Source organism: Synchiropus splendidus, chromosome 7, assembly GCF_027744825.2.
Source record: "Synchiropus splendidus isolate RoL2022-P1 chromosome 7, RoL_Sspl_1.0, whole genome shotgun sequence".
In the NCBI taxonomy this organism is placed as follows: Eukaryota; Metazoa; Chordata; class Actinopteri; order Syngnathiformes; family Callionymidae; genus Synchiropus; species Synchiropus splendidus.
In genome coordinates, this window is record NC_071340.1 from 9,893,424 (window position 1) to 10,175,000 (window position 281,577).

The following is a 281,577-nucleotide window of genomic DNA, read 5'->3' on the forward strand; positions in this document are numbered from 1 at the left end:
CCAAACAGGCCAGCTGTATTGTAACTACCACCAATTTCCTTGCAGTCTATAAAGCTGTCAATCAAAATCATATACAACAGTTAGTGGAGCTGGGGGGAGTGGGGGTGGAGCTGGGTGGGCTGCAGGGCTCCAGACCAGATGTCAGAGTCAGGGTGCAAGAGAGAGGGAGCGAGGGAGGAGAGTTTACCTGTGGCTGATGGTGAATACCAGAATTGTTTTGACTTGTGTGGAGCACTGCATAAACCACTCTCAAAACTAGGAGGGAAGAGACGGGCATCTCTTCACCAGTTCTTCGTTGTAGATGGTGTTGGGGGAAGTAAAACTGCTCATAGTTGAACTGCATGACTTCATTACAATTTACAATAACTCTCTGATGGTTGAGCAATATGCACATGCTGTGCTGCATCAATGCTACTCAATCACATGAAATAATTTTATGTATTTAAGAAAAAGAGAAAAAAAAAACTTCATATGTGGACAACTCATGTGAATATGTTCAATAAATCAAAGTCAAGAACTCTCCTCAGCACACCTCCAGTTTCAGATCTTCCAACGACGGTGGCCTCAGCAGAAAGTGGTGGGCAACATGGCAAAAGCATATCGTGATGATTTATTTTAAATAAAAGTTTCGATTTTATCACAATCTCACATGTATTTTTTAGATTAACTTGTAAGTTTCTGACAATTTAGGCCAAAGTACTTCATTCTAGTTGGGGTAATGTCTAGACTGAGCTTTAAAGTTCTTTGCCTCAGCTTGATCCACAACCACAATTATTCTTTCTCCCTTCACATTTCAGAGGCCATTTGTTTGGTTCCGCATTTAGTTTTTTGCCAACTTTTAAACAGCATAGCAAACTTTTATGGTCTACGAGCGTCAATAAAGTTTTGAAGTGAGATGTCACGTCAGCTCTGTTAGCTTTGAATACTTCATCATTATGTCCTGACAGTGTGTGGTCCTGTTAGAGGCTTAAAAACCACTCGAGGTTGTTTTTAAACCTGATGTGCAAAGAAGCCGGTTGAGCTTCTTGTCTGTGTCAGGAGAGGGGCGCACCATGCAGCAAGCTTCAGCAGAGATCAATAATATATAGAAAGAATGTGACCAACCCATGCACTCTCCTCACATTTGGTTCATGATTTAATGTCATCATATCACCCACCTTTATCTCTGGATAAATGTGGTGAGGTCACTGAAATAACCCAACTCCAAACTTTAAGGCTTTTTTGCCTTTGACTTAGTGGTCAGGGGATATTCCTGTGTACTGTGAGCCAGATCAAAGTTATCAAACTAAATAAGGTTTTTAACCAACCCCTCAACAAACCAAAATGAATGTCCTAATAAAATGTATCAAAACACTGGATGATGGGGATCGCTCATATACTGTTTTTTTTTAATGCTGTTTACATGTCTGATGCTGCTGCTGGGAAGAGTGCGGCCGTTTGGCATATTAAAACAAGAAAGTCTGCATACACAGTATATGCATATGTATATACATCTATATTTTTTGTCTCAAGATGAGACACCACAATGAAAAACACAGAAATGTACACACACAAAAGACAAAGCCGTGGCTTTTTTTTTAAGAATCCATTTATTAAAGTTATGAACAGAGAGACAAATAAGTTATAATATTTTTATTTGTTAGAATTCTATCAGTGTTTGAACATTAATATTTTGAGAGCTAGTACAATTCTCTACTTTCATGGCTAGCCTTTGACAAACCCAGAGAACAGTAGTCTGACTCTCCACGGATCGGAACATAATACTGAAGGGGAGGTGTCGGTGTTATCTCACGAGAGAATTAGCAATGAAATTGTGCACCTTTCGTTCTGTTATGGTATACCATTACATATAAACTCTTTAAAAATATACTTCTGTCAAATACCTTGACAACTACTATGTACACTACAAAAATAAATTTTCATATAAATAAATTATATGGCATACATTTATCTTTGTAACTGAAAGACAGCATACATCCATGCCAACCAAGTCTGCAAGAACCACTGATTTGATTTTTTTTCCTTTTAAAATCCTCTAAGAGCTATGATGAGACCTGTAGTGAGAAAATGTTATATACTCTTTTTTTCCTATTTAACATTAGTAAGCACTTTATACAGATCAAAAACATTAAACTGTAATAGTGTTTTTCTCAATAGACATAAAAATCCCTGCATTTGTTATCAACTGGCATCTCAACAATAATGACACGACACACACTTTTATATTACAAAAATATAAATATCCAATGTTGAAAACAAACATTTAAAAAGGAATAAAATAGTTGCCAGCTATGATTCTCTCCGTTTACGGCCAATATGACACAGGGAGATAAACACAAACATACACACAACCCTATTCCATGCAAGCAGCTGACAAAGCAAAGGAAGGGAGACAGTAAGAGCTATGTGTGGTCGATGCGAGCGTGAAAGAGAAGGCTGTTGAAATAGACCGTTTTTTTTCTAGCATTGCAAGGTTTGCACATGGGCAGATCTAAACATGGGAGGAAATAGGGGTTAGGAGGGTTTGACCCCTGAGGCTGTGGCCATGTGGTCGTGGAGAGAGCGGTCTGTCTACTTTGTGTCACGGCGTTACGTTGAGGATTTTTACGAGCTGAGGTTAGCAGGGACAGCTGAGGCCAAGTAGGGGCCAGTTGTCCTGACTGAAGTTGTCTCACACACACACACACACACACACAAAGAGAATACACACTTATCCACATGGAAACTGTAAGGCAATGTCGGGTTAGCCGTTAGCAGGCTGCTAGCTTATCGGAGGACACATAAAGAGCAAATTGAGGAGAGCGATTCCTGTGGTTGGAGGCGTTAAAACATCAAGTGCCACGTTGAGTCGTGATGTACAGTATATGATCTGAGTTTTAGCTTATCCACCAGGCACCGCCACTTAGGGTGAGCGGGTGCCTTTGAGCCGTGTTTGACCCTGCTTCAGAATCATCAATGCGACCGTCACTGTCCTTGCAGTGAGTTGTTGAGGTGGGTTTTTTTTTTTTTCAATGACAGAACTGGTACTGAGCCTGCTAAGGTTAACAATACATAACCTTTCACAGCGTAACAACCAGCGAGCAGCCACGCAGACAGTGACAAAAATGAGAGTAGAAACGGGCTCGGACGCACTAAAATATAAACAACACAAACAAAAGCAACAACAGCTTTTTAAAATTTCTTCATATCTGCTCGTCTTAAATAGCACGCATAGCGTGTCGAGTTAACAGTAATTGTTACATAACTACCACAGGTTTGTGATAAACGTAATAGTTTAACATGCGTACCTTTGTACAACATCACACACACGCGCACACACACAGCCCTCATAAGTTTTAAACATCTTCCTCTCATGAGTTAAGCGAGAGAAAATGTCAGTCTGGATGTTTTTAATGGATAAAGTTGGGCTGGTTTACATCACAAAACCAACCATACACACACCCTAACCATGCACACGCACACAGATAGAGCTTTTCTTTTGTCTAGGAAACACTTGCATAGAGGAATGAATCTATTGTATTGAACACATTTTGAGCAGCAACAGTGAATGCTGACAGGTATTGTCAAAATGAAGCTTTCTAATGGCACAGATCCACAGATGAGTGAACAGTAATCATAGATCTATCTCACACACACACTCACACACACACACACGTACAAGCCATGATGAATGGCAACGCTGAGTCTGTTAACATGAGGAGTTGCACAGCTCCTAAAATTATAGCTACTTTTTTGTTCATATTTACATGTGTACACCTTTTAAATATAGATAGAGACATCTAACACAATAGACCACTGGGTTACAGTAAGAATGAGCACCATGACAGAAACACTGGAGGTGGGGGGGAGGGGAGCGGAGCGAAGGCTGAGCTGAGTCGGGCCGGGCCAGGTGGTTTCGGGTCAGCTGCTTCGTAATACAGAGGAGTCCATCTTTGGCCATAACACTTCCATTTTACCCAACTGGAAATGAAAAGGTTTTTTTTAGCTTATTATGAAAACCAGTCAGGAAAGGATGGAGGATAGACTCTCACCTCAGCTCGCCCATCTGCCACCGTCGCCTTCAGCTGCCTCAAACTCCAGATCCTGGAGCTCCATGGACTCCACTGTGCTGCCCCTGCTGCTTGAGTGGAAGTCCGCTGGCACGTGAGGGTCCTGGAAGGTAGACTCCGGCTCCTCCTGCTCAGGTGGGCAATAACTGTCTGTTGCAGTGTATCCAGGGAAGTTTGAGCCATGGGGGTTCTGGCCAGTCAAGGGGGCGGAGTGGACGGCAACAGTGACCGAGGCAGACGCCGTCACCGTGGTGATGGGCTGGCAGAAAGGGGCCGAGTTAGGGTGGTGATGATGAGGCTGTGAGTTGTGAGAGGCGCGGGTTCTTTGACCCGCTGTGTGTTCTCTGTGGCTGTGTGTGCCGTAGCGGCCCCCAGCCTCAGTAGCAGTTTCAAAAGCGTCTGTGCGCGGGCGGGCTGGGGGCGGGGCTTGTCTGCGCAGCTGGCTCTTCGGGTCCCTGCTGCTGTTGCGCTGAGTAGATCCAGGCTGAGACCCGGAATTAGAACCCTGAGAGGAGACAGACTGCGAAAGAGAATAAGAGACTTCATGAAAATCCAGCACAATGATCAGCTAAAATAAGTTGTGAAACAAACATATTGCATGTATAACAAATGTATAAGAAAAGAAAAAAAGCTATTCAAACACTGGCACACACGAAGGGATAAATATCTTGCTCTCACCAAAGGCACAGTATATGCTGGAGGATCAGTCTGCCTGGCTGACCGCCGCTGTCCTGATCCTGCTCTTCTATCCTCTTCTGTCCTGGCTGTTCTGCCCCTGCTGGTCTGGATGTGAAACTGTTGATCATCCACTCGACCTCTGTGTGAAGGAAGACTGTAGTTCTGTAGCTCGTGGCTGGCGCCGGACGCTGTGGTGTTGGAACTGTACTCCGAGTCCGAAGAGTCCGAGGCGGCGCCAGAGGTGGTTGCATTTGCTGTAGTGTGGTGCGGCCGAACTGAGAAGTGGACCACGTGCGGCGGCGTCTCTGGGGTTGGTAAGCGGCTGCGACCGTCAGCTGGGGAGACCTGATGAAGAGGAATGGTTTTGCTCAGAGAAAATCGGATAATCTTTGAGAGGAGAATGAATGTGGGTGCTTAAGATCAATATGAGATACAAATTGATCTATATTCTAAATGCATGTATATTTTAAATCCAGATTTTCAGGTTTGCTAGTTGAAACTCGTGCTCAAAAATGCTCGTTTTGTCACAATCGGCTTTTATAATTATATTTTGCATATTTTTAGACAAAAATTGCATTTCTGTTCTCAAAGGTTTCTATTTTTTACATTGTTAAAATGTATTTTAAAGCCACTTCATCATTACATTATCTTACTTTCTGATTTATACTGTATTTTACTTTATTTTTTGGCATTTTATTCTTGAAATGACGTTTGTGTTTCAATTTTTCTTTGATGTTTAATTTACAATCTTAGTTGTCATTAAAAAATTTGAAATGTAAGGGAGGGAGCTCAAGATAAGCGTAGAAGACTGACTTGCTGCAGAAACCACTGAAGCACAAATTCATTTTTTATGTAACATTAACTTTATACATATTTTAACATATACATAGCAAATCATTGCTTTTTCTCGCTCCCACCTTCCACCTGATAACATGGTTGGCTAAAATTGTCTCAACAAAATACAATCAAACATCTTCATTTGATTCTTAAGAAAATTTACTTGTGCATGTTTCTTATATTTCTTATTGATTTATCTCATAATATTCAACATGAAAACTCATCTTGCTCTTCTAAGGGAATAGTGGGCGTTCAAGAGCAAATGAGAGATATTCAATCTCCAATGTTTTCTGGGTCTGCCCTGGGACCTCCTCCCACGTGTGCCTAGCTTCCATGCGATCTACTTTGAGCACCTCCCAGATGACCGAAAGGTCCCTCCCATCTTGAAGCCTATAGTCCAGCCAATAACTTACCTCAGGATAAGGCCCGAAGTAAGATAGTAACACTGGGAGAAGCACCAGTCCATTCAGAACTCCAAGAAGTGTGAGGATGGCCAGCACTGCAAAGAAATACCTGCAGAACACAAAAAGGCTTGGATGAAAATATGAGCTCAAATGAATGAAAGTCATGGAAGCGACAGAATCTTCCACCCAGGTACTTCACAAGCTCAAAGAAGAGAGGGAGAAAAAAGAATCACACACAACAAAAACACAACACAAATACCTGCACAAACCGCAGAGATTTTGGTATGTGCAAGGCCAGCATGCCCAAAACAATACAGAGCCACTCCTCTCCTACAAAAACATGCTTGTAAAAAGAATAACTACGACTGGTACAAGTAGAAATACATGTATAGATGCGTGTAAATACTACATATAAGCCCCCCACAGACAGACAGGCGTGCACATCTAAATGTACCTGATGTGTTCTAAGTCCCGAAAAAGAGGGTTAGTCTTAACAAAGGCACAGAGAGAAAAGAAAGAGGAAGCATAATTAGCCAGTGCTGGTTAATTCAAAGGCATGGAAGGAAAAAAGAAAGGGGGGCGGGGGGGTATTGAGGACGGGGGTACTCTCTCTTGGGTGTGTGGTGTATAAGCAAACATGGGGAAAACAAAGCGGGAAGGAATGTGAAGGGAGGGAGGGGGGTGAAGAGGTGGGTGAGTTGGACCTTGGGTACAAGAGGGGCCTCTCTCCGATCCAGTGCGAAAAAGAGGGGCAAACAGATGAAGTGAAGGGTATAGAATTTAGAATTTAGAACAATTTAGCCTCAGCAGAAGAGAAGGGGGTCCCAGCCTTCTCTCTCCCTCCCTCCTCTCAACTTTTCGCTCTGTTCCTCCGAGCTAAGCTCCTGTGAAATGCACTTCACAATCCCCTCTGCCTAATTAAACGTCCAGGGCATCAGGTAAGACTGCTTTCTCCGCCCCTGTCCCGCACAATCTCCATTTTAAATCCTGTGTCTCTTTGTTAGAGAGCCTCCTTTCCGCTCCAGTGGAAGCGCTTGTGTTATCAGGAGCTTCCTATTGACAGGAGCTGCATGTCGTGAAGCAGAAACGATGAAGACTTTCAAAGGTTAAAATCAAATACAGTGACGTGACCTTGTGATCTGAAGGACACAAAAGGTTTCCAGGGATACTTCATCTGAATAGAAGCGATCAAATCTATCGAAGATTTTGAAGACCTGTAGAGGTGACATGGCCTGATTGGGGAGACAGGATCAGAGAAATTGCTGCTTGCTGAGAGTCACCAGACAAATATAAAACTTGATCAAGAGACAGAGAGTCATCTTTTCTCTTCTTGTTGGCGTGCACGCGTGCGGCCCAGGTCGCAGTCCGAGAGCCTACCAGGCTGTTTACAGTGAAAACATTCACAGGGCTGACAGGAAAAGTCAGGGAAACACTTCTCTCAGTTCTCGCAGAAAAATACGAGCCGGGCCTGTTGTTATTGCGCCGTCTTGGGCCGCTGCTTTGTTTGCTCAGACAACAGCAGAACCTTTAAATGGAGGCCTGGGACAGGGCCAGAAAGCAGAGCAACCCTGCTGTAGGTGAAGAGAGAAGGTCTATAGGCCTCCCTGTGTTTTCATGTGTGTCCATACGTCTCTCTCTCTCCCAGTGTGTGTGATCCGGCTGTCAGGCACGCCATCGTTGACCTCCATGATTACAAGGTCAGGCTGGTGTGAGTGCATATTAGAGAGTTGAGGATCACGTGGACGGCCCCTTTTGTCGTGGTGCACGGCAACCAAATCATACAGCTACTTCACTTCACCCCAAGGATGTGGCTGCACGTGGCTTCAGCAGAAGTCGAGAAACTTGAAACTGTCGAAACTATGCGGAGCTTTATACAAGATAATTGATAATTCATGCATACACTTTAAAACATTAATGTGGGTGTATCTCTCAATATATTACAAGATTTGATTTTAATATTATTTTATAATGCTTTGATAACACCACAAAAATTGCATTGTCTTCAGAAATGTGACTTTCTATGCAACTACTTTTCCATAAACATCCAAATCTCTGGAATAAATTCAGGTGTAGTAATTTGCTCTTTAAAATCATGCTCAAAGTTATGAGGAAGCTTTTTGTTTTTCTTCAATATTGTGTTATGCATTCTAAGACACTTCTCCCCATGTAACTCAGTGGTTAGCAACCTCATAATTTCTGAGTTATTTAAGAGTGTCAGTTCAAGTTTCTGTTGCCAAATCATCAGTAAGTTATGCATATACTATATGTTCAAGTCCGTCTCTTGTTCTCATGACTTGTCATGCAGCAAGGACATGCAAAGCGATCGAGGGAAGTTTCAAATATTTAAGTAAAAAAATATGGGATTAGGTTTACAGGGGTAAGTGAGATGCGGGTGGAGGACGACAAAAAAAGTATTTGAGGGCAGAAGAGGAGAGAGTGTCCTTCATGCATGACTGGGGTCTCGGGTGGATACAGGTCCAGACATGGTCGTCTGGCGCCACAGAGACACATTAGAAACCTTTGAAACGACAGCTTTTCTTTCCGCTCACCTGACGATGAAGTTGAATTCAGAGCCTGCGAGCATCAGGACTCCCAACAAAGTAGAGAAGGCTCCGTCCAGGACCGGAGCAAACATGTGTTCCAGTGCCAGCACCGCTCGCTTGTGGCGGTCTCCGATAGCAGTTAGGAACGCCTGAAACGTGTAGAAAACATAGTCGGTCCTAATTCCTGACAAAGTGACATTGGAATTTAATGTACTACTACTACTTTGAAGAATAGTTTCTCTCAACACAGATTTCTAACGCTCAATTCATTGTGCTTGAATGACATAAAAAAAAGCTGGTAAATAACTTCAGGTAGGAAAAGGAGCCCACATACCAAGGCTACATGGACAGTGAACTCCACACCGATGCCCACCGAGGCGATGAGAATGACCACAGGAACCGCACTCAGCTTGATTCCCATCAGCCCCATGAAGCCAAAGAGCTCCACCGTCATGAGAGACAACACCAGCACCTGAGAGTAGGAATGTGAGTTACACATTAGAAGAGAGCAAAAAGTCAGATAACACACCTACAGTCTCAAAGAGATAGTAATTACTTCGATGAAATAATTGTGATTTCCATCTCACTAAGCAAAGATGGCAACATTATAGATGCGCGCCGAGTGGGACAATAGCTGCGAGTAAATGCCATTGTCAGCTGGTAAGTGTCCGGTTACATGGGGCCCAAATCCTTTGAAGATGACTGAGGTGGGCAGGGATGGTGGGGAAGCATATGTGAGAGGGCACATGTAAGTACAGCAGAATAAGCCAAGACCATAAGGCCTTACTAGTGTGTGTTTTGATGTTTAAGAATGTAATAACTTTTAGTCACAACTAAGTAACTTGTTCAGGAGATTTGTCACTTTTCTTAAGAGGGATTCCAAGTGAAGCTGAGTAGCTTTTGGTTGTTGATTTGACATTGTTCAGCTGGCCCGGACCGAGCACAGGGTTAAACCCAATACCTCTCAGTAACCCGTCTTTTGATGTTGCTGGTAAAGCTCGAAGGATGAACATGAGGTCCCGTCTAGAACAGTTAAAGAGCTCGGGTGGCCTGGCCTCTGTCCGTCATAAAACCAAAGCCACCGGAGACAAAAACCAGAGCGCGCTCTATTTAAATGATCTACCTGCATGTTTACACGTTGATGGCGTATGTGTGTGTGTGCGCGAGTGTAAACATGTCAGTGTGTGTGGATGAATACGTGTTTACTACGTAACCCTGGAAACTCTCCACAAAGCACAGACGGAGAAGGGGCTGTACCGACGGAAATAAAATGGTTTTATGTGTTTAGACCTGGAGTCGGTCTCCTGAGCAACTTTATTTTTTTTTTTCTAAACTTTGGTGTCCAGGGGTGTCGACGTAGACTAAACAGTGACTCTAACAAAGCAGTGCAGGATAAGCAACAACTGGAGGCCTGAAAAACATTCACCAGTCATGTCAATCTCAGGCGTCTAAAATCACATGTGTGCAAAGCTCTCCGCATGTAGGTATTATTCCACCTGGCTGTTCTGAAACAGTAAATTGTTTTTTTTGTTTTTTTTTTTACAATTTTAGATGATGAGAAGAAATATATATTTAATAATTTAGGTTTGTTTTATTCCGGATACAACTTTGATCTTTTTACTTTGATCCACGAATTTATCTATATTCATCCAATATGTCTTGAAAAAAATATTCATACTTACAAGCGGAACGCTTTTTTAAAGGCTATCTTCCCATAACTAACTTCAGCCACAACATTATTATGATAGAGCAAATTCCAATACCAAAGATCTACACCAGAGTTAAGTTAGGCAGAGGTTACGAGGGGGTGATTTTCCTCTTGACTATGTTCTAGTATAAGGTTCCACTTTTAAATCTCCGTTCAGACACGCATTTTAGTTCAATCAGTTGGATCTCAACTGTTAACACAAAGGGTATCACATGACTCCACCGGTATGGTGACTCTCCTTGCAAAAGGAAAATCCACAACAGTTTAAAGAATCGACAGAAATGTCACCAAAAATGAATGTGATGTGTGAAGTCTGACTCTTCCTTCTGGATGCAACGAACCACATTATAGTACAGCATAGTCTACTCTGAATATTATCACTTATATGAGTTTTCACTTGACCTTTCAGATGAAACAGAGGGGCAACCGTACTCTGAGCAGGAGGTGACTAATACAGTAAATCATTTCTAATTATCTTTATGTGCTTTTAATGTTGAATACTCACAATAATGCCGGCAGTCCAAGGGTTAAGCAGAAAGAGGGCGCAGACGAGGAAGGTGCAGGCCAGCACCACGCTGATGGACAGAAGAAGCCAGTGGCGCAGACTAACATACTGTTCCCAGAAGAGGAAGGGGTAGCCGTTTGGGTACGAGGGCAGGCCTTGTCGACTGTAGTTGCTGCAGATCGCCCGCACACTCTCGATGGCCTCCACAAACTGTGGCGTCTCCCGGAGCCCGTTGAGGTAGAAGGGGAACTGTGCGTATTCGATGGGCTCAGCAGCCGGGACTGAGGGGAAGATAAGATTGTTCTGTCATCTGGGGCTATTAAGACTGAGGTGCCACAAGATCATGAAACATGATAAGACCATATATTCATGAAGCAGAATCTCATCCATTTTCTATATCCACTATCTCGCCTCCTTTCATTGGCTGAAATGTTAGAGATAGACTTTGCAGAGTACTTTAGGTTTATATGTTTCTACTGCAGTAATCTCACAAAGTGGAATTAAAAGTTGTACAGAAGACCAGAAAGAAAAAGAAAGCATGTGAATGTACCTGACCACCTATCCACATCTAGACACCAACTTCTCAAACATAAGAAAAAACACAATTCATATCTGGAGAAATCATTCTAGGCGGCCACATTAGGGTTTTCCCGTCCTAATCCGTCCTCATTTCAGCTACATATGTGCGTGTGTTTTTTTTTGTTTGGGGGGGGTAGTGCGAAACAGAGCTCCATTGAGTCCAACCCAGTCTGTGGCCCAGCCAGGCTAATGAGGGCCTATCAGTTCCAGACACAGCAGAGTGTCAGCGCTAACGTTGATTCGTGGTAATTACAGTGTCAGAGTCACCACCATTACCACACCCTGGACCGAAATCATAACACAGATAGAACACACACCTGTCCGTCATGCGGGGATGACATCACAGAACACAAATGTCTGAGGGCTGCTGTGTTATCCACAGTGCAGGTCCATTATAATCATAGCATATTCACAATAGGGCAAGTTGGCAGTGGGCCAGTGGAGAACTTCTCAGGGGGGGTCCCCACAAAGTCAGGCACTTCACACTGCTTATTCAGTCATAGTCCTGCCTTTTAAGAGTGCTTCCTGCTTGTTATCCAATTCTGCCTTCAACCCTAACTCAGACTCAAACTCTTGTCTTTCCATCATTTTATTTTCTCACCTGAGCCCCAACAATCTCATTAAAAACGCTTTGCGTGAGTCCGTTTGGGGTAATGTCAGTTATTTGACCAGCGTAGTAAAAATATATGAGTATACACAGATGATACATGTGTGTGTGTGAAGCTGTGCCCCATGGTAGCTGGGATTATAGCTCTCACCACAGGCACCATTAGAAGTACCACTGTGAGCCATGGCTCGACGTTCAGTCCTGCAACATGAGCTCCCTCATACACACACACACACGATACTGCACAGCAAATTCTCCCGCTCCACTCAAAGCTCAGAGAGAGACGCGGTGACCGCAAGAGGATTCAAAAACGAGATCAACAAAACTGTGTGGAACATGGCCTTCAGATGTAAAACAGTGATGGCCAACAGTGGACTTACTGCTGAGTCGTGTCTCGGGCATCGAGTCGGTTCGGTCATGGATCCACTCGGGAGGATGAGGACGAATGTTAGCTTGTGACGCGGCATAAGCCACAGGATCATTGCTGACCCAGGCAGTCAAGTAGATGTAAAACGCTCCAGGATTGATGATTCCGTCTGCGTCCACCAACCGATGTCGGGTTAGCTGCAAAAACAAAAGGATGTCTTATTAATAAATCCATCTACATTCTGCCAACAGGCAGGGTTTGCTGTTTTAGCTGGTTGAAGTTGGAATTTAAATTCAAAACAATTGAAGAACTGCAATTGAGGTCAAGAGGCGCAGCGGCGCTCACTGCGGAAGTATACATTGGACGCAAGAAGGCATTGTGGCAATCAGACGTGCCGAAGCAAAACACTCCACAGGTGAGCCGACCACAGAACTGCTTATTTATACATATGCATGAGCGCAAGAGAACGGAGCAGCTTTCAAAATAAGAGTCAAATATTAGCCCCGCTCTCTTTCCAACCAAAGAAAAATCAACAAGTCAAACACTGCTCTCCTTTCTGAACGTTCCCGGACTTCTCATCACAGATTCCCAGAATTATCATGCCACATTAAAACGTGGAAAATGTTGAATCAGCTTCTCCCTTTACATATAGTAGATATTGGCCCGGCTAACCTCAGAGGGTGGACCGCTTGGAATTATTTTCACACCGAAACCAACTTTCCTGTCAGAGGCAGTTGAATTAGTTTTGAGCCTTTTAAGTCCTCAGCAAAATGTACCAGACTATTAATACAGCTCGAGATACAAGGAATAGAAAGAAAAAGAAAATGTTTTTACTGTTCCAGTTGTTGGATAGTAACTTTTCAGATGCCATTGCAAACCCAATTTTCACTTTATCGCTTCAACAAAAAGTGAGACAGTTGAAGGCTGAATAGCACACACCAATGACAGCTCATGGTACTGTCCCTTAGGAGTGAAAACAGCAGCATGATACAAGCACATATATTAGGGCTGGAGACCCCGACTACCTTCACGATTAATGGACAAGTCAGCTCATGACGTGATCTAATAGTTAATTCAAGTCGACTATGGCCAGTCCTAGAATATATAGAATTCTCTTTAAAGTTTGGTCTCCAGCCTTTAACCCTCAGACACTAAGCAATGTGATCGTAGCCATATGATTTCCATTGAGTTGCAGCAGCTAGCTGAATAAAAGCACAAACCTACCACAAAAATACCTAATGTCAGTGTCGATGTGTTTCATTAGTGACGCGCATGCAATGGGGATCAGCTTCCACTTTTTTCATGAGTTAATTTGTTTCTGGAAAAAAGAGTGCAGTAGACAACGGAACGTAAAACTTCAGAAGGAGCAGGGGAGGAGGTGGGCGGTGAAGAACAGACCACAGAGTTGGGTCTAGTTGACTGTCCATCTTCATAGAAAATGCACTTGGCCAAGCACTTCATATATGTTTTGCTTGGAGTTTATTGAATGTACAGTACACTTAAAAGTTGAGTACTTCAATCAAGCAGTGACCTAAGAACGGTCCTGTTGCATCGTGTTCCCAACGTGTCAATAAAAGGTAAGTAGTCTATAAGTGAACATCGCTCTCCTTTCCCAGAGACGTAAATCTCTACTTCATGGAGGACTGAGAAGGTTCATGGGTTAAAGCTGGACTAATGGGCCGAGCCGGATGATTTTTTTTTTTTTAAATAAGAAGGTGTAGAAAGAAATATTGCTTGATTTAGAGTAACAACAAAAAAAAATTGGCTCGAGTCCCTGTGCGCGTCTGTGCGCAGTTAACCTGGTTGTTAACACTGGAGGAAATGCCACCCGCCAAATGGAGTAAAGCTATAAAAATAACACGACATCTGTACAAATGTTACTCACACTTGCTTTTCCTGACCCCTATGGGGACTGAGAATGTCTCACTGCAAAGACCAAAGCGTAGCGAAAAGCCTTTCTCTTCAATAAAACTCTTACTTTACATGTCAACAATACAGAAGTGCTAACAGAATGGACGGCAGGGAGAAACGCCACTGGATCAAAAGCAGATCGCTGGTGCATATGTCTGGTGTGCCGTATCAAAATAAAACATCAGCTTGGTAATTTGCAGGCGTTGGAAAAGATCTGGTCTTCATTTGGAGCACAAAAAAGCAGCTACCGCTCTAAGAGAGCACACCACAGGCAAATACAGAACACACACTCAAAACATACAGACGCACACAGAGCCGACTCAAAGAAACCACGTGCTCCCGCTCCTCTTGCTGAAAGAGAACGCAGCAGTGGATGGAAGGGAGAGAAAAGGAGGGGTGGGGAGTAATAGAGACCCAGTGCAACGGTGTGAGCAGGACTTGTGGTGCAGGAGAGCGAGTGTGCCGGATTTCAGAGGATCTGGAATGAATTGAACAGCGGGGAAGGCAACAACTGTATGTCTTCGAGCTGTCATTGGGAGCCCGGGCTGCTCCGCTGGCGGCCACTCTGCCTCACAGAAAACGCTCTCCCCTCACAAGAACAGGAAGTGACGTAAGAGAGGGCGAAGCGGCAGCCCCCTCCACTTTTCTAGTGAATGGTAAACAGTAAAACGCTCATAGTAATTACTGGCATAAAAACTCAGAACATAGTGAGCGCGTGGGCGGGAACCGCGAGACAACTTTTTATGGACTTATAAGAAGAAAAATGATGTAGATAAAGAGCAAAGAATGGGAACAGTGCAATCTGATTACTAATGGTTTGAAATATGCGTCCAACGATTGAACAATGAAGTCTGAATTCACGAAGAAAAAGAGGGTGTTTTGGAACAAAGGCAATGATGGACGGGGCTGAACATACCAGGTTGAAGTTGATGGGCTTCTCCCTGCGCCCCGTCTGCACCAGAAGCTTATAGGCCAGGACGCCATCATCGGAGCCGTTTCTGTAACTGTTGAGCGTGATGCGGCCGGCCTCCCAGTCTCTGTCGAAAGCCTGCTGCAGACCTGAAAGAAACCACAACACTGGTCAGACAAGAACACTGGGCACATCACAACTCAGCACTGCACAAGCAAACTAGCACAACACAGAAACCCGATCCTAACCTTGTAATGACCCTGATTGATTTAATATGATAACTGGGTTTCTTTCTAAACCACCAAAAAGGACTTCAAACGTCTGACATCTTTTGCTTTTTATTTAAAGAAATCATTAGGGAAAATATCACGAACATGTGTCTCCATTTCTATACTGCTCTCTAATCCTCCTGTCTCACTCCCCTCCTCTCGGCGCTCCCCCAAGGCCCACGCTGTGGTCCATCTGAGGGAGATGTTGTTTTGGGTCTCGTTCCCCGGGCCTGTCTGGCTCCAATTTGTCCCACCAATGCAGAGAGCAATATCAGACACAGTTTCTGCTCTCACCCCCACTCTCTCTGTGTGGTTCCCAGCCGGCTCACACACAGTCTCCGTGCGTTCTGCTGCTCGATACGAGCCACATTCATTACTATATCATAAGGCTCAGACATTTAATCGGACAGTTTCATAGTGTCTGCACTGTCTTCTGCCAAGAGAACCTTTATTTTTGAATGAACTGGAACAGCCATTGCAGTTGGATATATATAGTTCCTTCACAAAACATATCGTTATTTAGCATGTAGCCTGAGTCACGGTTCCAAATCAATGTAGTCCTCTCAGTGTTCCTCACTTTTCCTCACCATCACAAGAAACAAGCGACATCAGCTGCTGTCTGCCTCTAATTCCAGCACCAAAAGTGACTGTTACCGCAAATAAATCAGAAATCAAAGCTAAATTAAAGCTCTATTTGGGAGATATGGTTTTACCTTGGAGCCAGTCCCTGAAAAAGTGGAGCCACATGCGGGGCAACTGCCCGTTCTCCTCCTTGAGAACATAGCGGACAGTGTGGAACCTCTGGTGCAGCTGGTACAGCAGCGGCTGATTCTTGGCGTAATCGGCCCGCTGCGTCACCACATACATGTTGTAGAAGGAGAAGAACTTGAACTGCGCACCGATGAAGTCGTACTCGCTGGTTTCACGAGGTACAATGTCCGTAAGCTCCAAACCGTCTCTGACTTGGGTGGTTCCATACAAACTGACCACCAGCAAGCAGAGGAATAGAACGACGACAACCACCTGAAGAGCAAGAGAGGATATTATTATGGATGTCTTATTATATTAAAATAATTTGCAGACGCAAAATACTTGTAATGATTGATTTAATATGAAAAACTCTGTGCTCCCATGTACAGTCTGACTAGATCCATCAGCTTTTAGAGATATATAGTGAATTGAAACTGAATTGTCATTTTGAAATTTAAAAGATAATATGTTAACTGATCTGACATTTGTCATTTTCCTTTTATCTTCTTGAATGAATGTTTAAGGCAATTAGATTTCCAAATTTATTCCCAGCTACATACGTTGAGATGCAGGAGAGCATAAAAAATCACACCCACTTACACCAAAGACAATTTAGATTCATGAACCCAACTTTCTTTTGGGGACTGTGGGATGAAAACATAACAGAATCGGAATTTCATTGTGGTTGTATCAAACTCAAGCCATAATGCACTGCAACAATTGTAGAACACTCACTATAAAAAAGATCCAATCCAATTAAATTGTTCTTTTTCTGAATGATAATGATCATTTTCACATTTAATAATGTATTTACTCATAATTCAGAATATTTGTAACTATATCCAAATTTGTACTGGTGGGAAAGTGCAGCCTGAGTTGAAAAACTCTGGTGTTGTAATTGTAGTAACACCAGTGTTAGCCAGTGTTAACAGGAAGTGCTCACGTAGAACACCAATTCCACGCTCAAGGCTGTGGCAGCAGAATTATTACTATAGCTGGAAAAGATGGCGAAAATACATCAAGACCAAAAAATTGTAATAAAATTGAATTTTCCTTTCAGTCATTCAGCAGCCCGTCGTGGATTCGATTCAGATGTTCAGTATCAAGAAACCACATGAAGCAATTTGGAAATATAAAGAAGTATTTCACAGTGAAAGAATTCAACACAGACCACCAGATTATTTCAGTTCTGTGTGATTTTCAGACGACAGGCCACCCACTCGACTGAGGTCAGACCGTGTGGATGTCTGTTTGGATGTGACTCACGCACGACCACAGCCTCCAAGCATGGTTTCCTACAAGTTATTCATGAGCTCTGGTGATTAACCATCCGATTCAAATTATCAGCCGAGTGAGTCAGACGCACACACACACACAGAAGCTTTTCCTTTGGTCTCATAAACTCACCTTGGTAGTTGGCTGCAGGAGGAACGGTGCATAATGCTTCTCAGCAAATGAAGCCAGGGTCCAGCGCGTACACGGAGGATCCAGGCACCGAAGGGCCATCGAACCATCGCCGACTTGGGACAGCAGGTCCCGTGTGGAACTGTTGTTTTCTGGCCCTGTCGTTGACGCCGTGTCGCTCTGAAGAACAGCACTGCCGCTGGTCGCTGCAGGGGGAGTATGGGAGGTGTGCAGATTGGAGAAAGTGGTGGGATCTCGAGATGGGCCATTACTTCGGCTCCCGCTGCTATTGTTGTTGTTGTTGAGATTGCCGCTGCTGACTCTGCTGCTGCTGCTATAATAGTCATTATTAGCGTTGCTCCGGGGCGGAACTGGGTTTATGGGCTGAACGGAAATCTGGGAGCGAGGTTCGGCTGTGGTGTAGAAGGCCTGAGTCCTGGGGTCGTACTCGGTCCTGAGCTGCACGGTGGACTGCATGGTGATCTGAGTCTGTTGCGCAAAACTGTGGCTGCTGTAGGACGGAGGGGGGCTGCTGTAGCCCGGGGGAGGTGTTTGATATGATGGAGGGGGTGTGCGGTAGGATGGTGGAGGACTGTAGCGACTCCCGTCTGCCCCATCCAGGTATGCCTGAGGCTCAATCTGGATCACGCGGTTGGCACACGGGCTGCGATAAAAAAAAGGCAAAGTGAGAACATAAAAATAGAGTCAACTTAGGCAGTGTTACTTCCTTTAAGTGTGAGACTTAACATCATTGTAGGAATTATCAACACATGGTTGGCAAGTATCTATAAACAGCAACAAAAATCTGAAAACATACACTTATTCTTTGTCACAGTCCTATTGCCTCAACACTTAGTCTTGTTAACTGATGAAGTAGTCCAGTTTGTCTGGACAAGCTTCTCTTTTGGAATGAGCAGTTCCCAACAGGAGCGCAATAACAGACCCAAAGCTGTAAATCTCTGCTGAGAACATTCATGTGCGAGTCCAAAATAACAATGCTACACTTCCTCGACTTACTGCGGGAGCTAAAGAGAACAGTTCTTTTCAGATACCACAATTTAAGTGAGTCTGGGAAAACTACGTGTTCAACAGAACAAAAATTGATGCTGCTCATTCGACACTTCATCGAGTAAAATGAGACTCTACTGGGTTTTGTTTTAAAACTAAAACATTAGATCACTTAGCTCAGAATAACAGAGCGAGCGTTATCAATAAAATACCTTTTAAATCATGATCCTTAAAGTTAAACCACAATCGTGACCACCTTCCAACCAAAAGCTTTACAACGTCCAATGAAACTGGAGTTCAAGTCTGGTAATAGTAGACTTCGACCCAGCAGAATGCTGTACTTGTTACTGTGACATCACAGTGTCGACCATTGATATGTGTGCGACCGTGTGAGTGGAAGCTTAGGTTTTGAAATGAAGCAGACACTACTGTCTATGGATGTATGTGCAATATAGTAGATACAGGCAGATACAACTAACATAGAAAGAGGGCAAACAGAGCCGTAAATATAAGACAACATTTTAGGATGGAAGGATGTTGGATACAAACACATAAAATTAATATAACAATGAGTTCGAAATAGATCGACTTCTATCTATCTACCTATCTACCTATCTACCTACCTACCTATCTATCTATCTACCTACCTATCTATCTATCTACCTACCTACCTATCTACCTACCTATCTACCTACCTACCTACCTACCTATCTACCTACCTACCTACCTATCTACCTACCTACCTATCTATCTATCTACCTACCTATCTACCTACCTACCTACCTATCTATCTACCTACCTACCTATCTATCTACCTACCTATCTACCTACCTACCTATCTACGTACCTACCTACGTACCTACCTACCTACCTATCTATCTAAAGGTGTGAGTCACCAACTGACTTAAATCGTGTGTACTCGCACCTGTGCCAACAATCGTGCCCAAACCAGTGAGTGTCATGTCAGATTTTATGGCATGTACGACAGCCGAAGTGAAGCCAGCGATTTGGCAGGCAATTAGGCTTTGACTGAAGGGGATTACACAGAAGTGATGAAGTTATTCTCTGTCATATCAGAGACACACTTGTTAGAAAGAATTAATGACCAGATAGTCTGGATGATTGAGACGTAATCCCAAATGAAAGAAAGTCTTTGTTAGGGTCTGTGCTGGGGCGTGTGTGTCCTCACCTGTAGAAGCAGCAGAAGATGTCAAAACGTCTGTCTTCTCGACGGTAGAGGTCCATGCTGAGGATGGCGGGGAAGATGAGCAGCACCATGGCAAAGTTGAAGACCACCACCACAGCCGCCTGAAGGAAACACCACTCATTATGAGCACTCGGTTCATGTAGTAACAGAAATGTTTGCAAAAGCTCTGCACATCAAAACCAGATCCATGATGAGAATAGGCCAAGTTTACACTGCTACAAATATAATCTAAAATACTGATAACTATAAACAGCATCCTGGGGTTACTGTTCCAACATCATGCTGTGTTCTATTATCACTCTGATATTTTGGAGGCTATACTGGCATATTTGCACAACACAATCTAAATAACATAGCGTCACTGGAACATAACTTTTAAACACAACTCAGCGAGCAGAGAGAGACAGAATGTTGAGTGTTCACTTCATGTGCTGCAGCATGGAGAAGTCAGTCCAGTGTTGTGGTTAAGCACTTGAAGGTGGTGTGGTGGGGGAGGAGATGGGGCTGGAATAAAGGTTGAGGCCCTGCCCAGAGCACAATCTGGATCGTGTGTACTTGCCAGACCACTACACACAGACACACACCCATACACACAATCCTGTGAGAGCGCCAGACCACCCAGGGAGTTGGAGGCCCACGGGGCCCGAGGTGATGAGCAGGCGCTGCGGCTGCACAGACAACACACGCAAATATGCATGTACACACACACACACACACAAGCACACATGTAGTGTCAAATTCATAAACCCTTAAATCACACGACTTGTACATTCCTCAGCTCATTCCTTAGTCCACAAGAAATGGAATTAACCAGAGGGACAAAGTCAAAGAACAATTAATTCTCAATTGGCCCACTAACATCCAGACAGATTCCGTAAGACTCCAAACACAGACTCGTACAAACACACACATTCCCTGACCGCGGGCTAACCCCGGAGTGGGAAGATTTATCGTCACATCTGTCTTCCACTCATGAATGTGTGTGTTCCTGTGTGTGTTTTCGTGCCGCTATCTGCAGACAATTCCTGTTTTTTTGTCCATGGTGATACAAGGAAGCTAAAGAGAGGATGATAAGACAGGGAAGGAAATGCAGAGAATCCACAATGAAGCCAACGACAGGAAGAGCCCTATACTTAAGAAACAAAACAAGGCCAAAACCCTGAACAGCTACAGAGAAGGAAATTTCAAACTATCCACCACAGCATTTAGAACTTTTGAATGCCTTTAAGAGACTCATGTGAAACAAGCTTTTGTTTACCTAAACAAGTTGCGTGGATAAAAAAACACGAGGAAACTGTCATGCATTGTGATCACCAAATTTTCCTCTGTTTACTTTTGTTATTTCCACGAGCACATTTAATTCTGATGAGGTTTCTATTCTCCTTTTCGCAGAGCTAGTTGCTATCTTCTGGTTTGTTTTTGTCCTCGTCTGTGTTTCTCCCCCGGTTCAGTGACACGGAAGAAACACACTATGACTTGTTTGTCTTTGTTTTGTTAGTGCTATTGTTAATAAATATTGATAACTGTAATCTTGCTTGTTCAAGTCTCCCTGTCTTTTGTCTCCTGGGTTTCGTGACAAGACTGGGGTCATGTTTGGCTCACACATCTGTGTACATTAGCTCTATTGCATGAACGGAATTGTGGCATAATTACTGGGTATTTGTGTAGATTTTGCTTTTTTGTGTACTGCAGGATGTGCTAACAAATTCTCTTTGTAATAAAGATCAATATGAAGACCAGTTGTTCTCAGAAAAAAATATATCTTGTCTCTTACTAACCAATAAAACTGGCTAAATAGAATCATCAAGCTCACAAAACATTGTTTCGTCCGTTCTTAAGCAACTATTTTTTTCTCTAATATCTTGGTTTTCATGAATTTCATTTACTTGCATAATATTTACACAAAAATGTTGTCAGTGGTTATTCAAAAGTAATAATCTCGTAATAATGCATCACTGTTATACAAAGACTTCCTCAAGGGCATCTTGTTCTTGAGGTAATATTGGGATCACACTTTAGATTATGGAACATTTATTACAACCAACTACTTGTTCATGTGTATTACTGATAAGTGTCTTGTTAAGAGTGGCTAGATTTTACCCTGGGATAGTCACTCACAACAACACCATGATAATTCAGTATTAACGGTACTTAATAATAGTTAAAATGTGTTCCCCAATCTATAGTTACCAATATAGTTTTTGAATTCCTACTCTCAATTCTACTTCTGTTTATTCCAGGGACTGAACTTGTTCCCAGTTTCTCAAAAGTCAACCAACTTTCTAGGAACTTTTTTATTCCTGTACTGCACCAACAAATGATGTTTTCATTTCATCTGCTGAGCAAGAACAAGGAGGAAGAAAATAAATCCAGACTGTTGATGGAAGCAGTTCTGACAGCAAAGTGCTCACTGTGAAAACCATTCAGAAACAAGCTCTCCAAAGCCTCGAATGCCACGATTCGACGACAGTGGACAAATTGTCCACTTTTGGAACGCAGGGCTTATTTGTTGCACCACTTTTTTCCATTCCACTTTTTGTTCCGACTGTTTGAAAGAGCGATTTGTATGAATTAACCACTGAGTGATTATTGAAGGCAGTTGGCCGTAGTGACAGACGGCTCTTTCTGTCCCAGTTTTCACTGTGATGACGTCTATAATTACTGACAGATGCAAAAGAAGTCAATGCCCCCCCCCCTTTCCTCATTCAACCCCCCCAGACACACTCTCTCAGAAACAGTGAGACCATTGCTTTGGAAACCTCCCACACAGATACACACATGTGCACATGTAGAGAGACTCAATTACATGGACCTGAGCTTAGATCCGCACAGACACCAGGGCCGCCACTTCATAGAGGAGGGGTTCGATGTTCTAATAAACAGTACAACTCTCAATAAGCGCTTGTCATGGTGGATAGCTGAAGCACAATTACGTCACAAAAACTAAAATGATTTTTACGTGAAAATAGTTACATATTCAGGTTTAAAAACAAAACAAAACATCAATTTACATTGATCTTTATAGTTTCCTATTAATCTGGGTTTGTATTAGTGACATAAAATGATGGTTACAGAGATCTAAAGTTTTTAGAGAGTGTATTACACGACACTGAAAGCAGTTTTATGTCAAACTTCCTGACTTCCTGACAACATTCCTGGCATCAGTCGCAGCTACGCTCCTCTTCCCACTTACACTCACAGCAAAGGAGTCGATCAAATGAGCAACCTCTATCTTCACCACACACCTTCACAACAGAACGATGGAGTGTTCCTTGTCGGACCCACAACGCCAAAGACTGTCTGCACCGCAGAGCTACAGTAACAGAGCTAACGGCTAACATTGTGACGTCTCACTTCTAAACTTTATTGACTCTTGTACACTATCCAAGTTTGCTCCGTTTTGTGAATAAAACTAAACGCAGAACCAAATAAATGCACTCCACGATGCAAAGAGGTAAAGAATCATTGTTGTTATGGAGCTGAGGCAAAGAATGTTCAAGTTTTGTCTTGAAATTCCTCAAACTAGAATAAAATCAATCAATAGATAGTGACGAATCCGAAACAGTTATTTAAAATAAATACATAAATATGGATATATTTTCCCATATTGCCCACCCCTTTCTGTAGGCATTTTTAAACAATTAGTTTCTACAAATATCTTGCCAAGAGAATAACTGTAGCTACATTTTTTCACAAACTAAAATGGATTTTCTGCAGGACGTTCAACTAAGCACAATTGCGCTTTGGCTGTGGTTCCATTGGTGGTGTGCCTCGGGATTTTGTGAATGGACGAAGTGTGCCGCGTCTTAAAAAAGGTTGCTCTAACCACTGGCAGTTTTTGGCAGAATTTGTTCAGCGGGTGGGTTATCAACTAGTTACATAAACAATATGGCTCACAGAAACTTCTAATATGCATGTCATATCGTTTAAAGCAGAGCACCAGGTTAGAAGAACCCCAAAACTCTCCAAAGGAAGTGTACCTGTAGTGAAAAGGCCCGCAGTGCGGGGATAGGAATGAGGGCAGCCATGAAGAATGCTGTGACGTTACTGACGGAAGTGAGCACAACGCTGGCCCCCGTCCTCTTTAGGCATTCCCCAGTACGATCCTGAAAGACAGATAAAAGGAAACGCAAAGCAAGTGAACCCTTTTGATCAGACTGTAGCCGTGGGCAGATGTGTAATGCTTGAGATTATGTACAACTATAATAACACGGATATGACTGACAGTGATTGCAACAGTTCCTGAAGCCCTGAAGTGTTCTTAGATAATCCGACCCAGTCTGCCGACTTCTGTCTGTAGTTTAAAATACAGAGAATCGGTAAATAACAAAAGGATCCGCCTCATACGCCATGATGAATTGATGGTTAAAAACGCTCATAAATCAGAGAATTACAGTCAGATGTGACAACAACTGCGTGAATGTGTGAAGACCTGAAGACGTGCAGGACCACACAAGCTGCGCCACAGGCGTGTGCATGTTTGTGTGTGTGTGTGTGTGTTCGAACCAGACAGGAGAGATCAGGTTCAGCTCTGTTTAGTTTTCATCTCAGCCACACAAAGAAATTGGGGGGGCTGAGGAAGGCATGGAGGAGAGAAAGGAAACAAGGGGACAACAAAAACAAGCAAATGCATGCCTGTGTTTTCCCCCTGTGGAGATGAAAAGTCATCCTACACCGCAAACACACACACACGTACAAACACGCACGCTTATGCTCCCTTCACAAATACACACTGCAAAATAACACCAACAACATTCTCTTATTAGGTTTTTTGATGTGTTTGGTTCAGAGCATGTCTCACTCTGCTTGTCAGGAATCTGGGGTGCCGGTGGGGCGCCGACATACCACTTTAACTATGAACCACAAATGATCTAAAATGAAGTCAACATGACAGCGTAAAATACAATCAGGGAAATTAGGTGGTTGCCTTTGTGAAAATGTTGGCTCACCTCAAATGGAATCCTCTTGTTCTGCCCCGTTTCACTGAAGGTGTGAGCGAGAAGAAACACATCATCGACTCCAACACCCAAAGCCAAGAAGGGCAAAACCTAGAAAAGCATAAATCAATAAAAAGTCAAAAAAATCAATGAAAAAAAGATTCCTTTTTTTAAAAATGAATTTCATGCAGCATTTTGTTGTCTTCTCAAATGAGGCATTAACTTCGTGTATTAATGACTGACATTTAACTCTCAAAGATGGAATGAAAATCAGTAATAAACTATTTAAAACTGATTATATAATATAAAGGGTTTGAAGTTTAGAATTAAAAGCAATGAGTGGGTTTGTTGCAAAAAAGATGAAAACACTAGTGACGTACAATGCCTTTTGTTTCTACTATTGCAATAAAAAAACATATGAAAAAAACTTTCAAACGAGCGTCTCAACGTTAAAGTCAGAACCTGTGTGGTGGCAGCATTGAAGGAGATCCCCAGGAGTGAGCAGAGTCCGAGCCCGGCTGCCACAGACAGCGTCACCAACAGGACTCCTGCCAATCCTACAGCCCCCTGAGATTTGGCGCAGTCCCAGCGCAGCATGGTGAGACACGCATAGGCCAACTGGGGAAAAACAAAAATGAATGAATAGGTTACAAACTGCCAGATAGACAGTGTACACAAGATTCTTTCCATTCGCTCTACATACCATCAACAAGTAGCCACTGGCCACACGGATGACACTGATGTCGGAGAAGGACTTGAGAATGTCTTCCAGAGTGGTGCTTGTGAAAGATAAGACCTTCTGAGACGAGTTTGCCCCTACACTCTGCAGCACCGCCTGGAAAAGAGACCAAGAAAATTGAGAGAAAGTGAAACAAATCTGTTCAAGCAGGAGCTTGAAGTATGAACTAATACAGGTATAGTGCATTATACGTGAACTATAGAAAGAAGAACAATACACATACACAACATACACATGTTCATGAAACAAAACATCACAGCTGCAGGAACAATAACAGATGGAACAAACGAATGGAGATGTAGTCAACGAGGCAACCTGCCCCAGACCAGAGCATAGAGTGACCCAGTCCAAGATCAAGACTTTGAGGGGGGCGAGACCAAGACCAAACTGAATACAGACTACAAAAGCAATATACGCACATTTACTACTTTCTGCAAAAAAAAAACGAAAAAAAAAAAACTGGTTTTCAAAACAAATCAAATACTAAACTTCTATCATTGGAACAAATGAGTAGTTTGTTCTGTACTGAGTTTGGTCTCGGTCATGGTCTCTCCCTCGCCCTTTATTGGTCTTGGTCTCAACTCGGGCCCTCAAAGTCTAGGTTGTGGTCTTGTGGTCTTGGTGGTCTGAACTACACACTAACCAACGGTTTCTATCTTCAGAATAGTCTGCTCAGCGAGTCTCATCTGATGGGCTCGGCTAACATCCTTCTGTCTATCGTCACCTCTACTGGGTGAGTAACAGCCAAGGTCAGATCCAGAACCAGCTGCTCAAAGCAACCTACCAAGAGCCACCACAGGACTTCGTGAGTCTGCACTTCAAAGGACACAAATCTCTCAAGTGAATAGAGTCTTTTTCTTGCAGAGAATCAAAAATGTCCCATGCACTCCATTTCTATTGCATAAACCACATTAAACTCCACAATAGGGACAGGTTCAGGAAGGATGACGACTTTTATTCGGAATTAGACAAAGATTTAGTTGTTAAAAATGGAAAGGCGCTTTGTCATTTGATCGAGACTTGGAATAGAGGCGGGGTGTTTCTGATATGAAACCCAGATGTCCACCTACATTTTTTCAATGCACACCTGGCCTGCAAGAAAACAGGATGGATCATGTCTCCACTCAGCATCTATAGCTCCATCCAACTGGAGAACATTCTAGCACCACAAGGCATCTTCTCACTATCAGTGCAGACAGCTGGCTTCAACATCCAACAGCAGTCACTGCTCAGCAGGGAAGGGATGGTGTCTGACACACATTAGGGAAACACACTTCATCACACACAAGCACCGACAGCTTGACCCAGCATGCCAAACTGCGTACTGTATAACCAACACATTTAAGGACAAATAAGGCCACGGAATGAATTTATGAAGTGCGTTTTATGATGAGAAACATGCCGTGCGCGATGAGTAAACGATCACACCTCTCTATCGCTCGATCGCTGAACTCTGGGCCCCAGAGATGAATGGAGCACACACACGCACACATACGGGGTCGCGTGGAGTCAAACAGAGGTTGAGGGCCTCAAAACAAAGACGAGATGATGTCACACGTGAGCCACCAACGGGGCCACAGCTGGGAAAGCGATTGCGCGTGAACTTTTGAGTGAATTTGTGTTTGAGCGAGCGCTCTGGCCAGAAAGAGAGTTTCAGCGCTCCCCTTAATGTATTCCAGACATACTCACGCTGTTCTCCATTGATCGTCTGCACTGAGCACAGAGTGGAGCTGCTCTTTTACCACACACCAACAGAGGTTTTCGTATCTATCAGGCCTTTGAATATTCACCTGTATCCGGCCGGTGATTTACAACGTGGTTACTGTGGATTTAAGATACATTTCTTTCCCTCGTTTTTCTTCCTTTGCTCTCTTACCTCAGAGTATCTCCTTTGCCAGGCTTCCAAGATCGCTGCAGCCTTCTCTTCATTCCAGTTGATGTTGGAAACCTCGTCGTACCCCCGAAAGTGCTCAAACATCTGCTTTGGAGTCATCAGCTGGAACATGGTTTGCAAGGCCTGGGCACTAGACGGCGGGAAGAAGCACTTTAAGTGAAGGTGAGACGAATGACTTGCTTGTGCCAGAGCTGGACTAAGTGGGGCCAGGGACCAAGTTTAGATGATTTTTCTGAAAAGATTTCTGAAAATGTAGGTTTCCCATGCTAGAGAAAAACTATAATTCCTGTCTGAATTATATTTTTAATGACCATTTTGGCTTATACTCAAAGGTTGCATGTTATTTTCATGCAACCTTTGAATATAAGCCTGACTGTTGAGACTGACTAGATATTACCTTGTAACCCAAAAGTTCACTCTAAACGACACTATAATTACAGAGGATTACCCATAAATAAGTGGGTAATGATTTTGTTAATAGTTAATATGTGTTCCCCAATCCCCAAGTATTTTTTTTATTTCAAAGACAGTTTAAAACATTGTATCTAATGACCTCCATCAGTACCATTTATCTATTGACATACGCCATAGACCTCACATATAATGTGAATTCTCTTTATAAATACAACCTTTGTGTTGCAGAAATAATCCCAGTAATGCTGGCTTTTAGTAAACAAGATGTAAAAAGCCTGTGCCAGCAGCAACAGCCCAATGGATGCACACACACACGCACACACACAGGTAGGCATGCAGACACCCTAATGACTCAATCCTGCCAGGAAAAAAACAACCGCGAGACAAACAACACCTCACACTGTACTTTCAGAGCAGTTCAGAACCTTACATCTAGTTCTGCATGCACACTTAAAGTTGTAATCTCACAATTGGTCAATTTGCATGATGCTGGATAAACTGCAGCTGTTGTTGGCTTCATGAAATATGGACTCTTTGGAGTCATATGTATTTTTATGAGGTTTCAGCCTGTGCGGTAAGTAGCAAGACACTAATTGAGGGTTTTAATGTTGGCGAACGAGTGTGCGTCTAATGTAAGTTGGTCTGAAGAGCACATAATCCAAGTGCTTTGCCAGGATGCTTGTGCTGGAGTTAGGGCCGTGTACTTTAAATCGCTGTATATTTGGACAAACTAGCCAGGCAATAGATCACCCTGCGCATGTGTGTGTGGAGTGTTCAAGCAGAGTAGCGAGAGCTGAGCAGGAACAGCTGGAGCTCTAAGATTTCACTGGAATCTGCTAATGACTGCAAGATTTACAACGCAAAGCGAGCAGCGACACATATAGAGGGCGAGACGGTGATGACGGTGGCGTTTCTCCGCGAGTCTAGGCGGATGTGTTACCTGAGTAGCGGTCCGCTGCCGTTCTTGGTGGTCCCTCCTACAATGAGTTCTTCCTGCCAATGCATGTACTTCCTGGAGAGGCCATGGCAGCCACCACTCAGGGTCCACGCCACGTCTAATGGCTGCAGCAATAAAACCAGCAGAGGGGAAAATAACTGTCACAAACGCTGTTCGACTTGGATTTTGATGTTTAACCAAAACATATGGACTGGGACCTACCTTAGTCGAGTTCTTGTTAGGTGCTGTTAGGGGGCAGTCGGGGTCAGCAGGGTTCAGACAGGGTCTATCCATGTAGCCGTGTCCCACGTCCGCCTTCTTTAACATCTCCTCAAAACTTTCTACGGGGATTTTAATCTTTCGTAGGTCCTCAAGAAAGTTCTTGGGGTCAAAGTTGGTCCAGTGCAAAGGGTCTCCACCTCTGCGAGAACAGATGGAAAAGGTGGTGAATGTGCAGCCTGTTGATACATTTGGATGCAAGTGAAGGATGGTGAACTAGTCAGCGCAAACATCGCCGTCTCCATGAGCACAACAGCAGAGTGCAGCACATATCTCGGAGGCGGAAGAGAACAAGAACAACCTTGCTAATTGGCAGAAAACAACTGACTAATTCCCACAATGCCGTGTGTCACAGAATTCCTGCTCTGACCAGTCTCTCCCTGTTCTCCATGCCACACAAATTCCGATCTCTCTTTTTCCCAAATCTCTTTCTCCGTCATTCAGACTGCATTGTATGTGCTTAACCAGGCTTGGGTTATTATTCCCGGTCTTCCAACCAGAACATAGTAAAACCCTTATTTAACACCGACGATCGAAGTCCGGCACCTGCTTTGGTGGACAAGACCTTGAGAACTTTTTGACGAATACATAAGCTGCCATGGCACATACATGTGCCTGCACACACACATGCAGAGGTAAAGGTCTGCTGAATGTTACTGTAGCAGCAGGCCATTAGCAACAGAAAGGACAGACAATGGTGTGAGGCCCAGGCTGGAGAGAAACTATCGCCAGCGACACGCATGCCAGCAATGACTACAATAGAGCCTTCAGTGGGGACGAATTTGGGACGCACACACATGCAAACACCCTCTTGTTTTGCTGATGTCTCGTGGTAGGGTTCAGTGTTTTGAGGGAAGCTTCCACAGAAACATTGGTTGTGGTTTGTTTAATGAAACGGCATACTTCCAGCATTATTAATAAAAATATAAAAAAAACCACTTGTACTTACGAAAGATAGACCATCCCAGAATGAAGCTTGGCTCCTTCCCAGAAACAGTCCAAAGGGGTGATGACGAGACAGGGATGAAGGTTTTCAATAATCTAATTAAAGGAGAGAAGACACTCAGGCGTGTTGAAAAGTCCACAGGAAATTAGAGTGAAAATGAAAGAGAACAGTCACGTCACAATACAGTCCCTGTTGCCTTCTCATTTTAAACTGTAGCTCCTCGAATCACAGCGTGTCATAAAAAAGTTGCAATTGCAGTAGAGAATCAAATTTCACACCTGCAAACTTCCACTTAAGACAAAGACAACTTATGCACACGCGCTATTCTTCATTGTCAGTTAACAGCAGAACTTCTGTCACAACGTTTTTCATTAGAAGTTAGATTTTGCAGCACAATTCTAAGCTTGTGACTCTGCAACTCCTGAACTGGAGTGCTATTTTTTTAATCACCAAAAAAACACTATTACTCACAACAACAAGTACTCACCTGATTAATATAACCGTATTCTGTGACCAATTCTCCAGATTTGTAGCATACATGTTCTAATTTCCATTGTCTGTGAAGACACAGTGCAGGTTCATCAATACAGGGAGCTAAAGAGGGGCGTGCTTGTGCTCATAAATAAGCCTTTATGGTGCATATTCATCTCACCTATTATAAAGGTAAACATGGACTTGGCTGGCTCTGATGGCTGACTCCAGATGCTGCAACAGCGCCTCCACAGTTAGAATATTGGCTCCCTCCTCCCGCGGTGTCTGGATCATCAGCTGAGGGCTGAACATGGCCTCCTCTCCCATCTTCTGACGGGTGTATTTCAGCTCCTGGTTCACACGGCCTCCAACTGCAGAGAAGAACACGACACATGATCATCCTTTCTCCACAACGGTCTGGTTTCGCTTGGCCCAAAAACTGCAACATTTCTCAGAATTATTTACAATAATTTATTAAGTCTCGTCCACAAGAAACCGATGTTTTCTCCAAATGAAACCTAAACTTTTTGAAGCCAGGTACCAGAGTGGATTTCCAACTGACTGCCTGTAACGGTTGTGCATACTGTTATTATTATTTAGATGTTCAATGCAGCTCAGTCTTGTCGATATTAAATGCTGTTAAAGCCTTTGTCTTTGATATGCAATAAAAGAGCTGCAATATTGCACAATTTCAGTCTCTTGGCCGCCATTTCCTCCATTGGGGAAGTAAAATATTTGTTACATGGGAAGTTGGATGTGATATTTATTTAATGCCGTCAAGTAGAAATAATTATTTACTAAAGAAAAAGGCATCACCAGATTGGTATCAGTACCCAATTGGTATTGGTGTCCAGTTTTTGGTATCCAGCACAAATGATTTTACACACCTTCTTCTCTGATTTTTGTGATAGCATCACACACATGTGTGCTCAGAAATTACGAGATGATGCTTTCCCTGAAACAAATCTTTGGTGCTGACTGTACGTTTTCAAAAAGGCAGGGAAGCCTTTTCGATTGGACAAGGCCCATTTTGCACAACCATGAACTTCACTTAATGTTGCCCTATTTGCTCTTAGTAACTTCATGTTTTTTTATGGGGCAAAGAAAGGTAATGAAACAGGGTCAAATTTCTACTTGGCAATAAAGACAATTCTCATTCTGATGAAGTCACTTCTGTGTGAAGCAGGAGACAGCAATTCAAGCTTTTGGCGTTGACATGATAACCAGACCATAGACCATGTTATGAGAAAACTGAAAACAAACCGCAAAAACTTGATAGCCATGTGGTAAAAATGTTATTGAACGCAACCAGAGCTCCCGATAACCGTAATCCAAATAAAGACCATGGGAATCTAGTGTTCGGATGGGTGGTACTCGGTAAGCTTTGGCATCCAACCCTGACAAATTCCATTATAGAAATTAATGAACGCTCATATTAAGACATACTAAAGTACTTTCTGGCTCTGACAGAATTCGAAACGCAGCCAATCTGACAGCCCGCTCCACTTACACACTAAACAGCATCATGTGCTGCAACATCTGTGACTCAAGAAATAATCTGGTGTTCTTTCTGCAAAGCAAACCCAAACATCTCGGCCTGGCTGCAACCTTATCAGACTTGTATCTTAAACAAAAGCACTTTTCTCACATTGATCTTGCACCACTTGAATGCCAAACAGTCAGTTTCCTTGAATTCAGAGGAATAATATCCGTTCAGAACATGCACATATTACTTAATATTAAATTCAATCTTACTGGAGAGCAAGGAGTGGGGCGGAGGGGAGGGGGGCTCGGTGTGGCAAGATCACGTGGAGGACATATGAGTGTGTAAAAGTGAGAGAGGCTCTTTTCCAGAGTGTGCTCCCAGTGTCGTGGTGGGACTAAGCCCTGTGCGTGCGCTCTGAGCTTCGCAGCTAGCTGGAGCTACAAAAGCAGCCTTTCAGGTCCCGGAGCTGCCCCTGCTCCACCCCAGTACAGCCAAGGCAGCGCTGGCAGTGTCTCAAACACACCATCAGATGCATGCAACAGCAGTCATGCAACCATCTCACATGTTCTACGACTTATGGAAGCATTTAACAATCTATTGTGATTCGGCACACTCGGCTAATCCACAGATTTGCGAGTACGATTGCACATTCATCCTTCTGAATCGGAATCTGTGTCTGATTTACCGGATGATGATTTGAGCCTTTCTATCATCGCTGACTGAATGTTCAGTGAAAGCTCAGGCAATTTACAACCCTCCTCTTTCGCAGCGTTCGCACACATCCAGCCGTGTGCCAAGAAACGCAGGGAGCGAAAGCCGACTGTGAAAAATTGGTAACATTTTATTACGTCTTAATCCAATTCAATAAGTCGGACCGATGTGTGAAAGCAGGCATAGAGTGCATATTTTGCGGCCTATTGTAATAGCATTGAAGTTGCACATACGCATGTCTTTTTTGTTGGCCTGGACCACCCAGTCAGACCAATGGACCAGGCAGGGAGGGGGCATGTCTTGGGGCATTAGGAGAACACAGTTGATTTCTTTTTTTCCTGCCCCAAACAGCATTCCCACCTAATCCAGTCTGAAAGCATGTTTATAATACTCATCATTAATAACAGGCCTTGGCTAAACTGAGCGACATGCTTTACACTGCTAGGCCAACTACACCGCTACGCTACACCAAACCTCCCTTCAAAAGGGGAAGCATGGAACTGATTTGGACCCGACTCACACTGACATACACTAACAAGTTGACTTGTCTGCTACGCTCAGCGCTCCGAGCTTTCGCTGAGACTTTGAATCGCAGCGCTGCCAAAAATCCAAATAAAAACATAGGTGGACAGAAAGAAAATTGGGCCACACGTTTAGAGTCGGAGAAAGCTGTGATTGAAGGAAAGACGGTCGGTATGTCCTGACAAAGCGCTCGCTGTCTGTTTTGAACGCGTTCCAAGATGTGGATTGCCACCCAAAGACCTTGAGTTTACAGCTAGCACTGAGGAATGGAACAAGTCAAAGGAATGTGCTCTCTCTCTCTCTCTCTCTACAGGAAACAGCACATTACGGCCTCAGGCTTAGAGAATTCCACACTTCACGAGGTTACAGCGTTTTGGGGTCAGCACTCACACAGCCTCGGGGTGAAATTAACACCCCAGCTGGACCAAGAAAATGTGTGGAAGCATGTGTGTGAGTGTGTGCATGTAAAAGTGTGCGTACACACAGCTGTGTTTCTTCTGTGACACATATTCACATATCCCTTCCCCTAAGAAAACTTTGTGACCTCGGTAGATGTTGATATGTTAAAGGTGTCTCGCTTCAGGCTTGACTGGCATGACCTGAACTCACAGCGCTGCTCCAAAGACGACATTCACGTCTTACTTCCTTTTCTGTTTCTCGTGGTGGGTGAGGGCTTCTATAAATCCACTCGTGGGCAACGACTTACCAAGGTTACATTTCATCAGATGGTAAACTTAGTTGTTAGGAACAGGGCCCTTTCATCTCAGGGATGTTTGAGGACTAGGTACTTTACGCTGTTCTTCAGGATGGCAACTCAACAAATTGCAATAATAAAAAAGCCCATTGTGATTAAACCCTGGGTTGCAAACTAGACTGTCAGGAAGTGACCAAGTCTGAGCCAAAGTCTGTCAAAGAAAAACAAAAAGTAAGACCTATTTCCAACAACAACTCTTCAATCTTGTAGCGTATGTTAATATTTTGATAAACGGTACAGTGAACGCAGCTGGACTCGGGCAGCTTTGATTTCTTTCACTATGTAGCACACAAGCACAAGCTCTCCAACAGACATTCCGTCCAAAGGCCTTCGAATTATGCAAAGACAGCATTTTCAAACTCGAGGGTCAGGTCTGCATCATGTATTCCCCCAAAAGGGGTTTCAAGAAATCCTGATACATACACCTGCAAGGCACACGGTCTGCTTGAACACACTGTAGAGCTGGAGGCATGTGGAGGGCGTTTTGTTCCTCATGTCGACTTTCATTGCTCATCGCAAACTTGCCACCAGAACTCGTGTATTTTCTTGGGACATGACTTTGAGACCCATGCTTGACAAGGTCGACTACCTTTTGTGCTAGTTCAGATCATGGAAATCCAAATAAAAGGACTTAAATGGACATACATTAAGATCCACAATACTACCAACCCATAGAAACACCTGTGTTTGATGTTCCACCTCATTTTTATGGCACTTCCTGGAATGGAAGTGTCATGGCTACTTGTATCTTTCATCAATCACCCACACAGACACAATAATAAAATATACAGCTAAACAGATAAGCAATTTGCAGACCATCACCATATCGAAATGGTTGACGTGTTTTCAGTTTTCAAAACCTCATTTCACAAGTCCAGGCTAAGGACATTTCCAGTGTGAGCCAAGATGAAAGTGGATAATAATGTTAGAGAAAAGGAAAGAAGCTTGTGTGTCACTGTATTGCAGCCCTCCATGTGGGTATTCAGCGTGTTGCATAACATTAACCCTTGGTCCCCTCTATTCTCAGCGCGGGGTGGTGGGGACGAAGGGGGTGAAAGAAGGTTTCTAAGGAACTGACATCACCACCTCCCTTCCTTTCAGTTTTGGGACCCCCCCTCCTCTTTATACTCTCATTTCTCTCTCTCTTTACTCTATTCAGGGCAAGTCCTCGATTGGCCGGATCACGATGGCAATCAGCCCGGCCCCCTCTGTCAAAGCCAGCCCATCCCTCCACCTTCTTGCTTTTCAACTTTCTCTCTCTTCTGCGCAACACACAACAGCACGGTCCCACACCCAACACAACGTGCCTGCATGCCTGAAATCGGAAGCATCCAACACAGTCAAGGAAAATCCACCTACGGAACTTCATCCTGCGGATCATGTAGCGACCGCATCTGTGGGGCCATCTGCATCATACATTCATTATTTCTGAATATATACATTTAGACGCAGCACTCATATAGCGCGGGGTCATCTGTAAACAAGTCGGTTATTTATAAACAATGGGGTGATACGCACATTTTCGTGCATAGTGTGTGCGAGAGAAAGGATTAGCTGGATTAGCCTTCCTCCCAGTGGGGACCCCCTGTGGTTATGAGGAAGCCCCCAAAATCAGGTCATCTTTTTGCCACCACGTCTACAGCGACCTCCCACACCTTGAGTTGCCATATTCCATGACTCAACCATGGTTGCTACTTCAGACGTCTCATTAAATAACATGCTATGCTCTGCTACTTTCAAGATTCTACTTGCACTTGAGCGTCATCTTGAACCACAGCAGTCATTGATCATCTTGAATCTTTATTACAAAGCTACATCTCGGCAACTCTTTGCTCTTCTGTGAACAGCCTTTAACGTTCTCAGCTGCTTCCTCCGATCACCTTAGATGCTTGCCCCAGAACATCAGACCCCACCTGTTGTTCTTCAGCTAAATGTATGCCATCTGTTGTTCCACTGACTTTCCTCCATTCAACCTTAGTTCATTACGGTATAAATCGCCATACAAAGAATTGACTTAAAGCTTCTACAGATCAATTAACATTATGAATAATTCTTTATTGCTAAATCTGAATGAAATCCCCAGCACTCCAGCATGGCCTTAACTTAAATCAGTTCTTGTTTATCCCTATACCTGACAAAGCACATCTCCAAAACGACAAATACTGCAAACCACAACGCGTAATAGAAATAAAAATAAATAACAAGAGGCAAACGAAACGGGCAGTACTCAGAGAAAGTATTTTACATAGCAATAAGGCAGGAGGCTACAGTCGATCCAGACCAGATTTTATTTTATTTTATTTTATTTTATTTTATTTTATTTTATTTTATTTTATTTTATTTTATTTTATTTTATTTTATTTTATTTTTTCCAAAACACTTTCCTAGTTTGTGGGGTCCCCACTCACCATGGCAATAAATTAAATTCTGATTCTGATTCTGAATAAGGTTCCGAAAAGGTCCCTAAAAGCTTGTGATGGCATCACCTTCTTACAATGATTAAGACTAATAGAAAAAAAGACAAGTTTAAAATCAAATGAGAGTAGATGGAGATGACTCACGACAGGAAAAGGAGCAAGAGAAAGACAACCATTGTAGCTCAAGGACATGGTGAATGGTGACTTGAGGAGAGGCGTGACTTGTTCTAGGTGAAAGGTGGAGGAGACTTGCTGTGGCTGATGGGAAATGCAGACAAAAAAAGACTGAAGTTTTTCGCATAACTCCTCATTTTTAGGACAGAAAGCCAACCAGCCACGTGAGCAACTTTTGGAACTAACTGCCAGCCAGGCAAAAGACAAGTTTTTTTTTTAAAGATTAATGTGCAAAATACAGCTTTTTACTTATATTTGATAAAGCCATTACTAAGCAGAGACCTGATGTGACCCAGACTAACCCATAGGTCCCCCAATCTCTGGTGCTAGGAAAGGGCTGCAACACCAAGTCAGAGTGGGAGAAACCAGGGGAAGTGCTGTGTCGGACAGCTGTGGAATATCTCCCTTACGTGGCCGCACACCCGTGAGCACCATGACCCCTGACACAAATGTGACACCCCAGCTGCCAAACCCTGCCCCCACCCTCGTCTCCTAACACCCACCCATAGCACCCAACTCGCCCCTCCTTGGCTCATCATTAGCATATGTATGGATACCCTCGCCCCTGATTATGCTAATCACCTGTCTGTCCCCTGCAGCCTCTGAAATGGGTGTATTTAGCAGTCGGCTGGCTCCCAATGCAGCTTCCCCTGAGCCCGAGGTGTACATTCACACACTCCTCAATGGGCAGATTCTTCCACGTTGCTGCCTTCATTCAGGTCTAACCCTTCCCTCCCAACCATGCACCTCAGCCACCCGTGGAAAAAAAAGCTATTCAGCACCATTGGTTTCATGGAGCAGTGGAAGTGCGATAATGTGATGAAGGAAATATTAAAAAGATCAGTCTCCTTGACTGTATGAACTTTGTCAATTTATTTGATTTATCAGATGGACAAAAGTATGATGGACTTCGAACACATGGCATAAAGTTGGGGTGTAAAGGACACATGAAAGTCTAGTTAAAATCCTTCGGTCACATATATCAGACTCAAGTCCCAGAGGCCAAATGCATCCCACCAAGTCATTTTATGTGGTCTACAACAGCTTTAAAAACATCAACAATCAAGTTGTTTTCCGCCAAAAAAATGTTTCCTCAGGGAAGTGCCTACTGACATAGGTGGTCAGTCTCAGAACTTAATACAGATTCACAAAGAAGTTTTAGCGCAATAGCAAAATACAAGAATGTGTGGAATGTTGTTGCGTTCCATCAGTTTTATTGGAGTGAGTGAGTAATAGACAGCCTGCCAATGTTGTTATCAACATCGTTTCTCACTGTAACAAAAGAGACGCCACAGATGTGTTAATATTTAGATTTAACATAAACATATAAAGCTCTGCAGGAAATCCTGAAAACAGATACAAATATATTTGCTGAAAAGCAAAGTAAATACGGAACACAAAAAAAATGATCATCTATATTGTAATACCTACAAAGACTACAGGAATAAAAAGCATCTCAAGTGTACCAAACCGATTCAACTGATGAAGTTGCCTAGATTTTAGAAATGGTTGGCAGCCAGAGGACATCGACTTGTCATCTGCTCTCAAAGATGCACTTGTGAGCATTATTTCAATTTCAATAAAGCTTCTTTACGGTACCAGGACCCACGCAAAATAGGCTGCCATTATATTGTAGCTGACTTGTTCACCTTATAAGTAGCATAAACAGCCATACTACTACAGAGAGTTACCACACATTAACACCCCATGAAAGCTGAAGTGACAATTTATAAAGTGTCAAGAGGAGAAACACAAGAGTTTCACTGTTGGTCTGAAAGACTTGCAAGTCGAACTTTCAAAGCAGTAAGGCTGTTCAATAGTATATTGTTCTCCCATGCAGTTGTCCACTGAAATGTAATAATGGTTGCAAACAGGAGCTGTATGCTCTAGTGAAGAAACATTGAAAACAGTGGTGTTTTGGATTCAAACTGAACATACGGTTCTAAACAATCTGGCACTTAGGAGCTTGTTCTCAGTCTCCATGCTCGCAGAGCTTCACATCGGTGCCTGTCAAATCTAAGCCAGGTGAGGCCTCCCACCCCCCCGCTGCCTTTCACGGTCTGTGATTGGCCGGCAGCCCAGCCTTAACAGACCATGACATGAGCCTGAAGAGCCAATCTCAAGCAGCCATCTCACTGTCATTTCCTGGAAAGATTCCCCCGTGATTCCAGGTATCCCAAAATCATGCATTCCTTAGTGTGAATGCAAGGCAACCACATAGCGTAACAAGAGTTACATAAATGACAATCTAACCATATGTCAAGCTATATTTGAATACAATACCATGAACAGCACATGGAGAGCAACGATCCTTTCATGGAACAAGTGCATTACTACTCAATCCCATTGATAAACTCCATAAGGATGCTTTTGCACCACTGGGGTAGTGTCATTCCAACACACTAGAAAGGTTGTCATAAAAGCTTTTTGTCGTCATACTCGACTGTTTTCAGCACTAGGGCTATAAATGATTCCTCTATGCTATAAAGGTCCACTGGCATTGAGTCCATATATTGCAATCACTTCTCTAGCGCCGCAGTTGAAAATGCGTATATCAACTATGTTATCCTTCACTTGTAAAGCAACCTAGAGGGTAAAAGGGTTCGAAAGGGTGACCACATAGAGTGGGAAAAAATGCAATGCATTATGAGCTGTTAGGTAAACTTTGATGTGTGTTTATGACACATATGCATGTTGCAGTGTACGGTGCAAATATGCTCACTTCCACGGCCGCTTTGGCAACACATTGGTTTACAGTTGTTCTCTTTTCAAAAGTGGAGGAACAGCCATTTTTTTAATGGATGTAAAGAAGACGACTTCTGTTACTGAAAAGTTTGGCGGTCCTCCATGTATCCTTCTCAAAGTTGACAGGTCCGATGTAGCGACGATAACCATTAGCAGCTCTTGAGTTTAGATCCGATATCTCACCAGCCAACGTATTTCCAGATGGCTCGTGACTATGAAGCGTCTACCTCAGTGTATGCAAATGCAAGCTTTTAAGCCAATAGGAATGTTAGGAATTGATGCTGCCGTGGTTAATAATCATTAAAAAAAATATACATTTGTTTTATGAGAAAAAGAGATTTGGTAAATTTGAAAATGTTGGACCCTTAATCACTGAAAAATGTATGTGTTTGTGAGATGGGGTGCATTGGACTTTGGCTTTCTATTCCCTGCAGTGGCATCCACTTCATTAGATTATATAAGCATGTCACAGCAAGCAAGGGTTTCCTATGCAGTGTGAAGTTACTTTATTGTACAATGTAATATGTGTCTCTTGCAACTTTTCCTGATTCGACTTTAAAATAACATTCTAGTTCTGTAGAATGAGCCAAACTTCCACCCTCCTCTTCGGCATCTTTGTGTGGCACCGGTCTAATTGCAGTTCCTGCGAGAATAGATGACGTTCATCCGTAGGAATTGCAAAACTATATTGCTACGCAAGCCATGTGCGCCACAGGGGCTGAAAAATTCCAACCACATACAGAGTTTATAGTTTGCCGAAAAAACCCTCTGGCTCCGAAACGCATCAGTCCTCACCCTGATGTACCGTAGGCACAAACACACTGCCACCACTATACTCCAACTTCTTCCTTCACTCCGTCGTCCCCCAAACATACACACACACTTTTCCCTTTGCTGTTTTGTACTTTCTCCACCCCTCTGGCAGTCAGCGCTGTGAGGGAGGGAAGAGAGGAAAGGGGAAGAGGGAGAGAGCAAGAGGGGGAGTGAAGGAAAGGAGGGAGGCCAGACCACCCTGCTCTCATGGCAGGGCTGAGTGTTTACATTGCCGTGGCTCACTCTGTAATACATCTGGCATTCTGAGGCCACTCTCTCCAGCCAGGGACGGAGGAGAGGTGGGGGGAGGCCGGGTAAAGAGAGAGACCTTTCTGGCGGAGAGGAAAATAGAGGTATACAAGAGAGAGAGGTATACAAGAGAGAGCAAGAGGACGTAGAGGGGGAGGGTGGTTTTCTCCAGTCTCTAGTGGTCGGTCATTCACGGGGCTCTGGTTTTTGAATAAGAGCGCCTGAAAGAATGCAAATGTAAACAGAGAGCTTGGAGGCATCTCAGGATGTCATTTGTGAATGGGAGTGCGTTCACCTTGAGCGCTACGCACGCACACAGCACAGTTATGGAACATTCTGAAAGTTATTACACTCTGAGAGCTAATATGCACACTAGCATGCTTTCTGCAGGGGAAGAGCCAGGTTGAGAAAAGTCCACGTACAGTACCAGAGGCGCAATGTTTCCCCACGCTAAATCCCTCACCAGCTTGCCTGTACTTTTCATCAACTCATAAAGCTTAACACAACACGCTGGAATGTTATTTCTTCTGCTGTGGTTTAATCCTGTTTGTAGTGGACAGATAAACACACATTTAATTGAGTTCACTTTAGAGATAGAATTGCACGATGGCGTGTGCAACTGAAAAGGAAACTACGGGTGATGCATGAGACCATGCCTTCGCATACTTGTCCTTTATTTTTGGGGGGTGCATCATGTGCGACACATCAAACACCTGATAATCGAGTCAGGCCAACCGCAGCCCTCTCTGGGGACGCTCCTTCATTTCCACCCTCTACATCTTCAGGATGCCACTGCTTCTTTTGTTGCACATAACATCACTCCACTCCCTGCTCTAATGCCATTACCAGCAGAACAACAAAACAACCACTGACTTGACTTGTAATCATACCAGATACAAAACAGACATCGGGGAGAGGGGGGAGCGTTTAAACAGAGTTACAGTCTCACCAACTGCATTGTCTGATCTTCAACCTGCAAGATACATACATGGACTGGAACATTCTAAAGTGGTGTGGCATAACATTTTGACATTAGAATGCCAATAAACATTCAGCAAGAAAAATCAAAAACATATGAGAGCACTTTATGTGCCATGCATCTTCATGTAGGATAAATGCAGACCTCAATCTGTTTGCTTGCTTTGAAACTAAAGATGTAAGAGTAAATCAGACTTCTATTAGCATGTAAAACAAGAACAGCCTGGCTTTGTGTACATCAAAATCCTTGCAAGAACTATTCAATTTTTCTAATTTTTAACTCAAAATTTTCAGCTGGCTATACCTCCTGGAGAATTATGGTTGTCCTGAAAGTAGAGGAGGGGTTTTGAAGTAAGATCCCACTCATGGTGACCACCATCTCAGTGTAATATAGATTTATTTGGACAGGGGTGATACCACTTTTTAAAAATAGACTGGTAAAACTATCCTCCAACATTTGCCAGCACAAAATACAGGCCTTTCCTTCACTATAAGTCCAATTTAACATGCATTAGTATTCAAGGGCTAGTCACATTACTGCACAACCTCATGTAGAATTAAGATGCATGTCAGTCTCTGTGTGTACCACTTTAAAGGTGTATTACACAGAATTCAGGACCAATTGTCAAATCAAAACCACTGCCCTCTGCTGGAGGACACATGTCAAAAATGTAAGAAATGATGAATGTTAATGCCCTCCTCATTCTGGCCGGCAGATGAACGTTCTGGACATTAGCAATGGTGCATGACAGCTGCAACCATCTTGCACCACTGCCTTCCACCACCCTCTGCTGCGACTCCTCACTCTGCACCCCTGCCACAGGGTGAGTATCAGGTGAGCTTTTAAATAGCGGGGCCTCCGCAAGATGACCTCAGGGACCCAAGGGTCTCTCCCTTTGGCCCCTGGCCTTTACACTATGCCCCCCAAGAAAGCCCTAGAAGACTCCCTCCAGGCTACGTCCGAACCTCAGCTCTTTAGTTGTAACTCGGCCTTCGTTGCTCAAAACCATTACTCACGAAATCATCTGACTACAATCATCCACGATCTGTCCGCTAAAGCTACAGGCTAACCACAACTCAGCCCAGATTACCCAACAAATTCAGCTCATCTTCCTCTCCACTTCAACCATTCTCCAGAGCGCAGACTTCAAAAGGCCCCTCTTAAACTTCTCCTCGCTGGACCCTCTCACCCCCATCAACAGAGCCCCATAACCACAACCCAGCTCTCTCCAAACAGCACCGGAGCGAGAAAGTGAAGGCCCGTCCGACAGGAAGGCCAGTGTTTATGTGATACTGTTTTAATTAGAGGCAGGTGCTGCTGCTATTTTCTTTACAATTTAGCCTGTGTTTGCATGAACCCAGAATGCCAGAGGATGGCTCCACTTTCCATCCACAGTCGGGAGGAACTCTCTACCAGTCCTGCCCCTCTGTTCCACATCCAGGGCTGCTGGATTAGACTGACCCATAGTGCGATCATCTAAATGCAAAACCCAGAGCAGAAGAAACCGACAAATGGGGGCGAAGACAACGCACGCGTTGGCAATGGGCTTAGATTAGCAAACACCACTGTCAACGAACGGTGATGCTAATGGTTCCAATAAAGCTCACCATTCTATGACAATGGAGCTCTCATCTTACTTCAGTTGCTGGTGCGTCTCTGTTGCCCATTAAATGAAAGATGTTTCAAACCTTGATTGTGAGTTACTGGCTATTTTCACTCTGCATTGGTCTCTAAACAAACATGCAAAACCTTAACATTGATGACTTTTGGAAACGATTGCAAAGAAACCTGCTGCTCTTGCAATTCAGCGAGCAGATTACGGTGTTCTGCAACAAGACGGACTTCAGGATTAGGTATTATGGTGCGTTCACATTAAAAAGATTCAGTACAGGACTAAAACTAAGAGATGTCAACAGCCTGATAAGACGTTCTCACCACTATGATCAGTTTAGACAGAAATACAAGCAAAGAGCACACTGTTCGTGTACATATTTTTGAAGGACTATTCTACTGTCAACACCATCACAACATGGTTTATTCATCGAGTGTTCATCCTAGAGGAGACATTTTTGACAGTCAGTGTCATAAAACCAGCTCAGGAAGCCACAGATAGTCCTGTCATGTTTCTGATCAGTCACCTTGGCAGTTGATTGTCGATGAGTCAAAATTACAGGCTTGTACTTAATAGGCAGTTAAAGGCAACATTGTAAGCTTGTGTGGGTCTGGCGTGACTTGCTATTGCGTCCAGGAGAACAAGACCATGCTATTTAAAAAAGAGAGCACATTTCTTAATGAAACCTGAACAATCAGGATTACGGCTTGAAGGAAAAAGAATTCGTTTGCTGTCATCTCTCTTAACAGGGTTTTTTTTTTTTTTTTAAATAACAAGAGCCCATCAGTCAGCGAAGGTTTGACACAAACGCCTCTTTGTGCCGACGCAAGTCTCACTCCCAATTTGTCTCTGTCAGTTTGTCTAATAAACAGAACTTCCTGTGTCGGAGTGTTTATATACAGTGCTGTGTGAGAAGAGACTCTCCTGGCAAACGCTGCAGCACGTGAGTGAGCGTAGAATAAACACAGCAGTCAGTCCTCGACGGCCGATCACCTCAGCGCCATCGGGAAGAATGTGACAACAGACACATTAGATGGCCGGTGCACGCATATGACCCGGCCCGATGGTGGAATCGAGACAGCTGAGATGATGGGAGAGTGTGTGCGTCCGCGGGCCACACAGCTTTTCAGGCGGGGTCGTTCGCGGGTCGCCTGCGGAGGGCAGTTCCAAATGAAACATAAACAGCCGCTCTTGTCCTCTCCTCCTCTCTCTTCTTCTTCCTCTCCAACGATGGGCCGGTCCCCCAGCACGGCCCAGCACTGCGTTCCATAGTCCAGGCAGAACTAATCTATCCCTCAGCTGTGCAGTCTAATCTAAACAAACAGATCTCTCCCTACCAACATCTGGAACCCCTCATGTACAGGACCTAGGAAACCACCACAGCCTGCTCTCTCTGTCGGCGTCTGTGCGAGCATGAACTGGTCGCTGTGTCAGCCGCTGGGAGTTCAAGCTGTAGACATCTAACAGAGGTCAGTGGACCAGCTTTACTGGATCCCCATCTCATGCTCACCTACAAGTGAGCTTTTCAATAAACATGGGTGTCAAGCATTTCACGCTGATATGTTTCAATCAAAAATGTCATGTTGGGTTTCCATGAATATACTTCTCTTGGTGCCAAATATGCCTTCATTGCTAATAAATATGTCTTCTTTCGCACACAGTCTAGGCTGAAGAACATTATCGTTGCCCATAACACAGAAACGTACAGACATCCAACGCATTAAATAAATAAAAAAAGACCTATTATAATAGTTGATGCTTCAGTGTTGACGCCTGAGGCGCAGCAGAAACAGCTTCATCCAGGCTAAAGCAAGCCATCAGCTGGACTTAGAGAAGTCTCTCTCCCATAGTCATATGTATCTTAAAAGTCTGATCTTAGGACTGAGTCAACAACTCATCTTTCTCAGCTGTCAGGTCAGAGCACTGATGGTCATCCTAGTGCTGGTGCATCACATGCATGAGCAGATGACAGCAAAAGTGCAGTCGTTGTTTCACACATCATTTTTTTTAAAAGCAGACAGCTGCACTTTTTGTGTCATAATTGATCCACTTGGCTCTTATTTTGTCTAAAACAGTTGGAAAAGTGGAGACGTGACATTGGAACAGGCATGAAAACATCTGGAAAATGTCATTCTCAATAATCATTTTGAAACTTTGAGCCTCTGTCAGTCCATCTTGTCGTGAGTTTTATACGAGACAAACTATCCTGCCTGTAAAAACAGTGGGCTCTTCCTACAGGGGACTCCCAGCTGCTTAAAAGCCAGCCAACTGCGTCTGCGTAACAAAATACAAGACCGTGTTGTCTGTCGGACCCCTGCTGCAGCACGCAAGGACACACAAGCTGACCCGGGAGGTGGAGAGCGCTCGTCTGTCCACAACTGATTAAGAAAACAGAGGGGTCACCGGTGATGAATTCTATTTGTAAATGTATAGTCACATGGCCAAAAAATGCTTATCCAATTTCTGAGAAAAAAGTCTGCTCCTCCATTCATGACTCCACCAGCCGACTCTAGCTCTGAGTGCTGGAATGTGGATCAAAGGGAAGGGGAAAAAAAGCACAGCCCCGAACCCGCCACGGCACCACCCATAGACAGATCTCCCCTTTTCCTTACTCTACACTTTCTTACGTTTGTTTGGGGGTTTTTTTTCAAGAAGAGAAGGCAACGACGACAGAGTGATCCGTCTGTTCCACAAACACCCATTCCTGTCTTCACGCCACTTTTTTTCAAGCAGCCAGAGACAAATCTTGCTGGAAAGTTGAGAGCTCTCCAAAACCAGACCACACACAGCCTTGGAGAATTCAACTGCTGGGGGCAGGCAGACACACACTCACACACACTCAAACACTCTCACAAAATGGCGGCTTCGCAAAAAAAAAAAAAAACCTCCTCTATCCCCCAAATCAGCTAATTATAACTTTATTCCTAAAGACATTTAAGCTGCATTACAAGCTATGAATGCTACAAGAGCACAAGCAATAAACATTTTTGAAACTCAGTTCAATGGCATCAACTTTTCGGAAAGTGTGACGACCATATCAAGCATCAAATAACGATATGAGTAGCTTACCTTCCACCCAGAGTTTCTCCACATCCGTCTCCAAATTAGCTGCCCGTAAGCCCAGAGCGAAGGCTCCAAAAATCATGAGGCCCACCACCAAAAACTTTCCGCAGTTCTTTTGAATGTAGCAACCAAGCCTGAACAAAAGTCTCTGGAACTTTGCTCTCAGCCATAGAGGTGCTTTTCTCCCAGTTGCCTTCCCCTAAAAACACCAGAGAGAAACATTGGTTTTCATTGTTTTAGAGCAGAAAAGGTGAGTGGCAGGAAATTGAATATGACATGGGACAAACATTTATGCCTGTAATGCTCATTTAGTTCAAATTATCTTCATGTAATAACAGACTTGTAAGGCAAAGAATGATACTTCAACATTTAAATCTGTACACTGAGTATAAAGTGATGTACTTGTTTAAAACACTTCACAAATGTAATGGGGCAAAAGACAGCGCTTGTGATGATAAAGCAGTTTAACTTGAATACACTTTTGTTTATCAAGCATGTCAATGTATAGCAGAATAACAAATCTTTCTACACTTAAATGATTGAATATAATTATATTATTACCGCCTATATTTTTAGAATGCTTGCTTCCAGTTTGGTTCTCTGAAGGTGTCTCCCTGAAAATAGGTGTTTCAATCCACTGCGAGTGGTCTGCTGTTTAAAAGCATGGTTCTTCATTTTTTTTTTTTTTTTAATTAACAGCGTTTCTAGTTACTGGTTTACTCGCTATTAAAGAATACTTTGGATGTCGGTCAGTAGGAAGCAGCTCTACAACATGCTGATGATTGAAAAGCGCTCTGAGAATTGAGCATGTTTGAAAGAACTTAATGCTTTAAAACATTACATCCTCTACAGCCCCATTTATTAAGAACAGCTCCAGATAACAATAAGTCATTGAATCAGCATTGAAATAACATCAGGAAAAAGCATTTTCAACATCGAAAGTGCCTTTCATCATTGAAGCAACGATAACATTTCAACCAATTCTGACCATTAATCAATGTAATTCAATGTTGACTCAATCCAGATTTTTGAACCTTGACCAAAAACAATCCATCTAACCAAAATCTAACGTTGAACCAATGTCCTCTGCAATCTGGAGCTCCACTTGATGTTGTGTCTATGGCTATAGGGAGCAGCTCTCCACCTTCACGGTTATACATACGCTTTAATAAGAAAGTGGAGGTGAAATACTGTCACATCACATTGTGCAGTGTTGACATGTTTCTACAGACAGTCATTCATTAATATTTTTAGTGGTCAATTACCTAATAGTTACTATATAATAACAGGATAATGACACTTGAGCATCAGTGTAAAGTTGTAGTGTGTCACAGGTTCAGTGTTTAGTCTGTCCCTAAAGAGCTGCGCTGTAACTGATTCTTCCATATATACCATGTACCACATTAAAGTGGCGTGTCACTGAACGATGACATCGTCCCAATCCACTCGACTTCTTCAAATCTTTTCGAACTGATATTTTTACACCACACACATAGCGCTGATTTTAAACATCCCCAGTGAGCACATGTGGTGCGAGAGCCCCAAACACACACACACACACACACACACGCCCCGTGTGTTCCAACCTGCGCGGGGAGCAATATTTATGAACGGAAGAGGGCAGACACATGGATTTGAAAAGTGAAGTCAAATTGGACGCGGTGGTTCCCACAATGTGTCTGCGGCTTTTATTTTGAAATCACCATGTGCCGTGTGAGTAGAAGCAGCGTGTTTTGACTTCTTAGTGACACGGGGAGACGGTATCGGCGTGTAGCGTGGTGTTCTCGGGGAGCCCAAATGACAACAGCTCCTCCGCACTTTCCCCACAATGAAAGTTGGACAAACAAGCAGACAGAAGGATGAGAAGTGGAAGCACCTCGTTGATCTGCTCCAAAGCGAAGCCCGCATCGCAGTAACTCGGCCGCTGCAAATACTCCAAATCCAGCGGTGCGTTGCGGGCAAAGTCCCCCCTGCTCCTCCGCGTTATCCTCGGCCGGTCGGGGTCTCTGTTTTCCTGCTCGGAGGGCGCATTAGCAGCCGAGGCCATGTTGCGGGGACTGCGAGGTTGCCCACTTTATAGTATTTCCCCAAAACAGCGTAGCGATATCCCAAGTTTCACTCTCGGAGAGCTCACATCCGTCAAGTAGGACTTCATACTCCGGTCGGAGACGGCGAGTCAAAGTCTGCGCCTTCCATCCCCACATTTCGTGATCCGGAGGTCTCCGCCGCTTCCACCTCACACACCGAGTCCCGCAGAGAAAAGTAGCCGAGAAGTGAGGAGTCTCTCTCAGAAGGCGAGGAGGCTATTCCCGAGTGGTGCGGTGAGAAAGCTCGATGGTGGGATCATTGTGCTGAGATCTCTGTGGTCTTCCCCCCCTGGGTCAGCTTCTGCGATTCAATAGCAGAGGAGAAAAAGACCTCTCTCCATTTGGAGGCAGAGGAGGAGGAGGCGGAGGCGGAGGGAAGCAGGGGAGGAGGAGGAGGGAAAAGGAGACTCGAGATCCCGCCTCTGGGGCTGTCAGATTTCAGGAGTTCCTCGCATCTGATTGGTTCCAGAAGGGCAAAAATTACTCAGCAAACACGACTATTATTAGCTGCTTAGCAACAGCTCACTAAAGTAGAGACCACCCAGGCGGGGAGACCTCGTGTGTGTGCGTGGATCTCCAGGCTCGATCCCGGGACCAACCCGCCTCGCGCGACGGGTGTTCGCTTCCTCCGCGGCTCGCACCGCCGACTGAGATCCGCGTGGGATAAACCCATCGACGATTGTCAGAGGCGCGTTTTACACTTCCCCGAGAGAAGGTTTGCAGAAAGCCTGATAGATTTCAATCAAGTTGAAGCTAAAACAGAAAGTTAAGTAAGTTTGGTTGGAGAAAACGATTGCGGTTTTTTCATTCAGGCTCTTTGCAAACATCAAAGTAGGAGACACCCAGGTGGATCTCCTCATCCCCCTCCTTCTTCTTGACGCCAAGGCAAATCCTCCTCCTCCACCTTCACCTATCCAGGTCATCCGCTCCTCTTCATGCCCTCTTTTACTGCATCACAAACCTCACTGGTTGTCTTTTTCTCCATATACTGTACCTGCTACCTCCAAGACCCTCATTCAATACGACAACTGCCATCCCAGTTGTCCCAGTTGACCAAGAGGAGCAGACTGGAGTCCGTGCTGTGATACATTTAAAAGACAAAGAAAAACTCAAATCTAAGTATTGCAACAGCAAAATAGGCATCGTACTCTGTGACCTTTACTAGTCTCAATTTCTGGAGGAGATCAGTTTGATGCAGTGGCAGCAGTGATGCGGTCGCTGTATTGGACCGTCGTGGTGAAGAGGGAGCTGAGTCACAAGACGAAACTCTCGATTTACCGATCGATCTACGTTCCCACCCTCACCTATGGTCACAAGCTTTAACCGAAAGGATGAGATCGCGGATACAAGCGGCTGAGATGAGTTTCCTCCGCAGGGTGGCTGGGCGCAACCTTAGAGACAGGGTGAGGAGTTCGGTCATCCGGGAGGAGCTCGGGGTGGAGCTGCTGTTCCTCAACATCGAGAGGAACCAGCTGAGGTGGCTCGGGCATCTGATCCGGATGCCCCTGGACGCCTCCCTGGGAGGTGTTCCGGGCATGTCCTACCGGGAGGAGACCCCGGGGAAGACCCAGGACTCGCTGGAGAGCTGATGTCTCCGGTCTGGCCTGGGAACGCCTCGGGATCACCCAGGATGAGCTGGAGGAGGTTTGTGCGGATCGGGAAGTTTGGGCTTCATTGCTCCGAATGCTGCCTCCACGACCCTCACCGGATAAGGTGAAGGTCAGTTTGATGGGTCAGTCATCAACATATACACATGAACTTCAGTGAGTCTCAGCAAGGATTGCAGGAGACAGTCTAAGTCTAAGCGCACCCCCAAAAAACAACACAGAATAACCTACCATCCTTCCATTTTCATCCTATTTTGTATTGGTATTTGGTATTGGTATTATTTCTCTTCAGAGATCAATAAAGTATCTATCTATCTATCTATCTATCTATCTTCTACTCAAAGGACTAGTGCAGATTTTCCTTTAGGGGGGCACTGCAGTGCCCTCTAAAGCTTCTCACGACAACCATGTTTTTCACTGACATGGACTCCCAGCGCAAGTGCGAGTCATAACTACTCCATCTTATTTGTCCCAGACATGTAGATGCTGCTATCATGACGGTAACGCTGCAGGACTCCATCAGCGCGCCTGCGGCGATTGTTGGGAAACGCCGCTGCAGTACTGCGGTGCACCGTCTGTAAAGAAATGCCAGTAAAATGCTCCACAAGATTATATTGCAAGCATCTGTGTTAACTAATGAAAGGCATGTGCACTCCGGCGATGCCAAGACACCCGCTACAAACACGAGCATTGAAAAAAGAAGTGACCATGTGCTCAAATAAATCAGATGGACTAATTGTAGAATTGAAGTCAAGGCTTTTTCTAAAAATCAGTTTTCAATTTTGTGAGCTGTGGGGAGTTTATAGTTCAGCAGGAGTGAAAAATTGAGGACGTTTGTTAGCGGAGGGAGTATATTTGGGAAAACAAACTAGAAGTGATTGCAGATTTGCCTGGAACAGTTGTGGTTTCATAAAGTCACTGGGCTGGCCAACAGATTTAGAACGTTGCAGCATCACCCGAACCTATCGTGATCATTCTCCACTGTCATGACTGGTATCTTCCTGTACCATATCCATAAAACTCAGGTTGCCTCCCTCATCTCCTTACATTTAGTACCTACACCTCCTTCATTTCTTGTCAAAAACATCCATACATATCTGGAGATAGGTTGTACATTGCATAAATCTTTGCTCTTTTTCATCCCACTAGCTGAATGAATATATATCAGAGATTTAATGGTCCCTGTTTACATGACGATAAAAAAAATCTGATCAACGATTGTCAAAAATCACCTCTTTCAATTTGAACAAACTTCCATTCAGAGCAAACTGAATTGGTCATTTTCATTCCAAAATGTTAACATGGAGCAATTTCATTAATTTATTCCGATAAGGTCCATGTAAACACAGCAACTGAGAGGCTGCGACTGCTATCTTTTTGGCAGAAGGCAGCCAGTCTTCCTGCGTGTTCCTGTCATTTTCCAAGTTAATTTCATCATTCCAAAAATGTGGAGTTCAATTCCAGTCGAAGGATATTGCTACACAGCTTCCCTAAAATCAGTGTTAAAGCATTTTAATTGCAGGCAACATACACACAAGGCACTTCCTCTTCAATAGTCGCCATGCATGGAAATTCAGTTAAAATATTGCAAGAAAAATTCATGATGAAGGGCAAATGGCGTGTTCATGTTAGCATGTACGAAAATGCTATTAGTACTCATATGACTGTATATTATCGAACAGGAGCAAATTGTGTGAGGCTCACTCATGTCAACTAAAGGTGTTTCCTGGTTTGCAGCCATGAACAAAGGAGGCAACACAGGACCAAAGACAGTACTGAAAGGGTTCATTATTTAATGGTGCTTGAGTCCTGAAAGTTAGAGACATTTAGTTGAAGCCTCACCTACTTCACTCCAGTATCTGCTCTAATGTACAATGATCCTGCGCCGCTGCCTTGTTTTCCAGGCACTAACGTCTGTGTGTCCCTGAATAAATCGATGGCCGTCATTCATCCATCCTCAACATTCCTTTAACAATCATCACTGGGACAAAACAGCCTTGCAACTTTCAAACACATGGACAAGGAGAGAGTTTGAATTTTTTCATTGCACACTCCAGAGACGAATAGTTGACCACTTAACTCTGCTGTCGTTCAGAGCTCAAATTTTGGAATTGTTTTTCCCCCAGTTTCATTGTGTGGGTGGGGCTCTGTTTGGGGCGTATCTCAATGACTGTGTGATGGACAACACTTTCCTCTGCTGCTTTGTTACTCGTCACTATGGCCAACAGACCTTTTTTTAAATTCCATATTTTTAGATTGCTAGATATTGATGAGCCCTTTTACTGCCTTTGACAATTTTAATCGAGCGATTCCTCAATGACATGGATTTCTTAATGAGAGGAGGAGATGAAGTATTCACTCACAGGAATTGGGCATCATTCCCTCGATGACTTCATTAAACAAGTGTCTTTTCGACCACGGCGGATGACTCATTGCCCTTAAGACATAAAAGAAGAATTTATTATTATCGTGATACTGACAAATTCAAAGTTCTTTCCACTGTGTCTTTGATATATAAAAGTTTTTTATTTCTATGTGTGGTTCCATTATGTGTTTCGACGAGCTAATGCTAGCTATCAGGGTGGAGTTGACATGAGTTAGTGTTTCATTGTTTTTTTTAAGTATTTTTGTTTTTTATTTTGTGATCAATTTGTGGATTATTAAGCATTTTAGCACCAAGTGCTATCTTAGTGTGTTTAATATAAAGACAGTACGATGTCAATTTTATTTTCAAGAAAATAAAAGCCCGCACATAGATTTTTTAATTCCATTTTTTTGAGTGACAAGGACAAACAAGGGTTTTTGGCAGAGGTGTGGACTTGATTTCCCAAGAACCCATTAAGAAGGCTCAGTGTTGTTTTGTTTTTCAAGATGACTGGCAGGTTGGAAAACATGTCTGTTAAATGTTTTCTCTAGGCAGCAAACATTAAACAGACAGATTCTCAGACATGCCATACAACTACTTCAACACCATTCAGAATGTATAAAACTGTGATTCATGTCAACTTCTTGTTGTCCACAAAAGAATGAGGGAGGGAGCGCCCATCTGGACAGAAACTCAACCCTCAAATCAGCATCTCTCAAGAGTTCGTGTGACTTGGTGTGGTTTCAATCACACATATTGAAGTGCAACAACAAGCGTTCGAGATGACACGTGACTCTGTTTTCAACAAACATGTCACTTTAATATGCTCCGAATGATTTAGTGATTGGTAGCTTTTATATTAAGTGCTAGTTAAAACATCACTTTTTTCTTTTTTAAGCGACATGGCTATTTTGTAAAGATTAACGAAGCGTAATACAAATATGAAAAATTGTATTCCAATTCAAAGCTACTGTGATGGTCGATGATGAGTGGATACATACAAAGGGTCACCTTTAAAATCATATTTTAAAATTAGATCTGGTTAGTTTGCAAGTGTTAATGACACTCTAGCAAGTTAATTAAGGTGTTTTGTGCAGCAGAAACATTTGACTTTAATTAAAATGATTTAATAATAAAATGCCAGGACTGAATTCAATTTTGCTTTTTTAATAAAGCTGTGCACTGTGCATGTTGAGCAAGACTGTGTCTGTCTACCTCTTTCTCCTTCCAACAGAAATAAGCCAATTTTATAACATATTTATTGTATATTTCAGTCCATATAATGTATTGCCACCATAAAAATGAGTAGGTGAAATACAAACATCAGTGTTGTTCAGAGCAAACTTGAAATGCTGTCCATGGTTCTGAAATGAGGTTGGCTTTGAAAAATGATTTCATACCAGTTGGAAGGGATACAAATGTGATGGACAAGAATCAGGAGAGGTGGCAGCCACTTGTAGGTCAGCAGTTGCCGCGGGACACTCATTCTCTTTCACAACATGTCACTGGACCCAGTAAACAACAGGTCCACGTTCTCAGGAGGCAGAATGTCTATGGGTGTGCTCGATAAGTGGCATCAGAGCTGCAGTGATCCCCAGACTAAACAAGCCATTAAGATATTCCAGGTCTGTTGGGGTGAAACAAGGCGTTCTTGAGGGAGTTCATGTGAAGGGCGAGGAGTGAAATGGCAGTTCCTAATTTATCTAAAGGTGTTTTTCTGTGACACAATATCTGGACCTCTTGCCTCTGGAAATGGATGAGGATGAGACAGAAAATGTGTGTCAATCCTCCTCTTAAATCTTTGTATTTAAACATCTTGACATGAAAAAAACCTTTTTCACATTAAGCTTCTTTTTTTTAGGGTCACTGAAAGTGGTGTACAAAGGATTTGTATGTTTATATTATTACAGGCCAAATCTGAACAAACAGATTACTGCAATAAAAAAAGCAACATCAGAAATCATAGTAATAGAAATCATAGAATAATAGTATAATATTGAATATAAAGAGAAGAAGAAGAGAGAATCAACGTTGCAATATGAGGAGCAAAAGGCACCTTAAGTGAAAGACAGAAACACAAGGGAAAACGATGTTTGGAAAACTTTGTTGAGGTCTGAGGTGTCCATCAGTCTTTAAAGCTTTGTGCTGATTTCTTCCCCAAAATACATTTGTCCTCAGATAACCAACAAATGCAATGTCCATCCCCACTTCCTCCATCTTGACCCAGTTGCTGGCTCCTTCTCCGGCATGGAAGCCTGCGAAGCAGTGAAATGCGAGTGCCTGCTGGGATGTTTATGTTCAGGTCGAGGTTGTATTCAATCAAACAGCAAGTTGTTTGACAGCTCGCAGCACTGCCTGGCCTTTGTTTACCTTTACTAATTTCCACTGGCTTTGTGCGCACACCCGGACCTGCTCGGAACGAATCCAAAATTCTCTCGAGCAGGGAAAACAGACACTGTAAATGAAATTATTTCAAACTCACAACCTACTGTACGTCGGAATACAAGAAATTAAATTTTCACTGCATGGTGTGGGTGCTACATTTTAAGAAGCTCTGACATCAGTGGGAGACTCATAGTAGAACTAACTGTTTCTCTGCCTGCTCGGTTAGCTTGGGCATCTAGTCAGTGTCTTCTGTGTTCTGAGCACGTTCAACTGGGAGGAGACAACAGGGCACTGAAGGGATGACATGTCTTGGTTGACCTGGAAATCCCTTGGTGTGCCTCAAGTCTGGGGGTCATTATCTCCCCTGGTGCCCCATGATCCAAACTTAAATAAGTGAAGAGAATGGATGGATTAAAATTATGTTTAGCAAGTTTGTCCTCAACTAAAAAACAAGACAATTAATTCAACACATTGTTTATTTTTCAACAATATGACACTGAAAATGTTTATATTCTCAGCCTTTTCTTTCAAAACAGCTGATAGTAAAAACTTGAGGAACCGCATTTTTTATTTAAAAAGGAAAATATTTGCTTCACAGTCACCTACTAAATTGACAAATGATTTTGGTTGAAAAGCAATAGTACTGCCTCCTGCTGGTTTTAGCAATCACGTTCGAGCTTCAGAATGAGAAAATTAAAGTAAAGGTTGATGTTTATTGGCAAGTCACGGGTGGTCTCTGCAAAAGAACAAAATGTGCAGAAACAGTCGTGGTCTTAAGGCGGGTTGTGATGAGCGTGACGCCAAAAATAAAATAAAGATTCATTGCCCTGTGATTTCAGGACATTTAGATACTCAAGGTCGCTCCTCAGGGTTTCATCAGCGGACTTTCCAGTTTCAAATCTGAGGAAGACAATGTTGGATCCGGCTGATATTTACACAAGGCAGTGGCCTGTTCAGCAGAACTGGCTGGAGAAACTATAATTTTTGGAAGTGAGCTCAGACTCCAACATTAACAGGAAACGTCCGCTGCTCAGAATGTATACACGGCGCCTCAACAAATAAGCTGTATAATACAATATCACCGCTGTGGCTCCAGACTCCAGAAGGAGGCGGTGAATAAAAGCCAGGGCACCGAAAATAGACAGCAGAGAAGATGGAGGTTTCAACGAATGATGCAAAGTGGTTCCTTGCACAAGTAAGCATTACATTGCACAGACATGACCATCCTCCCTAGTCTCACCTGTCCGCTTCATGTCCTCATGTCCAAGGCACGTCTCACTCATACTGTGACGCTTCCCTTCCTTGTTATTTGTCCCACAGTGGGGAAATTTAAATGGGGACCTGCCATGGGAGACACGATGAGAGACACTCCACCCGCTGCAACACAGCTGTGAGGATAACACCATCGTCCATTGGTAGCAATGTTAAGGAAGCCAGGTGTAAAAGATGAAGAAAAAGAAGAAATTGGAACAAAGTGCACATATTTGTGAAGCAAATGCCTGACAAATGGCAGCCATGTCAGACACAGACATGAGTGTCTGTGGTTTTTCTACACTGCTTAAAATGTGAAAGTGAATGGGCTGTTAAAGTGTTGTTCCATACACCGTACCGTGACCGTCGATATACAGTATTACGTTCTACATTCCGAATCAAGACAGGAGACAGCAATGCGTTTTGGACGCACGCAACGAAACTGCAATGCCTCAAAAAACACCAAGGTGCCAACAATTCAAGACAAATGATCCAAAGCGTGGATGAGGGAGCAAGACAATGATGCCTTTCACACAGGCATCACTCAGTGCCGGTTCCAGAATGTAACTTTGGACTGGCTGACATGTTCAAACACAGAAACCTGAAAAGTACTAACCCTAAAAGGTTGGTTCAGGGCTCATGAACCATGTCTGTGGACGTATTCAACAATCGTGTCACAAAAATAAAGCAATAAACTCACTCTTCTGACATTCCGGATTGCCTTCAACATTTTTTTTTTTTTTGTGTCTCTTCATCATCAAATGTCCTTGTATACTTGATAGTTGTATGAAAATGCCTTCAGAGCAACTTGTTATTTTGCCAGTGTGTTGTCTGGCCTTCCACTTCAGTAGCACTTAAACATGTATGAACATAGGCTGGTTCCGTAGAAAGGTTGGCACCAGAACCAGAGCTGCCTCGAAGAGATGTGTGTTTGAGAAGTGTAGGAGGAAGACACTGAAAGAGACGCCCCAAAACTCTTACGTATATACTTGACATTTGGAAGCAAAATACTTTGAGTTAGGGGTTAAGTACTTGATGAGTATTTTAGAAATACTGGGGATTTGGAGGTTGAGAACTTTATGTTATATTTTTTGGAAAATTAATTTCTGGCATCAGCGGACCTCATCCAACTGAGCCTCTCATGATCTTACAACATCTCCCTTAGCCGCTCTTGATTTTTACTGACCACTGAAGGCCAGGAATTACCCGCTAGAGCGATGGTTTTGATGCCAAAGAGAAGTAGTCATTATTTAATTATGATGTCCATGAAATTAATTTCCATAAATCCAGAGGTTCCGAAAGGGATCACGTAAAGGACTGAACTATAAATATTGGTCAAAGTCAAATGCCAGATGGGAAAAACAAGCTGAATTGAAACCGACAAATCAGAGGTTGGATTTGACTCTTATACTGCTTACCGTCGTAAAAGCTGCAGCAGCGCATTATCAGACAATGTGAGACACACACAGTGTGACATTCATAATAGATATTATTTACAATTAAGCCACAGCCCAGGAGTGATATATATCATGGATGAAGGGTGGTTTCATGCAGGCGAGGTAATAAGCCGTGTCTGAACCAACCTGCATAGCCTTGCGTTCAATATTCCTAAACATGACTCAATATGATGTCCGCTAATGCTATTCACTATGAATCTGATCAACGATACATTATATCCAACTCATGGCCAGCAGGCCACATCAGGCCTTCAAATAAGTCAGATGGCCCACAACATCTTCTCCATTAAAAGCACCACACAGTAAGTCCCATAATGCACTGCAATGGTTGACGCTCTTACAAAATTACAGCCCAAGGTTCAAGGGGACAGTTGGGATTTTTTTCCTTTTGCCCCAGCTGTGTCAAAGGAGTTCATAACTGCACACAACTGGCCATCTGGAAACCTTTTAAGAGCAAATTTTCCGTTAAGAACATCGGGAAGTTCCTCCTCCCTTGTTCGGTAGAAGCTGCCAGCCAAGTAAACATTCGTGCTGCGCATGTACATTCAAAAAATGAATTTTGATTCTCTTGTACATTATGTTTATTTTACGATCCCTCTGTTTTTTTCAACTTGGCAGGAAGAAGTGACACTATGAAACAGCCAAAAGTCTTCCAGTTGAACAACAGCAGGAACAACTACCTTTCCCAGTGGAATCTAAGCTCATAAACAAGCAGCATCAAGCATCATTAAGAGAAATTACTCCAGCTCTGCAGAGCCTGGACTTCTTTGTTCCTTAATGGCTCCTCTAAATACTTACCAGGTAATATTAGTGGTCCAAATTGTCAACAGTTTTGGAGGGGGGGGTGAACAATGCACCATTCTATTGTCTGTCACAACAAGCTTTTGTTAGCTCTGTTGGAATCAAATCCCACTAAGCTTTGGGTCTTAGAGCAGGTCCGCAAGCTCGATTCTAGCGCGGAGCAACTCTTGCAGAACCTCTGTCCAGTCTGTGTGGAGGTTGGATGTTTTTCAAGTGCTTCACCTGAGGTCACTCAGGGTTCCGAAATAACTTAGTGGGCGCCACCTTTCTCCCTTTGAATGAGACTAGAGACACACTCAGCCAAAAATGATGCTCCTGAAATGCTGATTTTGGACAGAAGGGTTGAGGAACAGCTGCATATTTCCAGTCTACGTGAGATGTCTGTCATCGCTTTTAATGGTCATTCAAACAGGAAGTCATGCATGACTTTAAAGGCTTATCACAAACGCAAAACACATCCTCGCTTCCAGTTCCTGCTGTTACCCACAGCAACATCCTCTTCACCTGTCCAAGATAACACTGACTCACACGAATGAGGACAGTTGAACATGCTTCACATTCCACAGACTCATGCACACAAATCACAAGTGACTCAAACTGTCCACTGCTGACAATTGATCAGAGACTTGGTGTGCGCACATTTCAAACACACGCGTTTTGACTCCCCCATGACTCGGCTGAACTCTGACCTTAGGTGAAGGGGTCCGTTGTGTGTTGCTGCGGGTTCATTCTCCGCGTGTGAGGTCATTTCCTGCTTGTGCGGCTGGAGGGACCACTTGGGGCCTCATTGGGTTGACCTTAACCTAGGGCCACAGTGGGGGGGCAAGTCCAGGATAAAACTCACAAGACAAGGCAAACGTACAACACGTACTTGTTTCTAATCTTATCCTTCCTTGTCACTCCCAATGAAAACTACTACTACTTTCCACCCATTTCAAACAAAAATGTTACCGTCACTGATCATATGCTTCCATGCATTGTTTGCGTTGGTTTTGCTGTCATTAATATATCCACTAGGGGGAGCAGCCTAGCGTCAAAAGTTTACTACAACAACAAACTCCAAGGCAAACACGGCAACTATGGACAAAGTATTGAACTGTGTCGGTGAGGCAGTTAAAAATATCACGACTGGAGGACGAGAGCAACGTATCAGGTAGAAACAGCAGCACTCCCGCCTCAGTTTCAGGTGGTCAGAATCAGAATCAAATTTATTGCCATGGTCAGTGGGGATCCCACCAACTAGGAAAGAGCTTCAGAATAAAGTGCTGTCAATAAAATAAAATAAAAAGCCAAAAAAAAAAAAAAAATGTAAGTCGCCTCAAAGGTGTTGTAAGCAGCTGAATGAAATACATTGTAATTATACTTTTTAAGGGGCGTGATCAGTTTACTTTTTCAAGATAACTGCGGCAACAATGTCCACCCTTTGAGGTGAACCCAAATATTGATGACTTGAATCACTGTATCCGAGACTGATGCTTTTTTTCCCCCTCAGCCTCTGAGACGTGTTTCCTCCCAGCACCAGAGGTATGAGCAAACAAATATGTCTGCTGCTGCAACCTCGACATAAACTGTGGCCCTGAGCGACATCTTCTATCAAACACAGCCTTCCTGCCACAAAAAGTAAAACGGTCTTTGTTTTCACAAACGTCGGTGTCAGAGTTTTTGTATATACACTTTTGGACGAGGAGTGGGGGCGCAAGGGGGGGGCAGACCCGAAATAAAGAAATCTGCTCTGAGTTGCATTTGTAAACAAGACAAACACAATCAGCATCGTGAGAGCCACATCTGGCTCTGGTCGGGTTAGTCCAGACTGATTGAGGGGCCCGTCAGTATCTTTCGTTTCCTTGGAGTTGTGGCTGTCACAGGAGAAAGAAAGTGGAGTGAAAGTGGAAAATGTTTCGTTTTCTCAATGCCGTGTTGAAACATGATTTCTGCGCAAGCTGTAAATATACAAAAGAGAAGGGTTAGGAGTTCATCTAGCCAACTTCAAAGAGCCGTGTTTATTAAAAGTCCTGGTTGTTAAGTTGAGAGGAAATTCAAAGGTCAGGAAGTCTTACAATTTAGTGTTTTTTTCCAGTTATATTCTCAGTGTTCTTTTGTAAATTTGATTCTCCCGAGCAATAAACAAAAGAACACAGAACTATAAACAAATGTATGACCAAACTTGATCTCACCCAAGAAACTTCTGCTGTCCAGAGTTAGAAGAACCAACCACTGGGCCACTTAACCTGATGCAGATTTCCCCATGGCACAGTGAAGCAAGTAAGTCTGAGGCAGGAGGTGGGAGGAGCAACAAGGTCTAGACAATTTGAGTTGGATAGGAGTCTTGGTGATGAGAGTCCAATCCACGAAAAAAGGCATCACGCTGGGTTGAATAGGGCGAATGAGAGTCTACAACTGGGATCTGCCGACCCATGGGCCGCAGCAGAGTAAATGATTCAGTAAATGAAACCAGACAAAAGGAGGCACACAAAATGTGCTCAAACAGTTGGAGTGTCTGTGATGCTCCCAAAGGTGTGAAAGCCATTTTTTAACAGCATAATGAAGGAATGAATGAAAGGATTATTGTGCCAACTTGCAGATACTGTGTCATCCCTATTGACTTTATATTCCTCAAGGGCCGCTTTGTCTGAAAATAGACATCTACACAAAATGTTTCATGTGTTTAGATAGAAACACATACGCTCTGCCCGTTTGTTTGCCAGAGTTTACTCTTTAATTGCTGCACAATTAGATGTGGAAGTGGCAGCTCTGCAGCTCAGTGACTAAAACTGTCAGTTATAAGAGGTGTTCTACGCAGTAAACCAGCAGAAACATCAAGAGACGTACCATTTCCTGCTATTTTCAGATGCTTCCTGGCCTTAATCAAACAGTTTTATACACCAAAAAAGAACACAAAAGGAGCATGGCGCTGTTTTTAACCCACAGAACTGTGGGAAAAAACTCTTGATGGAGTTAGCCTTAAACACGCCTCAGGGCAAATCCACTTTTTCTTTTTTTATACGAGAGGCTTTTATTCACACAGACAAACTAATCCATCATTATATTTTAACAGAGCACCATAAACATTCCTGCATGCTGTGAGGAAATTTTAAAAGTGTCTGGTAAGATGTGCACTAAGGCAAACGCATAACCACAGTGGAGGAAGTCCAACTATTTATTCATCCAGTCATGATGTGTCTGAAAAAGCACGCAGGGTTCTAAAACGAAGTTTTCTCTGCTAAAGGTTTGACCAAACACCTTCAAAGCGAAGCAGCAGTTTCATGTCATTTGATATTTCTAGATTTATTTATACTCACTGGTACCGGCTGCTTCTAAGATTAATGAACCGTCTATAATTTAACCACGACATGTTGAGTGCTGGCACATGCGCTTCCACCACATGAAAGACTCTCAGAAGAACAGAACAGGCTCTCTGCTCACCAACAAAAAGAAGATGCTCAAAAAAGTGATTAAAATATACATTAATCCATCCTTTAACATCCTCTCATCTCTGTTATGTGCTTTCAAAAATCAAACAGTTATGATCATTAGTTACCAGTTATGGTATGGTCATGCGATGATGACAAAACTAGGCAGACTCAGAAATCCTGAGTCTACCCAGACATGCCAGAGTGAAAATGCATTCAAGACCAAAATGAGATCGAGAACCTAAAAAGACGCTAACTATTGTTATTTAGGCTGGTGCATTTTACCTCATAATCGATTTGCTATTGGCATGATGGCTGTGACATACAGTAAGATGCGTTCAGTCTAGGAACCATTTGACAGTTGAAATGGATCCAGTACACATTCATACAGTAGGAACCAGACTCAAATCTGTGATTGAAACATATTTTTAATATATAAAACCCTCAAGATGACATTAGCAGTGACAGAGACTCTGAGTCATGTTGGATTTATTTGATGCCGATGAGCGCTGATCTGATCAGAAGTCAGAATCTGAATCAGAATCTGAATCAGAATCTGAATCAGAATCTGAATCTGAATCAGAATCAACTTTATTGCCATGGTCAGCGGGAATCCCACCAACTAGTGAAGTGCTTTGGAATAAAATCAAATCAAATCAAATAACAAGGCTGATCACAAATTCATCAGTCTGAAGGCCAAGGGGAAGAAGCTGTTCCTGTGACAGGAGGTTCTGGTCTGGATTGACCATAGCCTCCTGCCAGACGGAAGAGGAACACAAATGAATGGGTGACAAGCAAAATGGTCATTTAAAGGACCAATAACAGCTGAATTGGCCTGTTTGAGTGACTGGGGAGGATGATCACGACAAGTTCGGGTGGAGGAGGCTGAATTGCTGTGGCAACAACTGATGGGAAAAGCAGAAAGACAAAGACTTTGCGGTTACTTCATTTATCACACTGTTTCAGGCTGACATGAGACGTGTGTTTGAAGAAAGCATTATGGAAAAGCAATCATTCTCGCATCAACCTCATTCTATTTGCTGTCAATCCTGCGAGTGTGAGACACCAGTCTTCCTTCTCTGTGGAAGATGGAGTGATAAGCTCACTATTTGGTGGTCCTGTTGACGCGTCAGCAAACATCAGGCTAATCTCTCCATGGCAAGCCAAACAGGCACTTGTTTGCTTGCATATTCCACATTAAAAAACAGCTCACTCATTCCTTCACGTCGACAATTGAAGGTAAACATTGCCTTAATTGTGCCGTGTCCTCTCATTCTCCTCTTATTTTTCCCTTCCTCTCAGAGCTGAAGGCACGCATTCACCCTGGAACGAGCTCGGAGGTCTTCAGACCACACACAGAGGAACACTCTTCACCTCCTATCTTATTCTTTTATTTTTCTTCTGCTCTCTGTCTTGCTACATTTTCTCAGTCCAGTCTGTGCAGCGGCCACACGGTCACTGTTGCATGACTTTATCTCCATGCTGGCCGTGTTTGTTTATGCATGCTGATGTGAACTGTGGAGGGGATGGTCACTCACTATGATATTTGTGCCTGTGAGACCACCCAGTCGGCCGGGCCGTGGACACTGAGAGCTTTTGCTTTTCAACGCCTCCTCCGTTCCCAGAGTCTCTGAGCTGAATGAGATTAATCTCTGTCACCGTACGTGCGATCATGACTCAGACTGTGCGGACAACCAGGTGAAACAGAGAATGTGTGAACAAGATCTGTCAGTGTGTAACCTTCACAGGACGAGCTTCCAGCTCATCTGTATCTAACTGTTACACTTGTCCACATTCATCATGTTCAGTGCCGCTCTTAGACAAGTCTAATCTATGGATAAGTCCCCATGATATGTGACCCAGAACATGCACATAGAAAGGGAAGTCAGTTAAGCTAGAAGCACTGAATTCACCTGGTGAACTCCAGGCATCCACAGTCCAGATACACCAACTGAAGAAAGAGCACAATTAGGGCAAAACAACGCAAAGTTTGAACTTTAAATCCACAAATGACTGAGCTCAACCAAAAAGGGTTGACAATCCATGAGTCACCAGCTATGTAGACTGAGAGGCGGGTGACTTGTTTTCAGTCCATTTATTGTCACCCGTTAACCTGAATGTTGAACATGCTTGGTCAGTGGGAGGAAACCAGAGCTCCCAAAGAAAACACAAGGGCACGCTAACTCAAACCTACTTTCTGTGAGGTTTCATCACTGACCATGGAGAGCAGCCAGGCTAAGGCAAGAGCTCAATTTAGCACCAAAATCTGAGCGCAGTATTGCTTCCTTTTTAGTCTGTTTTTAGTTTAGTTTTGTTTTAAATAGCAAAATAACTGAATGCATATTAGCATTTCCTCACCGCGGACATTGCTCAGAACGACAAATTTAGTTTTCTGCCTTGGCTGTCATGTGTCATGTGTTTTACTAAATGTCCTTCCTTCTAGCTTTTGAGTAGGGGTGGTTATCAGAGTTGACATGGTATTGTTATCGGGTCCGATCCAGGCCAAAATGACACCAACCAGTATCAGATTTTTTTCAACATCCCATCCAATCCGATCCATAAACCCAAATATCCTCACTTTCACTTTACGTGATTCATGATGGTGCGTCAAACAAATTATTTAATTCTTTAATACCACTTTTATTAATTAATTAATTTATGTTTTGATAAAGCCAAAGCAGTTGTGCTCAGCGTCAGTGGTGAGGTTGTCAGGATTAAACAGTTGACATCCATAAACGTTTTTGAGTGACAAGTACAAGGTGTTGGATCGAATAGGTATCCACTGGCTGCAATATCGGCATCGGTATCGGATGTGAAAAAGTAGTATAGAGCTATTACAGCCATGCACCAAACTCAAGGCCAGAGTCACGATGGTCTCTGGGGGAATGATGCAGAGGGAAGGAATATCATGAAAGAAAATTAATGTTTGCGTTCATGGAGAAAAGTCTTCTGTATATTTCAAGGTGGTGTCGCCAACTCTACCAAGTTCAATCTCATGTCCTCACCAGATTCGGTCCGCTAGCCTTGAGTTGGACATGTGTCCAAGAGCATGTATGGGACACAACAATCTCGTGGGAGATCTGAGTGTCGTGTTGGGTGGCATCATGGGTGAGCTAGAGATTCACAGTGTCTGCAGACCACACACAGTCAGCAAGGGTGGGATGGACAGAGCACCGGAGGATGTGAAGTAGAGGAAGCAGCATGACTCAACTAATGACGCCTTTTATCACCACTCATGTCGTAAGCGAGGTATAATTTCGTAGCAGAGAACTGTTGTTTGTGACCAACAGTTGAACACAGACATAAACGTAGATGGATTTCTTACTTGTAGATAATGGCACACCGAGAGACAGTTCTGGAATCATCCTTAACTCTGTTGCTCATTTAAGGGGCAGACTAGATCTATCTAGGTCTGTCTATCTCCAGCTGGTTGAGGAAGCGAAGTAGAAAATATCTCTTTGTCACACTGGTCACTTATCATTTTATATTGCCAGAGAGTGAATGAAGCGATTACATGATTCCTATTCTGACTAAAGAACATTCTCCAGACAGTCGGATGCTGCCTGACATTCAGTGTCAGCACTATTACAGCCGTAAATACCCGTGACTTGCTGTCCTTCCTCCTCATCCTCCTCTTCTTTTCTGGTGATGGGATGCTTCAACTTTGATCTTGTCCTTTTCTATGGTAGGTAGTCATGTGAGTACTGTTTGCACAACCAGATATCCCCCCCCAAAAAATGTGTAATTTGTAATTCAGGTGTGGATTTGCCCAATGGTTTGCTAATGGTTCCTTGAGGGAGCAGTCTCCTGTGATTCAGTGCAATGTTTTCCAGCTTGGATTTGTGTGTGCTAAATGGTCCATAAGCATGACTTGGCTTGAAACCCTCTGGACCACATATGTATGGTGAGTTAGTATAACATGCATGGACGCCAGGCCTCTCCATCAGCAGAACTGTTCCCCACAGGACCAGCATCACGAAGACAGTCCAACAGATCCAAACCATAGAGATGTATCCCAGCACATATCCAAATGAAATTGTCAGGGCAAAGTAGCCTCAAAGCTTGTTAAACAACCGCCTTTTACAAATCCAGCTCAGCAATGTACCCATGTCTCCACATGCCCCATTACCACAGACATGAAGTGTACTCCCCACATCTTGATTGTGTAGAGGGGAATGGAGGGGAACATAATTGCATGCTTAAACGCCTGAGAAGCGGATGTCCAGTTCTGCTGAGTTGGCGTTTTTGTGTGGCCTCATTGTTGGGACGTGCAGTCATGCAGCTCTTTGAGTCTCAGTCGGTGTTCGTGTTGGATTTGGGGTGGTTTAGGAGAGTGGAAGTGGGGACATTGTTGTCAAGTGGCCAGGTTTTTCATTCCAAGGGCAGTCTGAAATGTCCAGTGTAGGAGACAGGGGGAGGCCCGCCATGACCAGAACTGGAATCGTCTCATCTTTACTGACATTATGTGGATTATTATCCAATGCATGACTTCTTTTGGAACAACGAAACGTGCCATGGGGGATTTCAAAACTGTCCACAAATTTTCTCAGCCTTACATTTTGCATCGTTCTACATTATAAATGTCTTACACAATAGTCAAAGCAATTGCAAGTGTTGTGGCGGCAACACATTCTGTCGGCGGTCAACTTTTAACTGCCTTTATTTCCAGATGATTGTTTTATTTACTATAAAGTGCTCAAAATGCTCTGTCTTCGCCCAGCCTATCTTCACAGGCTGTGGTGTCAGAGCTTCGGACTCATGGGTGCAAACAGCACATTTGGTGACGAGTTCATGATTCAAGTTCAGAACATTGCCGAGTTTGTTTCATGAGTCAGTCTCCATGCAGGACCCTGTTTTCAAAACTGGTTTGGAAGTCCATTCTAATGCACCACTGAGCCGTCTATGGTGCAGACAGCACCTTTGCACCCGTGGCTTAAGTTTTGTGGGCGTGGCTAATTTCCGGCTGGATTAACAGGATTTTTTTTTTAAATATTATTTTTAATGTGAAGATTGCTACTTTTCCTTCACTATTTCTTTAAAAAAACCTGTCAATAAGGTCACAGGTTCTTAACTGAAATCTCTTTGTTAGACATCAATACAACAACCTAACACTTATTTATCAGAAAGGTTTTGTACTAATTTATCACTTTCTGTTACATCATACACAATAACAAAGCACCCTTCACCAAAGTTTGTAGCTGTGCCATAGACTTTGCCTAAGGATCTAGACTGGTCACCACAATGGTAATTATGTTAAATAAGATAAGATTGTAACTCAGAATACTTACCATAGACCATTTCAGCAGTGAATTTCAAATAGTCCGGCCTGCTACCCACCATTGCACCATAGTGACAAGACAAAAAAATGTGACTTTATTATGTAATATATCAAAAGGAAAAGTGATGTCACACAATTTCAAGTTTCAAGTAGAAAGAAAAAAAGACAGAAGACATACTACAGCCAAATGCCCAACCACCAAGCTATAGCAGCAAGTACTGAGACCAATCTTTAATTGTGTGTGTCAGCAAAAGGGATCATGACTCCATAGAAAATGAATTCCATTCCAAATGAAAGCTTTTTTTCCCTTCTTTTTCTGCCTAATACACTACAACTCACTGATAACTTCACAACCTTCCAGTTGAGAGTCAATGTTCTATTCTTGTAAAGATGGACTGATGCTTTAAGTATTTTTTTTTATCACACCTATCATCTAAATCCTTAAAGAAAACAATGAGACATTTTGGAATAGAAGGAAGTAGTGGCTTGATATTGCTACAGTCATTTCCAACCTCAGCAAGGATGTAATATTCAATAGTAACACACCAACTCACTTATTATACGCTGCCCTTGCTGCACAGCCCTTTTGGGAAAGAAAGACTCGGCTCCAAACCACACAAACTGAGTGATGCACACGTCGCATGCTCCTGCACAAACAGTCCCAGACGCCACGGTCAGTTATACTTTCTGGTTGACGTGTTCAGTATGGCCCAAGTGCACAGACAAAAGACTCCTCTATGAGGTTGCAGTATAATGAGAGGCAGTTCGATCGTAAATATGTTGCTGTACAAAGTTTTCCATCTCACTGCAGGAGAAAAAAAGACAAGCCATCAAATTCGGGTCATCAGAGGCTTCTCACTTGACTCAATGAGGAGAAGAATTTGTAACATTTTTCTGAGGCCTCAAAAGTGGCGTTGTTTGGTAGATAGATAGGTGAACGAACTTGCTGTAATAGACCTTAATTTCAGAAATTCCAAACGCAATTTGCAAAAAAGAACTTTCAAAGAAATGAACTTGCTGGCTGACTTTGTAACGAAAATGCCTGCTTTGTACTGGTGTGTTTGTGTGAGTTGTTGACGTAATAGATGACAATTCTTATCTACATTCCGCCAAAGTCAACGTTCGCCCCAGTTGAGTGGCAGAGCAGGTCAGTGGTCCTGCTCTAAACGGGGGTTCACAGGATGTGTGCCAATTCCTGAGGAATGACATAACCCAGCTTCCTGGACAAAGTTTATCTCAAGTTCCTGAGGAAGAATCTGACCACTCACTGAACCTCCGAGTCACGAGTCAAGAGGAACAGTCCGCGTTTTGTCCTGCTCGAGCCACATCAGAGCAGCCCTTGAGGCATTTACTTTGGGATTTTAAGAGGCTCTCTGTCAAGGGCAGGTCATTCGCCATGATTTTAAATAAGAAGCTTCTTGGTAGTTTGACAAATGCAGTCCTGTTTTCTTTTGGTGCTTCCTACAATGTGACAACAAGAATTGACGCTTTAGATTATGTGTCACACTCAAAACCCGGGGGCCAAATTCAGCCCAGAAGGGGCCTCATGTGCAACATTATAGGTGGAATTCTGTTAGAAACCTGGTGTTTGCCCAAGTAGAGATGCTGTCTTACACATAAAAATATCCGTATGAATCTGTGTGCAACAAGGATTTCACAGAAAGTGAAGTGGTGACGTGCCAAAACTGCATTGATCGACCGAGTCCAGAAGTGGTTTGGAGGCAGTGCTGCGCAGAGGTTTTTCTAAAAGAATAAATTGTTTTGTTCATTTCCATTGGCTGTGGAGTGCTGGCGCTTCTGCGACAATTCTATTTTTGCGTAGCTCCAGCAACGCAGAGGAGAGAATCATTCAGATAGGAAATCAGCCAAAGCTCCACTGCGGTTCCATGTCAACTCCTGTTCCAAGGGGAAAAATGCTTCAATATTCACTCATGTAAATGGTAATACCTGGGCTTACTATTTGTTGATGACTGTTCACTGTTCTCGTGTTCTGTGCCGTGAAAAAGAGGGGATGCCCCTTTTTGCACGTAAGCAGCCTCGATAGATGAGGTCCATAATCAGTTTATGTGACCAACTGAGTTCAATTAAGATCATAACAATGTGAAAATAACTTAAATCATGTGATGATCTGCTCCATTGCTGTCTCATCTCACTTGCATGGCTTGATCTAATAAGGTGGTGTTCAGAGCTGCAGTGGAGACAGAGTCAAGCTCAGTTTGACAGCTATGCTCCTGTAACCCCGCGTTCTAGAGGGAGAAATTTACCAAGTAATAACCTCAAAATGGAGAGGGACTCACTGCATAATTTCCTGGACAGACTTAAATATTTGAAAGACGTCAAGAAAGTCGGCTCCCTCGGATAGGTCGCCTTAAAAAAAACTTGTGGGCCACATGTTGAAACCAGTCAAATTCTGCTCTGGTCTCAAGTCAGGTTCCCAGCAGTATGCTTACAAAATGTTCTAACTGGAGGGAGATCTTGAGGCAGACACAGGACAACCTTTCGAGATTATGCTTCCCTGTTGACCTGGGAATGGAAAGGATATTGCTGATGGAGGTTTCTGGTGGGAGGGAAGTTTGGGCCGTACGATTAGATGTCGGCCCCGATGACCTTGGTGAAGCCGAGGGGAATCAAAGCATGAGTTCCAACTCACAATTCTGTCACTAAAGTGCGGCTATGAGTCACATATGTAATTAAAAAAAAAAGGAAAGGTTATGTAAATATCCAATTCATCCTCACTCCCATGGCGTAAAATACTGATGTGAGGAAAGTGGTCTTTTGTGTCCTATGCTGACGACCAAGACAGCCTTCTGTGTTGCATGTGGACACATAGGCGTTTCAATGGAGTGTCTGAAACACATGACAATCTGAGGAGTTTTAAATAGCAATTGACGGATGGTTTCATATAGAACTAACAGCGCCAAGGCTTACCTCACCCCAACCTCGGCCTTACTTTTACGTGAGGGGAACATGTGCCTCAATTGGCCCTATGTGTAACATGCAATAATGAAGGTTGCCTTCCTCATCAGTATAGCAAAGCCCACTTTCCCAAAGTCCATATGTTATGACATGGGAGTGAGTCTGAGTTGAACAAAATAAATAAAAAAAATAAAAGCATCATTAATGAAATCTGCTGTACCAGCTAATTTCTTCACCGTTCATCACCCTTTACTTCACTGAATAAGTGAAATACATTAAAAAAAAAGAGCTACCTGAGTCAGTTTACATGAGTTGTCCGAGATTTAAGTTCAAACTTTGGCAGAAAAAGCAGAATGTCAAACAACCCAGGTGTGAAAAAAGGTTGTATTTTTCCTTGTTGTTTGCGTGACTTGTCTTGACATGTGCATCTGTGAGGGAACCACATCCTCACACCACGATTGTGTAAACTAGCGAGTAAACCAATTGCATTTTCATGAAAAGGCAGCGAGGGAAAAGCTGGAAAATCTAATCTGCATAGCTTCTCCATCATTGCAATCAATGTGCATGAAGCTGAAATAGTCCTCGTTGGAAAGGCAATTATTGTTTTTGGCAGAAGGCGACCTTGATGAGAGGTGGTGGAACACAGATGTGCTTCTGAGAGTCGCACAAGACTCCCATTCAATCCTTCATCTTCAATCACTTTTAATGAGCGATAGCGGAAGTGGACTTCATCTGGTCCAAAAACTATGATTTATGAAAATCAAACTTTAAATCCAGCCAAATGAATCTGATTGAGAGGGAAGTTGTGTGGAGAGGAAAAACGTGGTCTAGAGAATATGTTTACTTCAGTTAATCCTGCCATATGGGTAACAGGAATGCTGGAGGGGAAATATGTATGGTGATATAAGCAAGTCTTACAACCTCACGTAGAAACTATTTCACTGTTTGCAAAACTTTGCAAAGGCTTTCTTTTTTTTTTTTTTGTATTTATTGCGGTAGAATTTTGATGCGTCATCTCTTAAAAGAAAAATAGTACTGAGAATCTTTGGTCAGTTTTTGCTTCCAATATTTGCATTATCATCGCCAGCTAATGGGGTTTGGAAAACGTTTTATTCATTTCTGCTGCTTGGAAAGCAGAATGTTGCTGTCACTGGCTCATTCTAGATTGGACATGTAGATAAGTCAGTGCTTTGCTTAGACTGTGGCACTGTAACATTGGAGCTTGATGTCAGGTGATGTCATCACGATGGTGGATGGTTACTTGGATTGGCCAATTCATCATGTCTAAAATAGACTTCTCATGTGTTTTAGCCCCTTATTAGCCAGTATTTAATCGTGATAAAGTACGGATAAGTGTTGACTCTGTAAAACTTGTTAAACCTGGCTATATCTTATTCTGGAAAGGTCACAGATATTCACTGTAAACAGCACCATAATTACTGATTATTAACATTAAATAAGCAAGTTTTAGTTCATTAATGATGAATATGTGTTGCCCAGTCTGAAGTGTTACCATATATATATATATATATATATATATATATTTATTTATATATATATATATATATATATATATATATATATATATATATATATATATATATATATATATATATATATATATATATATATATATATATATGTGTGTGAGTTTAACAGGTTTCTTTTAAGAAAGGTGGGAAAAAAAATTTGGAGATGAAAACCTCATAAAAAATTGCTCTTCATTTTTTTATGGGGAACGTTAATTTTAAGGCCAAAAATAATTCAAAATGAAATTCCACCATATTGTGGAATACTGTTTGTGGTACTAAACCACATACAGTATATTTAGGAGTTGGAGGGAGATCTATGAACTGGTGAGAGATTGTTCTCCTGCTGCTGCTGCTTTGCAGTGATGTTTGCATGTTCCACTGCAACCAGCAAACCAGCTCAGAGAATGACACCAAGGTTCCTGTAACTCCACCTGTCATGAATTAAAATGATTCAGGAAGTGCACCCAATCATTCATGCATTCAAATGGTAATTTTGAATAAACTCCTCGCAGTTCAGTGTGTGTGTGTGTGTGCGATCTGGTATGTAAACAGTTTGACATCAGTGTTTGGGCTGTCTTTATGAGAACATCTGCAGCAGCTGCCCTATAAATTCCTGGTGCAGTCAAAACATGAACAACAAGTTTCATTTTTGTATGGCAGTGTACCATGGTGCGAAGCTGTTCCTCATCTGGTGAGCTGCAGACAAAGTTTAGGGAAAGTCAAACCAGGGATGAAGACCGTCCCACGGTGCGTTTACAAGAGACGCATTGTCTCCCACCTGCCCAATGCCAGATTTACTGCACATAATTACTATAAGTAGGAATTTAACCGTATGAAAGGAAACAGTAGTCTTAGGTAATAAACTGGAGGATTTTTGCTGCAAGCAGAAAACATGTCATATTAACAACAGAATAAATTGCTATTGTCATTCCTCCGCTGCTGGTGTTGTGTGTAGTCGTCCTGATCATGTGTAAGGTTTTGTTTTATGTTACCATTGTGAGCATTTTGCCTTTTAGGTAAATAGTGAGTGAGCTTTTCACATAGAAAGAAATGTGTGTGACATGGCTGTGAGCCTGCATTGATGACTGAACAACAATATTAATAATGCACCTTAAACACTGGACAATTTGTTCTTTGTTTCTCTTCGAATGCAGAATGCAATGTCATATGCGGTTCATAATTTCACAGAGTTAGCTGTAATAAAAGGCGTAGATGGAGAGTGTGACCTCAGCTTTTCGGAGCTAATAAAAAACCCAAGATGATGCACAGAGCTAATTTAAAGTTCCTGGTCCCGAGCACAATGTAATATTGAGTCATGGCTAGTAAAGACCTGGGACAGGATATGTGCGAGAAAGGAGAATTTATGAATAAGAAATACAAAACAAAGGCATGAAAGCAAGTTTTTCAGACAGCACTTTCGATTGCTTTAACTCGTTCCAAAGAGAAAGCGGCAATGTGCAACAAAATAAGTCAGTAGGTTTGCAAAAATATCGAATAAATCAATCTATATTTTTCTATCGCCGTAGGTAGTAACGTAACCGTTAGGGATAAGAAATATATAAGAAGGCGGGAAAAAATCGTATCGAAAGTGCGGCTCTGAATGCGCAAACATGTAAACACTGATGCGGACTACAGCCGGGATGTTGTCTGTTTCCGTGCTACGCTGAGTGTTATTTAAACCCACTAACTGTTGATTATTTCATGGGCAAAAACTATCCCCGTTTAATCTTATAGATGGGCTTTATTGGAATCCGACAGCCACGTATGACGCTACCCAATAGCAGACAAGCTAATGAGGAAAAGAGCAAGGTAAGCGAAACCTTCATAAATCTCATGATCGTTGATGCAAATGGGGATCGCGTTCGTCTTTTATCGACTGTTGCGAGCTTTTTTTATGTGGAAGTCTGTCATGGTTTTATGGTAGAACTTTTGTTAAACGATTCAAACCACGCTGTAGAAGCCAGATGAACTTTTACAACAGCGTATATATGAGAATTACGTATACACGCATGTTAAACTCCCATTAACTTTGAATGTATACTTAAGTTGAGTTATTTTGGTTTTGTTCTGTTCCAGAAAGCTTGACAGGAGTGTGACTCCCTCTAGACCCAAACCAACAGAATGACTTCGAGGAAAGAAAATGCTGGACTCGGTCATGGCAATAATGTTGCGGCTCTGGAGGAAGAAGAAGAGGACAAAGATGAGCTCGTGTCTAAACACAACACATCAGACTTGGATGGATTTACTCAAGAGAAACCCATTTTTCCCAACAGGGTCACCCTTCCATCACTGTGTGTCCCTTTAGAGTTGAGCATTACTAAAGGTCATAAGGTCCCATACACCGTCAATAGATACCTGAGAGATTACCAGAGGGAAGGCATTCAGTTCATTTATAACAACTACATGCAGTCAAGAGGCTGTATACTTGGAGATGACATGGGTCTTGGGAAGACTGTCCAGGTAGAAAGATTGTCTGAAATACCAAGGCCACTCTGATATTTATTTAATCATTTTTTTGTGTGTCATTTCTTGTGATTTACGTAGGTCATAGGATTTCTATCCGCAGTTCTGCGCAAAAAAGGAACTTGGGAAGATATCGAGAACAACAAGCCGCAGTTTCTGCAAAGTCAGATGCCATCCAGGAAGAATAAACCTAATAAAGTAAGTGCCAAAAGTCATCCCCATAACAAGCAGTACTCAATGTTCAAATCCCACCACTGCTGTGTTCTTGTTTCCCTCAAGGTCTTTCTGATTGTCGCTCCATTATCTGTACTTTACAACTGGAAAGATGAGCTGGACACATGGGGTCACTTTCAGTGCATGGTTGTACATGGTTTGAAGAAAGAGGAGGATCTGGCTCGGATCAAGAACGGCCGTGTTGAAATTGCTCTGACAACCTATGAAACCCTTCGCATTTGTTTGGATCAGTTCAATAAGTAAGAAGCCTTTTTTGGCAAACGCTTGGTCATGTTTTCCAAAGTCATATTTCTGATAAGTCAGTGCAAAGGTTTAGTTTAATACTATTCATGTTGAAATTTTTTATGTTTTCAGGTAAATTTAATGTGGTTTAATTACTTCATGTTTTTAGAACATGTCCTTCATATTGCTTTTGCATGATAAATGGAGCCACTGTCATCTATATCTGATTCCTCCTCAGCATCCCCTGGTCCGCTGTCTTTGTAGATGAGGCTCACAAGATTAAGAACCCAAATTCCCAAATCACTCAGGGGATGAAAGATCTTAAATGCCAGGTGAAAGAACAATTTTTGTGTTTTTTCATGTGAATGAAGTACAATTTCTTCATTTTTTTGTCTTTACTCTGAAGAACTAATATAAAGCTTTTAATCTTTATAATGATAATAGTGTATAATGTTACTGACTCTTTGAAAATGTTCATTTGAATCATTTAATTCAACTAGACACAATTCTCTTTAGATCCGAATTGGTCTCACCGGTACCATCTTGCAGAACAACCTGGAGGAGTTGTGGTGTGTCATGGATTGGTAGGTTGTGAAATATTTAATGCCTCCCTGCCTTGCTAAACATATTCAAGCTTTTACTCCATTATCTTCTTAGGGCCGTACCTGGTTGTCTTGGAAGTTTGGGGCATTTCAAAAACACATTTTCAGATCCCATTGAACAAGGACAGAGGCACAGTGCCACCAAACGCGTCCTCGCCACAGGTAGGAAGGCCGTCCGTTCCCTGGTGAAGAAGATTTCCCACTATTTCCTCAGAAGGACGAAGGCACTGATTAAGGAGCAACTGCCTAAAAAGGATGACAGGGTAGGTTTGGTTTGAGTCAAAGCAGACCTCATCCCTTTAATTGAATCCAGTTTTCTGGAAATTCATCATGATATTCAATGATGATAGTAATCAGGTGAAGGCTTTCATCGCCTGGTGTTTTCCAATAGGTGGTGTATTGCTCCCTGACTGATTTTCAACAGACTGTGTATCGCACTGTGCTGGACAGCGAAGATGTGACGTTATTGCTGCGGTCTTCAGAGAAATGCGGTTGCCAAAGTGGACACACGAGAAGAAGCTGCTGCTACAAGGTCGGTCCACCTCTGAGACTCAATTGCTTTTTAGCACTGTTCAATGTCATCGTGTCCAACAGCAAATGAATCACAACACGCAGGTTCAGTGTTTATTTAAGCTTACTGTACATTGCAGATGAGAGATTGAGTGAAACCAGAGGTGTGTCATCCCATTGTTATCACCCTTACACCGTGTTTGTCAGCCATTTTGTTCACAAGGGAGATGTGAGCTGGATGTCAGGCTGAAACAATTGTTCAGGCATCTCCACAGCAAGTCTGCCTCCTCCACCTAAACCTATCTTGATCATCTTCACTAGTCACACCTATCCTGCTTTACCACATTTGTCAACCTCAGTCCTTGTCTTCCACTTCAATTACGAGTGAAGACCGAGAGTTACTCATTCAAAAAGCTTCTGAAGTCGTCCAAAAATGGATAGAGAAGTGTAACGAAATGACCAAAAACACTAGTGATTAACCCATAGGTATTTTGAAGTGTTTAGTATTCATGCCCTAATGGTGTCTGGCATACTTCATGTATGTAAACTGGGCTGGAAATCTTCATAGATTCTTATCATATTTTTTATCCCTGAAATAACATTGAAATGGGAGAGTTGTTGTTTGTTTGCCATGAACTATGATTGCCCCATGCCTGAGATGATGAGGTATTATGGTTCAAGTGTGACAAGATCAGAAATGAGTAAATCACCACTTGGTGACTAACTTTGTGAGCCAGACCAAAAGATAGTGAGCATTTTTCCCAATTCCGTCTTAAAAAGCCTTGACCCATTCTCATTCATCTTGAAGTACCTTTGTCATCTTGTAAAGAATACCAGGACATTTTGTTCATTTTCTCTGCCGTCGTATTTCTTTTCTTTCAGACAAACTCTGAAGGTGTAAAAATATCTGAGCTTTATTTTAGTTACTTGGCAATATTGAGAAAAATATCCAACCATGTTGCCCTGCTGCAGTCGACTACAGGAACCAGTAAAAAACAGGTATGTATGATGCTCACTTTATGCAGCTAGTGTTTTTTAATGGCCAAGAATATAGCCTCTTAATGGCGTTGTATGCTATACATTTACATAGTAGTTAATTTATAGTATAATACAATTGTACTCTTGTGAAGGCTATTGTACTTAAATAGTTGGAATATCTGTCCTTTGGCATTTGCTCATTCTAACATGTTGCCATCTTGCCTTTAGGAGAAGTATGTCGGGGCAATTTGTCAAAAGGTGTTCAAGCAGTTTCCCGACTTTGTGCAGAGATGCAAAAACGAGGCATTCGAGGCTTTGTCTGACCCTATGTACAGTGGCAAGATGAAGGTCGGTCACAGATTTGTAACTTGATCTTGCTGCAGTATTTATTGTCGATGTATATTCAATTTCAGGTTTTGGAGAAGTTGATTCAATATCACCTGAAAAATAAAGACAAGGTGCTGCTGTTTTCCCTCTCGACTAAGGTCAGACCTTTTTTTCCCCTGAAGTTTCTTTTGCGAGAACAGATGCAATGACGGTTTGGCTCCATGAATAATTGTGATAATAGTTCTAAGTACTTGCTCTCAGCTCGGTGCTTGACTGAGGGTACATTTATTTGGCAAAACATTTTATGTTCTAGTAACATCAGCCTGTTTTTTCCAAAGATATTTTCATAGTGTTTAGGTTATTATTTCTAATGGCTAAAGCATACACAAAAATTACTTTATGGTGCACTGAGAGTCATAATACCTTATTGTTTTTCTACATTTCACTCATAGTCTGAAGGGAGTTCATCAATGTATTGGCTTTCTGTCTCTCTCTCTTTATCTCTCCCTCTCTCCAAAACAAATGGTTAACCTTAACCGGGACATAAACCAAACTCAAATTCAATTGTAATGACCCGCTTATATTGTTTTAATCTTCGATTTGAGGCTTAACCTCATGGGGACTTGCAAAAGGTCCCCAGAAATAGCCAAAGGTCCCCACAAGGAGGTGTGTTTACAAGAATTGGTCTCCGTAGGTAGTGCTATGCAAGTTCACACACACACACTGACACACACTGTTGTGCTTCCGCAGCTGCTATTTGATTTCTTGTTTACATAAAAATGTGACATTTTCACATGATTATTGAACAAAGAATTTGGGTGATTATCGGTTTGCAGAAAAGTTTTATTATCTGCTGTCACCTAAACCTCTGTAATAACATTTTCCCTGACTGAGGTCATATTCCCAGCCTGCTTGTTTCTCAGAGTCATGGAGTTCAAACGCTTCTGGTGACTTCTTTTGTGGTTTATTGTCACCACCCTCAGTGCCAATGAATGAATGAACGAATTGTGTCTGTTTCATCTTGTATCTGTTTAGTTTGATGTTAATTAGAGATCTTACATGTTAAATATTGAGAGGAGATCAACAATATTGCTGTCTTGTCCGCCTCAGCTGTTGGACGTGCTGGAGAGTTACTGCATGGCGGAGGGGCTGGAGTACAGCAGGCTGGATGGAAACACCAAGTCCAAAGAGAGGATCCAAATTGTGAAAGAGTTCAACTGTTCCCCTCATGTCAACCTTTGCCTCGTCTCTACCATGTAAATCAACACTGAATACACGACAGTCTAACGTAAAATCGCTTTACTGATTTATCTGGAGAGCACAATTGCTGCGTCAGCATTTTTCCTGTGCGCTCCACTTGTGCGTGGCAATGGCAAGGTTTTTCCTTCGTACAATATTATTCTTCTTATTCACAAGTGGGTGATCACACTCTTTATCATAGAATTGTGAGCTCAATATCAATTAGATCTTTAAACTACCACAGACAGGGCACTGTGGTGCGAGGTGCACACTCAAAGTGTAGCATCTGGGCGGCTGCAGGGTTTGTGGTTCACGCACATGTGAGCTCTCGCTATCTCTATTGCAAGATTGTGGGGCTTAATAGTGGATTCATTGCAATAGCAAAAGTTTTACCGAGCTGATGATGAATGAAAATCTCAATGTTTTGTGTGGGATAGCAGCTAGTGCTGCACCTTCGCAAAAAAAGGTTTGAACCCGTTTTATGTATCATAGGTTTGGAGTAAAACAGGGTCCTCTCTGTGCACTCAGTTTTCCTCCCAAAGTCCAATAACCTACTGTAGTTACTTGATGACCTGATGTTGTGTGTACCTGGTTTGTCCTTACTTGTGGGGACCGATTCTTTACGCTCCTTGTGAGGACCTTGTGCCTTTGTGGGGATCATTTGGCCGGACCTCACAAATCCAAGGCTCCATTTGAGGATGAAGTTGTCAAAATAACTGGGTGAATATAGTTAGGTTTAGGCTTGATTCAGAGTCCTGGTTAAGGCCATTTGTTTTGGATGGTTTGGTTTATGGTGAGAGGCTGTGGAAAGAATTATGGCAATGAGCGGTCCCCACAAATATAGATATACAAATGTGTGTGTGCGTGACAAATTCTAGGGACGATGGCTTGAAACATTACTCACTACTCACTACTATTTACGAATCGTTGTTGACGTTTATTCATGGTTTGTCTCTCATGTCCATGTCAGGGCGGGTGGTCTTGGCCTTAACTTCGTCGGAGCCAATGTGGTGGTCCTGTTTGACCCAACATGGAACCCTGCTAATGACCTGCAGGCAATTGACAGGTACTCTGATGTGTTTTCATGATGCATGCTGATGTTTGTATTGAGACCCATCTTTTCTTTAACGTGTTACCTCCACTGAGGAGGTCATGTTTTTGACGCTGGTGGCTTGTTTGTTCAAAAGCCTTAAAAAGTCATGGACAGATTTAGCTGTTTGGCAGAGGTTTGCCCTCTCTTTTTCTAGTTTTGGGACACTTAACGTGTCTCTTGAGTTTAATGGCATCTTTTGGGAACGGCCATTTTGTTGATGCACATTCGGTGGCACCCATCTCTGCCTTTGCTTTTTCAGGGCTTATCGCATCGGGCAGTGCAGGGATGTGACAGTTTTCAGGTTGATCTCCTTGGGAACGGTTGAGGAAGTTATTTACCTCCGACAAGTTTACAAACAGGTACTTGGATATTGGCTGAAATGTAAAGTGCAGGTGCTGTTTTGCATGAAGATATATTTTCATATATTTCCCTCCCATGGTGTTCTCCAGCAATTACAGAGCTCTGTGATGGGCAAAGAGAGCTCTCGTCGCTACTTCGAAGCTGTTCAGGGTGACGGCGTCCGTAAGGGAGAGCTCTTCGGCATCAAAAACCTCTTCCGGCTGCAGATACAGGGCACCTGCCTCACACGCAAGATTTTAGAGGTTTGATTCTCCTCTCAGTAACTTTGACAACCTTTGCCACACTGTAACAATTGTTCGCTTTCCTCTGTCAGCGGGAGGGACAAGTAGAGGCTGGTGTCATGACGACCCGTCTGCACGCAGGTGAAGAAAAAGAAAAGGAGGTGAGCAAAGTGAGTAGCTCCACTGTTTTCAGAGAACTTGGTGAAATCATCTCCCATTTCTCCCTGGCTATATTTCCATTTGTCAACTTGTCTTTTTTCCCATGTGGAGGATAATTACATTACTGTCAGTCAACCACTGCCAGACGTATGTTTATGCTTTCATTACAGAAGAGCTTTCTGCTCTTCAGCTAAAGTATCATTAATCTTCCATTATCAACAAAACTTTGAAGTGTTTTGAGCCTTAAATTTGTTATATCAGCAAGACTCCTCCAGACGCTGTCTTTTTAATACAGATTGGGATGATCTTTCGTACGTATAGAAGTTGTTGATTTGGGTTGCATCAGAACATTACTATGGTTCTGGAAAGGCTGTTTGGTGGATTGGAAAATACTGTAAGAGCAAAATTCCAGTGTAGCAAAGGTTGATGAAGTTTTACTCCTCAAACCTTTAAGAAAGCAAAAATACTGAGGGTAGATTGTGGTAAAAAGTAAGAAACCAAATCAGGTTTTATGAAAAAGTGACAAACGTCATGACGTTTTCTTAGTTGACACTTTTTGTTTTCGTGTTCCGTGGATTTCACAAACATTCTTTGTGGATTCCATTAAACATTCTTTTCCCATGAATGCTTAAAGGACAAGGGACAGATGATGATGATGATGATGATGCATTTTATTGGTGTTCAATTGCAATCTGGTTGTGAACACGGTTTCATCACACTATTAGGGTTGGCACAATACTAAAATTGCAGACCTGACATACTCCCCGCAGAGAGCATGTGCACCATAATATCGATATCATGGAAAATAAGTATCGTGCCCAGGCGTTTCGCCCCGTGCTACTTTTCGTAATATCGATACTTTACAACGTCAGCTGTAATAGAATTGTTTAGCTCAAATAAATGGAGGAAGACACTAAAAGTCATTACTGTATGGGTTGAAGTGAAAAACTTTGTGCGTGCTTTTCTCGTTGTTGAGTCTATAGCGACATTTGTGTATTATTCATAATTGATTCACGTTTCAATTGAAAGGAACTTACAGAGTCTTCCTCCACAACTGCCACCACCTCACATGGCCAACCTGTGAAAGGGAACCAAGAGGAAGTGGAGGTGCTGCTGGACTTCAGCAGTGGAAGTGACGAGGATGAAGACATCCTGCTTTTTAAGAAGACTTCACTCACCAAGAATGCTGACCCCAGTAGGAGTGATTCAAGTGGAGCTGGTCGGAGTAATCTGTTGCAATACGGGTTTTCCAAACTGCTCCAGAGGGTCAAAGCTCAACCCGACCTAGAGAATGGTGACAGCAGCTCAGGTGAAGACGGTGAGCTTGACAAGAAATCGAGTACGGGCTGCTCCAGGTCCGGTTCTTGTAATTTGACTGGGAGTGACGCCACAGAAAGGCGTGATGACAAGGTTCGGACATCTATGGAAGTCAGACCACATGTAGGAGGTGACATGGTCACCTCAGGTGAAGACCAAAACCAAAACAAGCTCCAAGATGTCGTTCACAAGCCTCAACAATTTCCCTACAATCAGTTAGTTATGAAGAACAGCCTTGGAGACTCTGTGAAGAAAAGAGTTGAAGGCATCAACAGAAAGAGACAAAGTTCCAATGACAGAGCCAGATCCAAGTTTACAGAGCTCATTGAAGAATTCTCATCTTCAGAAGATGAACATTTGGTTCTCAAGAAAGCGAAGTACAGAAGGGATGAAAAAAAAGTTACAATGCAGAAGAGCTCCGACAGACGCACCAGAACATCCAAAGGTGTTTCATTCACCAGTGAAGCACATGAGACATCGTCCAAAAACGGACACATCGACAGTGTGCTAGGTAAACTTTGAGTTTTCATTCTGACAACAGAACATGCTCTCACACCGGATTGAACTTGCGTGACCCTTGATTGAAGGAGGTGTACAAGAGGTGGCGTACACACACTCCAACCAGGGCGTGGTGGGCGGGAGCAAAGCTGAGGAGCTGATCAGCAGAGCTGCTGTGAGGGATGTCTTCGAGCGCCGCATGTTTTCTCAACTTCCAGCGAATCTCCTCCTTGGCACTCAGGAGGTAACATCTGTTGCAACATGAAAAAGAGGTGTGTGTGTGTGTTATGTTTACACATATCAATGTTTGTTGCAGAGTTTGCCATCTAGTCCAGAGAGCAATGAACCATGTCAGGACTGTCCTGTCAGGCCAACACAGCTGTGTATAGAACATCCGGTCTCCTTCAGCAACAAGCATGTGGTCCACAGCAGACACACCACCTTCATCATAGGAGAGACTCCACTGGGTGTGCGAAGGTAATGATCCGTCAGACTGTTAGAAGTAAAGGTTATTCGACTTTGTTATTAGAGCTACTCATCATATAAGCTCAGTCAAAATTCATACTGAAGTAAGATGTTATTAGAGATAAGTGCTGGGTCGGCTGACACCGGTACCTGACGGGCTAGAAACTGTTTCCCGACAGTAGCTGGAACGCAGCCAGACATCTCTGCAAATCTGGTATCCAGCGCCCCCACCTGGGTCTCAGGAATTCCATGAGAGAGCGGGAGAGAGAGAGACCACCTCTGAGTCCTTCCTTCCGTCTATTTCCCGCTATCATGCCAGAGATTGTGTTCAGGCGCAACAGCGCCCGAGTTTTCCCCTCCGTGACCGCAGCCCTCCTGAGAGAAACCAAGAATGATGGCCCGAGGACTTCCAAACCCACTCTGACTCCAACGCACGCAGTTTACCCATCAACACACACGCACTCTTATAATGAACACAAATACACCCATAAACAGACACACAGACACCTCTGTGGCTCCAGACTCGTCGGGTAAAGAGAAGACTGTATCTGTGCCCGGAGGCGCGCCAGGGAGGGAAATAACACACTCCTTAGATTGATTTCCCCTCAATTAACCTCGCCGTTTAATGATTTACACAGAATTTACTGCCATTACTTTTATTTATTGTTTTTCCAGTGGAAGCCACAAATGGTAGTGGGACTATGATGATGATGCTGCAGCGCCACCGGTGCGGGAGGGACTCTGGCTCTGCCGTTGTCACTGACTGCCAGCGAGCCTTTAAAAGTGGATGCTGAAATTGGTGGCGGGATGTTTGTCCCTGGCCAGCGCTCAGTTTCCTGTTAGGTCTGGTGTCAGTCATTGAATGGTGATCTGAATAAGCAAATGTTTGAAAGTGTCCGAAATAGACTGAGCGTGCAAGTGGGCGAATTAGAATTTGAAATTTGATGTCTGTATGGCAGCAAAAAAAACATCCTCATCTCCAACCGTCGAATGAATATGCTGGGATGTCATTAAATGAAGCCTTGTTTCATTGTTGTGTAATTTTCCAACTGCTCTTGTGGCTGCACTGAACGTCTCCTGAGATATGTCTCCAAAACACTCTCATATATACATTTGAATCCTATTAATCCAGATGCCAACATCACGTCCGGCGTCCAGAGTTTCCCCTGTACCAAGTTTTGTTCACACAGAGTGTCACTTCTTCTTTTTCCTCTCTCACCACATCATCTGGTCACTCTCAGGCTCACCTGCAGATCATTATCCACATATCCATCACTCCATCTAGCCCATCCCATCTGATGGATAGAAGGATGCATGGTGCTTCTCCAGTATCTTTGGCAAATCAGCCTTGTCCTGGCCTTGTGTCCGCTCAGACTGATCAGCTGAACACAGGCTGCCACTCACTCAAAGGCACCTATAGTGAAAATATTGTGCCATGATTCTTGTCGGACCAGATTTGTTTCCATCCTACTTCTGACGCCTTTCGTCTCAAGAGCCTCTCATGATTCCTCACAGGTCTTATTTCAAACCCCTGCCACTCGCTCACCTGGTGGATGGTTACTTCTCACTTTGTGCAAGCAGGACCACGTTTTCAGAAGTTGCAGGTTTGAATCCCAGTAAAAGATACTGGGTTGGGGTTGTAAGCAAGGTCCTTGAAGCTGCACGCTGATCAGTTTCAAGTTTTTGGCACCATAATGCGCTCTTCTTTAGTTAATAACACCTCAAACCAAAAACTGTACACACTTGCAGTCAAGGGTTTTACATGGCAAACGTCTCTATACATTTTATATGAATCTCTGTCTTACAGTCCTGTTATCGTTGTGTCCATATTTTAAGGCAGCAACTGGAGCAGATGGCGCTGAAGCTTAACTTCTCATCAGTGGACCAATTTGCCAAGGAAGTACTCAGAGGTACGTCGGCGCAGAGACTGGCGTGGCTCAGACAGTATTACAGTTCCCTGGACCAACCTCACCTGGCTGATGTACTTGCTCAGCACTTCTCTGACCCTGTTGATCCAGCCAAGGCTTCCTCTTCATCCACCATGGAAGCTTCACCTTCGACGTCTCTGGCAAATGTTGCCGCCGACAGTTCAAAACCGCAGAGGCGGAAATATCGTAAGAAATGTGGAGAAAACCCCCAAACTTCTCGGGGTTTGGACAAGAAAACCCTTGAGGAAACGTCTAGGGACATGCAAGATGTGGCTCCAGAGCTGAAGAAAGCGCCACTGCACCTGCAGAAGGAAGCTCGAGACACAGGACGTGTGTTTGGACTAGTACAGTTAGAAACTATTAGAGAGTCAGGTGGAGATTCTGGGGTCATGAATGATGACCCCAGTGTTTTAGATCCAGTGAAGGACACTAATCTTGCTGCTCCAACTGTCACTGCCACAGAAAAGGCTCATTCCAGTTCTCAGTCCAACCTGGAAGATCTTCTTGGAGACACCTCAATTCTCGATGACTTGTTCAAGCCCAAGTCGAGAGGAGCCCATCAGAACAGTTCTCCGAGAACGTCTTTCACTTCAATAACCAAGCGTGTCCCTGCAAAGTCTCCTCCTCGAACATCTGATCATGCAGACACTGGACCTTTGCGCTCAGCAGCTCGAAGAAACAATCGCAAAGACTTCTGGGACGTTCTGGATGACGAGGAGAGCATAAACAAGCTGACAGACTCGGCGGTGCAGCGGGCCTGCATGAAGAAGAACTTCTCAGTCAGACAGCGACCCAAAGAGGAAGAGAACACAAGTCTGTGGAAGACCAACGAGAAGTTTCTCTGGAAGAAACGTGATGGCGCCGAGCCTTTTTAAATGAGAGTGCATGGTGTTTTTTATCTTCCACCTTCACACCGATGTTCAGTCTTAACCGTCTTAAAACTTGGCTGCTAGGACTGTTGGTGGTCTGTTTAAAGTTCTTTAAATTATGGGAAGTGGATGTTTTTGACACGAGAATCCCGCCAGCTGCCGCCAGTGGCCATTACGGTTATTGGATACCGCAGATGGCGACCCACAACCCCGGGTGGGCTCTCTGCAATATCACTGAAGACCTCTTAATGGCTGTTTTGTCTCTCACACCCAACCCTTCAATGCCTCCCTCCTCACATAACATCGTGTGCTTTGTGTAGACGTGTGTTTTCCCTTGACGCGTTTCTGTGAAATAATCGCCCATTTCCAGCCTCCAAACACTGTGGAAACTGCTATTAGATGAGTAATAATGGCACTTGGTGGGTATAAGGAAGGAAGGAAGGAAGAAATGCTCACATAAAACACAGTTCGTCCTCCTGGTTTTGGTTTTACTAGTGTATATAGGTTTGTGTTTTCATCACCGAACCTGTGTAGGGGTGAGGAAAGGGCTAATGGGGAGGCTGTTACTTGGGGGGAAGTTTAGTGGCAAGTTACTGGCAACTGGAAGATCTGAAAAAAAAACACAGGCTTTTTGGTTGCGCCATTAAATATATCCCAGCTGATGTTTCCTTTTTTCTTGAAGTGGCAACCTATTCAACCATTCATTTGGACAAAGTCGGCTTGTATAACTTCACCTGTGCTGATGTTTTCCTGGGTCTGCAGTGGTCAGTTCCAGTCCAATTTTACAGTTGATCAGTGTATCATGTCGTAAAATTTAAGTCAATCCAGGAATGTTGTAACCCAGATGAGGAAATCCAGACCACATTCATATCGACCTGCTTTAGCAGGAAATATGAGTCGAAACAGAATGTGATGATTTTAGCATCAAGCATCTCTGTGGTTCACCACCGACTCCTCCTCACATCATGAGGGTTTGTTTCTCCTTCAAGCTCAAACATCTGCTTTCCCATATTTCGACACACTCCCTTCCATCTGCATCAAAGCTTTTTTTTGTTTTTGGATGTTTCCAGATTCATTACAGAAATGCAGTTCACATATTTGGTCCGCATCAGGTCAGTGTTGAATTGTATGGTCAGCCAGCTATTTATAGCCGATGTGGGTCACATAAAATGAGTGGGTGCTGTGAGCTCTTCACACATGTTCTGAATCAAGTCGGTCGAACTCAAGCCCTGATGATCTGCCACTTTATTTCATTCAATAATATCTAGAATCAATTGCCGGCTATAAAGCACGTTTTGTCCCATAATGTACTGCAACAGTTGGAGCTCAGACTTGTGGTACTGAATAATGAAGGCCAGGGTCAGGAACTTAAGTAAGGTGTGAAACTGCACTGGAAAGTAACATGTATTTCTTCTATTTTTACAATTTCCACTTCATAAATTCTGTTTACGATTTTTTTCTTTTTTCTTTAGGTTTGTGATTGTTGTACTTATCTGCTGCATCGATGTCTCAAAGTCGCCCATTGATTCAGTTTAACCCAGATTCTCCATTAAATGGATGTAATCTTCCTCAGTCTTGTTCAGCGCCTACAGCTGTCAGCCTTCAGCCGGGGGAGAAGCCAACTGTGATTCATTTGCCTTCAAATGTCAGTCGAACGTTTCTGCAGCAGAGCGTTAAAACATGTCACTATTGACAGCCGTGTGCCGCAGCTGTGGCCGACCTCTCTCAGCTGCTGCTCCATGTTTCGCTGAAGTGAACCGGGGCCTATGTTGTGTTCTGTTTAGCTGCAATGAAAAAGCGCTGATGGCTATCAATAAACAGCAAAATGTGCCTGGACTTGACTTGCATGTGCACTTTCTGGGTGGCGCTCAGGCCACACATCGGTCACACCTGTTTGAATCCCTTTCACTCTTGCTTTATGATTCACCCACGAGTCAGGAGTGGAGATCTCTATCTGCTTGTTTGCTGTCTGGGTGTAGCGTGGGGGGTGAGAATGACTCACTGAGGAACCAAACCATCTCAGTCTGTGATCCTGATAGTCATATTTCAGTGAGATTGAAAGTAAACCACCCACATGGATCCCATGTCTGCTACACCTCTGTCAGACCATCACCATGTACAGTTCAGATTCTTAGAATTTTCCTTCTTTCCAAAATAGTTTGACTTCATAACCTCGCCCTTATTCCCACAATCAATGGAGTCTTTTTCCACAGCCACCTTTAGAGTCATGTCTCCTCTCGACAAGGCTGGGATGGTGCGTCTGTTTACATTTCCCGCCTCGTTTCCAGGTGTCAGTGAGTCTGTTATAAACCGAGCAGGAAAGGTGTCCCAGCGCTGGATGGTTTATTTGTAGAAGTCAGCCTGTGACACCCAGTTTGATTTGGTCGAGGAGAAACTATGAAAGACTGCTGACCCCTGCTGACCGAGTGTCTCCACGGGCCTCCTGGTTGGTTCAGGTGGCCACATGGAGACCCTGCAGGAAGGTCCAGGTGGAGGATGTGAATAAGGCGAGCGGGTTTTGATCAAGACCCAGATGTGTCTGGCCTTTCTAGATCATCTAAATAAGCCCCTGTCCCGTCTGCCCCTCTTTTGAATAACTTTTGGGTGTGGGCTAGGTTCTAAAATCTCTTGTATATCTCCTATTGTTCTTACTCATACTTTTTTTTTTGGCTGTTTTTCATCTGTAACCAGAAACAAATACATTTTTTCCTCAACTTAGAACACTTTTTAATTTAATATTTGAATAAATCATGAATTAGAATGTCACTGTTTTTCAGTTGTGGTGCCTAAAATTACACCAATTCTAATTCTTGTGACAATTTTATCCCCAAATTATTCCTTCACAATGTATCATTTCTATCCGAAAACCCATTCTCAACTTCTTGGTGAGGATGGTGAGTTCATGTGGACATGCTTTTCTTCATATTTAGCTTAAAAGTTTCCTCCATCAGCCCGGGAGATCTAGATAACGGTCCCTTTTTCATCCTGAAAGGGCTCCTCATTCCAAACCTGCTACCAGGCAACTGTAACTTGGGTTAATTCAGAGGCATCATCATAGCAAAATGAGACAAAACAGACACACAGTGAAGACAATTCATTCATATAGGGTGGCTAAATGTTTTTGTCATTCATTCTCATGAAATTCATTTGGGGTTTTTTCATGTCTCAGAAGCCCTGGTGATTCCTGTCATCCTTCCAGGCTGGTTCCTAAGGTTTGGTGGCATCCGTGCTTGCAACCCTCCTTTGCCACGATGTAGACTTGGAGGAGCTGATGCTCATCCTGGTCACCTCACACTCGGCTGAAACTGCTGAAGGTCTCTGCCTGAGTGAGCAACAGCACCACATCACCCTTAAAGTGGGCCTCCTGAGGGCGTTAAGTGACTACCAGAAATGAGTTTTTCTTGATCTCAATTCTCATTCAAACGCTATTCTGACTTATTTCCACCCTCTAAAAAAACTATTTAAGTCTATAAAGATGGAGTGACGCACTGTCCTGGACAAAAGGAATGGAACATTTGTGTGTGTTTTCCATAGGATAAATATTTAGAGAGCAGAAACATAAACGTGGAGAGGAGAGAGTTGTTTCTGTGCTCTGTTGCGCTGCCAAGGGTCTGTGCGTCACTTGATCCATTGTTTACTGAGCGAGGTCTCGGTAAGCAAGCGGCTGCCTCCTCGCTCCAGCTGCAGAGCCTCTTCTGTTTACGCGTTCGGGGTCTTGAGTTCGAGCGGCGGGCCGGTCTGAAAGCTTGCAGGAATTTTTCCTCCATTAATAATGTGTGATTAAAAATGGGATAAAACACATCAGAACGTTTCTTTTAGTACTACTGGACTGGTTAAGGTTCTTGAAGTGGTATTATTATTTTCACTAGATGGCCCTTTGTGCTCTGTTCTGACCAACTAGTTTTACAAAAAAAAATGTTTTTTGTTTTTTTTTAAAGGAGCGATACTCACTGAGCTTCATTAAATACATCTTGTCCTCTTTTGTTTACAAATATGTCTTGAAAAAGTGACATACAATGGGATAAGCCAGTCCAATACAATGTCCTGGAATGTGCCATCTAGAGGGGAAACATGGGCAGTGCGGGCTACATAAGTTGAGATAGCAGGAACTATGCAAGGATCCTCGGGATTATGAGACATTGGTGAGAGCGAAGGATTACGGGGACCAGGCTAGTACACATACATTTTGCGGGGGCTGCTTGAGGGCCACACTGGGTCTCTCTGACTGGGGCTAAAAATATAAGCGGTGGACCAGATTTGAACACGTGACGGGCTACATCAGGCCCACAAGCCGCAGTTTATCCACGTCTTTATTATGATGACATTTCTGCATGGATGAGGCAGATGTGAGAAAGACCTGGGAAAAGTCTCCTAGTGCGAACGGATTTGAGTGAGCTCGGGGGCTTTTAAAGACAGAGTTGTATTTATGTCACATAAATATGTCTGCTGCATGAAATACGCCGATATTTATACTGCGTGTCAAGCAGTGCGTTCTAGAAATGGAGATGTTTGGGACGATGGGAGGGCTGGGAGGTGAGTGTCCTCTCCTGAGGGACATGGAAGGTGGAACAATTCTAGATTTTAGATAGTCCTCACACTGAATGACATCAGCTTTCAAACGTTCCCTACAAGTCAGCCATAACTGAATGAGAGGCCTGGCTCCTCTTGGAAAACAGTTCTAAGGTCAGTGGTCCTGGCCTGGGCTCCTGGGTGGGCTGCAGTGGCTGGGTGCTTGTCTTGGATCGTCTCTGGACACTTGTGTTTGCTGAGACAACAAGCAGGCCAGGGTGTCCAGGGTGGGAAGAGGAGACACGCAGGCAGCATCCTCAAAGAAAGCACCTCAATCAAATGAACACTGGTGTCCTCACAGGCCGACCACCCACCTCACTAACCGTCGCGGCCCCTTCCTCTCCTGCTCCACTCCAGCTTCTGAAGATCGGTGTGAGGACAGTGGCGTCGCTCAGTCAAGGTTGTTGGTCAAAAGGCTTGGATATTTCACTGAGGCTGGAAAACCTTTGACTGATGGCTTGCTTCAGAAGCAGCTGGAATTCCCCGGATGTGTAACACTTACCGACTCTTCTTTGTGATCTTTTTTTTCTCGTTTTATTTGGATACCCATGTAACTATTCTTTGGCTTTGACGCCCCCTAACGGTAAAACCTCTAAGTACCTCAAGAACAATGCGATAACAATTCAGTTTAAATTAGTTTAAATTAAAATAAATGCATTACAACTTCTGTCTATCCATCCATCTATCTCTCCATACATCCATCTATCTATCTATCTATCGATCTATCTATCTATCTATCTGTCTGTCTGTCTGTCTGTCTGTCTGTCTGTCTGTCTGTCTGTCTGTCTGTCTGTCTGTGCATCCATCTATCCATCCATCTATCTATCATCTATCCATCTACCTATCCATCTATCCATCTATCATCCATCTATCCATCCATCTATCCATCCATCTATGCATCCATTTATCCATCTATCATCCATCTATCTATCCATCTATGCATCCATCTATCATCTATCTATCTATCTATCTATCTATCTATCTATCTATCTATCTATCTATCTATCTATCATCTATCATCCATCTATCCATCCATCTATGCATCCATCTATGCATCCATCTATCATCTATCATCCATCTATCATCTATCATCCATCTATCTATGCATCCATCCATCCATCCATCCATCCATCGCTAAAGCTAACCTAAACATACCTAACATACAATGTCAGATAAGGCTCTGCTCAACCTCTCTACAGCACTTGAGTAGTAGTACTTTTTTCTTATACATATAACAACACATTCATATGACGCACCGATGTGTAATCAACATTAGCGCTCTTGACTAAAAAAAAAAGAACCCATTAAAAATCAAATAGGGTGAGGACTTCCTGGATTATTAATCATCTTCAAAACCTTTTTGAGAGTTGACAGCACTTGTTTCAGTCCACAGTTAAAAGTGACAGACACACACATCTGACTGGCAGTAACGCACAGTAGAACAACCAAGAACTAACCCAACTTATGCACAGTCACGCACAACTAATGCCCGGGAAAACAGGGAACAGGGAAATGTGGGAGTCAGGTACAGAAATGATAAGAACTGTTCTTCACTCTTCTCTCAGTTTAATGTGAGAGGAAATGTTCACTGAGGTGTATACAGAGCGACAATAATGAAGCCATGCCACACCATATTTAAATATTTATATTAAAGGAACGTTATGTGGAATTTGTCATGTGAGACCTTCACAGTGTATTATAGCAGGTTGAGATAAACAAACATGAACTGAAAAGTGAACAGAATAAATAATCTGGCTTTTATCTTTGCTCCTCTTCATCATGCCATTCATATTATTGGAATGACTGAATTACGACGGATAAAAAAAACAATAACATCTCTGTTTAAAGAAGTAGCTTTGTCATTTATAGCAGGTGTCAATTCCAACACAGGTTTTATCAGCTTAGCTTGCAGTATAACACCATGTAGTTCAATGTTGAAGTGAGGTGTCCATCATGTCTGCGACTCCTAAATCCTGTGAGGGGCGGATGAGCACGTCAGCCTCGCTCTGGGCTCAGTGAGAGCGGTCGGAGCGACAAGGCGAGAGCTGAATTTGAATCAGCGCGATAAGAGTCCTGACGGCAGATTACGGCGCTGTTTATGGAGTCACGACGATCCTCCTGAGGGAAGGAGGTCAGGCTGACCCCGAACGCCCACCATCGCGTCCCGGATGTTTGATAAGAGCAGGAATATGCGCGACTCCTGAGGGAATACGATTTCATCTGTTCCTCTGAAAATAATGAAACTGCTTGACCTGGAAAAGGTTTGTCAAACAGACAATGAACATTATGTTGAACCTTATTCTGACCTTGATTTAACCTTTGTTTTGTGTCTAGATGTTGCTGAACGCTTTGTCCCTGGATTCTATCCTTCAAGTGATTTTTTTTTTTTGAGTGGCTCTGGGCCCTTCTGTGGCCCTTTGCCTGCAATTATCCGGCCCTCATGAGGCTGGTATGGAACTGTACAGGCAGACGCTCTTTACACAGAAAGGACTGAAGTTGACCCAAGCTGGACGTGAAACTACAAACTGCTTCTTATTATTTGCATATTTATAGAATTATTTGACGCATTCATTCCCACATACACTTGCTTTAACTGTAGAACACAGTCTGTTTTAGAATTTTTACATTTAAATAACCAAAATTGTATTACTTTTCTAAATATTGTGACATTATCATGACCATTCGGTATTGTTTTCTCCCATTAGTTTAATTGATTTAATGCAAATATGTACATGTAAATAATGTAAATATATACAATAAACAACAAGGCTTATACATTTTCATATATTTTTTTCTATTTTATTTTTTTTATGCCTCTTGCAGTGGTCTGTATGTGTCCCGTTGTAACATGTTTTGTACTGGTATTCATATTGTACACTTTGAAAAATGGATTCTGACTCAAAAACACAATTGTATCAGATTTAAACTTGTTCAAAAGAATGTGGACAATAATAATCTGTGATGTTTATCAACTTTGCAAAGGAGTTGCAATGTATTGACTGCTTTTTCCGCAGTTGCTTTGGTACATTTCAAAAACCACCTGTTCCGTCTTCATAGTCGAGTCGCTTGTGCACATCAAGGAAGCCGAACCTTGTCTTTTTGAATTGCATTGGTGCTGTAATGATTTAAGATGGGTGACCCACATGCAGCAGGGAGGAGACTGAGGCAGAAGGTCGAGTCCAACGGTTTAATAACAAAATAAACCTAATACACTCAAATTCAGCACTGGAAGGAGGCTGGGAAAAAAGAACAAAAAATGCTAAACACGAACTGAAATGCGCTCTAGTGCGAACGCTAGAAGGAGTTGAACTAAAAATAAAAAACGTGAACAGAATTACTCTCCACTTATACTTTACTTCATGACTCTCTCCCTGGTCATGGCCTGTTTCTTCCTCTTCCCTCTGGCAGGAGGCTGCGGTTGTTGGATTCGTGATCAGCCTTTGTTGTTTTATTATTTATTATTATTATTTATTTTTTGTCAGCGCTTTATTCCAAAGCACTTTCCTAGTTGGTGGGATGCCCACTGACCATGGCAATAAATTTGATTTTCAACGAGACGATTACAAAATCTCAACACAAGAGGGAGACAGAGTCCAGAAAATAAAAACAAACAGTTCAGAACTCAGCGTCCGTCAGCGCTTCACGATCAGAGACCAGGAAACTGAGCTCGTCCGCAGGATTGGAGGGAGAGGAACCACGGAGAACGGGCACATACGCACTGAAAGATGGATTAGGAAAAAAAACTCACGAACTCAGAGCGTAAGACAAAATGTCCACGGTCAGGAGAGGGATCATCCACGGTGTAAATTCGGACACGGAGGGTCATACCAGGGGGAGCACAAGCAACGAACTGACGCCGGTTGTCTTGTGGCCGCCGTTCAAGTAGCGCGGTGGATGATGACATGTTTGGGCTCAGGTGTGTGTCTGTGACACCTGTACGGCAGGAAGAAGACTGCAGGGGGAAGGCGGGAGCAGGAAGCAGTCCAAAACAATATGACCACACAGAGCGGGTTCGTGACAGGTGGATCCATCTGAATGACTCTGGACCAATCGCAGCTGTTTCCTGTAATATAAATTGCTTTTGTCAAGTTGATCAAAGTGAATTACAATGTGGATCAGGCTCACGTCCAGCTGGACTGCACTTAGCCATAAGGTCATTGAACTCTGTAGGTGTAAAATGCGAAAAATCTTACGATTCAATCGATTTCTTTTTTTTCTTCTCAATTGGTCTGTGGTGCATCTGAACCAGAACAGTTGAGAACAGTTCAAATTGCGGCTCATGAACCATCAACTTGCTGACAGGCCTTGTACAGCGGAAGCACAGGATGTTTCTACGTCTCATGCTGGAACGATGAGTTCACCGCCAGAGAGAAGATGAGGGCTGAGGCTGTCTGGTGGAGGAGTTGGGAGGAAAAACAGAGGACCAGGCAGATGAGGCTGAGGCAGAGGACATCTCTCTATTTTTGGACTGGATGAGAGAAATTCCATAGCTTTCCACATGCAGGACAACTTAACAGACAGCAGCCCTTCAAGCTACGGGACAAATTATGCAGTGTGAATTTTGGAATCATTCTCCCACAAATGTCACTATAATTAATAATCACTGTCATCGGAAATTGAGTTACGTTGCAGCAATCGTCAGTAGTAGAATTGTATTGGGAACATGACTATTCACGACTATTCACAGCCACCATCCTTGACAGTTTTGGAAAGTAGGGTTGTATCATCTGATATCCCCATGCCACCGCAGACTGGGGTTTCAATTCTGGATGTGGCAAACTTGTCTTGAAGTTGAGAAAAAGCAACATATACCAAGGTCACACACTGTTTTACACAGTTTCTTCATTTATTTTCAACAAGTTATATCTAATATCCAATCATAGCTGTTCCGTTGCGGTGTCACAGGGTCACCAGCCTCAAAAGGTTGCAGTTCCAATTCATAAATGCACAGTGACTTGATACTGGAAAGAATTAAAAACTGCTATTTACCACAGCATTTCTATTCTATTGTTTGTGTTTGATTATTTGTATCGAGGTGTTTGAAAGTGAAGCTGGCACAGCCCTCCCAGAATGTCCTCTTCACCGTTGGAACATCAAAAGTAATTCAAAATGGTTCCCAAAAATACAGTTGTGAAAGAGGATTAACATGAATTGAATTTTGTGTAATAAATGTAATTTTGCCAGTAAAAACCAAGACTAGAATACAGGTGTGTAAATGAGACGGTGGTAGCAGTACTGTTGAGGTTGCAGGGAGAAGATGATTTCAGTTCTAGGTGCTACTGTAGTGGTAGATGGCTGTGTGAGAGTGAGATGCTGGGATACTGTGCTGCCGGGCTGCTACGTGCTGCGGTGCCAGACATTGAATAAAGAAAAATAAGCATCTGCTGGCCGTGGTCATAAGTACGGGTGGACATAAGTCAAGCAGGTCGTACGTCGGATGTTACTTGTGAACAATAACTACTCTGTTCCCAAATAATTAAATTCTGATGTGGACGTGAGCCTGTATCCCTTTCGTGTCGCTTTTTTCTTCAAAAAATCTTGGAGGCCATGTTGTATCAGCTCAGACTGGAGGATCGACAGAGGGATCAACTGGAGCAGCCCACCCTGCACACAACACACACATATTCGTTTGATAGACGTGCCATCGTGAGCTGAGCTGCATCTCACCAGGACGATGTGTGAGATGCTGCCGTACGTTTTGTCACCAGCTCTTATGTATTGCAGAGAACATTTTACAAAATCCTTCGGCGACAAGGCCACCATGCTCGGCTCCAGGTACGATGCCATCTGCGTGCACACTCCGAATGGAGCCACGGCCTGGGGAAAACACAATTTTAACAAACTCAATCTTTAGTTCTGTTGCACAAATTGGACAAAGTCCCGGGTGACTCAAAACCACAGACACTTCAACACCAGTCTAATCTAGTTCTCAACACGCAGCACGCTAGTGGGTGCGTGAGCTTGGTTTTACAGGAAAGTAAAGCAGAGTCTGAAACAGCCACACAGATGCTTTATGTTCGGGACCTTCCGGTCCAATTCTGAAAGCTAATGGATGCTGTGTGTTACAGCAGGCCAGATTCCTGTGGATAGTTAGAAGGGAAAAGCCTGGAGGTGGTTCTCCTCACTGAGACCTGAGGAGCAAATGTCTGAGAGACAGGAATCCAGTTACTGAGGAGGACAAGATCAGACAAACATGATCAGAATGTCGTTGCTGAAATATGAATTTTCCCAAAACAAAAAAAGAAAGAGAGTTGAATGACCTGAATAATTATGCCTTTATCTTTGTACTCAGCTTGAAGTCCTTGAGAAAACCTCTCCACAAACACCTGCATCACAGAAGAGGAGGAAACCATCCGGCGAGTGAATCAGCGCTGATGACGAAAGCTTGAGCAGACGACGCTCCACAGACCTTTGATGCAGCGTAGAGAGAGTAGAGTGGAGACGGGAAAGTGGCTACTCCAGATGAAACATTCACGATCACTCCTCTTCCCCTGGCGGATCGGACAGGACATGAAACTTAACTAAACTTGAGTTAACCAAGACAGATTTGAACTCAGCATGAGACAGTAGTGACGCATGTGAGGAGAGTTGCGAACAAGCAAAGTCCAATGTAATGCCTGACCTAAACACATGATGCCCAACTAGAGATCTGACCCAAGAGTGTAAGGGGCCTGAAAAGTAACTGTTAGCTACGCCATGTTAGTTATGCCATGAGAGGAGTGCATTTCCTCGCGGTAGAAACAGAATGGTATGGTGCAGTGGAGGCTGGTTTCACATTCAAACATCTCAGTACATCTCATATCACTCAATATCATAACTCAATAGCAGTGCTCTGTTCAACAGTACTTATCAAAGACAGGGCCAAAAATAATCATCCAAGGGAGCAGACACCAGGGTGTGGGTTGAATAATTCTTGAATAATTGAATAATGACTTCTAATAAAACAATGCTGAATCAAAAAGTGCTTTAACATAAAGTTAAATGTGTGTACTGGCACTATGAGGTGTGGGGCAGTGCTCCAGCACCCCCTATTGACCAGCCGCCACAGTGATGAGGAGGGACTGAGGTGTTAATCTAGAAGGATGGGAGTCAAGGACGAAAGGCAGAATGCACATCTGAATCAGAGGGAGGCGGGAGGACCAGTGAAGCTGACAGAAAAGCGGTTGAAGACACAGTGTTTGGAGTCAATCATCAGATTATCAAGATCAAAGGAGGTGAAGAAGAGAGTGCAGGCAGGGAAGGCAGACGCGTCCGTGGCATCTGAGCAGTATCAAGAAACTTCAAACTTTATTATTGGTTCAGAAACACAAGGCAAGAGGAAAGAAGCAGAGCGAAAAGTTTAGAATTAAAAATACTGAACTTGTCATTGTTACACAAACATTCTATCCTTCGCCAAACCGTATGGGCCTTACTTTCTTCTACCATGTGCCTTACACGATTTCCTCTCACCACCCGTCCTGGACCTCTTCATCCCTTCATCGCTCTTCTCTTCCCAATCTGCTTTGGTTTATTAAACTGGCTGAAATGTGAGTTTGTTTCTGTTTGTGTGTTGGGCTCAGCAGTGATGACAATGAGGTATAGTCACAAGACAAGATGAGAACCTGCTGTTCATCCCTGGGAGCACTATGCTGCACATCTGCAGGGGAAAATAGAGACTCTCAGACCCGTAAGAATGTCAGATGCATTTCCTGATGTGAGACGGAGCTTGCCTTCACCATGGTCTTCACGTTGCAGTTAATCACTCTTGTTATCGCCTGGAATCAAACAGACTGGTTATTAGCAGGGTTATAGTTAGCTGTTTTGTTCGGGTTAATTGTGAACTGGTTACGGCACCGCTGACCTGATCCAGGTCTGCAGACTGGAGAAATTTGCAGGGGATGAGGGAGGGCAGCGTGCCCACGTTATTGACTGGCATGGACGAATGCGGGTGAGAGTTTGACCGAGAACAATCTGCTGGAATGTAAATACAAACCCAAAACTCCGACGTTCAACTCTCTCAGCTGACCTTGGAATTCTTTGAAGATGCTGTCTTTGACGAAATCTGCAACAATCACTTGCACCCTCCGTCCAGTAGAGGCCTCTACGGAGCACAGCACATTTTCGAATCCACAAGTTAGAAACAAGCGGTGGGATTTCTCACCAATGTCTCCGGCCACCTGGTTGAGCTTCTCTTTGGTTCTGCTCATAATCACCACATTCATCCCTCGCTCGGCCAGCTGGGAAGCATTTTTAGCAACACCAAGTGTGATCACCCAGATTCAACATCTCCAGGCTGAACTACATTATAACAAGATGTAAAATCATAAAATCCACATCGGCGTTTTCATACTCACTGCAAACGCATATTCTCTGCCGATTCCATCTGACGCCCCGGTCACCACTGAAATGAGAAACATGTCACTGCAGTTCCCAGCCTGGCCACGAGGGGCGCTTCATTGTGTTTATATGTTCCATAATTTGAACAAACAGCTTGTTCCTGGACTCAGATTAAGGATTCAAAAGGAACAGTTGGGAACAGCTTGTTTCTCGCTTGTCTCCCGTTTCACTTTGACCCTGTACACAGCTTTCTCTCCTCAGTTCGGACTGTCAGCAGGAGATTTCGGATGGGCAGCACCAGATCCTTCACTGGATCCCCGCTGATCCATCAACATTTTGAAGATACACAAATCAATCTGTGAGAGTATCCATTAAAAATAGCTCATGTTTGTTCAAATGACTGATGTGCCATTATTGGCCAGGACGGTCAGTTGGTTTTCCAAATACAGTCGTTGTACTTGCTGTTTATTCGATAATCAAATGTTTGAATGAATCGGTGACTGATTGACTCATTAAATGAAATGTTCTCTTGGGATCAGTTGATGTTTAAACAGCAGCAGGATGATCCTCCACAACAACGACATGTTGACTTAGACCTTGAATGGATCTCAGGATTGCGTTCTCCCTGCTACAGTTGAGTTAGCTTCCCAGAGTGGAAAAACTCAAATGGCACTCCTCTCTGAAGAGAACAAACAATGAGTATTTGCTCAAGAAGCCACATTTGAATGAATTTGGTATATTACTGAATCAAATGATGGACGCATACATACATTTAAACAACAGAATATTATTTATTTTGCATCACTTTCACAATAAATCACAGTTGTGGCTATATTCAAGTTTTTATATCACCTTATTTAAACTAAAGCTCTTTTAATGTCTTGAAAATATTTGTATAAGAATTTCAGTTTTATAAGAATTTCAAGTACATTCAGAGTAGTGAAAACCCTGGCCATTGTGTAGAGAAAAACCTCCCTGAACAAAAGCAAACAGATGCTTTTGTTTGCTTTTGTTCAGGGATTGCTCCATGTTTGTTGTTGTTGTTATCATCCTAGCTGCCACGTGTCTTGTGCAGCAGTGTGATCAGTGGACCAGTGATTAGGGGATGGATGCAACAATGTCTCATGTACAACACACATTTATGTATCTGTGACTTGAAGATTTCTTTCCTTCAGAGATTTATTCTTTTCAGCTCAGATTTACCTGTGAGTCTTGCTCACCCTCATCACCTGCACCAGGTGCCAAACTCAGTTCATATATGGAGCCAAAACTCAAGTTAGCAGCCCAACACGACTCATATTTATTGAACAGAGCATGTGCCACTGCTTTAACACGAAATTAGAGTTTCAATGAAATGTGATGTCGGTCTCCTTTCTGATTATTGGGGGGTCATTTTGAATTGTTAATAAATTAAATCTACTCCTGTGTTAATGTTTATGGTGGAGAAAGTTGCAGGAGAAAAACCTGTGGAGACAAGGCCTCATCTGTCAAACTGAATCGAATCACAAAGGCCATTGCTTGAACATGCTCATAACCAGGGTGTGGTGCTAGGAACAAGCTGTTCTACCAGATGTTTTTCCACGTACTGGAATAGGATGATAGTGGCCTTTGGAAACCAATGGCTGACCAGGACCTAATTCTCTGTCATTCTTTCATGAATAGTGAGACAAATAAACGGGTCAATATGTAGTTATATGTCGAAGCGGTGACACATTTTTTTGTCTCAGGCAGGCAGCTGGTGCCATCACCTCATCAGTGACATTCTTTCTTTGTGGTGACATTGAGAAGATAATATGATAAGATACAAGACAACTATGCTCTCAAAGGCAACTATGCCCAATAAAGTTTAAAAAAAAAAGTTTTTCCTGCGAGCATCGCGCCAAACAACGAAGGGACGGCTACGACATCGCACCACAAATGTGGTAACAGCAGAATGAAAGTTGGCGCTCACCTGCCCATTCTCCCATGGATGTGAAGAAGGTCTGTGGCAATGGAAACCAAAATGTTGGACGCAGCATCTTGGTGAAGAGAAGAGCCTTAACTCCATAAAAGATGACAACAGCAGCACCGAGACATATGAAAAATAATTCCGTTGAATTCATCTTTGTCTTCGAAGGGAAGCCCCTGGGTCTGTGAGTTTTTAGTTCACTGATTCAGTACAAATGAAGAGAGAGACGTGGGAATAACTGGCCAAAGGACACTCCCATTTGAAGAACACACACACACACACACACACACACACACACACACGTGCTGTCATTTTCCCATCAACAATTCAACAATTCTATAACTATTTCATCACTCTACGAAACTTGTTTTCATGACATGATCCGAAAATACACTTCTGTTTACCATGAAATTGTAGCATCTTTTTCAATCCCGTTGGGGTGGAGGTTCACTACGACTACCACCAAGTAGATAGAGCATATAAGACAAACTTATAAAAACGTATTTGTTGAAGAAAAACTTTTGAAAAGGCTAGACTTTCACGACACAGGATTTTTGAGTCTCAACTCAGTGTTTTGATGAAAATGAATATCATAAAGGATAAAGTTTGTGCCTTCTTATCATTGTATGTTACGCCAGTTTAAAACCATTTGTCTAAAATGCAAACAATTTCAAATAATATACAAGTACATATTTTTTGTTTTTGTTCAGACAGACTCACATTTTTTAGTTTAATATGCTTCTAAAGCATTGCCTCATGCTGGATTTGAACCCAACCAATGTTCAATTCATGTTCAAATTACATTTGTAAATGGTGAAATTTAATCTTTTCCATCAGGGTTGCCACAAGTCTCCCTCTGCCGCCCAATACCAATCCTCATCACTCTCTCTCCACCCAGAACACTCTGCCGCCACTCTCCTGATTTGGGCCACTCTGAATGATCTAACCAGAAATCACAGCAAAATCCACCAATGGTAAAAAAATAAATAAAATTGAAATTTTAACGTAAACATTAAAGATTGATGATATTATGCCATTCCATGTGACAAAAAGAAGCAACATTCATCTTCAACTTGTCAAATAACGGAGTACAAACTAAAAACAAACAGCAAACAAATATACCAAAATATCCGGGGTTAAAGAATATCTGGAAAAAAACGAATTCAGAGAACGCAAGAATGATACAAACAAAATACACAAAGTGCATCAGATTCAAGTACATTTAACATTTCTACTGTCAATTCATTCGTCCATTCTAAAGTTTTCAAAGTACATATTTTCAGTACAAATATATTAACCAAACACTATACGTAGTCGTGTCTTTCTTGTAAATATATTGACGTATTGAAATATACCATATGATGCGCGTTTCTTCAAAACTCTCCGAAGTTATAAATGTTTGCCGCATCCTCAATGAAGAACTACAAACGTCACCGTATGAGACGCGCGTACGTCATCAACATGTGCCGGTTGTGATGTCCGCGCCATTCTTGCAAGCGGCGTGTTTCCATGTTCCATCACATTACTACTGACACTTAGAGTGCTTATTATCATTTAAATAGACCCCGCATTTCTCAAGACAAGTCAGCGGGTGAGTCTGATTCTATATATTTAGGTCGTAGCGTTTGTAGGTGTGTCAGTGTTGATACGTCGTTATATCATACTGTCATTGTAGGGCCATGTTTTCGTGTTGAAGTAAGTTTAGCTCGCTAGCTAGCTCAAAGTTAGCCTCGTTCTTTTGCGGTTTGTGGACTCACAACGTTTCATTCTTACTCTCGCGTCTGCTTTACAGCAGGGGATTAACTGAGGTGTCCTGTCGAGCATTTCTTCTGGTTAACATGTTAAAGTCTGACCTTTGTGTGAAGCCAAACAGCAGGAAGAAAATTCGCGTCGCTGCTTCCATTTGTTTTGGTTCCTTTTTAGGATGGTACAGGCAGGTGGGATAGTTCCATATTTCGAGAGATGGTGGATTTATCTTGACAGCAACGAATCTGCGTCACTCTGAATGAAGTCGATGGTGATGTTGAGCATGAAAGGCCAGGAAGAATAAATGCTCGTTTGTGGGAGCAAGCTAATAATCTGTCGTATAACTGGATCTTTTGTAATGTAAACCACTGAATCAAACTGCTGCTGGTAACGTGTTGGCTCTACTAGTTATCTCTGGATGGCTGGCTCATAACGAACAATGACAGAATAGCAGACAGTCGTCAGTGACTGAAAAGGTAACAATGTGATTGTGTTGTTTCCCCAGAGATGGTGAAGAGCAACTCTCAGATCAGGTTGAACTCAAATCAAACTGCAGTACTTATTTTTTAAATGTCCTCTGCCAGTGTTTAGATTGTGTGAGAGGATGCTCCCCCCTTTTATGCGACCCCACGTTGAACCCATTTGAATCGAGCACACACTATACCTTGTTCATTTATAGTAACAAGTATTTAAGGCGATACCTGTATGTTATTTATAAAACACACCTTTAAGATATTGGCATTTCACATGATTGACATTGTTTCACAGGCTCATCTCTCTGTTGTTTCCATCTTGTTGTCACAGAGAAGAATTTCTTACATATTGTGTTTTAAAAATCTTCCCGAGGCAGGTCTGGCAGTAGAACTATCCGCCCATGTTTCCAAATTCCTCCCCCGAGCAGATGAAAGGCCTTTCTGTCCTTCAGCCATGTCAATTATAAGAACTTCTCAGTTCTATAAATGCTCTGACTTCTAAAGAATAATTCCTTGTTCTTTCCACATCCTCGAAAAGTACAGGTGTCTTGATTTATTGTTAGTTTTACATAAGAACTATTAGTACATAACTTTACTTTGGTGACTCACCTGTGCTTTAGCAGTATAGAGGCCCCTAATTTGAGTACTAACCTGCGTACGGCGGTCTTTTCTGCTGCTTTTGTCAATTTCTCATTATATTAGTATTTTCTCTGTGACAACGCTCTTACCGACAAGTGTAGCGTGTCCACTACAATCTAAAGCTGCTCAGTAAGAACTCTTGTCATCCACCTTGACTCAGAGCAGCTGAAAGAGGGAGGGACAAGATGCCGCGTAAGTGATGATGTTTGAGAATTTGAGAATGAAGAGATCAGAGGACTAATGCTGTAAGTAGTAGATGAAGCGTCTAACTTGGTTCAGTATTAAAAATACATTCTGACCAGACTATACACATTAGAAATCGTTGATTTTGACATTTTATGAGATAATGTTTATCTGTATGCTGAGAATTGATGCTGCCCAAGATTGCATACACTGCTAACAGATACAAGCTAAATTCTTATTTATCCAACTGGTTTGTGAAACCACATTAGAAAAAAAAAACATCTAGTGAAGCAAAAAAAAATTTACCGTGAATATCAAATGTGGTTGATACATTTTTCACTGTTTTCTTAATATTGCATAAATAGTCTAGAATACATTTTAGACATTTTTTTCTAAGAAATGAAATGTTTATTGAATATAATGACATTTAAAAATATTCTAGCACCATTTGCTTTTTTTTCTATCCGTTTTTTTTTCAGTTTATCATTTTTCATTTTAGGCCGTGCATTCCAAAAAACTTAAGTGCAATATAGTAAATAAACCCGCATCAAATATATGTTGATCCTTTTTTGCACAAGTCTGCTTAGCCACAGCAGATAAGCTAATACTCTCAACAGAAGGCACTCGATAGTTTTGTTGAACACTCGTTACAAACAGCAATTCCATTCTCAGTCGCCAACACTTTAAAATATCTCCACACTGCTGACACGTTACTGAAGAAGTTAGGGGGCCTTGTGTATCAAAGGTGCGTACTCACTTTTCCCCTCCAAAATCAGTATTTGTTAAACTTGAACCGAGTGCTGAAACATGGAGTGCTTCGCGCCAATTTCTGAACTGGCATAGGCAAGTTTCTACTACGACACCTTGCGGCTGTCTCGGGAGATGCACACAGGAGAGAGATGAACGCAGATGAACTAATGAACCAGCTTTCTTCTGTATCGCTGTTGCTCGCTTCACAATGGCTGCGCTCGTGTTCCACATTGAGATACCTTTGTATTTTATCAAAATTAAGTGAGTGCAGATGCTCATACATGTCCTCCACTATTACATAGAGCAACATACATTCAACATAGAAGTGATGAGAGGAAACATTCATATTATCATATCATATCATATATCATATTATCATTATCATGGTATCAATATGCAGATCAAACACAATTAACTCAATAGCACATCAAGTCAAAAGATTGTAATGATACGATTGCGCCTCTGGGTGGTGACCAGCCTACTCTCTGATGACTGCTGTGTCACTGTGTATAGCACCTAGCATTTTATTCAAGGCTCATGCTCAAATAAGGTGCACTATTTACCAAGTGACATTGTCATGTTTCAGCGAGTTATTTTGCATTCCATCAAATTATTGTTCTCCTGTCTATTTTATGTGTTGGATTGTGAAAGAGAAGGGGAATCTCAGCGCTTGGCTACTTCACACCTGATCTGTGTATTTCAATGAGGGAGTGAAAAGGGAGGGGTTGGGAACCCAAAACATCTGTGCTCATTGCAGTGGATACATGTGCTCAGTTTCATTGACTGTAAGGCACTTGTGCTGGCTCATTTGGTCCCTGCTCACTGCATCAATGTGATTTATTTTGACAATGTTGTGATTTATCATGGAATTTTAATTGGGGAAATGTATTTTCTGCTTTATTCATTAAACACAAGCAATAAATCATTCAATAGTATGTGTCCAATAAGTAATCTGATGGATCGCTCTGGCAGGAAGTCAGTTGATGGAAAGCAATATTTTTAAAAACTTTCAGTCACATTCAACATGTGTCAACACAACGACTCATTGTATTGTCACACAATACACAAATCTCTGGCTTCTATTTTTCATATGTTCATGTTTCATATGCCGCTAGAGTAACGCCACCCACTGACCCGGCATGTGTTCTGCACTGTTTCATATCGATCATCATCACCATGAGCAACCAGCAAGACAGGTGGTTCAGAAGAGAACCCTGCCATCTTGCCTCACGACTCACAGGATGTGAGCTGTCTCTTGGATCCTTCAATAAACGGGTAGACTTCTGATATCTAGGCATCTTATCTTTTTCGTGACCTCAGTGTCATATCACGATGTGTTATTTTAAACAGCTATTGCCTCACAGCCAGCTGCAAGCATTGTATGCTGTGATGAGTGACAGCCCAGTGAGCTGCATCGTAGTGGGCCTGATGTTTTTGTTGAAGTCTGAAATGCAGCGCTGACTCACACCGCACTGAGACGCTGACAGAATACTGATACTCTAATGACACAAAGTTTGGATGCTAATTTATTTGGGGTGTTGACACAATGCCTGTTGCAGTCTGTTCTTGTTCTATGTTCTATGTCATCCATTTTATGCACACTCCTATTGGACACATATTTTCTTGTTTTGGTTGCCCAATAATCTGTATTGAATGTCATGGATACACTAAAGCCTCTTGCCATTTACTCACAGATCATATCTCATCTGACAGAAGTCTTGCACTCTGGATGCCATCGATTTGTTTTTACCTTTTCGAAATGTAGCGAGAATTTGATCCTTTCTTGCACATCAGCAGCTGTGTGTGTTTGACAAGCCAGAACTGTTTTGAGTGGATAGTTTGTTGTTGATAGCGTCTGACAGTAGCATTTTATTCATAAACATTGGTGTTTCACATCAAAGTAGCTGCTCAGTGTTAGATGCAAGTTTTTTTTCTAACCTAAATATTCACAAGAATAAGTTCACCATCCCAGGGATGTTAGTGCTGCAGCCTTATGGCAAGAAGATCCCACATTTGAATCCAGCTTGTCTTGGTAAACGTGTGTTTTTTCTGTCTGGAGTTTATTGATGACTCAATTGTTTGCAGGCATAGTGAACCTGTGCTCTCGTCCAATGTAGGGATGATGAGCAGTATAGTTCCTGGAATTTTTTGAGCGTGGATTTCATATTTTCTTGATGAAGAAAGAGTCTTTAAAATGTGCCTTTTGATGATATATTCCCGTCACTTGATGTGTACTGGGAAGAGTTCTCAAGAAAAAATAGTCACTTCACGACAGTGGTGACATGTTGGCGCTATTGGAGTTATTTACACATCTTCAGCGCACCTCTGTCTTCTTTTATCAGATTCATGACACAAAGCTAGAAACATCTTGGACTCACTCTCACTCCCTATCTCACATCCACAGTTGAATCCCAAAATAAAACTGACAGAACATTGTGACGGTGCAAGGACAGATGTGCAAACAGGGTTTCATGGTCCATTTTCAAATACAGTAAGTGGGTTGGAATTGAAGATAGTGAGGATGCTGGATTTTTTTCTAATCTTATGGATGTGTCTGTTACAGGAAGAAGTTTCTTGTCGGTCATCGTATGTAATCTACTGTATTTTTATACTAAATGATAGACCTGTTTATTTGGAAGACTGCTGAACAAAAATAACACTCTTGAACATTAAAAGATGACATTGTTGAAACAACGAAGAATAATGACTACTCACTATTGACTGGCCTCTAGGTGGCAGTATTGCTCAGCCCTTAAATGTGCGTTTTTTCTTCATTTTAGACGTGGCTTTTTAATTGTCCGGAGAAATTGTGAATCCTTGGGTGGGATAAAAAATAGTCAACCCTGTTTGTGAGAGCTGTCGCTCAAGGGGACAAACGTACTAGGTGTTCTTGCAGTTAGGTTATTATTGATGGAAGCCTCAGGGAATGTGGAGATGTAACCATTCGAACAAGGATTTGTAATTGTGGTCCAGGGCGTTTGAGGCAACAGTTTAGTATTCAGAAGTGTGGAAACACCTGGAGCCCTGTGAAGGCAGCAGGCTGTGCGAAATGATCTTTTCTGTCAAGTTTTCTTTTGTTGAGAAAATGTTAATTCAGGCTGACAAGATGCTATTGTTGCTGGGTCTGATATAAAGCAACGAAGAGGGAAATTTGTGCAAAGCTTTTTGGCAGATTTCGTCTGTCTGCAGCAGCCCTAAGATGATGTTATATTCAGCTCTCCCCCGTGGTGCCGCCAATTTAGAATGTTTTCCTCCTAAAAGATTCAACTCTTATCTGCTTCTTCCTGCTCACAGCCTTGTCTCTCCTTACAGATATATCCAGCCATGGATATGGACGGTGCCAGCTCTGTAGTGCTGCAGGCTTTAACCCAGGCCACCAGTCAAGACACAGCTGTGCTAAAGCCTGCGGAAGAGCAGCTCAAGCAGTGGGAGACACAGCCAGGCTTCTACTCAGTCCTTCTGGTGGGCACAATTTATTCCTGTCTGACTTAACGTTCACAGAGGGGGTGACTCCTGTCACAGTATCCCTTTTGTATTCATGTTTGTATTTGACCAGTGAAGTTGTGGATTGCTTTCTAGCAATCCAGCACATTTAGAAAGACAAATTCGTGTATATTATTTTGAGATGTTTATGTAATCTAACATCAAAAACTTTGTATTTTGCACTGCAAACGATCACAGAGAAATCTTTTATTTTGGCGAGCACTGTGACCTAGTAGTTCATGCATCATCTTCATGCTTCCTGTGTTTCCTCTGGGCACTCCAGTCCAGTACCGGGGGTCCCCAGCATCTCCAACCCTATTTGCAGAATTAAGTTAAAAATAGGACTGACCAACATCAATAGATGAAAGCTTTTAAAAAGCTATTAACCAACAAAACTATTGACATTTCTGATACATAGGACTATTAAGCGTCTATTGTCATGGCCATTCGGACATCAGGGTTTCCGCTACATGTCGTAGTGCGCTGCCATGGCTTAAATGAGATTTTTTAATCTTACAATCAAGTCCTTCTGCAGTTGTTGTGCGTTACAGGACTGGTGCTTTGAGTAGTAGGTGTTTTCCTTTCGCTATTAAATTTAGGCTTTTCTTTATTTGTTATGCTTTTTACAAGGCCATGATGTGTCCAAAGGGCCTTGAGTTTGTTATGGAATGTCTTAAGTTGATAACATCAATATGCCTAATTGCCTGAAACTATACATGAATTAGAAGTGAAAAACGCAAGATGACACAATGACGATGTATTAAAACTATGTTAAAAGCTCAGATATTATTCTCTTACATTTAATTTCCATGATGATGCATTAACCAATATCAAATATTTGCAATTTGATATTTAATGGAATGACTGAAAGGCTGTTCCATTCGATCATAATCTCAGTGTAGTTATTCTCATCATATTTGAGGTATAAATGATGAATAATAGACACTGACCTTTACAGTAACATTTTTTCTGAGACAATTTCCTATGTGACGACCAACTCGCAACTGATATTTAGCGACTGAATTGCTCACAGAGATCTTCACAATCATATTGAGAAGCTTCTTATCATAATTTTCAAGGTTTTTAAGTTAATGTAATAATAGCATTGCTGAAAACATTGTGTTTCAAAAGGTCAGGGTGGAATGGACTCCAAAAATGGCTGAGGCACTTTACCTCTGACTCCATCAAAAAAATAAATAAATAAATAAAATTGTGCACTTGAGGCTAACATAGCGCTACCTGCCTGTGTTGTTGATGCTACGTTTCTTTCTCAAACTACACAAGGTGTCTTCACTTGACCAGCCTGTCGTCTCTGGTACCGCCACAGTCTGCGAGAGTATTAACACAATGTGTAAATGGGAAATAAATGCATAGGTTTTTGATATAAGGACAAGTTAAAGAGTTATTTTACAGGAGGTGTAGTGTTAAACTGATATGGTGCCTTGCTGTTGGGCGACGGCACAGCACCACCTGTGGAGCACTGTGGGGGAACGCTGGTGTCACATGTCGCCTTGGTATGACGCTTGTTGTTGCATTTCTCTATATGAGTTCGAAACCACCAGACATCACATTAACTCCTAACAGAGACAGTTCATTCTTGTTGGGGGCAGGAACTTGTTTTCCTTTCATCAGGTAAATCAATAGTCAAGCAAATCAGATGAAACATAACCTATTGCTCAGACTTATTTTTTAAAACTATATTGCGCTGAAATGGATGAATATTGTTCTTTTATTTTCTGGTGTATCCTAATGGGAAGGTTTCATCTTCCTGTGCATTCGTCCAAGCTTAACAGGGCCCATTGAAAGACCAGAAGACGGCAGACTTCAACATCGAAATGGGTTTAGAAGAATTAGATTTAGTTCCTCTGCTACCTGCGTTGATCAACTCAGAAATATGCCGAGGATGCAATCATTTTGTGTTTCTGTCCCCCATGGTTTGTCATCATCCTACTTCAGCACGTTTTCATTACTTTTCAAGAACAAAGCGCATCTGTGTGGAAGAAGCTGCTGAGTCAGCAGTTAGACCAGCTCACTCCCTTCAGCGTTGTGTGCAGTAAAGTTTAGTTTCAGCGCAGCGCTTCACTGTTTGTGCTATCGATCCATTTACCTGCCCCCGCCCTTCTTCTCCTCCTCCCCTCCCTGCGTGGCCCCCTCTGTGGTGTTAATGCTGATAAACGATATCTTCTGAAGAATCTTGCTGACTAATCTTGCCAGGCGTAACAAGGCACAATACTTTTGGGCACATTTTTGTCAAAGTCGTATTGTAGGTCAAATGTCTACAGATGGTTCTGCTCCAGCGATTAGTCATTCTCTGAGTATTCTGAAAAGATCTGCAAAACAAAAATAGCACAGTCACATGACATCGTCATATTTGCTGCTAGTTCGGAAGACTAGCCTAGTTTTTCATTTTCTAGTTTTAGTCCTGTCATTCTGATCCTTTTACTGGAAATTCTGTTCAAGCAATCTTTGCAGATGTTGAGGACAATGAAACTCATCAAGACTCATCCTTTATCCATATTTCCACTTTACTATAACCACATATTTCAGGCTGTACTATAACACCTAAGCAACAGTATTACTCTGAGATCTGGCGATATTGTCTCTCAACCAGGTTGGATTATTAATGTTACAGTCAAGAGGACAGATTTTTCTCCTCGTCTGTGAATAAAATGATGCATGCAAGTTAATGACAAACTAACCAGTATTTCTGTGGCAAAAGACTCAGTTTCCTTCTCGTGTGATTTGTCGTTTCACAGAATATTTTCAACAACCACAATCTGGATGTGAATGTCCGGTGGTTGGCCGTTCTCTACTTCAAAAATGGCATCGACAGATACTGGAGGAGAGTCGCACCTCAGTAAGTGACTTTTTTGTTTTCAACATTTACCATTCGTTAGTTTGCAATTCCTCTACTTCTTCTATGGTCTATCTTTTAATCTTTGGGCAAAGAAAGCGGCGTGGGTTTTAAAATACTTCCCAAACTTGCTCTGTGGAAAAAATATTCATAACATTCTCAATCAGCCCATTCTGTTGACCAAATAAGTGCTTGAGATCTCTTTTACAAGTGAGCTCTCCCAATGTGGCTACAGCTTGACATTTAAGAAAAGTGGATTTTCTGTGCAAAACGTGCAGTTTTTTGTTTGTTTTTTTGTCTTTAAAGCTGGTGCAGGCAACAACATAGTCTGAATTTTAATATTGAACTATCCCAGGGTGTTGAGCGCTCATGTTTTTAAGACCTTTTGGTGTTTGTCCCATGAAGGAGCTGTGAATTTGAAAGGTCTTGTTCCCTGCTGCAGATCTTCAATAACTTTGATTTACAGTATGATCTCACAGAGATGTGGTAGCAGTAGACCAAGAATATATTTATCAACGTGTTTGACAATGTGTACCCCCCCCCGCCTATTGGGGATGTGTCATCTTAGTCTCCTCATGATTCAATTATGATATAGAGTGCTACGATTCGCTTCTTTAATGATCATCTCTTTTATAACAATTTTTAAGCACTTTTTTTCTCACTCAAGATTTTTTTCTGCCCTTGTCATTATGCATGAACGGGAGCACTTTAGATTAGGGATCACATCATAACTATTCATGACTGAATTACTTGCTTATTTATGGTCAATCATTGGTCATATAGATGTTGTTAGGTGTGAATCTTTGGTGCCCAATTTTGGGTAAAATGTAGTAGTAATAGTAGACATGACAAGAAACTAATAAGCACTTTATAATGATTAATTACAGGCTAATAAGTTGCTAATAAACATATAAACAAGTAGCTTATTGATGTGAAATGCGCCAACAGGATCCATGGAATCAACTACAGAAAATCCTGTAGAAATCCAAAAGTTCTACTACCACACCATGCCACAACCAACTAAACATACTTTTTTTTTTTTTTAAATAATTGTTCAAGAAAAGGAAAAGAAAAACACGTAACGGAACGCAGTCAATCAAGAAGCAATAGAAATACAACAAAGCAGAAGGTAAAGTTTTGTCATTTACTCAATTGGTGACAATAAAAACACGCACATCTCATTATATTATATCATATTTCGGGGGTTTTCCGCCAATAACAAAGCTTTCATAACTTGTTTTCCATTGTTGGCAGGTTAGCAGCAACTGTCGTCGGATTGCTACCCTGTTTATATTTGTCATGTCGCCACTGTATTTAATTCTTACCACGTTGTCATTGACTGGTCCTTTTTCAAACCCACAACACTTCCTTGCTTGCGCTTTTATTCTGGATGGGTGAATTGACCAGTTGCTGCCATCTTCACCTGGCCAATTACTTCACGGGACTTTGGTTTGAGCAGCGTTGTGGTTGTGTTCCTATCATTCACTTGATCATGAAATAATTGTGAACATTGATGAGTGGCCACCTGTCACCACACCTCTATTGTCTTTGTTTAAAGATTTGAGGTTGATATAGAGCACACTAGTGCACCGTCCACATGAGGTGATGAACAACAACAAACAGTGTCCTGTTTTTTGATATACTGATCACGTGAGTTCATCTGAAGTATATCACAGACGTCCATGTGTAACAGGAGGGTTGCACAAATCAAGTACTTGAGAACCTGGCAAGAGAAACTGGCGTTATTCCTTAAAACAACTTGGCAAGATTCAGTGTTAAGACAGGCTCTGGTCAATAATATCTGTAGCATTAGAGTTCTACAGTTCTATTTCAGTCTCATGTGCCGTTATCTTTAAATCTGTTTTTATTTTACTGCTTGCAAATGCTTGTCTGCATCTAATGACAACTGTACGAACTTTTCTCAGTGTTAACTTCAAGTGGCACTCAATTCTTTTAAAAAATATTATGATTGTTTAAATTTCTCATGACTCCTTAAAATGCACTATTTTAACTCATAGTGTCTTTTTTCCGGAATAATGCTTCCATTGCTTTTTCATTTTCAGTGTTTTCCTCTCTGTATCCTTCGGCTTTGCCGTCTTTCTTCCCGCAGTTGTATATTCATCCAAAGTGCTCATTCAGTGCTCTTGACAATAAACCCAACTTCATTTGTTAGAGTGCTCTGCAAGGCTTTTGGTTTTTGACTTATAGGATTACCCGTCCCGTAGGCTTGTGTCATTTCTATAAGCGCTGGATAATGTGTGGCTCAGCACTTGAGTTTTGAGAATAGTGCAACTTTTTATGACTCACTTTTTTATTGTCATTCAGCTTGTGAGGTTTAGCTCTCGCTCAGAAACAAAGGTGTGCACATTTGAATGGACACATCACAGTAAAAGTACTTGTATTGACTGGTAATCTCTTTTATCTCTATTTCCATTACTGTGCCAACAGGTTCATCATCACTTGACCATGCAAACAAAATGTTGACAAAAATTACTCAACATCATGTGTTTAAGCTATTTGAGCTGCCACTTCTGGTTGTTAAGCTTTATTGTAATGATCAAAATTTGTATTGTTTGAACTTGCTTCCTGTATTCATTGACTCCAAGCCTCAAGTTTTCTGACTCAGTGATCAGTGTCAGAAAAAAAAGCAAAGGTGTTTGTCAGAAACTGTCAGGATCGACGCTGATCTGATATTCTCCAATGTTTACAAAGCCTCAGGCCCTTGCTGCAAAGGTCTTCCCTCTCTCCCTGTAGATGTGAACTTGACTTTCTGAATATACTTTTTGCTCCTGACGAATGTTGTATGTTGTATTTGCACACATTCCCAATACTATTGAATTATTGCTTGCTTGTGCTGAGCCTTTAGAAGCCAGTGAATTATTGCGGGAGTCCAGCATTGCATTTAAGTGTTGGCGTTCTACCGACAGCGTAAAATCATCTTTGTCTTAAAACACATGAATCAAAGCAAAATGAAACCACACGAGTCTCAATACCCTCACTATTGTCCATCAGTACATCTGCATTGTGTGTTTATGTATTTATCTCCATAAGGTCACATTGCATAACGTGAGGGTAACTTCATGTTTGCCGTGTGTAGTGGTTCGCAACTTTGATTAACAGTTATTTTTCTTAACTACCTGTGTAGCCACTTTTCTCCTCATATCCATACTCAATTATTGCATCTACAGCCTCTCTGATTCGTTGATCTGACTCAAGTCCATAATCAGTGTCTATTTTTTCTTGTTCTTTTTAAATGGATACTATCAAAGTAATTGAAATGGTAGCTTGTGGTTGGGACTGCTTGCTGAGTTTTTTTCTGTCCTTACTTATGTGGACGTTATATAAAATGTTAGCTGGTGGAGAGAGCAGATTTTTTTTTTGCCTCACGTGGCTCAACTATCCTTAGAAGACCTAATCCTCTCCTTGTGTCCTGTCCTCTTTGGACAGTTTAGGAAAGAAATGACACTAGTCGACAGTGCCATCTAATGATTAAGTTGTTGGTTGCTACAATATGGCTCCGCCGCCACAGCCGGTCAGCTGAGCACTTCTGTGCACCAGAAACTGAAGAGAAGTGGGAAGAATTGGAGTTGGAATACATGGATGAAAATAGCACATTTTGCCTCTTTAATGTAGTTGCTACCTCATCCCTCTTGCCAAACATCTCGTCGTGAAAGGTGCATCATGGGAAGTCACCTGAACTAATCTTGATTTTGATGGGACCTTCCATGCCACTCAATTGCACGGAATATCAATCTTGGCCAAACTAGAAGGATCAACTAGACTCAAGTCATTGAAATTGCTATCCTGAGTCAGCACTGTGCTCAGAGCCAGATGCAGTTGTCAGAGGAGCGAGCCATGGGTTCCCACCCCTGTGTTAGATGATTGACTAATGTAACTCAGCTAAAAACAAGATGTCAATGCTCTGCTGGAACTGGATTTAATAACAAATTAAACGAACGGGGGGCGGCACCACCGACTTCCATCACCTGCACATTTGAAAGAAATCGAGGACAGTTCCTCCTGAGTTGTTTTTCCCTGTGTCTTTGGTAATCATCCACTGATTTCCACCCGCTAAAAGACAGTCGACATTCATTTGAAAATACTTTTCATCTCTTGCTACCTTGTTTGGCATCACCTTTATTGCCAAGACTTATTTGTGGATTGAAAATGAAAATAAACAATTTCAGATTTCGACCTTTTTGCACTTATGCTTACGGGTTGTTTCATGCTATTTTATTTTAATTTTTTGTATCGTAAAGCTTTTTAAGTCTGCTTTCTATTTTAAAAATATCCAAAGCTTCTCCACCCAAATATATAAGCAAGTATTTAAAACCAACAAAACTAAATATTTTTTGGTATGTAGCACACAAAATGAAGCTGTTGCGTTATCCCCCGAAGTTTGGGTATGATGCAAATTTGAGATACCAGTTATGGTTAGATTAGGCAAGATCATGAAGAGGTAATGGAAAAGGTTTTTTTTTTTTTCTTTCTCATAACATGATTGTATTAATCAGTACACCACTTACATTCCCTGTCTTGGCTTCAAAAAAAGTATTTCTATTGGTGTAACATAATAATGTCATGCTTGTGGTCCCACCTGCGTGCTGGTTCGACTGTCACTGTTCCCACCACTGGTTTTGTTACTTAGAGATTTAAAAAGAAAAACTTAGTTTTTTATGTGCTATATGATAAAGACGTGATTGATAGATCGATAGTTAGATAAATAGCTTATGATGCACTTATTGCTGCAAATTGCCCATATACACACACATTGCATCATAGGCACAACATCACACACTACTCCTTTTTCCATTATGTTCCTAAAGGTTTTGAATCATTACTGCTGCACTGCTTCTGGTCCAGGTTGTTCCTTGCTTTCACTGAGGCAGCCCTCATTTTGCTCGGTGAAGTCCACTGGTTTGTGAACAATGTAACTTCGATGGGCTTCATATGAAATTGAATTCATTTCCCATCATGCTCTCTGTGTCAATGTATGGTTCCAGTTGTAGTTATTTTATTAAGTAACTGCCTGATGCTAATTTGCATCAAATAGGAACATGTAAAAATGTTCCAAAAGCACACATTGAGTGCAACATCTGCCTTTGATACGCTTGTGTAGGCACATTTTCTTTGCATCCAGTCATTGGAATGATACAGATTTGCTGTAAAATTATGAAAGTGCTGAGGTCTAAGCACTGGACTTACTGTATATTCATTCTGTTTTGTTAAGATAATTATTGTTTTTGTCTTTATTAATAATTGAGTGATGGCATTTCATTTTTCATATCCTTTTCAAAAGTCAAACCAAATTGAATGGTTGTTTTTTAATGTAAACTCTGATAAGAGCATTCTGTGATTGCGTTGTGGTGTGATTTCTCTTTCTATACTCTTACCTTGTCTGCCTGTGCTGTGTTTTTCTGTTGTCTGTCCTCGCTCAAGTTCTGTGTCGCCTGAGTTCATCCGAGCACAGTTCTTCAAACATATTTCGTGCATCAGTTGGTAAAGACACTTTGATGCTTGGCCGAAGTTTGTTGTCACAGTGCTGAAGTTTCAAATTGAAGCTGCTAACCCCGCTCATTCTGGGTGCCCTTTTCTTCTCTGCTTGGTTTATTTACAGTGCCTTATCTGAGGAGGAGAAGACATCACTGCGGGCCGGTCTCATCACAAACTTCAATGAGCCAGTCAATCAGGTCAGTAGTCAGTCTCATCTGCTATAATTACATCTTCACTGATGCCAGACTGATTAAAATTACTGGAGAGAAACGATCATTGCCTCTTTGTTTATTGATGTTTGACTGAATGAAGCCACTTTTTGTGCTATTACACTCCCCAATTTTTATTGAGGATGACAACGAAGGTCCCTGCTGTACCAAGTTATTTTGACCAGCAACCAGAACAAATTCTATTTGTAAATACACTTGTGTAAAATGGCCTTACTGCATTTTATAAAAATGAATGCTAAAATAATAGCCAGAGTACTGAAATTGTTTTTAGTGTCTGCCTCATCGATTTCAGTTTTGGGATAATGAGTGTGAACACAAATTATTAACTATAGAGAAGCTATAAAACTGATCACATTAAAGTATTTGTCACAACGTTCAGTTTATGATCAGATATTTGTTTGTGTTGTCTGCTTGTATCATTTTTGGGACTTATTTAGTACATTCTTATTATTATTCATCCTTATCTAAATGTTAATATTTTACTGTCATAGTAACCTACAATGACAGTGATATGTTCATTTCCATACTCAATTCTTTCAACCCGTTATACTTGACCTGTATGTGAGTGTGTCTTGTCCACCAAAATAAATATAGAAGGAAAAAAAACCCTGCACATTTGTAAAAAGAAGTTGTGACGTATTGTATTTGTGTGTTTTGCCCGTGGTCATTTTCTCATATTATTCATGACTTGAGTGCAACATTTGATTGTGTGAGTTGATTCCTTCTGAAAGTTAAATGCTCTGTTGATTGCACCATCCTTGCACCCGTTGCCTTTATTTTGTGTATTTTTTATTGATTTCTGTTGAAAATCTTTAAGTAATTTCCATGTAGGATTTAAAATAAAATCTCTGTAAAAATGTCCTTTTTCTTTATTTTGCCCCTGTTAACTTTAGTAGTTTTCCCACGAAGGCTTTTTTCCCTCTGCTAACCCTCTGTCTTCTGGTTTGAGTGCCCCTCAGCGCAGTCCCAATATGTAATATGCCGCCTAACAAAATGAACTGAACTCCCATTTTTTCCAACAGTACGCTGCGCAAATGTCGAGTGAGGACTTTCCTCAGGTTTCTCGCTGAAGTTCAATCACAGATCAAAATGCTTTTACTTTGTAGGTCTGGACTTTTCATATTCCATTGTGCTCTTGCTGACAGCAATCCAATAAAGAAGTACTGATCCTTGTACAAGCTTACGTTTTATACGAGACGGATGTTTCCGGAGTTTAAAATGTGTCTATTTCATGGACAGGTTATATTAAACAGTTCTTTGCTCACAATTGACTTGAGATGCATGGTTTAAAGGAGCACATTTAAGTCGGCACATTTCCTTGAGCAACAAACCTTTTGTTTTCTCCCCATGGATATACAACACAAAAACTCCATCCTTTGAAGATAAATGAATCGCTGTTGTGTAGTATAGATTTGAAGGGGAGGATGGTAAGTCACTTGATGTATGGGTGCTTCATTGTGGCTCTATACCTTTTATAGCCACTTTATAGGTCTTGGAGGAATTCTTGAGCTTTGCCTTGGCAGGAAACGACTGGTGTGTGACAGACACACGTGTGGTTAGATGTGGAGGGTAGAAGGCCCGTCATTTAGCGCTTGGCAGGTGTTCTCAGAGGAATCCTTGAACATTACTGACTGTCATGCTGTCTAGGGACATCAGTGAATTCCATTTTAGATCACACGCCTGTTTTTGTCAGATCAGCGTCCCAAATGAGGCGCAGCAAGTGCGGTGTGCGCTAAATTGAAGTTATATTTATATTTGCCATTAATAAATAAAGGTTCAGTGGTTTGAATCCGACTTGTCCCAAGTTGTGTCTGTGTTGTGCGTGTGCCTGTACAATGGCGAGTCAGGATGAGCTGAAGACAATGATTGACTGAAAGCAAGAAGAGAGGCAATGTAGTGCATCTGTTCTGTATGTCCATCAAACCTGTAGGCTTCCTTCTCGACCTCAGAACCAAGGGAATACGCTTTAAATTGGGAAAATAAAACAATAAAATAAAACAAATACTGACAAATGTATATGGTATTATGTTGTCATTAATGTATTGATTGAGTCATTTTATAAATTACTTGACTATCTGAATTGAAATCATGACATTAATCCTGCAACTTTACTATTTTTCAAAATTGAACCATTTGATGCAGAGTTAGTGCTCGTGGTCTTTGTTGCGTGTGGAATTTTAATGGCATCTTTGCTGTTTTTTTTTTGTTCCTCTCCTGTCCCCATAAAATAATACCCGTGTTTTTGTTCCAACAGATAGCGACCCAGATTGCAGTTCTCATTGCCAAGGTTGCCCGCCTGGACTGCCCCAGGCAGTGGCCAGAGCTCATCCCCATTCTGCTAGAATCTGTCAAGGGTCAAGATGGCCTGCAGCAGCACAGAGCGCTGTTGACTTTCTACCACGTCACCAAAACCCTTTCATCCAAGAGACTGGCTCCAGACAGACGGCTTTTCCAAGATGTGAGTTGACTTTGTTCATCTTTTGCCTCTGCACCAGTTCAGTCAGCTGACTTCCACTCTGCCATATTTTGCTGAGTGCTTGCTCTGCTAAGCTGAAATGTCGCCTTTGATTTTAACGGCCGTAGGAATGTGAGATGATGATGATTTTTCATAAGCGTTTGCTAAAAGACAAATCGGTTGTCTTCTGCAGAACTTGCATCGTAGAGATGACACGTAGATGATAACCTATTTCTTTGGATTCAAAGATGGTACTCGCAAAATCCCTTTTTTCTGTTTTTCTATGCAAGCTGTCCTGTCCATTGAGAGGGTTTATTCTCTGCAGTACCTTTTGTTGACTGTAGCTGGGGCTGTTAAGCTGCCTTTCCACACAAACCTGATTTGTTCGTGTCAGTGAATGCATGGCTGTTTACAGGCATGATTCTGATTGACATGTTTGGGAATCTATTTTCTCGTCCATGGCTGTATGACGAAGGGATTGCTTGTGTAGAACAATGTTCTCACCGCACTTGATGCGCAGCAAACCTGAGCACATACCAAAGTCTGTCTGGGCCGTCAGTCTGTGCTATTTGCGAGCATTAGGACGGAAGAGGACAGGCTGACATGGTTAACAGGAGTGAGAGGATCCAAACAAAAGGCGAGTGTGGGCAGTGGTTGCCTGAATGTGCTGCCGAAAGCCCTCTCAGCCCCTTCATATATGGAAAAATCAAACAACAGTGTGATGTTTTCACCCACTTGCTTTGCTTGTGACTGGCCACCTGTGTGGCAGCAAAGCTCAGGGTTTCAGCTTTACAATTACAGAGATTTGATTGGAACAAACTCATATGTACATGACTTTTAAATCCTGCATTGTCCAGTATCCCCAGTCAAGTCCTCAACACTCAAGTGTCTGTCAATCTAGTTTCATTCCAAGAAGTCTTTGTTTCATTATCTTCCCCTAGTTGAATATTTTTCGGACTTTCAACGAGATTTGTATCTGAAATAAAAATCTAAAAAAGAACTTTTAGGATCTTTTGGCCTTGGCAAACACAAATTAGATGCCTAAAATGTGTCATCATTGCAAGCAACACGAACCCCCCCATGGTGCAGTTGAAGCAGTGCCGATTATATTCTTTCTATTGAGCTCATAATGACGGTAACCTTTATACTAGTGTGTTTATGTGCCATGATTTATGACACTGACATTTCTGATCAGTGCAGCCCGAGTTGTTTCCTACAGCTGACAATGCTTGAGGAGACATATAGACTGAATCAGCGTAGCTTTTAACACATGTGAAGCTATGACTTCATTATGCACAGTTGTTTTTCGTTGTCTCAATGAAGATGAATGCTTGCCCTAGCCTGTTTCTACTTTTCTGCTTATGCTGCAACAACTGTCTTTCTTATTTACTTGTCTATCCGTGTCCTACTGCTATTTTAAGTGGCACAGACATGTGTGTCGTGTCATTTAATCCCTGTAGTTTTGTTTCAGAACTTCTGTGAGTGCCTGCTGTTCCATCTAACAAGCTGATTGAGCTGGGTTTATTTGCATACTTGGAAGGAAACTGTATTATTCAACAGGCCTTGGAGGATTAGTCAAATGTGAAATGGATGTTAAAGATCAACAATTAACGTCAGCTTACAATCAATTTTGATATCTAGCTTCTGATCCAACTGGATGACATTGGCCCTGACGTTAAAGAGCAGATGGCAGATTCATGGATGGGCACTGGTCGAGAACTTCTCTATGCTCCTCATCAATGATGTGAAAAGCCAGTTTGGAGCTTTTACTTGTTATATGTTTAGTCAATATGTTATCTTACACATAGTCTAGTGCAGGGTTTCTTAACCTTTTTGACCTTGGGGCCCACCTTTCCCAGAAAAATGGAGCTGGGGCCCATTCAATAGAAGTGATTTTGGTGATCAACAACCGTATTTAATCAACTTACACAAAAACAAACCAAAACCTTGTGAAATAACACGATACCATGTGATCATCGCAAAGGTATTTGTCATCACCAGGTGCATGTCATATTGAACAAATTTACTAAAGAAAAAAGAGAGCAGAAATACACTTGATGCAAACTGTTTCAAAAACTGAATTAAATTCTGAATAAACTAAATATCATAAAACCATTTTTAAATATAAATTAAAAATGACTATAAGTAAATATAAGTAAAGTGTAAATGAAAGTATGACCATAATATGTTCTAAATGTTCTCATTTCAAAACTACTTTGACAGGTGCTTTCATAAACAGTATTTACTGTTGGGGGGTGACGACTTCACTTTTTTTTAATCATTGTTTCTTTTCAAGAACTTCTCCATAGTTGTTAACTGTCACAGATTTGCAGCTGTCAAGTCAATTCAGTGGCACACTACTGCCACCATATGTGGCTAATGTCTGAAAACTGAACATCTCGCGGCCCTCATGGTCCAATTGTGTAAAACAAGGGTGTCCAAACTGGTCCTCAAGGGCCGCAGTGGGTGCAGGTTTTTGAACCAACCCAGGTAATGATCTTGAGACTGTTGACTCTCAGTCTGGTGCTGGTTGTTGCGGCCGACACCTGATTGGTTTAACTTTGTGTGCTTGATGAGTAGGAACGAAAACCTGCGCCCACTGTGGCCCTTTCTGGAACAGTTTGAACACGCCTGGTGTAAAACAAAGAAACAAAGAAACAAAAAAAAAACTTTTAGCGTCCCAACAAAGGGCTCCTGCCCTATGGTTAAGAATCACTGGTCTAGTATACAGTATATTAGTGTTGGATATGCAACGCAACTATCAACTCAATTAAATTGGTTCTCAAGCTTTTCTAACTGTCTCCCTTTTCATTAGTTGAAAATATGGATCATGGTTCTCACGTGATTCCCAAAACAATCTTTATTACATAGTCTAGTCTAGCATAGTCTACCAGTTCCTGCACTCTGGGGACAATTTCCCAAACCTGAATGCCTCAAATGCTAAGTTGTGGTCACGGTAAGCTTCAGTTCGGTTCAACATGGGACACTCAGTACTATCAACATTTAGAATACCTGTATATTCCTCAAAAGTATAGCATCAAAGTGATTATTTTAATAGGCCATCCAAAATAAATTTGTAAAAACAAACAAAAGATCAATAAGAATAATGCTGCAACCTTCAGCCAACACTTTTTTTTTGTAAATCTGAAAATTTATTCTGATTTTAGCATGTTTCAGGTTGTGATGTCAGTCTTCCGTCCAAGTGAACAAATACTCTGGGGAGTGGTGGTTCTAAACTAACAAGATTCCTACGGTGTGAGAGCAGTTGAAACGGGGGCCTCTTTTTTTTCCCACTTTAATCTGGAAATGACCTGCGTGATCCAGTTCCTGAACCAGACACATGTTACGGCCGGTTGCGAGCCTTCAAATGTCAACAGCTACATCATCAGATCATGCCTCGATGAACGCTTCACAAAAATCACTCACTGGATTGCGAGCTAAATGCATCGGAGTCTGACTCAGGGGACACCACACGTGGGTTCTTCCAGCTCCAACTGTTGATTTGTTCTGGCTACCATGCTGCCTGTGGTCAAAGTTTGGTACTACCACACTTTAACACCAGCTGGGCTAAAGACTACGTTCCGAGTATGTGTCCTGTTAGACTCCTGGTTGTCATGGTTTGGTTTGCTGAATCTCTCCCTCTGTGGACCAAAGCTGTGTCAATAAAGTTTGGCTCTTTACTGATCCGTGTGCTTCTTATCGTGTACGTAGAATCACATTTTGTCTGACGGTAACCCTAATTTGGCAAACTAATCTGATAACCCAGTCTACATTGTGCTGTGCCACCACCTGTTATAAGGGAAAAACAGATTGTCTGAGGATGGTAACAGCTTTCAACAACACGCCAGATATTTTGTCTGAAGTAAAGAAATTCTCTAGTGCTCTCGTTTGTCTGTGCTCCAATGAAATGGTTTCAGTTCATCTTTTGTCTCGTTTTGTTTTGCGCGTTTGTGCGGCCGGGATGAATACAGATGTGATAAGCAGTGCTGTTGGCCGATGATGGCAAAGGCGACTCATTTGATAGGCTTTCACAAATGAACTGTGAAACAAAGTGAACCACACTTCTCTGCTTATGTGTTCACCCGTCGGAATATGGAATTAGCTTGCAGATGGAGGACGTTGTTCGCCTGTACTGAATTTCGTCACCCTTCTCTCTGCAATTGTGACAAATGGAGACATCATGCTTGTACTCAAATGTGCACAAAAATTCATTCATGAACTACTGACGCACGCACACACACACACACACACACACATTTGTATTGCTATCCCTCTATATCCCTACCAAATTTAAACCCAATTATAATCACCTTGTCACCTTAAAGTCTTCATCCTCAAATTGAGGTTTTGACGGGTGGGGACCAGGTAAAGGTCCCCACGAAGAAGAATAGCAGATTTCCTGTGCACATCTACTTGAGTGTGTGTGGATTTGAAAACATTGAATCAGACTAGGACCATACTTGAAGAACAGTATAAAAGCAATGTGAGGCCTTTCACACCGGCATGCTACTGGTTCAGAAACCAGCGCTGGAGTAGCATGTTGGTTTATTTGTGTTTGTGTGTGTTCTCATCACGTGACCTCCTTGGTGATGGACAAATGGGAGCTACTGCCGCCTGCTGTCCTTTTGAGCTCAGTGCTATCAATGATATTTCAAATCCTTAAAAATCATCAAATTATAGGGCGAAAAATAACTATTTGTCAATAATACTGAGTGCTCAGATCTTTCACGAGTCTAACTGAAGTGTTAGGGCACCATAAAATGTATCTCAAGTAAACTCTGTAATTACTGTAATTGACTGTAATTATAACGTCTCGGCCTCTGATGATGTCACAGGTCGCAAGCTCAAACTGACATCTATGAAGCCATCCCAGTTACACATCCGTAACTTCATTTTGAACTCAGTGGTGTGTCTAGAAAGAAAAAAATCAGTCTTGAAGCCCGAAAAATTCATGGATTCAACTCCAAAAAGGTGGTTTCAGTAATTCTGGAGATACGAATCATTTCAATCAGGGACAGCAGGTGACAGTAGCTTCCATTTATCCACTCTCATCTCATCAGTTGACCTCACTGCTGCCGATCACCAATACGGATCAGCCAGAGTGCTGATCACTGATACCGATCACATGGATTGACAATGAATTTGTAATCTTCTGGATACATGTGGGAAAATGAACCATATAATCATTTTAATTCAGATATGTTTTTATATGCCTCTTCAAGGAGACAAAAAGTAGAAAAACCTCGTTGAATACAGCAACTATTCTGTAAAAAGGACAGGATTAATTTGACGTGAGACGTGAATGGCTTGAGACTTTCCTATGTCCGTGAAATATTCACATACTGGCCGCTGGTAGCCTGACTCCCAAACGTCGACGGATTTGGTCGTTTCCGACTGACCTGGTCATCTAGCTCAGCAAAATTAATAATTATTTCATGGGCAATTTGCGTAGCGTTCCAAAAGTCACGCTTGGACCGATGGGTGTGGTTAAGCGTCAGCCGCACTAACAGCGCGCTTCCCTGCCCAACATTTTCCTCTGCATGTGTTGCAGGATACAAACTTTACATGACAGATCCAAAGAAGCTCCACACAGACATACTGCTGCGGAGTGAGCAGCAGGGATGGTGGAGTGGACGCATCACAACCAGCGGCTGCTTCATCAGTGCGCCGGTTGTCACACTTGATCGGTTGTTGGCAATGGCATGTAGTGATCGGCATTCACCGATCACGCTGAAGTCGGCGATCATGATCGGTGACCGATCAATCGGAGCATCCTTAGTGTAATTACCAGCCCCCCAACAGACCAACATGACCAAAAATACATACATCAATAACCAAAAAGATTTTAATGAAAAGGTGACCCAGTGTTTAGATTCAATGACCAGTAAAAATATTGATGCAGTGTGAAAAGTGAGTGGATCACACAGATTCATTGGAGAGTTAATGCTGCCTAGAGGTCAGTCTGTAAACTATCCTCATCTTCTTCAGAGTTTTCATTTATGTTCAACCGGTGCCTATTCTTTTTTGAATGCTAAAAAAGACCCCTGATTTGGAGAAGATAAAATCCATGTTCCTTGTTCTTCTCAAATTGTCTCGCTAGTTGTTTTAATGGATGATTAAGCATCTCAATATGTTCCCTCAACAGACGAGTGATTTTCCTGAGCTATTAGTCTGTAGGCCCCATCATCCAAACACTGTGAGCGGCTATGTTCACCCCACCTGTCTCGTGTGTGTGTGTGTGTGTGTGTGTGTGTGTGTGCGTGCGTGCGTGCGTGCGTGCGTGCGTGCGTGCGTGCGTGCGCGTGCGTGCGTGCGAGAGAGAGATCTCATGACATCAGTATATATGACATCACTATCTTACATTACTGTGCGATAGAGTATTGCATGCTTTTCTACCTGGTCGACCTTAAATGTGTCTTTGAAATTAAGCATCCAGCCAGAATAATTGCATCTACGTGTGATTGACTATAATGTTTCATGTGTGTGCGTGTGTTGGCAGCTGGCATCAGGCATTTACAGCTTTGCGTGTTCCCTGTGGAGCCACCACACGGAATGCTTCCTCCAGCAGATCTGCGTTAGAGATGAGTCTGCAGCCCTCAGCTCACTGGAGAGGACACTGCTCTCCCTGAAAGGTAACTAAATTAGCAGGTCTTGGCATTGCACATTTAACTCTCACACCATAGCTTTCTCAAGCAGTGCCAAAATTGATGCCACAGATGAATTGCTAATTGCATTCACTTGTACAACTTCTGAGGTTATGAACCTCATGTGCATATAACCTTTTTTTTTTTTGTTTGCAGTGCTTCGCAAGTTGACGGTCCATGGTTTCCTAGAGCCGCAGCAGAATATGGAGGTGATGGTAAGTCTGTGGAAAACAGCTTGTGATGGTCATGACTAAAAGAACTCGGGCTGAAGGAGTTGGGGAAAATGGGGGGGGCAATGTACAAGGACAATCGCCATTAACTTAAATCGGAGAAAGGAACAAAGCAATGCAGCACATGAGAAAAAGTATAAACCCACCCTGTGGTCGCAGTGTTGAGGGGCACCTCAAACCCCAAAACTTCAACTCACGGGGCTTTGGTTTCTTTCCCCCGTCTAGACTGGTTTTTGCCTTTACATATAGCACAAAGGATCCCTCCAACAGGGAGCATACATTGAATCACACTTTACACTGTAGCGTTAATTTTGTTGCCCATTTTTCAATTTAGTCTTTTGCCTAAATTTTTTGTCATTTTCACATTTAGTCATTCACATATTTTTTTTTTGGGTTTTAATTGACTAAAAGTCACAACAGTTCATCAACAAGTCATCAACAATTTAGTCTATTTTTTATCAAGTTTTTGTCAAAAAAGTTTTAGTCAAAAAAGTTTAGTAATTCTTTTCCTACCAGAAATACTTGTGTTAACTTGTGTTCCATCGCTAAAATATTAAACTACTAAAAATCAGCAATAATAAGCATTGTGAGTAAACTGAATAAATTAATCGTCAATGCAACTTTGCTGTTAGTGTTTCCATTGTTGTCTCAATATGAATTTATAAATGATAGACTTGATCAAGTAATACATTAGAAACAATCATAAAATGAAATGAAAAATTGTGTTGAATGATAGAAACACTCGAGATAGACTTGAGCATCAACCGGTTTTTTAAAAAATACAACCTTAAAATGCAGGATTTCCGCCAGGATTTTTTGAAACCTCCTCAAATGAATAAATAAAACCAAAATGGGAAGCGTCCAGTTAAGCAGTGAAGCCAAGTTTTGACATTTACACAGACTGAACTTGTTTTGACATTTCCCCTTGGTTTTAATATGTTTCATTGCGTGAGATTTCATCTTTAATAGAGGATCATTCTGATTTAAGGTGTGGCGTTGCACCCTGAAATGGCAGACCTACTAGAGCCCGAGATGCTCAGACTGCTGACTTGACCGACCGCACTTGATCACACTGAACTAGGTTGTCAAGCATGGGAAAACAAATTTCCTACTGAGAATGTTGCATGTTGACGGTCATATATATATTAACCCTTTGGGCACCAAAGTTGCGACAGGTATTATTGCAACAATTAAATAAGGCAAGCTGCAAATTTGATGTAGTTAGTTAGTACTTTACACAAGGAGATGGCGTACACATGCAACTTCAATCTGAAAACAGAAACCAAGAGTGAGGTACAGAAACAGTGCTATTTCAGTGGGTAGTAACAGTGAGCCTGTATACTGGAGGCACAGTCAAAACACTGATGGAGGGACTTCGTGAAAAAAAATGTGGAAATAGCGGTTGAAGAAGACAAGGTCCCGTTGTAAACGACAACATTGATGCTCACCTACCATCATTGTTGCTTGAGAAATGAGGACGTGTATCACTATTAGTGAGATAAACGTCAGTCAAAGTTATGCAGTTCAACAAGTTCGCGCCTGGTGATGTCATATATACCAATTAAATGAGTGAAGTTGCTTCCATCCTGAACTTTTGGGACACACTGAAGATCTTGTCTTCTTTTAACTGTTTTCAAGCTAATACCTTTTGAAATAGTAATATTAAAGTGGATTGTTTCATTGAAAAATGGGCATTCAAAGCCTGAAGGGTTAAATCCAAGACTGATGCAATGCAAATACAACTTCATCTGATCAGCAAAATTCAATACGCTCACTCTCGTAGCATCACAAAACAAATTCAAGTGGTACATATTTGAAATGTAGGTTGGTCAGTGTTACTTCAACTGATAGGTTAGGCAGCTGCTGTTCAGGAATACAAATGATGCTATAAAATAGAAAACAACAAGCCTGTAGTGAGTAAACTGCCACAACAAAACAACTCAACATTTGCACCGTTATGGAATACGTTGAAAGAGCCCATTGAATCATGCTGAAATTATAACTTTTTTGTGACATGTCATTTTCTTCCAGCACAAGGTCATAGACGGTCATTAATCGCTCTTGCCTGCAGCGCTTTGCTCTGGCTGTCTGACTTTGTCCCTCCTGTCTATTTTAATGTATTTATTTGTTCTCGCTCACTCACCCTCACCTGGTTCCGTCAACTTTGTGATTCCAAGGACGTTTCATGACGTACAGACAATTATATGTTCTGTTATGGTACTAATGACGCCACTTTTAGCTGGGACCCCAAAAGGTTGTGTAATGGTTGAAAAACGAACATTAAAAAGTCATTTGCCTTGAGCTGGTTATTCCAGTTCAGCAAGCAGGCATAATGGTTTTAGTGTTAATATTTCATGGTGAGATGTATGTATGGTGAGAGTTCCGACACTTAGAAGTTGCTTTTTTTTTTGCTCATCAGTAGCAGATAGCGGTTTCTGTTTTGGACTCACCTTTCTACTTAACAGCAGGACCAGACTTCAGACTCAGTTTGGATTTGAAAAGTAGCTTTAAAAGACAACATGGAACACATTATCTTTTATCTTGCTACCTTGCTGCCGAGTTGATATTATTTTGTATGTATTAGGGATGCAACAAATATAACATTTGTGGCTGAAACTGAAGAAAATTATAATGCTTGGACAAATACCGAATAATACAGACTATCCGATATCCATGTGATTTATTTTTTTTATATTGACAGAACATATTGACACACGTCTGTCAAAGAATGTTAATGTTTAGATGAAAGAATAAACTGTAATCCTCCACCACCGATAACTTGAACACTGTATGGAGACTTTGGCTCACACATTGCTCTGAAGCGTCGCCTTGTTGGAACCGTCCGTGCTAAAGCATGGTCAGACGGCATGGTCAACAAAGAAATGATCAGAGAAAAGAAATGATCAAATAAAGAGGAAACCATCGCAAGGTTGTGTTGAACCGCTCCTGTTCGGCTTGTTGTGGAGCCTGTGCTGTAACCGCTGAAAGTGGAGGATTGTATTGCCAGATTTTTCATGGCGCTTCTAGAATGGGGTGACTCTTCGCCGCCAAAGCTGAATGTTGCCTTTTTCTCACTGTCCAGCCCAATATATCTGGGCACCAAATGTTCGTTGCATCCCTATTATAAATAAAAATATTATTTTATTTTTTTTATAAATACACAAATCAGTTGTGTTGTGTACTATATTAAGGTGCAATAAAACATTCTTTCAGTAAAATCGTGGGTCTGAATTGTCATTAGGAAACTCTATTACAGTGCAACAGAGGAAAACAGAGCTGTTCCTGGATTAAATAACCTGTGTCAAGCTGTCTAGTGATAAATTACATGGTCTAGAGCATGGCAGGAACTTTTCCCAAGGAGTCACATTCTGTAGCACTATCTGTACTTTTGATATTTCAAATGAACACGTATAGAAATCTGTAGGTTTTGAAGATAAGCTTTGTTTTTCTGGAGCCATGATGAAGACTCTTTTGACTCTTTTTTTAATGTGAACGTACAGTTTAAAAAAATGAGATGAGGCCAGGGTCAAGATAAGACCAGACAACCATTAATTGTCGGAAGATTTAAAATTCAACATCATTGAGTTGTTTGAATTTATTGATCATTTGTTGTATCCACCGCCTTCTTGCCATCCTCTGCTTTCTTCAACTGGGTGCTGTTTATTTCTGCTAGCTGTGGTTTAAAAAAATAGTCAAACGCTTGATTGAACTCGGTTGTGTAATTGAGTAAAACCATTGTGATGCACCTCACTGCTCTCAACTCCCTTCTTCTCCCCGCTTGAAGGTGTTCATTGACAGACACTCGTCTTTCTTTCATAACAGCGTCTTGCACTGGAAACACATTTTGATTCCCATTATGCAATTTAACATTATTCTTCAGCTGAGGCATTTATCTTCTCTTGAATCTTTTTCCTTTTGTCATGAAAATCATTTCTGCTTGTTTATCTTCACATGATGTGCCTTGTCACTCACCCTGTCCCATTTCTTTTGTGCTCTGTGTGACCTTTATATCTAAACTCTTATCTTGCAGACATGGTTGCTGGCCAAGCTCAGGTGTGATTAATGGTATCGCTGTTGACCTCATGACTGAACACTAATGCAGATCTGCACAGATTGTGTCTCCATCTATCATTTAATTTGTCATGCCAAGTCTTTGTGTGCCAGGCTTCTCTTTCTTATGGTGTAGTAGGCACTTTGTTGTTGCTGAGATCAAAGGTTGTGTACACTCATTTTAAACCACAGCCCCTGATGGTGACGATTATGAATAATAGAGGACTTTTCTTCTTCTTTTCAGGGGTTTCTTAATGCAGTTTTCGAAAGACTAAAGCAGTTTCTGGAGTGCTGTAAGTATGAATAAAATATTTTGTTTTGCTTTCCTTCAGTTAAGATTGGCTTTTTTTTTGCCAAATTGGAAGCAAATTATGTCTAGTATTCGCTCACTCATATAATGAAAATCAGGTAGTCACTTCCATGGCCCCAGGTGTATAAAATCAAGCCCCTGGGCATGCAGGCTGGTTTTACTACTATTTGTGAAAGAATGGGCTCAGTGAATTCCGGTGTGGAACTGTGATAGGATGCCACCTGTGCAACCAATCCAGTCGTGAAATTTCCTGGCTCCTTAATATTCAACAGTCTGCTGGAAGCGTGGGAGTGTTTGGGAAGGACAGCAACTCAACAGCGAAGTGGTAGGCCACATAAACTGACAGATCGGGGTCAGTGGATGCTGAGGTGCACAGTTGTCCCCAACTTTCCCCAGAGTCAATGGCTACGGAGCTTCAAACTTCATGTGGCTTTCAGATTAGTTCGAGAACAGTGTGGCCGAGCACTGCATCCAAGCTACACACTCCACCACAGGACTCTAGAGCAGTGGAGACGTGTTGCGGAGTTCTCCAGCAATCTGGTGGACAAGTGTGGGCTTGGCAGTTGCCAGGAAAACAGTACTTGTCTGACTGCATTACGCCAAGTACAATCTTCACTGGAGGGGCGTTATGGTGTGGGGCTGTTTGCAACATGACTGGCTCTCTGTTGGTTCTTAACTTGTGGATCATGACCCAAAGTGAGTTGCAAAGATGCTTTGGATTTAGATATAAGCTTTGCAAACATGTCAGTCCCAGGAGTGTGTTTATGTATCTTGTTTCAACTTTCAAGCCTGGCCCAAGCTTAATGCAATATTGAAAGTCAATTTGTCAATTACAGACTGTGACTGAGCTCAATATCTTCGGCCAAATCTACCTGCATTCCAGTCTGCTTCTTCTTTACAAAGCGGTAGAGCTCATAAGCTCACAGTTGGGATCAAGTACAGATGCAGACTTTGATAAGATCAGCCATATTCCCCCCCGTGTTTAGGACACGCTCTCCTTTCACAAATGTCTGGCCGGACGTTTGTCCTCCAACTGAGCCCACCTGACTCGTCACATTGAGAGCATAAACAGCCGTTATCAGCGTTCAGGGAAGACGTGTCAGCCATTCACGTGTAAATGTTTTGTTTGTCAGATGCTCTTATGAGCCTGTTTGCCACTCTAAACAAGGTGGTAAAGAATCAACACCGAATCAATAAAATGTACACTACATCAACACAGTACAAATATGAAAGGTGGTGGTGAGAGCAACGGTGGAGCCATTTTCCTTTTTAATCAACGTCCTGTCATAGAAAATCAATTGGACCTGCACGAGTAGTGATTGTTCGTTCAACGAGAAAAGGAAACAGCCATGATAAATATTGGAGCAATGCTGTTTTGTTCAGCTCTTACCACTGTTATTTGATAAAGGTACTGTGAGGTGAATTTATTTAGAAGAGACTTGTTGGACGTAGAATGTTAGGGAAAAAAAGGCGAAGCAGACCACAGTAAAGAGGGACATGAGGTGAACCGGTGTGACTGCGGAGGATGGTCAGGTTAAGGTGGAGGATGATGTCTTGCTGTTGAAGACCTTGATGGGGAATGCACAAAGATGGTGTCAAAATTGCTGCTGTTTTCCTTATAGTTCATTGGGTCAATAACAACTCTGTTTTATTTAATTTATAGGTCGACAAGTTAGTCTTGAAAGTCCTTGTCGGGAGAAACTTGAGAAAACCATCATACTCTACACTAAAACTGTGAGTCGTTGTGTTACAGCTTTTACTCTTCAAATCATTTTTGTTTGATTTTGTTCTTCTGCACAGTCCAATCTTCCCATTTTTGTATTCTTCTCCCAACCATGCAGCTGCTGGATTTCTTGGAGCACCATCCCTGCGCATTTATACCCCTCATCCAGCGGTCTTTGGAGTTTGCTGTCAGCTACGTGTTCACACCCGCTGGAGAGGGAGTAACCTTTGAACGTTTCATCGTCCAGTGCATGAACCTCATCAAGATGATTGTGAAGAATGAAGCCTACAAGCCGTGCAAGAACATTGAAGGTGAGACATGTGTTCTCAGCAATATTGACAGAATGTTGGGTGTTAACAAGAAACATTGAGGCTGGTCTTAAGAGCCAAAGGTTGACTGCACATTTGAATAGTATTAAAAGTGTGTTGACTCGAGAGAGTGAGAGAGAGTATGTGTATGTGGTGTTTGGTTCTGTCAACCCTCCAGCAGCTTCCATCACTAGCCCACTCCAGTTTGATTTCTTGATATCCCTAAATCTCATTATGCAACAGGTGAGTCATTATTCAGAAGCTGCTTCTGACTTTCTTCGTGTCATTAAGGGAGGACTCGCTGAAATAATAATAACAATAATTATAGTAATAATAATGATGATGATGAGTAAAGGATTGCCTTCATTCTTCCCACAATGGGGAAATGTTCTTTGTTGGTAGCATGCTAGCATTAAAGACTTAGTTAGTTAGTTAGTGACATCCCTAAAGCACAAAACAGTGAAAACTGTAGAAACAAAGACACCAGAAAAATACATACATTAATGATAACATATCGCTTGTAAACTGTGTTTTGATGAAGTTAAATTACTGTATCTATATGGAGGTCTGCGCTTTCTCTGTGCTTTTCTAGTTTATTTATTCGCACATATTTTTGTGGGATTTGGTGTTTATCCTCTGGATTGTTGTCCTGGCTGTTTGTTTAAAAAAAAACAAAAAACTGCAAAGTCACCAGGGTCATTGCATCTCAACATGGTTCATGTTCATTTTAAGCTGTCAGAGGCGTCAGGGACGTCATTAGCCACAGAGCGCAGCTCCTCTCCTGTTCATGCAGCTCCTGCGCGGTCTTTGATGTTTTTCAACAGATCTCTCCAAAGGAATTGTTAGTTTGTAAAGCCAAGTGTTATTTATTTTTTACACCTTCACCTGTCTATCTCAATTTGTTTGTCTGGCTTTTTGGTCTGACTTGTGGAGTACTTGTACTTCACTTCCTCTCTCACAGTAGCTTCACTCTTTGAAAGAAGAAGGTGGCTGAGCTTTTCAAGGAGGAAGGTTATAGGCTTCTTTATCAGATTGTTAATTCAGGCTGAAATATTTCTTCTCTCAAATCATTAATTTCACTAATATGTTGAATAAGGTTAATGACATAGTTATAAGGTAGAGTGCATTATGTCTTTATGTCTTTTTTGCCATTAATTATTTTATTCTTTTTTTTTCAGACAGTAAACCTGAGAGCCTGGAGGCTCACAAGATCAAGACTGCATTCTTCACACACCCCACACTGACAGAGATTGGCCGCCGACTCGTCTCACACTATTTCCTTCTCACAGAGGAAGAGCTGGCAATGTGGGAAGAGGACCCAGAGAGCTTTGGTATATGCGTCATTACATCTCCTGATTGGAAAGTCTAGACTTTGGTGATGGTGCAAATTGGGAAAACATAATGAATCCGGAATTAGCAAAGATGTCTTCAGTTTGTAGAATGCTAATAATTTCAGATAAAATGCTTGGCTCACAAGAGGGGTTGGTTGTGTTTCAGGGGTTTTAATAGGCAAGTCACTTTTCTTGAAACGTTCTATCCTCTCAGTGAAAAATGAATGTCTGTATAAATTATTGTTAAACTTAACATTATTGTTTAACTTGTTTCCTATCTTTTATCTCACCTTGAAAAATGTGTTGACACACATTCTACATTGATCTTAACTTTTCCTCCATCATTATAAACGCAGCTCACCATTAATCCCAATGCCTGCTGTTCTAGCTATTAGCTGTGAACTGTGCTCAGCGTCAAAGACAGCAAGACCTCTATAAATCACAGCACAGGCCCTGCTGGTGCCTTATAGCTAATGACAATTTAATGTGCCCAGATTAGTGTCAAGACTTGTTCGTTATGTCAGAGTGTGAAGCCTTTTGGATCTTGATTACTGTCTTTTTTTTGACCTTGCAGCTGTGGAGGAAACCGGTGGCGACTCTTGGAAATACAGCCTGCGGGTAAGGAAACACCAAAACTAAACACTAGTACAGTTTGTAGTTGGTAGTTATTCAGTTCACTGCCGGAGGAAGATTTTTGACCCTTCACCGCATTTGTTCAGCTGGTGAAATCTCGAAGAAAATATTAGGTGCGCTTGCTAATTTAGACTTAGACTTTCTTTATTGTCATTGTACAAAAACATATCACTATATTATGGCAACAAAATTTCGGTCTGATGCCTCCGGTTTCCAAAAACAAAACAATATGTCCAAAAATATATAAATATTAGATAAGTACTAGTCAAGAAGATGTACAAATAAACAAATGAACAGTATTGCAGCTACTGTCTAACGTTCAGCAGCCGGACAGCACCAGGAACGAAACTATTCCTGAATCTGGTGGTTCTGCATCGGATGCTACGGAACCGTCTGCCGAATGGCAGGAGGGAAAACAGTGCATAGTGGGGATGAGTAGAGTCCGCGATGATCCTTTGTGTCTTGGATAAGCAGCGATCATCTGCTATATCCTGGATGGCAGGATATATTATATATATATTCGTGGGTCAACTATAGTGCCGCTTAACAAGATACTAATCAGTATTTTATCATGATTAACAACAATTTTTATAGCTTTAATCTTTCTGCTATAAAATTGTTACATTTTGTGTAGAAAGGAAGATTACTTGCATCAAATTAATATGCTCAGAACTTCTTCCAGCTTCGTCTCATTATTCTAGATGTGATTTACGTTCACTGGCAAAAATTAAATGAAAGTTTGCCATAATTTAAGAAACACTTGGCGAGATTCATATTGCAAAGCTTTTTGATACTGGTGTGCATTTGTAAAAAAAATGTGGGCTGAATGAAGGCTCGCCTGCTGTCACGTCATTGTATTTCAAGCTGGAGAAAAGTCTTCTCGCTGTGGGTGTCGGTGGATGGAACAGCAAGATAACATTTGAACAACTTTGCTGAATTGTTGCACTTTCTGTGGTCTGTAAACAATCGCATTCCCTTTTTCTTTTTTAAAGCCATGTCTTCTTTCCACTTCAATTTGCCTGCCTGAGAAGTTTTTTTTTAAGTGCCACTGAAGGCAGACTCGGTCATCTTTTACGGTCCCTACTCCGTTATCATTCCCGTCCATACTACTGCCACAGAACAGGTCTAGTTAGACTGCAGTTCCCTCGTGTGGTCAGCGTTTAGTTAATCCACAAGTACTCACTCTTACAGGAACAGATGTTTATTTAAACTTCTATTGATAATTGCACTCAAACTTCCGACTGGTAGCAGTGAAGAAGCAGAAGTGAGCTTTGTTGTTCTTACTTCTTGGAACATGGACCTTCACTCTTCGATAGTATGCTATACAGCATTTGAACTCTAATGATGTGGTTATAAGCATTGTTGGTTTATTATTATAGCCTTTTGCTGGTTTATTCTAAGGAGCTGCACATCTACTGTCAATTCAGCCTTATACTGAACAAAGTGTTGCAATGTTTTTCCCTGTGTATTCATTTATACACTTCGATCAGACGATGTGATGATATTAAATAGTATTATTAAAGTGTAGATTTTTTTTCTCTGCACAATGCTAATGTTTGCCTTTCCCTTTCATTGTAGCCGTGCACAGAAGTGCTGTTCCTGGACATCTTCCACAACTACAGCCAGACTCTGACTCCCGTGCTTCTGGAAATGGTCCAGAATCTCCAAGGTGACTGATATCTTCTTTGAATTAATGCCGTTCTTTATTTAGTGTCTGTGTGTATGTATGTGTGTGTGTGTTTAGTGAGTATTTATCGCAGTGAGCTTCAATTTCAGGGAACATCTCCATGTGGGACCCTTAGGTCATTTTATAATTACATTTGGTTTACAATCCAAGTTAGGTTTAGCCCCTTGTTTTGGACAGTTAAGTTTAGGATGAGAGGTTGGGTAGAGCATTATGTCACTTACCAGAGCCCTCAAAGATAGTGTGACAAACCGATGAGTGTTTTTTTTCTTTTAGTGACATGATTTTTTAAAATTTTCCTAAAATGTCCGATGCATTTTTAATGTGCATTTCTTTCTCACCACAAGTTCCTTTTGGTCAAAAGCGTATTTTGCTCTCACACACTCTGATGAATGGGAAGAAATGTAATCGCCCACCTGTGCATCGAAGGCTCAGGCCACAGAAAACATTGAGAACATAATGCAGTGTGTGAAGCCATTACAGCACAAGCTCACCGCCAAACATCCATCCTTCCAATTGAGTTTTTCTTTTTTTTTTTAAGTCAGCGCAGAAACTGTTAAACTAAAATGCATGAATGCTTCTCGTGCACTTCTCTGCCCTTTTCCTTCTACTGCATACTCCTTTAAATATTTTATGGGAGTAGCAAGGCATGCGTGCTGTTTCATGTTGCCTTCAGCAGTTCCAAATATGTTACATGCAATCTATATGCTTGTCAGAAACTTGAGGTTTCAATGTGACGAGCTGCATCTCAATAACCACTTTCAACTCTGTAGTCACATGCTCAAGTACACATGCTTCTGGTCTCCTGATGGAACCGGTCTATATCGTTGCTCCTGTCGTGCCGCTCGATGCTGCGCGTCTTTGCTCTCCAAAGGGCGAATTACAGGGTTTTCTTCCAGCTCATCTCCCCAACTGCTTTCAATTCCAATTGACAAGAGTTAAAAGGGCTCCACTGTGACAAGGAACATGCCAGATTGGATAATTGTATGGTTGAAGTGAGTTGGTTATTGATTTCGTATACAACCCCAGCTAAGACATGGAACAGGTGAATTGTCTGTGAAGAGATGGTAAAGCCGTTTTCCTGCACACAAAACAGCAACTGACGTATACAATGTCTAAACTCCCACATGAATTACTCTTTCTGTGCAGGACCGACCAATGTGGAAGATCCCGTACAGCTGCTGATGAAAGATGCTGGTGAGTCGCACTGGTGAACTGTCGTCATCATCTAGATGTTTTTCCACTTCTTGCGTCATAATACGTAAACATTTGCTCGATATACCAGCCTCCAGATGCAAAATAAATGACTCATGCGTCTGCTACATATGACAGTCATGGACAGCAGGCATGTGTTTCACACGTTTATAATTCATAACTGACAGGAACAGTCCACTGAAGATGGCTTCATCTTCACAGAGACCTCATGAATACATAACTGTGTGAATCCATTTCCCTTTAATCACAGGCTGGTGTGACCCCTGACCTGTGCACATTCCTTTTAGATAGCAGGGAAATATTTGCTCTTTTGCTGCTATTCAGTTCTGTAGATGACTTCCTCAGAATAGACTGTTGTCATTTCACTGTATGGTTGGACTTTGATAATATATGTTACACTGTTGTCAGTTTAGAACAAGTGGTTTGTATCATGGCCATATTTCATTTTTCAGGTTCTGAATCAATCTATTTCGTTTCGATTATGAATGTGCTCTAGAATATTGGAAATGGCTTTACTGTGTTAGAAAATATAAAGTGTATTTTTTCACCTGAAACATGTTTTGAATTCAAAACATAAATTAGACAATCTAAGCTATTAATGTACACCTGAAGTACAACAGCAATATTGTAGCAATACAACATTAACCCAAAACTTAAGTCAAGACTGACCTTTTTCGTGGGCCTGAGTGATTTTTGCTATTCAAATTCAATATTTTTATAGTCAATATTTTACAGTGATTACAGTTTTTTTTTCTTTCTTCAGGAGTTACATAAATATGTCTTATAATATGGAGGCCTGGTTTCCAGGGAAGGTTTAGGTGTTGATTTTTTCAGATGTTGTTCAATGTATGTAGAAAGCAACCTCATACCCCAAAAAAGCATGCCAAATCATAATGCTACAAAAATAAATTGCAACTCAATTCAAAAGCAACATACTCACTGATGCACTGAAATTCTCTTGTTTCAGCCTCTCAACATTTAACTGTCTATATGCAATGGATGTATCCCTGTTGTTTAAGAAAGTGAAGTCTTAAACCGAAAGAACAAGTAAAAAATGGCCAAAACATTCACTGGTGCATTATTTAAGATGCAAAGAGTTATGTTTTCATCTCGCCTCACCCTGCTTCAATCAATATTCAGCCTAGTTCTGCAGTCTCATTGTCCACTTATTTCACTGCAAATGTTGTTTTCCTCTCCCTTCCTGTCCTCTAAACAACTCTTTTCCCCATCTCTCCTATCCTCCATGGAGTATTTATAAGGGTTTGGCAGCTCAGGGCTTCGACTCAGAGTGGTTTTATGGCATGCACAACTAAATCACAGACACTTGAGATTGCCTGGGAAGATGGGCTCCGTTAACGTCGGATCCCTGTTGAGATCTCAGCAGTGTTTGACAGTGTTGGTGAAACAGCAGACACAAAATGATGATGAAGTTATAGTGTGAGTGCAGCTGATCATTTGGATTCTGCTGGCTGAAGAGCAGCAAGGGCTGTTTTATCGCACCAGTTGCAGTTCAGAGTGAATCATTGTTGTGCTAACAACAGTGCAGTGACAGTGATTGTACTGCTTTTTATTTGTCTTTAATGTATCTAGCCCTTGGAGTCTTTTTTTTCAATGCTGTTTGTTCTACATGCTATTTATGTGTCTTTGATAACATCCATATTTGATTTCAGCCTACATTGTTCCACTTCTTTTAGTCGATTATGGCTGTTTGTGCCATTGGATTCATTATTCGGGACTTGGGGCTTATCAAGTCTGTGCTTGTCTGCCTTGTGACTTTCATCTCTTAGATGCAGCTTTCAGAATATAAGTAAATGGTTTTCAGCCACGTGCTGCTTACGTGCTTGTTATGCTTGAAATATACATAAAAAATAATTCAGAATAAATATACATATGTGTCACGTCAAGCACAGCGGAGGCTCAAGTAAAATCTAATTCGAAGTGTTAGATATGTGTAGCTCTCCCCCTCCATTTTTGTCCAGCCTTTTATGTTGTTCATCACCCTCACTAGTCTCTTCTCTGTAATACTCAATGATAACTGAGCAAAGAATTGGAGCTGTGATACGTCTGCAAAGATCAGTCTGCTCCAAACTATATGTGTATAAGAGGGAGATAGGAGGAAGATTGAAGCTGCAGGAAGTGGAGGTGATGAAAACTGATTAATGGATACAGAGGAAGGGAGGTGAAGAAGAATGTGGAGGCAATGTACGAAGTGTGGAGACGACTGCCTGGTTTGGTCTGAACAGAGGTCTCACGCCAAGTGTTTGTTCCAGCCAATCACCTTTTCACCAGTCAGGTGCCTAAAGACTGTTATCTTATCACTCTGATGCTGCTTTTTTCAGCTGACATCTTATTGGTTAAACTGTGCCTGCTTGTTTAGTTGGAACTAAAACCTGCAACCACTGCGGCCCCTTTGTGGATCTGTTTGAAACCCCTAGTCTGAGAGAAATGACTTTGAAGTGGCAGAGGTGAAGGTTTTCAGTGAGGGTGGCTAGGAAAGATGAGAATAGAAACAAGTACTGTATTTTCCGGACTATAAGCCGCAACTTTTTCTGAACCCTGCGGCTTATACAGTGATGTGGCTAATATATGGATTTTTACGAGGGATGCTCTAATCGATCGGCGAGATCTGTGAATGCTGATCACTGCCTGTCATTGCCGATCACAAAATCCGATCACATGTGACAGCCTGCGCTCTGAAGCACCGCCCGCGGTTTGTGATGCGTCCAGTGCTCGCTCGCTCCCTGCCGACTCGCCGCTCACTTGGCAACGGTATGTCTACTGCCGAGGTTTTTTTCAGTCTGTCATGTAATGTTTGCATCCTGCAGCACATACACGTTAAAAGGCGTCATCACCACGAATTCAAGACGATATTTAAAACTTGATGAAGCACAGACAGTTTTCTGGTGCTCATGAAGGTGAAACTTCAGGAACTAGCAGTCACTCGTGACTTTCGGAACACGAAGCATATTGCCCAAGAAATAATCATTCATTTCACCGGGCCAGATGACCAGCCTTTTTCTGGTGTCGTTGAAGGAAGACGGAATCAACCGCGACCGAATCAGCTGCTGTTTTACCTGTGTCAGATGCAGCGTTCTTTGGCCACCTGAATCTGAAAACGTCCAGAGTGGGAACTTTCATTAAAGAGGGTGAAGACATCTTCTTCCACTGAGTGCTCTCTCTGTCTCTTGGAGCATCCCTAGTTTTTACAGTATAAAGAGCGCCATGCTGGCAAAAATATTGAGCCTTGTCACATCAGATGGATGACATCACGGCCATTTTATTTACCTTTAAAGCGCTCAATTTACGCCAACAGAGACAATCTACTGGAGAGTGAAAACAGCGCTTTTTGAGCACTTTAAATGTAAATAATGATGATTCAAGTTCAGAACATTGCCGAGATTGTTTCATGAGTCAGTCTCGATGCTGGACCCTGTTTTCAAAACTTGAACTAGAGGGTCGCTAGAAGTGATTTTTCCTTCTTAGATTTCGTGGGTGCGGCTAATATTCTGGTATATTTAGTGATAACGTTAAATGTTCAGATGGTACTGGAGATATGGTGGAAAAGACTGTTTGCAAAGGAAAGTTGGATCAGAAGCCGTGAAGAAGATAGGTGTGATTGTGGTAGAGGAGGATGACCTTCTGTGCAGAAACTTGATGGGAAATGCTGAAATACAATGAAATTTTGTTGTGGCTGGTTAGAATAATGTGGCATCAAATCTCAAAGTCTGCAAGAAAAGTGAAGTATTTTAGCTCATTCAACTCCACTATAATTTCATCATCTAGCCATCATAATTTAAGACACCTTGACAAATGATTCAAACTGTGCCAAAGGAGGCTTTGTTCAGTTTCTATGACGATCACAGAAAGGAAGCTGAAGATCGTCTAATTTAAATATCTCAAAGCCTTAACTGGCACTGCATGAAATCAGGGTGGCTGTACTTCCAGATGCAAGTGCACAAACAAGATCTTTGAGTAGCACGACAAATTGCTTTGATCTGATGTGGTGTTGCCGGTATTTAAATTAGGCCATTGGCTACTTGATATGAAAGCAGTTGGATAGTGTTTCTTTGAGGTTTAGTGTGTCATAAACGGCGAACAATAGTTACTGAAAAAAAGTGAGTCCCTTCCATATTCTAGGGATTTTAACAACATCATATAGGGTGAATCAGTCTGCACTATTATACATCACATTCAGCCATTGTCTTCCCTGAACAAGGTCATGGCACACGGAGGCACACCTTAGCTACGTGGGACGAGAGGTTGCCAGCCTGAAGCCAGCTTTAGGAAACAAGTCAACCTCAAATATTTCTGCTGCAAATGCCTTTGTTCTGTCAGCAAAGTTTAGTAGTCAAATGGATCTTTTTTTAATGAGCTTTGAAAGCGGTTTGCAGTCTGAAAATATAACAATGGCACTGTGGAGTACTGTGTGGCCCGCAGGCAACGAGAAACATTTGAGCTGCCCCCTCTGGGGCTCTGGGCCTGATGTCACATTTAGTAATCATTTTCTATCGTAATTCTTTTCTATTTACGTGGGCTTTTGCTGCCGTGCGGAGTCCCCTGAGGGATATGGGAAAACATTAAAAATGATCTTGATGACTTGTGATCATGAGATATAAATTCTCAATTCAATCAATTAAAGTGTTGTGTACGGACATGCGTCAAATACTTGTATATGTTATGGAATTCAGATTATTGTTTGGATCCCAAGAGCCGATTGAGTGTAAATTATGAGTTAGCTCATTTCTGAGTTTGATGAAGAGCGCTTTGCTTTGTAATGGAGGACGACTTGCATCAGTTGCCAGAGTTGCGATGTTCCTGAGGCAGTAAAACGGCTGAGGGACAAGAGGTAGTGAAGGACGCATGTTAGTCACTGAGTGCTTTTATCCGATCTGAGGTGAACCGCTTCATACTCCGTCAACATTGGTCAGCGTGTGCTCTGCATGAAATTCAATTAGATCTGAGTAGCTTGGCAATTACCGTTTCAGAACGTGTCCTCAAAATATTAAACTTGTGTTTTAACTGACTTGTTTTAATGTGACATCATAATTTTAATTAAGTTGTCAGTTGTCCACACAGAGGCACTGAATTTTACTTTTATTTTTTACTTATCTTTTTTTCTGAGATTATGTGTATCAAAACAATACACTTTACACAAGTTCTTAACCTACGCGCTAAATTGATAAAGGCCATCTAATCTAATGTCTGTACGCAATATTTTGCCTGAAGGGCTCGACATAATTTTTTTTACAATTTTTATTTCATCCATTTAATGCTGCCTCTTTTTCTGCAGTGTACAATGCAGTTGGACTTGCAGCCTATGAGCTTTTTGACAACGTGGACTTTGACCAGTGGTTCAAGAATCAGCTTCTTGGGGAGCTACAAGTCAGCCACAACAGGTAATACTTTCACTTTTATTTCATCATCCTCTTCAAACATGATAATCACTGTTTTTATTTAGACAGTAATTTAAAGTGCAATTCTTTTAACATAAATGTAGGTTGCACTTGTCACAATCAGATTCCTCACCATGACGGTGTGTTCAAGTTCCCATGGTTACTTTTTTGTTTCATACCCAACCCCCACAACTGCAAAACAGTCTTACGAGCAAAGTAAGGCTTGTTCCAGCTTTAAAGCTCATAAAATAGCGAGACAGAAATGGTCTCCTCGTGTGAAACCAACACGGCTTGGGAAAACAACCAATGCAAGTGCCTTGTCAAATGGCTCAACTTATTTTCGTACTCCGAAACACCACTACGCTCATAATATTTACCTCAGTTCCGAGTCACACTCTTTGTGAGACAGTCTCAGCCCAAATTGAACATAATATGACTCTCTGAGGACAAAATGGAAGAACTTTTTCAAGACCAGTAGCTGCTTTCAGCTCCTAGACTCCCCAGGGCTTTTACAGCAGTGTTTTTTGAAAAATCTTATTGGTGAGAGCAATATACCGCTATATTTTTTTGTCTTGCGTCGCAGTGGCCTGTCTTGCGATTTTGAACTGGTACAATGAAAAAAGCTACAGTTATTATTATTACTTATAAGTTTTTATCGAATACATTATTGTTTTAATAGGAACAGCACAGGTGTGTTTCCTGAGTGGGTTTTTTCTTGAGGCTGTGTGTTCCAGGCAGTCAGATATGTATGATGTATTTGAAATGATGAGACAGACCAGCTGGAGCTTGTGAGAGTGAAGTAAAGAACAAAGAAATGCCCTTCCACAGCAATCGAGCTAAAAAGCCAGCAGCACTCTAAAGATCAGCCACCGGGGTCTTTGCTGACGTCTGAGTGCAAGTGTTTTGATGTCCCTATTTCAGGCACGCCTTGTGCCAATAAGCCTCTTCAAGTTTGAACTTGTGTATCCTCATGTGGCATTCACTGTTTGTTTTTTTGTTCTTTATGATGTTTATTTGATGTTGCTCACATGTCCAATACGTTCTGTCACCTAGAATAATGTGCCCAATGTCGATCCATCAGGTGTCTCTCTTGAATCAAGTGTTTCCCCTGTTGCTTGTCTATATTTGAATAATGTGCTCCATCAAAACATAATGGCGGATTAGCATGGTAAATGCTAGAATTAAAACTGAATTCTAAGAGTCATGTGAAGATCATCCTACCGCTGGTGGTCCAGCTGTCATGTTCATAGCTGGAACAACAATGTGCTTGCCAGTTCATAAAAAGTCCTGTAGGATGTGTTTTTTAATGTACATACTCACCATTTACCCCTCTTGGAGTGGGAATTCAATTTGTTTGCTTCTGGGAGGTGTTAAACTTGGACATCTAATGCGTACAAATATTTTCATAAATCAATCCTAATGATACTGCCAATGTTGCCATATCATTCATCATTTTTTTCATCATTATCTGGTTGTTTTACTCAGGAAAATCTGATGAAAATCTGCCTTCTGTGTGAGATGGTCTCTTCTTTCTGTATGAATACAGCATCTGTTGAATAACTTATCGGTGACATATCGTGCCTCTAAACTAAGTTCACGACAGAAGTAATCGTGGGATTCCCATAAAAAAAATGTTTCTGGAAGATTCTCAAATATATTGCAATTTTTTCATGACATTATTAAATATTGATATTTCTGCCCAGAATCTCCACATTATGGCGGTGGCAAGGCACAGTGTCATATGCTTTTGCTGGTAAACGGTTGCCAACGCAAACTCAAGCACGTCTCCTGCTCAACTGAGCAGCCATCAAACATTCAAGTTTAATACTCGTGACAAATTTTTATTTTCAAACGCCAACTATTTTCCAATGTAATTACCATCTGCACATTCATCTGTGATAACGCAGCCTTTCAATCGCTGAAACAATTTAGCTCCCAGAATAGTACTCTCAGAAGCTGTGGCCGCATCTTGTTATTAAACATAAACATTAATAATATCCTTTATAAATGCACCAATTCAACCACTCTGACCAAATGTCTCTGGGAGACTGTGGTGTGAATTTATGTTATAATGTATTTTAAATGAATAAACCAGAATCAGGATACAATTGTGGAAATATCAAAGTGGGACAAATGCATATTGCCCCAGCCCTTACATGGTTTGCTTGTAATATGAAATCATGAGCATTTTATTACCTTTCATGGCTAAGAATGCGCAAGCTAGTTGTGAAGGGGAAAAAAATCTCGTTATTGCTGCTAATATTAAGTTCCTGCCTTGTGATGAATCACCAGGTCCGCGGGTTCAGAGATGAGAGTGAATTATCTTGTGCATGAACTCGCAAAACAACCCACTGCAACCTTTCGGCTTGAATACAGTCTCCGATGCCCTTAATATCGCACCCTGCCATATCTGAAGAGCCAGAAGGAGCTGTTTGTTTACTTTCCTTGACACACTGTAATGGAGATATTTTTGTCATTTCTTTTGTGCCTGGCTCGCAATGCAGGGAAATGGTGGCGTGTTTTAATTTGGGTTTTGTGCATCTGGTTCAGCATAGCATGGCTCAGTCCAAAATGTAAAAAAATAAATAAGTAAAATGTGCTCATCAATATTATTCTAATAAACCATGAAAACAAAGAGTGGGTGGGTTGCACATTTTGATCAACCATGTAATTGGTTTGGGTGTTCGTTGATCACAGTGCATCATAAGGTGCTCCTCCTTTGTAACTGATGAATCAAAATTAACCTCTCTAGTTGTGACGACCTTGTTCAAGGTTTGTGCTGTGTCCTCGTCTTTTGAAGACATCTGACGAGAACCCAACAATGGTCTTTTATCATCTCATTTGCTTGGTTCCCTCATCACACTCGAGGTCTGGGTGCAAATAAGGTCAGATGCCGGAGGAGACTTGTTTCTCTCTCGATTGAGTTTTTAATTATCATCGGAGCCGACTGCCGGGTTGTGGGACTTGACACTATGTGTATAATTTCATATCAGAATCTAATAAAACCCACAGTTCATTTTAATTTGCTTCAACCCCAGCTAGTATACTGAATGTCATTCACTGCATGTTGCACAGTGTTGGCTCAGTCTAGGCTGCTTGTGACATTATATAAGCAAGTTATCTTTTGGAAATATTTTCTTGTCTTTTTCATTCAGAAGCCTGGCAAATGATTCTTTTTTTTAGCAAGCACGTTGACTGATACTAACCTTGTGTTTTTTAGGTACAAGCTGATCCGAAGAAGAGTGATCTGGCTCATTGGACAGTGGATCTCTGTCAAGTTTAAGTCAGATCTTAGACCTGTTCTCTACGAGGTCATCCTCAGTCTGATGCAGGATCCAGACTTGGTGGTGAGTTAACTTCTGAAACGCCATATGCTGTTGTTTTGAAGACATTCTGCCTCACAAGTTTCTAAAATGACATTTCTTTCCTCATTCATTGTGTATCTGATTGATGATGTTTGAATTATGTGCATTATTTACTAAGCAATCATACCTCAGTGTAACACGCTGACACAACCCAGTGGTTGTATTCCATTTGTATGGCCGCAAAAGGCTTTGGAATAAGTTCACGGAAAATGCCTTTGAATTAATAGAGATTATGTCATAATTGAAACCATCCAGATAGGCCAAAGGTGATGCCAGTCTATTAGGTTAAGTACATGTGAGAGAAAGGGATGTCATCTTGCAACTTCCGACCCGGACCACGACACATACGGCTCATTTTGATGCTTATTATCTTTCCATCACAGCACAGCGTGATAAAGAATGAAAATTGTTATTGGTTGCTGCAATAAAAGAGGAAATCCACCCATGGGATGACTCTTGATTGATATGGCCTTATGTATGATAAGATAAGAAAAACCTGTTCATCACTTTCAGGATGGAAATTTCATTCTTTAGTGTCTAGTTTTGTAGAGTAAAGTGAATGGTGTAGCTGTAGTTGGAATCCAGGTTGAGGCAACTCTGTGTTCTCCTGAATTTGCATGGGGTACTGCCAGACACAGAGCTTTCCTCCCAAAGTTCCAAAAATATTTGGAGGTTAATTGATACCGCCAAAAGATCTACAAGTGTGCTTGGTGGATTGTCTGTTGAGATTTGCACAATGCTGGACTGTTGACCTGCATGGTGGCCTCTCGCCAACCTGGATACACCCCCATTAGGGAAGGAAACACGTGGAAGATGAACTCCCCAGTGCTTTAGCACCATAGGGGTCAAATCCCCAGTGGTTTCAGCTGTTTTTGTCAACATGTGGTGAAGTGTAGCTTATAACGTTAACACTTTGTCCATTCCCCTCTCAAAATCTGACACATCTGGTGTTTGAGAATACTATTACCACTATCATATAACATGCTTAACTCTGACAAAATGGTCTTTTCCTCTGCAGTTTATTGTCAGCCGTTGCTATTATGTGGGGAATTATTCTCATGACAAATTCGACCAAAGATTTTGTTCCCTGAAGTGTTTGAAAGAGCCCTCGAATTTGACCTGAAACTTGTTTGTTGTACTGAAATACATTTACGGTTAGGCCCTATCTGCTTCTGATGCAGATGAAGCTCCAATTGGGGTCAGTGCTATTTGAACTTTTTTTAGCGCTGTTGTGTCAAAGCCCTATTTTTAACCCCTCTTTAATAACTCAGTGAAACCTGTGCTGCGGCTCTAGTTTTTGCTGTGTCTGGTGCATTTTGATACCTCATCTTACTGATCGAATGTATCGAGCCACTTTTGGCTGTAGTTATGAAGCGGTCCTGTGAACAGCAACAAATTGGAATTACATCTACCCACTCGTGTCCTTCCAGCTATCGATCCTGTCCTGAAAGTTTAATAGAGATTTGAACCCGGTCATAAAACTGCTTATTAATCTTGTTACTTTAAACCTGTGATCTCGCTGTTGCATCCCAAATGGATAGTAATACACAAAATAATTAGTTTCTTAGTTTGCTTTTCTTGTGCAAAGTTTTTCAGGCTAACATTTCACTCTAAAGTTCCACTGCAAAAAATAGAACAAGTGAAATACCTAACTTTTTTTCTATGATGTAGGAGTTTGTCCTCTCCTTATAATTGCGAACTAACCAGCTGGCCAATAATGTTAGGGCATCTGATCAATATTGTCACGGCTAATTAGAGACTTTTGGGCATGAATTATTGATCATCTTCTTCTAATGAGCAAATAAAGTGTGCTGTCTTCATTCAATTGGCCCAATAGGTTATCAATACCTCTTAGTGTCCTGTGGTCCTCGTTGCTCCAAAGGCCCCATAAAGTTAACAGTTATATTTATCTTTGACATTTCAGTTTTTCTACAGCGTCGAGACTTATTGATTTGCTCTTACGACCGTCTCAGTCAGTAGCCCAGTGGCTGCACTGCCATGTAAGAGCAATATCAGAGAGGAAGTTACGTTGACATTATTTCATTGAGCCTTCTCCTTATCACATTTCACAAGTTGAGGAAGACTAGAATAAGACGTTCCGAGACAGTCTAAATATATAGATTCTTTTCATGGTTGTATGCTAGTGATCTGTAGCATCTATTGCAGAGTTGGACCACCTACCGATATGCATCCTGTAGTCCAGGGGTGGGCAATTAAATTTCCTAATGGGCCTGGTTGTATATTGTGACCGTTGAAGGGGGCCGTCAAACCCAAAGAAAGGAGGTTAAGACAAAATGAAAAATAAAAATCAAGTGATGACATCAAGTGTGATTATGAAATTATGCTTTAAAAATTTGATTTTGTTTTGAAATAACCATGACAAAAGGGACAAAATTGCCAACAATTTAGAAAAATAACCAAATGGAAAAGTTATGTTTCACTTGCATCATAATGAACCATACCCAAGACAAAAATGTCAGAGACGACAACAATGTCAGTTTTATACTTTTACTCTGACTCCAGGAAGGCTACATAAATACAGTCAAAGGGCCACATTTGGCCCACTGTCCGCGCTTTGCCTAAGTCTGCTGTAGGCTAATTTAAATGTGAATTTTTTGGTTTACAAAGGACTCCCAGTCAAGAGGCACTTTTTCATAAAACTCAAAAGCACAGTCAATCTTTCATTAAATTCTTTTACATCTAGTTTATGAAGGTGTCCTCATGAATATGTAGAATTTTTAATCTTTGTTTGCCAGAAAGCACCGGCAAGTTTGAATGTCTTTGTGGATCTCTGTATCGATATTCATTGGAGCTTGCGTAGTGGTCTTTATATGTCCTACTCCAGCCTTGAGAGCCAATATTTGGCTCTCAAGGCTGGAGTTGGACACAAGTAACCTACAGACTTTTCTAATTTTCTGCCTCTACAAATGTACTGTATATACAGTAGTAGTGTACTTCCATTAAACTATCAACAAAGCAAATTCAATGAAAAAGAAAAAGAAACTAAAAAGTGGTTGTTGGTCTGCATGTGCTCACCTGTGCCCTGGGTGTCCGCGGCCTCTCGTCTTAAGTAGCTGTGGTGGGCTGCAGCCTACTGTGACACCAGTGAGGGAAAAAGAATGAATGATTAAATGTAATCTGTATTACAAGTGGTAACCAGCTGGGATCCGTAATGCTTCGGTCTACCCTGTCTTATTAATTGTAACAGTTCTCCACAAGGGCTGTCGTGAAATGGCAGTTTAAAATGATATATAATTTAATCTGTCTATAGATTATACTCGCTTGGAAGCTCCAGTTCTTCATACGTTTATGGCGAGTATTCATTTATGCACCACTCCTTTAATCATACTTTGTTCATGACAATGTGCACTTGCTGCGTCATTTATCTACCAGAAACTCGTCATGGAGTTTATCGTCTTGGCATGAAGGGAGAGATGTGATTTTTTTTTTTTCTCCTCCAGCCAGGGCTTAATAATACATCTCATTGACAAGCCTTCACCGCTAATTTGAAACCATATTAGCTCTACTGCGGTTAGAAAGTAAGATGTATGCTTTGCTGCAATTCACTGCATCATAATAACTTGTCTGCTCACTTCTTTACCATGACTTCAAGGTTGCCCGAAAGAGGCTTACTTTTGCGTCACATTTGGGCAACCTAAATGGTGGAGGTTGAGTAGCGGACGGACAGACAACAGAGCACAGCTCCCATGGTCTTCCTTAAGAGGTGTAGTCCTGCTCTGCAGACGGTAAAGGAATGCTTCATGTTGACAAAAACATCTGAAGATCCTGGCATTGTGGGTGAAATCCCAGCATAGGGAGCGTAGCTAGGGAGAACCCTGCAGCTATGTAGATATTAAGAAAATGACATTTTCTATTTAAATCTGGGACACCACTCCAACCCTCACTGTCTTATCTCTTGGATGAAGAGAGTCCAATTCACATTCATCATTGTTTTTAATCTGAGCGCTGAGATTACTAGGGGAAGTATTTGAAGTCCTTTACAAGTCGTTCACAAGAAAACAAAGTCCCTCATACCATCCTTTTTTGGGTAGCTGGACTTGCCTAATAACCTTTATAAACATAAGTCTCGATTTCAGTTGTTTTTTGTTTTTTTTGCTCCAGCAGGATGTTAATGCCTTGACCTCTTCTGCTCTGGTTTTGTAGGATAAATGCTGGTAATTTGACATATGAAATTGTGTGGATTACTTTGGCAACCTTTCCCCATCTCAGTCTTACATTTTCCCATCTCCATCCTCTCTGGACCCATCTATCCTCTTCATGTATTCCTTTGCATGCATGAAGGTCATTGATTGTCGTCCTCTTCTTACTGTCCATGGTACCTCCATCTCTGCATGTCCCCTGTCTCTCCTCTCCATGTGTCCAAACCACTGTAACTCTATCTCCAACTCAACTCTTGTCCTTCCTGGGGAATTCCACAGACAACTGATGCGTCTTGATTTTGGCCCGTAACTTTACTCAAAAAGTCTGTCCTTGCCGCTGATTTACAACTGTTTGCAGTGTGATGTAATGAATTGCTTGAAAGCTCTTTCCTCAGACTGTTTTGCAAAAAAAGGTGATCAATCTGCAACATGTTGTTTGCAGAGAAACTCCAAGTTGTTCGCCAATCTGTCATAACTGGCTGTCCGTGTTCTAGTGAGTAGTGGCCAGTAGGGATGGGCCATAACTCGTATACACGATATACCACCAAAAACAATCTAATGACAATTCTGCATCTCACGATAAATTTCATAAATGCGCGACACCCTCGCTGCATTGGACTTGCATACATGAACGCAACGAGACAATGGCATGATGGCATGCCACCCTCTCCAGATCCATGGCGTTTGGCAGCAGACACCGGTGTGTGGCGATCGTGAAGAGTCTGGTGGACGATTGTAGTTTTCAACTTATTTTTAGTACAGATAACCTTTGATAATGACACTGGTCGACTCCGAGTCTTTGGATCCGTGTTTATTTTATTAAAAGGAGTGGTCCTCATAGGTTCATATCAACACATGCAGGTCTCCCGCTTCAATGGCGTCTCTGCGAAACACCGTGGTGAAGATAGTTGGATATTGGACGGAGCTCCGCACCGGTATTGGTGCCGGTGTCCTCTTCTGCGTCCCCGATCAGGCTTCGCTGATCACAGACACACTCTCACAGGCAGCGCTCATGGTACAACTTGGCATCATTTAACAAATCAACAAATGCTAAGACGGTCATAGTATAAGTGAAATCTTCAATAAGTCAATGAAAAACAACCATTTTAAGAGATAGAATTGTGAAAAGGTTTTTCTTCACCCAAGACAAAGGACAGACAGTCCGTACAATGATTTCGACAATAGAATATGACTAAATGATTGTTGATTCACATTATTTCTAATATGTCTTCAATAGAATCTCGGAGATGTGTCCAGACTGGTCCGTAGTTAAAGTAAACTGACAGATGGCTCAATTTAACCCCAAAATAAAACTGGCAAAGCAGTCTGTCAGACAGGAGTGGGTTCTATGAGAGACGTGAAACACTGAATTTCTCATCTCTACACTTGGTTAACTATTATTTTTCAACATAAACAAATAATGATTTTGGAGACAAACTCCACTAATAAGTTTCATTATAATTCCATGTGTCCAACACGTGGAATAGAATGTAAATGTGTTTATCGTGATAATTGTCGTTAATTTTTTTGTCCATATCGCCCATCCCTAGTAGCCAGTCACCTTAAGATGAACGGGTAAAAGCTCCCACCTCCCTCCCTCCCCACCAGACTGACTATCATTTTTATTTTATTCAATAATTATATTGTCATATCAATGTCTGAATGTTTGCCATGCTGGCTTTTTTTAAGGAGAAAAATTGTGTCAAGTTCTCCTAAGATAAGATTAGAATTACACACATTTATATCCATGCAGAGGCAAATTGCCAACACAACAGTCCTATGGACGGTCCTCAGCAGGAATGTGCTATTCTCTCAGGGAGATAATGATGGCAACACAGAAGCATAAATATCATGAATAATACACTAACTGGATTGATGAAAAACCTTCAGTGTGCTAAATCACTGTCTTGACCAATTAACCTTTCTGAAGTGGCGACTGCACTGTTCCAGGTCTCTCATGGTTCACTAGCTCCGTCTTAAATTTAATATCTTGTAAAAGCAAGCACGTTTCAGATGCTTGCGACTGTGGCGGGTATCGATCCAGACTTCATATGCGTAGTCAAGACTCAGAACAAAGGGTGAACAAAAGCCTTGTCTTCAGGCTCAGTACAGCTTTACAGCTGCATGCTGAAGTATTCAAACCCAAAAGGTCTTGCAAGAATTACGTTAATTACATCACATTGATTTCAAATTCTCTTCAGGATGATAAATGGGACTGTGACGCTTCTCATCCCACAATTTACTGTGACGTAGAATAATGAAGCGAGTTCTGGATTGAAAAAAAGAGGCCAGGCTCCAAGTTGCCTTCTATTCCTGCTGACTCTCCTTGCTGATTCCACATTCCTTAGCAAAATTCAGCTCTTTCGTAGGAGGGGGGGGGGGCGTGATTTTGCATTTCTGGGGGAGATTTGTGTCCAAAAAGGTGCAGCTAAGCCTTCGTTGACAACTGTGACATCTTGTAAACAGTTTGTCCTGATGGATTTTTTTCTGGAATGTAACAGCCCATGTAGCATTTAAAAATACACATTCACAGTCATCCTCTCAGGTTGTGTTCCACTGTGGCAGAGATTAACACAAAAAACATTCCATCTGTTATATCCACAAGTTCATGAGTTCACGTCAAATCATTTTGTGTGTGTGTTTACCATATCTAATAATTCAATGCCCCAAATCTGAATTTGAATTTGATTTGAGAACATAAACAATGACGTTATTATACTCGAGCACAGGAAGTCGAGCTTTTGCTTGAGATGTTGCTGTGACATTTATTGTATATCATTTTTTTTCCATGTGATGCCCGTCTCTTTTGTGAAGTGCACCAGTCCCCTCTGCAGCAGAACAACCACTAAACATGATGCCGTGTTTGGGTTGATGTTTGTCATGGAAACACATTCCTTTCTGGGTCGCAGCCTAGTGCTGTGAGGGTTGAACATTCTCATGGTGTTATTATGTCCGTACTGTACATGTGGACAGAAGAAGATGGCACCTATAAGCCTCTTGAAATTGTACTTGAGGCTGAATCAGACTTGTGCTTAAGTCCCTCTGTAATAATTTCTTTTGACTTTCCCATGATAAGTGTGACGTAATGGTTTGATGTTAATGTTATTAATACACTGTATGCACCCCAAGTAAATAGGAGATTTCTGTGTACATCTATTTTGAGACCTATGTTTTATACATTAGTACTCAACATGACTGATGATGCAACATACTCAAACACTCTCACTTGCTGCCTTTAATGCCTTGAGCATGTTTAATTTGTTGTGAAAATGTTGAGTCCAAGTGTAATTGAGTTCTCCGTCTTTCACTTCCTCTTGACTCCTTTAGCTTTTTCAATTGCCTCTCCTGCACTGAATCACCTTTTCCCAGAGCTATATTTCCGACCCCACTCTAATGCTGCCTGATTACATTGCAAAAGTCAAAGTGTGGCTGCGCTCTAGCTTTATTTATTACTGACAAATGTTGGCAGCTAGTTACTCGCTGGTTTCACCAATGCTGTGGGATATTTTGAGTGACTTTCTCTTCCTGTGCAGGTGCGGATTGAAACGGCGACCACTCTTAAACTGAATATCCTTCTCATGGTGATGGTATGAATGTATCTGTTGGTCTCATTTTAATCATACGCATTTTACTATGTTGATGTGCTTTTATATATTCCTTAACCCGACCTCACCTGTTGATGACTTTGAGTTCCGGACCGAGCAGTTTCTTCCTGTAAGTTTTAAATTTCTCTTTTCTTTATTGTTCATTGTAAAACGGAAAACATTGTAAAACGGCCCTGAGTTGAGGAGTAGTGTGAGTAGTATTGATGATGGTGTCGCTCCAACAGTACCTCGAGTCCATCTTCGGACTGCTGTTCCAGCTGCTGCAGCAGGTGACGGAGTGTGACACAAAAATGCAAGTTCTCCATGTGATCTCCTGCGTGATCGAGAGAGTTCACATTCAGGTGAGATTTGGACAGTAAAACTGCTTAGGTTCAATTTCATTTTTTAAGAACATGATACCGTATTCATATTCATTGTGAACATTGAATTTGTTCACACACAGGTAAAGCCATATGTACTGTACAATGGATGCCACTTTGTTTCGTTGCTAAAACTTAAATTCATAGTTGTGCTGGTCGATGTGACCTCAAAATCAATATCACGGTTATTGGTCTTGTTTAGCTCGATAATGGTAAATGCACAATAAATCCCCGTTTTAGGGTTGTGCAGATTGGGAAGCGATGCAATGTTACATGGTCAGAAAAAGGTACTCAAACTTTTTTATGAACACTGATGCTAATCAGTTGTTAAGTGTTACACACACCTACACACAAATATGCAGTGTGTAATCGCTACCAACTTCACAGGTGCCATGCGAAGCTGTCAGCATTCAAACACAGACACTTAACATCTGTCGCTGTGCAAGTAAACTACAACAACCATCTGCCCCCATACTGTGGCGATGCATGAAGGATTCTGCACTTTCTGACACTGCTCTGAAGCAACAATTCCCGACACACTCGTGTTCATCCCGAGGCCTGTGGCAGCTGTTGCGCTGGTGTCCTTTTCTTATCCTTCTTTTTTCCTCGCTGTGTCTTTTTGATTCTCTTTCTGTGTCCAAAAGCCTGTGCTAATTGGTTAAACCGTCAAAGCTGGAAACTGACCTTCCCCATATGCTGTTCTCAGCCTTTTAAGCACCTTTCTGTTCACTCTAAACTGTCACAGAAATGACTTCTATCCTCTTGAACTGTCGGACTGGCTTTGTCTCCCCTCTTCTCTCTCTGTCAAAATATAAATATTCTTGCCCTTCTCACTAAAGAATTTGGAGCTATGAAACAGTGTGTTGTACAATGTACAAGGACCATGGGTTCATCTTCAGTTAAAATGAAAGCAGCACCCGATAAGATTTAATCTTTGCTGCTGCCAGTCTCTCCAGAACGATCGTATGCAAGTTTGTCTTTATCACATTTTCTGCTAAATACACTTTTTTAGTGTGTGGTTGAATGTGTATTTATTGTGCATTTCAACACAACTCATGTATAACTCGTAAGAAAGCATGAGCAAATCCAGATTTAATGTAATCAAATTTTCTTCCCTTCTTTTACCATTTATGGGGTTGGATTCTTATCCCTTCTACATCAAACGAGTGGCTCAAACTTAAGACGTGGGAGTTTAGTCCTGCTCATCATCTCATTTTATGAGGTCCGCAAGAGGGTTGAGTATGTGTTTGCTCAAAATGTAATTCAATACCAACTTGAAGCTCCATAAAAAACAGACCTGGGAGGTCATGACCAACCAAGTTTGCTGTGTTCCAGTCTTGCTATTCAACAGCTCATCTTTGAGGAATCTTATTTTAGCCATGCTTCATTTGCACACACCACCACTGCAGCTGCGTCTTATAGACTAGTGCTGCTTATGTATGATCAAGATCTATTTTCCTTCTTAAATTGCAGCTAATAGTCCAGTGCCTTCTATAGTCCAGGATTTATGGTATGTATCAAAAACACACAATGTGCAGTTTGAACACAGTATGACAATATTATTCTAGAATAAAATCAAAATGATAGTCAGTCTTATTGACAATTGAACAGCTTGGAAAAAAAGCGTCCAGGTTGTGTTTTATTTTAATTGTCACAAGATTGGTCCGCATTTCATTTCGTTTTATTTGTAACAGCATTTCTATTCCTGTGTTCAATGTCTTACTTGGTTTGACTTGAATCCACTTTCCCTGGAAGCGTCGCTTTTCTTTCTCCATCCCTCACCTCGTGCTGTAGCGCATTAAAAACACTTCCTGAGATCTGTCATTCTATTACCCACAGTCCTGTTCCTTTCTGAGGTTTCTTCATTTTCCATTTATTTTTTTCTATTTCTCTGCTTCAGATTCGGCCGTACGTTGGCTGCCTGGTTCAATACCTACCTCTGCTGTGGAAGCAATCAGAGGAACACAACATGCTGCGATGTGCCATACTTACAACTTTAATCCAACTGGTGCAGGTACAATGGATAACCTCTGGAACTCTAATACGCATGTGTCACTGTGTTTCCATGGCCCCTTGTGGTGTCATTGCTTACAGAGTTGCTAAATTGGCGGTCATTTCTGCTGGCAATGTGAATTTGAATTTGTTAACTCACTTCTGCGAGTGCTTGAGCCGATTTTAATTCACTGGCTGAGTCAGCCATCTGACAAAAGTCATGATTTTGCATGGCTGCAAATACTGGGTAAGTGAAGTGTCTTTTCAGCTTCAACTGGAAAGTTTCTAAATTTGCAGTTTCATATCACATCGCGAAAAATTCACAGAACCAAATCTGCATTTTATGAATGATCGTAAATTGTGGTGTGTTTTTGTTTGTGTGTTCTAGTTCAGAAGTGATATTACATATCCATGTGCAGTTTTAAGCCAGTTGACGGAAGTGACCAGTCTTTCTATGACATAGACTGTACTGCTGCACCTGCGGCTAATAAACCAGTGCGGCTTATATGTGTGCAAAGTGATTTTTTCATGGTACATTTTTTGTGGTGTATATTCCGGTCAGCTCTATAGTTACATTTTGGTATTTAGTTATTGATCGATGTTTACACATTGTAAGCCGATTCTATTGTTGCGAAATAAACTGAAAGCGACAGTGGAGCTTAGAAGGCAAAGTTTAATACAGTTACATTTTCATAACTGTCAAAGGAGTTCGAAGGTAAGCATGAGGGAAATTGAAGTGATCTTTCAAGATGAAGTTGGATTATACCCGGTATGTTGGCCAGAGATGTTGCCAGCCTTCAGCTCTGAAAGCAATTCTTTGAGACTAGTATGTCACTGGATCTCTCTCATCTTTGCCTTGTTATGTTTGCATTTTCCGGAGATGCTGCTCTTCTTTGTCTTCTTTGACTTTTAATAATTCAACACTTCATCTTGAGCATTTGCAGCTGAAATGTTCGGATATTCTATGGACTGAATATAAAATAGTTTGAGGAGTAGAATGTCTGATTAGATCCACTTGCCCAGTGATTGCTTCTGCTTGTCTTTGTGCGTCAGGACTCTGGATTTGTGTCTGAGGATGAGACAGGCCAGCCCACACACTGTTGACATTCAACTATTTACTCCAAAATATGTCTGTGCTGAAGAGGCTAACCTGCTCTCAGAAGTGTTGTTGATGGACGTGGTGCTATTGTGTGAATTTGGCCTTCATCCACCTTCATATCAGTTTTTGGTCTTTTGTTCTCAAAGGATGGATAACATGATTTACTGGTTTTTGAAATGACATTAACATCACAGCATTAATAATGTTGCTTGCTAGGGAAACTTCCCTGATTATTTAAATTGAACCAGATCGGGCTCTGTGTCTCTGACTCTCTACCTACTGGTCTCTTACTATGTACTGTATATTAATCGTGGTTCAGTGTGATCCAGCCAACACCAAAGTAATGATATTTACAGTCGTACAGTCATCCATGCAATAAAGAGAAAATGAGAAAACTCTCAGTTATTTTATTTTGTTGCAACTGTCAGTTTTTGCTCTTGTCGGGTGATTTCGTCGAACTATTGCTCGGATACATGAATCCCAGGCTTCTTCACTTCGTGGACTGCACTGTTGGAATGTTGCTCTTTCGATTTCATGTCTGGAACTAGGAAAACTCGAGGTCACCCATCGTTTTTCCAGTGACATTATCCACCCATCACTGCGTGTACGTGACGATAATGGCACCCATCGGACAGGCGATTGCCTTCATATGAGCATTCTGTGCATAGAAATGTGGTCACTGCCTCCGTCTAATTTGGGGTGTCCAACCAGTCCTCCAAGGGCCACACTCCGGCTCTTTTGTGGATCAATTTGACTCCCCTGCTCTAAACCATTTATCATTTTTGACTTCTTTCCCTCTCACTATATCTGCTTCTTTGATGTCAAAGGTCACTCGTGTCGCTCCACTTCTTCCGCCCTACCTGCACTCTCCTCTTCACTTTTCTTATTTAAAAAAAAAAGAGGAACTGTTTGTAAATAAATATTCTGCGAAACCACTCACTCTGACGGTTTCTATGTAATCGGTCTCATCACAGGCACTTTTGAACTTCTTTCTTCTACTTGAAAGAGATTGTCATGTGTTTGTGTGCTCTTGCAGGGGCTCGGAGCAGAAAGCAAGAACCTGTACCCTTTCCTTCTTCCTGTCATTCAGCTCAGCACCGATGTGTCTCAGCCGCCACACGTTTACCTGCTGGAAGATGGACTTGAGCTATGGTACGAATAAGATGTGACTGTGTTTTAGTCACATTTATGGCATCAATTCTTCCCTTTTTCAAGTTTTAATAGCTCTTTAGATATGTGGTAAAATGCAGCATCAGAGGATTCTCAATTCAAGGAAAAGCAGTATCGATGGACTCTACCCCAAAACAACTTTAATGAACTGCCATAAATTACTAGATTCTTGTTACCATCCTTCTAATGCCAAATGTTTTTGTGAGATTCATTCCCTTTATATCCGCTCGCACTGAAATTAGGCTAAAGCTCATTAAAAGGTCCTGTTGAATAAATTACTTGAAAGAATGTTTTTGCATGCTAAGAGGAGATTAGTAGCAAGTCCTCATGAATTAAATTTGTCGCTGTATTTTCATTTAAATGTACTCCTTCAAATGAGGGTGTCTGAGACTGGCCCTGCTGTTTTTTAAAAGAGGTTTAATAAGTTCACAAGAGTGTGCAATGCATACGCTGAGTGGATTCCTGTTGTGATATTTCACGAGTGAAATACTAACAAACTTGATTTCCCTTTGTCACTGTTACTGCTCTCATTCTTGGGTACCTGGTATCTCTTGAGCTAGTTCCATTTTTACTCATCACTCTTCATTCTTCCGCCCTTTCATCTGTTTCCCGTCATGTAGGCTGGTGACGTTGGAGAATTGCCCAGCCATCACCCCAGAGCTGCTACGGATTTTTCAGAACATGTCTCCTTTGCTGGGTGAGCACACATGGGGGTTATTTTGATTGATGTGTGTATGTTTGTATGTATAATTTGATTTTCTCGTGCATGAGTTTCCCTTGTCTGTTTCATGCGACAAGAGAAGAAAGAGAACCACAATGATTCTTTCACGCTTCATTTGACTTCGGGGCAAATTGCAGCTCACAAAGCAGTGTTTTATGTTTGTGCGTCTGCGAGGCTGCTACAGTCTATTCCATTGTATTAGTTTTGTCGAAGAAAAAGCCATACACTCCACAGTTTTGAACGCAATTATGGTCTGCTTTGTTCACAGTACAGTAGTGCGACAAGATTGTGGTTTTTGGCTTTGCAGACAACCCAAAGCCAGAAAAATCCTGGACACAACCGCGGCTCTAGTCATCAGCAGAGACTGCTGGTAGATATAATTGAACTGGCTGGGTGATTTATCATGATCCTGGGACACTGGTACATTATGGTGTGCAAGTGTGCATGTCCGCAGGTGGCCTTGAGTGTGATGAGGAACAGTATTGATTTGGTGCTTCTACACATATCGAGAGAATGTATCCAATATGAAGAGTATTGGAACCTGAAGGGCCAACTAGAGCCTTCAAGGCTCTCGAAATGAAAGGCCTGTCATTTTCTCTTTTCTTGGAGTTACTTGCTAAAAGTTTAATGTCATAAATCATTTTGAACAAAAAGGTGAAAAGCAGTGAAGTTTGAGTAATGGACAGGTTGAGGTTATTGGGGTGCCAAACAAAGCTTCATTGTGATGAAAAGAAAGTTTGGTTTCACCATAGGATGAGACCTTTCTGTTGAGTGGCAGAATTAATTGACCTTTTGTGGCTTTTAAAAAAAGTTCACTCTCAATACGAGGTGATATTCCAAAGACATAAAGTTTGCTTTGTTTTAAGTCATCGTTGAATTTACAGTGTTCATAAACTTCCCAGTCTTTTAGTGGACTTGCTGTGAGGCCACTACTTGAAGATGAATTTTCCCCATTAAAATCATCTGACATGTCTTCCATCCCCCCAAATAGAATGCTGCTTCTGAGCCCACTTAGGTTGGGCAGTCTTACCACATTGGCTAAAAATGTTACACTTAAACCTGAATTTGTCATGTGCCTCGTGTATTATTCATAGTCAAACTTATTATAATTCAGTATTGCAGAGAACTTAACATATATTGGTTATGTGGCAATCCTCATGTGATCGAACGAATGGGAAAATGATTGCACAAGCTCCACTCCAATTCTGGTGGGGATCGGAACCCAGCGCAGTCAGGGTCAGCGAGGTCGGTGACTTGCTGTAAAGCTGGATATCTGGCCCCATGCCACCGTACATAAAGCCCTGTTCATGCAATTTACATGTTTAGCTATTGGGGGAAAAAGGTGACGATTCTGAAGGCTTTGCTGCGTTTATTTTGATACGATGGTTACATGTCATTGGAACTGTGAGGATTTAAAGATGAAAAATCCATTTATACATTTATAGAAAGGTTAAACGACTATCATGCTGTGTCATGGTGTGGCAGTTTAGTGCCGTTCCTTCTTGCTAATGCTACGCGAGCTCATTGTTTCTCCTGCTAGCTGTTTCTCTGTCAACCAAACCTGCATCAGCATGATTACATGCACAGCTCACTCATGCTTTTCTATGAGTTAATCAATTCAGTGGACGTCATCCGATTCTTCAGCACTTTCCTAGAAGTCATGGCAAAATATCTGCACAAAATAAAACATGAATGGGACCCTTCCACTCAGAGGTAACCACATGAATTGGACACTTGATGGTGGCCGGATGTTGTTGCATCCATGGCCTAATTGTGTTTACAAGCTCACTCGTACCTCACAACACATTATAAGATAAAATCTGATCGCTGGCCAATGGTTTGTTGCTTAGAAAACCTCAAAGCTTTGGAGGTGAGAAAGCTACTTTTCTTGGTGATGGGAATTCAATCAGCTCAGAGCATAGTTGTTGAAGGAGACTCAGAGTGATGTACTGAGCTGATTTCGTTCAAGTGGTAACCTGTGCAGCTGCGTTGGAGTTTATAAATGAGATTGTGAAGGAGAATAGAAAAGAATGAGGAACATTAATCTAAGCTGGATGTGACTAGAGTGTGGATGAGCGCGGCAGTTGTGGAGGAACGGCAGAATTGTCATTCGGGAGAGACGGCAACATTTAACTTAGTAGATTTTTTTTTTCAAAACAGTGTTTAATTAAATGGAATTATAGGGGAAGCAAGAATTATTTGTACCTCGACAGACGAGGTGAAATGGGAGGTTCCATCTCCTCCTGTTCCCATAAGTCTCTGTCACTATGTAGGGCTGAGATTTTCTACAGAGCAGTCAATAATAGTGTACTGTTTATTGTAGTATCCTTGTTAAATGCACACTTTATAACGCTGTGGTCTATTAAAATGTAGAAATGAATACAGTTAAACATGAAATTATTCTACAACAAACAGGCAACATCAACACAGAAAGATGTAACGCTGAATAAATCATCTTTCCTTCGAAGTTTCTCTTTTGGCTTGTGTAACTGGTTATCATCACAGCATCCGCTGGTTCATTTATTTTGAGCGTGAGCTGTCTGGGGATGTGGTCCATTGAAAGAGGCTGGCTTGCTCTGGACTTCCAGCATGCCAGGTATGTGGCCTGGTCTTCCTGATAAAGAGGCTCGTTCCATCACCACTAAACTGGAGCAGCAAATTCCCTAATTAGAATGTCAAGAACCTTGACTTGGGTAGATTGTTCGACCAGCAGTGCAGTCGGCAATCACTGACTCTGTTCTCTCAAGGACACATATCTACGTGTATGCTGTGTGAGTAACAGAATTAATCTTATGATGAAGACTAACTCTGTCTTTTCTTTATTTTTGGAGTCGATGCCAAGCAGTGTTGTGAAGGGAGTCGCCATTATTATTACATTTGCCAATGTCTCTTTCGGTTGAAACTTGCTCACATTCACACTTCCTGGAACTAGTACGGATTATTGCATTTTTCCACAACATCAATGCTGGAGTAGGCTCAGATCTTTTGAGGTCTGTAGTGATATGCTGTACATTTTCTATCAGTCTGTTGTGGCCAGTGCTGTGTTCTTCCGTGATTGTCTGGGGTGGTGGCAGTAGGACCACAGGTGACGGGAATCGTCTGGACAGACTGATCAGAAAGTGTGCGTCTGTGTTGGGGAGGAAGGTGGACTCTGTGGAAGCTGTTTTAGAGAGGAGGATCTATCTATCTATCCATCCATTTACAGTATCTGTCTAGAGTATCTGTCTTTCCGTTTAAGGAAACACTTCCGTTTAGTGTGTACTAGGATTTCTCTGCCTGTGGACCGGGCCGAATGCCTTGTAGCGAAACTCTGCAATCTGAATTACATGTCCCATTTCCACCCTTACTAATTAACTATATTTGCATCTAAAAGTGACAGTTGCATTTCTAGCAGTGGGAATCTGATTTCTTTCCTGTCTCCAAGTTGGTTGCAAAGAGGATGCATGCCACCCTTGCAGTAATGATCCGTTTAAAATGTAAGCAGTGATAAACCAGACTAAAAATGTGGTCCTCAACATCACTGTTGACACGGATTGTGTAGATAACTTCAATATCTTCTCATTAATGTAGATCAAAGAGTGGCCATCCAGGCATTGAAATGTATGTCGGCTCGATTGCTCAAAGGTTTGGATAATGGAGATGATTTCTGAAGCAGCAAGCTGCAGCAAGTCATCCTATTGTAGTCAGATGAGAAATGTGAGAGTCTATTTAATTGATCCCTCTTGCAGGAATTCAGACATGACTCAGCTGCACAGGTCAGAAAAAACAATGGTTTTTTATATTATGATCAGCTTTTGCTGACTTTGAATGTCCTGGTCTTTGCATGGGCCAAAAGGGCCCCTGGCGTTTTGGGTTTCATGCTCATGGATATTTGTCTTTTCAGTAACGCATTGAATGGTGTGGCTAAATGTATCCTGGTGTGTGTGAGTTACACACACTTTGTTAAGAACACACTTATACATGATATAAATGATTTGCAATGAATATCCATCGAAACAATTGAAGGATGAACTTCCAATCGCAGCCACAAAGCACAAACAAGGCAATACAGGGAGGTGCCGACTACCTCAGTACAAAAGACTATTACTGCACTTGAAAGACCAACCATCCAAATCACCATCTGCGTCGTGCAGTAATGATTAATTGTTATATGAATCACCTTTCCCCGGAGAGTGTACTGTTACAGATAACAGTACAAGATACACATTGACTGGGAGGTTTGGGGGCTTTAATATAGGGTGTTGATAATAGCTTTGTGACTTCACGCCTGACAATCTGGTATGAGTCTATTTTTGCTAACTACCCAAATATGAAGTAGAACATGGCATTTTCTTGTCTCTTAGAAAGGAACCCAGGGAGTTTGTAAAGGCTTGCTGAAACATCTTGTCTGATGCAGTTTGGGAGATATACTTAATCCATGTCCCCCTTTGCAGGATGAAACTCCTGGAGAAATTTTAGTTTAAAAATGGCCGAGTTGCATGCTCAAGTTCTTGTTACTTGCCATTGTCGGTGGGAGCTGATGGTGCTGAGCTGATGATATCGATGACACATTGAATTTTATATTTGTGTGTAAATAGGCAAGCTTTGCTTTCTGTTGCAGTGTTTTTCTGCCAAATTGCTCATACAGTACTCATGAATACAAATGTATTATGGTCAAAATCATTTTCTAATAAACGGGGAGCGATGATGAAAGTTTTATCAAATCCAGGCCTCGGTGCCCTCATCTGCTGGACCAACGTCAAGCCCGAAATGAGAATTGAAACACTTTTTGTCTGGAAACTTGTTACTCTCTCTCCTCTTGTATTGATATTCACACAAAACTCTGCCTCAGAGGATATTGCTGGAGTAGGTGCACAGCTTATCAGTGGGCCCAGTAATGACAGTGGTTGTGATGGCAACATTATCAAAGCACCGAAATTGGAAAGCAGTCACAGGCCTGTATTCACCACCTTACATGCATAAAGTAATTTTGACGCAAACCATACTTGAATTTGGACGCTCGTAATGGGACTCTATTAAGTGTGGAGTCATTCTCTGTCTAGTCACTGCCGTTTTAATGTCTGTAAGACCACAAAAGGGCTCTTTGAAATGTGCCTTAAATGCATGCCGTCATATGATTCGAAGAAAGTCTCCAGGGTTGTAAAAAAAAAAAAAAAAAAAAAAAAAGCATCAATTGTATTCATAAATGTGATGTATTACATTGTTCTGTTCATTAACAATATCATTCTTTTCATCTATTACGATGACTGGCATCATTTTGGAAAGAACTTGCTGTGCTTTATCTGGTAATTACACAATTACGATTACACAATTACACCATTTACCTTTATAATTGTTGTCATATTTGAGGATTTGCGCAGTGTAGTGTGGCTGAGAGGAAAGTGAGCTTGAGCACAAAGGAAATTGCTCCACACTCTCACTTTCACCTGTGTTCATGATGTTGGTGGGGTCACATTCCCTGGGATAACCTGTATTTTCTCCTATCCTCCATTGCTCCTCATCTGCACTGTGTTGCGCTGCAGCTGATACTCAACCATTCTCATCTCCATCAGCTATGTCTTTGCTGTGACACATTGGATATGTGGATATTTGCGCAGGATAGGTCATAAATGCATCTATTCAGTAGCTATGCGTCAGGTAGAAATTGGTGGAGCACAATCAGAGGCTCATCTGATGGACAGTGGGAGAATAGAGAAGTCTGGGTCTCTGTCTCTGTGTGTGACTTGATCATGGACTAGTACATGACAAGACGGCTGGGCAAATTCTATAGTGTCCGGTGAGGGCACTGCAAGGATTTTGAAAGATGGCTGGCTATTCAGGAAATGAGGGTATTCCCAAGTCAGTGATTAAGACGAGCCATTGTGGGTGACTTCTGTGAACCTGGAAGGCATGTTTCAATGAGGCTATGGAAAGTATATATTTTAGACAGACCCTGTGTGCATTTTTGATATTCTTTCCGATGCAAGTAAAATTGTTGAAGTCTGACTTTCTGCCTTCCCTGGAAAGGAAATAGAATAAAACTACTGCACATGCCATTCATTATTAATATGTTCTCCATTAATTTGGGTGTTCCGTAAAAAACCCAGCACAACAAATATTTCTTCATCCCATTTTCTATGTCAATGGCCTTTGTTAACTGCTAACTGTGAGTTAAATGCTTTTGATCACATCAAGTCAGGTTCAAATGGTTAGAACCGGAGAATTCTCAATCTCCTGCTTCCGTCCAGTAAGTGCTATTCAGATTGGTTCCAATGTGATGGAGGTTATTTTTTATGTTTTTACCAAAGAAAGCAGTTCTTATGAAGACCAACACTCAACTTCTAGACTTGGTAAAGAGTCAGCCTGGCGTGTTCACTGTTTAAAGGTCTGTAGTGTAATTCAAGCTTAGAGCAAAGTTCCACACTACCAGATGTTCTTCTGAGTCAAACTAATAATGATAAATAATCAAAGTTATTTGCTGGGAATGTAACTGGTTGTCTGCCTTTCTGTCTTTCTGACAATGCACTGCTAATGCAACTTCTCCTGGCCCAAACAACTTAATTTGGTATCAAACAGTGAGAAGAAACTGAAGTGCCCAGATGATGCCTCTATTTTTACATCAACCTTGACCTCCATGAAGCACATTAAACAGCCTGAAATATGAGCAGCTGAAAATTCAACCTTTCATATGCAAAATAAGCTCTGAGTTCTTCGTTGATATGTATCACAGTTAAAAAAGAAATATAAAATGCCCAACCTTCTAACTTTTAAGTAGAAATGCGCCAACAGTGCCCTTGTTGCAAGATAAACCTTGTTTCAACTTTTCCTGTGGGGTAAATAAATCACTTACCTGGGGTCTTTGCTAATTACTTTGTGAAAACAAATGGAACAAAAACAAGCAGGCAGCGGTAAATGCTCTCTAACCTTTGCTAAGAAAGTACAGTTTTTTAACCAATTTGTGTATCAACGGCTACAAGTAGCTACCTCAAAGACATTGCAAACAGCTATTATTATTCATGTTCCTTCGCTGCAGTAGTGCGGAGCTGTCACGCTGTTCTTGTCTCATGACACCATGTGTCCTTGTTCACCTGCGGTTGAGAAATGTGTTGCCTTTGCTTTGTTCCTTTAGAATAATGGCCTGTCCTTTCCGCGGCACTGGAAAACATTTGCTGCAGTGAAGTTTTTCCCAGTTTATTAGTCCAGGGACATGTGAAAGGATTTATATCCATTAGAGCTGTGATAATGCAGTGAAGGTTTGATGCATCATTCAGGGCAGACAATGCCATACACTCTCAGTAGTTGCCCATTGAAATGAATATTTTTCCACTTTCGGTTCGTGGAAACTGCTCAAAATGTTCTTTCATTAGTATGAATTCTGTGCCTCAAAGCACAGGTGTGTTGGAGCAGTCCTGTATCAATATATGAGTTTTGCCGTGAATGTAGCTCTATTGCAATAGTACCGCAGGATTATCCATGTGTTCAGTGTGAATGAAAAGCAGCAAATCAAGAAAGCTCAGCCAGTTAGCGGGAGCCATTTAAACACCCTATCAATTCTGTGAAACTTTTTTATTCCTTTTTCAAACTTTTCTTGTTTTTACATGATTATTGCTCAGAATATTTACTTGCTTAATTGGATTTATTTTTGTTGGAATCTTTGGCCTTCATTTGTATCATTCAAAAGCAAGTGTTCTATTTGTAGTGGAATTTTCATTAAAAATGACGTGAATTTTTGCCTCTTTCAAAAATATTTTGGACACCCCTGTCAATGGCAATTATGAAACAGTGGAATCTATTGACATGCAAAATAGGAAATTTAATTGTCACTGGAGGCTTGGTCACATTTAGAATAGACTGATTACAAAAGCTTCTCTTTGTGAATATCTGCTATTCACTAATGGGATTTCTGTCTACTTGATGAAAAAAAACAAAACACATTCAAAGATGTTCAACTTTCAAATTTTGATTCTTATGCTAACACAACATGTCTGTCTTGTGATGAAGTATTCATTACACTGGTACAGGATGACCGTTCGCATTCTCCTCGCAAGTTTGACTTCGTATTAGCTTGAAGAGTGAGTTCTCCCGTCAGTCTCAGGACCAACCAAGGTGCTTTGCGCCTGTGGTTTGTCATTTTTCCACAGAGCAGTTTCAGTGCTATGTTGTCAATGTGGATGTCCATGCATTCTGATTCAATGTGTTTGTAACAACTGAAATACTTCCTGCAAATGCAATCCCATTCTGCTCGATTTAACTTCATCTGTGAGTTTTCATCAGGTTTATGTTCCGTTTCCTTACCCATCCATCCGCTCGCGTATTTATTTACTGCCTGTGTTTGTTCCTAATGCCTCCTGTCTGCCTTTGGAGAGGCAGATATTTATTCAGTCTGCTGGCTAAATAGGTCTCTAGTATGCATTAGGTTCCTCGAATGTTAACAGATGGGAACCTTCAATTATTTTTACGACCTCAAGAGTTGCTGGCAGATGGTTAGAGGAAATATAGTGCTGATCTAAACAGACATTGCACCTGTGTGAACCTCAGCATCCGTCACGGAACACCTTGAACACGGCTCACCTCACACTCTCTGATCAAGACCATGTCAGTCCAAATGAGGAACAGTTTAATTAGAGCTAAATGCCTTCACCCCGAGTCTATACGTCAAGCTTTACGTTGAATTCTCTGCCTCCTGCCTCTGGATTCCTCTTTAGATTTTGAAATAGCCATCCAGCACATGGGTGGGACTACATGTGGCTTTTAAGTTAGAATATTGTATATGGTAAATATGAATTAGTTGATCAATCTGAGCACCTTTCATGTGCTCGAACATGTCAGTATCTGAGGAACAGAAGCTAGGGTGGAAAAGTAAAGTTCACTATCTACTCTCCTAAAAATAAAGAAAAAAATATACATTTTTTTCTTAATAATCTAATTCATTGGAGAATTTGTGATTAATAATCTCAATTAATCACAGTTTAATCGTATAAGAATATTTGCCAGAAGCCACATTTTTCAAATGAATGAATGAATTTGGTATATTACTGAATCAAATGATGGAGCCATACGTACATTTAAACAACAAAATATTGTTTATTTTGCATAAGTTTGACAATAGCTCAATAAATCAGGATGGCGACTATATTCAAGTTTTTATATCACCTTATTTAAACTAAAGTTCTTGTCATGTCTTGAAAATATTTGGATAAGAATTTCGATTTTGTAAGAATTTCAAGTACATTCAGAGTAATGGAAACCCTGACCATTGTGTAGCGAAAAACCTCCCTGCTTTCAGGGATTCCTCCATGCTTGTTGTTGTTGTTATCATCCTACCTGTGACGTGTCTTGTGCATCAGTGTGATCAGTGGACACAAAAAAAAAAAATATATATATATATATATATATATCATTTTATTTTTTATTTTTTATTTTTTTCCTTGGCGAGTCAAAGAGCCAGCGTGTCACCCCACATGTATTGCAAAAATTCTTGGCTGATGAGAAGAACCCCATGATGATTTTTTTTGCTTGAATAACATCATCAGTGCTTACGTATTTGAGCTGATCTCATCAAATAAAAACATTGGAAAAATCATCGGGGTCCGAAATAAAGGTCAGCAATGGTCGCTTTGAGCGATAAAATCTGGAATCAGTTTGGGCACGAACAGTTTGCTAGTCAAGGAGGGAAAGCTAAATATGAGTTGACTTGAAAGCAATGCAGACAGGCAGTTTCAACATTTCCTCGCCTCTGAGTTTTCACACCTTTGTTTTTCTTCGTGGCTTGTTTTCCTCTGTGCTCCAGATTTTTGTGTACTGGTCTTAAATTATGAGCTCACTTGAAGTTGAGATTGATTTGGTGACACAGTGGCGGGAACGCTGATTGTCAAGTGCTAAGAAGCCTCATATGCTGATTAGAAAGTGCCGATTTACCCGTGGTCAAGCTGTAGCCTCTTCTGTTGTAAAACCAGGGTTACATTTTCACACTGCATTATTTATTACTCCTGTGCATGCATTTCTGTGGGTACTCGCTTGTTGCGATCCATGCATTTTTCCTGCAGGATTATATGAGGTAACTTTTACTTCTGGTTGCGTCGACACGCATTTTTGAATGAGGATCAGGAGAAAACCAATTATCATTAAGTTCAAGTGCACGAGCGGTTTGGAATAACTTACATGGCTTAGCAGTCCTCTCCCTCTGTTGCACTTGAAGTTGTTGTATTCTTCCCCACCTGTGTCTAACACTGCATTACACAGCATTTTTTTAACAAACTAATTCAAGGAAAGATGAGGGAAACAATAAAGCTGCAGCTCCTGGGTTCGTGTGGACAAACCTGTACTTGACTTAACTGTTCTGTCGCTTCAACAGACAAGCGAGGACTGTAAATTTTGTGTTAATGAGCAATCTGGAGTTTCTGTGGTTGTGTGGAGACTTTATTACTTAGTATGTTAAAGTAAATAAACGCCAAGGTTTTTGCTGTAAAAGCAGAGCCACTACATTAACTCGTTTGTCTTCCTATTGCGCTCTGAAGTTCCCATCTGTATTTATGTCTTTTAGAGATGAGCTCGGAGAACCTGAGGACATGTTTCCAGATCATCAACGCTTACATTTATTTGTCTGCTACTGAGTTCCTGCAGGTAAATGGTAACACAAAAATGATGCTCGCGTCAATGCGTCTTAACAACTGATTCTTTGTGTCCAGAACTTTGCCGAGTCGCTCTGTAGGTCGTTCTGTGACCTGCTGAAAGACATCACGAATGAAGGACAAGTACAGGTGCTTAAGGTATAACATATTTTTCATCATCTTTTCAAGCAATCGGTTTGTCCAACTTAATGTCTGGACAGTAGAAAATCACAATGGAGGAGTGTATTTTTTTTTATTGCATTTAACTGTAACAGACAGAAATGTTAAGAAAGACAAACAATTCAAATTCTTTAAATTTTGGAACAAATTCCAAAATTTTTTTGTTTTTGTTTATTTTTCAAATAAATCTGGTTATAATAGTGCTCCACTATTCTCTATTTCATTACAAACTAAAACATAATAACAGTCGTTAAAACAGCGCTCAAACGGTGATTACGTGCATGTTTATAGATCACTTTAGTGCTGAAAAGCTCACACCTTGACGTTTTCAGGAGATGTGCTAATTTCAAAATCAGATCATGCGCTTGGTGTCGATGAGTAGCCCCAAGAGGCTAACCCTAACAAGTTATGGCAACAGCTTCTCTCTCTCCTTTTTTAAAGTTGAAAATCACTTGTTTCAGCTTCAAGTAAACTGGCTGTTTTTCTCACCTTCCTTGGTGCGAAAAGTGTTCAGCACCTGTGCTAGTAATCCTTAACCTTTTCAAAATAAGAAATCAATATTGGGTGGCCTGGCATTGGTGAGTGGAGATTTGGATATATATATCATTTTATTAACCCATGGCCTTTATAATGATTGATTGTTGAAGAATTGTCACACCTTCTGAGTTAATACCATTTATATTGCTTCATGTATCTCCTTTAATCCTGAGTTTCTTCAGAGCAAATATAGCAACAATAAACCTGTCACAGGAGCTGCTCACATGGGCATGATGAAACAGGTCGGTCTACCATGAGGTCATTCCTCATGGATGCTTTCCAAGTCGTTATTGATCCAGGCGTAAAAATTACATTTTCATTTCCTGGAACCCTCAAAAAGACTATTTCTGATTCTTAAACAGTTGTGGCTGTCATCTTTCAAAGTGTTTTTCAACCACATCTGCCATTCTCCCCAGCAGTTCTGGCTCTCTTCAAAAGTTTAAAGCTTCAGTGTGTATTTTGTTTCTACTTGTGATGACTCGTGGTCCTCTTAGACTGGTCTCGCATCTTCCATTCATCCATCTCTCTGTCTCCACAGGTGGTAGAGATAGCTTTAAAGGTTAGTCCCATACTGGGAGCCCACATGTTTCAGCCTCTGCTTCCCGCTGTCTTCAGGGGAATCATGAACGGTGAGGTAAGTTCTGCCTCCACATAACTTTTTATATATTTATAGCTTTTATATAGGTTTATAGCTTGCCAAGTGAGTTCCCAGTGGTGTTTCTATATTTTTGGTGTTAAATATGAATTATCGTTATTGGCTTATTAGCAGTGGTCACGCTAGTGCCACATAGTTATCACCAAAATCTTAATGATGATTATTAATGACCCTTTATCATGATGCGGAGGAAAACATTTTCATTGCTTGGAGTTTTCCAGTTTGATCCTAGCCCTTGATGCGTTTGTATCATCATGTCCCAAAGCAAGGCACTTAACCCCAGTATTTTTACCAGCGTTGACAAAGTGTCTTTTGAATGACTCTCAAACATTATTAAAATGATATTATTGTGGACCACAGAAATGTGGAATGTGCCAGGATTTATGTCCACTTCCTAGCAGCCACCAACATGTTTGCCGTCTTCAGACTGGGGCAGGTTACATGTCGTGATTGACAGGGTTATCATAGTTTGGGATTTTCAGTTTTGAATGTTGTTTGTGTAAGTTTTAGTTTTTTGTTTTTTTTTCCTTCACTTCGTGGTATAAGAACAAGATTGAAAATGGAAATAACTCAAAAATAGTCAGGAATAAAAACTCAACTAAAGACACCATGTAAAAAAAAAAATGCATTCAGTTTAGAGAGATGACGCTTTTGCCCAACTACCACTATTGCGCTAGTCAGCGGTCACAGACTTGACATGCCGCACCCGGCCGACTGCTGTCGTGAAACCATCCGTGCGAAAATTAATAGATTTTAAATCATCTTAAAACGATTTAGTTCCGTCTGATAAGTTTTATAAACAGACAATGCAGTTTTAGCTAGTTATCATTTTATGAAAAGCTCTTTATTTTTTTCAGTTAATGAAAATGATTTATGTACAGTTCTACCTTTCATTGACTATAATAACTTTGGTGATGGTGAGGTGTTGGCCAGATGCTGCTGTGCTCTGAAACTTTGGTGCAACTGTACAGTCATACAGATCAGACATGAAAGAGTAGGTTTGAAATTTACTGGTGTCCAGATTTAGTTCAAAGATCCAAGTTTAGTTGCATTGTATAGTCCTATAAATGTATTGCAGACAATCAGTTTAATTTGAAAATGGCAGCCAAAATTGTAATTAAGGTTGTGCAGCCCAGTAGCACATGCTGTCAAGTTACGAATCATTTTGAAACCAATATATGATATCAGTCTGCTGAATCATGGCAAAAGGAAACGCGGACAACAAACTATCTATGGCCTTGGCAGCGTCATGAATGAAGCATGGGTGGCAGAAAGTGTCAGCAGAGTGGCTTCTATTTTTGTCTTTGATTGACTCTTAGTGGTCAGCTTCACCTGAACATCATTAGAGAGTTGAGGTGAGTGAGTCTTGGACGGAGGCAATAAAAAGGAAATGGTGGGTTATGACCTAAAAAGAGAAAGCTGCATTTTGTCCACTGGGGTTTAAGGTCAAGGCTGTGGTGTTGGTGCCAGATGGGTCCTGATGACCAGACTGTTATTGGCATATCCTACTTCTACTGGGGATATTTATTTGAATGTTCTTTATCATCAAATAAGCCTTGATGTCCAAAACAGGACCAAAAGAACAGCTTCTGTTTTTTGCTTTTGAATGTGTTTCTAAAAGCGTATTCTGATATTGTACCTCGTCGTCATATGCTGATTTAGAGCAGGAAGTCAATTAATGCAAGAGTTGCAGTCTCTTTCTGGGAAGTTCCAATTCTTCTCTCTGTCTCGTCTTTAGCTGCCACTCAGTACATCATATTGATCCGAAATATGAATATGCATTGATTTGTCAGCACAACTAAAGGTTACAGGCTCTTACCAGGATTTTGCCGCCGTCATCAGAGCCATTGTCACACAATTGTTGTAGAGTGGCATCTTGCAGCTTTTTAGTTTTTGTCCTTTATTTTGTTTTTCTTGCTTCAGCGATACCCAGTGGTGATGTCCACCTACCTTGGTATCATGGGACGTGTCCTGCTCCAGAACTCCAGCTTCTTCTCCTCCCTGCTCACACAAATTGCCTCTGAATGCAGCCAGGAGGTAAGAATTGATGTCTGTCCTTCAGGACTGTCTCATCAGCAATGTCTTTTGGACTCTCTTTCAAAGACATTACCACGAGTTACCTCTCACACAGGAACTCGTGAACCAGGCAGATCAAGTAATGAGCCATAGAATTGCAAATTGAACTGCAGACTGAGATCACCTTTGGTGTGAAACTTGATTTTACTCCCATCCCAGTGAATAAATATAGCGCTTATTCATGCATGGAGGTCTAGGATGTTTTCGGATGTATTTTATGACCGATAAGTGGTAGATGTCGTTGTCGATTGTTTGATATATTATTTAGCTTAAATATTACACTCACATTATAGATATTTGTGTGACCATTCACATTTCTTACTCTTTGTGCTTTATGTAATATTGCGACATAGGAATTTAGCTTATCTCATGCTGCTTGTAAACTGCAAGAATATATATTTGTTTAAATTCTGACATAAAAAAAACTGTTACCTGAGGTGTTTTTCAAAGTTGCTTTTGCTTTCCCTTCACTTTTCCTATCAGGCTGACCAGCTGTTGGGCAGTGTGATTGAGATGTGGGTAGACCGCATGGACAACATCACTCAGCCGGAGCGGAGGAAGCTGTCTTCATTGGCTCTGTTGTCTCTGCTCCCATCTGACAACAGGTAAACTCGCCGTTCAATTACGTGCAGATGGGATTCTGGAAATAAACGACAAGTGAAGGGCCCACACATTCTTCACTTTTTTAATCAACTCAGTTGATGTTTTGTTGTTTGAATTTTTTGTTGTTGTTATTGTTGCTAATAATGAATATAAAGGGCACAGGTGATGCTTGCTCACAGCAAGAAGAGCCCAGGTTCAAATCTAGGGTCGGTCTGGTTGAGGTTTTGGGGCAAACCTTTTTGTCTGGAGAATGTTATCACAGATTGGTCCAAGTCGTCTGGGTAACCTTGTGGCCAGTATTGTTTCTATATTCTTTCTGTGCCGGCGTGGGTATAAAGTACCATGGTGAGGTTCATTTATATTTTTAAGAGGTACTGTATGTCGATAAGTGTGAATGAGAGTGGCTGTCTGTGAACTGTGCATGGCCCTAGTCTCAACCATGACGTGGTTAACTATCATGCCAAGACAAAGCTGTATTTGTGAATTGTTAAATTAATCTCAGTAGGTCACCCCAAATATTGGCATGTTTAGTGTTATTAAACTCACTTCTGTGTCTTGTCGAGGTCACTGCCAGTTTGCAGGAAGTTACTATTGGTTTCTCTTATCTGTGTTTTGGCCATATGTCTGCGAGAAAACAAGATAGTATCTGGACAAGAGGGATTTCCAACAAGACAAAATATGAGAGAGGAAGGTGTTGACTGTGCCGAGGTAACAGATATGAGATTGGTATCATATGAGCTGCGCAATATTGGAAAATACTGCTGGAACAGTACTTTGTGTGTGTGTGTGCATTTTTCAGCCAAGGGATTTGTCTTTCTTTGGATCTCCCTGAGATTTGGGATTGTAGTGTTTTTGCCATAGAAAGTAGTTATAGTGCAAATGCTTTGAGATGTTTAGATACTTTATATAATTAGCTTTTGTGTAACAGTCAAGTCGGTCAGTAATTACCACCATTGTCTGATCCTGAGGATTTCTATACATGAAATTTTTATTTAGATTTTTCATCAACATTTTCATCATGGCTTTGATACCAGTACAGGTTTCCTGCCACTTTACTTTGCATCAGATCCGTTTGCTCTGTAATGAACATGGACCTCATTATACGCCAGTGAACTTTTGCCCTTCACTTTAATTTCTTAGCCTCCGAAGATTTTCACATTACTTAGCACTGTTTGTTTTGTGATCCAGTTATTGTGGCTAGAATTATATGTTCCTTTTATATATAGTGATCTTTTTCATTGATGTTAAATTATTCTAGCACTTTAAATACAGTCAGGTTCTCTCTTTTTTAACATATATTTTTAACATATTCAGGATAGCATTATACAAGGAATATGGGCTTAAACTGCGGACTCTCCACTGTAATGTCAAATTATCCACATCCAAATTGGAGCAAAGGTTTAGAAATTACTGCTCTTCCATACATACTCACTTTTTCAAGGGACCAAAAGTAATCGGACAGTTGACTCACAAGGCTCCAAAAACAAAAAAAACAAGGCTGCATGGTCTCTTCCTTATCAATTAAGTAGGTAAAAGGTCTGGAGTTGATTTCTGGTGTGACGTTTCCCTTTGGATGCTGTTGCTGTGAATACATAACATGCGGTCAAAGGAACTCTTGGTGGAGGTGTAACAGAACATTCTGAGGATGAGTGACCAAAGCAACGCTTTGGTACAGTCTGGTCCTGGTCAACATGGGAAGTCAAAAAGGCCTGGGCGTCCACGGAAGACAATCGTGGTGCATGATTGCGAAAGAAAAATCCTATCACAACATACTCTCAAGTGAGGAACACTCCAGGTAGCATATGTGGATCTCACTCTGAGTCTACCATAGAGAAGACGTCATGAGAGTAAATAGAAGGGATACAAGATGCAAACCATTCATCAGCCTCAAAGCCAGTGTAGATCCGGAACAGGGGTCTATAAAACGTGGTGGAAACAAGTGTGATGGCATGGCATACACGGCCATCGATGGCTCTGAGTCACTTGTGTTTATTGATTCAGCTTTCGAAATGGAATTGCCTTTTAAAATTTTTATTGTGGCTGTTTATTTCTTTGTTTGTGGGCTCTGTATGATGAGTGCACACATGTCAAATGGAATATTTTCCCCGTGTGATTGTGATATAAATGTGAAGTGCACTAGCCTAAGCAGAGTGAAATATTCATTGCAAATCCCGACCATGTAATGCAAGAGCATCGGTAATCAAAACAACATAGGAAAGTGCTCAGTGAAAATTCCAGGTTGCGTGCAGCCTTCACAGGTCACTGTCCTTCAGTCTGCTTTGTTTATAGACGGAGGGCAGTGCGGAGACTGCTCTGATAAAGGATTGTTTACCGTGACTACTATGTGCACAGACTGCCAGCGCACAAATCATGTTCCTGCTGATGGCAGGTACGCGCTAGCAGAGCCAGCCAGCCATTGGAAACTCATCACTGTGGAGGCACAGAGGTGCATAGAATTAGAATTAAGAGACATGTTTACATGGCTGATAAGGGACTTCTAATATGAAGCTTGGATCCAACTACCAAAATGACACTGTTTACCCATGCGGCTCTGGGAACTATTTGTCAAATTATACTATTAAAAAATACCCAGGGACTTGGTTTATGTCCCCTGGATAGTCTCGTCAGAAAATTCAATTATTATAGCTTTTAGGCGTGCGCTCCCTCCAGTTATTTGCCTAATTACTTGAATGACTAACTCCTCCAACTTTGCTCAGGGAGACAAAGCACTGGCCTTTAATCTGCTTCTGTCTGTTATTTTATTGTTGTCTTTTGTTCTTTTCGGACGATACAAACATTTGAGTAGTATTGCAAGATAAACAAGGGCATGACATGAGAACTTAGGTAAAGCGTTCCTCTAGTTTAGTGTTTTTCAACCGGTGTGACGCCGAGACTATGAGGTATGCCGTGGGAAAAGATCCAGTTTCACATAGATTCGGTCACATTCTTTCTATACAGTATACACACACACACACACACACTGTTGCGCGCAATGCTCCTCTTCCCTCACACACTCACAGCAAAGAAGCCGGTCAAATGTTTTTAAACCTGATGCGCCTCTAACGTGACCACACATCTTCACAACAGAATGATGGGTTGTTCCTTGGTGGACCCACAATGCCAAAGGCTGTCTGCACCGCAGAGCTAACAGAATTAACGCCTACGTGATGTCTCCCTTCAAAACTTTGACACTCGTAGACTGTCAAAGTCTGTTTCGTGGTTTAAAAATTGGCTTAAAACTAGAGAGAAAGAATTGTTGTTATGAGGCAAGCAGAGGCAAAGTTGTCGCAAAGACATTGTGATATAAACGAAACAGTTATTTTAAGTAGATACATGAATCGTGATATATTTTGCAATATTGCCCAATACATTTTCTACAATTTCTTTCAGCAAATAACATGCCAAAACAGCTGAGTGTCAGTAGGTACAATTTTTCACAAATTAAAAGAGATTTTATACAGGACTTTTGACTGAGCACAATTGGCCAAGGTACCGTTGGTGGTGTGCCTCGGGATTTTTTCAATGAAGGAAGTTTGCCGTGCCTTGAAAAAGGTTGAAAAACACTGCTCTAAGCTTGTAGTCTTGAGAGTACTGAAGCCCATCCTTGCCGCCGGTGCCTTGTGAATTACATAATCATAAAATACTAAAGATCAAAATTGTATATTTTTGCAAACTTGTTGCACCGATTTCCCTTCCAGAAGCCCTCTGTATCTGCCATTTTTTTTTAAACTATTTTCTTTAATGACGCATAGCTTCAGAATTTCCTGGAATATTGCCTCACATTGCATAAGCTCTTGGCTGCAGCTGACTATTGTGTCATGTTTAGTGTGGCACGCTTCATGCTCAGTGAACTTTCTTGCCTGCGGTTTAGCTAGCAAGTACTTGAAATGACAGTGCGTTTGATGCTTCACAGCCCAAGCCGACAGATTTCATCTCTTGGCACTCATTTTTTTCTCCTCTTTTTACTCTCACTGAGACCGACAGAGAGCTTCGTGTTTTTCTTGAGCTATGCGTTATTGTATATATATTGACACAATTTGTACATAATTGAGAAGTGCTACTTGTGTCAATTATATGATTGTTTTATAATATTGTTCATGTTTAAGTTGACTTTTTAAAATATATTGCCATTTTATCCACATGTTGCAAACCAGTCCATTTTCATTATTATTGATGATGATGATGATGATGTTCTTGCTCTGTTTTCAGTGTTATCCAGGATAAGTTCTGTGGCATCATTAACATCTGCGTCGAAGCGCTACATGATGTAATGACTGAAGATTCGGAAACCGGAACCTACAAAGAGTGAGTGATTTTTACTTAGTCAGCACGTTCTGGTTGTCATTTATTTAAAGCAAATAATCCATTTATCAATCCATCTACGCACCGTCTATGTGTCTAGTCATCCATCCATCTGTTTGTTTATTTTTTCATCCCTCTGTCTGCCATCTATCCATCCAACAAGTATTAAAACATAAGCTACAGTTGGTCTTTCATATAAACAAGGGATGTCCAGATACTGATACCAGCATTGGTTCTCGATGCTGGTGTATTTCGCTGTACTTGAACCTGTCAAGTACTTGCTCATGACTGCACCCAATATCTACTACAGTGTTCCCTAGCTAATGGACAATTCTATTTTTACGGAGCTCTGTGCAGCACCAAGGATCGTTCAGACTGGAAGTCAGCCATGAAGAGTCAGTCGGGAAGCACCGCACATTCGTGCGGTCGAATATAATCGGTCGAACAGTGAAAATAAGGCAACATTGGGCTTTGGTGGGAAAGAGTCACCGAAGCCAAATAGTGGCATGTGGCGCGATCAAACTTCGTGCAGCGCAGTCTGAGCGATGATTTTCGCTTCTAATCTAGCGCAACATAATAGAATAGTCTTTTTTTCAATACAAAAATGCGCAGCGGAGGGGAAATGAACTTTGCGAGATGACTTTGTCGAAATTCTGGTAACTCATTCCACCATTTTCAAAGCGCCATGAAAATCTAAATGAAACACAATCCTCCACCTCAACGGTGACGCCACCAACTCCACGGTTGACTGCCTGGTCGGCTGGTGACCAAACAGGAGTGGTTCGACACAAATGCAAGTGATTATGACTTTCCGACCCTCATTTGATATCACATTTCTTTGTTGTGCACAGCAAGTTGGAAGCGTCTTTTGGTCAGTATATTATATAGGAAGAAATTGTGTTAATTTGATGGTTATTATTTGAAAGGCAAAGTGAAACATAAAAATAATTTCAAAAATCTCATCTTAACATTAACTTTCTATACGTAAATATGTTCTCGACTATTTAGATTGCCTTTATTTGTCTCACAGTGTGGAATTCCAACATGTATTTATTTTATATAGTATACATATTATAATTGCTATTATTATTTTATTATTCAATTTTATTTTTATTTTTATTATACAATTTTTTTTAAGTAAAAATGTTAAACACATTGGTAATTCGGTATTCGGCTAAGTATTTAAAATTTTCTTTGGAATCGGCCACAACTTTTTAATCCGGTGCATCACGATAATAGAGATCCACCTATCGGTCTGCCCCAGTGAGGTTGCAGACGTATCATCATCTTTGATCAGCTCAGCTGCGCTGTGAGAAACGACTTGCGATGGTGGAGGTTTTTTTTTTTTTTTCATTATCGTTTTTTTAAACCTGTTTAATTCAACAAAATGCTCAATAATGACATAAGTAGTTAGAGACTTTGGCCGCACTGGTTTTACAGTTTGGCAGTACTCAATTGTCAGTACTTGTACTCTGTCTGCAAAAAAAGTGGTATCACTGATACAGTTTTCTGTGTTTATAGTTGCACGTTTAAGATATAACAACGGACATAATCGCTGTTTCTATTGTTATTTATTTATTATTAATTTGTCTTTTATAAGTATTTTGACTCCCTGTACTCCTTAATGGCCAACTCATAACCATTGCTTCAGAAGTTTGCTCCCTTCTGATTGAAAGAATCAGCATGAACAATCGTTCATTTTTTTGTTTTTGTTTTTTTGTTTTTGTTTTGTTGAACTCGCTAACAGTGGGAGGCATCTTTACTATTACTGCAGTAAAAGCGTATCACCGACAAATATTATTTTTGACTGCAAAAAAAAATCAACAGTTTCATTCGATTAAAAGCATTTTGCAGTTGATGTACCAACGCCTCCAGTGTCTTCACTGCGGATTACAACCTGTATTTCTGAGGTTAAGTTTCTCAGTATGATTGCTGTCAAGCTGATGAAATGTAAGGTTATTGAGTGTCTTCTTTGCATCACCAGTGGTAATAGATTTAGAGATCTGACAAGAGGGAAATGTGGAAGGTTAAGAAGCCATTACTGAAGAGGGTCAAGAGCTCTGTAGCTTTTCTCCTCTTACCTTTAAAGGTTTTCCCCACTTAGCAGAAGAGAGAAGATCCTGAGAAAGACTGAGGACAACTTTCCTCCAAAAACGCATCATGGACGGAAATAATACGCTTTAATGGTCTTCAATGTCCTGAGTATTCGTGATAGAAGAAAATGTCATTGGCTTATTAGTTCTGAGTGAAATTCCACTACTACAGTACCCAAAGTTATTGGACAAGATTATTTTATTTATTATTTATTTTACTGAAGCTCAAAGTTGTGTATGTACATATGAATTCATTTAGCATTGTTGTTATTGTGTCGGGGATCATGCTCTGGTTCTCGGTTTCAGTCTCACAGTTGATGAGCCTCCTATACAAATCCATACAGTAAGGAATGAGCTCTGTCAAATCAAATCTCAGAGGCAGAGTTTTCAGCTATGGAAGACAAAGCCCTGTGAATACATCACTGCTCAGTGTGCGAAGGCGCCAGCGGATACAGCTGCATTAGGGCAGCCCTTATTACCTTTTCCCAAATTGTCGTCTACGGTGTAGGTTTGCGTCTGGTTATTACAGTGGAGTGTAATATCATTGTTTTTGCAGCTGCATGCTGATGAGCCATTTTGAGGAGCCCAAGCTGAGTGATGATGAGGAGCCACCGACTGAGCAGGACAAGAGGAAAAAAATGGTGAGTGCAACAGAAGCAAATACAAATTGTTTGCGCAGTTCTTTGTGCTGGTTTTGTGGTTTGTGCAGCGGCAGTTCAGTCTGAGAGCCTGGCAGCCTTGATTGGAGATGCAATTCCAGACTAGAAATGCAGTGTGATGAGTGTCAGGGTCATTTCACAATTCATACGGGTAACTGCACATCAAGTGGAGGTCAATTGACTGTGATGCGCTTCAAGCACAAGGACTTTAAAAGTTGTATGTTCTTATTACTGTTTCACTTGAGGAAGCAACCATCTGAAACCCTAAATGGAATTTTTTGTTACTATTTTAGTCATTTTTAAATCAGCACTTGGTTTTCATCCCGGCGTAACCATTCAACTAACAGCAGCCTGAATAATACATTGCCCGCTGACAAGACAAAGTCTCTATTATTTCTTTTTCCTGATGCAGTCTTGCGTAGTCAAAGCCAAAAGAAAACCAAATATGAAATCAAGGACAAGCATTGACTTCACTTTTCTTTGTTATATAAATGGAAAATCGGAGCACTGTCAGAAAAACTCTTATTTAAAACATTTTAAAGATGCTACTGTTACACCTTCTGAGGACATGTTGTCATTGAAAATAACCCCCAAATTTAAACAATTAAACATGACATTGAATCTGTTTTCTGACGTTACCTTGGGAAGGTGGGGAACACATCTCTCACTATGCCAAGTAAAAGGAAAAAAGTAAGTTCCTAAACTTTTCTCTCACACAACAGTTTGTACCCAATGTACCGGCGATGTGTAAATATTTTATTTTGTCCATGTAACTCAATTGCTGTTCCACCTAGCAAATGCTGTCGTGTCCATTTTCCTTATTTTTCCTCTCCCTTGTGTTGAGGTGTTTGTATGCGTTATCCCAATGCACTTATCACTTCAGGCCAGGCCTTGACTTGTTGCCCTTGGGAATGAAGAAGCAGAGACTTTTAAAGTCACACTTCGCTCCTCTGCTCAATGTCTGTATCAGATATGTGCAAGAAGGTGCCAGACTGTTAAGGGCAAATATATGAAGCTCCACAGAGTTGGGAATCATGTTTGGCTCAGAAGTTAATCTTAATAATATATTTATAGGTAAGGTGTTTTTGCTGTTGCCGATTGTGTTGGACTGATGGGCATTAGCTGTAATGCCAATCATGGTTGGCAACACAGTGTGTGCCGTTGTACAAGGCCTTTGGGTCTGAAGGCTGGTGACAACACAGGGTCTCCAGGAACTTGTTAAAATTTTAACCGAAACTGAATATGCTAAGTTAGAAAGGAAATCCGTGCTGAAGCCTCACAGCTGAAAGGTCTGCAGGTAGGGTGACCCAGGTTTCAGTCTTCTTATTTAAATTTTATTTTATAATATTTTGATAATGCTTGATATTTATTCATTTTTGAATCTTTTCCAAAATGTTTATTTGTGTTTTTGGTTACAATTTTGATTAGACAACACATATCGCCATGAATATTCAGTCGCAATGGATTAAAGTTGGATGGAAAGTTATTTTACAAAATCTGTTGCATGAAGCGTTAACACCAGAGATCCTTTCACAAATACATTTGTATTCACTACCGACTTGATGTGGAACAGAACATACCCTAGAAGCGCACTGACTGACAAAGAGGGAAGCAAAGGCTATCGACATCTATTACACTGATGACAATAAAATACTAGCTTTTAATCTTGAGAAGTAAATAAATATCTGTCATCTGTAGCTACTCATATCCACTGTGTGCCTTCAGATGTCCAGGTTGTTCATGAACTTTGGTTCCACGAGTACTGTCCCTGTCATTTTGTCGTTTTGTTGTTTCTCTCTGGATTTCGTTTCCATTTAAAGACACCAAAAACCACCATAATTCTGTTGCATTTCTATGACTCATGCTGTGTTTTTCACTTCACCATGTGTGATCATTCAAGCTTTCTGACATGGAGAACAGCCTTGTCTGTGGCAGTGGAACAGAATCCACATTATTGAGGCGCGCCATGGATGATTTTTACTCCGATCACATCAGTCATGTGAAATCACATTTAACAACATGAAATGATATCTTATATCTGATGGGTATATCTTATATATGTATATTAGCACTACAGCTAGTCAACTAATCGACTTGTCAACTATCATCAACGATAAAATTTGTCGCAAACAGGCTCATGAGTCAACTAGTTGTGACGTCATCACTGTGGACAAATTGAGAAGAGAAATGGCTCATGACCCAAAATCTTGCAAGTAGGGGACCATTCAAATGTGTTCACCCTACACTTTGAGCAATTAAATTCTAATATGACGTTACAAAACATAACTTAACCTTTAACAAGCATTTTTTTTATTATTAGTTACTATTTACAATGTTGCAGTCCAACATTTTGCCGTTATACGCCATATGCCGACTAATTGTTAATGTCGGTTACTAGTCAGTTAGTTGCAGCCATGTAATGAATACAAGTCGGAACCCAGTATGAGTCGCAGGTCCACTGAAGCTCTGATAAACTGCCACTTGTTGTACGGAAAATAAGGTAAAACTTTGTGTTTTGTTAAGGCTGATTTTGACTCACCTGGATTGAAATTTCACTCCAAACAACACCACAATTACTGATTATTAAGAGTGAATAGGCAAGTTATTAGTTTATCAATGGTGAATATATATTCTCCAATCTAAAGCATGGCAGTTATTTTTATACAGCACTCATTAACTGAATGTTATCCAAGAATTTCTGACCACCTTACTGTCAGCGCTCAGTGAAAGAAAATGAAACTTTTATTGATGTGATAAAACGGATCTTGTATAAGGATTTAATGTTTGTCAAATCCTATAAGTGTAAGCATTATGTTTAAAATACATTTTTAGGTTCAGATTTTGAATCATAAATACTAGCTAACTGTGATCTGGATTTTTTCTCAATTTAATGGTTTAATGTCTTTACCTTAAGTCACCCTCAAAAGTGCTGTTGCTGTAAAAGCAAAATCTTAATATGCCACTGGTTTTTGTCATTTATATTTGAATGAAATAGACTAGTTAAAATGTGGTCATTTCTAATCCTGTAAAGCATTAAAAATGTACCTCATGAACTGTTCCAAAAAATTGTATTGGTCTTCAGTTTATTCTGTAATGCAGTGAGACTCAAGATGTTAGTGGTCGGCCAGTGAAGCGTTTTACATTTATGAAACTAAACCATCTTCATTGACAATATTCATCATTGTGTTCAACCTGTCTGTGTAGCATTGGCAAGTTATGTAAAATAGGTTGTTGAGTGATTGCTGTTTTGTGGGGCTGCCACCTTCAATATATTTCTTTGATGCATGTGTCAGTCTCTGCTATTCCCTTTGTCAGGCCAATCTTACGAGGGTGACACGCTCGGACGTCTAAAATACATGGATGCAAATATCAACAGTACTCAACTGTAAATTAGTTTTCATACTTCATTTAATGTTAATTTCAAATTACAGACTTTTTAAAATCTTTAGAAAAGTACTTTTCAGTGGTCTCCACTGTTCATCTATCATTCTATTTATAAACTGTCAAGAAGGCAGCTGTTAGATTCACGTCCCAGTGGAAATAAAGAGTCTGTCGACCCTCCTGTCGTGTTCTACTTTTTCCTAAATTCCCCTCACTCTCTACCATGCGTCAACAGAGAGGGGGGTTGTTTTTTTGGATTTAGAAGACGCTTACTCTTTCTTTTATCTTGTCTTAAAATTTGTCAGAGTCCATCACTTTGATCTGAGCGTTACGGGCAAATAGCCGAGGCTAACTGATGTTGTATTTCAGGCCGCGGTACATAATGCATCATTTGATTCCTGTTCATTGACAAGGACAGCATCAAACGGGGAGAAAGATGAGCCAGATCAAAGACTTGGTTGAGAGGGTACTAAAAACCAGTCTCTTCTTATGGGGCACACTTCATCCTGATATGTCTGGCTCTGTTTAAGTCCGCTATGATTTCCTGTAACCTGTGTGCTTGGCGCATGATGAACGCTTTGACGAACGCTTTCTAATTCCAAATGTTTTGGAGTCAGTTTCCAACCTGCAACTATGAAGAGAAGAAACAATCAATATATTTTGCTTGGCAGTCAATGGAGCTCTTCTTTTTTCTTGAATAAGATGGGCATAAACTTTGTCTTCACATTGAAAAAAAATGACCTTATAATCATTTTATTTCTACAGTTACTAGTATTATTATCTTATTGATGACTCCAGCATGTGTCAGAGCCAATGTCACTGGTGGCTGAGCGGCATGTGGCCTTAGGGGACCAATCTTGTATTCTTGACTCATGCATATGTTGAACACCTCAATATGATGTTCATGTCTCTGAGACCATATGGCCCAGCCATAGTATAACCTATCCCTTTGCATGGTTGGGGAGAACAAGATTTAAGCTCCTGCTGAACCAATCATTTTCAATAGGCTTTTTTTTTTTTTACATTCTCCAATGTATACTTTTCAGAGTGTTTTTTTGGGGTCCAATATAATTTGAAAAGACACCTAAGGACTCCTGGAATTATGGTGTGGTCTGTTTATATAGATCAAGAGAATATTGATGAGCCATTCAACCAGTGGCACATCCGACTGTTTTTTTTTTTAAATCCTCTTTATCGATACTTGTAGCTGGAATTCCATCACCAGTTTTCCCCAATATTTAAAATCTGTACGTAATCCACAACCTCTGTTCTTGGCATCAAAAGAGGCCTGTGTGTTTGTCTTTTGTTGCTTTCCGTTTCCTGCATGAGGGAATAGTGCGAATCTTTTAGCAGCCTTATTTGTGCAGAGGAATTGAAGAGATGATGATGTGAGTTGTCAGGTGACGAATTCATGTGCGCTCGTGACCACTGAACCAGTTGCGTCATTTAGCGACAAATAATTGTCCGACTGTGCAAAACAGTGCAGTCAAGATTCTGTCAGCTTTTCAGAATTTCCAAAGCAAATTGTATTGGTTGTTTCCTCCTCATGTACCAGTTTGAAAGATGACTCACCTTTCCTGTGACGCCATTAAACCAATTTGGCTGCCCAGCCTCAGCTGTATCCCTCATTTACATGCCAAAAAAACATTTAGATTTTAATATTTTCTCTTCTGTGGAAGGTAGACATGTAGTGTAGCTGATGGCTTTAGACGTTTAGATATTGGACTAATCACTTTGACTACTGTTTTGCTACAACAGTATTTTGAACAATATTTTCGTTCATTTGATGAACAGCAACATCATGTCAGTTGCAATCAGTCCCTGGCATTTCCTCGAACCAAATTTCTTCAGCTATAATTTGACCAAATCAAAGCAAATGTTGAAGAATGTTCAAGAATGCTTGGCTGATCAGCAAAGTGGATCCGAATTAGACAGCTGGAAATGTCACTGCTGGTATGGTGGTATTTTAACACATAGATCTTTCACACATGGAGGCGAAAATGTCACACTTATTTGTGGATTGAAGACCTTCCAGGGGAACCTTGATCGTTAGTGTGTATGATTTCGCAAACCTTATCCAACTGTCATGGACAGAAGCCGATATGTTTCGCCCAAAATTAGGGCTGCACAGTCAAATGAACTGTAGCCATGATCTCAATTATAGCTGCCACATTTATTTTCACAGGTTAAGTGGTCATGCTAATACAAAATGTAGGGAGAAGTAGAAAGGCGCATTATTGTACTCTCTTCTAATGTATTTATTTCATTAGTTCTTGCTATGTCCTCCATTTTTGTCACTTTTTGTCAAGTGATTGTGCAGCCCTGTCCCATAGTCATTTTATAAATCAACCAGTGCACTCACAGATCCTTTTTTGTTGATCGATATTATGAAAGAAATCAAATAAAATCTGAAAATAAACTAACCTAATTGTCAGACAAATTCTGTCAGCGTTATTTTCCTGCGCTCGACTGTGACCATCTCATGTTATTGCCTTCCGCTGGAGTTGGAGATAGCTATTTAAATCATCAACACAAGACGCACTATCACCTCCCTGCCGTCTCTGTATTCATTACGGTTACGTTCATCGCCCCTCCATTTGTTTTGAGCTCTGATAACATCTGTCCTGGGGCAGCCATTTGCTCTTGGTAAATATTTATTAGAATGCAGGTAGATAAAATCTTGAGCTGAGCCACGTGACTGGTAAGCATATTCCGTATTTCTCCTTAAGCTGGGTACATGTGCGTCTCAATAAAAACTGCAATAACAGATAATTTCTAATCCTCTGGCAAAGTGTTTCCTAATTAAAAGGCAAAAGGGCAAGTTGTTGATGAGGGAGGGAAATATAGTATCTAATCTCTTCTTATGATGTTCTCTGAACATTGCAGTTTTTAGTCTGCTCCATGGTTTCGCTACAATAAAGCAAAGCTTTAATTTAAAGGCTTTGGGATTGTTGTGCTGATTCCTCCAAAATCCGTTTATCACGCTTCACCTTTGCCGTTTCTTTGGTGTGCTCTCGCCGTATCCTTCACCATTAAATGTCATTTAAGAGTTCTTAAGACTTGTTTTAAGGAATTAATGGGAAAGCGGTCAGTAAAATGCCACGGTTGCCATCATTAATTTCATCAGCCCAACTCAAAAGGTTAAGTCAGATGGCATTCTGGCCCATTTGGCAACAGATGACTGTCACTTGAAGCACAGCTTCCTTTTGGGCGACATTTACACCAGGACCAGCATGCATGTCCTTTCTGATCTCAAACCTGGCACACATTTGGGACATGTTTTCAGTGGTTGTAATACGCAATGATGGTACTCCCTCTCAATCTGCTTTGGCAAGACTTGTTCTTTGAAAGCTTGAGAAAGACCAGTCTGATCTCAATTGAAAATGTTAGCGCATCGATAAAATCCAAAACGGTAATTTTATTTCTGAACTAAATTGCATAGTTTTATGGCAGAGTCTCATGAATAGGTTTGGTTAGTGGCCACATTCCAAGAAATCATTGATAATTCCCTTCAGTCTTTGCTGCTTTTCCTGTCAAATGGTTGAATTATTTTGAAATTTTGCTCTGAATGATGTCAATTTTAACTTTCTTATTCCAATCCACAAAAAATTAGAGTCTGAAAACTTGTCTTTTTTGTTGTGACAAAGTCATCAATGTTTTGAAAGTCTCCAGATTACTGTATTTTCTGCAGTTTCACTGGTACTGCAACTTATACTCCGGTGCAAGTTGTATTTATTAAAATATATAATTACTCATTCTTAAATGTTGCTTGGCACTTTCTTGTGATGCAGGTCTGACTGCTGCAACTTGCACTCTGAGGCGACTTATTGTCTGTTTTATTAAAACTCTGATACTAGTAGTAAACAAAAGCTCATGGAATTATTATTCAGTTTATTCCCTCACCAGTGTTGGCAGAGCACGTAGCATATCTGCTTAGGCACCTGTAAATAATATGAGAAACTCTTGACGTCAATCCACATGAATGTCTCTGTTTCCAAGTTTAAGTTGATATTTAAATGTAGCATTGTGCTCAATCATTCATTAGGCATTACAACGACACCTACTGGCCTGGAATGTGATTTGCATGGAAGCAAGAAGCGGCTCCATTTTAGCACTTTTTTAAAAACTAGCGTGTAAAAGGATTGAATAGGAAAAGGCGTCTCTCTGTGGATACAGATTATATGCTGTTGTGGCTCAAATAAAAGTACTTTTATTACGCCCTTGGGCCTTGACCTTGACCTGTGTTTGTTATATGGTCACTGGATTAGTCTTCCTCATACAATCCCAGACTTCTCACTCTCCTTTAGCAAACATTGACTGGACATATCTCTGTTTGACTCTGCCTGGTGAGCTACGAAGGGCCTGACTGCATCTCGGCATGTGCCAATGACCCAGGTCCTCATTTGCTGTGTGCACTCAGCCAGCCAAAGTCCCTGGCTTCAAATGCAACTATTTGACTTTGTCCACCAGATGGGACACCAGTTGTTACTAAACACTGTTTGACCCAGCTTGTCGCTCTCAGGCCCGAATGAGTAACTTCAATTAGTCGTTCTAGTGAATGTCACACAAGGTGTTACTGCCGCAGTGAATATTTGATTTGTAAACACATTTTTTTCTGATATCATAAGAGGGATCCTGTTGTTTTAACTGGGCACGAGGCAGTGTTTATACCCTGTAATGCTGAGAAGAACACCAAGGTAATTTTTCATACTAATTGAGCACAGGGAAAAGCAGGATGTACTTCACATGATGAATGGCTGTCGAGGAGAGAGGTACCGCCAGGTGTCAGCATATTAGCACAATGAGCTAGCGCCAAAAAAGATGGTGGGGAGAAGACAGACTAAGGTTGTTGACGTATTAAACTGAAGCTAACTAGCACTTCTATTAACAGTCTTACTTAACTATTTTATCATCGAGTCATGGCTTGTATGACTCTCCAAGGCACTGCTTTTGAGTCCGTGTGACAAGGTGGTTCTTTTAACTGTTTTTTGTGGCGATATTTAGAGTAGTGGTGCCGTTCTATTTAAAGCATAATAAGCCCAGTTTTCCTGGTTGGCATAGAGAAGTAGAGGTCGTCGGCAGCCATCACACCAGTGAGCTGCACTTTTGCTTTTGGCTACTTACAAAAAAAAAAACATGTTTTGTTTTTACAAAAAGTGTATGTCAAGTGGCAGAATAATTGGTGCTGCTTTAGCTTTGAAATATATATATATTTATATATATATATATTTTTTTTTTTTTTAGGTAACTAGATCTTGCAGTTGCAGAACTAGACCTGCAACTGCAACCCGTGTCAGTGTTTCCAGTCCTGTACTCATTTATTGTGTTTTCTTCCAACCCCTTTAAATACTGGTTCCAGACCCACTCAGCTCTGCGCGTGCTTACATTTCACTTCTCCCCCCAACATGTATGTGAAACCTGGAAGGCACCACTATAACCTATGTCGGCGACTTCGAGAGGGCTCACACTTTTACGCCCCCAAGTACAATACTAATTAGGATATTATACTTTGTGCCGCCTCATTTAGTGGAAAAATGATGGCAGTCAAGCTCTAATCTTCCCTCTAAGTCAAGGAACCTAGAGGAGGAGAGGCAATCTCTCACTCCTTAATGTCGCTTCTGACATTTATTCATTCTCTTTTTCTTCCCTTAATTGATGAAATATTTCACCTCTATCTTGGTCCCTGCAACACTGAATTGTGTTCGTTTTTAAAGGCTCTATAAACAGGCTTAGGCAGGGAGGAGACACTTTTTTGGATCAACGCCAGACTTTAGACTTACTAGTAATGTGATCATAGATTAGAAAATAAACCTGTCCAATTTCAAATGGGCTCACGAAACAGACTAGTGTGACCCAGGAATGTGATGGGTTCCTGAGATGTCATCGACCAGCAGTCTGTCAGAGCCTCATGATAGACTGCAGTGGACTCACGATCACATGCCTGTAAGATATGGTACATTATTAGTGGCAGCACAGGTTAATTTCCATGCACTAGAGTGACTCTCATTTTTAGATAAGAAACCCTACTGGTGCTGACTCAAGAAACCAGGTCTACTGGTGCATTAGGAGAATGAGTTTTCTCGTCTGACACACACATATTATGATTTGGATTGAAAAATGGGTTGGCAAGGTAAATACTGTGCACATTATCATACCCCAACAAGACAATAGGCCTTTCCAAGGAGATAAATCTCAATATCTTTAAAATCCTTTTTGCATATTTTTCAGCCTGATGACTATTGAGCTGTAGCATCACTCTAAAAAACAATATCCTTGATCAAATCACATCGTAATAACTGTCTAAATATTGAGGTTTTTATTATGTTATATATTCTCCTCTAACTGCTTCACTCTTGATGGCTTTTATTTGCTGTGGCATGAAATTGAATTGAGCAGACGTGTCAGTACGGGTGAAATATCAGATCTGCTCAATGCAGAAATTAGCTTGGTTGAAAATGATAGTGTGCGTTACATCTATGGAGATATATTGGTTACAGGAGTTTCACTGTTTGTGATGTTTGACCAAGAAGCAAGTCAAGACCGTGCCCACTAGCAAATCCTTCTCTTCACTGTACGTCTAAATAGAGCAGCTCAAAGAAGTGGCTGTTAACCAGAGTGGAGAAATTATACCTCATTGAGATAACAAATTGTGATCCGACTTTTAATTGAGAAGCTTTGCAAGGAATGTGCTGCCTTTATGGTGTTTGTGATTTTAATTAAATTGAAACCAATTTCCTCCAGGTTGATTTTTTTTTTTTTTTTTATCAGAGAAAGCTCATTTGGACCAGTGGAAATCATGCATCTGCATTAGCCTGGATGAATTTAAGCTAGCTCCTTGGAAGATAACGAAGATCCATTTATATAAGATGGAAGGCCAGGAAGGCATTTCTGACAGTCCATGATGAAACAAAGTCATGGTTCCACCTATTGACATCGCATCCTGCAAAATTAGACACCAACCTTGCTTCAAATGTGAACACCGTTAATCACGCTTTATCACTCAAAAGCGGCACATGATAAAATGATGAGTCAAAGGAAAAAAAAAAACTCTATTAACACTGCTGCAGCACTGGTGGCTAATAATCTTAGGGCCACTGTAATGTGTTTCTGACAGCAGATTTGAGGAGCTGGGCACCTGCAGGGACACCGCGCCTTGAATATATTTTCTCCTCCCAGGGACCTGCAGTTGTGTAAATCCTCATCTGCATGCATTTAGGTTTGAAAAGCCAGAGATGATGGGATTATTTTCTATAAATGGATGTTAAGCGGCACATGTGGCCAGTGGGGATCTGCCGGCGCAGCCTGAAGGGCTGCAGAACTGCCTTGCTGTCACTATGGAGCACTTAGTTGTGTTTGGTATTCTTTGTAGTGACCAAAAAGCACTTCTGCGGTCGACATCTTTCATGCAACTAGTTTCTGTCAGACTCTAAATCATAAGTCACTAAGCTGTTGAACTGCTTACTCATAATGTAATTTCTGGATTTGAACCACAAGTGCACTTGTCGCTGACGTATCTGCAGTTGCGCTGCTACATAACTTGTCTCACCGATACTTTCCTGCTGCTCTCCTCCTACTCCAACAGTCTTTCCTTGAGACTGACTCATCACAGACCTTATTCATCTAATGGTATCCATTGCATGTTGCCAGAAGTGCAGCCTTTATGTGGTAAGATTGGCTGCAGTAGTTTGGATTCTTTCCAGGGTCCTAGATAGTGCTCTGTTAAAGTGCAGGGCTTCTGTATGAAAAAGCCCAACTTTGCAGCTGATGTTAACAAACTTTCAATCATATACTTTTCATAGCTTTGGTCAGATTTCAATGGCAACCGTCATCAGTCTTCCCTCTCCTCAGAATCAGAAACCTCCTCCAGTTCCTGTGGGAGACTACCGAACCATTCTCAGGCCAAGTGAGACACTCAACCTTTCCCTGTGTGTCCTAGACTGACCTGCACCACCCAGTTGGACATGCTTGGAAAACAAGCTGGCTCATGTTCAAAGTGTCTCATAATGCAAGGGAAACTTCTCACATCTCATCACACGCAGTAAATCAATTCTGGTGGGAACATTGTGTGTAGTTTGGCCTTGTTGGCCTGAAGATGGAGGAACAAATAATACTGATCTACTTAGCGTCTATTGATGTTAACTTGGTCAGTAATCCGCCTTGCTGTTTGTTTTTTTTTGTTTTTGTCTCTTGAATGTTCGGCTGTTCATTCATGTTGAATTGGTATGTCATGAACGAGTTGGCTAGTGGCTTGAGACTTAACTGAATTAACAGGAATTAAGATTTTTATTGTTGGTCATATGTCATTGTTGTCATTTTTACTCAGTTGAAATGCTAATGCATCAACATACCATACAACATGAACGCTGCCTTTGTCTTCAGTGTAGGACGCAAAAGTCCACTTTCCCAATGTCAGTATATTAGTGAGGATGGGTTGAAACAATTCGCCCTTGTGGAGACATGCCTATTCTTAAATGCTCCTATGTTAACACAAATGTTCAAGTTTTCCTTAACAGCCATCAGGAAAAAAATAGTTTGCGATTGTCATTCCGAGTTTCAACAACTTTTCCCTTTCCCTGTGAAAAACATGTTCTTTGGTATTGTTCAGTAGTGTTTGGCTGTCTTTGGGGAACTTGCTGCAGTGGTGCTTTAGGTAAAAAAAAAAAAAAACTCACAGAAGAATTACAACGAGAAGAGTTTTGACGCGTTTGGAAAAGTAGTTTGGCTGTTTTATTTCATACTCTTTTGGAGATGTGAAAAATGACCGGCAGCAAGATTGAAAACACTGTGGGAAAAAAAAACTCCTGGGAATTAAACGTGTGCTGGACTTTTCATTTTGATTCATTAATATTAGTGAGCATAAAACAATCCAAACCTCCAAATGAATAGAATATTGAACATTCTCTTTTCACCTGAGCACTGTCTGCACACTGCGCATTAATTTCTGTTTATTCTTTCTTATTTTTTCCCTCGTCTTCTCCTCATCAGCAACATCCACAGGCCTCTACACTTTCTCCTAATCGGTTCTGCCGTTCCTCTGTGACTCCCATTTATCTTCAATTTTGTCAAAGATTCGAAAACTATTGCAATTTCATCTGTGAGCCCGAGCCGCAAGAAGGTTTCCTACCTATTCCCTTGTCCCATCTGCTTTTTATTCCTCATCTTTACCCCTCGCAGGCCTCTACTCATCTTCCCTCTGGTTTCTACTTTGATGAAGATAGTAGTTTTATTTTCAATCTCATGTGCTACTAGCTGTATCATCATGCAGATTTTCCCCATATTTTCTCATCTGATAGTGTGATGTTGTAGCTGCACTTCACCACATGCCAGTTTTTCTCTTCTTGGTCACAAATCATCTCGTACAACACCTGCCTATCGTCTTTATCTGTTTGTCACACACCCGTGGATCAAGTCTTTATTGGCGCTTTCAAGTGGACAATTCACCTTATGCAAATTATACTAGTTCTTCTCATGCAACGTCCTGTTCATTATTAGGCTCAGGCAAATCAAACAATGAAATGCCAACCTCACTCATGTTCATGAGTAAATGGGATGCAGAGGTTTTCAACAAAGTTTCTGGAGCACAAAAGTCTGGTCTTGCAAAGGTGTAGGTCATTACTTTTTTTGAACCTCCCCAACATTCCCAGTGGTATTTTTTTAGACGTTAAAAAATGTTGGTCTTCCATCCTGCTGACCCTAAAGACGCTTTATCTTGTCTTGCTAGGCACCAGAGATTAATTTCTATAGAACATTTTCCCCTCCGGTGCAATACTCAAAGAAATGGTTCATTCTGTGTCAGGCCACTGGCTCAGACCTTACACCAGCAGAGACATAAATTTAAGGAAGCAATAGATTGAATTACGCCTCTGTTGCCCCTCAGCATTGACCTCACAGTCACATGCTGCCCAAATCATTAAAAAAACAAATACTCCATTCTGAAAAAAATGAGCTGACCTCACCTCCAGTAGGAAAACATGACCTTTGGTTGAACAGGTAATCTTTTGGGACAGCAGGAATCATGATGGAGCATGTAAACAAAGAGAGTCATCTGGCAGGAGGTGGCCTCATTAGCCCTCGGTCACTTCACTGAGTTAGCAACTGGATACGTATCAGACATCTGAAACCACATTAAAATATGTGAAGGCACCTGAATCATTTTGATATTGGACCTCAAAAACTAAATACAGAGGTGGTCTGCATCAGATTTATGTCGAGTGGTTGGTTGAGTTGTTTTAAACGTGACACTTCTCCAGAAACCCTTGGAGTTGGACCTCCATGGCCCCTAAATTGTCTTTTGTCTCACTTCGCCTCCTATCAGCATCAGCCTCAGTATCATCATCTTCTTGCTCTGCTTCCTACCCCGCCTGCACTCTCCTCTTAACCCCTCTTCAAATACTCATTTGTTTTTACCACCTCTAGTGACCTTCATTGCCCCTGCTCATGCCGCCACCGCTATTCTCCTCATTACTCTGTGTACAAATCACTATATCAACCACAGACATCATCATCCCTGGAAACTCCTCTCTAGCCTGCATAGCCCACAAATGCTGACGTCAAATAAATCAGTGGTGAGAGAATCTGACAGACCTTGGTTCAATATTCCAGTCTTAGAAATATTTCAATGCCTCAATCTTTCAGTGAGTTTTATCAGACCCAAACACGTATCGCAGCTTTGTCACCAGGCTTTGATCAGATCAGTGGTTAGCTCATGAGTTAGTTTAGTCTTTCTCTTTACTCTGATCAGCATGCACATGTGAGTACAAGTAGAAAGTTGTGTATATGTTACTCAATTCATTGGCATGCTAATGTGCTTCAACTTAGCAACTCTTTCATATTAAAGATGATCAATATAGCTTTGTTGCGTCCAACATTGTAACTTCAGTATGGTGCTTGTTCCGTTCATTGTTAGGTTAATATCCTTTCTCTGACCAGTGTGAAGCTGGATTAAGCTAAGTTAATGATATATGGATCAAATGAATCTGAAATGCAAAATATTTGATAAATATTTAATACCAAATGATTTTTCTGTTTCATTCTGAGACAAATGGGAAGAGGAACAGGACAATGTGATGTCCTACAGGCCCACTCCTTCACCATTCCTCTTCTCGCTGTTGCATTATTGTTGTCCACCAAAACAAATAATCAGTTGCATTGATTCTCTGTCCATTCGAGGAGCTGCATATCAATAGGATTTGGTATCTTTGTGTCCGCCAGCACTAGTTGTACAGTAGCGCAGCAGTGCATCATTATACATTTTTAATCTTGCATGCCTTGTTAAGAACAGTGGGATTCCGAGGAAAACCTGAGAGACTAGCTTGAGCCACTGAGGGAGTTGGCTGGCAAGGCCTTCTGATAATGTGTCAGAATTTAACTGATGGAATGAGCATCTGCTGCCTGCTGTGTAATTCACTCAATACTCTGCAGCTCTTATTTTACACTTCAATACATCATAAAGTCTCGCAGCTCATTACATCACGCCGAAGTGAGTCCACTGCTCCCACGTAAATACGGTGTTTGCGTGTGTGCTCGGAAATCAGGCAGGACAGAATATGAGCGTGCACATAGTTGCATCATTAACTCCAGTTAGCGATTGCCAGCCCGGCTCAGTTTCCTTTAATGTCCTCGTCTTAATGTGCTTTTCCACTCAATGGAGCAGCCCGTATTTTGGGGGGGGGGGCAGTGAAAGGAAATGGAGTGCTGCGGTGAACGATGGAGATTAAAGAGCACAGGTCAGAGGGTTAAAATCATTATCTGTCTGGTTGTAATTGTTAATTTGTTTGCTCTAGAACTTTGTGGCTGCGGAAATCACTTGTTGTCCTAATGCAGTTTGTTTGAAACCACTTTCCTGGTCTGCTCACAGGGAGCACTAAGAGACTTTAATCCGTGTGCGGATCGGTGCCGCATTGACTGGCTGAGCAGTCAGATGAGATGGTGCTCGTCCAGCCCCACATTGTCAGTGTATATACAGAGAATAGAGCAAACTGTCTGACTTAGCTGTGTTCTGTGGTGGGGGGGGGGGGTTCCGGCTATTTAAGGAGTCAGTCAAAGTCAAGTGGTCAAAAATCTTCATTAAAAAAGAGTAATAAATGAGGCAGATTGGAACATACGTCTGCCTTTCTCCTTCTGGGGTAATTCATGTTTTTTTCCTCCTGTTTACAGTTAAAATGTCCGTGGGTCAGTCATATCCCAAAAGGTACACCGTTTTCCCTGAAGCGCAAACCTGAGCTGTCCTGTTTCAATTCTTAGCTGAGTAACATGAGAAACAAGGCTGAAGCTGCTGAAGCTGCTGAAGCTGGACCACTGTTGACTAGTGGCAGGAGGTCGTCATGGAGATGCCACATTTAGCAATAGTGCACCAATATGTAGCGCCACCCAGTTTGTCGGAGGCTGACACTTGCTACCGTAGTTGGATTGGCTGTTTTCTGCCCCGTTGCTATCGTTGTTACCCACTGAGGAGGTGAAGTTTTTTGTGAATGCATCAATTCGTACAGAGTTTAGGCGATGGCCACATACCATACAGTTAATGTGAAGCAGATTCTGCACCTGTGTCTAGTTTAGAATTAAACAATTACCTGACAGTGGGCGGCTGTAATTGTGTAATTATGCAAAATATTGTCAGTGCGGAAATCAGCTGAATGATTTCTTGAAAACCGCACGATAGAAAGGTAAGAATGGCAACAATAAGAATGATAATTATAATAACTCCAATGTAATGTATCATATTTAAATGGCACCATTCCGACCATAATGGACGTAATATTATTGATCATATTAAAAGCAAGACACTTATATGTGTCGTGGCGTATGTCGTGATGTGGAGACATTGTTCTTCCAATGCCAACAGAATTACCAGTTTGCAATTTCCTGCTGGATAAAACTGTCCCTTCTCATCATATAGAATTACAAAAGTTTGGAGCTCAGTTGAAAATCACTGCGGGCATCAGTGAGGCTGCTGAATCTGTGGATTATGTGACGGGATGTCGCTCAAATAACACGTCAAAAAGCATTTCCTGTGGCTTATTCAGCTGTTCTTTTCAAAGTCACAACAAATGAGCAGAAGCAGATAAATGAGACACTGTTTCACTCTCACAGTGCCTGTCCTCACAAACACACACAGCAACGCCTGTTTACATGTGGGTGACACAAGGTCTTGGACGGTGCGTTGGCCCTTTCTCAATTATGCTGGTCACATGACAACCATCCCAGTCGGCCGTGCCACGTCAGCCGCTGTTGTGTAGTGTGATTACACTTAAATGGCAAAGAACTAATGAGCGCGGCAGAGCAAGAGCTGCCATTACTACATCCCATGTACTTAAGGAGCATTTTCCACACGTAATTGTCTGCCTCTCATGAGAATGAGCGTATTAGCTGAGGCCTCTAAGTAAGGAATAGGGAATGACTGCCAACATACAAGTTAAAATGGAAATTAGATGTAAAGTTTATCTTCAATTCAGAGTAATTTCATAAAAACACATTCAAATCCTGTTTTCACTTTGGAAAACAGTTGCAGGTACAACTACAGATAGCTGTACAGTTATTCTACGAAAGTATACTACGACAGTCTCAGTTGTCAGTGGCTGGCTGCTTATGTGTCCTGGATGTTTCCCCCCTACCCTGAAGGTGGAGTTTGCATTCTCTGCAGCATGATATCACTGTTGGGTTTTTACTGTTTCCCTTAAATGGAAAGTGAATGAACCGGCCCGTATGGAGTCACATGTAACAAGAGAAGTGTCTCCTCTTACAGGAATTAAAAACAAAACAATGTGAAATAAGAAGTGAAGTCATCGCTCCCCGTCTTCTTTTCTCCAGCATTTTCTACATTCTTTTTTCGTTTTTGTCATTGTTTTGTTTTGCAACTGCAATCCTTTGCGCATGTGCGACAAAATTGACTGAATTTTCTGGGATTTCTTGGTATGTTTATGGTTTGAATTGACAAGAGAAGCTGTTTAGTTATAAGCACCATCGTGCCCCAGGCTATGAGGTCACTGTAAACATGCATGAACACCATGCAATTGAGCGCTCAAAGGCTGCATATTCATAAAGGAGGAAGTTCCTGCAGCCTCAGGAGGTAGCTTCAAAGGCTCGCTGATTCACGTGAACGCTCTCTTCAAAGTCCTAATTATCTGTTGAATGAACACACCAAATTCCTCTGGCTGATTACGGAGCCTTCGTGTTCTCCTATTTAATCACCCAGTATCCACGCCATTTGATCGCTGCTTGAAGGTGACATCAAGAAAGCTCTTCTCTTCCTGTCGGGTTTTCAGTCGTGATGATTTACTGGTGGTGAAGATCTTTCTCAAGTGTTTATCCCGCACGCTCGCCAGAGTATTTCAAGACGGCCTTTCATTCTCGCTGTGCTCACGGAGGGGAGTGGAAGCGAAGTATGGAGTTTCACCATCCGCCCTCATCCCTTTGTAGCAGAGAGCAGCTGCGTGTCAATCTAGAGCAGCGTGTCACATGGCTGGGGAATGTTTACCTGTCCTACTATTTAAAATGCACAACCACACTGCAGAGCAAAGCCACAACAAACCATGGCACGTGAACTGAGCAAAGCGAGATGCAGAAGAGTGGAGGCTCATTTTTACTTCTTTTATACTGAGCCAATCACCGTTCAAGATGTTGAACAACTAGATTGTTGCTTCTTATCGATCACCCAGTCATATGCTGTGAATGAAACCTCCTTAAATGTCCATTTATGCTCAACGGTACCTGCAGACGGAGCCTTCGGTCCATGCACTGCATTCACTTTGTCCGTATTCCCGCATGTTTCCACGAAGTTTACGGACCAAGCAGGTCAAAAGGAGTAGTTCCACTGCACGCTGTGGGGGCAGTGTTGCTGTTACCACCTGATACGCGGCTCTATTGAGACACGAAGACGATGGCAGACGTGACCTCCAGTCGCAATATGTTTAACAGCCTCACTAACTACTGCTTCCATTTCCTCAATCCTTCGTCCACAGTCACAATGTTATTGTTGTCATAAACCTTTGGCTGTGGGCTGCTCCCCCGGGTGGATATATATATATATATACCGCAATACCAACGCACTGAAAACCTGGAAGCATGTGATTAGAGACGGTAACACTGTTTGATAGTACATAAACATAAAGGGAGCATAAATGGCCTTAAGAGGGCAACATCGACTGTATAAGCCACAGCGTCCCTCAGTGCAATGAAAAATTTTCGGCATTTAGTGGATACTATGCAAGTAACATCCGACTTGCGACCTGCTCGACTTAGGTCCACCCGTACTTATGACCACGGCCAGCAGTAGGGATGGGCGATAATTTAGTGTTTGGCGACATACCGCCAAACACAATCTCCACGATGACAATTCTGCATCTCATGATAAATTCAAAGTGACACACTTGCTGCATTGGACTTGCACACGTGAACATGATGAGACCGCGGTGGCGCGCCGCACTCTCCAGCTCTGCGGTGTTTGACAGTTGAGGAGAGTGTGGTGGACCTTGGTTCACGATCGTAGTTTTTAACTTATTTTTAACACAGGGAACCTTTGATAGTGACACTGGTCAACTCTGAGTCTCTGGAGTGGTCCTCATAGGTTCTCTGATGCCGTCGTCTGCCTTGGTTCATAACAACACATGCAGGTCTCCCGCTGCGCTGCCACCTCTGCGAAACACCGTGGTGAAAATAGTTGGATATTGGACGGAGCTCCGCTCCAGTATTGGCGGCGGCTTCTGCGTTCCCGATTACGGTTCACTGATCGCAAACGCACTCACACAGGCAGCGCTAATGCTACGACCCGGCATCAGTTAGGGACCATCAACAAATTCTAAAACGTTCAGTATTTTTATTTTATTATTAAGTATTTGTGAAATATTTAATGAGGCAAAGAAAAACAACAATTTTAGGAGAGAAAATTGTGAAAATGTTTTTCATCACACAAGAGAAAGGACTGACAGTTTGTTTTATGATTTTGAGAGTAGAATATGACTGATCATTTATTGAGATACAGTAGACAGACGGCTCAATTTAACCCCTAAATAAAACGGCCAGGTTCTACGAGAGACAGGAAACCTTGAATTTCTCATCTCTACACTTGGTTAACTAGTATATTTAGACATAAACAAATAATGATGCTGGAGTAATCATTTTCATCATGAAACAGTTTAGTGTGTACAACACATGGAATGGAATGAAAATGGATTTATCGTGATAATTATGGTTATCGCCAAAATTACAACATTTATCATGATTCCTTTTTTTGTCCATATCACCCAACCCTAGCCAGCAGATGTTTTTTTTTGTTTGTTTTGGTTTTTTTTCTCCCCCTTCTCTCTCATTCATTCAATGTCTGGCAGCCCGGCAACGTGTACAACAGTTCCGGCAGCACAGTATCCCAGCATCTCACTCTCACACAACCATCTACCACTACAGTAGTAACTATAACCCTCATGTCGGCTATTTTGAATGGCATTCGACTTTCAATCTGACTTACGACCGGTTGGTCGGAACCGATCCCAGTCGTAAGTCGGATGTTACTTGTATATGATCTGCATGCTCCACCTTCACCTGTGTGGATCGTCCTCCAGGTCACCTCCTCTTGTCCTCCTTCAGCTCATCATTAAACCTTCATGGTTGTCCTCCTCTTCTTCCTTTGTTCACCTTGACACTACTAACACTTCACATTTACCAGTGAGAAACATAACACAAAAAAATAAACCAATGTTTGTCCATACATTACGACAAAAATAGCCTTTGCACTCTATACATGAAATAATATGACTCTGGAAAAACCAACTTTTGTTTGTATTTGATGAACTTGTTGACTGCGACTGCGTGTGGAGGTTTCACAAGCAGCTGAGGTGATGTAGTCATAATATTGAAGTACTTCATGGCATTTTGAATTTAATTTACACCCTCCCGCAAAAGAAAATGAACCAAAAAATTCAAACTTGGCATTACCGCTCCAAATCAAACTCCCTTAAATCAATTATCCTCGAAGCATTTGCTGCTCCGTTGCACATCATTTAGTCCCGAACACCCAACGATTGTGCGTTTGTGTATTGAATAAATGATCAACCAGGATTTAAAAATCTATTTCTCCTTAATTTGCTTTGTGGATCATATCGACTGTCTTGATGGTTGATCAGACGCCTGAGGAAATGTCATGACTCGTAGTAGGAAAACGGCTAATGCGGAGAGACTGTGACTCTGCTGTCAACTTAACATCGTTAGCTTCCATAACCATTAAAAGCAGGAGGAAAAGATCGATAATTTTATCGGCACGTTTCAATGACGTGGAAATTATCGACCCAAGCGATGGATTTCTCCGCGGCGCGCTTATGAACAGGCCATCGGAGCAGTCAATATATGAGCTGCACAAGATCTGAATTTGGAACATGATTGTAGAGGTGCTGCTTAACCTTGAACTTATCCTGCTTTTCCTTCCACCCTTGAGACTCTCTTCACCCAGAGTATACCGCTAACTAACAGCACCATCCTAAGCTTTCAGAATGTTATAGCGCAGGTTGATTTTCTTAACGTTTTAAATAATGGCAGCAGCTGTTCTGCTGGCTGACTAGAGTTGAAGCGTCCTAAATTCTGATCACCATGTAGGCTGCATTCATAGACGCTGTGTTCCACGTTCTCCACCTGCCTCTTTGTAATGTGCGTCTTCCTCTTCTTCTTCTCTCCAGCTGGCCCTGGAAGACCCGGTCCACAGTGTGTCCCTGCATCAGTTCGTCTACGAGAAGCTGAAAGCCCAGCAGGCCCTTCTGGGGGACCAGGGCTTCGGGGTCCTCATGGAGACAGTGGACACGGAGCTGGTCAGGCAGCTCCAGGAGTTCATGCAAGGCTTTTGAGGAAGCCACCTCAATCCTTCACTTCCTCACATTTTTGCCCAGTCTCACCTCATTTTAATGACAAATATCTGTGTGGACCCCCCCCCCTTACACCCTGCCCTCCCCCCATGGTCATCTTGCCTTAACCGTCACCTGACCCCCCCACCACCGATGTGAGAACATCGTCGCCGAGCTTCCACTTGTCCCCTGTAGTCTCTTCTAATTCTGTGGTTTACCGTCGGTGGAGTATTTAAAGCGGGGCGTGAAGTGGCTCGCAGCGCCAGCTGCAGGAGGCAAGGACTATTTTCTAATGTCACTACAAAGAGACTGTAGCAGAAGCAATGTGGATAAAAGGAGTTCTGAAGGACCTAAAAGGTCTGTTGATCCTTCGTTCATTCACCATTCAATCATTCAAATGAAGAAAAAAAATACACTCAAAAGGTATTAATGGCTTTGGTTTATTTTGCGAAGAGCTGCTTTTGTGTATTTTGTCACAGATGGTTTTCTTACGGTGCATCAACACCATCACTTGGTAACATGATGTCCATTTGAGTATACAGTATTTCTTTAGTTTTTGCTCCAGCAGTGGACAGAAATGGAGGAAAAGAAAGGTCATTTATGGATGAATTATCATAAAAGATAAATAACCTGGCTGATAATCTGTGCTCCCATGTGGGAATCAGTGCCAAAATTGAAAAAAATAAAAAATAAATTTGAACATGCACTGATCACTGCGGCCCGTGAGCGCAGCACTCATCATGCAAATTTGGTGACAAATGTGCCATTTCGTTCTCATATATTTTTTGTTGTGGGTGGATTTTAAAGAAACATTGGAATATTAAATGAACGATCAACAGACCTCGAACCATCAGTGTTTACAAAAATCTATTCTTAAAAGAGACAAAAAGAAATGTAATTTTTGTATGTAAATAACATGGATGATATTCCTGCATGGAAATATTTGACTTTAGTTTTGTTCGTTTTTCAACATCATAAGTTAACTACTGCATTTTGTTCTGTGAAGAACTTTGTGTATATTTTTTCTTTCTTTTTTTTTTTTAAGATGATGGTGTTCTGAACTGCATTTATATGTTTTATCATATTGCTGCTAATAATTGATGGCATTTCAGAGCACTTTAATAACCAAAAATAATAGAAAGATAGAGATAGTAGATTTTCTTTTCTTTTCTGACGTCGGGTCTTTGGAGCGTGTTCATGTCTTAGTCAGGTCTTCATTTGGTCACAATTAGTTGATTCTACCAACCTCCTTTTTTTTTTTTTTTTAACAAGTTGTACTCGCAGAGAGGAACTGTGGACTGATGTTGGACAGGAGGATTATTTTCGGTACAGTATGTGTCAAGTCATGATGGTTGAAAGTGTCGAGACGGTTTATGAGATCCTCAAGTCTTAAAAAAAGAAAAAAAGCAAAGAAAAAAATGTCATACTGGTCCAGAGAAACTGATGCTCCTTCTGACTGTTTTATGTTCTCCATCTTACCTTTGTGGCTTTTTTGAGATAGTGTGGAAGGAATTTTAGTCAGAATTACAGCCTTATGCTTTCAGCTTTGCCTTGCCCATTTTACCCTCATTTTCTTGATCGTGGATCATTTCTACACTCGTGTTGATAAGACAAGATGTTTCCGTTGGTCATTTAGATTTTCTGTTGACATGGAGGAATTTATTTTGCTTTTCCCCCCCAAAGCCTTCAATAAAATGCAGTATTAAGGCCAAATGTTCTTGTGCTGTTTGTTTACAGTTTGTTGACGTAGGATTAACTCAAGGCCTGTGGTTCACATGCTGCCATAATTTCATCCCAGCTGCCCAGTAATCAGATCTAACCCCAGACCATGACATGGATGTGTTTTGAAATGTGTCCAGAAAGGGGCGGGCAATATGGCAAAATATATCATGATTCATCTATGTATTTACTTGCTTTAAATAACTGTTTGGATTTCATCACTTCTCTTTTGCAGGATTTTGTTGTAGTTTTGAGTTTCCAGACAAAACCTTTAGCATTCTTTGCCTGAACTTGCTTCATAACAACAATGATTCTTTCTCTCTTCACATTTTGGAGCGCATTTATTTTGTGGTGCATTTAGCTTTTCGCCAACTTTTAAACCACGAAGCAAACTTTGACAGTCCACAAGTATCAATAAAGTTTTGAAGTGAGACGTCACATTAGCTCTGTTAGTTCTGGTGTGCAGACAGTCTTTGGCGTCTCCGGTCTGACAAGGATTCCTCCCTCCCTCCGTGGTTCTGTGATGAAAGTGTGTGGTCAAGTTAGAGGCGCATCAGGTTCTAAAACAGCAGTAGGTTGTGCATGTGAGAAGCTTCTTCACTGTGAGTGTGTGGAGGAGGAGCGCCATGCACCACAGCAGCGCTGCTTTGACTGACGGACAGATCAGCGCATCAACACACTGCAGCTCTACAGTCGAGTGTATAGAAAGAATGTCAGCGAATCCATGTGATCTCCTCACGTTGGATGCTCCTAAACATATTATTGTCATGGTTTAATGTCATCATTAAATTACCTCTATCTCCGGACAAATGAGGCGACATTGGATCATTTTTCCACGGCACACTAGTGTTCGGCAGCACTCCCGTTGAAAAACGCTGTTATATATGATGTGACACACACAACAGTTACTTTAGCACAGGAGGAAACACAACCTCGCTCCCCGACTGGAATTCATCACCCTCCATTCATGACCTTTTCTCCACTCACAGTTGTTTCCTGATCATTGGGATCTTGTAAACCAAATGAATGAACTGTACTTGATGTGCCTGCTGATGTGGACCTAACCTCCACTGATGAAACCTGACATTTTGGGACTAAAGACTTGAAGGAAATTGGACAAAAAAGTCAAACCTCCTGGCACCAGCTGCCGCGTGGTCACAGCAATTACTTGGATTTCACTGAATAATTGGACTTCCAGGTGCTTGTGGGACTTCCATTGTCCGAACCCAAGTCAATGGAAAGGTGTCCAGATGTTGCATTACTCCTGGTGGGTGACAACAAAGTAGCAGTTATTGACCATTCACCCGAGCCAGGATGGGTTTGTGGCGATGACCCATTGTGATTGGTCTTTCTTAAATTCACATGCACCGACAACAAGCATGAACAGTGTCACGCAGGCACGCGCTCAGACACCTGCGCTGGGACAAAGGGCATCTAGAGCAGTGTTGTTCAACCGGGATACTGGTGTGCGGTGGGAAAATGATCCAGTTTCTCCTCATGTGTCTGGAGATAGATATGATAGATTTGATGACATTAAATCATGACAATAAGAAGGTGTTGAGGAGCAACCAACGTGAGGAGATCATATGGATTCGCTGACATTCTTTCTATACACAGTACTGTTGAGCTGCAGTGTGTTGATGCGCTGATCTGTCCGTCAGTCAAAGCAGCGCTGAAGAAGCTGCTCACATGTGCAACATCCAGCTGTTTTAAAACCTGATGCGCCTCTAACTTGACCACACACTTTCACCACAGAACCATGGAGGCAGTGATCCTTGTCGGACCCACGACGCCAAAGAGCTAACGTGACATCTCACTTCAAAACTGTCAAAGTTTGCCTTGTGGTTTAAAAGTTGGCGAAAAGCTAAATGCACAACAAAATAAATGCGCTCCAAAATGTGAAGAGAGAAAGAATCATTGTTGTTATGAAGCAAGTTCAGGCAAAGAATGTTCAGGTTTTGTCTGGAAACTCAAAACTACAACAAAATCCTGCAAAAGAGAAGTGATGAAATCCAAACAGTTATTTAAAGCAAGTAATTACATAGATGAATCATGATATATTTTTGCCATATTGCCCGCCCCTTTCTGGACACATTTGAAACAAATACATTTGCAGAAATGTGTTTCTGCAAAATAAAAACCGAGTGTCAGTAGCCACAGTTTTTCACAAATGAACAGGGATTTTCTATAGGACTTTAAGCACAAGTGCTTTAGCCGAGGTTCCTTTGGTGGTGTGCCTCGGGATTTTTTCAATGAACCAAGGGTGTTGTGGCTTGGAAAAGGTTGAAAAACACTGATATAGAGGATGTTCAATAACAATCAGGTTATTTCCACCGAGCTGTTTTATTATCTTGAAATGCCCAGAATAGTGTCATATAGTTTCAGCCCTCTCATCTTGTTGGGCCGCTCCCGAGTCGGTTGCAGCTGGGTGCCAGCGTGTTGACTGGAGGCCAGTAGGAATCAGTCCATTCAAACCTGTTCATAAGAGGCTCACAGGATGGTGAGAAGTGGTGTCAGAAGAGCAAGTCAGACCATCTCACTGCTCTTCAGAGATGCTGGTGAACGATGGTTGTAACTGGCCTGAGAAACATGACTCCCAGTGGAGAGTGCGGGGCGGCCACAGACCAACAGTAAAATGAATAATACATGTAAACGTAAAAGAATGTGTGTGCCTTTTTGACTAGAAGACTTGGGTCTTGGGTTTGGTGGTCTTGACTATCACGCTACACAAACAGGAAGACTGGGCTGCTCCCATGCATGATCTTAACTTCCTCTTTGTCCTTCTGTCTTGAGCCAACACAGCCACAATTGTGTCTAACCACCAGCCACAGAAGTCGGGTCACCACAAGCGTACAGATCAGCAGAAGAGATTGTTGGCCGCCTTCACCAAACTCTCTTGTCTGGTCCTGGAGCCAGTGAGTGAAGCTGTAATTACATGTGATTCGATGCCAATACGGGCCGGTCAGTGTCAATTGATCCTGTGTGGACCTCCATTTCTTCTGTGGATGAGGATGCACATAATTAAAACCTGGATCCCGAGCGGATCGCAATAAGCCTGCACATGGATCCTGTGCTTCAGGGTTCACTGGACCTACCTGCCCGAGGGATTTTAGTTCTGCTTCGGATCAGGGTGTACAGGGAGGACTTAAACAAAGAGGCCCACGTTTGTGTATATCTGTGTCTTAAAACATTAACTCCAGAATCACCTGGCCTTGTACTTTATTGCTTAGATTTATTTATTTATTTAGCTTTGTTTTTGATGAAAAGAGTCGAAATCTTGTGTCAAAGTGCTTCACCCCAGCTGTTAGGTCCTGCGCATGATATTGATCTGCAGTGGAGACGGGGCAGGTGGGCCGCTGACCCCAGGGACTCCAGAATCCATTGACACACACTCCTGGGAAAACATCGATGATCTTTTATTTCTGTCAACTGGAAACCACCATGATTCTATTTTTTTTTGTTTTCCCCACAATGGAGCCGGACACCGACCGCTGTGGTCAACTGTACTCAAATGAGGACATTCCCCGGCTTTCACTGCGCACAGTAAGGTATTGACTGAACTGTCAGTCTGGGTTAATGCTAGGTGGCCGCAGCCCTGTTAATATTTAACATCCTCCAGCCTAACACGACGTGACAGCCCATCTGGGTTGTAAAGTGCTGCTCATTGTGCTCTTTTCCTGTCTCCTCATTTCTTCGCAACTGGTTTTGATCACTAAAAAATGATGACTCACACCGACGTTGGTGTGTTGTTTGATCCTCAGTCGTCTCATGCTGGTTCTGACCACTAAAATACAGGAGGTCATGAATGTGTGAAATGGTAAAGAAACTTGGTGAGGAATCACTCTTGTCTGATGTCACATGGCAAAGGCCAAAACCCTTCACCTTGCTTTGGTTTTGAGCAGCTAAAGTCTCGGGCACATCTTGCTGGTGTTTGGGTCGCTACCTCCATCACAAGGCCAACTCAGCCAGAAGGTCCTCTCCTGAGTTGTTGCGAACACAATTCATACGCAATGAAGAGTCTGTTCTTAGAGTCCTGCATTCGTCTTAAGTTCAATAACATTGGGTTTTCCAGACGCACTTTCATTGAATTCCTCTCCATCTCTGATGTTGACTTCGTAGGTGCACTTTTAAATGCTGTGGAATTTAATCCAGTCATGTTGTTTTAAGATCTTGCAAGGAACGTGAAAAGACTGAGCGGTCTGAATTTGTTCCCCTGGCCTTGCGTTCGACACTCCGGGATTTATTCAAACCCTCCCTTTGCTCTGATGGGCCATTCTTTACACTTGGGGTGACATTTCCTCCTGAAAACCTGGTGTACCCTTCAAACTTTTTTCATTTCTTATACGCTGATTTATTAATCCGCTGTTCGCGACTCCACCACTTGCCTGCTGATCAGTGATGGTGCCCATCTGCCGGCTCCCTCCCTCTTGTTCTGCAAACACTCAACTCCACTCTGTGGAATTTCCGGAGCAAGTCACTGATAAAGTTTCTCAGAGGATAGTTTTTCTGAGAGTTTGCCAACAGGCTGATGTACGGCAGGGACCTTCAGACTCTCATTTCTTTGGACAAACTGTCCAATGGCCATGCTTCTCATCTTTCTGCATCTGCCACGGGATTGATTTTATCTCATGTTGTGTTTATGAAAACAGAAACCTTCATTGACTTTATGTCCTTCTCCGGCTCTCCGTTGCCTTGCTGCTGTATCGCGCAGCATTAGCGAAGCCTCGACTCGACTGGATGTCCGCCAGGGATCAGGCCAAACATTGCATTACATGTCTGTGAGCTCGTGAGTTGATCCGAGCCAGTTACAATAATAATAATGGGCTTGATTTAAATTTGGAGCGGCACAAACAAAAGTGGGTGGTGTTCCCAAGTTAGTTAGTTCACTTTTTGGTGCTGAACTAAAGGGTTCATCTGGAGGAGGATAGAACGACCCCTTGTAGTGTGAATTTTCCTGAAGCTTTTGAAACGCGATATTAGCATCATCAAATATGTCACTCATCACACCCAGCCATATCAAACCGTGTTCAGACGCCTGTGTGCAGCCTGTTCAGGCTGGCGTTGGCACCAAAACAGAGCGTCATGGCAACACGGTGCGTCAAATGATCTTGCTAATAGCATGTGCCTACATTCATAGCACGGATTAGACCTGCGTGGATGTCAGGTCTGGGCAGGTCATGTGGTGCTGACGGCAGAAGGGCCAGCTGGGAGGGAGCTGCGTAGTCTGGACCTGAGACGCCAAGAGCCGAGAATCAGAATCACAAAACTTTATTAATCCCAAGGGAAATTATGTTCCTAACATGCTCTGTACACAATATATCACAATAAAATGAAAAAGAAATAATATTATGAAGTGCAGAAAGCTATGCAAAAGATCTTAGAAACAATGTGCAAGAAAATGCAGATTCAAGGACAGAAAAACATGCCAAGCGATCCTTCATTTAAATTTTTTCAGGGATGAATTGTACGTTTTTATTGCCACAGGGAGAAAGGACCTCCTGTGGCGCTCAGTCTTTGAGTTAGGTAGTCTCAGTCTGTTGGTCTGTGTGCTTCTGTATTGGACCAGGAGCTGATGGAGGAGGTGGGTGATGTTGTCCAGGATGCTCCTTAGTTTCAGGAGCATCCTTCTCTCCATAACCGTCTCCAATGAGTCCAGTTTCACCCCCACCACCATCACCAGCTTTGAGTGTGTTGAGTCTGTTCGTGTCCACCACCGTTAATCTGCTGCTCCAGCAAACCACAGCGAACAGAATTGCACTAGACACCATCGACTCATAAAACATCCTCAGCATTGTCCAGCAGACGTTGAAGGACCCGAGCCTCCTCAGGAAGAAGATACGACTCTGACCTCAGTGGACCTCAGTGGGCCTCAGTGTTCCGAGCCCAGTCCAGTTTATTGTCTATGAGGACCCCAAGATATTTATTGTCCTCGACCATATCAACATTGACCTCCCGGGTGGGTCACAGGAGACTTGGTCCTCCTTAGGTCCACCACCAGCTCTTTGGACTTTGCCACATTGAGCTTCAGATGGTTCAGCTCACACCAAGCAACAAAGTTCTCCACCACAGACAACCCTGTACTCAGTCTCCTCACCCTTGCTGACAGATCCAACTATGGCAGAGTCGTCTGAGAACTCTGTGGCAAGTCTCTGACCGATAGCTGAAGTCTGTGGTGGAAATAGTGAAGAGGAATGGAGAGAGAACAGGAATGGAGTCTACCTGAATCTGTTTTCAGGTTAGCAGCTGCACAATGAGATGGTTGCGTTAACACTGACAGTTTCAGTTAGTGACCCCAGAGAGAGATGAGATGTTCTGGTCAGGCAGGTCCATCCCTCACTCATTCCTCGACTGACCAATTGAATTGTTTCTAACCAAATTCAGTGACTGTGCGTCGTTTTACCCTCAGAAGAGACGTTTCCATGCACCTCTCTTATCACATTGTCCAAGTTATGATAATTTTCGGAGCATGGAAAACAGGAATCTCCTTGATCCCCTGCCGTAATGTCTGGGAAGGGATCGTTGATAAGCTGCAGCCATAAAGAGGAGATAAGACTTGTGGCTAAAAGGATGGCGGCCGCACCTCATCAGCGCTACAAACCTTAAATGTCCTCTTACGCCTCATTCTCTGTTTTATGTGCAAGGTGAATGTGGAGCAGGAGGTCAGGACTTGACGGAGCTTCTGATGCGACGGACGGGCAGCCGGCCACTCGTGTCACCTGGTACTCATCGGAGCTGAAGCTCAGCTTAAGAGCTTCAGAGAGGAACCATCAATAAGGATTAGATTATGGGAAAATTGGTTGCAGTTGTCAACATTGCTATTTCATTTACTTAATAGAGTTTCAGTAAATCGTCGACTCCATGACAAAGGATTCAAATAAGGCGCAGAAGCTGGGCCTGACTATTGAGTTCAAGTCCAGTTGATTCGGACCCTGCACAAGCATGTTTAGTGCCGATAGCTAAATTCACCTACCAGGTTCTCGCCACAGTCAAATGTGTCATTGAATGTGTGTTCGTTGCCATGGTTACGAGGGAGCCAGCGACCGGCAACGACTGTGGACCAATCAGACGAGGACGGAACCCACGTGGAGAACTTTTGTATATAAAGGGTCAAGACCTCAGATAGTTTCTGCTGATGTATTAGCCTCCTCTGTCAGGGAATACATTTCTCAGATATAACTTGTCGGATTCTTGGTAGACATTCTCTGGAGTCTGGAGACGCGCGGTACACAGGAGGTGTGTTTCCAACAATGTTTAGAATTTGCTTTCTGTTTCAAAATGTACTGCATTTTGCTGTTACTTTAATTGACAGGATGAGTACAAATTAAAAATATCACACTGAATAACTAGGCCACATTGTATGCTTCTTAATATCCAAATAAAATATACAATTATCCCAGAATATCTGACCATAAAACGTATCAAAACTCTGTGAGTCTGTAGCGTTACTGTGGTTCATTTTAACATCAGAGCACTGCAAAATGGGCACTTTCCCTTGAAGGGACAAGGGGCTGGTGCTTGAACACCCCATGACATCGACCCAGCCCAGATCCAAACCCTGTACCAACAAATCAAACCTTTACCATCAGAGGGAGCAGAACCAGGTCATGAGCCATTCAAGCTGGAGGCGGAGTGAAGGAGCATGGAACTGTACGCAAATATGAGGAAACAGAATCCCAAATCTGTCACCTCGATGATGAAGTTGAGAACCAATGCAAACTCACGGTCATCCACGTCCACTGTAATCTCCTCATCACAAGTGTGGGATCGGATAAGCAGCGTGATGCAGAGGTGTATTGCAGTTATCATGGATACACACAGGGCGAAACATTTCCCATGTTTGGACAGGCGGCCAAAGACTTGTAACTCAAAGCCTTGGTTTGACTCCCTGCTCATGTTTATACCCTGGTGGGAATTTCCCTCAGGTGGTTGTTATCTCAAAGAATTGGCTACGAAAGAGAAACACCTCGCTCAACATGATCACGATCCCCAGCTTTTCAAGTCAAACACCATCAGCGAGTCGCTCTCCCCCGGACTGGTGAACACTCCGCCGACTTCTTGAACTTCAGAACTGCAGTCGGCATCCGTCACCTGTCGCTGCGCCTCGGTGGAACTGCTAGCAGCCGCCCAAATCAAGACTTCAGAGCACGTTATCATCCTTACAAGTCATGCTAATAACCTGAATGTTATAGTCGCTGGATTTTGTTTGAACAACTGAGTGTGATCTGCACCAGTGAAATCATCTGTCTTTGCCCTCCATCACGTTCCATCTCTGCGTGTCTCACCTGGAGGTGCATCGATGTTGGATGAAAACGCTCGGATCATAGTTCTGCATGAGAGTAGAAACAGTCATGAGCCAAAAGTCAGGTGTGTGATTCCTATTGTACACAAGAAAAGAATGGACAGACTCACATGTACCTCCTCAGACAAGCCAGTCCAAAGTCAAGACACATGAAACATGGAGTGCATAGTCATCACACTCTTCCTGGCTGCAGCCTGATTGAACCAGAGCGGGGGAAAGACAATCTTGTACCTGACTGACCTGAACTCTGTCCCACGGCTAACCAGACCAGATGAGCTGTCTCATCACAGCGTGTACAGCCAGCTCAGCTAAAGGACGTGCAACATGGACGTGCATACATTCAACCTTCAGACACACTCATGACTCACACATGAAGCCATGCGACAGATAGCAAACTAACACATGCACAGTCAGGCACACGGATATGTCTTTATCTCACTCTCAGCCATCCACATTTAGAGAAACAAAGGATTCATACGTTTTCAGAACAGTTTGGATGAAAAGTGTCAAGAGGTTGATCATCAGTATTCATGAGTGCAATGAACTGTTCATGCATACGTAGTGCACTGTTGTCTTCGGAACATGACGCACGTTTGTATTGCTATTTTGTGGGGACCTCTCATTGCCATAACCCTTTCCCCAGCCTCTCACCTTAAACCCAACCATCTAAAACACATGGCTAACCTTAACCAGGAGTCTCAACCAAACGTACACCCGATCTATATCCGATATATATATATATATATATATATATATATATATATATATATATACCCCAAAATAACCCAGTTATTTTGAAGTTTTAGTCCTCAAATTGAGGCTTAAATTTGAGGAGTCCAGAAGGTCCCCACAAAGCAAAATGTCTTCAGAAGTACTGTAGGTGTGTTTCCACAAGTATAGCTATACAAGGAACACACACACACTCTCACACACAGTCACTTGTATTTCTATCCTTGTGGGGACATTCTTAGGTTTCCCACTGACTTAGATACTTTCCCCAGCCTCTCACCCTAAACCTAACCATCCAAAACAAGCAGCTAAACTTAACCAGGACTCTGATGCAAACTTAAAGCCAATAATAGTTACCTCATTTTTTTAAGTCTTCAAATTGAGGCTTAACATCATGGGGTCCAGGTAAATGTCCCCACAAAATAATACGGTCCTCACACAGATAGTGTTTTGTCAAGAATGAGTCTTCACAAAGTTGGATAAACAAGCCCACCGCCCCACACACTCTCTCTCTCTCAACTCTCTCTCACACACACACACACTTTCCCCTCACTACAAGTCAATTTGTGACTCAGGCTGGAATGTCTAGACAACAAATTATTGAGAGGGATGAAGACTGGTCAACCAGGGTGCTGGGGAGCTGGCGGCAGCTCAGCCGGAACTTGAAGAGGCTGCAGTACTTATGGAAGTGCGATCTAAGGTACTGCAACAAACTGACTCATTCGGATTAAATTTAACCAAACCAAACACACAGGTGCGGATTAGAGTGACTATAAGGATCAGACGGAGCTTTTCATAATCGTGGCAAAGAATAAATAACGCTTGAGATTTGTTATTGGTGATGTGAGGAAGTGGAAGTAAATACTTCCTCTGTTTCTTCTGAATCAACACAGTAATTGAAATGCTTTTGTGTCGCCAACAGCCATCAGTATTTCTCAGCGGACAACAAGGTTTTTATTAAAACATGTTTCACGAGGAGAGATAGTCGGGGCTTGACTCAAAATAGACTCCTCATGTGTTTGGAGTTCGTGAAAAAGGACTAAACAAGCTTGGAATGGTAGAACATGGTCATCACAAATGCAAACATACACCAAACTGAATTAGAAAAAAAATGAACTAGTTTATTGCTTCTTTTTATCAGCCACATTGCACAATTCAGAAAACAAATATTGTTTTGTATTGATAACACGTATGAGCGACTGGGTAATCTGACGTGTTGTGTCATTTTGCGCTGTTAGGAAGATCTCTGTCTGCCCCCCCCATCTGCGACTCGGAGGCTCTGAAACCTCGTAGCACTCATGCCGCCCCCTTCTCTTTCTCCAGTTCTACTGTCTCAAGTTGCAAGTTGCGTGCAGCAGTAGCGCTGGCGCAGCACAGAAAAATAAAAGCGACACCTATAATGCCGCCCGGTGCCTAAAACCGCCAAGTCTGCTCAGCGTAGACACTCATTTTGACGCCCGTCTTTTGCAGGAAAATGAAAGAAACCGGGTCTTAAACTTGAGCCAGCTCCCCTCCTTCAGTAGCCTCTACTTGCTGTATGTTCCACGCTGGTGGCACCTGGTGGATAACGTTTTTATCCGTGTGAAATCGCCGTCTTGTGTGTGTTTATTTTAGAGGATTCTCCAGTCCAGTCTCTCCAACTCTCTCTACTTCATCTCCTCACACTGTTTCCACTGCTCACTCAAGAGACTCATCTCCTCTAAGCGGATCACATAGTGTGTTGAGTTTGATGTCACTCATTTTCTGTCTAAGCATGTCATATATACCGGCATGTAAATATTCACTGGGGCCCTACAGAGGTCCATAAAAGGACTGGTCATGGACCAGTCATGGAGCCGCCATGGAAAGCTGGGATCTTTAAAATGGCTACTACTATCGTTGTATTCTTTGAACACACTCATTGTCACAGGCTGCTTTGCTTGTCGACAGTACAGCACTATTGTTTACCTCAGTCGGACATGTTTGGTGGTTTCCCTGCGAGAGTCCTTCTCTGCTTCTCTCACAACAAACCAAACATTACCATCAAAGGCCTCTATTCCACAATGAGTTGCAGCCTTCAGTAGCACAATTGGAATGAGATGAAAAAAGGAATCAGCGAATTCTTAGACCCTCATAAAACATGTTATATTCAAGTGCCTCTGGTTTGCCTCCTTTGTGCAAAAAGGAAAGTTTTTTTTATCACACATTCATCACTCCAGAACGTCAATAACAGTGAAGAGGAGCCACTAATGAATGCCGGGATTTAAGTCAAACAATAGGAGGATAAAAGTTTGTGTAAACTGAAGCCTGCAGCTTTGTTGTGTGATGCTGACTTTGTCTCCATTTAATGGAGCATCCGTCCGTCATGATGGCTGAGATGAAAGGCCAGGAGAAACCAACCTCCCGTTTGAACGTTGGTGAGAGCCAGATGATGAAATCCGCAGCATTTGTGAGACCATCTCGGCTGCGCTTCACGTCCTTCACGTCGATCGGATCCACTTAACCTCCCAAGGTTGTTTAGAGCTGCCAGGTCGCAGCCAAGAGTTATAGACTTGTCAGGAAATGGACAGCGAAGTTGCGACCGAAACTAATGACTCGATTTAATGCGTAATGTGCTGCCTCTAACAATAATTCATTAGGGCCCAGGATAATTGTTTTCCCGCGGCAGCATCTGTCACTGTTACTTCTTCAGCATCAACTAGTGTAAAAGGACCTCGTGGGAGGCTTGATTGATGAGCCGAACCGCCTCCTTCTAGATAACTCCAGACTCACGCGGAAGCAGCTGTGCTTTTACAGCAGCTCCCGTCCACAACCCAGGTCGCCATGACTCGGGCCAAATCCTGGAAGAGTGCGTTTGCTCGTGTGAGGACGGCGACAGAGCAAGAGTCCAGAGTGCCAGCACCATATTTTCATGAGTAGCCCGACTGCATCGCACGGTCAACTGTCACCAGAAGAAGAACCTTGAGCGGCAGGCAGAAGGAGACAGAGTGCGGGTCCAACAGTGTCGCCATCAACATAGAGGAGGAGAGCTACCTTCAACAAGTTTCTGGATTCAAATAAACTTGACTAAAGTCTAATGTTGGCTGCGTGAGGTGGAGCAATGCTTGATATTCACACAGCAGGGTTGTGCTGTATTCGGGTGAGTGATCCCAGATATGCAGTCATGTTCCATTTAATGCGCGTCTTCATTTCTCCCTGAGGAGTTCACACTCCTCTGTTTACTTCGGGGGCACATCAGAGGCTCGTGCAGGCGGCGATCACCCAGTCCGAGCCCGGTCACCCAGCCCGGCTAAACCACTGGTCCCAAACTCGAATGACTGAGGGGCCCCCCAGAGTGAGGTTGGGAGTGTGAGGGTTTTTTGCCCCTATATAGGAAGATCAAAATCTATTTGTTTTCCATTGTCCCCTGTCACAAAAGATATGGAAACCATGAATGGAAAAGAAACAGTTGAACCACGCTAGCTACATTCCAAGGTGTCTGCACCTTGATTTTAAGTTCAATAATATAATTCAACTCTCCAGTGTTTTCTGACTTTGGATTTAGCGGTGGACCACAAAACTGCATCCTAGCGGCTGAAGGTTTGAGACCCCTGCTAGACCTCTACAGATCTAGCTCCTGGGTTGAGAGGCAGCAGGCGCCCAGTTCGCCTGCACCTAAAACCGCCATAGCACAGGAGACACTGTGGTTCTCTCTTTTACGCTCAAACACACATCCGCTTTCCATCTTTGTTCCCTTTGAAGCGACAATGACCATGGGTCATACGAAAAGATTTGGTGGGCCAGATTTGGCCTTGAGTTTGAGAGATGTTGGAGGAAGAATGCTAGAAAATAAAGGAACCAGATATAATAATAAGAGTACAAGCACTGAGGTTCAAGGACGTGACAAAAGAGGACATGAAGAGGATCGGAGTGACCAGATAGGCTCAGATGGAGTAGGCCAGACCTGGGCAAAGTGCAGCCTGGGGGCCAAATGTGGCCCTTTGACTGTATTCATGTGGCCCTCCCGGAGTCAGAGCAAAACTATAAAACTGACATTGTTGTGTGACTTGTGTATTGTTTTTTGTTCGTCATGATGCAACTGAGTATGATTATTTTTCTCGTCTTTTCCGTCCATTTCTTGTCCCCTAAGAATTGAAAGTAGATTTTAAAATCCATTCGACACATTGAGAATCTTGGTTTAATCTGTGGTTTAAATGAAATAAAACGCAACAAACCGACATTATCGGTGCATTTTTACAGTGTAATTTCATAGTCACACATGATGTTATCACTCGACTTTCATTTTCAATTTTCTCTTCCCCTCCTTTCTTTGGGTTTGTCGGCTGATGGGAACAGCAGCGCCGCTGTTTTATTTGAACCCATGTGGGCTGATTGTTAAATCTGCATATGACAACAGTGTGCAGGGACTACAGCAATAATGGTGTCATATTCACCAGGACACCATTTCATTTTAAGCTCATTCTCCTCATGAACACCCACCGCGTGTGTGCGACATGTTTGGAGAATTACTGCGCGCGATCGCGCCACACAAAGAGACCTCTGAGCCTTTTCACCATCCAATTAGCAGCTGTGAGAATTCTCTCCGATTTCATTGCCGGTGAATGAATCCACCATCACACCTTTGCCCCCCTCTCCCTCCTGCGTGCTCCGGGTCCGATGGTGGGGAGATGTGAAATGTTTTGACAGCAGGCGGCGGTGCGAGGGCAGGACGGCATGGGAAGTTGTTAGTGGGGAGTTCACCACCTGCGAATCTCCGCTCCACTATTTGCAGAGGCAGATGAAGGAGGGCTGAGCTCTGATCGGAGGTGAGACCATTAAAAGTGGAACCGCTTCAGCGTCAGAGCTCCGATTATCGTCGGCGATTCATAAACAACGTCAGTGGTTAGAAACAGCTCGTGTATGGGTGAAAACACAAAGTCAATCCGGAGGGATTTCTGTGTGCGACTGAAGTAAATTATATGGAGATTCAGCTTGTTTCACACAGTGAAGCTGCTTTAAACAATCCTTGTGAACGGATGAGGTCCTCCAGGCTTCCTGCTTTGTTTGTTCTCCTGTGCTACATGGCGTCTGACAGCACACAGTGTGGAAGGTCAGCAGCAGTTGCTCACTCTCAGGTATCTAGTGCAATCAGCTACAGACAATTACAAGGCCTCTCAAGATGGTGGGTTTTGGTACGAACATCCAGGAATCGAGGGGCAGAATTTCAGAATTGAGGCTGTCTCTCGGCTCTCCTCAGCCCTTTAAGGGGGCCTTTCACACTGGCGAACATCAATCTCTCTCCACAAATGCTGGAAGTATTTGCCTAATTTCCACTTATCCATCCATTATTCTGCAGCTCCTCGGGTCTTATTGCTATTATGCGTTCGCCTGCCTGATAAATGCTAGAATTGACTGCTCTCAAATGTGAGAAAAAAATAGTGTCCTGGAATATGGATGTGGATGGTTTGATTTGTAATGTGGAAACCAGCACATTCTCACTGGCAAGGTGTCAAATAGTTCATGTTAGCATGTCATGCTAACTGTGATCCAGCGTGCGAAAAACGGCATGATGCCGCAATGGTGTCACTGTCCATGGTGAGTTGAGCTCATCCAAAAACAAGATAAAAATAAACAGCAGACCAAACTTAAAAAAAAGAGCAACAACTTCCACTTGTATAGGCACCATTGCGATTTTACATTGTTTTCTTCTCTCACACTTTATGAAGATCCACTTGAAGATAAAGAGTCAACTCCATATGACACATGGAGAGAAAATATTTATTTATTATTCCACTCAAGTTTAATCAAATTCTTATTTACTGAAGTGCTAGTTGGTTGTGATTCTGCGCTACTCTGTTGTGTATCTTGTTGAATCACCCAAGGACACTGGCAACAGATACATGGTGACATTGAAACGCTGACTGCTCCCTGGGGCACGTATGATATTACATAGGACTTAAAAACCACACAGACACACGGGGATGAAGAGTTTAATCCCCAACCAGATGTGTTTGAATTGCTCCTCAGCATGTCGTCCTCAGCGGGAGCATCTGTGGCGATGTGTAAGTGGCTCTTTTCAGGACAATCCGTTTGACATTGTCGTGGGAGAGGTTTTCTGTCACCAACCCTGTACACATTTTAGCGCATCGATGAAGGTAAACACAATATGTGAGGCCTAAAGATATTGAGTGACTTTTATCCTTCCATATTTACTTTCACAAAGGTGGAGAAATGCTTTCATTATGAACCTGTCGTGATCATCCTACTACCTGCTGTTCATGGCTGGAGAGGAAGATAACCATGAACCTCAATATTTCTTTACCTCACCACGTGTCCACACTTCCCTGACTTTGTCTCCATACTTTCCAGACTTTACCTGAGATGCCATAGACTGGTTGGCCATCCATCTCAAGGCACATATGGACAAACACCTCCCACAGTTTGACAATGTAAAGTCAGTTAACCTGTGAATGCGCGACTCTCACTCACACAACTTGGGACATTTGGGAATTCAGCTTGGCTCATGTGCCTTTCTAGAATACATTTTATGGAAACACAGACCTACAACAAAAACATCCCTCATGTATTGCGCCTTCCCTCTGATGACAAACATGTTTAGTCTAGACCTTGAGGCTTGGAAACAAGGTTTGCCATCGGTGACCGTGCAGAGCTGCTGTCCTTGCTTTTGAAGACCTCAACAAAAGTCCATTCAATCCAAGTGTGATCTTGTGATTCAGACACATTCCCTCCTCCTGAGCAAGTTAGGGAGTGAATGAACAAATGTAATTACCAACCTATTACTCATAAGGATTTCCAAGGGAGGGTGAAGTCAAATCTTCTGTCTGTGTGTTTGCGTGTGTGTGAGAGAGAGAGAGAGAGTGCGTGTTTAAGCTTATCTAGAACCCGAGGTTGTCAAGATATGTGAGGCTCACATGCACACATGGAGATTTCCAAATAGCTGGTGTTTGGTGCTTCTGCTGCTGGAGTTTTTTTCTTGGGCAATAATCCCTTGTTCCGTGGAATGAGAATAGTGATTTCAAATTATCCCTGGGCACCGGGTATATTAAAGCCGGGATAAACGGCCGCTTTTCTCAGGTAATGAATATGGGCTGTTTGATTTCATAAGGCTTTCTCGATTCTCAGTGATATTCCAGCCTAATACGCCGCTGTGAGTGAGAAATGAATTCTCATAATCTGTTTCTTTTCATTTGTTTCAAATGTGAGACTTGAGTGTACGGCATTGACAGACAGTTTCAGTGGCCAGAGAACATTAAGACTCCCCAAAAGGAACTCAGGAGCCCCGAGCTGGATTTAAACCGGCAATCTTCTTACTGTGGGGCTGCAGTGCTCATCGCTTTTTGGTTTGTTTATTGGCTCACCGTGAAGTACAAACCAAAGCGGGGAATCCTGAGTCAGCACTTTGTACCGCTGCCTCTGAGCAAGAAGGTTCTAAGCTCTCATCCACTTTAGTCATACTTAGCCCAGTGTGCTACCTTTGTTTGCTTGCTTGCACATTTTTTGGTCTTTTATTCACTGGTTCTTTGGCTCCCTCGATAGAAACTGCCAGTTGATGATGGGTTAAAGAAACTACCGATGTGCAGTCTCAATACCAAAGCACAGATTTTACCTTGATAACTGAAGGAGGATATGTGACTCCTGAACAACACAAATGTCAACATCTAGACACCTGCCTGGCCTTTGAAAATGTGAACTTGGAAACACTTCTTTTGACCCAAGAATCTGCCTTTTCAGGCCCACTACACAAACTCAAATGTTGGAAAGCAGAGATTGACTCACTTTCCTGTATAAGCCATGAGGAAGCGACTTAACCTCACAGTGTAGCTGTACCTGTCCTCTCACTATCAGTCAACATTGTGTCTTGATGCACGCAGAGGAAGTCCATCACAAACTAGTAACGCTCTGCAGGCCGACCTCACCAAAATTGATGGGTGAGCACCATCGAAATTTCTTGCCGGAATTTTGTTATCTCAAGTACACACCAAATAATTTGTTATTTTTATTTTTATTTTTATTTTTATTTTTATTTTTATTTTTATTTTTATTTTTATTTTTATTTTTATTTTTATTTTTTAAATTGTAGAAAAACAACAACAACAATAATAATAACAATAAATCTATGTGTACCTCTGGTAGGATAGATCTTTATGCGTCCTGATATTTAGAAAGGATGACTGCAGTTATTTCTGATGCATCACAGAATGTTTTGGGAAGCTGGCTTTGAAAATGATTTACAGGCATCATTTCCCACTTTCCTTTCTAACTTCCCCGGCGATAGACTTGGTGATTTAGGTTCATCAGAGCTGCTTGAATGTCGCGGTGCGTTCAGCAGACAAATGCCAAACAAACAGCGTTGCGGCTCCTCTGCAGGAGGGGAACTGAATTTAAAGGATTACCGTAATATCAGATAGCGCAGGTGCTTATTTGTTGTCGGGTCCTTGCATTCCTGCCTTATCACCGGGGAGCGATAACAGTTCAGCATTTAAACCTGCCGCTGCATTTCAGTGGGCGACGTTATTGTCTGAGGAGCGCTTTAAGTCCCACTTCAAATAAGGAGATCAATATTGGCTTTGCTCTGTAATCTTAATTCACTTGTTGGTTGATTTGTCCTTGAAAGTGGATCGACGACTGCCTGAAGGAAATGCGGGCGGCTTTAAGTGTTTGCCAAATGCAGCGTGATATGCAGGAGTCTAACAGGCCTCCCACTAGCAAAGTTTAGCAAGGTTTACCTAGTTAGTCTGTTTCCATTTTCTCTCAAGGGATTTTAATAGAGCGTCATATAGTTCCTTTCTCCACGCTGTGTGTCCTTTAGTGTGCGAATCCGGCGCCGCCATCTGACTGGCATCCAGGGCCGGATGGACCAGCCGCCCCCTATCAGTCTCTCCTGCTGTAATTGCAGACTAAAATGTTGTTCCATACGTCTGATAGATGATGGCGAGCAGCTGTACATCACAGGCCGAGTCCGGACACCTGCCGGCGGTAAACACTTACTTTATGCACCTCGTCCATGCTGGCGGAGTTGTGTGCAGTTCTCCGAATGATGGACTGCTGTGTTTCTCATGACGCTGGTGAAGAATAGACTCTCCTAAATCATACCAAGAGAGTGAACGATGGCAAGAAAGAGCAGCTCAGCTTCAGCCCTCCCCTTCGATTTTAAACAGTAATGGACACTTTCTGGAACTTTCCAGATAAACACGGTGACGCGGCTCGTCTGTCTCCACTGGCCCCAGGAACCTGCAGTCGTTTATTATCGCTGACCCAATCCATCAGCCGCACAAACACACACACACAGCCTATACATTAAAAAATTCCATTCAGGTGCGAGCGACTCAATATCAATCTAAGGTGATGAATCAGCTATAGGGCCGTGTGTGTGTGTGTGTGTGTGTGTGTGTGTGTGTGTGTGTGTGTGTGTGTGTGTGTGTGTGTGTGTGTGTGTTGCGCTACACACAGAGCCGTCGAATGCAGCACATAAAGTCAGGATGTCATATTTATGCCGGACATTTGTTTCACATCATCTGCTCAAACTTGGGTAGGACATCCCAAAAGCTATGTAATGCATTTGAAAGGCCCTTAGGTGTCAAGTTCACCTTCTAAGGAGCTTCTGCTTGCTGTGGCAGATACGAGTCGCCCTCTCAGTTACTCCCTGTACCCCCTAAAAAGCAAGGGTAACTCGCCACGTGGTTGGATTCCTGGCTTCTGTCACGAGTGGGGCGGAAAAAGGTAGAAAACTTTGGTCTTGTTCCGCTCTAGTGCCTCTGTGGAGTGGTGCGTCTGGTGATCCCTCACACAGAGCAGCGTAATAGCGCTCTTCTCAGCAGCAACTCCTTTTGCTTTGACTACTTTTAATGGATTTCATGAGTCATCTACATTTTATTCATAAAAGCAATGACCAATCCAGAAATGACTATGCAAAAAAAGCTTGTGCCGCCAACCCTCGAAAGCTCGGGATCCGTCTTTGGTCGCACTAAAATTAGCCTCTCATAAAAACACCCTGTTGAGATCTATGTTCCAGCTCGCAGTGGAAGTTATGGATGTCCATCCAAAATTGGGCCCCTGGTGTGGTCCACTTTGGCATCCCTGGACTTGTACACGACTATGTTAGTCACATCATCTAAAATCGCTAAGATTGAGATATTTTCAGATGTGCTTTCTGATGAACATTCTCACACCTCAGGCACGTGATTTATTTTCAAGTCAGGCTTCAGTGTTGATGCATTAAGCTTTCAAGGGAGTCAAATTGGTCCCCACAGGCACAGATAATATCATTAAATGAACAATCTCAATTCCCCACGCTTGTTCTGCATGTAAAGCGGTGGCAGACCAGCACACCAGCGTCATTTCCTGCTTGCCATTGATCGGCAGCTAAAGCTAGCCAGCGTCATCCGACTTTCTACAGCCTTTTGTATCATCTTTTTATATTTTAAACCCACAGTATCGTAGCAAAATAGAGAAATCACGGCTAGTCGATATTACATGTATGTAACATGTGTAACATGTACTATTGGCAAGAACTTCACACTACAGAACACGCTGGATGAGGTAATGGTGGACCCGAAGAGTTGGTGCTATGGTTACATACAGTACCTCATATGATCCTGCGTTTAACTCATGACACACACAGCTAACAGGAATGAGAGCTTGCGATCGTCACCCCCTCCACGCAGCCTATTCAACACCTGTCCCTCGACATGTGCCGCAGAATGACTTCATAGTCATCGATAGAAACAAGTAGAAACAAGAGGTCACTTGACAATAATCGACATGTGACGCCTGAGAATGTCTTGGCCCAGTCCACAGACCCGGACTTGTTTCTGGATTTATGGATCAATCTAACTAAAAGACAGTGTGTTCATGTCTGTCACGTCTCTGTTGTAAATCTGACCCATGACAACATGAATGTGGCGCCATGGATAGCCAATAAGAGTAACGCTAACCACAATGAGGGAGGTGTCAATCATTGAGTCGGAAGGTCACGGTTAACTTGGGTTCTACCACCGACCAGATGCCCAGTCCTCTCCCCCACCTGCTGGTTAACATGTGGTCCCACATCAGATGCTTAACTCATCTGCCGCTTCGTGAAATGTCATTTCAGTTCGTGATCTGACCATTTGTTCATCTCTAACATCAGCTGCAACTTCAAGTGGTCGTAGAATACAAGATCTTCCGCTGGATAATGGTGCCGTGATATGGACGAGAAAATAAAAATGGTCACACATTATATTAAGGTCTCATCTGTAATGCATTATTGGTTCATTCATAAGACATCATATTGCATTTATAAGGTGTTATATGAGAGGAACGTTCACGTATGACAACTTAAAACAATGCTAAGTGATGTTTTACTGTTAAAACTTTAGTTTGTGTTTTGCTTGAAATAAATGTTGAGGGAAGGATTTTCTTTATTTTCATTATTTTCACACCTGCTGTGTCATCCTTTATGTGAAGGAGAAAATATGATTGTGTTTGAGTAATGGAGCTCTGATTTGGTCCTGAGTGCATTGCAAGTTTTTCCATCTGACCTGAATGGATTGGTGCAAGCACAGGTGTCGGATGCCACACGTGTTTGATGGTTTGATGGTTCTCGACCTCACTGGTTTGTCGGTTTTACAGAGCATCAACATGGCCATTTTAAATGTTTGGGAAGTGAGATTTCTAACATTTAAACTGTGGACCCTGGATCGGCCTTCCTCCATATCAATCATCCCCATTATTTTGGGTTTTTGGAAACTCTGATTTCCTCCTTCAGTTCAAAAACACTAGGTTAACTGGCGATTCTAAACATCTGAGTGAGTGTGGCATGACTGGCTGTTCTGCTGACCTGTACCTGCTGTCCCTCACCTAGCGCCCCCTGTAGCTGGAACAGTGCATTACAACATGCAGCAACATTCATGAGGTTCCGTCATTCACACATTTTAAGAATTTCAGTCATGTATTGTTTTGTAGACTTAAAGGAATGTGCTCCACCTCTAATTTAATTTAATTTAATTTACTCAAATCTCAAACTGATGTCTGTGTTTTAGTTCACAACACCAGAAGTTCACTCTATTTTTTTATTGGTTTATAATCTAATCTGAGGTTTACTTCAAAAAAGCTGTGATTTAAGACAGGAGAAGCGCGAGTGGCAACGCGAGCTTCCATTTTGATGCCCATTACCCGTTGAAGTTCTCCTCCTCAGGCTCCCGTTTTGTCTGTAAGATAAGATGTAAGACCTTTCTTTACCCCAGCCGTTAATTCAGGGAGCTCCCACGTTATGTAACTCGCTTGTCAGACTCAGAGCCAAGATGACAGGCGAAGTTGAAACCCTCTCTGACGTTTTATTAGTTAATCGAACGCCTTCCTTCCCCAAAATTTGCCTTCGGTGGCGAGGAAGCGCTATGCGCCTTCACACATGACTGCCATCGATCCCCGTTGATTCCATTAGGCTGTGGTGCGGCAGGAACTCCAGCAGACAGGTTTAATGTTGGAGCCGGCGTTCTGGGACCAGGGTGGTGGAGGTTTGGATGAATGCCCCTGTGGAGGTTTGTGAAGAAGGCGTGCAATGATTTGCGGCATGGGTCAATGCCAGAGCCAAAGCTGTCAGTCATTCTGCCGCTTCCCTTCTGTGTCTTTTGCCGGATGATTGTGTGCACGCTCCCATGCTGAGATCCAAACATCTGGCGTGGATGTTTGTCAGTCCTTCTTGTGATTCATCTTCTTCTTTTTTTCCTTCCTGTTCCTGCTTTTACACACATGATTTTCCTTCAAATGTGTGTGTGATGTGAAGAGCGTTTTAGTGATGGAGCCAAGGCTTTCGATACCGTGAATCATTCCTGTCTCACTGACAGACCTGATGGTATCGGCGTTTCTGGTGAATGCCTTTCTTGGTTCTCCCTCACTGAAAGAGTACTGTACATTGAAGCAGAGCAAATAGTTTTGCCGTGGCAAGAGCCTTTTAAATACAATTAAAAATGATCTCAACATTATCTACTCCAGGAATCTGACTGGACCACGTTGGCCTTCTCAGTGTTGACCTTCAGACGGCATTCCTCGCTCACATTTTCTACCAACTCACTGTCCTCAGCCATTCTGTCGTCCGATGTTCAAATACCTCCCCTCAGCACACCTTTCATGGGCCCTAACTACACTGCCACCAAAACTCTCCTTGGTCTTTTTTTCTGCGATACACTGAAGAGGAGCCGAGGCCAGTGTGCTAACTGGGTCAGAAGGTACTGAATAAGGGAAGACGAGGAAAACAACATTCGACAGGTGGTTAGTAGGACGATCAAGAGAGGGCGACACATTCTCACACCTGAGCAGTCAGATATTGACTATTCTGACTTTTGTGTCCAATGTATCCTGAGAGTTGACGGCGAGCAGATGTGCATCACAGGACGTCCTCCTCCTGCAGGCGGTAAACGGTTACTTGAATGATGGACTGCAGTGTTTCTCATGATGCTGGTGAAGAAATCATATCAAGACTGTGAAAGATGGCAAGAAAAAGAAGCTCAGTTTGCACCCTCCCCTTTGATTTTAAACAGTGATGGACACTTTCTGGAACTTTCCAGATGGACACAGTGACACGGCTCGTCCATTCCCCCTGGACCCAGGAACCTGCAGTCATTTATTATTGGTGACCCAATCCATCACCTGCACACACACAGCCTATACATTGAAAAATGATATATATAGCGAGAGAGAGAGCACCATGTGATCATTTGCCTCACTCACAGTGAGCCCTTTCACTTCCGGATCCAGAATGTAATTTTAAACCATCCGGTACGTTTTTAAACTGGAAAAAAAAAAAAAAAAAAGTGGACTGCCGGAACTCAGTAAAATGTATTTGTGTGCATGGCTGTGTCGTATTCTGTGTTAACTAAATGTTGAGGAAGTACTGGAAATAAGGTTAAATATATACTTTATATATACTTTTTTGCTCTGGAGTGAGACGGCGACATGAACTCAGTTTTTCAGTTTTTTCCAGACAACAGTCATGTAAAATGAATCGCATATACACACGTAAACTCAGCATCCCACATTTTCAAAATATTGCTGGGACTTTACCGGTGTGTTGTTTATTTCCGCCACACTTTTTACAGCCCCCCCACTTAAGTTTCACTTACACTAGTATGCCGTTTTCCATAGAATACACCCAGAACATCCAGAACAGCACCGATTCCAACACCTTGTCCGCGTGAAAGGCCTCACTCTGTACTTGTTGACTACAGTGAATGAAGCTCACGGTCATGAAAGGTGCTACATATACCAAGTAGCATAAGAGGTGAGGCAGCGATGACAGCTGATGATCGGGTCAATTGGACACAGTCCACTTGACCATAGTTCATGTGTGTCGCCTGTAAGGTGGCGGACTCTGACTCTGTCCTCCCTCACAGGAAGATGATGATTTTTTTCCATATAAGGACCAATCCAGAGATGTGTGAGGAGTGGATGAAGGCTGATGTTGGGTGAGGGGAAGGAGACTTGGCCGAGCTGCGATGAAGGAAATCATAATGACGTGTGGATTCTTTATATTTATGGATGAGGTCCGAGATTCAGAAGCCACAGGGGAACAGTGGCAAATGTACAGAGAGAAGCGCAGGAGGCGAGGCAGAACCTTGGATATGGCCATATATAAACTTGCCGTTTGCCGACTGTGAGATGATGGTATACTTTTGTGGACAAGAAACTCCAGCAACACCATTGGATGGTTGGATCTAAAAACTAATATTGACTTCCCAAAGTCCATTAGAACGTGATGCCACAGTCTTCCATCCAAAACACCCTGCATTTGTCTTGACTGCAAGCCAATAGACGTCATTGCAGTTGCAGACCGCACTTCCTACAAAACACATGCTTGAGCAATGACACGTTTGCTCTCCCGCTCTGTGACTGGACAGCCACTGAATTACGGAGCTACTGGCAGGACTCCCACTGCATTGAGCTCTACCTTTTATTTCCTCCCTCGCTTGTCCGTTTGGAGTTATAATCCCTCTCTCCAGCGCGATTCAGAGTTATTAAGGCTGTTTATTAGCCCCAGATCCATGACTCTCCTCCAATAATCAATGGGTAGCTTTGCAAAAGGAAATTACGTGGCTGTTTCACGACACTTTCTCCTCACTGTCTGACGGACAGGAAGAGTCAGGGGCAATAACTACGTGATTATGAACACGTTACTGAGTCATTAGGTCACGACTGGTAGCTGTTGATTCATTATTGCTCATACTGTTCCATTTAGCATGCACTACTCTTGAACAAAGCGCAGCAAGGGTGCGTCCCACATAGGACATAGTCTTGGTTTACTTTGGATTAATATTGTTCGGTGGAAGTCAGAGAACAAAGTAGGTGTTTTTCTAGTTCCATTCCCAGAACAAATGGACCCGGGGCCCATTCAAGTAATAGAACTGATTCATTACTCTAGATTTCATTTGAGATCAACAACCATATTTAATCTACTTACACATGAAGAAACCAAAACTAAAATGGAATAAAAGTAAACATAATAAAACCATGTCTAAATATCATAAAATAAAATAATATATTTTATTTAAACTCCAAGGCATCAATAAAGTTTATATGAAAGTATCGCAATAAAATAATATAATAAACAGGTGCTTTCTTGAACAGTTTTTACTCTTGGAGGTTGGTGACATCACTTTCTTTGTCATTTTTTTCCTTTCATGAACTCCTCCATAGTTGTTAACTATCACAGATTTGCAGCTGTCAAGTCAATTCAGTGACACACTGCTGCCACCATATGTAGCAAATGTATTTAAACTCAGCGCCTCGCTGCCCTCACAGCCCAAAAAAAAAAAACTTCTAGTGGCCCTCTAGGTGGCACATGCGGCCCAAAGATGGGCCCCGGCCCTATGGTTAAGAATCACTGCTTTAAGAGTCATTTATTCACCTCTGTATGTGTGGAGAGTGTGGCAAACCAAATCCAGGGTCAAGCCCAAATGTATTCACACACCTGGCTACTACTGCCCTCAACACACATTGAACAAGTCCTGTCTTGACTGCAAATGCCATATATACCTTCCAGAATATAACAAGACGATATACAAGAACGTGAATATCCAACACGATTCACATCCTTCTCAATAAAGAAAGCATAGACTGACTATGATGGCACTTACTCCACTAGTGTCTCCCATCCATCACTTACAGGTTTGAGCTTTAGCTCCCTCCACAGACACTCAAGTGAGCGCTGTGGCGGCGCAACTGCTGTTTTCTGCCAGACCATTTTTCACCACTTCTGTGGTGTCTTTTGGGTTGCTGTCCACTTGGTGTCCAAGGCCGAGCTGTTGGGAGAAGTGTCTCAGCTCTATTTCTGCGGGCCTCAGCAGTGAGCCCCACCTGTTCCCTTGAGACTCTGCTTGCCTGGCACCAGCAGATTCACCAGCACGACCTCGCTGGTGATCCTTGGATTATTAACCACTGGCCCTGACAGCCTTTCCGGAATCGTCAGCATCCACAAGGCACAGCCACATGTCCTGAGTGAGCGCCTTGGTGGCAGCTATCCTCAAGCCAACTGCTGAGCGCTGCTGTTTTCCACCTGCTGCATGGATTAAAACATCTGTTCCCATTGCTTCTGAGTGATTACGGCGCTGCCGCACGCTTTGGAACATTGTACAGTTTAAACACAAGCTGAGATTTTTTTAACCTTCATGGATGCCTCTTGTACTTCATGCAAGTCTGTCAAAATTTGTCAGGCAGGTGAATAAACTTGTTGCTTGACTGTGCAACAAACAACTCCACACATGGTTGAATGTCAATAAAACACATCAATGTGTCATGCATTGGTATTTCATGGTTAGTTTTGTGGTTTCATGGGCTCCACCTGTCAGTCAACTCTCACTGTCTCTCACCTGCGCGTCCATGTCTTCTATGAGTCTGAGGGGGGGCTTGAAATTCATGGGCAATTTGAACAGCATGTTATGTAATGGTCATGACAGGAGGATTAATTTCTAAGAGGTTTGTCTATCTGTCAATTTTGGGAGGGATCCGGATCATTTTTGACCATCAACTCAGGCGTTCAGGACTCAACATGTACTCCCCTGGTAGTGGATAGAATTCAGCTTTGTTTCTGCCATGGCTGGGGTTAAATTCTTGGTCAGGCAACTACGTTTTATTTCATTGTTTATTGGCAGAGGTCTGTGCAGGTGTTTTTCCAGTTCAATGTAATTTGAGCCTGTTGTAGCACCAGTCTCCACCATGCACATACACACCCACCAGACATCTGTATGTCGCTTGTAGTGATGGGCTGGTGGGGCTTCATGAAACAGTGTCCTCATTTTTAGTGGTCAGTAGATGGTGCTGTTCCAAAGATCCAAAGATTTTAGAGCAGATAGTGGCTTCTAGTGGGTTCTGAAAATGAGGACATTGTTTCGTGAAGCCCCATAAGCCCATCCTTTGTTGCTTTTGGGACCGTGGGAAGGGAACCCACACTGGGAAAACATACAAACCTCACACTGGAAGGATCAAGGCTCGACCCCATCCTCATCTGGACTTGAATCACCTGCATGCTGCGAGGTTTCAGAACCAATGACCAGCAAACATGGAACACAAGAAGCTCCACACAGTAGAAGCAGAGACTCTTCGTAATACAAGCCTGAATGAAAAGATGAAGTGGGAATACAGTTGGCGCTCGATCTGTTTGAACCACTGGCCGGACCACTCCCGTGACAAAATTCAGATTCCATGCAAGTTCTGGGGTGAGGCTGCTTCGGCAGGACAATGCAAGTCTTGTCAGCTTGATAAATCGTGTTGGTTTTCCTGTGACACTGTGGGACCCGATAAGAGCGACTTAGCGGAAAAGCAGATCCATATATCACAGGCATTATGGAGTCCGTCCCTGCGCTTCTCTTGTCACTGATCTCTTCGGGTGATTTACAGTATTTTCTCCAGAAAGAGTGATCCATCTGAAACACATTCTTGCGCCTGAATTAGATGCAGTGTTGACACCCCGGAGATGTTGGTAAATAAAGTAAAAAGGAAGGGTCCTTTCTGCGCCATTCACTTATCAAAAGTGTTGTGTTTGCTGCGCATATCTTTGCTTGTTTACCGCTTCCTGCACCATGAAAACATGGAGGGCCATGCAGATGAGCCCTGGTGCGCTCATTAAGTGCGCGGCGGTGAACCTGATTGTAGAGCTGCGGTGTTTTTTTGTCACTCGGTGATTTCGTCATCTGCATATATGACTCATGTTGAACGGGCGCGTTTGAAGCGAGGCACATGCGAACTGGCTGATTGAGATTTGCATGAAATGGTTTTGAATCTATTTTTCCTTTGTTCATGCAAATCTGTTCAGGAGGCAGGTAAAACAATAAAATATCAAACAATAAACTTCACAGAAGTTGCGGATCAAAGAGCAGGGTTTTGAAGCTGCACCCTGTCATCCTCCGTGTTTTAGAAAATTATTGCACTCTTTCGCTAAAAGCACCGGCTCCGGGAGTCATCCGCTCCGATCTGCATCCCTCGCCGTTCCCTCTCTATCTCTCAACAAGAAATCTCGTCCTCACCAAGTCCTGTTTATTGATGATGCAGTTTGAAGGTACTTTCCGAGGCCTCTCTAATAGATCTCTGATTTAGTCTTTTGCTTCAGAAGCACGTGATCAATTGACGTGTGAAGGTGCAGCTGAGTGGGAGCTCTTGAGGCACAGAACAAAGATCTGACCTGCTGTTTGAAGCCAGTCCACCTTCTCTTTCAGTCTTCGGAAGTCGCACTCCGACGGCCACCCACCTCTTGCCCTCGCCGCCCTTCCTCCGCCTCTCATCTCTGACTTTTATTTCGGTGTCTGGGACGATGCTCTCTGCTGGGTTGTGGAGATGAAAGCACTCGGGTGGTCTTACCACTAATCACTTGTTTTCCCCAAAAGATACACTTTTCCTCCCGGTACTTGTGGCTGTATTAATCCTCACAGGTCAATACCGCTGCTGGTATTTCTATGGGCATGAACCGTGTTGGAAATGCAATTTGCAGGAGCTAGTGGGAAGCAAAATTATGTCAACATTTACACACACACACACACACATCACTCCGCGCACTCTGCAGTTTAGAGAGCATCTGTTTCTTGTGGCATACTCACTGACTCATAAACATTATCACTAGCCATTTTAGTGTTTAATCACTGGAAAAATCCCGCCTCGAAATGCTGTGAAGCGACGGTGTCACGATGGAACTAAACAGCAACGCACTTCACGTCCCAAAATGAATACGGAAATACAATGAAAATATAAATACATAAATAAAAAGACACACTGCCTATACCAGATGTGGGCATTTGAATTTCTTTTTCTTCCTCCATAGCTACCAAGATATTTTCATTTCAGGAGATCTTCCACTACTTATGATGGTAATAAATACAAAAACAAGACAAGAATAGATGCCTTTAATAGCAGGGCTCTCAGTACCATCGAAAACATCAGGTGGCTGCAGCGGATTCTTCAATGAGGTGCTTCAAGCCCGCATGTGCATCCAACGGCTCGATGTCAGTGCAGGTGATCTCCGACAACACGGAGTTACTGTGGAAGAGGCGGAGCAGCTGGCACAAGACCGATAGCTCTGGAAAAACCTGGTTCATCTCGTCGGCTCTACACACCGGGATGGGACCCTCCCACCCCCTCGCAGGAGCCCTAACTATTGTTATGGAAATATAGTTATATATTCAGGGTGGAAAATACATAACACAACTTTTGCTTTGTTCACATTGACTTGAACGAAGTGTAACGTCTGACTCAACATCGGCCCATCACAACAGAATTGAGTGGTCAGGAGGATGTGCCCTGTCCGATTCAGAAATGTGAGTAGGATAGTTGTGTGACTTTTTATTGAAAGAAAATGGAATCCTGTATAATAGTGACCAGTGGTGAGGTTCGTGTCTCATTACAGCTAAAAATATTCTTTACTCATACAAACTGTGACTCACAAAACACACTAAAATAATAACAAAGATATTATGAAAATAATCACAGAAACTAATAGCTGCACTTAAATAGTTACGTGTAGGACATAGTTTGTTCTTGTGACTAATATGATGGCAACATATACAGAGAGACAGCGGTACGACTGAACGACAGAACCTGGAAGTATCCCTGCACTACAGATGTCCCAAAAAAAGTATTTTATTTTATTTTATTTTATTTTATTTTATTTTGTTTTATTCCCTAGAGGGGGGAGGCAATGCCTCACCTGCCTTCCCTGCTGCTGTATCTTTGTCAACAGCCCACAAGAAAGGAAAAGAGAGGAAAAACTGCTGAGAGACAAAAAAAAAAGTTTTTAGGACGGAACCAATCAGAAAAAAGGTTCCTAGCTACCAACGGCAAGTGTCCCGACAGCAAATGACTGTGGTTGTTGCCATTGCAAAAGGTGCTTAATTACAATGATTAAAGGAGAAAACACCCACCAAGTTTTCATAGAAAGATATTTTTGACTCGCAAATAACAGCAATTATCAGCATATTATACTCATATATATATAATATACTGACCACCACAGCAACCCACTGCATACGTGTGATACCGCACCCTCACTGTGCCTCTCAGTCGCAGTGAAACATTCACTTTTATGATGGCAAATACACAATGTTCATGGATTGATTGCCTGCTTTCAGATGAAATATGAAGCGACCTCTATACATCATGTTTATTAATCAATAAGTTAGTGATTATTATACACCATTATTATTAGTAATCCTCAGCACTTCAATCTAAAACAAAACTAGCTTCAGATAAATCCTTCTCGACGATTTAAGTAAAAAATAATCATGTTGTGTTGTGTCTAATGTGACATTCAACTCAATAAAATTGTAATAATAAAATATCTGTTACGAGAAAAAAAGGCAATGATTAAAAAAAGAAACAAAAATAAGAAATGGGATTTCATCACGTCTGAGTTCAAACTCTCTTTTGATGTAATTTAAGGATTTAGTATTCAATCTTTTTTTTTTTTTTACATCATCGCACTCTTTCTGTTCCTCTCATATATATATATACTGTTGCCGATGAACTGCATTTAGAAAAAACCCCAACCCTGTCTGTTGCGTATGAACATTGAGTGGCACTTTGAAGCTCAATATCCGCCCGGAAATCATGGAACGTTCCCCCATGTGCGTGGACTGTTGCCTGGTTATTGCTCCTGCAGCGACTATTGAGTCGCCAGCACTAAAGGCCTGTTAAAGGGGAGTCATTAATTAGATTGTTAGAAGGCGACGTTCCAGGAATTACATGATGTAATTACCACGTTGCATCGCTACATCCTTGTGTCACTGGGAGGGACACACACTTCATTTAGTCTTCAATGGCCAATAAAGGAGGGATCACAGTCCAGGCCTGGACTGTGTGTCCATTGTGCGACACGGAGAAATGATAGATTTCAAGGTCTCACATTCTACTTTTTTCTGATTTACCTTCAGTGTTGGGAAGAGAAGGTGTGGAGATATATGTACTGTATGTGTGTGTGTGTGTGTGTGTGTGTGTGTGTGTGTGGTCGATGCATGAGGGTTCTGCTGTTGTGACTGTCAGTGTAAACACAAACAACAAAAGGAAAACACGGAAATTCCTTGGCGTAAAATCGATGTGTTTATTGGCTTTCTCTCTTTACATTCTGCCTGTCCAGTTTCTACAGCATCCTTTCATCTGCAACTATTCCAGTGGATGTTGTCCACTGACTGCTGTGTTCATAAACAGAATCTATGAGCCATTCAGCAGCAATAAACCCAACACCGCTAGTTTCTGAGCCATTTTGGTGACACCGTTCTCATGCTCCTCAATAATTCAGCCCACTCCAGAGGCATTTCACAGTGAAATTAGACTGGTTGGCGTGGTATTTTATCTGAACGAATACTGATGAATCTCTTCAGTGCTTTCTGTGACACTGTGAACCCACTCCACTGCATCCTTGGATTGTCCTTGACTTGCAACACGACGCTCCCTTACATCCTCAGCTCACTGGATCTACAAGTGGATCTACAGGCTCCTGACTAACAGGAGCCAGCGGGTCAGGCGGGATGGTTCACCTCAGACACGCTACATCATGTACCCCAGAGGGATGTGGCCCTCCTGAGGCCTGTCTATGACACCACCATCATGAGCTTCATCCCGGATGAAGATGAGTCCCTGAGGCCCTCTGCCCTTAAGTCCAGCGCTTGGGTGAGAGCAGAGAGCATCATGCAGGACTTCTCTCTCTCCGCACTTGGAGACACCCATCTGGAAGGCGCCTCAGATCCCTCTAGACCAAGAAACCCTGGAACCCTGAAATCCTATGTTCCTGGTCCACCTGTATGTGTGTGGATATAGTCGGAGTGTTGTAGAGAATAAGCCTAAATAAGTCAGACAGTGAGTATGAAACTGAGCGCCAAACATTTCCATGAAAAATGTAATATAATATTATATCATCTAATTTATAGCCATGGTCAGTGGGGATCGCACCAACTAGCAAAGTGCTTTGGAATAAAGTGCTGTCAAAAAATAAAAAATAAAATAAAATAAACCTGTTCCTGTGACGGGAGGTTCTGGTGTGGATCGACCGTAGACCCTTTTTTTTTTTTTTTTTTTTTTTTTTTCATATATTACAATAAATAAACTGCTTATTTATATGCGTATTTACAACATATCATACCAGTAATTAATCCTAATTGACTATATTTTGCCCAGGAATGGTCAGTGAAAGTTACCTGTCATGGTAATAACTCATTATTAACCGTTAATAAGTGAGTAATTGGCTTATTTACAGTTTATGTACGATGTAAAGTGTTACCAATAATTCTTTTGTCTTTGTTAAAGGAAGTGATGAAAACGGATGCAGCACGTGCCAAACTCATGGTCTTTGACAGGGCTTGGGAACCTTTTTGACTAAGAGAGCCATGAAAGCAAAATATTTGTTTCAGTGAGAGCCACATATTTTAAAAGTAAATTCAACTAAATGTCAGTATAATAAGCCTCTGAATTTATTCTTTTCAATAATGTTGTTATAATACTCACCATTAATGCGAGTTCCTGTGCTCTTTGTAGTCTGGTTGGTACTTGGTGAGGTTAAGCTTCATGCAAGCGTTGAGACTTTTATCCGTTAAACGTGATCGTGGGTTGGACTTGATGTTTTTAAGACGTGAGAATGGCTGCTCACATGCATATGTGGATCCAAACATGGTCAATACAGCAATACTCACACGCTGCAGTGTGTGGTATGTGACAGGAAGCACGTTCCAAGTTTTGTGAATCAGCTGGTCTTCGGGTTGAAGTTTTTTTCATTTCTGTCCACATGTGCTTTATAGCCAACTCTTTTTTTCCAAATCTTCATTCAGTGACTTGAACTTCTCTGAGGCCTTCAAGTCAACCACTTCTGCTTCAAAATCTCTGATGGAGACACCAGGTATGTAACTCAGGTCGGCCGTGTTCAGTGAACACTTGTTCAGATGGGTGACGAACTTAAAAAGACGAGTGTGCTCACGTTGCTGGTGGAAATCAAAGTTTTGAATAGGCTCACTTGCTGTGCATGCATCTTTAAACTGGCTCAGTTTTTCAAAATGTACTAAACAACCAGTTTCTAGATCCATAATGAAGAGATCAAGCTTGTTTTCAAAAGCAAACACAGCTTGTTGAAGGGATAACACTGTATTTCCAATGCCTTGCATTTTCACGTAGAGCTGGTTCAGATGTTCAGTCATATCTGCGAAGAGCCACTCAGTTTCGGTAGGTTCAGGATGCTCAATGCCTTTCATTTCAAGGAAAGTCCGGATTTTGTTCAGGCAAGCTGCAAAGCCGCTAAGCACCTTCCCTCTAGACAACCAACGCACATTGCTGTGCAAAAGCAGAGCAGGATAGTTATTTCCAACTTCATCCAGCAGTGTTTTAAACTGGCGATCATTATATAATATTTTAGAATCCAATTTATTTCCATGGTCAGTGGGGATTCCACCAACTAGGAAAGTGTTTTGGAATAAAGTGCAGTCAAAATAAAATAAAATAAAATAACAACTGATCACAAAGTCTGGCAGCTGAGGGGAAGAAGTTGTTCCTGTGACGGGAGGTTCTGGTTTGGATCGACCCACTTCATCCAGCACTGTATTAAACTGGCAATCATTTAAGGCTCGGGCAACAAAGTTGATCACACGAATGACCAGCATCTGTTGACTCATCCAAAGCCAGGGAGAAGAACGGTGCTGCATCTATGTCCTTCACTTGCGTTTTCTCCACTTTGTTTGCCATCACGATCATGAACAGTTCTTGCAGACAGAGACATGTATCCGTTTGATTATCTTGTCTTTGTTCGGAAGGACATCAAACAGTTCATTGGCCACATCCAGCATGAACGCTTTAGCATACTTGCCATCGCTGAATGGTTTTCCATTCCTCACTATTGCTAAAGACCCAGTAAAGCTAGCGGAGTTATAGTCACCTCGCCGGGTCCACACGCGGAGTTGCTGCTAGCTAGCCTGCGCCATGCTCAGTAGCTCTTTCTTTCTGCTGTCTCCCGCAGGGTGTTTTGATGCAAAGGTAACATGGCACGTGTCGAAGTGCCGCTTTACATTTGACAGTTTCATCGATGCAACTTTGTCATTGCAGAACCTGCTCTCTCCACAAAGGCAAATTGTACGATTTGTCGAAGGGTTAGCTGTGAGCTAATGGCCGAGCAGAGTGATTCAAAAGGGGGCGTGTCCCTGTTTACACAGCAACGGCCAACGTAGGCCAGTCGCATCCAATTTAAAATAATGGACAATTGCAGCCCTGAACTAGACATGAGCTGTGAAAAATTGGTGGATAGATTCAAACAAGTGAGAACATTTTGGTTTATCTGCGAGCCAGATACAATCTTGAAATGAGCCACACCTGGCTCGCGAGCCATAGGTTCCCTGGTCGATGAGCAGAGTCTGGCAGAGTCATTACACTGCTAAGAGCCTTTAGTACATACAGCAGGGTTGATGCTGTGACCCAGTCGGGTGATAGTCCCGCCTGTCGTCTGGCAACAGAGGTCCTAAAGTAACACGGTTATGATGCCAAATCTCCCAAAAACTGAAACGAAGCAGATGGAAAGGGATTTGACGAACTGCAAGTCACTTGTATTTAAAAGTATATTAAGACATAAGACAACAAGCAGAGTTGTTTCTAATGTTCTAATTAGATTCAAATAACTTAGTCTGATATTGTTGCTTCTTTTTTTGACTCCATACATGTTTTCCATTGGACAATGTTCAAAATTTGGCCTGTTATGCAGTTGACCTGGGTAGTTTATCCCATGTTTAAAACTGTCCCGGCATGTGGGATTCCAACAACAGCAAGTGTGTTAGCCTCTGTAATTCACTTCTAACATTCACCTGAAATGGCATGTTTTTCTGGAGCGCAGCGCTTCACACATTCTTTTTATAAATGAAAGTACAGTACAACCGAGATTCAGAAATGTGGGTGCAAGTCTCTCCCAGAGCGACTGGAATGAGGCAAACACCAACACCTATGACATGTATGGTAATCTGTCGCCAGATTTCGCTGCTTCTCAATTTATTTATGTATTTATTAGTACAGTGGTCAAAACAGCCAACGTCTCATCACAGATGTATGTCCTGTATTACCAAATAACTAAGCAAAATCTTTGCTCATCTATGATATTAAATTCACAATTCATGGAGCTCTGTGTTTTCTCTAATATCAAACTCTTCCCGAGGCTTCTCTGACCTTCCTGAAAGAATCCTCTTGTTCACTTCAGACAAAGCCACTCGACCGGAACCAGCAGGACCGAGGGGTCCTGGAAGGTCTTTGGATGCAAAACAGGCAAAAATAAAAACAGTTTTCCAAAAGCAAGATTGGTTCATTTTTAATTCATCAGGTGTCTCCTCTGCTTTCTTCTCCATCCATCCATCCATCCATCCATCGAGTTTAACTCCTGTCATATTCCTTTTGATGAAAAGAGACAGTGTGACCCAAACAATATGAATCAAAACACTGGCACCGCCTGAACTCGGTGTGACCCGGAGATGGCGAACGTGACAGTTCAATCTTCAGAAGGCCTGAATAAGTTACATTATGTAAATTTACTCACTGAAAAAAAAACAAAAAAATAAATGATACTTAAGTGCCGAGCTTAACTAAATAAAGAATATTAAAAAATGTTATAATGAAGATAGACCAATTGAATCATGAAACAAATGAGGAGAGATGAGTCGATCTGTTGACACTATTAGCCCAGATACCATTCAGCAGCGAAGCCTCATTCATCATTTACCATCAGAGTTTCCTTGATGGAGCTGCGCTCCTGCTGTGGCCTTTAATTTTTAATACACTGTGTTTCCTTCCACTGCGACCCTGGCAACACACATGTGCCACAGCGGGAGAGGAGCTCGCTGGACACATGATCTGTTCTAGCACCATTAAATCTTCATTCTTCATCCTCAGAAACGGCGGCGTTTAATGTAATTAAAAGACTGCAGCGCATGAGGAGACTTGCCATGTCAACTCTTCCCTCCCATTCCGTGGATGAGCCAATGGAATTACTGATCTGAAACGTCGCGATTGCTCTACACGCAGCTGCTGGCATTTCAGTCAGCCCGCATTAGCATCAAGCCAAAGAAGGGCCGAGGCGGCAAAAGAGGGGAAACAAATGATAGCACTTATTTCGATGTTGGATTTCATGATGCCATCCAAGGCCTTTTCGTTGAATTTTTCCTGTGGCTTTATTTCATCAATGGTGGTCAGCTCATGCGAGATAATCGAAACTTTAAATGGTTTTTAAATGGCTTCCAAAGGGCTGGATCTGTGGCTGCGGTGTCATTCTGCGAGGCCCCGAGCTTGGAGTGTGTTTGGTCGGCTTCAATTCTATTGTGACGTCGGATGTACATTCATGGCTCATGTCGATTTCCTGACCTGGTTTTCATACGGAGCACCAGACCTGACATAGTAAAAAATAAAAATGAAAACGAAATGTGTCAAATATGCTCACTGATCTGTGATCAATTCATTCCATTTGCTCCAAAACTCTGTCTGCTGCTAGAAAAACAGAATATTGTGGATTGTTATTATACTTACTATTATTATTATGGACCATAAATTATATTCCTCCGATGCACTGATTATATTAATGATTAGTTAAGGAAACAAAAAATCTTTTCTAATTTTTCAAAATATATTTTTCAACAGTTCTGTCAGCTGCTTCTATTGTGCCCACTGGCAACACGCTGCTGAACCCTGGGCAAGACAGTTAGGTGTAACAAAACAGGCATGTGTTATTAGACATGAAGGATAACAATGTATATAACAGAAAGAACACCAATGTTTGTACAAAAGTACATTTATTATTTAGTACATAGGCACAACCTCATGTGCTAATGCAGAGGCCAGTGGTTGTGCCACACATTTCGTGCACATGTTTTACTTGTTTCATGAGCATGGCAGCTTTCGAACGTCCCGGAATTCGAACAAATTGGAGTTCGAACAAAAATTTCAAGATTTTTTTGCTTCGGATTTCGAACGAAAATCCAGAACTCGAATGCCCCCGAAAAAAGCCGGAAAAAACATGACCTGCGCGAACCGATCAGCTGACCCACGACGCGCTTTGTTATTGTGTATAACGCAGCCTCTGTATGCAGACGTGTCCCGTTAGCTACATTTACTGACTGTTTTTTCTTCATATTGAGGTGTAAAACCTTTCCTGTCTCCGCACTGGACCGTGGTAGAGTGTCACAGGGGAGGTGCTCGCTCTCCACACCTCCGAGGCTGGAGCGCTCACTCCAGGGTTTGATGTCCTGTTGGAGCTGGGACAGGGATGAGGCGAGTCTGGGACAGAGCGTTACTTGGTTTATGACTTTGTCACAGCCAAACTGCACAGAAGCGCACATTCAGAGCTGGACACGCACCGGGCACCTCTTCACTTCTGGAGAGACGTCACTCACTCGGCAACCCCTCCCACATGCAGTGGCCACACACATAGAGGAACAGCGCACCTGCAGCAGACACTCTACATTCACTCCTACAAAAGACTATTTTAAGGCTTGGAACGCATTATTTCTTTTTCCATTCATTGTAATGGGAAAAATCGATTCAGATTTCGAACAATTCACTTCTCGAACAGCTGTCTGGAACAGATTGTGGTCGAGAACCGAGGTTCCACTGTATTTCATTCCCACCATTTACTAAGCCATGCGCACGCTTTCATTTTTATTTTTACCATGTCAGGTGTGTGGCTGCATGTGGATGCCAAACACAATCGCCCTCACTTTAGCTAGACCCCACACTTGAAGACACAAAGTCTGCCTCTGATCGTCATGTCGGTGGTGTGACCGATCATCGCGATCATCAAACCTTCTGCCTCACCAGAGTTCCTGAAGCCCGAAATGTTGTGAGATCTCAGGTGATAAAGTGAAGTAAAACCACCAGCATGAAAGTGCATCGGATGGTTGGTGTTTTGTTTTTTGTTACGGAAGAATATGAAACCGATTTCATGGTAACTGAAAGACACAGATCTGCTGCTCGTGGCACTGAAGTTCGCTGCCCGGTCATATGAAGGGACGGACCGGCTGAGGACAGCTGCAGACTGGAGAGAGATTTACTTCTTGATGGCTGGGTTCCATTGCACGTCACAGTTCTGTTCGGACGCAGTGGGCTCTGAAGACTTTTGGTGGTAAATGCTGACCATGTTCAACATTTATGTTTGTTGGACTCAAACGTTGTCCGAGCGATTATCAGGACAAACTCACTCATAACACACCCAAGACATAAGGATTCTCTTTGTACAATCTTGCAGGAGTTATGATAATCGGTGGAGTCATTGTTGTGAATGTGTCCCCCTTCAGGGTTGTATTTTCTCCAGTGGTCAGTGGTCAGTGTATTTGAACCTATAAGTGCTTCATTTCAAGAAAGGGACAGTCTTTTTCTTTAACAATCTTTTAATCTTTAAAAAAAAACTTTCCCTTGTCTCGTCCCCTCTCAAAGAAAAAGCTTTAATTCCTGCAACACTCGAATTAAGTATTAAAATTTACACCCATTTTCTCTAATTAATTTGCACTAATGGGGTTCAAGTCATTAGGACCAGCAGGAAAGTGGAATTAAAGATTTATGGAAGGAAAAAAAATGGCCAGAATAGTGACATTTGTGGCATTAAAGGAAGTGACAAAAATGGCCTTTTCAGAAATGAAGGAGTCTGCAGCATCAGTTCGTCATGAACAATTTTCTTTTTCTTTGTTAATTTACTGCAACACATGGACCTGACTCGTCAGAAAAGCCTCACAGCAGCGTGGTTCATGACTGTGTGCTTCATTTTCTATATGGGAGTCCTCCTTTCTGAATGTCATTTAATTATCATAAACGGTCAGATCAGCATCTCCTACATTGGCGCTGTCATCAAAAATCATTGCTCATTGTCAAGCTCATTGTGATAATAACCACCAGAAGTTTTTCTCCTGCTTTCAAACGTGAGAAAAATTGAGTTTTTCTTGGCAAGAAATGATCCACCCAGCCCTCGTCTATTATAGGCTTCAGATAACAAAGCCTTTTTCACAGTGCTTCAGACGAAATCACACCTCTAAAACTGCGACCAGACATATGAGCCAGGTCACCTGACGCCCTCTTATTGTGCTTAAATGGGAAGAGTCTTTTGTGAATTGGGAGCAAAGCGTGTCATATTAAATCCTCAGACTCCTTGAAGTTTTAATGTCTGATACCCCCTGTCAGACTGTTGGGTCCCCTGCCTTCTCTCTCTCAGTATGGTCACGAACACGCTGGGTCCAACACAAGAGCTGTGTCACTCAATGTGTGTTTCAATGAGAGAGTGATGGTTGTTTTTCATTTGACTTGAAACATTGGTATGTAAAGAGATTCCCCTTCAGTCATATATGACTTCACAGATGCCATTTTGTAGTGATTCCTTCTCCAGAGATTCAAGCATGGACCTGGTGAACGTTTCTGGAATTTGTAACTTCAACTCGGAGACATCTCCTTGAGTTCCCACCATGCCTTTGGCAGCTCAGAGGTTTCTGAACCCTCCGATAAGGACCATAAATCATTGGAATGGTCAAAGGGGGGAGAGACTAGAGCAACAGTCCAGGATGCTGTGCCGTAAGAGGAAAAAACCCTGACCAACTCATGAACCCTGTTTGGTGGGGGACACACACAACTCCCCCTTCTCCAGGTTCCAGATGAACAAAGACAGACTTGTATGTGAATGTGTCTTAATGTGTATTTCTGAAAAAAAGGACTTTTGTTTCCCACTTAACCCATGGTTTCCACAGGATGTTCCAGCAAACCAGATGCCCTGAACATGTGATGTTAAACTTGACATGAATGGTTGATTGTTATGTTGATCATTATAAGAAGACAATGTGCTAGAATGGTCATGTTTGGTGTCGTTTGAATGCTTGAATTGAGATGGGAAAGTTTTGACAGATTGTGAGCAACTTTACAACTCAGGTAATGTTTTATTGTCAAATAAAACTCTGGTAGTGGGGGGGATCAAAATCTCCCATCTCAAGACTGGAATTTACGACCCCTTTTGGAGGAGGAGGAGGAAGGCCAGGCTCGGAAATCCTCGTCCAATCAGAAATATGTGATGGAACTCCTTCAACCAATCAAAACTGGACAAGGAGACTCTTCATGAGAATTTAAAAGACCCAGTTTACAGAGGTTCAGCCTCTCTGTTCAGCCCCTCTGTGCTCCTCTCAGTTCCGCCCTCTGTTCCCCTCTCTGCTCTGTTCCCCTCTGTCCCTCGGTTGCCCTCTTCCCCCTTCTTCTGCCGCTTCCTCTGGATACTTCACCTCTTACAACCAACTACAACCAACTTCCTCGACGGTTCCTGCTCAAGTTTCCTGCAAAGACTCTTGCTTCTCCTCCACCCTTGAAGCGTTCCACTCGCTGCCCATCCAAGTGTGAGAGTGATTGAGGAACTTTTTTCAAAGTTGCACATCGCCCTCGTCCTCCAGCGGTCTGCCAAGCCACAGCTTCCTTCAGGAACGGCCCAGTCACACCACGTGATCACAGCCGGCAGCCGTGACGAGTGCGCGAGTCCAACTTCCAACAACCTTCCGCTACCTGGAGTGTGTCATTAAGGCGACCACTCTAGAAGGTTGTCCAGACCGGTGAATCACCTGGCACGAGATAAAGCTACGCCTTCGATCTTACGCCGTTCTCTGCCAGCTACGATCACCCCGTCTGCGACGAAAGTCTGAACTTTCCCATCAGTTACACACGTGTCTGATACGGTATTGACATTGATTCATAACTGGTTTACGCTTCCATCACATTGTCGGGATCATCTCATTCTCCTTTGCATCTTTCCTGTTTCTTTCTGTTCTTTTATTCCTAAATAAATCTCTAAAATTACGTTGGTCTTGATCACGTTACTTTGGAGTGTATTATAATCAATCTAAGAGCCTCTGATCAGTAAAGGACATTACATCACGAGTAGTGACTTCAGATAAATAGAGTGATTACGCTAATAATTAATTAAGTTACCACCGTTAATTAATTAATTAAGTGTTAATCAAGAGAGCTTAATAGTCTCCTGGAAACTATATTTCAGGTGGTGCCCCAAACTTTCGAGGTGATATTATTTGTCATAATATCCACGTCACAGACGCAGGCATCCGTGACTAGACCATCCTTCACTTTCACTACAATTTCATGAGAAGAACGCCTCCAACATGCACGTCTTGTCCTCCTCTGTTAACGTTCTACTACTTCTTGTGATGGTAACTTCATGATCTTCATCTTCCACAGACCCCACCCAAGGTTGATGGTTGGACCGTCCCTTTAATTGCCTGTTGCCATAGTTTCAACAGCCCTGACTTCTGTTCTCCAGTCGCATCCATCCTCGGCCCCCTGCTGGGCCCTCCTCCTCCTTCACAGCCCTGTTTCAGTAGCGAGTGATAGAGTAGGGAGCGGTCAGTTATAACACGTTAACACTGCTTTATCTTCAAGTTCAGCTGCTGGAGGTCGGCGAAGTTAAGGGACTCCACTCTTGTGTGGTGCTCAGGGAAATCTGTGGCAAAAGCAGTTTCTCTTAGATACTGAAATAATGGGAAAGCTTCAAGTTTACTTTCTCACAGTTCATTGGCATCATGAAGTGTCACCATCAGCCACGATGATTTTAAGCCAGTGCCACTGTGTCATCGGGCCTGATCTCTAAGCTGAACGTCAGTTGTCACAGCTGCTGCCACTCAATTGTGTTTACAGCATAGATGAATGTGAGCTGAAAAATAATCACACGGCTGCTTCATACGCTGCTCTCAGTGGACTACAGCAGGATCATTTGTTGCCATTTTTAAGGTGGTCACCACTCACTGAATTGTAATGTCAAATGTCAAGTTTTTGTGGGGTAGGAACATTACAGAGCCTGCAGGTCATACCACATATTAGAGGTTAAATAATGATAATATCATGTTCTGTTTTTTATGTGAACCATAAAAACCAGTCCACATTTTTATGCAGGAACCAGTCAAAACCGACTGTGGATGGATGGAAAAACACGTGTTATGAGGTGGACTCTATAGCGCGGTTCACAGGCATCAGTTTAGGGGAGGTTGTCCTTTGCCCCCATCACACACAAATCCTGGTAGCCACTGTTACCTTGGTTATTTTCAGTGGTACTGAAAAACCTGATACTTGAGATAGGTGCACAATAGACTTGAAAGACACGTGATTCTGATTTATTTCAGCCTGATCAGCTTAGGCAGATGTACGGTGGCCAGAAGTGGACAGAAAAAAGTCTCACCAGAGAAGGATTCATGAGAAAGAATAAAGTTAAAAAGAATTATCTCACTTAAAACATGCAACAATGCTGCGTCACAGATGCCTGGTCTGTAGTAAACACCAGTCTAACCATTGTTCCCACCACTTCTGAAAACAAGCTGATGCCCTCGGCCAGGTTCATATGGCTCTGCTCTGTGAACCTCATCCTTGCCTCATCCAATATTTTTACATTTCATCTCAGCATTTCATTACATTGTCCCGCCAACATGCGAAGGGAACATTAATGTCTGCATCAACCTTGGACACAAAAGTCCATGTGAAGATTGTCACTATATGAGGGAGCGAGAGATGCTAAAATTGACCTATAAGAATTCAAACGAAGCACAGGCTTCCTTGTTAATATAGATGCATCATTTACAGGCGACGACTTGGATTAAAAAATGTCCCATTCTTGATTGACCTTTATTTTTGGTGATAAATGAATGTAAATGTATGTGAGGTTCGGAATTATACTTACACGTTAAGTATGACTACTACGAGTGAGGGGATCCTGCAGAGTCAGATAGCATCAGTTTGTTCTGTTGGAGAAAGAGCTGAGCTAAAAGCTGTCCACTTCTGAACAGGTTCTTGTCTTCATTCATGGTCTCAGGCATTTGTCAGGGGGCAAAAGATCATGGATACAGGTCAAGACATTGACTGGACTCCCCGCTAAGAGATACAGTGAGGTGCTCAGTCGACCATGCGCGACTTTGCTCCACAAAACTGAAAGCTGAAACGACGGGGTCTGAGGTGGAGGCAGACGCTGGAGCTGCCTTCACTGTCCAAACGCATCTTTTCTCCATGCTTCCCTCGCTTCCCCCTGCTCCTCCTCCTTCCCACTTTCCATTGGCCATCAAGTGTGAAATGAGAGCGCAATGAGTTGACTTTGAGTGCAGAGAGGATGAGAGCGATTGCTCTGTCACAGGAGAACGATCCTAACAGGCCTGTCCACCTCGAACCCCCCACCCACTGCCCTCCCCCCCATTCCCAATCTCTTCCACCCGCTCCCACACAGCCACACACTGACAGTTATAATTCAGCAGCGACGCAGGGACCATGGGTCGACTGGTTATTGATCACAATCAATCCAAGCACACATGCAGCTGCAGGAGCGGGTGGTGGGCGAGCGCTGACGTTTGGCTGTGGCCACCTGATAAACACGCACACGCTCGGGAACCATTGGTGTGTGCCTGCAGACATCAGCGATCCTCCCAATGGCCTCTGTCCATTTCCAAATTGGCTTAGCCACAAAAATGATAACTAGCAGACATAATTGGATTTTAAAGAGAAGCACGTTCCTCCAAGGCTGCGCATGCCGGGCAATTTAGGGATTGAGAATGGTAATAAATGCTGATGTAAAGTTACGATGTGATTATGAGCGGCACTAAAGTTTGAATAATGATGGCTGACAGCTAAAAAAAAAAAAGAAGTGAGTAGTTTGCCACCTGTGGCGTCTGGAAAGTTCCTGCCACTTGAAATCTCCCAGTGAATTAATCTATTGTACGTGAAGTGTTTAGAGGATTTGGCAGCTGCACCGGTGGACGATAACAGCGTGCGGCTGTGTCTTGACACACGCACACTCTCAGGTGACGTATTACGGAGGACGGATGCATTCTTCATCCCTGACAGAAACACGCTGTTGTGAAGCGACGTCGATCAAAAGGCTAATCGCCCTTTAAATAAAAGACAGGTGGAGACCACGGGAAGAAAGGGCCATAAGTGGAAGCAATATATAAACCATGAAAACTAAATAAACTAGAAAAGCACTGAGACAGCGCACGCCTCCACTGAGAAACTCATTCCACAGGACTTTGTAGAAACGCAGTCTACAAGAGGAGGGGCAAACTGAGCCCTGACAGGGGTGGAAGGTCAACTGAGTACTGTCTGCAGGCAGCTGATGGGTTAAGATGTGAGGTCTTGACTGGTGGGAGCAGAAACTGCTGCTCCAACACCAGCTCTATTGTGGGGCGTAAAAGTAGTAAAACGTGGTTCCAGAAGTGTTTTGGCACACGGCAAAACTGATGAGTCAGCACTATATCTTTGCTATATTCCTGAGGAGTCAATACTTCTAACCTTTGTTTTTGTGTTTCAGAGATTTGGTCGTGCTTTCGTTTTATAAAGTCAGTTTTTCAGTCTTGAAGCTGGTTCTGAATGAACAGCGCGTGAGCAGCAGTTCTTAGATGTGAATGAGCAACTTTAAAACAACCCGTTTTAAGACGTCACAAACTGACTATTGACAGATTTTGCATCCAATGTTGCATGACGATGACGCAGAATGCAACATGGAGGGAAAAATACAGTATTTCCCAACCATGTTCAGAAAGAGAGATTGGCGTTATGTACCTTATGTGGCCATGAGCGTCACTCATGGTGTTGAACAGTGTTCTACATATGCAAAATAACATGAAACTAAATTTCAAGAGTGAAACCATAAGAAGCGCCACATCGTGACTCAACCAGCGGGAGGGGAATCGTGATTCAACTGAGGCCAAATGCATCAACGTGCAACACAGCCTGCCATGACAGACGATATGTGACGCCGCAGGCGTGAGAATGTGTCGAAGGTGTTACAGATGAACGCAGAAAAAAACATCACATCCTTGGCTAAATTGACTGAAACATGAACGGATGAAGAAATGTTTTACTTTTCCTCCCTGGTCCAAATGTGGCCCCTGGTTGTCGGGTTTGACACGCATGCTGCAAGAAAAGCTGTTCTGAATAGTTAAAAGTTAGTGTATTACAGTAAAATAAAAGCCCTATACAAATGTTTGTTACCCCTCCTCTGCATAACAAACTCCTCTGACTTCAGAACAGTGTCCTAGTTGAAACTGTTCTCAGATGATATTGGAGGTCGTCCTGGGCTGTAGCCCGACCCGGTGACCCGGTGACAGCACAGAGCATCATGGACATCAATTCTATCTTTTCAGACTGTAGAAAATGCCCCTGAATATTACCGTAGTTAGTGCTCGTCTGTGGAGCTTAAAAATAAAATTTTAATTTCAATCGATGAACTTTGTCCGGAACAGAGCCCAAATGATCGATAGCGGGAATTAAACTTTAATGCTATGATTTGTGTTCACTGTTCCCTCCAGAGTATTTTGTACTATTAATTGCTGCAATAACTCGGGTGTTATATGTGTGTGAAGCAATAACACTGTGAGGGTGATACATAAAGTTCTTATTTCTGTATCGACTGAAAGGCAAAAGTCCAGTTGTTTTGGGCATTTTCAACAGCCTTCTTCTTCTTTTTCTGGTATTTCCCATCAGGAGTTGCCACAGCAAGTCAGCCTGCTCCATCTTAACCTGTCTAGATCTAGTCACACCTGTCCCTCATTTCCCATCACTCTGGATGTCTTCCCCTTCTCTTTTTCCTGGCATTTCCTTCTCCGGTATTCTTCGTCCAACACTCTCCACGTGTCCATCTGACCTCCCTAATTTTGACTCCTAACTTCTGCACCTCAGCTGTCTGTGTGATTTCCGTGTTGCTGACCTAATGCGTCACGGTCCCTCGAGATACACATCTCAACAGATCCCAGGCGTCACATCAACAAGCAAATGTTCACAGAAGCTTTTTATACTGTTTATTTTTGGGATGACCCTTGGTGTCAGACATCACATTTAGCCTTGTTTTCTCAACACAAGCAAAATGACTCTGGTCCATCTATGGTCAGCTATTTTGTCGCTGGCACAACGCCTGAACTAGCAGGATGTTCCCGCAGCCTCCTCCGTGAGGCGTACATGTTTTTCCCACATTTGTTTGCTACCCAAGTGACTGTATTCCTCAAGAACATCTGATATTTCCCTCTCTTGTCATGGTATCAAAAGTTTTATTTAGAACGGGGTTGGTAACCTTTACAAACAAAAGAGCCAACATTGTGGAGCCATAAAACGTACCACAGCATTTATACTATTTTATATTTATTTAGAGTTTCTTTTTTTTTTTCATTTTCTAAATGTAGTTAGACTTACTACAACTGAATACAACAAATGCATCCTGTATTCATGCGAAAGTAAAATTAAACTTAATTTATTTAACTAAAAAAAACAAACTTAAACTATAGCAAGTTTAAGTTTGTGAAATGGCTGCCTTGCTTAAAGCGCTACTCAAACAAAGACATGAACTGTGCATGTGAGATCCTTCCACTTTCAATGGATCACACACGTCAATGACTGAAGCATTTAAATCATGTTCATGAACAAAATAAAAATGGCTCACATATTCATTATATTCACCTCATTTTAATCCTCTCATCCACCCAACAGTCGAACTACAGGATTTAAAAACATAATGCAGGAGGTTTCCTCCATCATTGGTTCCAGCCTCCACTCCACACTTTTTTCTGGGTTAAATCTCTGTTGCGGTCGACAGGACTTTGATAGTCTGTGAAATCTGGGAGGTGTCCTGCGAGGAAGAAGAAAAATCGGATTCAATTGAGTCAGCTGGAAGCATTTATATTGGTTAAATGATTTAGTGTCAGCTGCTATAGGAACTGCTCCACATGAACATGTGCTGATCATTTACGCATGGAGCAAATATTTTGTGGAAAATCTTGAAGGCGTTAGATAAGCTTATACTGTAGGACAGCTCAACCTTCTACTGCCTTCTACTGATACTTCACTGCTATCATTTTTAGTAGCATTATAATGGTAACCTGGGCTATTAATATGGTGATAGAGGTCACACCGTGGGGACCGACTTGCTTTTTGGTGGTTTTGTTGGTTATCATTTTCATAATCATAGTACAGATATCTATATATTTAGTTTAACTCTTCATCCATTTTCTCATTTGCCCTCAGGGTCGTAGGGGTTTGACCCTCTCCCAAGGCAACTGACTGCCCAAACAAGTTGTATCAAACTAGGTGACCTGCCTTTTGCAAATAAGAGCCGTGCCAACAATGAAAGAGGCTACAGATGCAGCGTATTTTCAGCTTGATAATTTCAAAAGTTTTGATATGTAGAGCGGACAGGGCTTGGCAGCACTTTACGATCTCTGTGTGATCTCCTCTCTACTTGTCTTTGATTTAGCTTCAAACATTCGGCGAGGAGAGAGAAAATGCTCCATGTTTTTACAGCACCAGGCTGCATCACAAGTAAAGAATAACACCGTGTTCTTGATGTGTTTTTAGTCTTAGGGCTTCAAACGTGACATGGTTACTGGGCTCTTCTCCTTTTGCCATCGGCATTTTCCATCAGGGGGTGGACGGAGCAAGACAGTTCCTCCACCTTGCCATCAAACTTCATATCTTCGTACAAATGTTAATGATCGACTTCCTCTCCTTCTACAGCCTGGATTTCCCATGTTGCCTGTCTCTCCCTGTCCGTCCATTAGTGAGACCTGCCGTGCGGTGTAATGCATGGTTTGGAGAGAGTAGCTCGGACCCAAAGGCACAAAATCTCTGTCCATTTCTCAACAACTATTCAAAAATACTTGATGGGGCTCTACTCTGAGCCTCTACTGGATGACTAAGCTTCTCATCCCATCCAGCAGGTCCATGTTCAGACACTTATATCCATTTATAGAAACAATCTTTTGCTCACTCACCAAACCTCAAGTCATGGGACGTCACCAACCCAACCAAGGTGCCAAAATTTGTGGGGTGAAAGTATTGAAATTCCATAGTTCATAACATCATATTGTGATATTGGTATCGATTCACAGAGGCTAAATTTAGCATAAATGATTCTTTGAACTTACGGCCACACTCTTTCATCGAATACCCTTTTCTGACTTTTGTGATCCCCAACAATTGGCATAGGAGGAGAGATAGCTTTGGGTGAACTTTAGATTAGAAGCTGAATTGTAAGCTACTAGTGTTTAATGCTCTTGTCGGCCTCGTGGAATGACTTCGCAGAATTGGATGTGTCCCCCTGGCCTTGAGTTTGAAAGCATCCATAAGCCCCTCCCCTGTGCATACTTCACACCTCGCCATCGCAGCTGGGTCCTATCAACTACGTGCTCACTCTGGCCAGCGGGGGGCAGTGTGGGCAGATCTGGAGAGAGCAACCCATTCTACGATAACTCAGTCTACGATGACATCTTGTTTGGTGAACCGCATTCCCTGCCATGCACAGAAAACCAGAGCGTTGTGGCGTGTTAAGCTAAGTTGTTTCACTTCCTGCATCTTAAGCTGAGTTGCTCGAGGCAAAATATCCTGTCTGCTTTAGGCTGCGTCCCAATTCTCCCACCTTCCTCTTCCCCTCAAAAACAAGTGTCAAGGGCCAGGGGTGAAAATATTCCACGAAGAAATGGGACACCCCCAGACACTTGCAACGTCATCAACTGTTGCTGCTGACTGAATGTGACGTCGGCAGAAGCAGTGAGGAATATTCAACTGGTGCATTGTTTATTATTTTTGTTCAATATATGCATTCATGAAAAGTAAAAATGTGTATTAATACAACCATAACACGAGCAGAAAACAGTTACAGATTACAATTTAACATAGATATAAAGATTACTGTAAACATTAACACATTAATAAGGCACACAAGCACAACTGTAAACAAGAGCACACAAAAAACTGTAAACAAAACTGATGTGCAAAAAAAAATAATAAAATAAAATAAATAAATAACCTAATGATATCTTCATTACAACAGTGATTAATCCATAACAGGACCAGTTTATTGTCTTTCCATGCAGGGGAAGAAGCTGTCAGTGTGTTGAGGTTCCATCTCATGATGCACGGCTCTTACAAAGGCAGATTCAAGTTCCAAAAGAACAGAGACACATGAAAATTATGATATGATATTCGTATTAATGCAAGATTTATAATGATTTGGTTGACATTCAGCGTTGTTTTCAATGAGACGGCATGTTTTAATGTTCATAAATACAACAGACCTTGTAATTTTGTTTTACATTTTCCAGCTTGTTGGGCTGTCACCTTTTCTTCCAGTCCCAACTGTCCCACTATAGTTTCCTGGAATAGACCAAACAGCAAAGACCTGAACATAAAGATTCAACGGAACAGAGGAACGCGAATGTACTTTGTTGAACAAATGGCGTCCAAAAGTAGTTTTGCGTTGTGTTTACCTCAGGAATTAGCGGACACTGAACTGTGTCAGCTGCCGGACGACCGTGTGGAAGGTAGGACAGTTCATTATCAAGGACTATCAGCCAAAAGATGAATGTTTTTCATGTGAAATAACCGATGTAATTGTAACGGACGCTAGCGTCAAAGCTAATGCTCCAGCGTAATCATCACTAGTCTGCTTCGTGTTTTTATATACCGACATTCATGTAAACACAAGGAGCCGACCAGCAAATGTCCTGTCTTGTAGTGTTATTAATATTACAAAACAAGATGGTTCCGTGTTATACGTCACTGTGTTAACACTCACACTTGTGCTCTGTGTTGCCCACTCGCTTCGTCCGACGTCACGGTCACAACGCTTCGTGGGCATCTCATCTTACCCCTAGGTTTCAAGTGCAAAGTTTCAAGTCCTGAAAAGCTTGTTTCCGAGGGGTATGTCACGCTTACCCCTTAACCCTTCCCCGCGGGCAACGAAGAATTGGGAGACTTATTGGTCGAGACCAAGGAAGAATTGGGACTCAGCTGAAGACTCAAGTTCAGTTTGTTTGTGTTCACAGTTTAGAGTTTTGACTGGTGTCCGTAGCGTGAAATGGTCGAGGAAGTAGGCCCATGAGAAGTAAGAACAAAAGCTTAACCCCCTTCAGCCCCTTTGGTCGTCTCACAGGCCTCTGCAGGACTGGCAGAAATAGACAACTCACATTCACGCCTCTGAAAAATAGATCCCCCCTGTTGTATTTGGATCATACACGGAGTCCTGTAGGACGTCCACGCAGGCCCAGGATGAAGAGTCATACTTGATCTGAGCTGGATTTGAAACAAGAACCGTGTTGCTGTGCAGTTACAGCGCTCACCATGACAAATCCAGAACTGAACGTGACGTTGTTGAGTACTCGTGCTGGCTTTGCAGCAACCTGACAGTCAATACTGTTTCTGGTGTCGTGTCCCGACTGAATAAGAAGCACGGCACGTTTGTTCCTGCTTCCGTCTGAGATCACCGCCCACCAAACTCCCCCGTTTCTCTCTCAATCCTGCGGAGAGAAGCGCAATATTAGACGCAACGGCAGCCAAGTGTGTATGAAAGTGATCTAAAATTGTTGGGAAAGGGAAAGTCAAGGAGGCAGAAGAGGAGGAAGAATGACGTAGGCGAGGGAGTAATGAAAAAGAGGCCATGGAGATATTGTATGGGGTTTGTGCTTTATAGATGGGAGATGTCAGGTGCTATACATGGACTGTGGTGCTGCGTGTCCGTGGGCGTGCATGCTTTGATATACAATATTGAGCAGGCGCTGGATTTATTCAAAACCTGTTGGACATGAAGACACTGTAACGTGCGTCATCGTTCAAACCACAGTGAAGCACATGAAGAAAACTGCAGATATAAATATGGATTCATTCTATGGTGGACAGTCGAACCTCACCTAGCTATGGGGGAGTTATTTGTGTTTATTTACAGTCATTAAAAGCAGAAAAAAGGCTTTAAATTATAAATGCTGTAACGCATGTGAAAGTGTAGGGACGTCATACGGAGAACTGTGCGTTCTTTAAATATATAGGACACTCAGGGAAAAGTCCCCCTGGACTCTTTGAAAGTCTTAGCGTCTTGCTCCCTGCTGCACGGTGCTTTATCACAGCAGTGCTGCCAGGCGTGTGAACATGAGTCGAACCTTTCATTTGAAGAAAAGGAGAGGGTGCGAAATAATGATGAACCTCAGTTATAATCTCAAATGCACAACACAGCAAAGAGATGAACTTGTATGATGGTCAGTACGGGGAATACTGTTAAGATAAAGATAAAAAAGATGCAAACAACTGTCGACCCAACTGAAAGACAATATATATATATATTTTTTTCTTATATATAAGATATTTCTTTTATATATGTCCATATGAGGCATGTTCAAAACGTGTTATGACAGTCAAACCACAAACATGTAGAAAAAAGATAAGACTTCACTCAATAGAGTTCATGCATAGCAGGCGGCAGATATGTAGTAGCGTCTCTCTGGCAGAGGTTTTTGCACCTATACGTGCATGTATACGGATTTATCATCAAAGAGCAGCAGGATTAGAGCTAAGCAGCTGTCCACTCTCGACACAATCCCTGTAATAACTGCAGCCAGCCGCTCAGAGCCGATATACGGGTCCTTAACATGAAATAATTGGACTTTTGTCGCCCACATGGGGAAATGCATACAGATTGTTAGGTGACGTGTGTTGAAGTTTCCTCAGCTCAAAGGGTGTGACGTGTTATACGGCTGAGTGGTTTGATTCTGCGATTTTGGTTTGGTTATTTGGGAGTCACTAAGTCTTTCTACTCTTGCGTTTCATGTCAGCTTTTGGATTTTCAGGTCTCATTCACTTGATGCGAGGAAAAGCGACCTCTACTGGCCGCAACACTGCGTCAGGGCAGCAGTGCCGGTTTTCAGGAGACTATTTTGGAAAAGGTTTTTCTGTTGCGTTTTTGTGCCCATTGGTCATCAACATCAGCAAGCTCAGGTTAACATGCGTTGGATGTGATCGGGGAAAAAAGTGAGCATACGGTTGTTGTGCATGGAGCTGCTCCCTGGTCACGTTGCCAATGACAACAGGAAGAAACGACAAATCATCTGCAATATTTGATTTGCTACAGACAGCCGTGGACCCAAATCGAAGGCTCTATCAGGGAGTGTGTGCACAGGATGAAACATGAGGCCTCATGTTTGCGTTTTACAGTCTGACCAATGACCACTGCCTCTGGCCCCAAGATAACCAGCCTCCATCAGAACCCAGATTGGGACAGAATGAAAGAAAGAATCCATGGCAAGAGACGTATAAAACAAATTGCGAGTAACATCCAGTCATTGCTAATGCAACGTAAAAGCATCACGCGCGCCGTGGTTGGTTGCTACTCTGACTGACTCCACAGCAGGCAGCCACACAGCACATCGCCTCAGGCAATGTGTGAGTCAGATCACAAACTCAGAGAGACACTGGATCTCTGACTCTGTCAGCACCAAACCAGAGACCCGGCTGAGCTATAAGCACACCGACAGATCAAATCTTCTCTGAAGTTAGCGTACACACTGTTACTAGTAAGCTGTTGCCTGGTTCTAGCTCCGCTTCAACAACACCAGCAGGACTTCTCAACAGCAGTGTTCATTAATGTACTGTAAGCACTGAAACACTAGAGCTTGAAAGAAAGCTGTTCAAAAAGAGTACTGTATGATAAGCCCCACTGTGCCGCCCCTGTTAGTTTCAAGTCATGGTCAAGGGCTTAGCAGTTGAGCTGGCACAGGTCTGGAACTTGATCATTGAGCATTGTTATGATAAAGTTTTTCTGTTTTTCTTTCTTTATTGTCATGTTGCTTTGTCTGTGGCTTAAATGTTTAATGTTTGTCTTTAATGTAACGTTTGTATGTTCCTGTTACAACCAAAGTTTCCCCATTCCACCAAGGCATATAATATAATATAATATAATATAATATAATATAAAATAATATAATATGACATGATGTAATGTAATATAATATAATATAATGTAATGTTATATAATATAATATAATATAATATAATATAATATAATATAATATAATATAATATAATATAATATAATATAATATAATATAATATAATATAATATAATGTAATATAAAACGCAGACACCTGCAGAACTATAAGGAAGGATTTTCTGAAGCATTTTATATTTAGAATATTAGATTCATTTTAAACTGGCCACTTTTGAGTTTGGCCAGGTAAATGTCTGCTTTTGCCTCATCTAAGCAGGAAATCTTATATTTTGGACATTTGCTACTGAATGTATATTTAGCCGAACACAGCACCGTGTAAGTCTTGTTGCATTATATTCACTCCTCCGTGCTCTCCTCTCAGAAACATAATAAACATGGCAGATGTCAGGCCAATTACGCCACCATCAGTCTTTTATGTGTATTTATTGGCCATTGGAGAAACACTGCCGTTTCCGCTGGTTTCTTTGTGAGCCAGAACCCGCTGTTTCACACAGACCGTAAAGTAAAAGTTATGGACCCTTCAAATGTAATCGACGAATGTCATGCGCACACTGTAACTCACAGTCGGCTTCTTAACCACTTGTCATACAAATGTGAGGTTTAATAAGACGCACACAGCTGCGGCTCTGTTGCCTGAAGCTGGTCGTGTTTTCGTGGAGCTGCCCGACACATGGATTCAGACCTGCGGTCTCCTTGCATGGGCTGGGAATATGCTATGTGCATTGTATTTTCAAAGGATCTATTTTACTCTCAATTGTTTATGTCAGAGAAACTAGTCTCCCTCCCCTCACCCAGGGCACCTTTCCTGCCCAGTCCAGGTCAGATTCGCCAACATCTTTCATTATTCCTTCACCCCTCGCCAACATCACTTTTGGAAAGTCTCAGACTCAGCGTGAGCTAATGAGTCGATTCTAGCTCATTCGTTTTTTGAGAGAATGAAAAATATTGTTATTTTGGTGAGATATTATTTGGCACTCATGTGTTGGCGTCTTTAGCTGGTTGGTTTGTGATGGATGGAGTGGACAGGATGGAACATATAACGGAGCCCTTCAGAAGCTTGGTTCTCACACGGATCTAATTAGTTTCTTGCACAATAAAGAAGGTCCGGATCAGTTTTGTGAACATCCAGAGCAGGTCATTAAAGTCCTTTATGGAGGATAATGCATCTTCATCTCTTTGTCTCGGTGCAGTGTTCCTCTGTCCTGCTCCGTGACTCATCTCACGCGCCCGGGAGAGAATCCCCAGCACTTCGTCCTCTACACTCTATTGTCTTCCAGCTGCTAATCCCAACCTGCCTCCTCCAGTGAATTCGACACATTTCACTCTGAAAATACAATCAATATTGAGATCAATATTGCTCTCACGCTCCGCTGCATTTTTCAAACATGTAAAAATGACTCACAAAAAAAAACCCAAAGTCTTCAGGGGGGAAAAAATCCTTGCAGTTCATTTCCACCCCCTGAAGATCCATGTGTTATTATAAACCTGCCCTGCCACACACCCCATCAATTATTCCTGAGACTTCTCCACTCCTGCGATATGAAAATGTGAGTGTAGCCCTTGAGGGGGCAACGCTGCAATCAATTTCTGATGCCAAAGTGAAAATGTCAAGAACATTTCAAGTTAATTTGCCCTCAGACTCCCGGGGATCAGCATGTTATGATGTCTGAAGATGATGAGAGCATCAGGATCCACCTGTCAGCGCCGATAATGGGCCAGCAGGTTTCCTCAAATTAAGGACGGACCCATTCGCTCACGCAACAATTTGACGTTAGGCTAATGCGATGTTTCGCCGAGAACAACGGCGACAGATTCTGACCCAAATACTGACACCGATGCGCCGGAGCCCAAGAGCATTATGAGCATGATGTTGCCGACTGACAAGACCAAGCACTCGCAGTAGAAGCCTCGGTCCATTCCATGAACTTTCAAAATAGAAAAAGGAGAAAATGTTATCTGAAGTCTTTGTGAAGAATTCTCATTTGGTACAAATGGCAATGTCTGGTATTTGTACCAAGATAGTTGATATTTGTACCTACTTTCTTGGTAGAAATATCAGACATTTGTCCCAAGAAAGTTGACTATCAGCTTCTTCCCCTCGGCCGTCAGATTGATGAATTTATGATCAGCCCTTTTTATTTTATTATGTTTTATTTTATTTTATTTTATTGACCGCACGTTATTCTAAAGCACTTTCCTAGTTGGTGGGATCCCCACTGACCATGGCAATAAAGCTATTTCTGATGTCTGCAATGTCCCACATACCAATCATACCTTATGCAAAATACAAATTTTTCATTGATTTCATCACTTCAATTATGCACTTGTTACTATAAAGTATAATTAAACTACAATTTTAAAAAATGGATGTGATTTATTTGTTTTTTTTTGTAGCTAGATATGGTCTGTTAAGATTTCCCATCCCACCCCATAATAAATAGCAGGGATTTTTATTTCTATTTTTTTAACACCAGCTGCGACATGTGCTGCTCGTGCTGACAGCTGCGGCCATACATATCCCTCTGACTGAAATAAGTGCCTGATGTGAATGAAAATGTGCCATGTAAACACACGTGGGAAAGAAAATGACCTACTGCTCAGATCCAGGGGGTTCATTATTCCTACCGTTGATGGGGTCTGCCCCCGTGGACGCACTGGATCCAATCATTTCCGTGTCTGGTTTGTGTCACTGAACATGTTTACGCCTCGTAACATGACAAGTAAATGAGTTCTTAAGAAACTCGAGGCCTCCGCCACTGCGAGCGACGCAGTATGTGCGGCTCTCTTTCCACCCCACACCAGAAGGAGCAGCACATTCTGCACCCAAAGTGCGATGCCTTCTCAGAACTGCACATTTCTGAAATTGACATCAATTTCTGTGTTTTATTAATCACCTAATGTTTGGCACTTTTACGCTAATAGTAATATATAAATAATAGATATGAGTGATCTCCCTATGTGGAGTGTGTTTCTCCCCACACTTATCCATCATGAGTCATATGGAAGAGGATTAGGCCAAGTAAAGAGTAAAGAGGTGCCAGAAATACTATTTATTTTATTTATATTATAAATATACTATATTTATATTATTTTATTTATTATTAGTAAATCATTCTAATTAATGTCAGAATTATGAGCTTTAAGTCATTTCAAAGTTTAAAGTGCACATTCTGACTTTAGTCTCCGAATTCCAAATAAAGTCAGAATTCTAAATAAAGACAGAGTTCTGAGATTTAAGACAGGATTCTCGTTTGAAAGTCAGAATCTCAGAAGTCTATTGATGTCAGAATCCAGACTTTAAAGTCTGACTTTCTCAGAATTATAAATCAAGTCTCCCTTTAAAATAATTTAATCTCAGAATTGTAATAAAGTCTGACTTGAAAGTAAGAATTCTCACTTTAAAAACAGGATTCTGACTTCAATCTCAGAATTTCAAATGAAGTCAGCATTCTCTCTTCAAAGTCTTCTGACTTTAATTTCCGAATTCGAACGCTGTCTGACTATAAAGAGAGAATCTGACCTTAATCTCTGAATTCTAAATCAACTCTGACTACAAAGTGAGAATTCTGACATCTCTTTTTTCATTTTTCCGCATAATAAAATTATGATTAATTCAAAGTGGAAATGCTGCCGGGTTTGAAGAGTGGCCAGACCAGAGTATGTTTCAAATTTCTAGCCTGCATTTGTTTGCCTAGTGTCGACTAAAGCTGCAGACTTCGGTTAAAAATGTTCCTTGTGTGTTCCCACCTTAGGAACATGTTTTTCAACCTGCATTTTCCTCTGGATATGTCAGTCTACTTCAAGATTTTAAAACATGCACTCACTTGAACGGAAGACTTCATTCAAAGACTTGGTGATACAGTAGACGTTGTCGTGTGGCTTTTCATTCTTCACCATCCACGGTGATGCCTGAAACCAGTGGTGGACATGCGTCCTGCAGCTCTCTTTGATGATAATGGAACATTTGTGCAGGTCATTTTATTGCATGTAACCGTGCCAGCCAGGCTTCCCACTGATTGTTTGCCACTAATAAGGTAAAAGGAGATGAACCTCGCCTCCACCTGTCTGATGGTTGTGGACCAATTCCCTTGCTTTGTTTTTCTTTTCCACCCTCTGCTTTGATGTCATTAGATAATTGCTCCTTTTAGAAATGAGGAAGAGCCACTCGTGGCTCGTGGGATGGATGGGTATCCATGGCGACAATCTTTGTTATTCCACTCAGCAAACAACTGCTTATTGTGACAGCAGAGAAGAAAACACTTTTCATTGGAGACCCTGCACATCTGGGTCCAGAAAACAGGAAATAAAAGCAGAGAGCAGATGATGATGGGATCAAATAGAAACAATGGATTCATCAGATGGAAATGTCCACAGAGAGCCATGAAAGCCACGCGACTCAAAACAAGCAATCCTTTTTGTAACGCTTCACATGGGGGTCAGGAAACACGTCTTCGATGCCAGTTTTGATTTCATTCGCATTTAAATATACAGTTGCTTCTGCCAATTTGATAAATCAGTGCAAAACACTGTTGTTTATAGATCATATCCTTTTTTAGGTTTTCACAGCGGAGACAACCCCGGACATCACTGGAGACACCGGCTATGCACTGAATCATCAATGAGCCTGTGTGTTTTTGGACTGAGGGACTCATAAGATGCGTTTCCAAATGTGTGGATTACAATCTTAACACTTCCTTCTCAGCCATAAATGTTCCTCAAGCCTTGTTCTGTCTCAGCATATTCCCCGCCAGCATTGTTTCCTGCAGTTTCTCTTCTTGCAAGCGACATGAAGCTTTAAATTCCCATTTGTTTCACACTCCATTGACGCAATGATAGCGAGCGCCTCATATTAAGCTGGTTATTACCGATGGATATTGCCAAATGCAATTATGCTGGAAAATGCATTGCCTCCACCTCTAGTTTGCCTTTGATAAGATGCTGCATCAACGCATTGTATCTCTGTGAGATGCTGAGAGAATTCGATTTGCTTTACCAAGCGTTTCACCGTGACGTTTAGGCCTGAACTTTGCAGCTGTGCTGCACAACTTTTTGCTTTCTCTCAACAATGTGAGAGATCAAAGAGTTGCCTTGTAAACTAAGGTTGCTTTCACTTGGTATTTCAGGTTTGTGTTGAAAATGGTGCTGATGTCCTGCGAAATTGCTGCTGTTGCGCTGGTGTCATAAAGCCACTGTTATTGCTAGTGATGTGTGATTCCACCAATTTCCTTTCCGATCCGATACTGGGTGATATTCGAGCTGGTATCAGTGATACCAATACCGATATGTATGTGACTACACCTAATCGAGTAACTTGTTTATTTACATATGTACCCTGAAAAAATAAAGCATCATTTTTTTTGTCTTTAATTATTAACAGCCGCTATAAATGTAACCATGACCATGTTGACATAAAAACACTGAATATGTAGACACAGCATCCAACATTGTCACGGTGTTTTTTCTCTCTCTCTCTGCCGGGACAGAAGTGGCAGTAATTCCCAGGTATCACACCAAAAAATTATGGGTACAAACAATTATTATCCTGGCAACTCAAAACTGAAATTGCTAGTAAAATATTGAAACAAATAACATGGGTGGAGCTCGAGGGCAGCCTTCTCCATTGCATGATGCCATGCTATTTATACCAAGTGACACAAGTGAGGGTACAGAGCGTAAGAAGGACCAACCCTTGGCTTAACCTTGAACCGAACCTCTAGCTTTCTTTTACGTGACGTGCTGGCTGTGGGCAAAGGATGTTATTGGTTGAGACCCTCAAACCCTTGATAGAGTCGAGACCAGGGCACAAAACCACACTTTGAGAGAGCAAGACTAAGATCACTGAGGGGGTCCAGACCAAGACTAGACCAACCTGAATGGTCGCAACTTGGTCTTGGGTTGGTTGGTCCTGACTGTAACACTACAAGATGTGCTGGGGAACGTGTAGTATTTGCTTGAACGCAGAGGGCAGACTTCAGCATCACAGAAGGATGCAAAAGTCCTCTTGTTTCCACAGGCTGAAACACATTTGAGTCATTTGAGCTGCTATATATACCAAGTGACACAAGTGAGGGTACAGAGCGTAAGAAGGACCAACCCATGTCTTAACCTTGAACCGAACCTCTAGCTTTCTTTTACGTGACGTGCTGGCTGCAGGCAAGTGACACAATTTATGATGTAGACTGTATGGAGCGCCACCCCATGGACTGAACCCATCCTGGACCTCTGCCTTTCTTTTACATGATGTACTGCCATGTGTGTTTCAATTGAAAGCCTAACACGTCAACAACCACGTGTCGAGTGGCACAGTGCGAACTTGTGAACACCTCACCTTCTCCTTTTCATCTCAGTTACTGTGATGAGAGCTGATCCAGGTCGTGGGCTGCTGGTTCTGTACTGAAGAGTGGATTCGTGTGTGGAAGCCACAGGACCAGAAGGAGCCACAGGACCAGAAAGAGCAGTGTATTAGAGCTGGTGTGATGTGGAATATTTTTATAGCACATTTTTGCCATCTGCTGAACTTTGCAGTTTCATCATAGTTTCAAAATACATTTTGCCATAGAGGCATCGACTCCAGGAGCAGTAGCTCCTCCACCTGCCAACTGAGAAAATCCATATAACATTATTGTGTATTGATAATGTTTAATCTAGTTTCTCTGTGCATACACTTCCTAATGACTCCCCCCCCCCATTACAGGCCAATGTAATGCAATCTTGCGACTCACTTTGCTGGATGATAACTTTAAATTCCTCTCCAATGTCCTCCAAGTTGCTTCGACCTTTAAGAGGATTTTTTAATCTTCCTCTCTGATTCTGTTTCTTGGATGTTAATGCAGACTCCGCATATATTGCATGGATCACTTCTCTCCTCCTTCTGACTTTTTACTTATGATACATTTAACATTCCCACACAAAAGGTCCGAGGAGAGGGAATAAGTATTCGGTGTGGATTTATGGTCCTTTGGGAGACACTGGATTATAATGCAAAAAAAAAAGGGGGGGAGAATCATCGATGGAAGGCACGATCCAGTCTTTGACTCAAGAGATGAAAGAAGCGGAACTTATATTGAGTCGTCCCACTATGAATAACAATACAGCAATTAACCTCTGTATCATAGATATGGTGGAGTCAGAGCGCATCAATGGGAAGCTTAAAAAGTGAGTATGAGCTGGCTAGCACATATAGTGGAAAAACAAACAAAAAGAGAAACGAAAGAATAGACGCAAACCATGGAAAATTTCCACCTTAAAAATAAGCGAGGGGCTCTATAAAATTTGCTGCTGTAATTCGGCTAATGCAAGCAGAATACTGATGAAGCTGATAAATGGAAATTATGTGAAACAATAAGACAGTGACAATGACACTCCTTCATTTTTTCACAATATATATATGTATAGATTGTTTATTATTGCTTGAGCATTGCTCCTCTTTAATAAATACAGTAGTACACTGAAACATTTTGAGATAGAGACCATGAATGAGCTCATACAAAAATAGATACATCCGCACACTATATAACAAGAAAGTTTATTAGCTATGAATTGATTATGAAACAATAAAGTGTCATTAGAAATAATAAGATGTGAAGCGGGATTAAATATCAGGTGTAAATAAACCAGGAAATGATACAGAAGTTCCCACACCGGGAGTGTAGCACAGACAGTCCCTGTCTTTTCTGTGTGTCCGTGTTTGGCAATCAGCGCGGTGTATTGTTCCTACATCTACGATAATCCCCGCGTAGCCGCAGTGGATTAGAGCGGGAGATTTCTCCGGGGTTTTGCAGCTCAACTTTATTGATAAACAGTGTTGTTGGGCAGATGACAGCAGCTCCGCATCAAAAGCAAAACCATCAACAAAGACATGTGGTGAGCATAATCTAACTCTCACTGCGAATTCGGTCTGGGAGGATCGGTGCATAATTCATACACCGTCAAACGGCATATCTTATCTTCTCGCTGGCTCTTCGTGTGTCATGAAATTAAAGGACAGGCGACATTGTGTCCGGAATGAAGAGAAATCGTCCAGCGCAAGAGAGAGTTCAGACTGAGGGCCACGCAGGATCTAAGTGAGCTAATCGAGACAAATGCGCACATTCATGTGATCCGCTGCTTCTCTCCAGATAGCAGTGATCAAAGATCTGAAAAAAAGAGAAATATTAATGTGGGGAGCACATTTGAAGTCCCGTCCCTTTATCACTCTGCTACATGTGAAGTGCGCGGCTGAAACATGTCTCTCTATATTGTCTATTAGTGTGATGTGGCTGTGTCAGCTTAGAGTCCCCGGGAATTAAAAAAAAAAATCATCAATGACCCTCAGCTCTTAACCTAAAGAGTTCAGCGGGATGTGACTGCCCCTCCTGAACTCCGGTTTCATCTTTAAATGGAGGCAGCTGATGTAAAGGTTTTAGAGATGTGGCCAGCTGTGTAGCGCACCACTGTGACTGGTCCATGTGAGGTTACATCCGCCGTTATGAGCAACTCAAACACCACTCTGAGAGAGAGAGAGTGTCCCTACATCAATACGTGCGTCAGTGCTGGTTGAGTCGAAAATGCAAAAGTGGTTTCGATTGGAGGTAAACTTGTGGGATATTTTTAATCTATTCAGTAATAGTACCCGTCATTTTGGGGCCACAGGAGGTTTGACTGTTCTGGCTACTGGATAAATTTATGTTGCCTCTCGCTCAGATCGAGGAATACATTTATCTTTTCCAGACAGCACAGCAGTGGAATGAGCAAGATATCGATCATAGAATATGGACAGCACCATCTCTGGCTTTTCAAGGGAAGGATGACTTTATATTTCAAACTATTTTTGGAGCTGATGGATGTCGTGCCCTCAGGGCCGCGGAGGTTAAGGCACCACATAGATTCTTTTAAGTGCATGGTTCAAAAGCCAGCAACCTCGATGGCCAGTGGTTGTGATGGTGGCCTCTATCTGGGTCACCAGAAAGTGGCATGAATGCTGGAAAATCCATAAAGGTTTTGGAGCAACATGTGCCTCCACACAGGCCATTTCAACAGACATGCTGCCTCTTGTAGCCTTCATGCAGAACAACATTCCACGTGTCCATGTGAGCGTGTGTGTGAATACCTCGGAAATCCTTATTTCTGGGCACCAATTCTTGACTTTGTGGGGGCACCACAAATCCAAGCCTCAAATTGAGGATGGAGATGTCAAAATTATCATTATGATTAAGTTTGATTCATAGTACTGGTTAAAGTTAGCCATTGGTTTTGGATGGTGAGGTTTAGGGTGAGAGGCTGGGACGAGCATTAAGGCAATGAGCGGTCCCCACAAAGATAGACATATATGTGTGTAATCGATTTTCTTTGTTGCTTCGGGACTAACCAATTATTGCTCCTGGTACAGATGCAACCAAGACAAGAGACAGTCATTGAAAATGTTTTTGTCGTTTTATCATAACAATGGTTAGATTTGAGGTTGTAGTCAGCAAGGAGGGATGTCGTATAGGAAGTTGTTCAGGGTGCACGTGTTTATTTTCTTTTTTCAATTAGCCTTCTTTAAATAACACATATTTGTAGTTCTTCTGTCATTTTTATAGATTCAGTGTGGAGAAACCGTTTTTCTTTATGTCGTACCTTTTCCCACAAGCAACCAGATACAAGACATTACCAACAAATACACTGTTTATCTCTTTGCTTGTCCTTAGCTTGGTCCTGGACCTGGTCCAGGTCATCCTGCCCACAGGCTTCATATCCAAATGAAGACCAATCCTTAAATTGCTCCTTTTGAGGTGAAGTACAGCAGCACGTCAAGTCTTTCATGTTAGACAGAACTGTGAGATGATCTCAGTGGCCCATTTCTGTTGCAGGCAGCTGATAATGCTGTGAACATAGGCATGACATTTTCTTTCTCCTGAGAACAATGGGCTCAGATTTGAGGTCTTTTCTGAGGTTCCAAGCCTATCCAGTGAAGAATCAGGTCAAGTGGGTAAAACTTGGATCTGCCAACTGACCGTCAGGAGCAACACTGCCACCTACTGAGGACCTGTTTCAGAGGATATCGGATTCTCTATGCACCATACATTTTTTAAAATAAATCAGAAATACTAATGGGTTTCTGTTCCCACTGCTCTCTGAAGTGATCAAACTTTGGTGCTTTGCGTTTGTCTGTATGCAGTTAGAACATCAGCGAGGATATGTGTTAGCTGTCTGTCTATCACCATCCGGATCCACCAATATTTTGAAGCATTTTTCACACTCTGTTGAGGCTATAGCTACCACACACAGAGCTGTCCTGTGAAAGATAATTGACTGTGAAAGATATAGACATTCCAAATGCTAGAATATCCAATGTAATTCTATTTAGCAAAATGAAACACGAGAGGTGTTTCGGGTGGAAATGGGAATTGGGGAGACAGAGTGGAACGGAATTGCCACCGACCATGCCGGACTTCGGTCCCCACAAGAAGCGGAGTTAAGCTGATGGAGTTGTTTTGCCATTCACTCAAACACACAAGGCATTTGAGCATTCAAAGAGACAATAAACCCTCTCCTCTTGCTCACCGTCCAATCACTAAACAATTAAAGTTTGTGTCACTCTCTCACAGAAAAATGTGATTGAAGTGAATCCAGTGAGCGGCTAGGTGGAAGTCCCCACTCTCTGAGTACTTTTCTAGTCAGGGCTGCATCAGTGCATACATGTATAGCTTGCCATTAAATCACACTTCTGTTTCACTTCACCCCCACAGATGAAGCCACTGATCAAATTTCGCTCTCTGCTTTCATCAGCAACTTTAGGAGAAAACTGTCTGTGTTTTTGTCCACAGCCAGCACGGCCTCGAGCGCTCTGTTGTTCTTCAAACATTAACCAGCTCTGACATTTTTGCCATTTCTCATTATGAGTGCATGCGACCCTATTTTCCCCCGCGCCCCCCTTATCAACTCCCTTCACGATAATTGACAGCTTAGTTGTGTTTATCTTCTTTCTTCTCCATCGCAGCTTGTCTTTCTTCCAGAGGCTCTTTGCGTGATGTGATCAAACATGTAATATCGGCAGGGGCACAACCCCGACACATGCTATATAAAACATGTACTTACGTGTTTCAACTGGGACCAACTCAGGGATCAGCACTTGTTAGCGTTTTCCACCCTTTAAATAGAGTAGCAAGCCTCAGTATTTCGCCGGCATGACAAGCTGGCTGAACGAAATGGAAATGGCACCAGAAATTCATACATAAATCATTTATGAGCAGGCATGAACATACTTACAGAAAAGTCTCAAGTCAGCAGTTTACATGAGGAATATTTGGGATCGGGAATGCTCATAATGGCACATGGCATCGGCTCTGACTCAAATTAAGCTGCCATTTATTATCCAAACTGTTTTGTGTTGCCTTGTGCTTCATGGGATATTCATGTTCTTCTGTATTAGTTCACACCTCATGTGATCTGTTATGCATGGAAAGTGACTTTGATCGCACCAGGAAACAAAATGACGCTTCCAAACAAAGCTTGACATTGGCATGGCTGCTTAAAGGTTTTTCAAAAAAACATCACTAATGCATAAAATTACAACTCAAAACAGTGATTAAATGAGAAGGGGGTCATTCAGCAGGCTAATAGCTGGGGGCCCCATTCCTCCTGTGGTCACTGCTATGAGTGACCTCTATTAGCTTTCCATTTTTGGTTTTCTGCACGGATTGTGCACTTATTTTCTTCACTTTATACAGCAGATCAAAGCCACCATTTCATCACCAGGCTGCTGTGAGTGATAGCTCCCAAAATAAACTGCTGGCTGTTTCGGGTGCCGGCCCCATTGTGGCGCCCCCTGTCCTGGTTCTGGCTGCGATATTTCTGAATAGACAGATGGTGGTGGAGTTTCAGTTTGGCATCATACCCAACCTCCTCTCAGTCTTTTTGCAGATGATGTGCTCCTGTTGCAGCAGGAACATGAAGTGGCCGAGATGGTCGTAAGTGTCATGTCCGCATTTTGTTTTTTTCCTTTCCTTTTTGTATTTTTCTCTGCGTATCTTCTGCCGTGTGCTTTTATTTTGTCACCCAGTGGTCCTGTTTCCGTTTCCTGTCTCCTCTCTGGTTTGCCAGATGGTTGCTTTTCACTTTGTTAAGGTAAACTCGTCCAAGACTCCGATGTTCTCGCAGTTTAGAGTCTCACTTTTCATTTATAACTCTGACATAGTTACTCCTCGTGTGTGTGTGTGTGTGTGTGTTTCTCCACCACCGAGGGCTTTCTGTTCATTGCCACCTTCTGAACTTAACTCTGAGTGTGTTTGTGTTCTCCCAGTTTTAGGCTTTTAATTCTAATTCTTGTGTTTTCAGATTCTTCCCCAGTCCCTGCATGTTGTTCGCCCTTAGTTATAGTTATTTGTCTGTCTGTGTATTGTTTATTCGTTGATGAATCGCGTGTCCCGTGCCTTCTGTCGACCAACACTCCCTGCACTTGGGTCCATTCATCCGGAACCATGACAGTAAGTTCTTAAAGAATGCAAGCTTCCCACCTCACAACAGAACAGTAACCCACCAAAAATAAAAATAAATTTTAAAAAAATGTTGTAAAATATTTTCTGAAACTCATTTCTAATGCACATGTTTCATGGCAGTAACAGTAATAACTATTTATTACTATTTTTATCGTAACACATTCAGTAGTCTGTAACTTGGATTGGGAAAGGTCATTCAACCTGACTGGAAACTGATGCCAGGTTTAGACAGGATTATCTCAGGTGTCAACATCCGCCTCAAAGGGAGGCGATGAAGTAATATCAGGGCCCATGTAATTACAGTCCTGACCACATCTGCTGGGGCGTGATGAGCCTGGATTAGACTGATTCTGACAGCAGCATTTATGATCATGACCACAGGAAAACTACTCATGCAGCGCTCACCTAACAGGGATATAGAGAGTCAGATGAAAGCAACACAATGGTCTCTTTAAAGGTTACCACTCAATTACATTCCTCTCTCATCTTTCTTTTAATCAAAAGAGAGTCGATGCCGAAAAGAGCAGTTATGGAAAGGGTCACTTGCCAAATCCGAGTCGGACAACCATGCTTCTAAGGCTCCAGTGGCCTGATTTCACCCTGCAGGGTGGATAAGACCAACCAGGCAGCTAAGATGGCGAGCGGTGGGTCTCTGTGTAAGACAATGAATTGGCTGTTTATAGCCACTGCTTCTCTTAAAATGGCAATATTTCCAGCCCGGTATATCTTAAATTCCCCAAGTCTAGTGAGCATTTCATTTTCCTTCAAAGACTCCTCGTGGTTCCACTCTCCTCCTCTCTCTCTTCCCTCTGATGTGACTCTCCCTCTACAGCATTAAAAAGCCCTTAACAGTCAAGCGGAGAGGTCGACTGACAAAATGTGCAGTGCCAAAAAAGACACGGACCAAATGCGAAAGGTCGAGTGTGTTTTTGCTGGGCTGCCAGAAAGTGGCTCCAGCTCATCCGTGCTCAGCTTAGCGACTGAAGCAATTACAGTTACAATGTAAATCTCCACCTGTTCAAAGTTCATCCTCAGTGGAGCACAGTGTATCAGGAGAGTGTTGAAGACACATGAGAGATATTTTAATCATTCATGCAATCTGCTTATCTCTTCCTTTTATACTTTTATATAACTTAATCCCATATTTCAAATTGTTATTTATATACGCACCTCAGCCAAAGTTGTATAAAAAAAAACTCAAAAACAGATTTCGATAAGATCTGAAATCAGGAAATGTTGCAAATGGGACAGAAATTTTGAGTAAAATTTGACAGTTGTTGTTTTCATCACTTTCTGTGGAGGCAAGTTCAAACTACTACAGTGTGTGTCGTCACATACAGTTTCAGCACATACGTCATATTATATTGATAAATGAAACGTATGGTGACAATACATTTTTTTTAAATCACAACAAAAGTGGGAATGAGTGGCTTGGCAGATGCTTACATTCTTTTCTAGCTCTTGTCATGTTGATGATTTTTCCCCTCAGTTGTCTGACGTCAGAACCACAAAACCACACCTTACAGTAGGGACAGAATTTAAAAGAATATTTTCAGTGATCATCATTATTCGAAGATGCTGATAATCCTTCCTTCCATAATGTAACCGTATGAAGAGCAGCCAATAGAAAGGAAACGCAGGCAGAAGGCACTCACCTGTATCAACGTCTTTTTACATTTTAATTCCAAGTGCGAGTCACTAACCAGCGGATCTAGGTCATGAATTACGACCTCAGCACCAGCTCTGGAAAGCTCCATATTTCCTCGCCAAAATTCTTCTGCAGAGAGAGAAACGGTCATGTTCAGTGAAATGCTGCCAGGGTTCAGAACAGTGGAGGATAATGAGTATATTGCCCGAGTTGTATCTCTTCCGGGGCCGTGTCTTGAACCAGAAAGGGATTATGTAAAGCCAGTTAATCCCACCGTCATCGATGTAAATGATCGGTTTTATCAGTGCTCCCCATCCCTGGATCCTGTTACGTCCACAGTACGACAGTGTGCAGCTGTACATGTGCCACGCATGAGTTCCCACGGTCGCCTCAACGTACACTCCCTTTCTCTGGGCGTTAAATGGCGTGGTCATGGGATCATAAGATAAGCCCGCGGCTGCCATTAGCACTGCATGTATCTAATTGGCCTCCTTCAGAGACTCGGTTTGCCGACGATGAAGTGTCAACGAGCTCTTATCCCTTCAATATGTCGAGCTGCAGCTGGACTGCGACAGAGACTAATGGATATGCTTTGCCATAGGGACCACTCCGGCTGCTCTCTAGTATTAGTCAACTGCGCCCATGTCAGTGACACACTGAGCGTCCCACACATGCATGAAACACAAACACAATACAACACACATTTCCGCGCAACAGTCGGAGATAACAAACCCTTCGGGTGTGTCACATAGAGACACATAAAAAAAGCCTTCATTTGTGCATGAAATGGGCAGCAAGTGCAGCCACAAATAGACATGTGTGTTATCCACATTTTCCTCTGTGGAGACAAATTAACCACAAACATGTACACAACAACATCTCTGAGCAGTGTGGCTGTCAGCGAGGCCTGGATGCTGCACTGTTGTGGTTATTCTTGCATGCCACAGTATGAATAATGCCTCCTTTTAGTCACAGTATCAAAGATGCAACTGCTCATGCTGGAAATTCTACAATCCTTCTGAGGTCAAAGACAATAATCCAAGTATAGTATATGAAGATGTCAGCTCTATGTTTGGACATGGTTAGATGCGAGTGGGTTTTCACAACATTCAGCACAGTACATGTAGCTAGGACACTGTAGTTCTTTGGTCACTCTTTTCACCATTGGAGGTCTATTAAACTCCATCATATACAGGCAATTCTGAGTGTATCCTATCCTTGTGGGGACCACTTATTGCAGCAAAGCTTTCTCCAGCCACTCACCCTAAACCTAACCAGTCATAATCGGGACCCCTAACCAAACTTAGCCCTGACCCTGTTATTTTGACGTTTTCATCCTCAAATTGAGGCTTCAACTTGTGAGGACTGGCGAATATGTCCCCACAAGAAGGTATGTTTCCAAGAGTTTACAAGTACACAAAACACAAGGAACCACTGGAGGACAATAAAAAGTCCACACTAAAAGGACCCAGGTTCTAAGGTTGCCTCAAACAGGACCCAATTTAAACTCTACACACCACGCCAAAATGAATGACCACAGTCAATAGGTGAATTCCCTAAACTCACCACCTCAGAGTGGTCAGTGGTCTGTCAGAGAATGGATACTGAAACTTTAACAAACTGAATTAAGCTGTATGACCAGCGACAAGCGTATGAGTTTCAATGACACCAATGTTTGAGATGTCCACGGCTTGATCTTGGCTGTGAGGGTCACAGAGGAGGCTGGAGATGTTGAAAAGGCAACCAGGTGCCAGATGAAGCTAGCAGCATCTGACTGAATAAAATAAAACCTAAATAAAAACAGAAGTTAGTCCATTCATACATTAGATATGGAACAACAAAAAGTGCATGGGCAAAAGGTAAAATATGCTACCAAGAGTTCAAGAACACTATAGGTCACTTACAGGCCTTTACCATCAGGAATCTAAATAACCTGGTTCAAGATGCTGCCACAGTTGACGCCATTGGTGGAGCTCGAAAACAGAAGCGAAGCAGTCGTGTCGGGGTAAAACAAACTGAGTTTCTGCAGTTTTCAAACTCAGTTGTGCGGCGTGAAAGACCTGCCATGTCTGATCTGGTGTCATAACACACCTGGAGACTCCACATTGTGGTAATACCTGCAGGTGAAATGTATCTATATTTGCGTATTGCCAGATAAAAGATGGTAATTATCTATTAATTCAGAGTGTCGCCAACGTAGTCATTAGTGCATGATCTAATTCACTACGAAATAAAGCGTTTATGTAATGCAATTCACCAAGTCGCAGATAGACAGACAGCGCTATATATTGTGAATATAAAAACCTTTTTTAGTCACCGTCTTGAGGATACGCTCTCCTTTGCTGCTCAGATATATTTCCAGCTTTAAAATCCGCCTTCTAAAGAACATTCAGCATAATAATCGTCTCTTTCCTCTCAAACTGCAAAACAAACAAATAAAACAGACTATGAAATCACCACTTTCAATGTCAGAAAAGTTCAAGTGTCTTTTAAATGTCCAGCAGCAACATCTTCACCGCACTTTACGATGGATTGTCCACACATCATCACCAACTTTTATTGATTTGCGTCCAGTAAAAGTGCAGCTTTCTTGTAAACGCTGCCAGTAAGTGTGAATAACTTATCAATATTTTAACAAACAACCACATGAATGGTTTGTTTTCCCTGATATCTTGCTGAAAACATTATAAACAATTCACAGCAGTTTGGTGCATCAAGCTACCAGATGATATACAAACCAACCATGAAGGTGAGTCTATTCAAAACAAGCCTTCGAAGTAGAACTCTATATGATTTTTTTCATCCAGGCCATCTTTTATATTTCTGGCCCTGCCACCAGATGAATAAGAAAAGAGTGACACACAGAAAATATGCTTAAGCACCTATAGCAGACAGACACTCCTCTCCTGTAACCTGTAAATCCTTCATCCTAAATGGGTCAAGTCTCTCTGATTTCCTGTAAGAAAAGAAAGTCCTTCCAAGTGTTGAGAACAGATGTTGAAGTCGTAATTGAGCAACTCATGCAGCTTATTTTGCAAGTGCGCAGGCACAGATTACCGAATGCACCTTTTTCAAGCAGACACAAATAATGACAAAACAAAAGCAGAGCATAAGAATCTGAGCAAAAATAGAATGAAAATAGGAAAAGCAATGCACTCTAGTCACTGCATATCAATGTGCAATAAGTAGTCTTCGCTCCACTCTGTGCTGACTAAGGGGATGTCAGCCTCCTATGGGTCTAACTGATTTTTTTTTCCATGACATTCTCAAAAAAGTGCTCCAAGAACAAGGTGTGGTTTTAAGAAGCAATTGTACCGACATAACCACTGACAATGAGAGAAAACTATGGAGTACAAGTGCATTACATGTGGTATAATGGTCTCACAAAAACGCTTGTGCTGTATTCAATGGTATCGAACTGTTACTGGGTCACACTTGACTACAAATGGACCAAGACATTGGAGGATGTCCTGTCGACCTCTGCGCTCTGAATAATGGAGAGGAGCAGCAATACATTGTCTTGTTGAGGTTTGGTTGAATCGAGGACTAGAAACCAAAATCTATCCACTTAATGGCACGTGTGCGTGTGCAGTCGATGCCATCTTGGCCAACACATCCTCACTCCCATGACGAAATACTGTACATGTAAGTACAGAAAGTGGACTTTTTCAGCGTTGCATGCTGACGATTTGGGCTTTCAATTGAGGCACATGTTCCACTTTCGGCAGCATGTCCTGATGCTGTCGGTGGTGTGTCACGCAAAATGAAGATCGAGGTAGAACAGGTAAGGTAAGCCATGGGATGGTGCTCCGTTCGTTCTACTTTGATACAATTGGGAACTTGTCTAACCTTTCTATTTAAAGCCCCTCGAACGGCCATGCATTTCAGTCTCAGTGACTTTCCGTCAGTGAGGAGGAGAGCCATTTATGGCGATATAAAAAGCAAATGACATCCAGCGTAATTCAGTAAAGAGAGCTTCCGAACGTCTCCCTGCAATCCGAACCCTCCCCTGGAAAAATACACTTTTACTCCAGTATAACAATATGTGTTTCAGTCAATATGTGACGTGTGAGAATATGTTGATGTTCCTTATTTCCCTATCCTTTCAAAGACAATAAACTCCTCTACCGGTTTCCAGGAGGATTCAGTGTGAAAAACTTCCTTTCAAGGAAAGTATGACCATCCAAGTCTACTGTTTATGAGAGTACTTGTATATTCAAATGTCATGGAAATAGTCCATTATGTTTGGGAAATAATTTAACTCTACCCACTTACTTTAATTCTCCCTGATCCTCTTTCTCTCTTGTCAAAATGATCTGGGAGACGCAAGTGTTTAATAACAGAACAGACAAAGTGTTTCAGCCTTTTTAGCCAATAAATGTCCATCACTGCTGGAGACAACAAGAACACAAGCGCCACACAACGTCCCAAAAATGAGGAATAGCCTCTCTCGATGACTGCCAGCAACTAAAACGCATCAGTCAATGTAATGGCCCCTTAAGTGCTGATAATGAGGTGAACTTTGGGTTGAGCGGAAATGAATCTGTCATCATCAAACATTTCCTTTTTCGAAGATAAGAGTTACGACCAGAGGACGGTTTTGCTACAGCAGATGAGTGTGTGTGTGTTATAGATTTTGTTGTCTGACCTAATGGGAAAATGAAATTCATTAACACACTAGATGAAGCTGGAGATGGGACTAGAGCAGTTTATCTCACTCTTTCACGCCTCATCCAGGATCAATAGCACTTCAGGGACCTCTCTTTTTAGATACATGTCTCATCCACTCGACATTTCCATCAACCTTATTTATCTATTAATCCAAAGTGAGGTGTTATTTGTGTTTGACTGGGCCAGATACAACTCCATTCAAGGGTAATTGCATCTTATGTCTTGCTCCATTCCTCAGTCATGTGACCCGGTGCCTGCGTTTAGTCAGTCAAACTTTCAACCTCCACTCAAGGTGAGCGATAACATACTGTATCTCCTTTTTGTTTTCATGACCTGATATTGCTGGCACCAGTGGCCATACTCCCTAGAGAGATGCTGTTGCTGGGGACAAGCCTTGTTCCCCCTCCGAACTTCCAAGGCCAACACAGTGTCATTGATCTTTTAGGGGCACATTCACACTGAATAGAAGCGACTAATTCTGGAAGATAAAGAAGACTCCTCCTCAGTTACCTGAAATGAAAACTATTATTTGTGAAACCCTGTGGATTCATGTGAAAACCTCAGTATTAATGTGTTTTCTGCCGAGTTGTTTTCTTCCTAAATGCTGGAGGCGAGCTACAGAGTGAGATTCACTCGGTGGGTTTGGTGGCTTGGCCTTCCTCGCGGCGAGGACAAAGGAGACTTAAGTCTGTTGGTGGAACTGCAGGGAATATCCCAGATACAATAACCTCCTTCACCCAGTGGCGTCCAAGTTCTGCTGCACTTTAAAAACATATTGGGATTCCAGTCTCGGATGGAGGGGATACAGTTTAGTAAGGCCGAAGGGTGGAGAGATGAGTCTCCTTTAAGGACATAAAGACAAGAGAAAAGCATGCCACCAAGACTAACAGGGACACAAATGGATCAAAAGGGCAGAGCTGAAGCGAATGTGGGAAACAAAAAGTCATTTCAACTTCCTGGTGGATAGTCAAAAGCATTTGTTTCAGTCTGGAGGCAGAGCATGGCCAAACTGCTGCAGGTACGAACAGAGAGAAAGAGAGTTTGAACAAGGGTTGGAGCAGAGAAGAAGAGAAGGGCCACACTCTGGGATCAGTGTGTTTGAGAGTCGGCCTTGCTTCTGTTCCTCTTGCATTGGAAATCATGTTGCTATTCTCCTTTTCCCTCTTGAGTTCTGACACCCCAAGATGCTGAGCGCGCCGCTAGGATTCAATGCAAAGGGAGAAAAAGTTTCCACTTCTGACGTTTTTCAATGCCAGCTGTCAGAGCAATGAGAGGAGTTTATCACAGCAAAATGGGCCATCTGTAGCTGATTAGTTCTAGTTGATCGCTGAGGTGATTTTTTTTTTGTTTTTAACAGATGTGAGAGCGTGTTTGCCAGTCTTCTTTCTTATCCGAGGATTTGAGGCAGCTATTGGACTGAGAAAAATGCAGAATTGTTATGTGCGCTCACAAACAAACGCGTCCTCCAATTACAGCGGTATCTCACTCTCAAGCATGTTGTGTTCAGTGACAGGGAGTCAAACAAGATCAAATAAACAAGAGGAGTTTTAATTCCTCTCTCCTGCCCTCGGCGCGTTGCTGATGATGTCGGAAGATGCAGAGAAGCAGGGCGGCTTTTGGAGAGAGAAGCTGGCTTATTACATCATTTGCACTGCCTGTCAGGGGGTAGAAAGTCTTGCCAAGATTCATGGCTTCAAATTGAACTCTTTATCAAAAAGTGCCTCACCGTCTCTGAATGATCCCCTGCCAACTCTTGTGGTGCATTTCCCCCCGCAAGAGCATTTTTCAAGCGTGGCACTAAATGTACTTGCTGTCTTATGTCTTGTCGTGCTGCTGTTTGAGCTTCAGGGCTGCTGTCTCATCTACATGTTTATTTGGATTTTACTCCTGTCAGAGTTTGTTTGAGGCAGTCGTGTAAGGGCTGGACTGAAGATGTTGGCCACAGACACATCATCAGTAGAGTCTCCTCCTGTAGCAAGGTGTTGAGACTGTCTCCTCAGGGCCAGCCAGTTAGAGGTCAGGCCTCAGCTTGGGTCCCATGCCTATAGAATCAGCCTTCTCTGTGACCTATGACCAGCTGACTGACCAAAACAGTCTGAGACTGTTTTGTGACACCACAACAGGCGTCAGCGCTCAAATTCACATGGCGTTCCAAGCTCTCGAGTGTTTTCAGTCTTCAAATTTGGTGACCAGTTCCTCTGAGGATGGTGGGGCCAACAGTCAAAGGTGAGAGGATGAGTCACTCGGCCAGCATCGCCAGTCGCAGGTATAGCTTGACTTTGGGTCTCATCTGTTCCTCTCTAACAAACAATGTTGCCATCACACGCTGAGCCGTTTGTGGCACTGTGTTAATTGCACTCCCATTGGTGATTCCAGGCAGCCAAGGACCTGATAATGGAGTCAGGTCCTGCAAAGTGTTGCTACAGTCAGGCATAAGTTCTCTGTGTATATTTAGATTTTGCTCCCCATCTCTGTTTTGGTGCAATCTCTTTGGCGTCGTCGCTGCCACTGAGTCACTCGCATCACACGGTCGCATTTCCTGAGGACTGCATCAACTCCCTAGTTTGATCTGGACCTTCCTGTTGGTCTGAGTTCTGCCGTCAGTCTTGAATTCCTGACTCACTCCCGAATTGTCGGAACAATAAAAGACATAATCTAGTAAACTGACTCTGACCCCGGAAGCGTGACTCAACGAGGAATAGCCTTCACGCGTTTCCTACATCTGAGCGAAAATAATTTCCTCTTTCATTTTTTAGTTACAACGTATTTATAACCCAAAGCACAAGATTGTGAAGTTGAGACTACGCACTCAACACTTGAGCCGTTGTCCTTTTACTAGTATCTTCCGTATTTCGTCAGTTTGGCTGCAACACTTATAGATAACTGGCTGTACAGGGCATGTGAACATGAGGATTGACTTCTGTCATAACTGGGGAAAAAACGCTGTCACAGTCATTCGTTCTCAGTGTCCATCATTTGTTTGTTTTTGTTCCTCTTTTTCTGATTTTTTTTTCCTCTCTTGTTCAGATTAGTTTAGACTGTGGTTGTTATTTAGGTTGTTATGGCACCATATAAACATTCAGGACAAACATTAACATTAATAATATATGCAATAAAAAAAAATACAAATACAACTATAATGCGCATAAATATCTAAAATCCCCATCAGTGAACGGTGAGTTAAGTCAGAGTCCATCACTGTGCAACCTAACAGAAGTAGGAAGAACAAAATCTACTCCCTCATGTCGCATAACAGGTGCTACCCAGTGCCGCCAGAAGCCTTGGAACAAGAGCTGGTACCCATCCATCGAAATGGTCCCATCCGCTACTAGCCATAGCTCTGTGACTGGTATTGTGCCACATTCTCCCACCGATTTCTGACCAGCACTACGAGCTCGTCTATCACCCTGCTGTCTCTGACGTCCCTGGGGAGAGACCCAGCAACGACAGTCGGTCTGTGTAGTTATCCCCTCTTCATTCGGCACCAAACCCCGGCGTGACTTCCCCATCTGTTCCTCCTAGCGCAGAACCGGGTAAAGGCCAGCTAGGCCACTTCACCAGCATGGAATTAGCATGGAATGCTACTTGTGATCGGGAGTGTGGACAACGGCCCGAGGTCAAAGGGTAAAGTCTCCGGACACAAGGGTATCACTGTCCATGTTGGGACCAGTAACAAAACAAGACAAAAATACAAAAGTAGCCAAAACAAGAAACAGAAAAAGCTCAGAAAGAGCAGTAGCTGCCAAACTGGCTGCCACTCGCACAGACCAACTGTTTACAGCTTTCATTTTGTGGAAAAATATCCTGTCCCTATTAAAGTCAAGCTGTCTAAATAATTTAATCAACATCTGCTAAGTTTGATTCTTTTTAACTTCGAAAGAATTTCCATTGCAGGCCGCGCAGTCCTCTCTTTTCTTTTGATTCATTCCACTGTTCCACTTATGCAGAAGAACGTGGGTTGCCAATGTGCTGTCCTAAAGTTTTCCCAAAGTGCCTTCAAAATACTGGAACTGGAACAATAAACAGTTGATTTAAAAACAAACAAACAAAAAAAAAAACGGTCCCAGTCTCAAGGCAATTCGTTCGTGTGGTCAATAGATAAAATATTCAAGACCATATGAACAAATTGTTGGGTTGAAAAACCACCCATCCTTGTTATGTCGTCCTTGTTTACACCCATGAGCCTCACTGGTTGTTTCCCTCTTCTTCCATCTGTAGCATCGTTGGTCCAACTCGCCTATCCGTGTGCAAACCTTGCCTCCCAAGCTTCCTCTACATTAACTGTCCTTTTGGTCTACTCATTTCTCTGCCCTATCTAGTCACAATCCCCCCCTATATATCTTGGTCTTTGCATTTTTTTTTCAGTCACTAAACCAACCACCGCGAGTGAACTTACTGTAGCTGCTGCTCTGATGTCACATATCAGCCTTGCCAGACCCAACACTGCACTTTCTCTGTGCTATTACTCGCCTGTCCAGTCAGTTTCCCTCCAATAGTTAGCTTTGATTCCTGTCTTGAAATCGTCACTGACACTCAGTCAGTCAGTCAGTCAGAAACAGTCACAAAATGTTCCCAAAACCTACTTAAAATAAAAAAAAAAAAAAGTGGAGGCTGGCTTGGCCAGCGATGAAACACTGTACCACTCCATCACTCACTCCTGTCGTCACTCTGTGTCCATCCACACACTTTATCCCATCAAAGTGTTTCACTGCTGATCTGTGGGAAACGGCGGAGCCAAAAAGAGAGAGCTGCTAAGACGGTTTTGGATGTTTGTCAGCCGTCGGAAAAGTGGAGGTGTGTTACCGACAGCAGGCCAGATAACTAATAGAAATGAGCACCGGAGCAAAACGCTTCATCTCCGTCTCACTTTAGGATGTTTCTAAAAGTGGCAAATAAATATTGTTTACTTTCTCCGGTTCTGTTTGTTGTTCTCCTTGAATACATGATGCCTGTCTTCTATCAAAGTAATGAGTTTTGGAGTTGGTGCCTGGGCATGTTCCTCCAGGCTTCGGAAATCCATCACCACTTCCTCTGACTCCTGTGACGCAGCGTGTGTGTGTTCATTAGGACTCTCCTAAAACTGACAGAGCACTGAGACCGTGAAGGAGACAGGAACACATGTGCAAGTGAATGAGCTTTGCTTGTTTCCAGTTATCAATATTTATACTTGCCCTGGTTTAAAGAGATCGTCTGTCATGTTGTGCTCCTGACTTTCTTCTACGGAGCTGCCTTCTTCTACTGTTACCGCATGCCTGAAGCGGGACTTTAGAAAAGAGGACAGCAAACAGGTTGTGGACTGCTGCTCTTGGTGCTGTGCCACAGGTTCTCAGCACACATGATGCCAGACCAGTGAGCAATTACAGGGCATTCTACTCCTCTTATTGTTGACCTTCTACCATCCTCCTTATCTTCAAAAAATAAAATAGATAAAGATAATGCACTGTGTCGTAGATGCAAGGGGATAATTCTCTTTAGAACTTGTATCTAATGTTTAAATAAAAAAAATTGTGTGATTTGGAAGAAAAGTAGCAGATTTATATAGTATATTTATATAGTATATGCTTGTCCTATTTTCTCATTTAGTCTTTTAAAAAATTTTTTTAATTTAGACAATGGAAAATATTTTAATGCTTCATATTTATGGACACAAAGAAGTGTTTAGCTTCTGTTTTGTAAATATCGATTTAATAGTATTGTAAGAAGGAGGTGAAACAAAATAATGTAAATATAATGACAATGAAATGTATTTATATGAGCTTCAGAGGTTAATAAAGACTTGTTTTTTTTTAAATAAATATAATGCTGAAGCAGTGATAATGAAATGAAGGAACAAAAACACATTTCAAAAATGCAATTAAATCAATTTAGTCATAACATGTGCATAGTTTTCAGCATAAAATGTGTTTTAATATTTTCATTTGAACACACCATTAAGACTCAGACGACCTAAGCGACCTCTCACATGACAATATTGTGCATAAAGTGAATTGTATTCATTATTGAAGTACTTTGTACATCATAAAAAATTTCAGTACGAGCAAAATGGTTGGTTGGTACAAGCGCTGGATGTTTTCTGTCTGTGTGCGGCTCTTTGCTGAGGTCTGCTCTTGTCCAGTCATCAACACACCCTGCCAGAGAAACATGCCACCACCCAGATCGTCCTATCCTGTAGGTCTCGACGCCTCCCCACTCCAGTGCCAGCTGCTGGTGTGGTGGAGCAGCATGATGGGGTTCCTCCATAAAGATCTAGTGCTTCCAAACGGACTCACAAAACAATTTGAGAATCTATATCCAAGCACCTAAGCTGGGGAACATCTCCAGGGTGTCAGTCTCCTCCCTCAGACTCACCGTGGGCCTCCAGTCTCCAGCTGCGACACTCCCCAGGCGTTTGTCCCACTTCACAGGCAAAATCCTCTCTTTCTTCTCTGGGCCGCTTTGCTTTCTCTCCATGATTTTTCTCACTTTTTCCACTTCTGTACCACTTCCAACACCTGTGTGAACCAAATGAACCAGAAAACGTCACAATATAAGCAACGTCTAATCCTAATCTGATGGCTCAAGATTAGCTTCAGTGAGGAAGATGAAAGTCCATTTCAGATTCTTTTGTATGATAAACCAATAACAAGATGTGTCTTTCATACAGTAGTATCGCTGCACTACACTTTACTATGATTCACAGGACTGAAGGATACTGGCAGAAACTTCTTCCATGAACAGTGGACATCCACGGACTCGAAGTCATGGGTGGACGAAAGTATTGCTTCCTCCTCATGAATCATATTTCCTACCACTATTTTGTGTGGCAGGAAATTCTTGGTGGTGCAGGTCAGCCGCTAACTGTCAACTCGCAACTGACTTGAATATTTTTCTCAGGATTGAAATAAGGATTCAAAAACTTTTTTGTCTTACGACATTCACTTCTAACTCGGACTCTCTCGTTGCCCAAATACAAGCCTCCACTATCAATGTCCATTCCTTCCTCTAAGCTTAAATGCGGATTTCTCTTAAAGTCGCTTGTGGTTGGTCAAAACGTGCGCATGCACTGAGCCAATAGGGGCGGCGGAGTTACGCACAGGAGAGAGAATCGTTGCAGTGCAGGTTTCAGACTACAACACACAGAGACTACACACTAGTCAGGTGAGGAAATTAACTGTGCAGTCAGTGAAAGAAACCTGTTCCTTCTTCATTATACCCTCATTCACACAGGCTCACTGTTCCACGAGGAGCAGTCACAGAATACGGTGGCCTCAAGCGGACAAAATCCAGTCCCACAACAGACTGATTCATGAGCCAGATCAAGCCGTTTGAGAAAGGATAAATATTTGTGAGTTGCTTGAAGTTGTTTGGTGTCCAGGGCCCTCAATGGTGTCATGTGACTTCAATGACTAGATTTAGTTTACTTATTGTATTGGAAGATTCTTGACATATATATTGTGAAAATATTACATTTTACAAATATGTAAAGAACAGAATACATTTACAAACAGAATCTATACAATTCAAAGACGATTTATTTGTTCCATTCCTCCATGTGTGTAAATTATATTTATGTCAGACATGGCATGATGTCATCAATATTCCCCACGCAGGGCGGAAATATCTGCTTACATAGGAGCATGTTGGCTTTTAATCTTCCTTTCATATAGGTAATAGTCATACGTCACAGACCTTTCATCTGTAGAATTTGATCATTTCCCTCCAGTCCCAGCCCAAAGGCCAGAGAAACACATTCAATAAACCCTGTAATCCTTTCTAGAGGTATCATTTAATATAATCCTCCCCTCCCCTCACACCGCCCGCCCTCCCTCCTCCTGCAGCTGCTCTTACCTTAATTTTAAGATTCCCGCAGTGAGAGGAATTATTATACAGGCAGATTACAGCACGGTTCAAAGCCAATCATTCGGTTTGCTAGTCCTGTGCATTGGGATGTCATGATTGTAATGGTCTTACAAACCAGCGCGAGTCCTGATCAAAAACCTCACATGCTCCTTGTTGCTTTGTCCTGAGGCTGAGACTTGACCTTCAGGACACCAGGATCATTTCCCCCAAAACCATTTGGACCGGCGCTGCGCTCTACTTCAGTGCGTCTTTGAAATGACAGTTGCTCACTGAGCTTTTGTCCTCTGCGTGACTTTTAAAAGTCAAAGGTCGAATGATCACAGCTTTTGAGCGGAGACAGAAGACTCTCAGCACACATGTCCGACATGTGATGAAGGCCTTGCATCTAGGTCCTGACATCCATTGAGTCAGCTGAGGACTCCCATTTCCTCCCAGCATGCAATGAGGTCAGTGGCACTCAAATAGGTGTCTAAACACAAATTTTGGAGTCAGATATTGTTTTACTTGGGCTAAGAAGACTGGCGCTGCACATTAT

General features: G+C 42.1%; 4 protein-coding genes across 11 annotated transcripts; 2 read left to right on the forward strand and 2 right to left on the reverse strand.

Annotated features, from left to right (window-relative positions):
- Window positions 1–1,617: 1,617 nt before the first annotated feature.
- On the reverse strand, window positions 1,618–48,316 carry ptch1 (patched 1). The gene is made up of 24 exons (XM_053869865.1): window positions 47,755–48,316; window positions 45,885–46,077; window positions 30,535–30,724; window positions 30,370–30,439; window positions 29,886–29,977; window positions 28,880–29,078; window positions 28,661–28,782; window positions 27,289–27,436; window positions 25,377–25,508; window positions 25,136–25,291; window positions 24,686–24,784; window positions 23,717–23,842; window positions 19,719–19,837; window positions 17,525–18,185; window positions 16,081–16,390; window positions 15,105–15,247; window positions 12,291–12,474; window positions 10,725–11,005; window positions 8,846–8,983; window positions 8,518–8,660; window positions 5,978–6,077; window positions 4,728–5,072; window positions 4,032–4,569; window positions 1,618–3,960 (listed from the first exon to the last, which is right to left on the reverse strand). The coding sequence occupies exons 1-23, from the start codon at window positions 47,923–47,925 to the stop codon at window positions 4,033–4,035; spliced, it is 4,659 nt and encodes a 1,552-aa protein (XP_053725840.1). The 5' UTR covers window positions 47,926–48,316; the 3' UTR covers window positions 1,618–3,960; window position 4,032.
- Window positions 48,317–72,529: 24,213 nt separating this feature from the next.
- On the forward strand, window positions 72,530–96,145 carry ercc6l2 (excision repair cross-complementation group 6-like 2). 5 transcript variants are annotated; one of them, XM_053871983.1, is made up of 20 exons: window positions 72,534–72,776; window positions 73,044–73,427; window positions 73,512–73,628; window positions 73,710–73,903; window positions 74,125–74,218; window positions 74,403–74,470; window positions 74,544–74,751; window positions 74,880–75,020; window positions 75,881–75,997; window positions 76,205–76,324; window positions 76,390–76,461; window positions 77,414–77,559; window positions 78,513–78,608; window positions 78,895–78,994; window positions 79,085–79,237; window positions 79,309–79,377; window positions 80,405–81,203; window positions 81,280–81,434; window positions 81,507–81,667; window positions 83,492–91,912. In XM_053871983.1, exons 2-20 carry the CDS (start codon window positions 73,089–73,091, stop codon window positions 84,456–84,458), a joined length of 4,116 nt encoding a protein of 1,371 aa, XP_053727958.1. In that variant the 5' UTR covers window positions 72,534–72,776; window positions 73,044–73,088; the 3' UTR covers window positions 84,459–91,912. The 5 variants fall into 5 exon arrangements, with proteins under 5 accessions (XP_053727959.1, XP_053727955.1, XP_053727956.1 ...); XM_053871982.1 differs by having other exon boundaries at window positions 72,535–72,776; window positions 79,309–79,386; XM_053871984.1 differs by lacking the exon at window positions 83,492–91,912 and adding an exon at window positions 95,314–96,145 and having other exon boundaries at window positions 72,530–72,776; window positions 73,512–73,903; window positions 79,309–79,386.
- On the reverse strand, window positions 93,849–99,581 carry hsd17b3 (hydroxysteroid (17-beta) dehydrogenase 3). 3 transcript variants are annotated; one of them, XM_053871989.1, is made up of 11 exons: window positions 99,289–99,581; window positions 97,355–97,401; window positions 97,162–97,237; window positions 97,027–97,101; window positions 96,862–96,929; window positions 96,731–96,775; window positions 96,623–96,657; window positions 95,431–95,512; window positions 95,282–95,347; window positions 94,689–94,838; window positions 93,849–94,625 (listed from the first exon to the last, which is right to left on the reverse strand). In XM_053871989.1, the coding sequence occupies exons 1-11, from the start codon at window positions 99,437–99,439 to the stop codon at window positions 94,479–94,481; spliced, it is 942 nt and encodes a 313-aa protein (XP_053727964.1). In that variant the 5' UTR covers window positions 99,440–99,581; the 3' UTR covers window positions 93,849–94,478. The 3 variants fall into 3 exon arrangements, with proteins under 3 accessions (XP_053727964.1, XP_053727966.1, XP_053727963.1); XM_053871991.1 differs by having other exon boundaries at window positions 94,717–94,838; window positions 96,994–97,101; XM_053871988.1 differs by having other exon boundaries at window positions 96,994–97,101.
- Window positions 99,582–100,739: 1,158 nt separating this feature from the next.
- On the forward strand, window positions 100,740–202,288 carry ipo11 (importin 11). Of its 2 annotated transcripts, none has more exons than XM_053871986.1 (30): window positions 100,740–100,876; window positions 106,389–106,538; window positions 109,316–109,416; window positions 115,031–115,103; window positions 117,391–117,594; window positions 124,091–124,223; window positions 124,392–124,450; window positions 128,760–128,808; window positions 130,489–130,559; window positions 130,667–130,859; window positions 132,035–132,187; window positions 132,762–132,805; window positions 134,399–134,489; window positions 135,654–135,701; window positions 141,010–141,115; window positions 144,333–144,459; window positions 152,171–152,204; window positions 152,311–152,351; window positions 152,467–152,583; window positions 154,502–154,615; window positions 156,729–156,844; window positions 157,483–157,559; window positions 168,106–168,185; window positions 168,251–168,331; window positions 169,428–169,523; window positions 171,468–171,581; window positions 172,104–172,225; window positions 176,433–176,528; window positions 179,175–179,259; window positions 200,319–202,287. In XM_053871986.1, exons 2-30 carry the CDS (start codon window positions 106,401–106,403, stop codon window positions 200,481–200,483), a joined length of 2,928 nt encoding a protein of 975 aa, XP_053727961.1. In that variant the 5' UTR covers window positions 100,740–100,876; window positions 106,389–106,400; the 3' UTR covers window positions 200,484–202,287. The 2 variants fall into 2 exon arrangements, with proteins under 2 accessions (XP_053727961.1, XP_053727962.1); XM_053871987.1 differs by lacking the exon at window positions 100,740–100,876 and adding an exon at window positions 102,224–102,335 and having other exon boundaries at window positions 200,319–202,288.
- The last annotated feature ends 79,289 nt before the right edge of the window (window positions 202,289–281,577 follow it).

Excerpts from the sequence above, each read along its gene's own strand:
- ipo11 (XM_053871986.1), top strand. The coding sequence starts at position 106,401 with ATGGATATGGACGGTGCCAGCTCTGTAGTGCTGCAGGCTTTAACCCAG. Across the intron at positions 124,224-124,391 it reads GACACTGCTCTCCCTGAAAG|TGCTTCGCAAGTTGACGGTC; the intron begins GTAACTAAATTA and ends TTTTGTTTGCAG. Across the intron at positions 134,490-135,653 it reads AATGGTCCAGAATCTCCAAG|GACCGACCAATGTGGAAGAT; the intron begins GTGACTGATATC and ends CTTTCTGTGCAG.
- hsd17b3 (XM_053871988.1), bottom strand. The coding sequence starts at position 99,439 with ATGAATTCAACGGAATTATTTTTCATATGTCTCGGTGCTGCTGTTGTC. Across the intron at positions 97,102-97,161 it reads CCAGGTGGCCGGAGACATTG|AGGCCTCTACTGGACGGAGG; the intron begins GTGAGAAATCCC and ends TGTGCTCCGTAG. Across the intron at positions 95,348-95,430 it reads CTCTCTACGCTGCATCAAAG|GTGTTTGTGGAGAGGTTTTC; the intron begins GTCTGTGGAGCG and ends TCTGTGATGCAG.
- ptch1 (XM_053869865.1), bottom strand. The coding sequence starts at position 47,925 with ATGGCCTCGGCTGCTAATGCGCCCTCCGAGCAGGAAAACAGAGACCCC. Across the intron at positions 30,725-45,884 it reads GGAGAAACTCTGGGTGGAAG|TTGGAGGCCGTGTGAACCAG; the intron begins GTAAGCTACTCA and ends TCTTCTCTGCAG. Across the intron at positions 6,078-8,517 it reads GAATTCAACTTCATCGTCAG|GTATTTCTTTGCAGTGCTGG; the intron begins GTGAGCGGAAAG and ends TGTGTTCTGCAG.
- ercc6l2 (XM_053871980.1), top strand. The coding sequence starts at position 73,089 with ATGACTTCGAGGAAAGAAAATGCTGGACTCGGTCATGGCAATAATGTT. Across the intron at positions 74,752-74,879 it reads TGCCTAAAAAGGATGACAGG|GTGGTGTATTGCTCCCTGAC; the intron begins GTAGGTTTGGTT and ends GTTTTCCAATAG. Across the intron at positions 76,462-77,413 it reads TGTTTTCCCTCTCGACTAAG|CTGTTGGACGTGCTGGAGAG; the intron begins GTCAGACCTTTT and ends TGTCCGCCTCAG.